We start from the raw sequence: 288,358 nt of genomic DNA, 5'->3' as shown, positions 1-288,358 counted from the left end.
CACTCATTTGACAAGTAAAGGTGCTGATTAGTTTAAATGGTTATTGAAGTCTCAAAATAGAGTAAAGCTTTTGTTTAAAGAAAAATCTCTGGAAGAGTGCTATTTAGTAGCAGAGAGAGACCTTATTTCTCAGAAAAAGAGGTTATGCTGTTGGTGATAACCTGTTTAAGGGTGGTTGTGAAATTACAGAAAGTGAAATGTTAGGGAAAGATACGGTAGAAGAAATTGAGAAAGTTCCACTCTTAACTGCTATATTATATTAATCACAAAAGGCTAAAGAGATTTCATGTAATAAACTGATAAATGATGGGTTTTGTGTTCAGATAAATGAATGATCAGGTTTTACCAATAATTATGTTGTACCAGTTATAAGATTTATGATAGTGAAATTCAAGAATTTTTTCTGCTAAAGAGAGTTGTCTGATATTAGCATGCTAAGATTTACTTCATTTTTATCTTAACTGGAAGCAAGTCCTGTTTTGAAGAATCCATAGTTGCATGTGTACTGATTGTCGCCCATCAATATTGGCTCCATAAAAGATTTACCTCCATAGTAAAAGAAAAAAAAATTCAAACAGTCATAGTACCCTGTTTTCCTCAGAGAGTGCTCATTTGAAAACTCAGAGATGAAAGAGAGCTCTGGATGATAGTGTAAGCGTGTTAACTTTATTAAATTGTTAGTTTTATTTTGTTATCACTCAAGAGTGGGTTAGAAACTGGAGACCTGCACTAAGGGGCCATAAATGACTTCATACTACAGAAATTTATTGTCTTAGTAGCAGCAGAGCTCTGACAGGTAAATTGTGGGAAGACTTTTTTTTTTTTTTTAAAGGCCAGATTTTGCAGAGTTCCTTGAAGATGACAAATGGCTCTGAAACAAGACTACTTAGAAAACACTCTTCATCATGTGAATCAGTTGCCAAGTCTCTGCAAGGCCTTGGGGAAATGTTTTGACCTCAAGTGGCAAGGTTCTTCCACTTTCAAGGAAAGTGGTAATAGCTGTAGGAACAGGTGTGAAAGCTATTTTATTGTGGTTTTGATTCATATTTCTCTGACTAGTGATATTTAGCTTGTTTCCATATACCTATTGGCGATTTGCATGTTTTCCTCAGTGAAATGTTTACTAAAGTGTAGCTCTGTTAGTTTTTGAACTTGTAAGAGTTCCTAAGTGAAATAAAACAAAAGAAATACTGCATGATTTTACTTCTATGATGTATCTAAAATAGTTAACAGTGTCAGACTTCATATTTTGGGGCTCCAACATCACTGCAGATGGTGACTGTACCCATGAAATTAAAAGACGCTTACTCCTTAGAAGAAAAGTTATGACCAACCTAGACAGCATATTCGGAAAAGGCAATGGCAACCCACTCCAGTACTCTTGCCTGGAGAATCCCATGGACCCATGGACGGAGGAGCCTTTTAGGCTGCAGTGCATGGGGTCGCTGAATCAGACACAACCAAGTGACTTCACTTTCACTTTTCATTTCATGCATTGGAGAAGGAAATGGCAACACACTCCAGTGTTCTTGCCTGGAGAATCCCAGGGACTATGGAGCCTGGTAGGCTGCTGTCTATGGTGTCGCACAGAGTTGGACATGACTGATGCGACTTAGCACCAGCAGCAGCAGACAGCATATTAAAAAGCAGAGATATTACTTTGCCAACAAGGGTCCATCTAGTCAAGGCTATGGTTTTTCCAGTAGTCATGTATGGACGTGAGAGTTGGACTATAAAGAAAGCTGAGGACTGAAGAACTGATGCTTTTGAACTGCGGTGTTGGAGAAGACTCTTGAGAGTCCCTTGGACTGCAAGGAGATCCAAACATTCCATCCTAAAAGAGATCATTCCTGGGTGTTCATTGGAAGGACTGATGCTGAAGCTGAAAGTCTAATACTCTGGCCACCTGATGCAAAGAGCTGACTCATTTGAAAAGACCCTGATGCTGGGAAAGATTGAGGGTGGGAGGAGAAGGGGGAGACAGGGGAGGAGAAGGGGGAGACAGAGGATGACATGGTTGGATGGCATCACCAGCTCAATGGACATGAGTTTGAGTAAACTCTGGAAGTTGATGATCAACAGGAAGGCCTGGCCTGCTGCAGTCCATGGGGTTGCAAAGAGTTGGACTCAACTGAGTGACTGAACTGAACTGCAGATAGTTAAACTCATAGAATCAGAGTAGAATTATGGTTGCCAGGAGGTAGGGGAAGGAGGAAATAAAGAGATATTAATCAACAGGCATAAAGCCTCAGTTATGCAAGATGAGTAATTTCTAGAGATCTGCTGAACAACATCAAATCTATAGTCAACTATAGTCAACAAGACTGTAGAATATCTATGATCAACAAACAAACAATATTGTTAAAACTTAATTTTTTTAAGAGATTAAAAAAATGTAAACTTTGCAAAAATCATGATGCAAATAAATCTTAATGTTTTTGCTGCTGCTTGCATTTGACTGAGAAAAAGGCAAGATTCAAGAAAAGGCAAATGTCAAGTGTTACTGAAATTACCTGGGAGAACTGATTAACATTGAACATTAGTGTCCTTACCTTTCAACACAAGTATGTGTCAGCGGAGAATCTTTTCTCTGACTCTTCTGCTTGGGTTGGAAATGTGAGTTTGAGAGAGGAAATGTTGTCTGATCAGACTCAAGATAATATTACTGATCTGCTTCCAGGTAAGTTCTGGATTTATGTGAAGAAGGGTAGCCAGCCATTCACAGGACAGCAAGAAACATTTTTCAATTTCTGACTTATACATATGAGCAAGAGTTTTCATATTTTACAGGTATCATGAACAAAAAAGGAAATAATCTCATTTTGAAATATGTGTGCTTGCATTTGACCCAAAATGAATATTAAGACAGCAAAAACTCAAATCAATAGCAACAAAAAAACAAGCATAGCTTTCACATTAAAGATGTAAATATCCATATTTATTATGGTTTCAAGCAGAACACCTTTTCATGTTTATATAACCTAATTTAAAAAGATCAAGAAACCAATGCATTTGCATAATTGATCAACCCTATATTTAACCTGAATGTTTTTAAGAGATTAAAAAAAAGAAACGTAAACTTTGCAAAAATCATGATGCAAATAAATCTTGATGTTTCTATTGCTGAATTTGCAAGGAACTGGATTCTCAAAGCCTTGTATAAAAAGAAGCAGTAGTACCATACATAAAATAGATAGCCTGTGGGAAATCAGTCCTGAATATTCATTGGAAGGACTGATGCTGAAGCTGAAACTCCAATACTCTGGCTACCTGATGTGAAGAACTGACTCACTGGAAAAACCCCTGATCTTGGGAAAGATTGAAGGTGGGAAGAGAAGGGGACAACAGAGGATGAAATGGTTGGATGGCATCACCAACTGGATGGACATGAGTTTGAGTAAGCTCCTGGAGTTGGTGATGGACAGGGAAGCCTGGCATGCTGCAGTCCATGAGGTTGCACAGTCGGACGCAACTGAGCGACTGAACTGAATGGGAATTTGCTATATGACTTGAAGCTCAAACTGGTACTCTGTGTCAATTTAGGTAGGTCGGATGGAATGTGAGGTGGGAGAGAGGTTCAAGAGGGAGGGGACATATGTATACCCATGACTGATTCATTTTGACTAGGGCAGAAACCAACACAATATTGTAAAGCAGTCATCCTTCAATTAAAAATAAATAAGTAGTGGTCTGTATTTTTGTTTGTATTGCTTCAACTTAAGGTTTTGGTAATTTTACTTTTGGACATGGTCAATAAGTTTTCATGTATGTAAATAAAGTTATTTAAAATCTGTTTTAGTAAAATTAAAAGTAAAATTAAGTCTACTGACCCTACCTTTAGAAAATTTAATCCTGTTTTTAAGACATTATGTTGCCTTTGCAAGTTTTAAAAACTTACAAGAAAAGGTGAACTTCAAGAATCATAAGGCATGTTTAGTTATTTTATAATAGAGGCTCACTTTAAAGTTATTTTACTCTAAGGTTAGAATTACTTCTGTACCACATATTGCAACTCATTAACATCTTGTATAGTAGAAATTTGTGATAAGATTTTTAAGTTTACTGAAATAAAGTTAAAAAAAGCATGAATTAAATAAAAACTGAAGAAAACCCCAAATACTGGCTTACATTAGAACTGATAGCACTATGAAAGACCAAAAGGTTGGTGTGGATATTTAGGAAAGGGAACCTTTTTGCTTTGCTCATGGGATTTTTAAGTTGGTACAACCACTATGGAAAATAACGGCAAAAATATCCTGCCTGTTATTCCTAATCTAAAGTTTTTCTAATCAACTCAAATTATGTTCCCTTTTAACATGGTTTATTACCAGCTATATTTCAAACAACTTGTGCTGTTACTGTAAAATTTTCAACATAAAACCTTTATTAAAATGAATTTAAAATGACAGCATTTCCAAATACCAGGAAAAATTTCCTCCTTTATTGATGTGGAAGATTTTCAAATATGTCTTCATCTGGAAATATTTATTTCCATGCCCTATAGCATTGCTGGGTTACAGTTAACTGTAAGTGGTGACTGGCGTATGTAACTGACAAACATTATTTTGAAGGAGGGCAGAAGCGTTCACAAAATCAATATGAAACGATTTGGGAAAGTGGAATTGTTTAGAGAAATATAAATATCTTCACTCAATTTCTGCCCATTTCCTGAAAACATTGTGAAACTAAAATTGAAAAAAAGCAATGTTCTTCTAAACATCTGTCCATTAAACTTTGTATCATATAAACATAGTTTTATGACTATTATCACAAACACTTTCTTCTTATTTAATAGTTTCCTCATTCCCTATGACCAGCTGCATCAATTTTAGCAAGGATCCCTTAACAGAAATTCATAAAATTCTCTATCATCTTAAAGATATTCTTTTTAATGTGTCAAATGTGTACTATTAACTCTTTTGTAATAGCAGAATAGTTATTAAAGTATCTATCTAATAGTAATAAAAATATCTTTGGATTTTTTTTGTACTTTATTATTCTGAGGAAAAGTAAAGGCTGATAATAAACAATGTACTTTATATCAGCTGATTTATGAAGCTAGTCAGCAAAGCAAACAAATCTACTACTACCTCCACCCTCTTAACAGAAAGCCAAATGAAATATTGATTTCTACACAAAACAATAAAAGGAATCATTTAAACTCCTTCATAATTTCTTCCAAAGATTTGTTGCTTTTCCTTTATGCTCAGAATCTAGTTTGCTTTCACCACTTCAGTTTTCACTAAAATTTGCGTGGGTAAAACCTACGCCTGTAAGCTCAATTCTATATTACCAAATCTCTATCAAAACTTCCCTTAGGGATCCCAGTGTTGCTTTAATCTCAATGTATTCCTAAACAGAAGTAATTTTTAGTCCCTGAGTCAGCTTCCATTGTCAATGTCCCTGTTTCTGGCTGTGATACTACTTTTCTGTTAGTCTTCAATAATTTTAGGAAATATAGGTTGAGCACTTACTATTTGCTCATATCTGCACCAAACACTGGGAATATAAAAAGGACAAGGTCCCTGAAATAATGTTTGTAACCAGTGAGAGATTCAAACCAGTATTGGTCCACTACAGTTCAAAGTAGTAAGTGATAAAGATTAGCCTAGTATTTCAATGTGAGAGAAATCTTCCTGAAGAAAGCCTATCTAAATAAAACTATAAAAGAATAATAGAAGTAGTCAAGTAAGGGAACAAGTAGGGCTGTTGGAGCAGTATTTCAGCTTGTGTAACCTTCTGCAAAGGTTTAGATGCAAAATAGCATGTAGGTAGGAAACATTCAGTATGGTTGAATAGAATATAAAAGGGCATGTGATAGAAGGTGTGTCTGAAAAGGTATTTAAAGAACTGCAGTTTTTCTTATTGACTGATTTTTAAAATTTGTTCTTATTTATTTGTTGGTTATCCTGGGTCTTTGCTGCTGCTCAGGCTTTTATCTAATTGTGGCAAGCTAGGCCTACTCTCTGATTGTGGTGCTTGGGCTTCTCATTGTGTGGCTTCTCTTTCTGCAGAGCGTGGACTCTAGGGTGCATGGACTTCAGTAGTTGTGACTCCTGGGCTCTAGAGTGCATCTGAAGAGTTGTAGCTCACAGGCTTAGTTGCTCTGCAGCATGTGGGCTCCCAGATCAGGGATCGAACCCATGTCCCCTGAATTGGCAGATAGATTCCTAACCACTGAACCACCAGGGAAGTCCTTACTGACTGATATTAAGCAAGGATTGGCTTGACTGTATTTTAGAAGTGTCTTCAGTATAGTGTTAATACCTAATTAAGATCAAGAAGAGAGGAAATTGGTCCAGTGGATGATGACAGTCCAGGTCATGACAACTTCAGCAAGGTTAGGAACAGAGTGGAGAGAATTGGATGGATTTAAGTAGTATTATTGAAATGCTGCCAATGAGATTTGATAATTACATGTGAGTTTCAGTGAGACCTGAGTAAAGTTCACTCTTCTTTGTATATCATGGCAGATGGTGGAGTATTTATGGAGCTAGAGAATATAGGAGGGCTTATTTAGAAAACAGTGAATTGTTGGACATTTAGTGGAAATGTTCATAAGTTGATTGTGTAGAGTTATTTTCAAAAGGGTAAGGGCTAGAGATTATAGATTTAGAGTAATCATAATATAAAGGTAACTGAGGGACCTCCCAGTGGAGGAAGTAATCAGGATACATGAATAATGTGAGAAGAAAAGTAGCCTAATGAGAACACTGAGTTTAAGGCTCTTTATTTTTTTCCCACGTGGCATGTGGGATTTTAGTTTCCTATTTAAGGATCAAACCTATGCCCCCTGCATTTGAAGCATGGAGTCATAACCACTGAACCACCAAGGAAGTCCCATGACTTCTTGCTCATTCCCTACGGGAGGTTTATTAAAAGTATCCAGAAGGTATGGAAAACCACAAGGTGTAGTAGGATTTTGGAGACAGGAAATGAAGTACTTCACAAATTCTTGAGGTGGTTCACTTTTTTTTTTAATTAGAAATTTTTTGTGTATAGTATGTCACATGACCAAGTTTTTCCAATAATTAATTCTAATATTTAACAGTTTAGCATATGCATTTCTCTGTATTTTGAATATCTAAATAATTATATAAATTTGTTTATGTTACATTTCTGAATTTTATAGGAAATTATATTTTTGGGGTCTATCTTTTCTAATGATCAGATGGAAGTAATAACTATTTTTTTTAAAAATTATGGAGGTATAGTTGCTTTACAGTGTTGTTAGTTTCTACTGTACAGCAAAATGAATCATCATACATATACATACATGCCCACCCTCATGGAACTCCATCCCATTCAGATCACCACAGAGCATTAAGTAGAGTTCCCTGAGCTATACAGTATGTTCTCATTAGTTATCTATTTTATTCATAGTATCAATAGTGTATGTGTGTCTATCCCAATCTCTGTTTTTAACAGTATCTGAGTTTTAAGATTCTGATATCTAAATCCCTAAATGAAAATGAACCATTGCTTTGTTTGTGACTTCCCTGTTTTTTATTTATTTTAGCTTTAAAAAAACTATTGAAGTATTTTTGATTTACAGTGTTAATTCTGATCTACAGCAAAATGATTCAGTTATACATTTATATATTTTTTCATATTCTTTTCCATTATGATTTATCACAGGATATTGAATATAGTTCTCCAAATGCACTATTGTTAAAGCCCATAGCTTGTTTGCATCACAGCCCAATAATTCAATTTACCAATAGTGTTCATAAAAGTGAGTATTTTTGTCTAAATTCTGTAATTTATTCTAAAGCAGTCATACTGGGAACTGAAAGCAATTGAGAACTTATACATGCAGGTCCAACTAGCACGTGTATTTTAAATTAGCACTCTGTGTGTGTGTGTGTGTGTGTGTGTGTGTGTGTGTGTGTGTGTATGTACTAATATTGTGTGATTTGAGAAGTGCTTCCTAGAATGTACAACATTTTAACACCAATCTATTTCTGAAAATCAGATGTTTGGGGTGACAGTGCTAAATAGGAGCTTAATCCTGGTTCCATTTTTTTTTTTTTCAAATGGGAAAACCAGAAGTTGGACATGACTGAGTGAGCGCACATGTATGTATATGCATGTAACACACATATGTGAAATGCTTAGCATATCAGTTTATGCTCATATTTTAAAAATTGCTTGGTATGAATTAACATGTAAAGTTTATAGAGTCAAAAATACTATATTTACAACACGGTGAATACCTGACATTAAATAAATTTATCTTTAAAAGCAGTAAAAATAGACAAAAAATACAATAAAACAACTGGAAAATGTTACATAATGTTTTCCCACCAAGCAAAGTTGAAACCTGAACAAAACTAAAACATAAGCTGAATGGTTGAAAATGTCTTTCTTGGTGATACAGGGACATGGACATGGGCAAAATGAGTGGGAAGGGTCAACCATATGGTTATGGATGGAAACTTATAATAATAATAATAAAAGATTTCCCACAAATGCTGCCACACAGACTTCCATTTATATTTCATTGGCCAGGTCTATGTCATGTGGCTCCACATACCTGTAAAAGAATCTGGGGAATAAACATCAGCAACAAAATGTATTAAAAAGCAAAAACATCAAGCAAATATCAAAGGAGGAGATAGTTTTGTAAAAACACTTTTAGGAGTGATGGTTTTCCTGGCCATGAGTGCTTTATCATAGCTTCAGTGGAGGTGGTCAATGAATGAGAATGAAAAACTGTAAAATGGACTTTCTATTCTTCTGGTGATTATGTTTCAGAAAGAAGAAACTGTTTTAAGAATAGCAGCTCTTCATTGTACCACCGTCACTTTCAAGAGTGTCTCTTCTATCATCTTTGTGATCCATCAGGCCTTGATACCTCCTTTGACTGCAGTGATATCTCAGACATACTTGCCCAATGTTAATACTTGGTATCCTCCTCAAAATTTCTATACATAATACATAATGTCTGATGCTGTCCTGTTAATCATATCTGGATTATAATCCAAAACTTTCCCCATACATTAATATAATCTCGTTGAGTTTTGGAGACAGAGTTAAAAGCTACCTTGTTTAAACATCAGCTGATCAGTATTATATTGAGAAAAATGTGTATTATTTGAAATTTGGATTTTAAAATGAAACATTCATCAAGAAAACATTACCCAGAGAAATAATGATATGTGAGATATGATTCCTGTTCTTATTTTTGGTAGTATTGGTTAGTAATATTCATACTTTTGAGGAGAGTGAATTCATTACTACTCCAATTAAAATACAACTGTTAGATATGTTTGAAGATGCTAGACTGAGCACAGGTGTAGAATTTTTGAGGGTACCAAACACTATTTTCTTTTTTCCTCAGTGGGATCTAAAAAAGTGATTAAAAAAAAAAAAGTACAGAAAACATAAACAATTTCACTCACTCATATCCAAGTTTTCTGAGACCTCGTGGACTGCAACCTGCCAGGCTCCTCTGCTCATGAGACTTTCCAGGCAAGAACACTGGAATGGATTGACATTTCTTTGTCCCGGGGATCTTCCCAACCCAGGGAATTGAACTGCCATCTCTGTGTATCCTGCCTTGCAAATGAATTCATTACCACTGAGTCACTAGGAAATGCTAGTAGAAGCTGAAGTATATAGCTTAAGGTAATCACCAATGGGCCTGGCAAATGAACACCAGAATTAGATGAACCTATTCAATTATGACAAAACAAGACCTGAAGAAGGCTTTTAAGCATTAAGTCAAACTCTTACTGTAGAATCAGAGAAAGTCTCCATTCTATAGGCAAAAAGCAGCTCCTGAGAGGGGCGAGTGGGGGAAGTTGGGTAAGCCCAGTATAGCCTCATCACATTTACCTATTAGAAAAGTCACTGCATCTCTCATTGGACAGAGTGATTGAAGGGCATGGAGAGAGGCTAGAATATTACACTTTCCAATGAAATTCCACAAAGAAGGAAACAGTCATTTTCTTTTAATATTTCCCAAAGCTTTATTCTCTGTTAAACTTTGAAAGAATACAGTATTTTTTTATTCAAATACTCTTCTCTTGGAGAAGAGATATTGTATATAGGTGGGGTACTATCTAGACATGAGAGAGCCACAGTGCCAAAATTATCTTGTCTGTCATGTGTGGATATAGCCCTCCTGCATTTGTACTAAGTCGCTTCAGTCGTGTCCAACTCTGTGTGACCCTATGGGCTGTAGCCCACCAGGCTCCTCTGTCCATGGGATTCTCCAGGCAAGAATACTGGAGTGAGTTGCCATGCCCTCCTCCAGGAGATCTTCCCAACCCAGGAAAGGAACCCATGTTTCTTGCATCTCCTGCATTGGCAGGTGGGTTCTTTACCACTAGCACCAAACCTGGGCAGCCAAATTAGCTACATCTGATTCTCCAGCTGCCACTTTCACGAGGTCACACCCCTGATTCCATCCCCTATATCTGTGAGTATCTTTCTGGGGAAAAAAAAGACTCTTAAAATTGTTTGACTGGGACAATGAATCCATGATTACTATGCAACAGACACTGAAATTCTTTTAATTAAACTTTAATTAGTTGCATTAAAACTTTATCCAGTTGCATCAAAAGTTTCTTTATGTTTCAGTAAATATAGCATAAAGAGGTTTCAACAAAAATGTTCATAGCTCACTAACAAAATGTTAGCAACATAGGGATATAAAAAGTTAAATATGTCTGCCTCATCAATTTTATGGGAAAATTAATATTAAAATATTCTTTTTGCAAATTGAAGTCCAATGGCCAACAGATTGAAATCCAAATTTCTGCCATCCTTTGTGAGTGAAAAATCCAAAGCCTTCTTCCCTGTCTTTCTCTGAATCTCAATTAGAGATGTTCTTAATACCTAGAGAGCTGGGCTCTGTCTGTCTGGAGTGGAATCAGTTACACAATGGCTTCTGTAGTCTCAAAACCAACTTTGACATGATTGACTGTAAGCTTAGAAAGAGCACCTAGACTGGTGTTTAGATGTCAGAGAAATCTTCCTGAAGAAAGCCTATATAATTAGAACTATACAAGATTAATAGAAATAGTCAGGTAAAGAAGAAGTGGAGCTGTTGGAGCAGTATTTTAGTTTGTTTAATATTGTGCAAAAGTTTAGATGCAAAAGAACACTCGCATATGTAAGATGTATTCAGTATAACTGAACAGAATATAAAAGGACAAGTGATAGAACGTGTGTGTGGAAAGATTTTTAAGGAGATGAGGCTTTACTTACTGACTGATTTTAAGCAGAGGATTGGGATGATTATATTTTAGAAGTGTTCTCAGTATGGTGTGAAAAGTCTATATAAGATTGGCAAGAAATAAGGCAGTTGTTCCCCAGGATGATGATGGTCCAGATCATGACAACCTCAACAAGATTAGGAACAGAGGAGAGAGGATTGGATGAATTTAATTGGTATAAGTATAGCTAATGTACAACATTGTGTCAATTTCTGCCATACATAAAAGTGATTATATATGTATATAGATAGGCTGTATAACACAGGGAACTATATTCAATATCTTGGGAAAAACCATGATGGTGAAAAATGTTAAAATGTATATGTATGTATATACATATACATTTTCAATATTTTAAATTAAAATATTAATTTAAAATGTGACTATATAGTGAATATAGCTCCCTATACTATACTGTAGGACATGGTTGTTTATACATCCTATAGGTACTTGTTTTGTATCTGCCAACCCCAAACTCCCACTCCATCCTTCCCCTTTCCCCTTCCCCTTGGCAACCACAGTCTGTTTCTTAGATAAGTCCATTTATGTCATATTTTAGATTCAACATATAAGTGATATCATATGGCATTGTCTTTCACTTTCTGAATTACTTCACTTAGTACAATAATCTCTAGCTTTGTTCTGTTTTATGGCTGAATAGAATTCCATTGTCCATATAAACCGCATCTTCTCTATCCACTCATCTCTTGTTGGACATCTAAGTTGTTTCCATGTCTTGGCTATGGTGAATCGTGCTGCTATGAACATAGGGGTGCATGCATCTTTTTAAATTATTTAGCTTGCCTGGTAGCTCAGTTGGTAAAGAATCCACCTGCAATGCAAGAGACCCCAGTTAGATTCCTGGGTCAGGATGATCCACTGGAGAAGAGATAGTCTACCCACTCCAGGATTCTGGCCTAGAGAATTCCATGGACTATATAGTCCATAGGGTCACAAAGAGTCGAACACGACTCAGTGCCTTTCACTTTCACTTTGTCTGGATATATATATACACTCAGGAGTGAGATTGCAGATCATATGGCAACTCTATTTTTAGTTTTTCAGGAACCTCTATACTGTTTTCCATAGTAGTTGCGCCAACATACATTCTCACCAACAGTGTAGAAGGATTACCTTTTCACCACACTCTCTTAGCATTTGTTATTTTTAGACTTTTTAATGCTGGCCATTTTGACAGATGTGAGGTGGCATCTCATAGTTTTGATTTGTATTTCTCTAATAATTAATGATGTTGAGCATCTTTTCACGTGCCAATTGGCCATCTATATGTCTTCTTTGTTGTTGTTGAGTTGTGTGAGTTGTTTGTGTATTTTGGAAATTAATCCCTTGTTCTCCCTGTTTGCAAACATTTCTCCCATTCTGCAGGTTGTCTTTTCCTTTTGTCTGTGGTTTCCTTTGTTGTACAAAAGCTTGTATGTTTGATTAGATCCCATCTGCTTAGTTTTGCCTTTATTTCTGTTGTCTTTGGAAGCTGACCTAAGAAAACATTGGTATGGTTTATCACATGCTTGACTTTTTAAAGAGACCAAAGACTTAATAAGACATAGATTACAATAGCATTTGCCTTCATCAAACTAAGTTAAAAACACAAGCAAATTTCCATCTTCCCGAGCAGTTATCACAGGCCAATTTATGTTTCCAAAACCTAGTATCTTTTGCTGAGGAACATAACAGGGACTCAGTGGTATCTGAGGATACCATCTCAGTGTTGTTTTTGCCAGGATAGCAGTTACTACCAATTGTCCTAACCTGAATCTTGGAAATGAACTGGAACCTACTGGGACAAGTTAATTTTGGCACTGTGAATCTATCATATTTGGATTACGACCATGGCCCACCTGTGAATATTACCTCCTCTCTAAGCAAATGGTGTTTGGGAAAAAGATGTGGGGTTTTTTTGCAAAGTTTAAAATGTGCCATATTAGAACCCCGCATCAAAGGTCTTACTTGAGGTTCCTTTCTTTTTCAGTTGGGCTTCCCTGGTGTCTCAGATGGTGAAGAATCTAAGACAATGCAGGAGACTCAGGTTCCATCCCTGGGTCAGGAATCCCCGGAGACGTGATGGTTACCTACTTCAGTGTTCTTGCCTGGAAAATTCCATAGACAGAGGAGCCTGGTAGGCTACAGTCCATAAAAGCCCTCCTAATTTTTTGCTTAAATGTTTTGCTTTTGGCACCCCAGGACTGAACTGAGTGTGGGGTATATCTAAGAGTAAAGTTTTGGCCACCTCTCATAAGCAGACATCGTTAGTCCTGTGCACAAGGTCATCTCTACCACCTCTTCCCAAGAAAGCACGTAAGCCTGACAGGGCTGCATCCATGGAAAGACTACTTTCTCATATATACTATTTATACTATACAATAAGACTATTTAGAAGCAAAGTGGGACCATGTGGCATGGTGACTGTTGAGCTTATGAACAAATAATAATCCAAATTTAGCCCCTCCAGAGTTCATTCCTTTGTCTCAAGATAGATCAATACAACATAAAAAGTAGCTTAATTAGGGAAGTGCATTTGTTTCTATCTAACCCTAACACCAATAAACTGTTCCCCCCCCCCCTTTCTAATCACTGCCTCACCCATGCTTTCTAAGCACAACTAGGTCTATGTTGTTGAGGGCTGCAGAAGCCTGCACCATAGGGTCACTGGTGCTTGCTGAGAGCTCATGTTCTTGCCAACAAGTCTTGGAAAAATACCCAAGTTTATAGCACACTGAATGCCATACAGAACTGCCACCATACAAGTTCCAAGGAAGCCAAGAAAATGATAATTAAGGCCAAAAGCATCTGATCAAAGGGCCATCAAATGGAAGGAAGGAAAAGCAAACATAGCTTTGTCTACTTTACAGTTACTCACGTGAGTACTATATAATTTGCAAATGCAACCAAATAAATATTTCATGATGATTTAAACTTACCTAAGCATTTTGAGTCCCCATTAAGGAGAGAGGCACACAGTTGAGTTGACAATCACAGGGCATTTAGTTAATGAAAAGCTATTGTTATTAGTGGAATTTATTATTTATTTGAAAATGGCAAGCTGAAAGTTATCTACAGGTCAGCAAATAACAGACAATTGAAAGCACATAGATTCCTCTACTATCTACATTAATTAGACTTTTCAGTTAGATGCAATATAGTACATTACATAAAGAACTCCTGTATTCTCTAGGTAGATATAATACTTTATGGAGGCTTTGCATTCTATTAATCATGGTGAAATGGGAAATCAAAGCAAGATTATATGCTTCATTTTACAGAAGATAATGCAAATGTTGCAACAAGGTTAAAATAGTGCAAAGAGTTATTGAAATTGTTTATTTTCCCCTTTAGTATCTCAAAGTCTACCATGAACTTTATAGAACTTTAAAAACAGAAGGCACTATTACAGTTATTTAAAATAATACAGCTTCATTGAAATCATAATAAATTTAGTCAATGTGATCTGACCTTGTTGTTGTTTGGCATGATTGTTGCCATACAAAAAAAAAAATCTCCAGACTCTCAAAGACCAGGTTTTCTTGATGTTTTGCACTCAAAAATTTTTGCTGTTTGTGGTAGTATTTTAGAAGGATAAACAACATACTTAAAAAAATTATTTATTTTAATTGGAGGCTAATTACTTAACAATGGGGCTTCCCTGGTGGCTCAGAGGTTAAAGCGTCTGCCTCTAATACGGGAGACCTGGGTTAGATCCCTGTGTCGGGAATATCCCCTGGAGAAGGAAATGGCAACCCACTCCAGTATTCTTGCCTGGAGAATCCCATGGACGGAAGAGCCTGGTGGGCTACAGTCCATGGGGTCGCAAAGTGTCAGACACAACTGAGCAATTTAACTAACTTAACTACTTAACAATATTGAGTTTGTGAAATAATACATAACATTAACATAAGAAGCATATCTGGGAGTCACATTATTTTTCTGTGTGACTCCCAGATATGTTTCTCATGTTAATGTTATGTATTATTTCACAAATATAGAAACCTTCAAAGAAGGGCTATAATAATATCATCAAAAGGAAAAAGACACATTCAGTTGCATTAGATAGCTCTGCCCCAATGGATGCTCAAAGACATAGAGGAAATGAAAAATAATGTACATATTAGAGTATCGGCATTGTCATTTAACGCATACACTTATCCTTGAATCCAAAATATTATAAAATAAATCTGAAATGACATTTTTTTAAAAAAATGAAAATTTCAGCCCCTGTCTAATGCCATTTTAAAGCTATTGAGAGAGATCCTACAGGCCAAAGAATTGAAATAAATTGATTAAGTAATTTCCTGCTGGATAGAAAATCTAAAATGCTAATAAGTTTACATTTGGAGATTTAGTTCTCAAATACAGATTTATTTTCTGGGTTTTAGATATCACTGTAACAGAGCTCCCAAAAATAGACAAAAGTATACAAAAATATACAAAAGAAGAAAATAGAATGATTGCTCATAAACCAGGCAGCTTGGGTCAGGAGGGTAATCCTACATCATTCTCAAGGGCTGCATTTTTTCAATCAAACTTGATTTAGGATTAAGAAAAAAATGATATTTTTTATTAATAAACTCTAATTTTTAAAACAGTTTTAGATTTTCAGGAAATTGAGTACAGAGTATTTCTTTCACATTTACTTCCTCTTTCCACTGTTTCTCACTTTAGCATCTTGATGATTGTGGTACATTTCTTACAACTGATGAACCAACATTGATGTGTCATTAAATAAATTCCATTGTTTACATTAGTGTTCACTCTGTGTTTGTAGTTCTATGTGTTATTGGAGGATAATTGCTTTACATTATTGTGTTGGTTTCTGCCATATATCAACTTGAGTCAGCCATAGGTGTACATAAGTCCCCTACCTCTTGAACCTCCCTCCCACCTCCCACTCATCTCACCCCTCCAGGTTGTCACAATATGTTTTTGACAAATGTAGAATATCATGTATTCACCATTCTAGCATTATGCAGTGTAGGTTTGTTGCCTTAAATCCCCTGTACTCTACATATTCATCCATTCCCTCCTCCCTGAACCTCCAGTAATCACTGATTTTATTTTTTCTTTCCTTTTTTTACTGTCAACAAATTTGCATTTTCTACAATGTCATGTGTTTCGATTCATAGTGTATAGCCTTTTCAGATTTCTTTATCAGCAATATCCTTTTACGCTTCCCCCTATCTTCTCATGACTTGATAGCTTGTTTCTTCTTATTTCTGAATAATTTACCATTGTATTGATATGCCACAGTTTAACTCATTCACTTAAAAAAAAAATTATTGGCGTATAGTTGCTTTACAATGTTGTGTTAGTTTCTACTGTATAACAAAGTCAATTAGTTATCTATATAGTTATATTATATATATATATGTATATATTAACTTTTTAAATTTCCTTCCCATTTAGGTCACCCCGAAGCTGAATAGTTTCCTGCGCTATACAGTAGGTTCTCAGTAGCTGTCTATTTTACACATAGTATCAATATGGATATTTGTTAACCCCAATCTCCCAATTCATCCCATCCCCCTCCTACCCCCTTGGTATACAAATGTATAGATTGTTGTTCTTCAGTTGCTAAGTCATGTTCAACTCTGGGACCCCATGGACAGAGTTCTGACAAAATGTGGTCCACTGGAGAAGAGAATGGCAAACCACTCCAGTATTTTTGCCTTGAAAACTCCATGAACAGTAAATATATGCATACCTGTTCATTTTTAAAGGACATCTTGGTAGATTCCAGTTTGGAACTATTTTGAAGAAAGTTCTATAGCTCATATGAAGATTTTTGTGTGGATATATATTTTAAGTTTATTTGGATAAGTATGTGGAAGCTCGGGAGAAGGCAATGGCACCCCACTCCAGTACTCTTGCCTGGAAAACCCCATGGACGGAGGAGCCTGGTAGGCTGCAGTCCATGGGGTCGCTAAGAGTTGGGGACGACTGAACGACTGCACTTTGACTTTTTTACTTTCATGCACTGGAGAAGGAAATGGCAACCCACTCCAGTATTCTTGCCTAGAGAGTCCCAGGGATGAGGGAGCCTGGTGGGCTGCCGTCTATGGGGTCGCGCAGGGTTGGACACGACTGAAGTGACTTAGCAGCAGCAGCAGCAGCATGTAGGAAGTCTATTGCTGGATCTTATGGTAAAATGCATGCGAACCTGCCAAACTGTCTTGCAAAGTGGCTATACACTTTTGTGTTCCCACCAGCAATGAACAACTTTTCTTCTTGCTCTGCATTTTTGCTAGCATTTTCACTTTTTCACTGCCTGCTTTTTTGGATTTTAGCCATTAGCGATTTTGGCTTAGTGTTGATTCAGGGCTTTAAAAAAAAAGTCTCTTCAGTATTCATAGTTTTAATACCATTAAGACAATAAAATTTATATAATGAAAAATGGTAGATATAATTGCATCTAAAGAATTACACTGACAAATATATAAAATTAGGATATAAATTAATTCAATAGTCTGTTAAATTAAACTTCTAAGTAAGCTGTTATTTCAAGGTAAAAATCTTAATACAGTATGTTTCTAACTGCTCTTTTTGTTTTTATTCTGGAAGAATGTACTTTAATTATTGAGGGTAAGATACTTTTTACTCCTTTACGTATACAATTAATTTCAGAGAGTAAGATGAATATAAGAAGTAATTATAAATAAAGATAACTAATTTTCCCCTTTATATCCTCCACCTCATTTCTGACATACCTTCAGTTCAGTTCAGTTCAGTCACTCAGTTGTGTCCGACTCTTTGCGACCTCATGTACTGCAGCACGCCAGGTCTCCCTGTCCATCACCAACTCCCAGAGTTTACTCAAACTCATGTCCATTGAGTCGGTGATACCATACAACCATCTCATCTTCTGTCGTTCCCTTCTCCTCCTGCCTTCAGTCTTTCCCAGCATTAGGGTCTTTTCCAATGAGTCAGTTCTTCACATCAGGTGGTCAAAGTACTGGAGTTTCAGCTTCAGCATCAGTCCTTCCAATGAATATTCAGGACTGATTTCCTTTAGGATGGAATGGTTGGATCTCCTTGCAGTCCAAGGGACTCTCAAGAGTCTTCTCCAACACCACAGTTCAAAAGCGTCAATTCTTTGGCACTCAGCTTTCCTTATAGTCCAACTCTTATATTTATACCTGACTACTGGAACAACTATAACTTTGACTAGAAGGACCTTTGTTGGCAAAGTAATGTCTCTGGTATTTAATATGCTGTTTGTGTTGGTCATAACTTTCCTTCCAAGGAGTAAGCATCTTTTAATTTCATGGCTGCAGTCACCACCTGCAGTGATTTTGGAGACCAAGGAAATACAGTCTGCCACTGTTTCCACTGTTTCCCCATCTATTTGCCATGAAGTGATGGGACCGGATGCCATAATCTTAGTTTTCTGAATGTTGAGCTTTAAGCCAACTTTTTGACTCTCCTCTTTCACTTTCATCAAGTGGCTCTTTAGTTCTTCTTCACTTTCTGCCATAAGGGTGGTATCATCTGCATATCTGAGATTATTGATATTTCTCCTGACAATCTTGATTCCAGCTTGTGCTTCATCCAGCCCAGCGTTTCTCATGATGTACTCTGCATATAAGTTAAATAAGCAGGGTGACAATATGCAGTCTTGATATATTCCTTTTCCTATTTGGAACTTGTCTGTCGTTCCATGTCCAATTCTAACTGTTGCTTCCTAACCTGCATACAGATTTCTCAAGAGGCAGGTCAGGTGGTCTGTATTCCCATCTTTTTATCTCTCTCAGAGATGCTCTTTCACATACCTTAGACATGTGATATATTTGGCAAAAGCTTAAGAATTCTTAAAATAGAAAAGGGATTGAATGGAGTCAATATTTCAGTCTAACTACTTAGAGACTGCAGTCCACTGAATTGTAATCCAAAAAATCATGTTAAAATTCTAGCTCCTATTATCTGTAAATATGATTGTGTTTGAAAAGTCTTTGTAGATTTAATTAAGGATCTTGAAAGTGAAAGCAAAAGTGTTAGTCACTCAGTCCTGTCCCACCCTTTGAGACCCCATGGACTGTAGCCTGTCAGGCTTGCCTGTCCTAGGGATTTCCCAGGCAAGAATACTAGAGTGGATTGCCATTCCCTTCTCCCAGGGATCTTCCCAACCCAGGGATTAATCCTGGGTCTCCTGTATCAAAGGCAGATTCTTTACCATCTGAGCCTATCTTGAGGTGGGCCCTAAATGCAATGACTAGTATTCTTATAAGAAGAGAATACAAACACACATACAAACACACAGGCAAGGAGAAAGCCATGTGAAGAAAGAGGAAGTGCTTGGAATGATGTAGCTGCAAGTCAAGAATTCTAGGTATGTCCAGGAGCCACCAGAAGCTAGGAAGAAGCAAGGATGTCTTCTTCCCTAGAACCTTCAGTGGAAATGTGGCCCTGCCAAAAGTTTGGTTTCAGAATTCTAGTCTTCAGAACTGTGAGAGAATAAATATCTACTGCTTTCAGTCACTTACTATGTGATAATTTAAGGCAGCCCTAGCAAAGACAGGAAATGGCAACCCACTCCAGTGTTCTTGCCTGGAGAATCCCAGGGACGGGGGAGCCTGGTGGGCTGCCGTCTATGTGGTCGCACAGAGTCAGACATGACTAAAGCGACTTAGCAGCAGCAGCAGCCAAGACAGAATATTTTTAATATCCGAATAATATCTGACTATGAGAAACCTAGACAGCATATTAAAGACATCACTTTGCCACCAAAGGTCCATATAGTCAAGGCTACGGTTTTTCCAGTAGTCATGTACAGGTATGAGAGGTGGACGTAAAGAAGGCAGAGCACAGAAGGACTGATGCTTTGTAACTGTGGTGCTAGCGAAGACTCTTGAGAGTCCCTTGGAGAACAAGGAGCTCAAACCAGTCAATCCTAAAGGAAATCAAACTTTAATGTTCATTAGAAGAACTGAAGCTGAAGCTCCAATACTTTGGCCACCTGATGTAAAGAACTGACTCATTGGAAAAGACCCTGATGCTGGGAAAGATTGAAGGCAGAAGGAGAAGGGGACAACAGAGGATGAGATGGTTGGATGGCATCACCGACTCAATGGACATGAACTTGAGAAAACTCTGGGAGATGGTGAAGGACAGGGAGGCCTGCTGTGCTGCATCCATGGGGTCACAAAGAGTTGGATATGACTGGGTGATTGAACAACAGCAACAATATCTGGTTAATATCTTACTCTCAGTAACACAGTGATGTAAATAAACAGACCATCAGTTTAATGAAGCTGAGTATAGCCCTTAACTATAGATAAGTCACTGTTCTTTTTGCATTGGTACTCATTCTTAATTATTTCACCACTGTAAACATGTTAGGGTTTAAAAATTGCAGTGCTTGGATTTAATAGTGTATTGCTAAAATGTTCATATACATTTTTATTTCAAGAAATTCTTATGGTACAAAATAATTTACTTGAATTGGGAAAGGTGATCAAAATTTAACCTTATTATATTGGAAACTAGTTGCTTATTAATTTGTGGAGATATGGTGTATGCAATTTGTCCAAAATATATTGAGTATATACTGTGTGTCTGGCATTGTTCCTGAACTATTGTAGTGAGCAAAACAAAGATCCCTGCCCTTGGGATCTTAAAATTTGCAGGGAATCAAACACACAAGAAGGGCTTCCCAGGGGTATTAGTGGTAAAGAATCCACCTGCCAGTGCAGGAGATGTAAGAGATGAGGGTTCGATCCTTAGGTGGGGGATAGTCCTTGGAGAAGGGAATGGCAACCCACTCCAGTATTCTTGCCTTGAGAATCCCATGGACAGAGGAGTCTGGCAGGCTACAGTTCATAGAGGTGCACAAACTCAGACATGAATGAAGTGACTTTGCACACAGATGCACAAGAAAGATCAAAGTGAACTATACAGTACGTTACTTATGAATTTGGTGCTAACTGAATAACAGAAGTCTTTTAGTGTGAAGGCCAGAAGGTTAGCTGACTTAGTGAAATTCCTTGAATGAGGATATGAGCAACCAGGCATTTCATAGGCACTTATTTTGAAAAGTGTTTTCTTTCTTTAACATATAAAACTAGGACTGGAACCATTTCTAATTCAACAGTGAACATCTAATTAATAAATTATTTGACTTAATCCATGTTCTAAAAACTCCATCCTTTAAATGCATAAAACCATTTGGAATTTAGAGATAATGCCCATTCCCAAGTTTTTACATTTAAGAGTCTTTTTATAAAATTATTTTCTTAAATTTTATGTTGTGCCTTCTTTTCAAAAAAAATTTAAAGTTGATTTACGACATCAAGCAAGTTTCAGTTGTACAACACAGTGATTCAGTTATATGTATTTATATATGCATGTGTATGTGTGTATCAGTCAGTTCAGTTCAGTCGCTCAGTCGTGTCTGACTCTTTGCGACCCCATGAACCGCAGCATGCCAGGCCTCCCTGTCCATCACCAACTCCCGGAGTTCACCCAAACCCATGTCCATAGCGTCGGTGATGCCATTAACCATCTCATCCTCTGTCGTCCTCTTCTCCTCCTGCCCTCAATCTTTCCCAGCATCAGGGTCTTTTCAAATGAGTCAGCTCTTTGCATCAGGTGGCCAAAGTATTGGAGTTTCAGCTTCAACATCAGTCCTTCCAATGAATATTCAGGATTTGATTTCCTTTAGGATGGGCTTTTTGGATCTCCTTGAAGTCTGAGGGACTCTCAAGAGCCTTCTCCAACACCACAGTTCAAAAGCATCAATTCTTCGGCACTCAGCTTTTTTTATAGTCCAACTCTCACATCCATACGTGACCACTGGGAAAACCATAGCCTTGACGAGATGGACCTCTTTTGGCAAAATAATATCTCTACTTTTCAATATGCTGTCTATGTTGGTCATAACTTTCCTTCCAAGGAGTAAACGTCTTTTAATTTCATTATATACATATTTTTTCTTATAACTATTATATATTATTGATTATAGTTCCATGTGCTATTTAGTAGGTCCTTGTAGGTTCCCTATTTTATATATAGTAATGTGTGTAAGTTAATCCCAGCCTCCTAATTTATTCCTCTCCCTACCCCACCTTTTCCCCTTTGGTAATCATATGCTTGTCTTCATACATCTGTGAGTCTCTTTCAGTTTTGAAAATAACTTCATTTGTGTGTGTTTTTTTTTTTTTTAGATTCCACATATAAGAGACATGATATTTGTTTTTCTCTGGCTTACTTAATGTGATAATGTCTAGGTCCATCTTTGTTGCTGCAATTGGCATTATTTCATTCTTTTTATGGCTGAGTAATATTCTATTGTGTATATATACCATTCTTTGTGGCTTCCCAGGTGGTGCTAGTGGTATAAAACCCACCTCCAATACAGGAAACACAATCCCTGGGTTGGAAAGATCCCCTGAAGGAGGGCATGGCAACCCATTCCAGTATTCTTGCCTGGAGAAACCCATGGGCAGAGGAGCCTGGCAGACTGCAGCCCATAGGGCTGCAAAGAGTCAGACACAACTGAAATGACTTAGCATGCATACACCATTTTTTATCCATTCATCTGTTGATGGACTTTTAGGTTGCTTCTGTATCTTGGCTATTATAAATAGTGCTTCAGTAAACATTGATGTGCATATATCTTTTCAGATTTTGGTTTTCTCTGGACATTTGCCCAAGAGTGGGATTGTAGGATCCTATGATAGCTCTTTAGTGTTTTAAGGAACATCTGTATATTTCTACATAGTGGCTGCACCAATTTACATTCTCACCAAGAATGTAAGAGGGTTCCCTTTTCTCCATGCCCTCTCCAGAATTTCTTATTTGTAGGCTTTTTGATGATGGACATTCTGACCAGTGTGAATTGATAATCTCATTGTAGTTTTGATTTGTATTTCTCTATTAGCCATATTAAGAATCTTTTTATATACCTTTTAGCCATCTGTATGTCTTCTTTGAGAACTGGCCATTCAGATCTCCTTCCCATGTTTTTATTTGCTTGTTTATTTTTGATATTGAGCTGTATAAACTGCTTGCATATTTTTTGAATTAATTAATCCCTTGTCAGTCACATCATTTCCAAATAGCTTCTCCCACCTCCTTTCTTATATATGAGAGAAAGGCAGAAGCACATTTTGAAGTTTATATTTTATAAATAATTTTTGTTAAAGTTCAAAAGCTCTTATGATAGCTTTTAATTGTTAAAAAGTTATTCTAAAAAGTAATTTTTATTCTAATAAATCCTGAGAAAGTGGAAGTTTAGATTATGAAATAGTTTTATTTAATGCATTCCAAGTTAAAATGATTTACTGATGATGTAAATGGAAAATGGAAAACACACAACCTCAGGATTAGTTCTTAATTGAATACTTTGTTTCTTAGTAATTTTATATAAATCTCACTCTTGATAAAATAGACTGAGGCTAGTAGAAAAAAACCTTTTTTGTTTTCAACAAAACAAGACCAGATTTTCATTTTCGTCCATCTTGGCCCTTAAAAGTATAATATCCTGCACAATTTAAAGTAGACAGTAAATACTCTGCATGTGTCTACATCTACTGAAACTAGCTGATCATTCAATGTCAGTGATGAACTTGAATAATTTAAAAGGAAAGTTCATCTTGAAAAATCATTGTTAGAGAATGTCAGCCAACATAAATCAAAAATAATACTTTAGATGGTAAAGATTAATCTAGTCATTAAACTCTGAATTTGAAATACAGTGGGTTTTTGGATGTGCAGATCAAATCCATTTAGAAACTATCAGAATTATTCTCTTGTGTTATTTGGTGATCTTTTGGTTCACCAGAATTTTGTTTCACTAAATTCTTAGATGATCCTTGCTGATTTATTTTTGTGATCATAAGGGAAAGAGTGAGGATAGAAACAAAGTTTAAGAGCCGTTTGTATATCCATTAGCTTTTGACTTATGAAGGAAAAGTCAACTCAGACAGCTGATATATCTTTCTTTTCAACTTTTGAATGAAATTCTGCAATATTTTCAAGTGATTACCAAAAAATTTACAAGTAAAAATGTACATATACATAAAAGCAATCATACAGTTTGCTTTAACATTTCAAACGTTCTTCCAAGTTGCATTTAAATTGACAAAAAGTTTGTTATGATTTATAATTTCAAGTCTCATTTCTAGATGGCATTGTACATCTTATTACAAGTGAAATTATAGAGTTTTTTGATTATATTAACCTGAGGTCTTTAATCATGGCTTCTTAAAACTCTATCATTCCCAAGTTTTTCATTTAAGGGTGGGGTTTTTTTTTTAATTACTTTTTCTCGCTAAGACAAATATCATTTAATATCACTTATGTGTGGAACCTAAAAAAATAGTACAAATGAAATTATTTAGAAAACAAATTGTCACAGATGTAGAAAACAAACATGGTTACCGGGGGGAAAGCAGGGGTTGGAGTAGGGATAAATTGGGAGATTGGTATTGACATATACACAGTATATATATAAAATAGATAACTAATAAGGACCTACTATATGGTACAGTGAACTCTTCTCAATACTCCGTAAGGACCTATATATACATAAGAAAGAGTAGACATACGTATATTTGTAACTGATTCACTTTGCTGTACAGCAGAGACTAACACAATATTGTAAATCTACTAAATTCCAATGAAAATTAGAAATACTATTTTCACCTATCATATGTTTTGGAAGGTTTTGATCATAACTAGTATTTAGAAATAATACACAACTGATTTTATATTAATGAAACGCATGCAATAGTGTGCTCTGCTCAGCATGACACATGAAGTTTAGCCAGTAAGTTGATATAACTTCCGTTAAAGACAGTCTGGTATTTTAGACAACCTGGGTATCTTCATCCACAGCAAAGGTATGACTACGATTCATACTTATGAAATATTAATTTTTTGGACCTCATTCTTGTGCTCATAGATAAACTCATAGAGAAGTACCATCTTGAAGACAATTGATATAAATCTGAGGGTAGTATTTGCATGCAATTTATGCCAAAATAGCCTAACATAGTGTTATTTGATACCTTATTTTCACTCAAAAGTCATAGAAATGTTTCAGTTAAAAGTAACAGATTAATCAAAGTCTACTATTACACATTTTTATTGCGGTATAGTTGATTTACAATGTTGCGTTAATTTTAGTGGTACTAATTGATTCAGTTTTATATATATATTCTTTTTCAGATTACACTATTATGAATTTTTAATACTCTTGGACTTCCCTGGTAGTTCAAATAGTAAAGAATCTGCCTATAATGCAGGAGACCCAGGTTCGATTCCTGGGTCAGCAAGATCCCCTGGAGAAGGGAATGGCAGCCCACTCTAGTACTTTTGCCTGTAGAACTCCATGGATACAGGAGCCTAGTGGGCTACAGTCCATGGGGTTGCAAGGAGTCAGACACGACTGAGCTCCTAACACACAAAGTGGTATCTAAAGGAGAAGTCAGTGACTGAAAAAAGAATCCTAAAAAAATATAAGCTCACTGAAAAAAAAAGAAAAATTAAACTTTGCCTCTTTTTTTGTATTCTATTTAGAAATTTTTTAAACTTTGGGACAAAAAAAAATCTCAAGGGATCTCTGTAGTTTACCAACTAAGATTCTGTGTACTTTAAAAAAAAGTTGTGGCTATGGAAGTGGAAAAGAAACTGATAGGAGCTGAAATCTTACTGGAAACTATTAAGACATCATTATAGATTCTTGATTCTAAATCATACCAAGGTCCTATAAGACTGTTTTAAAATGAGTACTACAGTTATCTGGGGAATAGGTAACTAAAAATTATGGCAGTAATACTCATACTTCCAGACATATTGCAGCCACATTAAAGGTCAGATTCTGCCATTCCATGATATTTAGTTTATTTTTTAATGTGAACCATATGCCATTTTTTTCCCATTGCAGTTTATTATTTCTGAGACACAGTACCTGAGAAAACACTCAGCATCCCTGAGTGAATTTCAGGACATGAAGCGTAGGGTTTGGACAGCTTTACAAAATAGCGGAGACAGGCTTTCCTTTTAACAAACTATCAATATATAGAACTATTAAAATATTTTCTTTCCCTCCTTCCCTGATGGATCAAACAAAACAACTCTTGGAAATTATTTTTTCTGTGGCCACCGTTTGACTGTAACCTCGGGAAAGAGAACAATCTGCTCAACTCTGTTTACGTCTTTACGAAACACTCCTGAATTAAGATCGCCATTGAGAAAACGGAGTTGCTAATTCCAGTGACACTTAAGCTTTCTAGCAAAGATTTGGTTTACTTAATAGGCGTCACTTGGTTGTTTTTAAAATTTATGTACAAAAAAATAATTTCTTTAGGCTAAAGATGGTAGGTCCAAATAGTTGAGTTCATTAGTAATGTATAATTCTGAACTTTCTAAAAGCTCAATAAGCAGATGGGGTAGAAGAATAAGATAAAGAATAAGACAAGTTTGCTGTCCTGTCTGAGGAACCCCACAGTTTTTTTGAGATATAATTGACATAAAACGTTGTATAAAGGAAAACAATGTGATTTATACACATATAGCAAAATGATTATCACAGCAAGTTAACATACATTACTTCAAGTGGTTACAAAATTTTTTCTTGTTCTGAGAACTTCTGAGATCTATTTGCTTAGCAACTTTCAAGCACATAATACAGAATTGTTAACTATTGTCTAAAAGTTTCTTAATTTTCCCACATACCACAGTTCAGTTCACTCACTTAGTCATGTCTGATTCTTTGCAACACCATGGGCCACAGCACACCAGGCTTCCCTGTCCATCACCAACTCCCAGAGTTTACTTAAACTCATGTCCATTGAGTCAGTGATGCCATCCAAACATCCATCCTCTGTCGTCCCCTTCCCCTGCCTTCAATCTTTCCCAGCATCAGGGTCTTTTCAAATGAGTCAGTTCTTCGGATTGGATAGCCAAAGTATTGGAGTTTCAGCTTCAGCATCAGTCCTTCCAATAAATATTCTGGACTGAGTTCCTTTAGGATGGACTGGGTGGATCTCCTTGCAATCCAAGGGACTCTCAAGAGTCTTCTCCAACACCACAGTTCAAAAGCATCAATTCTTCGGTGCTCAGCTCTCTCTGTAGTCCAACTCTCACATCCATACATGACTACTGGAAAAACCATAACCTTGAGTAGACAGACCTTTGTTGGCAAAGTAATAGCTCTGCTTTTTAATATGTTGTCTAGGTTGGTTATAGCTTTTCTTCCAAGGAACAAGTGTCTTTTAATTTCATGGCTGCAGTCACCATCTGCAGTGATTTTGGAGCCCAAGAAACGAAAGTCTGTCACTGTTTCCATTGTTTCCCCATCTATTTGCCATGAAGTGATGGGACCGGATGCCATGATCTTTGTTTTTTGAATGCTGAGTTTTAAGCCAGCTTTTTTACTCTCCTTGTTCACTTTCAGCAAGAGGCTCTTCAGTTTGTCATCACTTTCTGCCATAAGGGTGGTGTCATCTGCATAGCTGAGGTTATTGATATTTCTCCCGGCAATCTTGATTCCAGCTTGTGCTTCATCCAGCATGGTATTTTGCATGATGTACTCTGTATTTAAGTTAAATAAGCAGGGTGACAATGTACAGCCTTGACCTACTCCTTTCCAGATTTGGAACTAGTCTGTTGGTCCATGTTCTGTTCTAACTATTGCTTCTTGACCTGCATACAGATTTCTCAGGAAGTGGGTCAAGTGATCTAGTATTCCTATCTCTTTAAGAATTTTCCACACTTTATGATGACCACACAGTCAAAGGCTTTGGTGTAGTCAATAAAGCAGTGGATGTTTCTCTAGAACTCTCTTGCATTTTCGATGATCCAACAAATGTTGGCAATTTGATCTCTTATTCTTCTGCCTTTTTAAAATCTATCTTGGATTGCTGGAAGTTCATGGTTCATGTACTTTTTAAGCCTGGCTTGAAGAATTTTAAACATTACTTTGCTAGTGTGTGAGATGAGTGCAATTGTGCAGTGGTTTGAGCATTCTTTGACATTGCCTTTCTTTGGGTTTGGAATGAAAACTGCCCTTTTCCAGTTCTGTGGCCACTGCTGACTTTTCCAAATTTGCTGGTGTATTGAGTGCAGCACTTTCACAGCATCATATTTTAGGATATGAAATAGCTCAACTGGAATTCCATCACCTCCACTAGCTTTGTTTGCAGGGTTGCCTCCTAAGGCCCACTTGACTTTGCATTCCAGGATGTCTGGCCCTTGCTGGGTGATCACACCATCATGGTTATCTGGGTTGTGAAGATCTTTTTTGTATAGTTCTTCCCTGTTTTATTACCACCTCTTTCTAATATCTTCTGCTTCTGACATACCATTTCTATCCTTTATTCTGCGTATCTTTGTATGACATGTTCCCTTGGTATCTCTAATTTTCTTTCAGAGATCTCTAGTCTTTCCCCTTGTATTGTTTTCCTCTATTTCTTTGCATTGATCACTGAGGAAGGCTTTCTTATCTCTCCTTGCTATTCTTTGGAACTCCATATTCAAATGGGTATATCTTTCCTTTTCTCCTTTGCCTTTAGCTTCTCTTCTTTTCTCAGCTATTTGTAAGGCCTCCTAAGACAACCATTTTGCCTTTTTGCATTTCTTTTTCTTGGGGATGGTCTTGATCCCTGTCTCCTGTACAATGTCATGAACCTCTATCCATAGTTCTTCAGGTGTGCTGTCAGATCTAATCCCTTGAATCTGTTTGTCACTTCTGCTGTATAATCATAAGGGATTTGATTTAGGTCATACCTGAATGGTCTGGTGGTTTTCCCTACTTTCTTAAATTTAATTCTGAATTTGGCCATAAAGTGTTCATGATCCAAGGCACAGTCAGCTCCCAGTCTTGTTTTGGCTGACTGTATAGAGCTTCTCCATCTTTGGTCGCAAAGATTATAAGCAGTCTGATTTCAGTATTGACCATCTGGTGATGTCCATGTGTAGAGTCTTCTCTTGTGTTCTTGGAAGATGGTTTGCTATGACCAGTGCATTCTCTTGGCAAACCTCTGTTAGCCTTTGCCCTGCTTCATTCTCTACTCCAAGGCGAAAATTGCCTGTTACTCCAGGGGTCTCTACTGGAGTTCCTACTACTGCATTCCAATCCCCTATAATGAAAAGAGTATCTTTTTTTTTTTTTTTCTTGTTAGTTCTAGAAGGTCTTGTAGGTCTTCATAGAACTCTTCAACTTCAACTTCTTCAGCACTAGTGGTTGGGACATAGATTTGAAATACTGTGATATTGAATGGTTTGCCTTGGAAATGAACAGAGATCATCCTGTTCCTTATGAGACTGCATCAAAGAACTGCGTTTTCAACTCTTTTGTTGACTATGAGGGCTACTTTCTTCTAAGTGATTCTTGCCCACAGTAGTAGATAAAATGGTCATTTGAGTTACATTCACCCATTTCAGTCCATTTCAGTTCACCAATTCCTAAAATTTCAATGTTCACTCTTGCCATCTCCTGTTTGACCACCCCCAATTTACCTTGATTCATGTGCCTAACATTCCAGGTTCCCATGCAGTATTATTCTTACAGCATCAGACTTTACTTCTATCACTAGTCACATCAAAAACTGGGTGTTGTTTTCACTTTGGCTCTGTCTCTTCATTCTTTCTGGATTTATTTCTTCACTTTTCTCCATATTGGGCATATTGGGCACCTACTGACCTGGGAAATTAATCTTTCAGTGTCCTATCTTTTTGGCTTTTCATACTGTTCATGGCGTTCTCAAGGCAAGAATACTGATGTGGTATTGCCATTCCCTTCTCCAGTGGACCACATACCACAGGTGGGGATAACAGTAACATTTCAGTTTTTAGAATGGTAAGGTAAATGTCTCTTGAACTAGATTTTCCAAATTACTGAAAATTAAAAAAAAGGTTAATGTTTATATGCAAACCTTTATAGGAGAACACTTTAAAAATTTAATTCAGATTTTCCCTTTGAATGAACATATATTATGAATACCATGTAAAGTTTTTCCTCTTTTAGGAATTCAGGCTCATCATTATGATCTTTATCTGTTGCCCTCTGACCCTCCCATGTGCCAGTAAGCAACATCAGTTTCTTTTATTCTTATCCTTAGGTTTCATGGCTTTTCTAGGAAATGCCTTTCACCTTGCTTTCATCATGGACACTTCTGCATTCCCTGCGAACAGTTGTATCCTTCTTTGGTCTTAGTGGGGTTCTCTGATGATTCAGACAGTAGGGAATCTACCTGCAACACAGGGGGCCCGGGTTCAATCCCTGGGTCAGGAAGTTCTCCTGGTGAAAGGAATGGCTACCCACTCTAGTATTCTTGCCTGGAGAATTCCATGGACAGAGGCACCTGGAGGGCTATAGTCCATGAAGTTGCAGTCAGACATGGCTGAGCAAGTAACACTTTTACTTTTTTACTATTTTTTGGTCTTAGTAGTCTTCCATGATGCCTTTGGGTTTCAAACAGAGTTTAGATTTTGATGACTCCCAAATTTATATCTGGACTTGTCCCCATTTTCTTTAAACTCTAGAATTTTTAAAATCTGTGACTACACACAGATGTCTAAGAAATATCTCAAATCAACTGAATTCAGATTTTAGCTCCCGATAAGTCTCTCCCCAAATTCCTAGTTTTCAGTTGCTTCTATGTCAATAAATACCACTCCAATCAGTTATTCAGGTTAAACATCTTGACTCTTCTCACATCTACAGTAGATCCATCCAGTTCATCCAGTCCCTTAGATGTACTTTAAAACTGTATCTAGAAATTGATCATTTTTTACCTGAGCAAATGCAGTCTCTTAATCCTGAGCTCCTGAACCTGATTCCTTTTTCCCTTGACTCTTTGCAGTCTTAACACCGTAGTCAGAGTGCAGACTAATCCCATCAAAATCTATATTACAAAATAAACATTAAAAGTCCTTAAAATCGTCTTCAAAGCCTATACTCTTTAGCCTTCATTACTTCTCTGATTTGCCTCCTACTTCTCTGCTATTGTATTCTGTTCCAGATGCACACAGTTTTCTTGCTCTGCTCCCCTCCCTATGTTTACCCCTGACTGAAAAACCTTTCCTTTAAGTACTCATATGGTTTTCTGGTTTTCTGTTGGAACCAACCAACAGATTGGTTCCAAGTAGGGAAAGGAGTATGTCAAGGTTGTATATTGTTACCCCACTTATTTACAGAGTACATCATGAGAAACGCTGGGCTGGAAGAAACACAAGATGGAATCAAGAAATATCGATAACCTCAGATATGCAGATGACACCACCCTTATGGCAGAAAGTGAAGAGGAACTAAAAAGCCTCTTGAAGAAAGTGAAAGAGGAGAGTGAAAAAGTCGGTTTAAAGCTCAACATTCAGAAAACTAAGATCATGGCATCTGATCCCATCACTTCATGGCAAATAGATGGGGAAACAATGGAAACAGTGACAGACTATTTTTCTGGGCTCCAAAATCACTGCAGATGGTGAGTGCAGCCATGAAATTAAAAGATGCTTACTCCTTTGAAGAAAAGCTATGACCAACCTAGATAGTATATTAAAAAGCAGAGACATTACTTTGCCAACAATGGTCCGTCTAGTCAAAGCTATGGTTTTTCCGGTAGTCATGTATGCATGTGAGAGTTGGACCAGAAAGAAAGCTGAGTGCCGAAGAATTGATGCTTTTGAACTGTGGTGTTGGAGAAGACTCTTGAGAGTCCCTTGGACTGCAAGGAGATCCAACCAGTCCATTCTGAAGGAGATCAGTCCTGAATATTCATTAGAAGGGCTGATGCTGAAGCTGAAACTCTAATACTTTGGCCACCTGATGCAAAGAACTGACTCATTGGAAAAGACCTTGGTCCTGGGAAAGATTGAAAGCGGGAGGAGAAGGGGGAGAGAGAGCATGAGATGGTTGGATGGCATGACTGACTCAAAGGACATGGGTTTGAGTAAACTCCAACAGTTGGTGATGGACAGGGAAGCTTGGCATGCTGCAGTCCAGTTGATTGCAAAGAGCTGGACACGACTTAGTGACTGAAATGAACTGAACTGAACTAAATGTTTTGTTGCCTGGCATCCTAAACATATGGGCTAGTGGTAAAGAATCCGTCTGCTAAGGCAGGAGACATAAGAGACATGGATTCGATCCCTGGATTGGGAAGATACCCTGGAGGAGGGCATGGCAACCTACTCTAGAAATCTTCCCTGGAGAATCTCAGAGACAGAGGAGCAGGCTGCAATCCATATAGTTTCAAAGAGTCAGACTTTGAGTCAGCTTAGCATGTACACAGGCTTCCTAAACACACACACACAAACACACACCATATTCTTGCTTGGTTTTGTTACATAGCATTTGCCATCCACTGCCGCTGCTGCTGCTGCTAAGTCACTTCAGTTGTGTCCAACTCTGTGTGACCCCATAGACAGCAGCCCACCAGGCTCCCCCGTCCCTGGGATTCTCCAGGCAAGAACACTGGAGTGGGTTGCCATTTCCTTCTCCAATGCATGAAAGTGAAAAGTGAAAAGTGAAGTTGCTCAGTCATACCAGGCTCCTCCATCGATGGGATTTTCCAGGCAAGAGTACTGGGGTGGAGTGCCATTGCCTTCTCCTTGTCATCCGCTAGCATATTTCAATTGTGTCATTTGTTTGTTTTTTTTATTCCCTTACTGTAAGCTCTAGGAAGCAGGGATTTTTTTGTTGTTGTTGTTCAGATCTGTACCCCAGTGTCTGGGACACTAAACAGCCTGTAAGGTGATACCGAATAACCATTAAACGAATGAATTACTTAAGTTGGAGGAAAGCAAGTCAAATTAAAAGCAATCAGTGGCTAAACAATGAGTTCAAAAGGAAGGTTAATGTCAGAGTCGTAATAGTTCCAGGGAAATTTGGTGGCACAGCACGTGGTCTTGGTGCATTGTGAATTTGCCTATTACATTCTGGAAATTCATGTCTGAGGTCTGCATGTTTCAAGAAGGATGAACTCTGATTATACTCACTGTTTGTTTAATAGCCAGTTCTATTGGTCATCACCCTCTTGTACATTTAATTTCCTTTTTCTGTGTTCATCTGCTTCAGTTCAATTTTCCTTTGGGGCTCAGTAAATAGACATAGCAGCAAAAGGCAACAGTTTTTGAGTCTTTAGATTTGGTTGTGGGATATCTTCTCACTCTTTATTTAAAATTTTGGTGTTTTTTGATCTCCATCAATGCAGACGTCACTATAACATCTCATTAACAGTTGATTCCCATTATAGCTTTATGATTTCCTGACATTTGGGGAAGAGAATTGGCAATATTTCAGAGGTATAGATAAAGTGTATTCCTTAAAGAGCATCTAGAAATGTGCTGTCCAGTACAATAACTGCAATATGTCTCTTTATATTTCAATTTAATTCTAAAGAAAAATAAAATTTAAAATTCAGTGGTAGTAGCCACATATTGTGTGTAACAGTCATATGTGGTTGGTGGCTCCTGTATTAAACAGCATTGATCTAGGACATTTCAATTTGCACTCAAAATTTTATTGGATACTACTCTCTAGACTTACTGTTGCTGATTGGAATTTGTCTATCATAAGTGCATTCATTTAAAAATATTTATTCCATGATGAATATATGAAAGCCTTCCAAGTAAGTAGGACCCTGGAATTTTAAAGAACTTAGAATTCATGTATGAAGTAAACAATAAATATTAGGTAGTAAGTGTGCTACTCAAGGCATATACAGAGTGCTATATGGGCATAAATAAAGCAGTAATTAATTGTGGCAAGGTATGGGTTTGGTCATGCAACACACGTTTTGAATCTCTTTTTGCTAGTTCCATAACTGTCAGAAAAGAAATAGTTGAACATTGATGTCTAGTAAGTTTATATTTATTGTCAAAAAAAGCCAATCAATATCAGTCTGAACGTTAACTAATAGCATGGCTTTACCACTGCCCAAACAATATCATAGTTAATAGCAATTTTAAAGTCTGAAACCACTGTAATTGCCCTCAGAAGTCAATAGATCAATAGGAGAGTCTTTTTGGTTTTAGATATGAGTATTGAGCAATATATCACATCTTGCAAAGGTTGCTTTTGATCATGGCAATCTCGATAAATTTAAAATTAGTTTGAAACCTAAATATAAACAAGAATGTTTATTTTTAAAGTCTGTAAATTTAGACTTAAAACAGTGCCAACAGGCATTTACACTTTGTTATTATTTAATGAGTCTACATATTTACATTGAAAATATGCATTAAACAGAAAGAATTCAGAAAGCCACAACTAAATAATCATGTTCAAAATAAATTCAGAGCAACATAAATTATAGTTTAAATAGTAAATTATCAAAATATACTGAGATAAATTTGGATTTTAAAAATAAACAATCTAGAAACAAATTTATAGAAAGATTTCTGTAAATATTCTCTTGAAATGAGAATAGTTTCCATTTGTCTCTTTTGTTCTTTATACATGTTATATTTTGAGATTCTCCTATGACAGTATCATATTTTAAAATATTTGTCTTCAAAGGGAAATTGCTAATTATCCTGCACTGGCATGTATAAATACCTTGTTTATCTTAGCTAGACATACAAACGAAGATGAAAGCAAAAAGCCAAAGACCATCACATTATTTGGAAGAAGTGATGGAGTTCTCATTTAAAGAGCAATCGCTTATATTGATTGCTTTCATCATTCAGGAAACACTAACAAAGTGCAATGATTTATTTGTTTTCTAAGTTGTTAGGTGATGTCAAGCAAATTACCTGGGTCCAATTTCTGATAGATGAAAAATTCTTCTTTTGGCATGTGTTACTGGAATTGTGAGTAATGTTCTGATCAAAGGTACATCTTTTGAGACACTCTTATAATTTAACCAGCCTTGCTGCTTTAGATGGCTGTTTGTACATTTTCAGCATGTAATATCTGTAAGGCTTGTATCAGTACAGACTGCTTATTGTTTTTGAAATGATTATTAGCCTGACCAAAATGGGTATAATTTCTAAGGAGATAGAAAGCAATCCTTTCTGATCTAGAATTCAAACAAAATGTCCAAAGGGACTATGGATCATTTTATCTTATTTAGTATACACCAATAAAACAACAAATGCTATTATTCACCAATTCTCATTTTTGCCTGTGTTGGCACACAAAGAATGCTTTTTTGTCATCGCAACCAGTAGGGTTCAGATATCTTAGCACGGTGCCAGTCATTTGGTGGACTAAACTTTGAGGTAGAAGAAATTAATAGGAAGATAAAAGAAATGAAAATGTTGGGGATAGGCTTGGGTGTGAAGGGAGATGAGATGAGACTAAGTATAAAATAGAACAGGGGTGGGGTAAACAAGCCCAGAGACTAAGAACCTGGGGACATCTGTTCTAATTTTGGGTGTGCATCTTAAAGGCTACCTTCAGTTCAGTTCAGTCGCTCAGTCATGTCCGACTCTTTGCGACCCCATGGCCTCCCTGTCCATCACCAACTCCCGGAGTTCACTCAGACTCACGTCCATCGAGTCAGTGATGCCATCCAGCCATCTCATTCTCGGTCGTCCCCTTCTCCTCCTGCCCCCAATCCCTCCCAGCATCAGAGTCTTTTCCAATGAGTCAACTCTTCCCATGAGGTGGCCAAAGTACTGGAGTTTCAGCTTCAGCATCATTCCTTCCAAAGAAATCCCAGGGCTGATCTCCTTCAGAATGGACTGGTTGGATCTCCTTGCAGTCCAAGGGACTCTCAAGAGTCTTCTCCAACACCACAGTTCAAAAGCATCAACTCTTCGGCACTCAGCCTTTTTCACAGTCCAATTCTCACATCCATACATGATGGAGATTTCAATTAACTATGCCAAAAGAAGAATTTTTATCTATAAAATTGAAACACTGGAATAAGAACTGAACCCAGTCAATGGGTTAGGTCAAAATGTGTTTATTCAATAGTTGTCAGTGTTCAGGAAGGGGCAGTATTCCCACCACTCTAAACAGTGAACTAGATTGAGAAAGGTAGGAGAGGGGTCCGTGGTATCTCAGCTAGTTTATTCTTCCTCTACTGGAAGGGTTCAACCTAGAAATTCTAAAATATATGGGGAGCTATGACATTGCTTTCCCAACAAAGGTCCGTCTAGTCAAGGCTATGGTTTTTCCAGTGGTCATGTATGGATGTGAGAGTTGGACTGTGAAGAAGGCTGAGCGCCGAAGAGTTGATGCTTTTGAACTGTGGTGTTGGAGAAGACTCTTGAGAGTCCCTTGGACTGCAAGGACATCCAACCAGTCCATTCTGAAGGAGATCAGCCCTGGGATTTCTTTGGAGGGAATGTTGCTGAAGCTGAAACTCCAGTACTTTGGCCACCTCATGGGAAGAGTTGACTCATTGGGAAAGACTCTGATGCTGGGAGGGATTGGGGGCAGGAGGAGAAGGGGACGACCGAGGATGAGATGGCTGAATGGCATCACGGACTCGATGGACGTGAGTCTGAGTGAACTCCGGGAGTTGGTGATGGACAGGGAGGCCTGGCGTGCTGCGATTCATGGGGTCACAAAGAGTCGGACATGACTGAGTGACTGAACTGAACTGATGACAAGTCTTGCCTTAAAAATTTCAATGAGTCTACGGTCTCTGAAATTATTTTTTTCTCTGTCCATGGAATCTAATAAATTTGTAATGTTAACTTTATCACCATCTATTTTCTCCCCATATCCAATTTCCTTCAGCTTGCAGTGGTTTGAATTATGACTTGTATTATTACATTAGCTCAGCATTCTCCCTTCTTTACCTTTTAAAGTCTTATCCATTAAAGGAATGTTAAGTCACCTCATCTTTAAAGCTTTACTAGGTCTATTCATCATAATGAGTCACATCTTCCTCTGGAATTTCTGCTTCTTTAAGGCTAAGTAGTGCTTATTTCATGCTTTATTTCAGTTTCTATATTTTACCAGTTAAACTGTAAGCTTAATATGCATAGGAAGAATGTCTTAATTATCTATCTCACTAGCATCTAGCAAAGTGGTTTGCCTATAGTAATCATTAATTGACATCGTTTCAATAAGGTTACTTGATATTTACACAAATTCTAAGCCAGACTCAATGGATCATTTATTGTTCTCAGATTACTAAACCTGTCTTTCCCTCAGTTCTTTATTTGTAAATAAAAGGGGGATAATTTGATTTCAGTAACTTCCCTGGTGGCTCAGTGCTGAATAATCTGCCAGAAATGCAGGATACCTGGGTTTGATCCCTGGGTTGGGAAGATGCCCTGGAGAAGGGAATGGCAACCCACTCCAGGATTCTTGCCTGAAAACTCCCATGGACAGAGGAGCCTGGCAGGGATACAGTCCATGGTATTACAAGAGTCTGATGTGGCTGAGCAACTAAACCACCACCACCAATTTAATCTCACTATAGACTAATTTTATAGTTATGAAATCCAAACAAGGATGACATAGGGAAGACAGTCATTGACTGCGTACATAATTTTTGAGCATTTAAAATTTTCCAGGCACTCTTTTGAGCATCATTATTGCTAGAGGAATCCCTCTTGGGCTAGCTCAGTGTAGACAGCATTTGAGCTTTGGCCAGTATCACAATGAGATAGTCACTTAATATGCTTGATTTACAGCATGGATCAATCTCCCACCTATGGCTCCCATCATAGCCCCTGCTCTGATGGTTTCATTTGGGTGATACTTTTAAAAAAGAGGAGTGTGGAAATAACAAGAAAGTAGAATTAGCAACACATGAACAATAAGAGGTAAAAAGTAGAATCTAAAAAGGATAAAATTGGTAGATTAAAATACTAAGCAGAAAAATATAAGCAAAGATAGTCATGATAAAATAACAGCGGTCATCCTAAAACACGAAGCATAATTTTGGTAAAGTGCTGTGGCTTGAGGTAGCTCTCCATGATCTGAAAGCATCTTGCCTCAATATTCCCTTCACACTTGGGCTCATGTTAAGTAATTCATGGGTGGAAGAGAGAGTTCAGGCTTATATCCTTTAATTTCTACCAATTTTATAAGCAAAAATATTGTTCTCTGAGTCACCTCCAGTGGGAAACTCCTATGATTCCAAAATAAACTTGCAAAGTTGGGGTGCTGCTAACCCTCCTTCCCTATGATGCTTTCAAACTGTGGTGTTGGAAAAGACTCTTGAGAGTCCCTTGTGCTCAGGTGATGGAGCTAACCCTCCTACCCTATGATTCTTTTGAATTTGGTGCTGGAGAAGACTCTTGAGAGTCCCCTGGAGAGCAAGGAGATAAAACCAGCCAATCCTAAGGGAAATCAGTCCTGAATATTCATTGGAAGGACTGAGGCTGAAGCTCCAATACTTTGGCCACCTGATACAAAGAGCTGACTCATGGGAAAAGATCCTGATGCTGGGAAAGATTGATGGCAGGAGGAGAATTGGGGACAGAGGATGAGGTGATTGGATGGCATCACCAACCTCAGTGGACGTGGATTTGAGCAAACTCTGGGAGACAGTGAAGGAAGCCTGGCATTCTGCAGCTCACGGGGTCGCAAAGATCAAACATGACTTAATGACTGAACAAAAACCATGGCTTTTTCAGGGCTTCTGTGGTGGCTCAGCAGTAAAGAATCTGTCTGCAATGCAGGAGACACAGAAGACATGGGTTCAATCCCTGATTTAGGCAAGATCCTCTGGAGTAGGAAATGGCAACCCACTCCAGTATTCTTGTCTGGAAAGTCCCAAGGACAGAGGAACCTGCTGGGCTGCAGTCCAGGGGGTTGTGAAGAGTTGGATATGACTGAGCATGCATGCACACACATTATTATCATTCAGCTTTGTAAATGGAGTCAGACAGTGAATTTTGAGTACAACCAGGCAAGAGAAAATTTCTAGGAACACCATAAATACAGGGATACAAAGAACCTCACTGCCAGTAAAATTCTATATTATTGATATGAAACTGTCATAATATTTCATTTGAAGAGGAATTGAATAGCAAAACTGTTACAAACTGGAAAGCACCAATGACTAGAAGGTTTTTAATCACATAAATGGGAGAAATGATCAGAAATTGAAGAGTGATAATCAGTAAAAGTCATGGAAATTTAGAAACAAAATCTACTGGTCCAAAGAACTCAGTATATTTTCTAGGAAGCTTTATCTGCAATATCTGTAAAGTGCAGTCACTGGCACCAAGAGAAAACCATAGATTTTTTTTTTCTTGAGTTTCAAAGTGAATTCTAATTATATTAATATTTTTCATATTTTTAAAGAGGATCATATCCACATTGGGATATCACAGCATTCCCTACCAGAAATACAATTGTACAAGGGACTTGGAGGCCTCTGAGGAGACATGGCCTGTGAAATTTGAGACTCAAAATGGACCAACTAGAATGCCAAAATCAATAATCGAGAACAAAAAAAAAAAGGTGACAGGAATGTCTAACTTCTGAAAGAGTAGGCTGTTTGTGTTGGGCACATAGGGTCCACCAAACCCCATGTGTCGCACTCTGCTTCTCAGCTTCCTCTGCAGTTAGAACTTACGGGTTCAGGCAGTTCTCAGTAGGTGTGCTTCTGCCGTTTGTCTATCAGTTCTCACCAGTGGGAGATGGCATAACTTAAAGATTAAATGAACCCATATCAGAGTCTATGATCATAAAATAATATTGTTGTTGTAAAGGTATTGAGTTATAAAATACATATTAACAAGGTATATTTTTAATACAAGAAGTCAAGGAATTCTCAAGAAAAAAATATATCTATGAGCCTTATGATACCTCTGTGGAAAGGATCATAAAACTGAAAGACATCTATCATTACTAAGAGGCCAGCTTTAGAGGTTGACTGAGAGAATACCAGCTGCTAGAGGAAAATCACCTCAATTTTGGAGACCCTCTAAATTATTGTCAGGGAGTCACAGTGGAAAGACATGAGGACCCCAACACTGACCATGCTAATTTCCTTGGGATTCTGACTACTGAGTTGAACCCCAGTTTTCTGAGCTCCTGTGCCTGGAGCCGTATAGTCCACTGCTGTCTGATTGACTGAGGTCCCTCACATGCTCACTGTTTCTTGCCAAGCTAACTCTTCCATACCTCAGACTCCTGTTAGAGACTTGCTCTGAGCCGCTGCTGTGCTGGAAATCAGACTGACTGGCTATAAAATCCTGCCTCCAACACTTCCAAGCTGGATGATCTGTTCCAAATTGCTTTTTTAATCACTTCAGTCCCTCTCTACCTTTGTGCATCTTTAACGCAGAGATAATAATTATTCTGACCTCATAAAGTTGACATGAAGATTAAATGAAATAATCCTATAAAGTGCCTAGGATACTTTCTGTCATGGCAAAATTCTCAGTCATTTTTGCCCTCCTATTGTCAATTGCTGTAATTAACAAGTAGTTGCTGTAATTGCCCACTGTTCCTGGCACTTCCTGGTTTTCCATTTTGGACCTAATCTCTGAAATTTAAATCCTAGACACAAATTAGCAGGGAGTTTGTTTTATTCCCTTAGGATTGAGAAATTAGCATTTTTTTCTCCCTTCCTGAATACGTCCCACTCTTCAAACCTGCACACTCCTTGGATTTCAAACATCAAGTATATTTTCAGCATTGTATAAAAACTGAGAGGGTAGGAAGTTATAGACCTCCTATATATATAAATGAAGAGAGAGAGAGGTGAGGTGTTGGAGTTAATATTTTTAGAGTTTTAATGGTTTTTCTTCAACTTCTCATAAAAGGCAACTGTTCTCCTTTTTTTTTTTTTTTAAGTCTATTTAGTACCTCTGCCTGTTCTTTCTTTCTTTTTTTTTTACATGGGCAAATCTTGAAGTGAGGTGTTAATCATTCAGTCATGTCCAACTCTTTGCATACCTATGGACTGGGGCTCTCCAGGCTCTTCTGTCCATAAAATTCTCCAGGCAAGAATACTGGAGCAGGTTGTCATTTCCTTTTCCAGGAGATCTTCCCAACCCAGGGATTGAACCTGGGTCTCGTGCATTGCAGGCAGACGATCACCTGAGCCACCAGGGTAGCTCAGGATAAGTCTTCAGGGCGCTGGTAAATCTGTTTCTTTATGAGGATGTTGATTACACAGGTATGTTCACTTTGTGAAAACGTGTGGATTGAACACTTATGATGATATGTTTACTCTTCTGAATGCATGTTTTACTTCCTAAATTTTACATTTAAAAAAGGCTTGGATAGAAGTGCAGTTTAGTATTCTTTACATTGCAGAGTTGATTTTTCTACTATATAGGAAAAATTTTACACCCCTCCCCACACACACACTCACTTTATGATTTGTGGCATTACATAAATAGTTATATTGCATAAAATAGTTATTTATGTAATAGTCTTAAGTGTGCAGTTATTAAAGGTGACATATTTCATTTGAGTTAAACATACATATGTTCACTTAAAATGTTGTCTTTCTTAAAAAAAAATAACCAGGTCTTTTGTTTACTCCTGATTGTGTATCTAATGTGTTTGGTCTTGTATTTAAGGGCAGTTGCCTATTATTTGTAGGTGTTACCTTATAGACTCAATTTGCCCACCAGTGGAGAAAGTTCTGTTAAATGAATTATGCAACTTGATTAGGTGTTAATATTTTTCTAATTGAAGTATTTTTGATTTACAAATATTTGATTTACAAATATTTTGATTGACTTTCAGGTATACAGCATAGTGATTCAGTTATATCAGTGTGTGTATATATATATACATATATTTAAATTTTATTCCATTATAGTCTATTATAAGATATAATTCCTTGTGCTATACAGTAAACCTTGTTGCTTATCTATTTTATTTATGGTAGTATGCATCTGTTAATCCCTACTACCAATTTATACCTCTCCCCACCTTTGGTCATCATACTATGTTTGAGTATTCTTGTTTTGTAAATAAACATATCTGTATAATTTTAAAAAACATTTATTTAGCCACAGTGGGTCCTAGCTTCAGCATGCAGGATGTTTAGTTGTGGCCTGCAGAATCTACCTTCCTATCCAGGGATGGAATCTGGGCCCCCTGCATTAGACGCTTGGAGTCTTAGCCACTAGATGATCAGCGAAGTTCCCTATTTGTTTAATGTTTTTTAGATTCCACATATAAGTGAAATATTATTTCTTTTTTTGTCTGACTTATTTCACTTAGTGTGATGATCTATAGGTCTATCCATGTTACTGCAAATGGCATTATTTCATTATTTTTTATGGCCGAGTAATATTCGTGTGTCTGTGTGTCTGTGTGTATGCCACGTGTTCTTTATCCATTTGCTTGTTGACAGACATTTAGGTTGAATCCATGTTTTGACTATTGTAAGTAGTACCACTGTGAATATTGGAGTGCATGTAACATTTTGAAAGAGCTTTCATCTTTTCCAAATATATGCCCAGGAGTAGGATTGATGGATCATATGGTAACTCCATTTTCAGTTTTTTAAGAAACTTTTATTCTGTTTTCCATAGTGACTTTGCTAATTTACATTCGTACCAATAGTGTAGGACGGTACCCTTTTCTCCAGGCTCCCTCCAGCATTTATTTTTGTAGACTTTTTGATGGTAGCCATTTTGACTGATGTGATATGATACCTCATTGCAGTTTTGAACTGCATTTCTCTAATTATTATTTTATTCACTATTTAAACTATTTGAAGACATACAGACCTTCTTATATTGTTAATATAAGTGAAATACATTTTAACAACTTAAAAGAAAGATTTCTTATGCAGTTGAATGCAAAATCTTCAGAATATACTGTAAACTTAAAAAAAAAGCAACATAAATATTTGTACATTATTCAATTTTAGTAGGGAAGAAGATAGACTATTTTTTTTCCTACATATGCTAAAAATATACTTGAGAGAACACATGAGACAGATAGAGTAACTTTTTTTTTTTGGTGGGATGAGTAGAAACCAGGAAAACTTGGAAAGCAGTTGAAGCAAGATGACACTTTATGTATCTTTCATTTCAAGTTAATGAAAAATATAAATTGATTGTATACTCAAAATTGGGCTTCACTGGTGGCTCAGACTAAAGAATCTGCCTGCAATGCAGGAGACCCCGGGTTGATCCCTGGGTTGGGAAGATCCCCTGGAGAAGGAAATGGCAACCCTCTCCAGTATTCTTGCCCGGAGAATTCCATGGACAGAGAAGCCTGGCAGGCTATAGTCCAAGGGTTACCAAGAGTTGGGCACAACTAAGCAGCTATCACTTTGACTTTGACATGCTCAAAATTAACACACAAGCACACTGTAACTGTCTTAAGATAGTAATTCTTTAGATTTTAGGGGTGTTTATCTTCAAGACCCATGTAAAATAAATGAATACACACAGACAATAAAGTCCATCTGGACACAATACTGTTAGCAAGGGAATCTAGTGCATCAGAAGAAAAGACAGGAAGAGGGGAAAGAGGAGGGATCTAAAAGTGATATGGGACAGGGTCCAAAGGTAAACTCTACTGCGTTGTAAGTATGTCCTTTAATGAATGTAAGGGCTGCCAGGTTTGGGGAAAACCTGAAGTACATCATTTTCACAAGGGTTCTTCCCCTTCACGCTTGGGAAGATGGAATGCTTATTTCTGCCAGTTCCAAGGGATGGATTCATTATTTTAAGTTATAGAGAAAATGAGTTGTGATTGAAAGGAAATGTTTTGCTTTTTCTATCCTAAATAGAAGATACTCTTCCTGTCTCTTAGCAATATTCATTGAAGTGAAGCTATAAATCTTGTTTTTTATATAAATTGATTTTTTTATTATAGTCCTGTGGAAATTTTCATGTTTCCTGTCATTTGTAATAAAATAAATATATGGATCCATTTATTTTAAGTAGTTGTTTAAAGTCTATTTTAAAGCAGTAAAATTAAAAAAAAAAATTCTGGGGCAGGAGAAAAAAAAAACAAATAATAGTTATATATCCCAGAGAAAAGGTTCATCATTTGTATGCATTAAGCTCCTAAAATCTTAGGTTTTTGTTGTCATTCAGTTGCTAAGTTCTGTCTGACTCTTTGAGACCCCGTGGACTTCAGCATTCTAGGCTCTCTGTCGTTCACTATATCTCAGCGTTTGTTCAAATTCATGTCATTGAGTTGGTGTTGCTATCTAATCATCTCACCCCCTGCTACCCCCTGTTCCCTTTGCCTTCAATTTTTCTTAGCATCAGAGTTTTACGAATGAGTTGGCTCTTCGCATCAGGTGGCCAAACTGTTGGAGCTTCAGCATCAGTCCTTCCAATGAATATTCAGGGTTGATTTCCTTTAGGATTAATTACTTTGACCTCCTTTCAGTCCACAGGACTCTCAAGAGTCTTTTCCACAGCACAATTTGAAAGCATCAATTCTTCCAATTCTTATTTATCTGCATCTTCTTGTCAAACAGATTTTGGGGAAACTAAGTGACCTGTGGTCATGTATGGATGTGAGAGTTGGACTGTGAAGAAGGCTGAGCGCCGAAGAATTGATGCTTTTGAACTGTGGTGTTGGAGAAGACTCTTGAGAGTCCCTTGGACTGCAAAGACATCCAACCAGTCCATTCTGAAGGAGATCAACCCTGGGATTTCTTTGGAAGGAATGATGCTGAAGCTGAAACTCCAGTACTTTGGCCACCTCATGGGAAGAGTTGACTCATTGGAAAAGACTCTGATGCTGGGAGGGATTGGGGGCAGGAGGAGAAGGGGACGACCGAGGATGGAATGGCTGGATGGCATCACGGACTCAATGGACATGAGTCTGAGTGAACTCCGGGAGATGGTGATGGACAGGGAGGCCTGGCGTGCTGCGATTCATGGGGTCACAAAGGGTCGGACACGACTGAGTGAATGAACTTGAACTTAAGTGACCTAATTAATGTAAACGTTTCTAATGGTGGTAAATGTAAAATAATTCTGCTGTGGAATCAAGGTTCTTAATATGAAACTTGCCAAGATTTCCTGTGTCTGACATTTACATTAAAAATACTCTTTAATATTATTGTTTAAGCATACTTGTTTTATGTAGTGGGTATTTAACTTTTGTTAATGTATTACTCATATGAAGAGAGAAAACATGTTAATTTAACTAGTAAATAAAAACAATCTGTTCGCTTATCAGAAATTCAACTTGATTTGGATTTAGAAAAATCTAGGTTCAAGTCTAAATTCTTCCAATTCACAGCTCTGTGATGGGGAAGAAAGACAGGGTCATGCCCCTCTCCCTATCTCAGGAGCCTCATGGTTAAATGCAGATAATAGTAACTAACACACTAGGTGGTTAATTGAATCAACCACACAGGCATACCTTCTTTGTGCTTCCAGATGTTGTGGGATTTTTTCTGTTTGTTTGTTTTACAAATTGAAGCTTTGTAGCAACACTGTGTTAAGTCTATCATCATGATTTTTCCAACAGCAGTTGTTCATTGCATGCCTGTGTCACTTTTGGTAATTCTAACATATTTCAATTTTTTTGTTATTATATTTGTTATAGGGATCTGTGATCACTGCTGTTTGATGGACTCGCTGAAGGCTCAGGCAATGGTTAGCATTTTTTAGCAACAAAATAATTTTTAATTACTGTATGTGCATTGATTTCTCAGACACAATGCTGTTGTACACTTAATAGACCACAGTGTAGTATAAATATAATTTTTATATACATAAGAAAAAAGATTCATGTAACTCACTTTACTGTGATATTTGCTTTATAGTAGTGGTCTGGAACTAAACCTGCAATCTCAGTTATGCCTGTAAAATTGTATAAAAACATTTTCTAAATTGTAGTTATTTATAAAATGTTATTATTCACTTGCTTATAGCGTAAGTTAACTAGGAAATTTGTTTCTCCACAATGCTATATATATCTGCAAAGCAAAATATTGTGAGTGACAATATCTGAATGAAAATAGTGGTTTGTGATAAAAACTTTAAGCTTTCTAAAAGACCGAGACTTTTGTGTTGAAGTCTCTATTACAAGTATTACTACTACACAAGCATTCAGAATATTGTGTTGGCTATGGTTGGGGCTGCTAATTTTTCAGTTTTGCATCTTTATATTTGATAGGAATAAACCCAACCATTCAGTGTGGCAATGCTATTTGTTTACAGTTTTTAAAAAGTCAACTTTTTAATCTTACTTTTCTCAAGGCTTTGTATACCTCACATCAAGATTTTATAGTAATTAATTGATCTGATGGCTTACTTACTGCAGCCAATAGTTTAATTTTGCAGCCTGCTGGACTCACAAGCATAATTTATGTAGGTAGTGTAACATAAGACAGTGCTGTGGATGGACAGTTGCAAATTTATGGTTGCATATAGTCATTAGGGAGTGTCTACACACCACAAACCTCCCTATGTAAATTACTTTTTATGCCATGTTTTTTCCTTAATGCTCATCTGTAGTGACAAAATGGTGGGCGAATAAACCAACAGATGGTTTTCAATCAATGGCTACATCATGTATCGCATCGTTAGTTTCATGTCTACACAGCACAAGGAATGCTGGAGTTTCTGTGGGCATCTGGTTGGCAGTCCCTCGTGGGGTTGTCACACACATAATCTAAGCATCCCAGCTGTGTTTTCAGTTCCCTGATGTCTACTTTGGCACGAGAAGGTGTTCACAAGCCAACTTAATTCTCTTGTTAATTCTGCCAGTGGTTAGAAGATAACTCTTAAATCCTAAAACCCTAATAATCTACTCTGATGTACTTCTTTCTTTAAATTGGTTGGTTTATCAAAAGCTTTTTCTCTTTAGTTTTGAATAATGATATTTAGGATTATAGATGATAGCTTATTTCAACTAAATCATTGACATAAATGTATGTAGGTTATGAATTATGTTACTATTAGATGCAGTACAAAGGTTGTGTTGTTATTTAACTCACCAAATAAAAGTAGTGGCTAATGTAAAACTTCCATAATTTATTACAAAAAGACAAATCTTCTATAAGGTCTACCTGGTTGACCTCACAAGCCCAACAATTTATGAATATTCTAAGTCCCTTGGATGTCTTAGGGAAGCATGGGTGAATACAACAGACACCAACAAAAGTGTACTTTTGCAGTATGGTGAAACAGACCTACAAATAAAACTACAAAAATTGCACATATAAAACATATGGAAACGGAAGAACACAAGATCAGGTGAAATATCACTGTTTTCTTACGTGTATAGATTCAGTTCAGTTCAGTTCAGTCACTGAGTCGTGTACGACTCTTTGCGACCCCATGAATTGCAGCATGCCAGGCCTCCCTGTCCATCACCAACTCCCAGAGTTCACTCAGACTCATGTCCATTGAGTCTGTGATGCCATCCAGCCATCTCATCCTCTGTCATCCCCTTCTCCTCCTGTCCCCAAACCCTCCCAGCATCAGAGTCTTTTCCAATGAGTCAACTCTTCCCATGAGGTGGCCAAAGTACTGGAGTTTCAGCTTCAGCATCATTCCTTCCAAAGAAATCCCAGGGTTGATCTCCTTCAGAATGGACTGGTTGGATGTCCTTGCAGTCCAAGGGACTCTCAAGAGTCTTCTCCAACACCACAGTTCAAAAGCATCAATTCTTCGGCGCTCAGCCTTCTTCACAGTCCAACTCTCACATCCATACATGACCACAGGAAAAACCATACCCTTGACTAGACGGACCTTAGTCGGCAAAGTAATGTCTCTGCCTTTGAATATGCTATCTAGGTTGGTCATAACTTTTCTTCCAAGGAGTAAGCGTCTTTTAATTTCATGGCTGCAATCACCATCTGCAGTGATTTTGGAGCCCCAAAAAATAAAGTCTGACACTGTTTCCACTGTTTCCCCATCCATTTCCCATGAAGTGATGGGACTGGATGCCATGATCTTTGTTTTCTGAATGGTGAGCTTTAAGCCAACTTTTTCACTCTCCTCTTTCACTTTCACCAAGAGGCTTTTTAGTTCTTCACTTTCTGCCATAAGGGTGGTGTCATTTGCATATTTGAGGTTATTGATATTTCTCCTGGCAATCTTGATTCCAGCTTGTATTTCTTGCAGTCCAGCGTTTCTCATGATGTACTCTGCACAGAAGTTAAATAAGCAGGGTGACACTATACAGCCTTAGTGTACTCCTTTTCCTACTTGGAACCAGTCTGTTGTTCCATGTCCAATTCTAACTGTTGCTTCCTGACCTGCATACAGATTTCTCAAGAGGCAGGTCAGGTCGTCTGGTATTCCCATCTCTTTCAGAATTTTCCACAGTTTATTGTGATCCACACAGTCAAAGGCTTTGGCATAGTCAGTAAAGCAGAAATAGATGTTTTTCTGGAACTTTCTTGCTTTTTCCATGATCCAGCGGATGTTGGCAATTTGATCTCTGGTTCCTCTGCCTTTTCTAAAACCAACTTGAACATCAGGAAGTTCACGGTTCACGTATTGCTGAAGCCTGGCTTGGAGAATTTTGAGCATTACTTTACTAGCATGTGAGATGAGTGCAATTGTGCGGTAGTTTGAGCATTCTTTGGCATTGCCTTTCTTTGGGATTGGAATGAAAACTGACCTTTTCCAGTTCTGTGGCCACTGCTGACTTTTCCAAATTTGCTGGCATTTGAGTGCAGCACTTTCACAGCATCATCTTTCAGGATTTGAAACAGCTCAACTGGAATTCCATCACCTCCACTAGCTTTGTTCGTAGTGATGCTTTCTAAGACCCGCTTGACTTCACATTCCAAGATGTCTGGCTCTAGATGAGTGATCACACCATCGTGATTATCTGGGTAGTGAAGATCTTTTTTGTACAGTTCTTCTGTGTATCCTTGCCACCTCTTCTTAATATCTTCTGTGTTTGTTAGGTCCATACTATTTCTGTCCTTTATCCAGCCCATCTTTGCATGAAATGTTCCCTTGGTATCTCTAATTTTCTTGAAGAGATCTCTAGTCTTTCCCATTCTGTTGTTTTCCTCTATTTCTTCACACTGATCTCTGAAGAAGGCTTTCTTATCTCTTCTTGCTATTCTTTGGAACTCTGCATGCAGATGCTTATATCTTTCTTTTCCCCTTTGCTTTTTACTTCTCTTCTTTTCACAGCTATTTGTATGGCCTCCTCAGACAGCCATTTTGCTTTTTTGCATTTCTTTTCCATGGGGATGGTCTTGATCCCTGTCTCCTGTACCATGTCACGAACCTCATTCCATAGTTCATTAGGCACTCTATCAGATCTAGGCCTTAAATCTATTTCTCACTTCCACTGTATAACCATAAGGGATTTGGTTTAGGCCAAACCTGGATGGTCTAGCAGTTTTCCCTGCTTTTTCAATTTAAGTCTGAATTTGGCAATAAGGAGTTCATGATCTGAGCCACAGTCAGCTCCCGGTCCTGTTTTTGTTGACTGTATAGAGCTTCTACACCTTTGGCTGCAAAGAATATAATTAATCTTATTTTGGTGTTGACCATCTGGTGATGTTCATGTGTAGAGTCTTCTCTTGTGTTGTTGGAAGAGAGTGTTTGCTATGACCAGTGCATTTTCTTGGCAAAACTCTATTCTCACAGAATGTGGTCCACTGGAGAAGGGACTGGCAAGCCACTTCAATATTCTTGCCTTGAGAACCCCATGAACAGTATGAGAAGGCAAAATGATAGGATACTGAGAGAGGAACTCCCCAGGTCAGTAGGTGCCCAATATGCTACTGGAGATCAGTGGAGAAATAACTCCAGAAAGAACGAAGGGATGGAACCAAAGGAAAAACAATACCCAGCTGTGGATGGGACTGGTGATAGAAGCAAGGTCCAATGTTGTAAAGAGCAATATTGCATAGGAACCTGGAATGTCAGGTCCATGAATCAAGGCAAATTGGAAGTGGTCAAACAAGAGATGGCAAGAGTGAACATTGACATTCTAGGAATCAGTGAACTAAAATGGACTGGAATGTGTGAATTTAACTCAGATGACCATTCTATCTACTACTATGGGCAGGAATCCCTCAGAACAAATGGAGTAGCCATCATGGTCAACAAAAGAGTCCAAAATGCAGTGCTTGGATGCAATCTCAAAAACGACAGAATGATTTCTGTTCGTCTCCAAGGCAAACCATTCAATATCACAGTAATCCAAGTCTATGCCCCAACCAGTAACGCTGAAGAAGCTGATATTGAACTGTTCTATGAAGACCTACAAGACCTTTTAGAATGAACACCCAAAAAAGATGTCCTATTCATTATAGTGGACTCGAATGCAAAAGTAGGATTTGTATAGATTACAGACACATTATTTTGAAACTGTATACTAGTCGTTTTCTGTGATAATGTCACAAAACATGAATATTTATTTCCATGACTTGCATCAAAAAACATTCATTTCTTACTCAAGGTCCTGTAGAGGGCTGAGGCGTCTCTTCTTGAGACTCTAGGTGTGTTTTGATGTGTTCAATATATCTGCCATGCTAAGATGCAAGCTAACCAGAGCATATTATTCTCATGGCAGAAAAGAAGAGATATAAGGCCAAACCAAAAACACATAAGCACCTTCAAAGCCTCAGTCTGAGTTGGCTGTTTGTCATATTCCAGTGGTCAAGGCAAACATCAACAGTGTGAAAATATGTACTTCTCCAGTAATGTGGGTTGGGAGAATGAAAATTTGTGCTATAATTATGCAGTCTATAATTTGTTCTCTGGAAGACAGATGTTGACTTTTACTCTCTTTCTGGCTGGGCTAGGCCTTCACTGCTGTGTGCAAGCTTTCTCTAGCTGAGTGGTGGGGGCTCTTCTCTCAGCACCTGTGCGGGCTTCCACTGCAGTGCCTTTTCTCACTGTGCAGTATGTGCTCTGGACTGAGTGCTCAGTGGTTGTGGCACATGGGGTTAGTTGTCCTGCACCATGTGGGTTCTTCCTAGACCAAGGACCAAACCACGTCCTCAGCACTGGCGGGTAGGTTAACAACTGGACCACCAGGGAAGCCCACCTTTCCTTTGTTCCACCCATAAAATGTATTCATCCCTATGCCAGTGAAGACCCTTTCCTTCCCTCAAAGTTTTATGCTTTTATGGCATCATACTTGAAGCTCAAAATTGTGTAGTAGCCTCTACATCATAGCTGCCCCTCCCCCATCTCCAAGCAATATCCAGAGGTGGAACAGGAGACTAATCTCTAAAAATATAAGTTTCCTGGCCACCCACATCTGGCCCTAAAGCCATTGTCATTAATTTTACATTTTCCTTCAGGCATCCCATTTCTGGTAACAATATCTGTATTTGTTTTTGCTATACTGATGGTATGTAACAGTGGATTGAAGCATGCCGGTAACTTGCAATGACATACAATTAATCTCTAAGAATGGTCCTGTGTGTGGAGGCTGCAGAGGCTCTGCTCTAGGCTGTCCGTGTGGATCTGGTTGGTGCCAGGTCTTTGTTATCCTGTGCTAGGATAACACAGGATTTATCTGTGTTAATAGATAGGGAGAGATTTCGGCTAGGGAGTGATCTTTGTGGAAAGATCTAGAGTGTGAAAGAACAAGAAAAATCACCCAAGCATATCTTAGGTTTTTGCTCTGATATGGCTTATGTCGGGCCTCACAGTGGCACTAGTGGTAAAGAACCCACCTGCCAATGCAGGAGACATGAGAGACGTGGGTTTGATCCCTGGGTCAGAAAGATCCTCTGGAGTAGGAAATGGCAACCCGCTCCAGTATTTTTGCCTGGAAAATCCCACGGACAGTGGAGCCTGGTGGGTCATAGTCCATAGTGTTGCAAAGAGTTGGATATGACCGAATCGACTTGCTATGCACAGTGGCTTATGTCACATTCTCTCCCACTGTTGGCCAAAATAAGTCACATGACCCAAATTGAAACAAATTAAATGGGAAATGTTCTCCTCCTGTGGAAGGCGCAAGTGGGGAGTAAATACTTGTGAAACTAGAAACATCCATAGGGCTTCCCTGTGGCTCAGTGGTAAAGAATTCACCTGCCAATGCAGGAGATGCAGGTTCGATCCCTGGATTAGGATGAACCCCTGGAGAAGGAAATGGCAACCCACTTCAGTATCAGTATTCTTGCCTGGGAAATCCCAGTCGCAAAAGAGTCAGATATGACTTAGTGACTAAAAACAAATACTACAATCTATGTCAAATGCTTAAGTGCAATGTCGCCAGATAAAACGTACTTATGGAATTTAGCGGGAAAAAGTTTCTGAACTTACGCTAAGTCGAAGCTCTTACCTTTACAATATCTTCATTTGTTTCCTCGGGCAATTTTCTCAGTGCCATTCAGGGTCTTCATAGTTCTCGTTCTACACAAGATCTGGCTTTGCTAGAATACTCCTTGTAGTGAAAAAAGCCAGGAAGTAGAACCACACAAAAACAGCAAAACAAAAACCACTCAAATGGTATGCCTCTGATAGTTGTTTTGTATTCCCTTGAAAAGGTTATTTTCAATAAGAGAATCACATACTTCAAGATTACAAAATTAGCATTATTAATTCCTTGGGAAGTTGTGATCTTGTAAATAGCTCTACCTTTCTGTGATCACTAAATAAAAGAAAGGAAAGTAGAAACTAAAAAGAATTTTAAGTATTTAGGCTTTCGATTACCTGGAGTTTATTACCGCTAATGTTCATTGACTCCATATAATATGGCTTTATAATTTATTATAAAATGTTAAAAGAAAGACAAAGTGGAAGTAAATACTCACAAATGCAAAGGAATTAACATAACAGAAAATTTATATCCAGTATCATTTTATAAATAAAAATTTGGTTAGAGGACTGTTGGAGTTACAAGGTGGGCTAATGTGCCTCTTAATAGCAGCATTATGCATTAAAATACCAAAGAAGAAGGTAAAATTTGACTATGAGTCATTGAGTAGTAGAGTTATAATATTAGCATAATATATATCACAATTGGCCAAAGTTATTTTTATGATAATGACTTTCTCAAAAGATATCTCTAAAAGAAGATAAATACAAACTACTAGACATACAAATACTTTTTTATTTTCTGATTTTTCTTTCACTTACACTTAGAGGATCTTCATTTATTCCTGCACAGGTGTTTCAACCTTTATAATGTGTTTGCTTCAATTCAACAAAATTATATCTGCAATCATGGGCATGACGATATGGGGATATAATGGTTGGTGATATTATGGTTCACTGGGGAGAATGTCTGGTGTAGCTTGTCTTTGAAGAAGCAAATTTACTCAGCTTTTTAAATTTAAAAAAGTACTAATCAATGTTACAACAAAGTAATGGTACTTCTAATAAAGATTTTGATAAGGTAACTGTCAGCTCCTCTCCCTGCCAGTCCACTAACATGCTCAGTGTTTTTGGTTCCAACATCACGAAATGATAGTGCTTGGAGAGTTCCCTGCAGTCGCCTATTTGTTTTATAACCTATTCAGCAGAAATTGTTTCCATGGCTGCTGGCCACTGGGCGTGTACTAACTCTGTGACTTGGCACAGCAAAGCTTCCTTCCATTTGACTTAATTTAAGCATCTTCTTCAGCCAAACATTTTCTCTACCTTAGCCAATACCTACGCCTTTCTGAAAAGGGTGCTAGAAAGAGCATTGAACTGGCTGTTTGAATATCCATGTTGTAGGTCTGGGTGCATGGCCGTTTGGCTCTGCATTACTTTAATTTTTAATCTATTAAAAAGATGTGAAATATATCATTTCAAGGTTTCTTTCAGCTTCATTTCACTATGTATTGTTTCTCTTCTTTAGCCTCTATTCCATACTACAGTAGAAATCCTCCAGCTTCAGAATCAAAGAGGCTTTGTGGGCTCTGGTGTCCTTTTCTCAAAAACAGGGACAATGATGTCTTCAGATCAGTTATTTGGAAGAGTAAACTACCTAGTTGGTACAGTGCTTTGAAGACAGTAGTCAGCACAGTGTAAGTGCTTTCCCTTTTTGGTCTTCCAAGAATCACAGTTCCGTTTCCTTTTCATCTCTATTCATGTATACCCTTGTTTGCTGCTTGTGTGTGTGTGTGTGTGTGTGTATGTGTGTGCAGTGGTTGACTCTTTGTGACACCATGGACTGTAGCCCACAAGGCTCGTCTGGCCATGGGATTTTTCAGGCAAGAATGCTGATGTGTGTTGTCATTTCCTTCTCCAGGACATCTTCCTGACCCAGGGATTGAACCCATATCTCCTACATTGGCAGATAGATTTTTTAGCACTTAGCCACCTGGGAAGCCTTATTTTTGCTGCTTGGGCCTCTACAGAGCGACCTGGCTAGGTGTTCTGAAAATAAAGGAGACATGAGCCTCACTGGGTGCTAGATAGGCTTCTATTTGGAAAGACCACAGTTGAAAAATGCATATGACTGCTTGGCGACCCTGGGTGGTTGTGATAAGATGCTCTGTGATGACCTAGAGGGCTGGGATGGGAGTGGGAGGGAAGCTCAAGAGGGAGGGGATATATGTACACATATAGCTGCTGCACTTTGTTGTACAGCAGAAACTAACACGATGTTGTACAGCAATTATATTCCAATAAAAGAAAAATGGTGGCAAAGGAGATGCAACTAGAATAATTCTGCCTTAGGTTAACTGAGACACTCTAGGGCTGGTTATCTGGAAATTTAGCTCTCAGAAAAAAGCACTGCTGAGGTCAATGTTTAGCAAATATCCATTGGTTACATGCCATCTTCAATATTTCTGCCCCATTTGTCCTATTACTTGCTTAATATTTTTTCTTTAAAATGATCTAAATTATTCACTATTCAGTCTAGTTCATATCTGTATGATCATGTGGTTGATGTGCTAATTATGCTGATTTCTTAATACACATAAAGGTTAACATATAGCTATTAAAATTTTAAAAGTGTTGGTAGATGGGTGTGTGATGGATGGAGGATTAGGTATATGAAATGGATAAAAAGTCTGCCTTGGGAAACAGAAGCTTGTGGAAGCTCCAGTCTTTCTGTGTCTATCACTCAGGAGGGCTTACCCTTGAGAGCTGGTTTGATGTTGTGTTAAAAGCCAAAATTCTAGAACCTATCTCCTGGGTTCAGATTCCCGCTCTCATCTTTCAGCCAAGTGTAGCCTTGGACAAGTTGCTTAACATCCTTGTGCTTCATTTTCTTTATCTTGAGAAATGGGGGAATTCCCTGGTGGTCCAATGATTAAGACTTCACCTTCCAGTGCAAGGGGTAGTAGTTCGATTCCTGCCTGCAGAGCTAAGATCTCACATGCTTCTCAGGCACAAAGCTAAAACATATAAAAAGAAGCAATATTGCAACAAAATACAATTAAACTTTAAAAATGGCCCACATCAAAAAAAAATCTTTAGAATAAAATAAATAGAATAACAGAGACATCATGATTTTGTGAGGATGCAATGTATTGACAATATAAATCTTTCAGAATAGTTCCTGTTCTCATTGTAACTATAAACTGATTTGATCATCATTATTATTGTTCTCCTATGAAACTCATAGTCTCCATAATATTATATGATATGATGGCCTGAGTTTAGTTTTTATGGCTCATCTAATATTTTGCTAAAACATCAAGCCAAATATTTTGAATATATTGAATATATATATAAATTTTCTTTTACTTAGATAACTTGGCTTTAATTTATAATTTTTAGGCTCCTTCTGGTAAGGCTTTATGCATTTTCTTTTCTGCTCTTCTGAGGTGCCAATGAAAAGATTTCATATGCAAGATTGTATTATTTATTGCTTTACACTGTGACTTAAAATAACCTATCAAAGCTTAAATGTTTAAGTCAATAAAATACTGTCTATAGACTGACTACAACTTTCAAAAAAACATAGCACAGACTGCATGGTATTTAAATTCTTTAGTGATATGTTAAAGGGTGATATTCCAAATTATATTATTCATAGAATGAATCAATAAAGCTTAACTTTTAAAATGCTAAGATAAAGAAAATGTTCATGCCCAAGGCTCTTGGTTAACTGTATGCATTAACTAAAGTACAAGAAAACAAGTCACATTTTTTTTTTAACTTTAAATTGTAGAATATCTTGTCAAGAAACTGGGCTTAACTGCCTGACATGGACATCACCAGATGGTTAACACCAAAATCAGATTGATTATATTTTTTGCAGCCAAAGATGGAGAAGCTCTATACAGTCAGCAAAAAAAAGACTGGGAGCTGACTGTGGCTCAGATCATGAACTCCTTACTGCCAAATTCAGACTGAAATTGAAGAAAGTGGAGAAAACTACTAGAACATTCAGATATGACTAAATCAAATCCCTTATGCCTATACAATGGAAGTGAGAAATAGATTTAAAAGACTGGATCAGATAGACAGAATGCATGATGAACTATGGATGGAGGTTCATGACATTGTACAGGAGACAGAAATCAAGACCATCCCCAAGAAAAAGAAATACAAAAAAGCATAATGGCTGTCTGAGGAGGCCTTACAAATAGCTGTGAAAAGAAGTTAAGTGAAAAACAAAGGAGAAAAGGAAAGGTATAAACATCTGAATGCAGAGTTCCGAAGAATAGCAAGAAGAGGTAAGAAAGTCTTCCTCAGTGATCAACACAAAGAAATAGAGGAAAACAATAGAATGGAAAAGACTAGAGATCTTGTCAAGAAAATTAGAGATACCAAGGGAACATTTTATGCAAAGATGGGCTCAATAAAGGACAGAAATGGTATGGACCTAACAGATGCCAAAGATAATAAGAAGAGGTGGCAAGAATACACAGAAGAACTGTACAAAAAAGATCTTCAAGACCAAGATAATCATGATGGTGTGATCACTCACCTAGAGCAAGACATCCTGGAATGCAAAGTCAAGTGGGCCTTAGGAAGCATCACTACGAACAAAGCTAGTGGAGGTGATGGAATTCCAGTGGAGCTATTTCAAATCCTTGAAGATGATGCTGTAAAAGTGCTGCACTCAATATGCCAGCAAATTTGGAAAACTCAGCAGTGGCCACAGGACTGGAAAATGTCGATTTTCATTCCAATCCCAAAGAAAGGCAATGCCAAAGAATGCTCAAACTACCGCACAATTGCACTCATCTCACACCCTAGTAAAGTGATCCTTAAAATTCTCCAAGCCAGTCTTCAGCAATATGTGACCCGTGAACTTCCAGATGTTCAAACTGGTTTTACAAAAGCCAGAGGAACCAGAGATCAAATAGTCAACATCCACTGGATTATCAAAAAAGCAAAAGAGTTCCAGAAAAACATCTATTTCTGCTTTATTGACTCTACCAAAGCCTTTGACTGTGTGGATCACAATAAACTGTGGAAGATCCTGATAGAGATGTGAATACCAGACCACCTGACCTGCCTCATGAAAAACCTGTATGCAGGTCAGGAAGCAAGAATTAGAACAGGACATGGAACAACAGACTGGTTCCAAATAGGAAAAGGGGTACATCAAGGCTGTATATTGTCACCCTGCTTATTTAACTTCTGTGCAGAGTACATCATGAGAAATGCTGGGCTGGAAGAAGCACAAGCTGGAATCAAGATTGCTGGGAGAAATATCAATAACCTCAGACATGCAGATGATATCATCCATATGGCAGAAAGTGAAGAGGAATTAAAGAGCCTCTTGATGAAAGTGAGAGAGGAGATTAAAAAGGGTGGCTTAAAGCTCAACATTCAGAAAATGAAGATCATGGGATCTGGTGCCATCACTGATGGGGAAACAGTGGAAACAGTGGCTGACTTTATTTTTCTGGGCTCCAAAATCACTGCAGATGGTTATTGCAGCCATAAAATTAAAAGATGCTTAGTCCTTGAAAGGAAAGTTATGATCAACCTAGAGAGCATATTAAAAAGCAGAGATATTACTTTGCTAACAAAGGTCCATCTAGTCAAGGCTGTGGTTTTTCCAGTAGTCATGTATGAATGTGAGAGTTGGACTATAAGGAAAGCTGAGCTCTGAAGAATTGATGCTTTTGAACTGTGGTGTTGGAGAAGACTCTTGAGAGTCCCTTGGACTTCAAGGAGATCCAACCAGTCCATCCTAAAGGAGATCAGTCCTGGGTGTTCATTGGAAGGACTGATGTTGAAGCTGAAACTCCAATACTTTGGCCACCTGATGCAAAGAGCTGACTCATTTGAAAAGACCCTGATGCTGGGAAAGATTGAGGGCCGGAGGAAGAGAGAACAACAGAGGATGAGATGGTTGGGTGGGATCAGTGAGTCGATGGACATGGGTTTGGGTGGACTCCAGGAGTTGGTGATGGACAAGGGGGCCTGGGGTGCTGCAGTTCATGGGGTCGCAAAGAGTCAGACACAACTGAGCAATTGAACTGAACTGGACTGGTAGTTAAACAGAAAAGAAACACCCATGTTTCTGGTATTGCTTCCTAGCTCTTAACCCATTTTTCTAGCTTTCCTTGTGTATATTTTGGGTGTATGCTAAGGAGCTCTTAGGTAGGTAACTCATGAAGTTGTTGTTTGTAGCAATCATGCAATATCTCAGATAAATAAGAGAATACAATTAAAAGAGGGAGGAGACAATACATTCTTTCACCTTTACTCCCCAACAGTGTTCCCATATGTTTGATAACATATGGCAGTAAAGTGAATTATTGGAGTGCATCACTGGAAGTCAGGAAAGATCTGAAATACCACTTCTACCCTGAAGTCTCGTCTATTAAGTCGTTGTTCAGTCCGACTCTTTGCCACCCTATAGACTTCTGCATGCCAGGCTTCCCTGTCTCTCACCATCTCCCAGAGTATGCTCAAACTCATGTCCAGTGAGTCAGTGATATCATCCAACCATCTCATCCTCTGTTGCCACCTTCTCCTCCTGCCTTCCATCTTTCCCAGGATCAGGGTCTTTTCCAATGAATTGGCTCTTTGCATCAGGGGGCCAAAGTATTGAAACTTCAGCACAAGTCCTTCAAATGAATTTCCTTTAGGATTGACTGGTTTGATCTCCTTGCTGTCCACAGGACTCTCAAGAGTCTTCTTCAGCAGCACAGTTTGAAAGCATGAATTCTTTGGTGCTGAGTCTTCTTTATAGTCCAACTCTCAGATCTGTATATGACTACTGGAAAAAGCATAGTTTTGACCATAAGGACCCTTGCTGGGAAAAAGTGATGTCTCTGCTTTTTAATATGCTGTCTAGGTTCGCTATCGGAGAAGGCGATGGCACCCCACTCCAGTACTCTTGCCTGGAAAATCCCATGGGCGGAGTAGCCTGGTAGGCTGCAGTCCATGGGGTCACTAGGAGTCGGACACGACTGAGCGACTTCAGTTTCACTTTTCACCTTCATGCATTGGAGAAAGAAATGGCAACCCACTCCAGTGTTCTTGCCTGGAGAATCCCAGGTATTGGGGAGCCTTGTGGGCTGCCATCTATGTGATCGCACAGAGTCGGACACAACTGAGCGACTTACCAGCAACAGCAGGAGCAGGTTTGTTATAGCTTTTCTTCCAAAGAGCAAGAATCTTCACATTGCATTTCATTGCTGCAATCATTGTCCACTGTGGTTTTGGAGCCCAAGAAAATAAAGCCTGCCACTGTTTCCATTTTTGCCCCATCTATTTGCCATGAAGTGATGGGGCTGGATGCCATGATCTTTGTTTTTGTAAGTTGAGTTTAAGGCAGCTTTTTCACTCTCCTCTTTCACCTTTAGTAAAATAGACAAAATTGTTGTTGGGTTGGAACAAAGACACACCAAACATAGTTCTATTTCTGAATGAACTTACCTTCCAGTTGAGAAGGTAAAATACTTGCATGTAAGCAGCTAAGTAACTTGTGAAAATTGATAATATGAAACATTCTACAGAGTAGATTCTATTAAAGGACAAATAATTTTTTTTTTTCTTTTTCAATCTGGGAAAGGTAAGAAGTTAACTGAGTGGCTTTTTTTTTTTTTTTTGAGAAAAGAGGAATCCATGTTTATGATAGGCATGGTGAGAGATAAAAGCATGAAAAGGTGTGGAAAATTGTAGCAGTGTGCACTGAAGTGAGAAAACATAAAGACAGACTGTCAGTCACCTGGTTGGTGATATTGGCTGATGTATGAAAGTAGGAAGTGGGAATAAATCTAGAAAGGTAAACAGGGTCAAATATTGGAGGGCTTTGGATGCGGCACAAAAGAATTAAAATTTTATTCTACCAGCCAGAATGTAATTGAAAACATTTGAGATGTAAAATATGTGAAAACCTCTGTGTGTGTGTGTGTGTGTGTGTGTGTGTGTGTGTGTGTGTGTAACAGGAGCTTTTGGTAGTGGCATCACCCATACATTTTCTTTCTGATATTTGTCTTGTTTTCTACAAGTATATTTATCTTAATAGTGGAAGCAAATTAAGAAATTAAAATAATGACTATATGAGAAATCTATATTTCAGACAAACAACGTGTTGCTGGTGTAGAGGATAATTGGTTGTATTGGGTTTGGGGGAAGCAAAAGCCTAAATCCCAGGCAGCTGTTTGGATTGGCTATAGGTATGTCTGCACTGAAGTTATTCCTAGTATTGTCAATGAATTGTAAAAGTTATTTTATGTCATAAAAAGTTTAAGAAGCAGTACTCATCAGGAATAATATGATCAAATAATTCTGTAAAAAAGTTAAACTATCTGTCATACATGCAACCAACTTAATGTACTCCACTTATACTAAATTAGGTGTTCCACATGGGTTTTCTACCAAAACTTATTGAAAATAGCATTTTGTTGCCATGACAACCTAGAAGAGCAATTGGAAACTAGAGTATTAAAGGTGAGACAAAAAAGACAGACAAATAGCTCCTATTTAGCTAGATGGCATTTCTTTTTAATTTTTTTAAATTTTATAAATCCAGGGAAAAATTTGAAATTCTTTGGTGTTCAACAATGTTTTGAATAGTTTTCCCCCTTAAAATCATATAGATTTAGAATATCCAGTTATACTTGCATCATCTGCTGGTTATTAAATGAGTCAACCATCCTTTATTTTTAAATCTCAAAAGTCTACTTCATCTACTTGAGTTTTGATTGCTTTTGGTAGATTCAGAACATTTTGACCCTTAGCTCAGCATATGATAGCTATTTATTGATTGAAACTCTGGTTTTCAAAATGTGTTTCATAAATCCCAAGTGTTTCACAAAGTGTCTCTAAGGTTTCTTTGAAAGGAAGTGTGGTTATTATGGTTAGTTGGTTTAGGTGCTTTCTATTTCTTTTAGATTTTTACCTTACCACCACACTAGAAATTGAAGTTGTGGTACTCAGCAAAAGAGTAGGTAATTTCAGAATTCTAAATGTTTGCAGCAATTTGATAAAAATTTGAGCAATAAATACATATTTTCTATTTGTATTTATAAGATATCCTCAGTCTCTTATACTCAAAGGTAAAAAATAGAATATGAAAGGATAAATGTGGTAAAATACTAAACAGGAAAATGTAAGCAAAGATAGTCATGATAAAATAATCACAGTCATCCTAAAACATTAAGCATAATTTTGGTAAAGAAGCAATTATATAATAATATATAATAATAGTGAAATTTTACATTAACCTTCAAATAGGCTCAATTTTATTCTGTAATTTCTATTTGTAGGATTTTGAGAACACTTAATTGAAGTTAACATTTATGAATTCCTAGGCACTGCAGGATATTAATGACAAGGAATCTACCCTAAAGGAAATTGATGTGTCTATATAAAGAGATATAATGTACCCAATTAAGTATTGGAGAAAAATATAGTTTAATATTTTTTAAAAATCAGACCAAGAAAATATTTTCTTTTCTGGAAATTAAAAAATAAGCCTCATATAGAAAGTGATAGTCATCCATCAAGGTGTGGACAGGCAATGTTCTGGGCAAAGCAGAACTTTGCCAGACAAATTGGAATGTGTGGATACCATCTTCATGGAAGATGTTACTGATGGGTGTGTGGAGGTGTGTGGAGATAGAAAAACAAAATTTAAAGCCTCTAACATTATCATCGAGGAATGTATATTGGAATTTTAGATTCATGTTCACTCTCTCACAAAAAATATCTAGCTAAAATGTGTGTGACCACGATTTCTGCAGATTAGGAAGAAAGGTTTAAACTAGGATTCTTGAATGCAAGTGAGGTGAATTACTCTTGAAAACCTCTCTCCATTTGCAAGCATAAGATCTGTCAATATCAGTCAAGGGAAATAAGGTTTTGAAGAGTTCTTCAGAATTGCGGAAGCCTCTTTTCATCCCTGCCAGGTGATGGAGTAAGGATGGAGGGAAAGAGACTGTCCTTTCTGTGTTGGAGGCCACATGCGAGGTCCCTCCCACTCCCACCACCCTTTCCTGTGAGCAGAAAAGGAAAAGGGAGAAGTGCCAAAATTGGCTTCAGGTGAAGGTAAAATAATGCAGAGATTCACTCATCCTTTCACTTATTTACCTGATAAATAATTATCAGGCACCTACTGATGGAAAATAAAACCAGCTCAGAACTTATAACCTAAGAGGGACAGGCAAGCATTAAACAACTAAACAGGTATACCCCCGATTTTAACAGGAAGAAAAGTACAACATGTGCTCCTTAAATGTTTTTTGAATGAGTAACAGATGCTGTCACTGGAAAAACTGGGAGAGAGATAAACAAGGGGTAGACTCAGATTGTGTCGCAAGGGAGATCTTTCTGGAGGTCTAGGCAGAAAAGGAGGACAGTGTCTTCACTTCGTTTATGGTCATCATAAAGAGCTTCTTAGCCCCATGAACTACTAAATCGAGTTAGTTAGAGAAATCAATGTAGAGTCTGCAAGAAGACCCCAGCATTCTAGTGGCCCTCAACGTGTTAGAGTAAGTGACCTGTTTAGGGAGGGGTTGATGCATGTCTGTCGGGAAATTATTTGGGGATGAAGACATCCAGACCTGCTACCTCTGTTCCCTGTTTTATTCCCTAAATATATATATTTAAAGTCATTAGGTTACAGGCTAATGACCTCCAGTGGGGATGAACGAGAATCCACAATGATCATCCCAGTTTGTATTAAGAACTTTATACCTTTTTGCAACAGTTGTATTATTTGACTTCACAAACATTTAAAAATCTACACTAATTTTTTTCAATCATTTAGTATCCAATTAAATGACCCGTTAAGTGTTGGAAAAGATAGAAGATACTTAGCTCATAGATTCATGATGATTTTTTGCCTCTCTGTTCTTTATTTTTTAACTTTTTATTTTGTATTGGAGTATAGTTGATTAACAATGTTGCAGTAGTTTCAAGCATACAACAAACTGATTGAGTTATACGTATACATCTATCTATTCTTTAAAAATTTTTTTCCAATAGGTTGTTGTATAATATTGAGTAGAGCTCCTTGTGCTATATACTAGGTCCTTGTTGGTTATCCATTTTAAACAAAGCAATGTGTACATGTCCATCCCAAACTTTCTAACTGTCCCTAACTTGTCTCTGATCTTGAAAATGCTGGAAAATAAAGGCTGTCTCATGAATCTTATGTGTCCATTCTTTGGAGAGAAATATAGCATCAATTCCTTAATGTAATATGGCCAGTTTATTTTTTCTGATGTAAAATATTTCACCGTAGAAATGTACTTACTTTTGCTGTTCTTATTTTTCTTTCCCACTTTCTGTTCAGGTTTATTTTAAGAGTTTCTTTACAATGCAGAATATTTAGAACTTTTTACAGATAAATGGGGCTTCCCTGGTGGCTCAGTGGTAAAGAATTCTCCTGCAATGCAGGAGATGCAGGTTCGACCCCTGGGTGGGGAAGATCCCCTGAAGGAGGGCGTGGCAACCCACTCCAGTATTCTTGCCTGGAGAATCCCAAGGACAGAGAAGCCTGGAGGGCTATAGTCTATTATGTCACAAAGAGTCAGACACAACTGTAGCAACTGAACATGCACACACAGGTAAATGATAACTTGTATATGTGTATTTTAAAAAGCCTAGTTTAGAGGATAAGGAGACTTTTATGGATGCCAGTAACTACGAGTTACCTGACAGCGTGTTCCTTGCTTTTCCTACAATTTCCATTTTGCTGTGCTGCAGTATAAACATGCATTTGGCACATAAGCCTTTGCCCTTAGAAACAGTATATGAACAAATATCGCAGTGACAGATGTACCTCCAGAAGGAAATTTAAATTGTTTGGGTTTTTTTGGTCCTAAAACCTTTATTTCTGCCCCCCCATTCTAACTTTATATGTCATTCCACATAACTCAGTTTATTTCTATTATGGTTGCTCTGACACCATTGTTTTCTAGTCACTCGATATATTTGGAAAAACACTGAATATTTGTGAATACAACAAAGGCATATTTTATGTTTTCTGGGTCTTTAGCTATTTCTCTTTCTGATACAATTTCCTTTTGAATAAAATGGAGGACTTTTATAGAAAAAAATCTGAGTTCATCAAATATTTATTTATAGTTTTATAGTCTCTTAATTGCATTTTATTTCACTCAACCTGGCACTCAGTTTTATTTTGCTGTGTTTGGAGTTTCAATTTATGTGGCAATTGCAATATACTCAAAAGATCGTAGGAAAATTTTCCAGGATTCCTATCTTCTGATTAACTTGGAAATCAAATGATGGGGTGTATCCACTCATTGTAAATTGACACTGTTTTTGTTTTTTTTTTTTTAATAGAAAGAGACAGTAAAGGAGGGAGGGAAGCAGAAAGAAAAGCAAAGTTGAAGGAAGAAAGACAAGTGTTAGATTTTCCTAACATTAGAGAGAACAGGTTGTAAAGCTGAAAGGAAATTTAGAGGTAATGTATTATGCTTTAGTGATTCTCTACCTCTATGACTGTGATGCTGTAATTTTACTAAACATATTATTGCATGACCCCACATAATAACAATTGCTCTTTAAGTAAATATTGATAAAAAAAAACATGTAGGGAAAAGAGCTTTATGAATTTATTGATACTGAAAAATTAAACTTCCATCTGTATAAATTTGAAACCAATGTGGCCACATCTGGCCCCATTCAGTTCAGTTCAGTTCAGTTCAGTCGCTCAGTCATGTCCGACTCTTTGCGACCCCATGAATTGCAGCACACCAGGCCTCCCTGTCCATCACCAACTCCTGGAATTCACTCAGACTCACGTCCATTGAGTCAGTGATGCCATCCAGCCATCTCATCCTCTGTCATCCCCTTCTCCTCCTGCCCCCAATCCCTCCCAGCATCAGAGTATTTTCCAGTGAGTCAACTCTTCGCATGAGGTGGCCAAAGTACTGGAGTTTCAGCTTTAACATCATTCTCTCCAAAGAAATCCCAGGGCTGATCTCCTTCAGAATGGACTGGTTGGATCTCCTTGCAGTCCAAGGGACTCTCAGGAGTCTTCTCCAACACCACAGTTCAAAAGCATCAATTCTTTGGCGCTCAGCCTTCTTCACAGTCCAACTCTCACATCCATACATGACTACTGGAAAAACCATAGCCTTGACTAGACAGACCTTAGTTGGCAAAGTAATGTCTCTGTTTTTGAATATGCTATCTAGGTTGGTCATAACTTTTCTTCCAAGGAGTAAGCGTCTTTTAATTTCATGGCTGCGGTCACCATCTGCTTCATGGCAAATAGAAGGGGAAATGGAGGAAGCAGTGACAGGCTTCCTCTGCTTGGGCTCTAAAATCACTGCGGATTGTGACTGCAGCCATGAAACCAGAAGATGACTGCTTTTTGTCAGGAAAGCTATGACAAACCTTGACAGGGTGTTGAAAAGCAGAGACATTGCTCTGCCAACAAAGGTCCATATAGTCAAGGCTGTGGTCTTCCCAGTGGTTACATACGGTTGTGAGAGAAAGACCATAAAGAAGGTGGAGCACCAAAGAATTGATGCCTTTGAACTGCAGTGCTGGAAAAAACTCCTGAGAATCCGTTGGATGGCAAGAAGACCAGACCAGAAATCCTAAGGGAAATCAACCCTGAACTTGTTGTAAGGACAGATGCTGAAGCTGAAACTCCAGTATTTTGGTCAACGGATACAAAAAGCTGACTCATTAGAAAAGTCCCTGATGCTGGGAAAGATGAGGGTAGAAGGAGAAGACATCCCAGAGCCAGATGTAGAGCCAGACATCTGGAATGCACAGTCAAGTGGGTCTTAGGAAGCATCACTATGAACAAAGCTAATGGAGATGATTGAATTCCAGCTGGGGTATTTAAAGTCCTAAAAGATGATGCTGTTAAAGTGCTGCATTCAATATGCCAGCAAATCTGGAAAACTCAGCAGTGGCCACAGGGCTGGAAAAGGTCAGTTTTCATTCCAATCCCAAACAAAGGCAATTCCAAAGAGTACATAAACTACCGCACAGTTGCACTCATCTCACATGCCAGTAAATTAATGCTCAAAATTCTCCAAGCCAAGCTTCAACAGTACATGAACTAAGAAATTTCCAGATGTTCAAGCTGGATTTAGAAAAGGCAGAGGAACCAGAGATCAAATTGCCAACATCTGATGAATCATCAAAAAAGCAAGAGAGTACCAGAAAAACATCTACTTCTGCTTTATTGACTATGCCAAAGCCTTTGACTGTGTGGATCACAACAAACTGGAAAATTCTTCAAGAGATGGGAATACGAGACCACCTGACCTGTCTCCTGAGAAATCTGTATGCAGTTCAAGAAGCAACAGTTAGAATGAGACATGAAACGATGGACCGGTTCCAAATTGGGAAAGCAGTATGTCAAGGCTGTATATTGTTACCCTGCTTATTTAACTTATATGCAGAGTACATCAAGAGAAATGCTGGGCTGGATGAAGCACAAGTTGGAATCAAGATTGCCAGGAGAAATATCAATAACCTTAGATATGCAGATGGCACAACCTTTATGGCAGAAAGTGAAGAAGAACTGAAGGGTCTCTTGATGAAAGTGAAAGAGGAAAGTAAAAAGGCTGGCTTAAAACTCAACATTCATAAAACTAAGATCATGGCATCTGGTCCCAACACTTCATGGCAAATAGATGGGGAAACAATGAAAACATTGACAGACTTTCTTTTCTTGGGCTCCAAAATCACTGCAGATGGTGACTGCAGCCATGAAATTAAAAGACACTTGTTCCTTGGAAGAAAAGCTATGATCAACCTAGACAACATATTCAAAAGCAGAGACATTACTTTGCCAACAAAGGTCTGTCTACTCAAGGCTATGGTTTTTCCAGTAGTTATGTATGGATGTAAGAGTTGGACCATAAAGAAAGCTGAATGCCGAAGAATTGATGCTTTTGAACTGTGGTGTTGGAGGAGACTCTTGAGAATCCCTTGGACTGCAAGGAGATAAAACCAGTGAATTCTAAAGGAAATCAGTCCTTTATTCCTATATTCATTGGAAGCACTGATGCTGAAGCTCCAATACTTTGGTCACATGATGCAGAGAACTGACTCAGTGGAAAAGACCCTGATGCTGGGAAAGATTGAAGGCAGGAGGAGAAGTAGATGTCAGAAAATAAGATGGTTGAATGGCATCACTGACTCGATGGACATGAGTTTGAGCAAGCTCTGGGAGTTGGTGATGGACAGGAAATCATGGCATACTAAAGACCTGGGTGTCGCAAATAGTGAGACACAAGTGAGCAACTGAATTGAGACTGAAACTGAGAAGAAGAGGGTGTCAGTGGATGAGATGACTGGATGGCATCACTGATGCAACGGACATGAACTTGGGCAAATTTCAGGAGATGGTGTGGGACAGGGAGGCCTGGCGTGCTGCAGTCCATTGGGTTGCAAAGAGTCAGACATGACTGGCGACTGAACAACAGCAATTATATACATCATTACTTATCTTGGTTGGGGATAATTCTTGGTAAACATAAAGATTAATATTTGAAAATGTTGTGAAATAAACCTTTCTGGGCAAGAATGCCAACCAGTCAGAGAGCACAAAACTTCAACTCATTCTCTTTGTATATTTTAAAACTCAAAACCAAAAAAATGAAGAAACTTGCCTAAGATCATATTAAATCTAGATTAATCATTCTCTTAGCCAAGTAATTTTTTCATACTTCAATACACAGGAAGGAGTTTGTCAATTACATACCTAGAGAATTCAAGCTGGACACTTGAAGAAGGATGACTTTAGCTTATAGGTTGTTTTTTGTTGTTGTTGTTTAATTACCTCAATTTTGCTTGTTTGTATCAATGTATATTGAGATCAGATTTAGTATTTCAGCAAAGATTAGAGTAAAAAGTATTGGCCCATGATAAATGGGTAGCAGTGGTACTGAATGCATTGCTTTCAATTAATAAAGAGGCACTAAAAGGAAATTTCAATCTACTGAGTTGATATTTAATTACATATTCATATAAATTCATATGAATCTTCAGATCTGATAACATACTTCTAGTAATTGAGTTCCATAAATACTAACTCATCACCTGAATGGTTAAAACGTGTAACAGACTCAAGAGTTCCTGAATTTAAACTTTAAATGATAGTAAGGCAGGTTTCATTCCACTGGTGGTGCTAATGGCGCCTGCCAATGCAGGATATGTAAGAGAAGGGGGTTCAGTCCCTGGGTTGGGAAGATCCCCTGGAGGAGGGTATGGCAACCCACTCCAGAATTCTTGCCTAGAGAATCCCATGGACAGAGGAACTGGTGGGGGGGGGGGGGATTACAGTCCATGGGATCGCAAAGAGTTGAACACAATGAAACATGCACACACATAATTCTTCATTAAATTTCAAACAGCATTATGAACACTGAAGCTCATAAGATAACCCTATAAAAATTAAGGCTTCTCCTAGAATTATGAGGGAGAGTAAAACTGGCCCTTGAATGAGGCAGGTCATGTATTCCAGAGCACAGACATGGTTTGAAAGGCAAAAGTAAATCTGGGGAGAATTTGACCAAATGCTCATCCTTGCATTTGAGTCAGTTGTAGGCCTGAACAGATGCCAAGGTGTCACCTCTGAAGAACTGGAAAGAAAACCTTGGATTCAATGGTCTCTTCCTGGAAGTGACTAATAACTATTATTTAGAAAAGAAAATAAAATAACAGTTTGTGCCTACTACTGATGTGGTTATAGCTTTATTTTTTCATTTTCAAATATTTATTTTATTATGTCCTACCAATGGTATTGATAGTCCTCATAAGAATCATTTACTATCTTTAAACTGTAATAGAATGAGTAAATTAGTTACCACTGAATTCCAGTGACATTTCAAATATATTCATATAAAGCTGTAATAATTTTAAATGTAACAAATCTCCTTTGTAGCCATTTGCAATTAACTGAATGTTTGTATCCCCACCCCTGCCCCTCAACCAAATCCACATGTTGAAATTCTACCTCTCAATGTGATAGTATTAGGAAATCAGGCCTTTGGGCAGGAATTATGTCATGAGAGTAGAACTCTCATGAAAGCAACTAGTGCCCTTTTTAAAGATACCCCCAATGCTCTTTAGGTTTCTTTCCTTCACCTGAGGACCTAATCAGAAGTCCACAGTCTGAAACCCAAAACCATGCCCCTCTAGAACCCCTAGAGCAACTTTCTGACATAGCCACACCCAGGGACACTCTTTGACATGGCTTACAGACTGAGCTATATATTCCTTCATGGCTTTGAGGACTTATGTTTTCCATTTTCCAATCAAAATCCTAGCAACAACTCTTTCTTTTGGATCTGTAGATAGTGGTTAAAACTCCTATTCTTTACATGATTTGTTAATTGCCCTGACCCTAGAATAAACTAGTATTTCTAATGGCTCCATAAGGAAAATAAAATAATAGACATTATAATCACTTTGGGATTCTACTTGAGTAGGGTGGACTTAATATTCCATAAGATCCTTCCAAGTGTTAAAATGTCTTATTCTGTAAGATCTATCTTTACTGTAGACTAACTTTTTCCCTAAGAAAACAGTCCAACAAATGTTGAGTGTACTCATGGCTTATGAAAACAAAAGACAGGGAGGTGTTATAAAAGCCAAAGAACTTTAAAATAACTAAAAACAGAGGATTTTATTTAACAAATTCTCATGCACTTAAAGCAACATAATGGCAAAATATCAGTCCTACTGAAGCCCACTATGAGACCATACTCAGAGTTCCTATAATGGACCAGATAAAACTCTCATGAACTTCTTTTCAGTACTCCAGGAAAATTTAGCATCCTTGAGTGGACTGTTACAATAAAGACCAAATCAGGTTATGGAAAAGTTCGTTTGCGGGTTGTAGTAGGGTTTACTTCTTTTGTTAACCATACCTCACTGATCTGTTCTTGTTGTTCAGTCGCTCAGTTGTGTTTGCCTCTTTACCACCCCATGGACTACAGCAAGCCAGGCCTCACTGTCCTTTACTGTCTCCCAGAGTTTGCTCAAACTCCATTGAGTCAGTGGTGCCATCCAACCATCTCATCCTCTGCCTTCCCCTTTTCCTCTTACCCTCAATCCTTCCCAACATCAGGGTCTTTTCTAATGAGTCAGTTCTTCCCATCAGGTGGCCAAAGTATTGAAGCTTCAGCATGAGTCCTTCCAATGAATATTCAAGACCGATTTCCTATAGGATTGACTGGTTTGATTTCCTTGCAGTTCAAGGGGACTCTCAAGAGTCTTCTCCAGCACCATACCTCACTGATAGATGATTGAAAAGAAATACTTACCTTTATGTCCAGGAAATTCCCAAGTATTCCAGAATACTGAAATGAAAATCTGTTGGGAAAACTGTGTTTCAAATATTCTCTTCAATTTACTCCTGTGGCAATTTAGTCAAACAACCCTGCTTGGAAGTAATCTCCTTGCAGAACCGAGGTGGGGGAAAACCTGCCAAACAGTATAATTCACCGAATAGGTTTTGGCTCCCACTCCACCAATCCATCTTAAATAGTGGCTAGTGCCCTGCATCTAGCAATACATATGATCAAGTAATATCGCACCAAAAAAAAGGGAGAGAGAGAGAAAGGCCCCACAACTTGGCATCCCCGTGGCCATTAATCTTTGAGAAAATCAAATGGATCCAACTTTTGCCAGAGTTTAATAGCAAAACTGTCTCATTTTACACAAATGAGTCTGCTAGCGAATGGAAAGAGGAGAGCGCGAGGAGGTGGGGCTGCTGACTGGACTGTTTTCAAAGTGGCTCCAGTTTTTAGGGGAGGGGCCAAGGATGCTCCGCAGGGCAGGAGAGACGAAGTAGTTAAACATTATTACTGGCGAGGGGCTGGAAGCTCGGGTACGTGGGTATATAAGACGGCGCCTCCAGCGCAGAGCTGCTGCTGCGTCTGTAGGAGCCACGACCTGGGCGCACGGGCTCAGCCCCTCGCTGGCCAGAGACCGAGGAGAGGAGTCAGGGGGACGGTGCGGGCCTCACTGGGGCTCCTTCTTCTCTGGGACAGAGACGGGACCCCTTCACTTCGGGTGCCTCTCTGGAGACGCGCACCCGCAGGGTCGTGCGCTCCAACCCGGCACACTCGCGCGCGGCATCAGCGCGCCCGGCGCCAGGTCCGGCCCGAGGCGATGCTCTCAGGCGGCCGGGCAGCCGGGCTCGGGCGACGGGAGTAGGGCCTCCTACGGGGAGGCAGGGGGATTGCGGGGTTACAGCCGGGCCTCCAGGCGGGCAGAGGCCACCCTCGGTCCACGCCACACCTGCCGCCCCGTCGCGATGAGCCGCGTAGTATCGCTGCTGCTGGGCGCCGCGCTGCTCTGCGGCCACGGAGCTTTCTGCCGCCGGGTGGTCAGCGGTGAGTTCGGGGCAGCCCGCCGGGCTCTCAAGCCGGGAGAGGGGATCGCGGGGCGCGCGGGCGAGGGCCTGCGTGTCCAGGGGAGGAGGCTCTCCCAGGAGTTGGAAACCCGTGAGGGGTAGGTAGGTGGCCGGAGGAGGCAGGAGGAAATTGATTGCATGCTGCTTTCTCCCCATCCCTCCCTAAACACCCAGGAAAGTTTACATTCTTTTGGAAGTGCCTGGTTTGGTAGCTGCGAAGCGAGCTCTGCTTCATCCTGGGCAGTACAGCATTTTCTAGGACTTATTTAGACTTTCTTTGTAAGAGAGTTGGCCGCAGGGCTGGTACCTGTAGAAGGGTGGGGTACCGCGGAGACAGACAGAGCCCAGAGACAGAAGAGCCGCTGCAGAAATGCCACCCCCGGTTGGCCTGGCTCGACTCCAGTCCCCGCCCGCCCGCACGGGGTTCATGCAGCTGATTTCTGAGACCAGACCTGTTCGCTGTGGGTGGCTCACCGACCCCGGGGTGCTCAGCCTTTGTTCTCAGGAGGGCTGACAAAGACCAGGCCACTGGTCGTCGTGGGAGGAGATCTTTCTTTCACACACCTTGTTGCAAGTTGGGGACGTCTCAGAACACGAAATCGGCTCGAGTTGGGTTGAGGTGTGCATGATCATCAGTGCAGGTCTATGCACACAGTAGGTGCCCAATTAGGTCGATTCGAATCTATGCAAAGGAAAGGGATCAGAATTGGCAAGTTTCCCGGCCCTTGCTTTGCTTTTTTTTTTTTTTTTTTCTTCGACGACTTATACTGTCCTGTTGTTGAGCAATTCATACCACATTCACTCTCCCTTACTTTTGGGGGCAGGTCTCTTTAAAAAAAAAAAAAAAAAGCGAAGATTCTCGAAAGCCTAGGATGAATGAATCGGGCCTTACAGGAAAACTGAGCATAGCTACCCTTATTGAAATTTCTTGTGATGCTAATTATAGTGTTGCAATAGACATTTGTTGAAGGTATGTGGGTTGTGTTTTCAGTGTGTAATTTTTTTTTTTAATGTGGAAAGCACAGATTCCTTTTCACATTCTGTGTGTCTGTATAACAGGTGTCACTAGAGGTAGATGACAGATGACAGCGACTTAATCAGTAGTGAAGCCAGACCTTTAGAAACTGGCCTATTAAGCCTAATTGTTACTGATATTCCCCTCAGCAATGTGATGTTCTGCATCTTCTGAATACAATCCTTCAATGTCTGGGTATCAATCACTCTCCACTAACTTTTGGGCCCTCTGGAAATACTGGAATTAAATACATTGTGTGAAAGGTCACTTGGAAATACATATTGCTTACATTTTTTTCCCAGGCTGTTAATATTTAACTATAAAATGAAAACATTGCAGAATCAAATAAGGTTACACAAGCCCTAGCTTTGGATTCCTCCTGCCGATGTTAGCTTCAAAGAAAAGTCTAGCATACAAACTCATCTGAATGTGTGAATTAAGCATCTGACTGCCTTTGTCTCTGTCAGAATTATTTGTGCAAATGAATGAACAGCAGAGATCAGGCTCTGAGCTTAAGGTGTTTCTTAAACACATGGGAAAACTTCACTGACTTAAATAGTCTCCATTAGGTATATTCTTGTTTCATCTCTTAAAATTTGCAAAGGGAGAAGAAGAATACATAAAGCAGACCTTGAGAAAAAACATTGATGAAAAGTTCATGTTGTGTTCTATTACTGCATAAATGCTTACAAACCTTTTGCTGTGTTTTCTAGTAAGTATTTATAGACATCTTGCAGGTGACATCTGGAAAATTTCTAATTAAGTGAACATGATTTATTCAATTTAACATAAATGATGATGTTTACTTGATAGTAAAATAATTACCAAGTTATGTTCTTCTTGTGAATAATTTGTCTGTGCCATACAAACTCACATTGACATCTAACCATTATAAATTGATTTGTAATTTTATCCTCTGAAGACTAATTTTTAAAAATGTATATATCAGCCATAATGGCATGAGAACAGAGCAGTCTAAAGCCTGATATTTTGGAAATATTAGGTCTAATGTCTCCCTGGATGCTGTTAAGCTATGAAAGGTGCGTCAACTTTTTCATGCCACTAGGGACCATTTACCAAAATTCTACTTAACTGTCTGTCAACTGAAACAAGCTTTTTAGGGCCATTATTAGGAACATACTTACAATATATGGAATGCATTTTTAGTTATTGAAGATCATTATAACCATTATAATTTCCATATAATGTATGAAAAATAACCATTTATCCTAGGGAAAAAAAGATAAGAACTCATAACTTTATTCAATAAGATACTTTCCAATACTGTTACATACACCACTTCTTAAAAGTTGAGAGCATTATTTATAAATGAAGTGAAAGCATTTTAAGGAGAATAAGCTTATGAAACATTATCTTAACCTGCCTCATAAGATTTCATAGTATCTAGCAGTAATAAAAAAATATGGTTATAAATTCCTGGCTATGCTTATTTTGATGCATGAATATGCAATAAAAATATATAACCATGAGGATAGTGATCACAGAATATCTAGTGAATTTTTAATTCTAGTTTGGGAATTACTTTAAGATCTTAGACCAGTACTGATTTGTTGCTCTACACAGATGTGTAGCAATGGTCCCAACCTTTTTGGTACCAGAGACTGATTTCGTGGAAGACAGTTTTTCCATGGAACGTGGGGTAGGGGGGTGGTTTTGGGATGATTCAAACCCATTACATTTATTGTGCACTTTATTTCTATTATCATTACATCAACTGTACCTCAGACCATCAGGCAGGTTGGGGATCCCTCGTGTAGAGGATATCTCTGGGGGGGGGGGGTGCAATCATTTAAATTTGTGAAGTGACTGGAGGATAATGGCATCTTCTTTAGGACAAAGGTAAGATGATTTTACTTTGGGGGTATATGCATACATATGAAAAATAATTCAAAATTCAGGTCTCTAAGATGGGAGAATATATCTAAAGAGCACATGGATATTCTTAAGCATTTACAGTGTTCTGAAGTAATGTGTGTGTGTTTACTTTCTCTTTTTAAGTGCACCCAGCAGTAACCCATTAACCTGTTTATACTGCAAAGTGCATTACGTATGTTTCAGGGTACCTCCGCATTTATGCAGAACACTTTAATATGTATTCACTTGAAATTATTGAAATTGGCAAACATTTTATTTAGAAGACTGAACGATTTAGAGACTTCCATTTTGATCACCTAAATGACACAGAATATTGCAAAATCATAGGTGGTGACCAGTAGCCCATAGATTAATACCAAGGGACATACAAGATTTTTTTTTTTAATTGCAAAAAACTGCTGAGAGTATTCCAGCTTGTGGTACTATTCCATGACATCATCAAAAGCATAAAGTGATGACAGTGCAGTTTTCAAAGATGCAATTACTTTAAGTATCTCTTGGGCAAGAGAGGAATGAATTAATCTTATTAGCAGTCACTTAATAAACTACACATTCATCATAGTCATTAATCCTTACCTGCCGTTTTTCATTATTTTATGGTTTTATTTTCATAATTCTTTTACTGGAAGATGGTAATATCTGTTACATTAACATTAAAAAGGGACAGTATTATATAAAGATGCTCAAAGTGGAAATTCAGCTGATGGTCTCATTAGCAATGTTGACCTTCTCCAACTCTGTCTTCTGGGTTAGATGCTTAGCACACAGGTAAATGATGGATACAACTGTCAGGCGAGATTGTTTCTTTCATCTTCTAACATATCACTGATGATAGAACATAGCCTGACAATTTGACTAAAGTTATTCTGAAGGAGATCAGCCGTGGGACTTCTTTGGAAGGAATGATGCTAAAGCTGAAATTTCAGTACTTTGGCCACCTCATGCAAAGAGTTGACTCATTGGAAAAGACTCTGATGCTGGGAGGGATTGGGGGCAGGAGGAGAAGGGGGCGACAGAGGATGAGATGGCTGGATAGCATCACCGACTCGATGGACGTGAGTCTGAGTGAACTCCAGGAGTTGGTGATGGACAGGGAGGCCTGGCGTGCTGCAATTCATGGGGTTGCAAAGAGTTGGACACGACTGAGCGACTGAACTGAACTGAACTGATATTCCCTGTTGTTGGGGAGATGTTCAGATTGGACCTTGTCTATGTTGTTTGGAAAATAGAAGGTCTAGACTTAAAAATCATTGAGGAGATATGGAGTCTGAAAATCTGAGATAGATTTTGCAATAGGAAACCTATGTCTAAATGTTAACTGAAAGAAATTCTGCATTCTGCTTAGAGGGAAACTCTACGTGTACAACCCCGAGCATGTGCTAGCCATCTGGTAATCAATCATGAGCCAATGCTAAACATGAGAGCGTAGGTTATACCAGTTATGGATATATGAATCAGTCCCTTTATTCATGAATTTGTTCACCTTAGAAAAATATACCTGAGACCTCCATGGAGGCAGCCTCGAAATTTGGGGACATGTGTGAACTGGGGACCCAGACTGCCTGGTTCCAAACACTTAACCATTTATGAGCTGTGTGAGTTTGGCAAATGATTTAATTTTTCTGTGTCTCCCTTGCTTCATTGTTAAGATGGGATAACAGCATCCACACCACAGGGCCGCTGTGGAGTTGTTGTTGATGTTGTTCAGTTGCTAAGTGGTGTCCGACTCTTTGTGACCCCATGGACTGCAGCATGCCAGGTTCCTCTGTCCTCCACTATCTCCCAGAGTTTGCTCAAATTCATGTCCATTGAATTGGTGATGCTGTATAACCATCTCATCTTCTGCCATCCCCTTCTCGTTTTGCCTTCAATCTTTCCCAGCATCCCAGTTGTGGGGTTAAAGGGGTTCAAACACAATAGTGCAGGTCATGTCATGGACACAGGCTCCACCAAGAAGCTGTGAGAGGGCACTCAGGAATTCAGGCCCCATAGCTATCACTGAGGCCACCTACAGGAGAGCAGCCTATATCACCAGGAGAGATCCTCTTTCCCAATTTACCCAAAGGCATGGAGAAGACTCTGAGAGTCACTTGGACTGCAAGGAGATCAAACCAGTCAATCCTAAAGGAAATCAGTCCTGCATATACATTGGAAGGACAGATGCTGAAGCTGAAGCTCCAATACTTTGGCCACCTGATGTGAAGAACTGATTCACTGGAGAAGACCCTGAGGTTGGGAAAGATTGAAGACAGGAGGAGAAGGGGACAACAGAAGACGAGATGGTTGGATGGCATCACCAACTCTATGGACATGAGTTTGAGCAAGATCTAGGAGATAGTGAAGGACAGGGAGGCCTGGCATGCTGCAATCCATGAAGCCACAAAGAGTTGGACAAGACTTAGCGACTGAAAAACAGCAATGGATTGTGCTAGCTGTGAGGGTTTGCACACTTAGCTATTGATAAATCTCAGGCTATTATCATTATTTCTTTAAATCGCCAAGCTACTCATACTTTTTAGGTGAGAAAACTGAGGCCAGAAAAGTTTTAAATATTGTCCCTAATATTTACACTGTTCAAGTAAAGCTCTTATTGACTGAAGTCAGCTCTTAGTGATTCAATGCTTGAATTCTTCACTCACATGATTACTTGGTTTACATGTATTATTTAGATCTTATTTTAAATACTGGGTTAGTGAAATACATTTCATCTCCTTCTCAGAAGACTTGTGGTGTTTCCCAGGTGGAGAGTTAGGATTTACTGATGCCACCATTATTCAACCAATAGCCAAGACTATAGTTTTCGCTGTTTGTCAGTATAGGAAGACGGATTCCAGCACGATCTTAATAGTGCACTATGCAATTAATTATATTACAAAATCTGTTGCAAAAGTAAAGTTTATTATAGCAAAACATTTTTATGGTGAGAAAGTCTTAAAAAGTTGGTGCAATATTGAACAGTAAAAGCAGAACAAATAATTGGTAGCTTTCCTTTTTAGTTTCAAAGTTTGGGCATTATGATCAGAAGTCATGTCACATTGTATGTTACAGTTTCAGCATATTTATCCCTTTGATTCTGAGTACAGTAAAAAAGAACCATGAAAAGCACATTGGTTTATGGTATTCTAGTGAAATGTCCAAAGTCCAGTTAGTCTGATTTGGGGAAGATTTATCATGTAGGTCCTCTTTTGTACAACTTGCTTTTTTCTTTGCAACTAAAGAAACAACTGGAATTCATAGTACGACTTCCATGTTTTTATTGAAAAATATGATAAAATTCAATACTTATTTAATGTTGATAATATGTGATTATAGTGTGATGTATAAGAAAAAAAATGTTACTTTAATAACTGAGGACTCAACTTTCAGAAATTTAATAAATATAAGTGAAACCCAACCAAATCATAGGCTTCTCAGGTAGATCTCATGGTAAAGAACCCACCAGCCAATGCAAAAGACGTAAGAGACATGGCTTTCGATCCCTGGGTGGGAAAGATCCCCCAGAGGAGAGCATGGCAACCCACTCCAGTATTCTTGTCCATGGAGAATCCCATGGACAGAGGAACCTAGCAGGCTGCAGTCCATAGGGTCACACAGTCGGACACAACTGAAGCAACTTAACATGCACACCCCCAAACCAAATCATAGATCCTTTCTATTCAGAAAGAAAAATTCTTGCCATGACTTTATGAGTTGGTCCCACTTTTACATTGTTACCAAAAACATTTAAAACTCTGCCAATATTTAGATCTACAGGAATTTTTATGACTAAGAAAAAAAGACAGAATTATCTATTTGTGGAAATGGTAGAATCTTAGCTATGATAATGATAGGAGTGATTATTTTAGCAGGCAATACTAAAAATTATTGCTGAATTAAAGTGCATATGTGTCTATGTAGTTGTATGAGTGTGTGTGTGTGTGCATGCGTGCATGTATGAATGTATGTATGAAACCAGGATCTGTGGACTCCTAGGTCAAAAGGCTTTCTCTTTTGTAAATAAGCCAACAATAAAGGGAGATTTCCCACCACAGATGTTAGGTAAGTTTTAGTAAATTGTCATCAAGCTAGCCTTAGTGTAATGAAAACTGCTAGGCGGTTATCTGATTATTTTACAGGTGGTAGAATAGTAGGTGGCAGATTAGATGTAGTAGATGGAGTTATATGTAGTAAGTGGAAGACTAGCTTCCTGTTGTTCAAAAAAGTCAATGCAGGGTTGATTCTGAATATTTAAAAACAAGAGAAAAGGAAATTTTTCATGTGATCTCACAGAATGAGAAGGGATGTAATCATAATGCCTCCCTAAGAAGATTAGCCTTCAGAGAAGTGGGAAAGTTGCTTCCAGAAGGCCCGTATTAATGGGACTTTTCTGGGAATTAGGGCAACATTTGTTTCCCAGCTGTTGAAAGTTCCACTGCTCTTACAGCCAAGTGTGGTCAGCTGAAATGGTAGTGAGTGGTTCAGTAGCAGTTGCTTCTGCTGATTTTGCTGCAACTTGGACCAAGTTTGCTGAATAAGGTGGAAGTCGATAATAAAACAGAATTGAATGTGAAGAAATTCAGTGTCAGCTTTAACTGATTTTATATATAAATACCATAAAAATGTTCCATATAGTTAATAATTTCCTCAAAACTGCCTTGCTAAAGCTGAACTGCTAGTAACTTCAGTTTTAAAATGTGTGGACACAGCTGATATTCAACTAATACACTTTGCAGTTAACATATATTTGTAATTGGCAATTGGTCATTGTCCTCATCCTCTAAGAGTCCCCCTGATATGCAGCCACCACAGTCTACATCCCATCTTCCAGGATCCTGGACCATTCCATCATCCACTGCCAAAGAAATGGTACCTGGCGCAGAGAGTGCAAAGGCTAGCTATTGTCCAGGGCTCCTACAGTATTAGTTCTTAACTGTTTAAAATATAATCCCTGTCTCTAGATTTTTCCTTTATTATTATTATTTCTGTATAGACTAACATTTATCTACAGGTTGACATTTCTAATATCTAGTAGTGGTATTAGGAATTCCCACAGGACACTTAAAGCTCTCTTATGCATTTAATTAGAAGTGCTATTTTAATTTTATAAATAAAATTTCATCATTTTTCTTGTATCCTCATCATAAATAATAAATCTCTACGTTTATTTTTCAATATGTCAAAGATAATGAGCAGAGAATTTTCGCTTATAAAGTGAACTAGGCATATCCTCTGAACTACTGTTGCTGGCTTTGTTAAACATAAATAATTTTTAACTCATTAAAATTTCTGGCTAATCATTTTTTTTTTTTAATTTGGTTTCTTTCTGTTATCTTGCCAAACAATCTCACTGGCAAGTTAATATTTCAAAAGTGCTAGGATCACATTGAAGTCTGAGAGTTCTTGGGTGGAAAATTGAACAAATTGAAAGCTCAAGGGAATGCAGCTCAGATATATTTTGAGATTTAGAAGTATGTAAAAGATGTAGAAATCAAGATAGAGATAGAGTTTGCTTTAAAAATACAAGCCTAAAAATCACTAGGTTTAATGGCATTACTAAAGTACTTCCAGGGACAACCATTTTGAACATTGACATCATCACAAACCCTAATAATAAATTAAAAATTAAAAAAAAATTGTATTAGGATCAACTATTGGGACTTCCATGTCATCTCCCCCAGATTGTTTATTCCAGGCTGATTTGTCTGGTGTCTCTTTAATTCAAGTTTCCTGTAGTCATTCATATGAACATGTTATTTTTTATTAACAGTTAGTTGGGGCAGTCTCTTAATTTGTTCTTATTATTCAGTGCGTTACTCCTGAGTCCAGATCACAGTTAATGAGACAGAGAGGACACCTGGCTGTCTTGTTTGCATTGATGGAACTTCTGTGTTGTTAGTTGGCTGTTCTCAGCTTGTATCAAGATACTGAATGCCTATCACTCAAACACTGGTGTGAGGTTAATGTCCTTCCACTGATTTCTTCCCTCCTGCCTCTAAGTGTCATCAGAGGTCATTAATTGCTGATTGTGGGGGAGAATGAATGTGATACAAACACTGGCTCAGAGCGATGTACTGTAATTAAGAGTATAAAGCTTGAATGCTTTATTTTAAATATTATAACACTGGCTAGAAACTGTTATAACAGCCCTCTAATACTGACAGACTTTCTTGATCAGCAACAAAATTAAATACACAGTGAATAAAGCCTTCAATCCCAAGAAGAATAAGAATTATAAGCGGTAAAGCTATGTCTTGATTTCTTGGTGTAAAGTAACTGGCCTTGATTTTACATAAAATACTAGCTATTTTCCAAGGGCAAACCTCAAGCTGAAATGAGAGACTGAAAGGGAGGTGGAGACTGGACAGCAGGCTGGGGATAGGGGATAAGGAATAATGACAGAGATAGAGCCATGGTGGTTTTTAAAGTTGATAGCAAAGATTTGAGGTGAATCATGGAAGCTAATGAAAAACAAAACAAAGCAGCATGACCTTTGTGAAGGCTGTGTCTACAATCTTGGCATACTTACTTGGTGATAAAAAGAGGCAAGTGCAAACAAGAGAACAATAGGAATTTCATTGCTAAATCCTGGACACTATTCCTGTTATTTATACGGCTTTTATATGATGCAGTGTGATCATTCATATTTGTAGTTCTGTCATGAAATAATTAGGAGTGTTCATTCTGGTCTATATGTAGAGGTATGTGAAATCCAATTTTGCGAGACCTTTTAAGTCAAACTTTTGTTTGCCTATGTATTTAAGTCTTCACAGATGTTGTTAGTGATGACATAGCAGTGAAGCTTGATAAAAGGTGATATTTCATTAAGAACTCTTGAGAATTATCTTAAACTTCATTTGTGGTTCAATCTAATATCTTGACATAAATTTGTATTCCCTCTCTATATAGTGACTTTTAAAATCATTCATAGATATCAGCATAGATGATTGAACTGAGTGTTGTGACTTATAGAAACCTTTAAAATACAAGTGAAAATTTGCATTTAAAATTTCTGTTCCAAATTCTGAGTATCCTAGAGTACTCTAGAAAGTTTGCCTGTCACTTCTAATATCACACTATATTAATAAATTGTTTATTATTACCCTTACCTTTATACTGACTTCTATTAACTTTGAGTTTTAATATGTTTGCTCTCAGATATATACAAGAAAAACAAATATTTACAGTTTATAGTTGCCACTTTATTTAAATTTAAATTATTTAAATGTATTCACTTCATGATGCCTTATGTAAATGACCCAATCAAAAAATGGGCCAAAGAACTAAATAGACATTTCTCCAAAGAAGACATACGGATGGCTAACAAACACATGAAAAGATGCTCAACATCACTCATTATTAGAGAAATGCAAATTAAAACCACAATGAGGTACCACTTCACACCAGTCAGAATGGCTGCGATCCAAAAATCTGCAAGCAATAAATGCTGGAGAGAGTGTGGAGAAAAGGGAACCCTCCTACACTGTTGGTGGGAATGCAAACTAGTACAGCCACTATGGAGAACAGTGTAGAGATTCCTTAAAAAATTGCAAATAGAACTACCTTATGACCCAGCAATCCCACTGCTGGGCATACACACCGAGGAAACCAGAATCGAAAGAGACACATGTACCCCAATGTTCATCACAGCACTCTTTATAATAGCCAGGACATGGAAACAACCTAGATGTCCATCAGCAGATGAATGGATAAGAGAGCTGTGGTACATATACACAATGGAGTATCACTCAGCCATTAAAAAGAATTCATTTGAATCAGTTCTGATGAGATGGATGAAACTGGAGCCGATTATACAGAGTGAAGTAAGCCAGAAAGAAAAACACCAATACAGTATACTAACACATATATATGGAATTTAGAAAGATGGCAATGACGACCCTGTATGCAAGACAGCAAAAAAGACACAGCTGTGAATAACGGACTTTTGGACTCAGAGGGAGAGGGAGAGGGTGGGATGATTTGGGAGAATGGCATTCTAACATGTATACTATCATGTAAGAATGGAATCGCCAGTCTATGTCTGACGCAGGATACAGCATGCTTGGGGCTGGTGCATGGGGATGACCCAGAGGGATGTTATGGGGAGGGAGGTGGGAGGGGGGTTCATGTTTGGGAATGCATGTCAGAATTAAAGATTTTAAAATTTAAAAAAATATAAAAATAAAAATAAAAATTGCTTTTTTACTTTACTTTTTATTAATTCCTTTGTGAATTGTGATTCTTATTTCATAATTTTGACCTTTTAGCTTCCTTTACTGTCTGTACTTGACATTTCTTTATCTACTTTCACTTGCTCTAGCTATCAGTTTGCAAAAGGTAAGCCAGAAGAATTATGACTTCTCTTTACAAAAATTTCCTAGTTGTACTGCTTCCTTGGTGGCTCAGATGGTAGAGAATATGCTTGCAAGGTGGGAGATCCGGGTTCGATCCTCGGGTCAGGAAGATCCCTTGGTTCAGAAGGGAAAGGCAACCAACTGCAGTATTCTTTCCCAGAGAATTCCATGGACAGAGGAGTCTGGTGCGTTGCAGTCAGTGGGGTTGCAAAGATTTGGACACGACTGAGCCACTTATACTTTCTTTCTCCCTGCTTTGAAAAGTTTGGGTTACTAGTTTGTTAGGGAATCAATTAGCTTTAGTAGATTGAAGTAGGAATCTAGAATATTTTCTAGACTTTATGCAGTGGTTCAGTGGGAGAAACATTCTTGGTAGAATCTTTCTGTTTTGATTGGTTCTTTCATTTTAACATGTAGTAAGTAGCATTATGAAGATAGTTCAGATAATCAGTACATGGACATCTTTTCTTTTTTTCAGGCCAAAAATTATGTTTTGCTGATTTCAAGCATCTCTGCTACAAGGTGGCCTACTTTCACGAGCTGTCCAGCCGCGTGAGCTTTCAGGAGGCACGGCTGGCTTGTGAGAGCGAAGGGGGAGCCCTTCTGAGCTTGGAGAATGAAGCAGAACAGAAGTTAATAGAAAGCATGTTGCAGAACCTGACAAAGCCAGGAATAGGAATTTCTGATAGTGATTTCTGGATAGGGCTTTGGAGAAACGGCCAGGGGCAAACATCCGGTGCCTGCCCAGATCTCTACCAGTGGTCGGATGGAAGCAGTTCCCAGTACCGGTGAGCGGGGATCCTGTGGAGGCAGAGGTCTCTAAGGGGACTCAGAGGGCAAAGAATGGGGGGAGATGTCCGTTACCTGTAGAGGATGTCAGAGTAGAACAGGCGAAGTCACTGAGAAGTGTCCCTGGTACTCTGTCCTTGCAGAAACTGGTACACTGATGAACCTTCCTGTGGAAGTGAGAAGTGTGTTGTGATGTATCATCAGCCAACGGCCAACCCTGGCCTTGGGGGCCCCTACCTTTACCAGTGGAATGACGACAGGTGCAACATGAAGCACAATTACATCTGCAAGTATGAACCAGGTAGGAAGCATTGTGTCAGTAGGAGCAGATTGTATATGTGTATTGGCTTATATTTTTCATCTTTAACCTATGCTACCTGGGCTTTTTTTTTGTTTGTTTTTCTGCAGTGAAACACAAAATTACTTTGCAGTTTGACGACAGAGTATTAAAGCACAGTAAGCTATAAAGCAAACAACTGTCCAATGAGTTAAATAGAAGGGAATATCTAGAAATATCCAGAGAAGTGTCTTTAAGAGACAGTAATTATTTTTAATATTAAAGCCAAATTGTGTTTTTGTAAATAGGTTTTATGAAGAATAAATATCTATTTACAAACATTTGAGCATTTAGTATAGTGCACGTGAAGTAGGTATGTTACCAAAGCACCTATGAGTTTACACATGTCATTAGTAGTTTTTTAGGACATTTTCTGGAGAAGGCAATGGCAACCCACTCCAGTACTCTTGCTTGGAGAATCCCATGGATGGAGGAGCCCTGCAGGCTATAGTCCATGGGGTCGCTAAGAGTCGGATACGACTGAGCATCTTCACTTTCACTTTTCACTTCATTCATTGGAGAAGGAAATGGCAACCCACTCCAGTGTTCTTGCCTGGAGAATTCCAGGGATGGGGGAGCCTCGTGGGCTGCAGTCTATGGGGTTGCACTGGGTCAGACATGACTGAAACGACTTAGCAGCAGCAGGAGGACATTTTCAGGTATATTTAAGGGAACCAAGCACCATTCTTCTAGGATATTAGCTTATCATATAATGGCATGATATTTGGCTTGTACTCCTCAGTGAAAATCTGAATGTCAGAGAACCCTGGTGCAGAAAAGTAGGGGCGTGTGCCACGTTCTTGCTGTGGCCCTCAGTCTATGGAATATGCCTCCTCAGTTTCCTTCTGTTTGAAGTCTCCAACTTTCTTACCCTATGCAGAACATGGAGAGATTGCTCTGAGCTGAGCTATGGTAGTATGGTTTCCTACTGAAATGGTAAACTTGAATTACTTTGAACAGGACAGCTGAACTGAATTGAAATTTGACCAAAAAAGAGACTAATCAGAACTATGTAAACTCATCTTTTTCATGATCTGAGAAAGTCAACTTAGACATTTAGGCTTTGAGGTCTTTTTGCTGTTTTTCTCCTCTCAGTGTTTGGAAATTTCATTTGAACTCTCCCAAGGGCTGTCTGCTTGACCTCGAAGCATATGTTCATGGTAGGCAATTATAATCAAGTGCTGCAATTTCCATTATTCTCTTGAAATTATACTTCTTCTTTACTCATAAGACTGTAAAGCACAAGGGATTACTTGGATTAGATTTACCCTTCTCTTATATTTATTCTGCTCTTGAGTATATTAGCCTTCTCTCTTTATCCCTGGTGAGTTTATTCTTTAAACCTCTTGGTGGTTAAATCCATCATTACCCTCTTAGAAGCCTTTGCAAAATGAAATCTGTTTTGCACTTAGGTTCTTTGTCTAGATTTTTTTCCTTAGAAAAATATAAAGTTGAAATTCTCTGACATTTTAACTTTGTGACACTAAGTGCTTGAAACTGTGAAATGAAACAAAGTATATTATGGTATATTCTTAATACAATATTATCTTCTCCTTTCTTTGAACTTTTAGCTGACCCTTGTACACTATTTTATCTTGCATCACACTTACCACCTGATTCAGGACACTGTTACCTCTGAATCTTGTTTTGTATTAGGTAGTCTAAGTTTATACTACTTATGGAACAGCATTTTAGACTTAAAATTATTTTTTCCTTTATCTTCTATATTCTACCTAAATCTTCAAATATGGATAGCTTTTGAGCAAGATTATTTTATGTACTTATTGTTTTTGAAGTACTTGAACACTTCCATGGTTGGTCTTATTAATGTACTTAGAATTTCTGTACTTTATTTTCATTTTATTTACCTTATATGTAACTGATGGAGAGGGCTTTCCAAGTGGCTCAGCGGTAAAGAAGGGTATGGCAACCCCTCCCAGTATTCTTGCCTGGAGAATCCTGTGGACAGAGGAGGCTGGTGGACTACAATCCATGGGGTCACTAATGAGTTGGACATGTCTGAGTGACTAACACACACACACACATATGTAACTGATTTTCTTTCCTTGAGCTTAGTATCTTATTTATGAAGAATGTTGGCTTGATTAAATTCCCTGCTTGTATAGTCAATGCTATTTTGGTGGTGAGTGGTTAGCTTTTTAGTGGTGTGGGGATTAGAGGAGCAAGCAATAAAACTAATCTACAAATTGTAACAATATTTTGAACTTTATTCTCCAACTATACCAGAGGTACTATGTGACTTGAACTTAGTCTCCGCTTTCTGCTCCTGAATATTGTCTAATAGCATGACTTGTTGTTTGGTTGCTAAGTCATGTCCAACTCTTTGTGACCCCATGGACTGCAGTATGCCAGGCTTCCTTGTCCTTCATTATCTCTTACAGTTTGCTCAAACTCATGTTCATTGAGTCGATGATGCCATACAACCATCTCATCATCTATCTCCCCCTTCTCTTTTTGCCTACAATCTTTTCTAGCATCAGGGTCTTTTCCAATGTGTCAGCTCTTCGTATCAGTTGGTTGAAGTATTGGAGCTTCATCTTCAGCATCAGTCTTTCCAATGAATATTCAGGACTGATTTCCTCTAGGATTAACTGATTTGATCTCCTTACAGTCCAAGGAACTCTCAAGAGTCTTCTCTAGCACCACAAGAGTATGACTACTGATATACAAAAGTGGTTAAAAAAAAATTAGCCTAGTTATACAGAAACTGAATAATTCACTTCTAAATTTTCTCACTTTCTTCTCCAACATTTTTTGTTACTATGAGCTGCATATTTATTCTTTGGGTCTATCACTGTTATCCAGAGACATTATTAAGAGGATGCTTCTGAAGCCAATTTTTTCAGTTTAGTTCAGTGGCTCAGTTGTGTCCTACTCTTTGCAACCCTGTGGACTACAGCACGCCAGGTGTCCCTGTCCATCACCAACTCCTGGAGCTTGCTCAAACTCATGTCCATCGAGTTGGTGAAGTCATCCAAGCATCTCATCCTCTGTCATCCCCTTCTCCTCCTGCCTTCAATCTTTCCCAGCATCAGGATCTTTTCCAATGAGTTCATTCTTCACATCCAGGGGCCAAAGTATTGGAGTTTCAGCTTCAGCATCAGTCCTTCCCATGAATATTCAGGACTGATTTCCTTTAGGATGGACTGGTTGAATCTCCTTGTAGCCCAAGGGACTCTCAAGAGTCTTCTCTAACACCACAGTTCAAAAGCATCAGTTCTTTGGTGCTCAGCTTTCTTTATAGTCCAACTCTCACATTCATACATGAGTACTGGAAAAATCATAGCTTTGACTAGATGGACCTTTGTAGGCAAAGTAATGTCTCTGCTTTTTAACATGCTGTCTAGATTGATCATAGCTTTTCTTCCAAGGAGCAAGCATCTTTTAATTTCATGGCTGCAATCACCATCTGCAGTGATTTTGGAGCCCAAGAAAAGAAAGTCTGTCATTGTTTCCATTGTTTCCCCATCTATTTGCCATGAAGTGATGGGACTGGATACCATGATCTTAGTTTTCTGAATATTGAATCCCATTTTTAAATTTATTAAAATTACATTAAGCACTATTATTCTTAGACAATAAAAACGGTATATATTAGATTGTATTTCTAAAATTTTCTCAGTTAATCAGCAATTACATTAAAACTTGTGAACTATTTAAAATATAACCAGTTCTCTATTGATAAAGTGCATAATATCTGTAATATTTGTTCAGCAAATACCAGTTGAGCACCAGAAGCAAGGAGTGTCTAAATTCTGCAGAAGAATGAGTGTAGGGTAGGACTGAAGACTAGAGGAGGCAAAGTGTCAGGGTAAGATATGTTTAAAAGAATAGTAAATATTATTATAGGATGGTGTATGATTAAGTTTCTAATGAAGAGAGACTATTTGGCCAAATTGGAATAGTAAACATTACATTGAAGTGGTTTAATATTCTGAAACTAATGTAAGATGCTGCATGTGTTTTTTCTTTTCCATTAATTGAGAAAAATAAACAGAGTTATACTTTGGAACAAATGAAAACAAATGTACAGGTTATTTCTTAGTAATTCTATTTAATTTATCTATTAATTCAGCCACTGCTTGTGCTTAGTTGCTCAGTCGTGTCTGACTCTTTGCAACCCCATGGACTGTAGCCTGCCAGGCTCCTCTGTTCATGGGGATTCTCCAGGCAAGAATACTGGAGTGGGTTCCCATCCCCTCCTCCAGCTTAATCCAGGGATTGAACTCAGGTCTCCTGCACTGTAGGTGGATTCTTAACAATAGTGCCCGAGAAAAAGATGTTAGACAAGAGAGTAGTACCAGATTGTTATTAAAAAAAAAATCAGTATTTTTCAAGTGTGTGGCAATTGGAAAAATCTTGCCTCAGAAAAAGCAGGGAGAGAAACAATTTGCAAGCCTTAATTTATGATATATTTTGAAAGATGTAGATATGGTTGAGAAAGAAATCTAAGGATGGCATTGTTCGTAGGGGACAGAAATGTGCTTTAGAACATTTTTATTTGAATCATCAATTCTGGATACTGTCCATATGCAGTTATCTGGTGTTTTTTTGTTGTGAGGAGAAATCTAAATTATATACCATAATAGTATAAAGACTTCCCTGGTGGCTCAGTGGTAAAGAATCCGTCTGCCAGCCGCAGGGTTGGGAAGATCCCCTGGAGAAGGAAATGGCAACTGACTCCAGTATTCTTGCTGGGGAAATCTCACTAACAGAGGAGCCTAGCAGGCTTATAGTCCATGAGGTTGCAAAAGAGTCAGATGTGACTTAACGACTAAACAACAATAGTGTAGAAATAATCTTTGTTGGTCTTTATTCACAGCTAGTGCCTCACTTTCTTATGCTTTCCAATTCTTGCCTAGCTTTGCCTACTTTTATACCTTCTTTGTCATTATTACCTGTAATAGGTTATCATCAGCACAGATGCTCTGGATTGTTGAATGCAGTCTGGGGTTACAGGAATTCACCCAGTGGATTCAAGTTGCAAAGAGTTACCAGGCAGATCTTTTATTCAGAGACAATTAAATGCTGCCTTTATTGTTAAATCATTTCATATAAATTTAAATTCAAAATAGAATTAGTTGGAAGTTGTTCAGAAATCAATGTTTATTTTGTTTTGTAATAAGCTTTTATTTTCATCTACATTTGCATCTGTCTTATTTATCATTATACGTGATAACTGTACTTATTATTTACAGAGATTAATCCAACAGCTCCTGTAGAAAAGACGTATTTTACCAACCAACCTGGAGACACGCATCAAAATGTAGTTGTTACTGAGGCAGGTAATTAGTTCATATGTGTTTAACTCACCTATAAGGAGAAGAAAATGTACTTAATTTTTTTTTTGATTGGAGGATGATTGCTTGATAATGTTGTATTGGTTTCTGCTGTACAACGATGTGAATCCACTATGAGTGTGTATATATATCCCCTCTCTCTTGAGCTCCCTCTTGAGAGCATTAGAGCACTGAGCTGAGCTCCCCATGCTACACAACAGCTTCTCACTAGCTATGTATTTTGCACATGGTAGTGAATATATGTCAGTGCTACTCTCTCAGTTCACTTTTGCTTCATGTTGACCCCAATTTTCTTGTTGCTTAGTGAAAAAGTGCACTAAAGATAGGCGTATGGAAATTTATTTTAGAATTGCATTGGAACAAATGATGCTAAGCTAGTTTTTGTGGGTATTTCTTTTTTTGGCCACACAGTGTGGATTGTGAGATCTTAGTTCCCCAGTTCCCCATGGATCGAACCCACACCCCTTTCAGTGGAAGCACAGAGTCCTAACCATTGGACATCCAGGAAGTCCCCTAAGCCAGTTTTTGAGTAGAAATTTTGTTTTCTGTATCTAATACTAAACTAAGTATCCCATGTTAAATTGTGGATTCATAAAGATCTTCCCCAATTTGTAGGTGTTATGATGTAAACTGGCACATTCAGTAGCCTATAAACAGTTAGGAACTGGTAAATGTTTAGGATGACTGGAGTAAGCTAGGCTTTAAAAAGTCCAATTTGTAGGCTTTGAGTTTTCTGTGGTATGGAAAACTGCCACCCTGGCCAATTTCCAGCTACCAAGTGACATGACTGAAGAGCAGATTGGGTAGTGGACACATACAGTGAGCTTTCAACTCAGTGCCTATTGGCACACCATTGTCTGCAAAAGACACACAACACAATCCCAGTGCAAATCTCTTTTTAGTGAACAACTGTTCTTAGTATCAGTGAGGGGCTTGTTTTAGCATGGTGCAGTCGGTAAAGAATCCACCTGTCAGTGCAGGAGACACAGCAGATGTGGGTTCGAACCCTGGCAGAGGAAATGGCAACTCACTCCAGTATTCTTGCCCGGAAAATTCCATGGAGAGAGGAGCCTGGTGGACTAAAATTCATGGGGTTGCAAAAAGTCAGACATGACTGAGTGACGGAGCACACACGCACTTAGACTAAGATAATGGCTTTCAATTTGCTATCTCAATATGTAGCTTTCTAATTTGCTTTTCTTGTATGGATGTGATATTAAACCTTAGTGCTTTTCACTTTCAGTCGTCTGATTTTAAAACCATTCAGACCATGTAAATCTAATCAAACAGATCAGTAAATAATTATATTAGGAATATTTTCCCTCTTATGACATTGAAAAATTGTGTAATAAAGTCATTGCAAGCTATATGGGGGTTCTGTGTGGCAGTTTTTTATTTTTCCAAGAATACCAAACATTATCTAGTGTGATGGAACAGGATTAAAAAGTGATTCATCTTAGAATTTAATTAAGATCAAATATTTATGCCTCTGGAGTCTTATGTCTCTAGGTTATGACTCTATCATCAGTTAATATTTACGTATTTTGGCTTAATCCCAGAGAGTTATGCATGTCATCATGGCACTGAGCTTATTAGTTAGGATAATTACATATCCAATAAATCAACAATTACTTTAATCATGATTATTCTTTAATAATCAGTGCTTGTTTTCAAAGTAATAACTGAGAAGGATTAATGGAGTGAGATAGCTAAGATTATTAATATGTTATGAAAGCCAGCCTCTATCTGAATTGCAAATTTAATAATAGTTTTGGAAATATGGACATTTAACTGAAGCATGGCAACCATGCAGCATGATTTTGTTTTTAACTTTTAACCAAACATAAATATATTACTTCATTAGATTATTCAGTATTTTGGGAAGACCTTACTTGGTATCTGCTTATTGATAATCATTCTATTTTGCCTTAATTTTTTGGAAAGCTTTTATAGAACCATAATGTCAGAATCCTGCCTCAACTATCTGTTTACATTAAGACTGTTTTACTTTTGTAGGAATAATTCCCAATCTAATCTATGTTGTTATACCAACAATCCCTTTGCTCTTACTGATCCTGGTTGCTTTTGGAACCTGCTGTTTCCAGATGCTGCATAAAAGGTAAATAATTCATACATGGAGAGACAACTTGAAAAACTTTAAATACGTTTTCAGAACTCTTTAAAAAGTTATGTTTTTAAGAAAAACTTAAGAAAATTGTGATTCTTATTCTTTCAGTACAAATGCAGTATATATAATCTAATAACATATACCTTGACCATAGGATTATGAATTATCTCATTTCATCCTCACAGGCCATATGAAGTAGGTATCCTTCTGTTTTCTCTTTTTCAAGAAGATGGTTGCTTAAATGGGTCATACAGTTTGCCTTGGGTCTCATGGCTAATATGTGTGATGAATCTGAAATGTGAATGTTTTTAAGTCCACAACATAAGCAACTATACTGTACTGTCTCTTTCTACTAAGTACAGGCAGTAATGCTAAACCTTTTAATCTTGACCTCAAGTTGCATGCCAGACTTAACTTTTGTATGTGAACTTTGTAGTACCTTTTGCAAAAACAGCCTTCTGTTTTATTTCCAAAGAATATTTTAAGTATAGGAACAATGGTAAAATGAGTCACTTTTTAGTAGGCATCTTGAAATAAAGTGATATATCTTAACATCAAGACTCTTGAGAGTATTCTTTTATATCTGTTTACTCATACTCTTGAATTACAGGTGAAATTTTTTCCTATGTGTCAGTTTGACAGTTAAAATAAAACATTAATATGTAAAATATAAGTATGTATCAAAGAAAAGAAGATATGGATTTAAATTAGTACATGCTTGTTTGAATAAACTAGACATTTTTGTCAGTGTTCTAAATAAAATGATAGAATGTTTCCAACAGGGAAGGACATACAGATAAGTAATTTTTTCTTTTAACTTCATTTTCTTTTTCATGAACCCTAAAGAATTTACTGAGTTAAAAAGCTCCAGGAAAAAAAAAAAATTAAATAGATATAAACTCTAAATGGTACACAAGAAATTTTTTTAAAGAATCCAAGCTATGATATATTGACTGTTTAAAGAAGCTATATTTGAATAATGATAAATAAAGCTTGGCAAATTAATTCTATATTTTGAGTACTCAGTTTATATATATACATATATATGTTTTCAATATTTTATACAGAATAAAAGCAATAGTAAATATCTGATTTTTACCCTTAATTCTAAGACTATAGATGAAAAGATAATTTATCAGTATGAAAAATAATGAAGCAGAGGGAAGATTCAATATAAATCCCCCCCTCCATAATCCAGCCAAACTGTAATGAAGAGCTGTAAATAGCTAATCACTGAAAATAGAGATTTGAGAAAAATTACGTAGATCTTCTCATTTCTAAAAGCAAAATTACCAAAGTATCAGTAACTGAGTTTTCTCTGAAGTTTGCTTTCCTTCTTTTAAAATAGTATATTATTGTGGAGACTCTGCTCATTCTCAAGTCTTCCAGGTTTTTATACTTTGAAGACCTTGGAGTTTTCACATGCTGGAAATTCTCAAGGGTGAGGAAATATACTCACTCAAACACAAGCCGTCTCCAGACACCAGAATTAGCTATTCGTGCTTAATTCATTCTCTCTTAGATCCTCCCATTTTCCTTTCTTGCAGGAAAGCAAGGAAAAACTTCATCAAAGACTCCAATCCATTGTCCTCCGAGTTCCTTGCAGAAAGTTTAAATTCCGGTTGGGTACACATGATGCCTTCTGTCATTCCATGTCAAGTTCGAAATAAGAAGTCTTGTTTCCTTAACCCATGATAACTCTTAAATCAAGTAAATACTAATGCTACCCCAAAGCCACATTAATAACTTAACCACTCTTGTGTTTCAACCACTGAGGAGAATTTCATGTTTTTCATCAACTTTGCTTGGCTTGTTTTCCATTCATGTAAAATAACTTCCTAGGTAGAGATGTGTTGATCTTACTTATTTGGATGCATATCTCCAAAATATATCATTTAGATACAATCATGTGTTAGCAATAAATTTACAGTTAAATTGAAGTCGATTAAGTAATATTATAAAATTCTATGGCTCAGGCTTATTTAGAAAGACTATTTCTTTCTTTGAAGGAATTCAGCAATACAGTGTCTTGTAGACAGAGATCAAATGGGATCGAGTAGGAGGAATGCCTGAGGTGTGGGGTGGAGGCAGATGCTATTGAAGGAAGCATCTATAGGAGCAAGGAAGTACAGGAGAAAATGAACAGGAACCACCAGGGGTTAGTGATCTAGGCGAGGGCTCATTCCCAGGAAACAAAAAAAGCCTCAATCTTGATAAGTATCTTGAAGAGGCTGACTTCTCTTCAACTCAGGAAGGGAGAAACTCAGAAACAGTCACATTTGCAAGAGTCTAAGAAGTGGCCATCTTATGGAAAAACTTAGAAGACATCCCCTGGAGAAGGGAATGGCTACCCGCTCCAGTATTATTGCCTGGAGAACTCCACGGACAGGAGCTGCATTCCATGGTGTTGCCAAGAGTCGGACATGACCGAATGACTAACACTTTCACTTTTCACTTTAGAAGACATCACAGTTTGAGGGATAGGATGGAGTGCAGGTCAGCCTGAGAGCTAGAGGAACTCTCTCAGGCCTGAATCTGCCTTGAACTGCCTTTGTTTCAGAAACTATAGCAAAATTAAGCTTTGAGGAATTAAATGACTTAACTATAGGACAGAACAAAAGTGATGGGTGGAGGGGATAGGACAGTTTTTATATGTAGGACAAAAACACTATTTTGATGATTTGACATGAAAGTACATCATATGTACTTTAACAACTGCAGATTATTCACAAAGCAAAATTATAAAAATAATTGATCAAAGAAAATGAAGATTTATTGGTGATTACAATAAACATTTTGAAACTGAGTTAAACATATTTGTGAATGTGTCTGAATTCTAAAATATGAAGGGTCAGAGAGATTTTTTTTTTCATTATCTTATATGAACTGCTTACCCTCTTCACATACTGGAATAATCTAGAATTTTTTGTAGGAATGAAAAAATCTGCTGATGAGAGAATAAAGATACTTTTATAATAAGTCTGACAAAGCTCCATTTGGGCCAAGACATGCCTAGTTTGATGAGAAGTCTCAGATATTGAATTTACTTCTTCTTCTATTTTTCAGTAAAGGAAGAACAAAAACTAGCCCAAACCAGTCCACACTGTGGATTTCAAAAAGCACCAGGAAAGAAAGTGGCATGGAAGTATAATAATCCATTGACTTGGCTCCAGAAAAGAAAACAGAGTTTTATAATTCTGGATCTGTATAAGGAATGGCATCAGAACATTAGCTTGGAATGGCTTGAAATCTCAAAGGATGTGCAAGATGAACTGTAAGCTCCCCCTTGAGGCAAATACTAAAATAATTTTTATATGTTCATTATCTCATTTATAAAATAATGCTGTGCTAATCATGGAGTGAGACATGCTTATTTTGCTAAAGGATGCATCCAAACTTCAAGTCAATGGGATGGATAAGATGCAGATAAAATTGCTGTGAACACATCAGAGCAATGTGTGCATTGGAAGCAGTTATCTTTGTCTCTTTCATCTTTCATAAGTTGTAATCTAGTTAATGTAAATTGCATTGAAATTTACAGTGTGCAAAATATTTTTCCTTTACATGAGTGTTTGATAGAATGGACTGTTCTAGTATTTATTTTTTATGATGTTTCATTTTTCAATACATGCTGTTTTGATTAAAGAAATGTATCGCTGTTGTCAACTGAATTCACACACACATAAATCTATTACCGTAGAAAATAGTTTCATTTTCTAGAAATGGCTCATCTTCTTTTAGTTTCTCTGCTTTGGGTCAGAGGAAGTTTAGGAAATGTCTTCAGAAATAAGAAGTTATTTCATTAACTGTGGTATCTACTCAAATATTTTACTTAGAGGCAAGAATTGTCTAATTTCAATTGTGCAAGACATGTGCCTTACAATTATTTTGAATTTAAAGTTCAACAGATTTTGTAATAACTTTGTTAAATAGCTGTATAAACAATAATATACTCAATCTAGAACAAAAAAGGTGGCATACACAATCAAGATAATGTCTTCACATGTTGCCTGTATAACCACAAGTAGCTCTCCAAGGAAGGGTTCTGAAATCAGTCCCTCTCTTGCCAGCAAAGCAAAGATGGTTCTGGTGTTGACTCTGGAGGCAAACTCCTGCAGAGCTTGATTGGCTCTGTTTAGCCTCTATCAGCATATAAGGGGGTTTAAGAGTGGGGACTAGTTGAGTGGTCACCATGAGTGTGGAGTTAAGCACAGCACGTTGACATTTCCACGAGGAAAGAAACCGAAATAGTGTAAAAATGTGTTTGTAGGTGTCGGTGATCATGTGTTCCCTGTCCAGGATTTGGCTGGGAGAATAAATTGGGGCGGCTCTGTACTATCTTCTAGTTTCTTCAATGCTTGTGGCTCCTTCCTCTCAAGAGAGAGATGTAACTATCTGGTCTTCAAATGTCTCTGTGCTCCTTTTAACCAAATAAAAAGTTCTTGTTTCTGAAGAATGATCATTGGTGCTGTCTAAATCTCTTACATGAACAAAGTACAGATGTGTTTGCAATAATGCATGGAAACAAATGACTGTTTAAGTGTGGTAAGAATGGAAGTTATAGTTGCAGGGTGTTCTAAACCTTATCTTTTCAATTAGATAATGAACGTGCTTTCATTGTGGGAATTCACAACTCCAGTTGTTTGGTAAAATTAAGAGACAAAATAGAAATTAGTGGGCAGTGGTCCGTTTTCAGCTGCTTAGAGACTGAGAAAATGGGGAGCTGCCTTCTAAGCTTAAAGCTGCCCACATTTAACACTCCTCTTTCCTTTCTTGGAGACCCATCTTTCTGGGCAGAATAAGAGACCAGCTGCTGAGACCCACCTCTTTTCTCCAAGCTCCCACCATACATTATTTCCTGCAGTCCAGACTGGATGGAGGGAAACTGGGCTTTCCCCAACGTCTGTGCCACCCACAGCTACAACAGCTGCAGGGAGGGAGAGGCAAAGTAATGGGGAAGGGACTTGGTTTTGCTTTTTATCCTTTTCCAGACCCGGATTACTCTTCTGGTATCAATTACTAAACCCATAAGTTCCTAGGGATGGGATAAGGAACTTCTCTCGTAATAGAAGATGGTAAAGAGTGACTGTCCTAAGGGTTTCTAAAGCTGACCTTTGAAAAATAAAAAGGAGTGCGTGATAGATCTGTCGTAATTTTCAGAACATACTTCTAATAAATGTTTTGAAGTGCAGGTGAAACATTTGTGGAATAATATTTGGGGAATAAAATCAAATAACACACTCTACCCTGATGCTCTCTCCTTCCTAATCACTTCATCCTTTCTATTAAGAACAACAGGTCATTGGAAAGGTCTTAAAAAGAATAGTGTGTTCAAGGATTCCCAATTTTTGTTCTAATAATAAATTCCATGAATATGTAGTCCTCAATCATCTGGCCGTACCTTCTTATCATGACATTGTTTTCCCTTTCTCTGACCATTGCCCAGAAAGAACCCCTTTTACTAGGACAGTTCATGATTGTCTACCGTCCCTTCTCTCTGAACTTTTAGGGCCACTCTCACCTACATGGGAGTCACCTATGTGTGCTGATGCCTTTTTAGTCCATCAGTAACGACTATTCACTCAGGTCTAGCCCAAGTCTCCTTTCTTCCATATGAACTGATGGATCTCTTCTTTCAACTGCTTGAAACTTTTCTATTACTTTGGACCATACAGACCCATGCAAGAATACGTGTGTGTGTGTTTGTATTAATTCGTATAAATTTTTTCTTTCTGAATAAATTAGTAGATTTTGTGGGTTGAGCTAAATTGGTTTGCACTTTGGAAGTGATCCAAGAGATTAAAGCTGTGGAACTAATGCATTTATTCTACATTTTTGGCCTTGTAATGGGCAATTCAGCTGTGTCTAAATAAGCTTTGGACATGTTAGAAATACCCACTATAAACACATCTGTCAGAGAAAACTCACGTTTGTAATACTTGTATCTCTTTGATATGACTGATAACTTTTTGGAAACCCAAAAAATGCCAGCTTGAAATAAATGGACTGTGGTATAATAATCCAAGTAAAAATGATCTGATGAGAGAATGACAATGTTAATTAGTTTAGCTTTTATTTTGATGCAAGGGCAATGTGTAGACTTGTGCTAGTTTGCTGTTTAACTAGCTTATTTGAAAAGATTGTACAATCAGTTTAGTCCAGGCTTGTGACATGAGCTTACAATAAATATATTTTATTATGGGGAAAATATTAGGGATGTGCTCAAGATGGATTGAAAACGCACTTGGATAGAAAAACAGCAAGATGATTGAGATGCTGTTAATACTGACCTATCCTAGTACTCTTGGCAAATCCCACGGATGGAGGAGCCTGGTGGGCTGCAGTCCATGGGGTGGCTGGGAGTCGGACATGACTGAGTGACTTCACTTTCACTTTTTGATTTCATGCACTGGAGAAGGAAATGGCAACCCACTCCGTTGTTCTTGCCTGGAGAATCCCAGGGACAGGGGAGCCTGGTGGGCTGCTGTCTACGGGGTCACACAGAGTCAGACATGACTGAAGCGACTTTGCAGCAGCAACAGCAGCAGCAGCAGCATCCTAGAATTAGATAACTTATAGCAATCTATTTCAAACAATACCATACTTTGTGTAAAAGCTTATTTCGTGTCTCTTCCTAATTTTGCTTAAACATTATATTACATGCTTTAAAATAACATTTCTTTAAATAAGAGAATATGATAAAAATAATGATTAAGAACAAAGGAAATAATGATGTCTGTGAAAGAATAACTGTTTACAATAAAATCAAAATTTATTATTTTACAGTTACTTTGTATTATAAAGATTAGTTTTTGCTTTTTTTTTTTTCCTGTAGCATTTTAGTGGCTTAGGTAAGAATCAAGACTTTTATAAATAATTTTTTTTAAACTCTCAATTTCCATGCTTCTTAAAGTGCAATGGGAAAACTGCCTGATTTTCATCTTTGCTTTTCGAAACACTTTAATGTAGAAAACTTTGTATCCACTCTGTGAACCTTGGGACCCGGGCGTACACCCCTGGGCGATTAGGCAGTGCACACTGGTATCCAAATGACGTCACGCCAGCCAGGAGCCATCTGTTGTTTTCTTGGCACATGAGTGGTCCGCCTGAATCCCCCTAAACAGTAAATTGCCAAAGAAAATCATCGATGTGTGGTCAGTTGATATAAATGTGTATATAATTGTTTAGCAAATAAATCCAAAACTGAAGATCAAAAATATGGTTTCATTGCAAGTCATCTATGAATAGTCTCATCATCACATTAGATCAAGAATGAAAACATCTAGCTTGTCAGTAAGGACACAGAAACTATGACAACTAAAACAAAACTTGTGTGTGATTTTTTATGATTCACTTTTAGAGCAAGCATTCCCTTTAATTATGGCATTTTAATGGGTACCAAGAAACTTTCCTGGGAAATCCCATGGACAGGGAGCCTGGTGGGGTTCATTACATGGGGTCTCAAACAATTGGACATGACTTAGGAACTAAACAACAAAGATGCTTTCTAAGGCACAACTCTGAGAGCGTCCCAATCAAAATATATGTTAAAAGCTAATCTTTTTATTAAAGGAGATACTAATTTATCCCAAGTATTATGAGGGACTTTGTGGGAAGACAGTCATTCCACATTATGTGCTTTAGGATGACTAAGAACTCACACATAAAATTGATTTTAATTCTATTGAGTAGCATTAGGTTTGGGTATTAGACAAGCATAATCAGATTTGAAAAAATAATACTTCAATGGAAATGGGCACATTTATAATATAATTTCTAGTGACAGGTACACATGTTTTCATCTGAGATTTTAATTGATGGAATGTCTGTAATTTTAATAAATATTAATTATAGCAATTCTTAGTTATTTACATAGTTTACTTACACATGACTGTTCCTGTGTAATGGAAAGGAATATAATGCAAATGTATAATACCATTATTTCATGATAGAGAATTGACAAATATTTTCCCACATTAATTGTGAAACATTTTAATTAACCTTTCCTTTTTTATGTTTATGAAGGAACATAAAGCCCTGTATACTGTGGTTGAAATCACTGGTACAATAGAATATTTCACACAAACTTATTTAAAAAATTATCCTGAGAGGTTGTTTTTTTTTTTTTTTGCCTGATTCTTGATTACCTTTGAAGCCTACATTTAAGGGGAAAACATGTATTTAGAAAATCACCCTTTCTCTCCTGGGTGCAGAGGAGCAGAAGTCATATTGGCAACCACTGGTTAATTTCTTTCCTAGATGTAACAAATGCACTCAAGTTGTTTGAAGGCAGAGCTTGTGATTTGATTAATACTTCTACATCCTCAACCCTTAGTCCATAATATAGGTTCAGAAATATTTATGGAACAGTGTCAATTCAAGATAAGAATAAATACCGACTCTAAGTGATATGTGACTTAGAAATTAGTAAAAATAAACTCCAACTCTTTGGGTACTTTCAAAAGGACTCATTTGGTTTTCTTCATATTTTCAAAATAATTTTTTAATAGATGGCAGAATCCAGATGCTGATTACATGAACAAGGATTTTAAATTACCCAGCAGAGACTGGCTCAATTGAAATTATTTGAAGAATCCACCAGCAGGCTTGAGGCCAAACAGCTGGGTGGTCCGTCTGGTTGAGAGACCTACGTCTGGGGCTATTTCTTCCCATCATCAAAATGCACCGTGTCAGTCCCACTGTGTAACTCCTCTTTGCCTTTTTTTCTGATTTATTCAATGAAGGTATAATCTTCTTCCACTATCTCTGAGGTGTGTAACTACTTCAAAAATATGAGTGAAAGTTCAGAACATGAGGGATCAACTGGTAAAGAATCCAGCTGTAATGAGGGAGACCTGGGTTTGATCCCCGAGTTGAGAAGATCCCCTGGAGAAAGGAAAGGCTACCCACTCCAGTATTCTGGCCTGGAGAATTCCATGGACTGTATAGTCCATGGGGTCACTAAGAGTCGGACACAACTGAGTGACTTTCAATTTCACTTTCAGAACACAAAGTATTAATCTAAAGTGTGTTTCCACTGAGATGCTTTATTTGTGAAGAAAACAAAAATCACTAACTTCTATGACTAATAATCTGAGTATGAGGATTGGAGGATTGGAGACCATTTTCGTTTGGGGTAGTGGCTCCTAAACATTGGGTTGCATCAGAATCACTGGGGGGGCTTGCTCACACATGCATTTCTGGACCTCCACCTCTAGAGGTTCTGACTCGGTGGCTCTCTGGCAGAGCTAAGAATCTGCACCTATAACAAGTATTTGGGTGATGCTAACCTGGATTGGAGGCCATGCTTTGAAAACCAGTTTATAGAATAAGGATCAAAATAGTTGGCAGAACAGGTTTGCTCTTTGTATGTCATTCACTTAGTTTTACGGGGACTTTTGACAGCTAATCACAGTGCTGTAAAATCCAAACAACTGTTTAGCAACCACAAGCCTTTGGGAAACTGGAAGATATTGAAGAATATGTGAATGACTAAGATAAATTCTTCACCACTAAAGGGGAAAAATATAATGTTTCGAAGAACTTAAGTGATGTACCAATAATAACATAGGCATAATTAAAATAATGCATCTTTGTTTAATCAATCCTTCTGTTTAACACAATATTAAAGTTGAACAAAGAAAATCAAGTAATTCTCTTAGTATAGATCAAGTGGCTTTAACTAGAATGTGATCCCATTTTTAACAACATCTATTAAGTAGTTTCTTAAAAAAAGAAAATCATGTAATCTCCAGACTATCAATTCCTCAATCACGACAATATTATGTTACAAAGAATTGTCCTGTGTGGGAGCTTTCTTACTTGCTAATGAATAACACACTTGACTCTCTAGAAACCAGAGCCAAACAGATTTCAGAGATCTGGCATGAGTTACTGGCTTAATATAGCCCGAGCATCGATAGCACCAGCAGTAATACTTTCTACCTCACGTGTGAGGGGGTCCACTACACAACCCCCATTAACTCTAATTGAAGGTGTATTGCTGATTTCCCTTCTAAACAATAATTATATAAATCTCCCTCTAAGTGGCAATATATCTTACCTTTAGCACACTTTTCATTTTTAAAAGGTAGTAGATATCAGAGATAAATTTTAAAGAAGAATGCAATCCTATTCATCTTGAATGTGCAAGTGTTCATCAAAGCAGAATAAATGTAAAACTAAGCTGAACATTTAAGATGACATGATAGATGGACTCAACTAGAGGACACATACAGATCTACCAGCTTAAGTGTCTAAGAAAGTCTTGTATCAAGTCAGATTATTATGACATATGTATTAATACGTGTTCATGTATATAACAAGTTATTTACACCTTAACAAAGTGAAGCCATTTCTGCACTGGATAAATTGCTACATTTTCATTTGTGAATTATTCATTGGCTCAATCTTGCTATCATGTTTAATCAAAACCAGTAGATGTTAATACATTAATATTTTATTAATTTTCAAATATAGAAAACATGGGGTTCCCTGGTGGCTCAGATGGTAAAGAATCCTCTTGCAATGCAGAAGAACTGGGTTTGATCCCTGGGTTGGGAAGACTCCCTGGAGAAGAGAATGTCTACCCACTCCAGTATACTTGCCTGGAGAATTCCATGGACAGAGGAGCCTGGCGGGCTACAGTCCATGGGGTCACAGAGTCAGACATGACAAACCTCACAATTTTGTTATCAGATTTAATCTAATCCAGTAGATGTTAATGCATAAATATTTTATTAATTTTCAAATATAGAAAGCATGCCACAAAATTTATTTACAGTCTTACAATAAAAATGTTTACTCTTTTTGAGTGCTTACTTAGTGCCTTACATGTGTTACTGCATTTAAAACTCACTTGAATCATACCTATGTGACTTGCCCACTCTCACTGGTAAGTTTTAAAGCAAGGGTCAAATAGTTTGAGTGTAGAATCCATGCCCTCATGGTTATTTCATGCTGTACCTAAAATTAATTAAATTCTAAAATCTAGCAGAATTTACTTTTTATTTGTTGAGTGTATGTAGATTTCCTAGAACTGATAGATGGCTACATTATTTCTAGGTGGTAAGATGATTTTATTTTCCATGAGGGTTATTTTGTGGGTAAGAGTTTCCTCTGAAAGTCACACAAGTCAAAAGCTAGTGATACTTCAAATACCTTGCACGCTCTCCAGGTTGGTTTTCATCCAGAAATTATTTTGGGTGACCAGACTCTGAATAAGGGTTGAGAATGGGAGAAGTATAGGCCAAATTGGCCTACAGATCTGTTTTGTTTGTATTAGGGTTTTCTCTTTTTTAAAAGAATTGGAAATCTGAAAGTAAATGCTTCTAGCTAAGGTGTACCTCTCCAGCCCACCCACCCCTATAGGCCCTCTCTATTTCACTTGGCAGTTGAACACATTCTTATTTTATGCCTAGCCTCTAAAAACATCTGATTTGTAACTCTTGTTGGTAAAATTAGCTTTGTTTCTAACGCTCAGGTCTACCCTGGAGGACTATTCAGATAAGCCACAAATAAAAGTGAAAAGTCACAGCTGTGTAAAAAAAGAAATACTTAAGATCCTGGTGAGTTCTGTACTCCCTGGTCATCTTAAATGATGAACTCATCGTGTAGCAATGCTTTTTGGAAATTGAGTGTGAGCAATTTTACATATTTACCTGACAAGAATCTACCCCTCCTGCTTCATAGCCTGCACACACCATATTTTCCGTAATGTTATATTCTGGCATCTGTTGCTGACATTTCTCATTTGATAGAAGGGGAACGTCAGCTTCTTGCAGTACGTCTGCAGTAGAACCTGTTAGAGATGGATAATGCAGCCAGCCAGTCAGAAGTGATCAACATGCATCAGTGAATGAGCCACCATCAGTCTTATTTATTTCAACAGTTCCGTCTCATTACTGAGTACTGTGTGCATATATAATGAAACTAAATGCTAAACCTTGTACTTTAAAGCACATAATAAAGCCCATCTGTGGATTTTGCCAAATGAGTGACAGTAAAGCACTTTCTTTAGTTCGCAAGGGTTAGCAGGATGGTCGATTGGACTAAACAGTCTTTGGGTATTTTCAGTAATTTCAAGCGGTGACCACATGGTTCATGGGGGAAAAAGCCCACCAACACAAAAAGCTTCATTCATGAAAATTAGCAAAGGCTCAGAAATCCAAAAGTGCTTTTCATCTGCCACCTGAATAGGTGCTCCCTTATGATGGTATTCAGCTCCTTTGTGAGCAAACAGGTGCGAACTTAGCAGGAGACAAAGCTCAGAGGAACTGTGCCCTGGTCTCAGGGCAATCAGCTTGTCATCCACGTGCAGGCAGAGAGAAAGGAGGCATTGAGTAGCAGATCATACTTCCATACTTCCATGATTTTTACAAAATGACTCATCCACTGAAAGCATGAATCCTTGTTTACTGAAACACCAGTCCTAAGAGGGACGTGAAAAAAGCAGGTGTCTAGTGCCCTAGAAACATGATAAGCACTTTCCAATAATTAGCAATTCTATTTGGTTTCTCAAGAGAGGCAGAAAGTTGAAAATCAGCCAGCGCATGTGACAGCCAGTGTTGGTGTGACCTCATTTCCAGTTACGTTTCATTGCCACACTAAAAGAGAGAAACACACATGCGTGTGTGTGTGTGTGTGTGTGTGTGTGTGTGTGTGTGTGATTTAGGTGCAAAGCAATGTATAAGTAACCCAGTGGTATGTTTGTAAATGTTCAATAACTGGTTTTCAAGAAATGAAGACAAAGCCGCAGTATGTATCGTCTGTCAATGTGCCTGTTATAAGCACTCCAACTATGGTCAATTTCAAGGCATCAGTATGACAGTGAACATGTATTTGGGAACTGATTCCAACTGGTGCCAGTGACTTCAGAGGCTGGATGACTTTTAAAGTTTGACAATGGACTTTAAAAAGTGAATTATAGAGGTTACGATGGAGGAGAACTTTCAGCATCTCACTGTCATTTATTCTACGAAGATTGAGTATGGCCTGGTGGACTTAGTTTTACGATAAAAATCAAAGACAATTTTGCTGCTTGTCAAGAAATAAAAAAAATTGGTTGGCTATATGATAAAACTTTTTAAAAAGTTAAAAAACTTTGAGCAGTGATCTTACAGTTAATACTTGCCAACATGAGTTATCAAGAAGACAATTGAAAATACACATGTTCACACAGAAAAAATCTAAACAAAAATGTTGGTGAAGTTATTTTAACATTACTAGTTGCCTTGATTTAATCAACTATACTTATTTATTTTTTTTGTAAACAATATGTTCATAATCTTCTTAGAAAATTAATTAGTATATTATACTCAAAGGGGAAAAACTGGGATTTTAGAAATAGATGGAAACCCTAAGACAAGGTTCATAAAATTTGTTAAAATTGCCAGCACCCAGGAAGTATTTAAATATGATTTGTTTATTTCTAAGTGAAATTGATTTCAGATGCAGATTTTTTTTCTTGGCTCCATACCACTCCCAGAGTCTTTTCTTAAGTCAATTAAATGCATATCTTTAGTAACAATAAGCAAATCTGAACAAGTTTACTCAACTCAAAAAAATAATTTCTTATGCAATAAAGTCTTAAATTTTGTTAGTAGATAATTTGTTTTTAAAGAGTACATTGTAGTCATAAATGTCTTTTAGCTTGAAGTCTGATAGAAAAAATATCTAAGAATCATTTTTACTCTTCAGATTTCAAAGTTAATAAGTCATGACATTTTTCAAATGGAGGAAATAGAATAATAAACAGTCTTTGACTTCAATATACTTTCCGGGCAGCAGAAGCAAAGCATTTCAGCTACATAACGTAATTGCAGTAGAGAACCTTTGTTGGAACCGTCAGGCAATGATTTGACTCACATTTTATACTCTCTCCTACAAGAAGTAAGGATATTTTAGCTGTGTATCTTTTGCTTTGGGGACCTGCTCTTCTCCACAGGATTTTGTGTGTTTTCATCTTAAATGCAATTAGGATTTTTACTTAAGATGGCAATGGCCTGTTGTGATTCTAGAGACCAGGTTTTTCCACCTGACAATAGTTCTTTAACTTTTTGCTTAGCTATGAACGAGTGGTCAAATTTTCCTACATGGAATTAACTCTCATGAGGAATTTTGAAACCAATGAAACTTGCAGTTACATTTATGGGGTATGAAGTACTAGAATGCTTTTTATTTTTAAATGCTTGATTATTTTTAATATGGGCATGTTTTCTTTGTTTGGAAAGCATGCTATCAAAAAATGCTAGTGAGCCAATGGTTTATTAATTTTTAGTATTCAGTGTATCATTCATGCCATATCTGAGTCTTCTTGTCAATAGGTGGAATCAGCATGTTGAAAAGAATTTTTTACTCATCTTTACATTTATATGATTAATTATATGATTTATTATGCAAACATATAATTTATGTAATATAAATTATGTAATTTCTATGATTAATACAAATACTTTCATTGCTTTGGGAAAAGTAGTAGTTAATAACTTGGTTTCTCAAGATAGAAAGCCCAGAAATACACCCATGCACCATGGGTATCTTATTTTTGACAAAGGAGGCAAGAATATACAATAGGGCAAAGACAGCATCTTCAATAAATGGTGCTGGTAAAACTGGACAGCTGCATGTTAAAGAATGAAACTAGAACACTTTTTAACACCATACACAAGGATAAACTCAAAAAAAATGGATTAAAGACCTAAATGTAAGACCAGAAACTATAAAACTCTTAGAGGAAAACATAGGTAGAACACTTGATGACATAAATCAAAGCAAGATCCTCTATGACCCACCACCTTGAGTAATGGAAATTAAAACAAAAGTAAACAAGTGGGACCTGATTAAACTTAAAAGTTTTTGCACAGCAAAGGGAACTAAAAGCAAGGTGAAAAGACAACCCTCAGAATGGGAGAAAATAATAGCAAATGAAACAACTGACAAAGGATTAATTTCCAAAATATACAAGCAGCTCATACAACTCAATGCCAGAAAAACAAACAACCCAGTCAAAAAGTGGAAAAAAGACCTAAACAGACACTTTTCCAAAGAAGACATATAGATGGCTAACAAACATGTGAAAAGATGCTCAACATCGCTCATTCTCTGAGAAATGCAAATCAAAACTACAATGAGATATCACCTCAACACTGGTCAGAATGGCCCTCATCAAAAAGTCTACAAACAATAAATGCTGGAGAGGGCGTGGAGAAAAGGGAACACTCTTACACTCTTGGTGGGAATGTAAATTGATACAGCCACTATGGAAGACAGTATGGAGATTCCTTAAAAGACTAGGAATAAAACCACCATATGACCCAGCAATCCCACTCCTAGGCATATATCCTGAGGTAACCAAAATTGAAAAAGACACATGTATCCCATTGTTCACTGCAGCACTATTCACAATAGCTAGAACATGGAAGCAACCCAGATGTCCATCAACAGATGAATGGATAAAGAAGTTGTGGTACATATACACAATGGAATATTACTCAGACATAAAAAGGAACACATTTGAGTCAGTTCTGATGAGGTGGATAAACCTAGAGACTATTATATAGAGTGAAGCGAGTCAGAAAGAGAGAGATAAATATCATATTCTAACACATATATATGGAATCTAGAAGAATGGTACTGAAGAACTTATTTACAGGGCAGCAATGGAGAAACAGACATAGAGAACAGACTTACGGATGAGGAGAGAGAAGAGGAGAGGGTGAGATGTATGGAGAGAGCAATGTGGAGACTTACATCACCATATGTAAAATAGTCAACAGGAATTTGCAGTTGGCTCAGGAAACTCAAACAGGGGCTCTGTATCAACCTAGAGAGGTGGGACAGCGAGGGAGATGGGAGGGAGCTTTAAAAGGGAGGGGATATATGTATACCTATGGCTGAGTCATGTTGGGATTTGACAGAAAACAACAAAATTCTGTAAAGCAATTATCCTTCAATAAAAAAATTAATTAAAAAGAAAATAATTTGGCTTCTGATGAGACTTCATCCATATGCTTTACCAAAATACATTTTTGTAACTTTTGGCTATATTCACTTCCATGAGTACATTCTTTCATCAGATAGTTTATAATATTAATATTAACATTAGATATTGAGCTTGGGGGATGCTTGGACTTCCCTCTTATAATAATTATTGTTTTATAATATGGCACATGCAGTTTGGAAATAAAATTTTTAACTATACAAATACAGAACATATGAATATAAGCCTGACAGCGCTTTTAAGAGACATTGCAGAAAAGTGTTATAATATGAGTCTTTTAAAAATAGTCACAGCGTAGAGCAGTAGGAAGCTTTTTATATTTTCTTTTGAGTCTGATAATTTACCTTGATATGCAAGTGTCCCCCAGCCAGCAATAGAACAAATTCTTCCTGGGGAAAAAACTTGATTTTCTCCTGGTAAACAAATAGGCTGTATATAATCTGGAAATATGAAAGAAAACAAAAGAAGAACAAATACACATGCATTTCCAAAAGTTTAAAAAATCAATCCTTTTCAACATTTCATCCAAAAAAAACTTGTGTTTTCATTTTATCCTGCCTGGTCATGTTTTAGACATCAATCATAAGGGAAAGAAGCATTGCAGAGCAGCACTTCTTTGAAAGTGGATTAGGTACCACTGGCGGCCTTTTAGGATCCTCCACATTGTCTCAATTACTCTGCTGCAATGTACACATCTTAGTTCTGGAATTAGTCATATACATTTGATTTTCAGATCATCATGGTACTTAATAGAATGTGGTGCCAGTTCTGTGAAAATCTTGGTAAGGCTGTTTTTTCAGGGTTAATTAAGAGAAATTTGGGCAAATGTTCTATGGGGGATTTTTCTTTCCCCCAATTATCCCCACATTAAAAACGGTCTTAGGTGATTGTTTCACAGGGTACTTTGGAGGCATTAGCACAGGCTTCTGACTTTTTAAGCCCTTATCCAACAATTTTCAAGCCTCCTAACATTTATTCAGCATCCAAGACATGTAAAACACAGGTCAGACGCAAAAGTAAATAAAAGGATAGGCTAATACAACCAACTGCAGCAAACATATGCCTTTGAGAAGTGCTCTCCTACATGTGGGGGCTTCCCTGGTGGCTCAGATGGTAAAGAATCCACTTTAATACAGGAGACCGGTGGGGAAGATCCCCTGGAGAAGGAAATGGCAACCCACTCCAGTATTCTTGCCTGCAGAATTCTATGGACAGAGGAGCCTGCAGGCTAAAGTCCATGGAGTCACAAAGAGTTATACACACTGAGCAACTAACACATACTCCTACACACAGAGACCAAATTCCTTAGAAGCACAGGAATTCCAACACTTTCTCCTGACTGGGGACTGGAAAGTCTTCAGAGTAAAGGTTGGAGCTGAGCAGAGCCCTTCAGGATAAGGTTTACTCTCTCAGGTGATTTCTTGTACCTTATTTACATATTTGGAGGAAGCCCTCCATCTGCCATTTCATTAATGTTACTGACTCTCTTTATGAATGTGGCAGGGTGGTAAAGAGTCTACCTGCCAGTGCAAGAGACAGAAGAGACATGGGTTTGACCCCTGAGTCAGGAAAATCCCCTGGAAGAGGAAATGGCAACATAATCCAGTTCTCTTGCCTGGAAAATTCCATGGACACAGGAGCCTGGTGGGCTACAGTTTATGGGGTCACAAAGAGTCGGACATGACTGAGCACAGACACACACACACACACACACACACACACACACACACACACACACACACACCCCGATAGCCATTCTCACTTCCTTTGCTCTTTGAACACATGCTCGTTTCGCTTTGTCCTATCCCAGAATTTGTAGCAGGTGAACCTACCTTTCTTTTCCATGAGAAAGAGAGGTGGCGTGCAGTAGAGCATGACCTATTTTCTCTGGGTTGCTCCTTGGAGTTGACTGTTATACAGGGCTCTGAGAGTTTTATTTTACTGGTCAATTTTCCAGAAAGCTGGATTTAAGCACCTTGATGAAGGTAATTTAATGTTTCTCTCCATTCCCCAATTCCATTTAAATTATAATGATGTCTATAACAAATTATCCAACTTTTATGGACTAGTAATACACTGGTACTGATAATATTTCAAATATGATTTTGAATTAATTTGGTCAGATAAGATGACTAAAGCTGATTTCTCTTACCTGTGTAATTCACTTTCAATTCAAGATGCATCATGGCGATGTCATTGTCCTTTCTCCGTTTATTGTAGTGTGGGTTGATGACAATTTGGTCAATCAACCTAGTTTCTATCTGAGGAGAAGTCAGATTTGATGCCATATACAGGCCTAGCACTGCTTTCCACTTCGACGGCTCTAAATTTCTCCTAAAGATTATGAAAACAAAAGAATAAGAAATTTCTCATCCACCACAGTTAGACTCTAGAGAAATTCACAGTAGATATTTCAGAACCACTTGTTCCTATCCTCAGGTAATCTTGCACTTCTCTGAGGAATTCTTCTTTAAAAATATTTTCTTTAATTTCCAAATTGGGGAAGGAGTACATCAAGGCTGTATATTGTCACCCTGCTTATTTAACTTACATGCAGAGTACATTATGCAAAATGCTGGGCTGGATGAAGCACAAGCTGGAATCCAGGTTGCTGGGAGAAATAACAATAACCTCAGATATTCAGATGACACCACCCTATGGCAGAAGGTGAAGAGGATCTGAAGAGCCTCTTGATGAAAGTGAAAGAGGAGAGTGAAAAAGCTGGCTTAAAACTTAACACTCAAAAAGCTAAGATTATGGCATCCAGTCCCATCACTTCACAGCAAATGGATGGGGAAACGATGAAAACAGTGAGAGACTGTTTTTTGGGGCTCCAAAATCACTGCAGATGGTGACCGCAGCCATGAAATTTAAAAGAGGCTTGCTCCTTGGAAGAAAAGCTATGACCAACCTAGACAGCATATTAAAAAGCAGAAAAACATCACTCTAGTCAAAGGTATTGGAGAAGGCAATGGCACCCCACTCCAGTACTCCTGCCTGAAAAATCCCATGGATGGAGGAGCCTGGTAGGCTGCAGTCCATGGGGTCGCTAAGAGTCTGACATGACTGAGTGATTTCACTTTCACTTTTCACTTTCATGCATTGGAGAAGGAAATGGCAACCCACTCCAGTGTTCTTGCCTGGAGAATCTCAGGGATGGGGGGGCCTGATGGGCTGCCGTCTATGGGGTCGCACAGAGTTGGACATGACTGAAGCAACTTAGCAGCAGCAAAGGTATGGTTTTTCTATAATCATGTATGGATGTGAGATTTGGACCTTAAAGAAATCTGAGTGCTGAAGGACTGATGCTTTTGAACTGTGGTGTTGGAGAAGACTCTTGAGAGTCCCTTGGAGAGCAAGGAGATCAAACACCTATGTCCTAAAGGTGATCAGTCCTGGGTGTTCATTGGAAGGACTGATGTTGAAGCTGAAGCTCTAATACTTTGGCCACCTGATGTGAAGAACTGACTCCTTGGAAAAGACCATGATGCTGGGAAAGATTGAAGCCGGGGGGAAAAGTGACGACAGAGGATGAGATGGTTGGATGGCATAACCAACTCGATGGACATGAGTTTGAGCAAACTCTGGATTGGTGATAGACAGGGAAGCCTGGAGTGCTGCAGTCCATGTGGTCTCAAAGAGTTGGACATGACTGAGTGCCTGAACTGAACTAGATTGTGGTTTTTTAACTTATGTTTCCCATTAGAATAACCTGTTGCACTTTTAAATAACACTGTTCTCCCTTCCCTATCTCTGATTTAATGAGTCTGGGATGGAGAGAGGCATTTTTAAATATTCATTTTTAAATTAAATCTCTGTGTTGATGGTAAGGTTTAGAACAACTGCTATAGATCACATTCCAGTGTGGAGACCACCTCTTGGTCCAAGGCTTCTTCCAGCAACCACAGTAGCTATGGCAACAATGAAAGGAGGTTCAGCAGCACCTCCTGTTTAGGGGATCACTGAATTCACAGAGGTCACATAAACAATAAAACCTATTATATTTATAAGGTAATACATGAACTTGAGCAGTTTCCACACATAATGAACTCATAAATTTTCATACACAATGTTGACTACTGATAATGTACTGGTAAAGGATAACATTTGTATTGTATATAGGCAGATTAAATTGGAGATTGTATTAGAATTTGAAAGTGTACAGAAATTCCTCAATGTGCTGTTGGTTGGCAACATCTTCATGCCAAGAAATTACCATTGGAAAACTGGTATTAAGCCAACTGAGCCATATTCACAATGAAGTGAAATTTCCAATAACTGCAATATAGCAGAATTAGTCATTCAATTCTCTGTGGTCACAAATGCCTAGTTTAACATCGTACTTCAAATATTAGAATCCAAGTCACCTACAAATATATGTAAATACATAAAGGGCATGAAGTTATTTCAAGTCCATCTGTTATGTTTTTACCTATTTATTCATTACTTTGTGTATGTCTCTTAAATAATGGGCAATTACTCCTCTGAAAAAGTTGTATGTATTTTTACTCAGCATTTAATTTATATATTTACTTTATATTTACAAAAAAATGCATCTTAAAATTGCCACACTATTTTCCTACTTTGCATTTAATTATATTATTTATATATATTGTATCTTGCATTATAGTTTATATAACCAATGCATTATATTATTATTTATGTATTAAATTATACATACTAATCACTTATAGTTAGTATTATTTAGTCATAATAAATCATTATTACTTTTGTTCATTTATTATCAATAAATTCTTAAATTTACTATTTATAATTAAGCAACTCATAATCAAATCACTTATAAATACTGAAATAAGTTATTCATTTAATAGATTATTGACTTTATTAAGAATGATGATAAAGTATTATTTATTAATTGGTATAATTGGTATACTAATTATTATACTATAACACTATATTAATGGCATAATATTTCAATAATAACTATTAACATTTGCTCAAAGGAAGTATGACCCCATCTTATAGATTTCATTTTGAAGTTGAGTACATTTACTTAAAAAAATGATTGTCTCCTTAAGTGTTTCTACATATTTTATATTCAGAAAAAATACATAAAAGTTCTCAGTGGTATATTCAATTTATTTGCTATCAATTTAAATTGATAAAACAATGCAGCTCGGATAAAATGCAGTTTAGTAGCTAAATTCCCAAATTATCTCTTTTGTATGTACCGTACTCTATCTGAGAACTATTGAAATGAGAGAACTTGTAGGTAATGCAAAGTTTAGCAATCACCATTTTCTCTCATTATTTTGGTATTTCAAATAGAAAAGCTGCACAAACAACAAACTATTAAGATTAAACATGCATGTTTTCATCTTCTTGTCTAATGTGGCTTTCAGCAATGTTGTTATGACATAATTCTTGGTGATTTCTGAAATTATTATTGTGCTACAATGAATAGAGCCTCTCTTCCATGTTTTTAATTTTCCACCATCTGTAAGCAGTATTATGGATAAGAAATATCTCTCCAACATGTGTCATTTGCACACCTCTCTCATGTCCTTTCTGCATAACTTTCTGTGTCTGTGTAACTAACTTCCCCCAGCATGAGCCCCACATTAGCACAAGCACAGTAAAATGACTACATCCTTTTCTCTGAGCACAAACAATTGATAATACAGAAGTCATAACCAATGGTACTTAAATCTTATGAATGAATGGAGAAATCTGCTAAAAATTCAGGTTCCTACATTCTATCTCTAGAAATTCTAAATTAGAAGGTTGGCATGGGACACAAAATCCGTACTTTATAATTACTATTGGTATATTGAGCAATACGAATCCTTCCTAGCTTTTCCATTCATCCAGAGCCAAGAGATGGGGGAAGAAAATCTTCAGAGGAATCACTACAGATGAAGCAAGGGGACTTGTTATATTTCAAAAATATTTTTGTCTTAAAGCATCTGTAATCTCATACAACAAATAAAAGCTATAGGACAGAAGACAGGTTGGGATGGGAATAGTATATAACCCCATTGGATAGGCAGACCCAATCCAGCAGAAGCTAAAGATGCAGAAATAGGGTATTTTTAGTTAGGGCGAGTGGTCTGAATTTCTGCTACATTTCATATTTATCTGCTTTGTTCAAGCAAAGTGTTTTTCTCAGTAGCGAGGGAAAGAAAGGCATAGGTTGAAATGAAATACAAATGTGTGTGTTCCTGACATCTGCAACTTCAAAGACTGTGCACCACATGGCATATAGTAGGTGCTTCAGAAATGCTGCCCTGGGTGGGATGACCTAATACTGTCCACTGTTTGTTGCTCTGTCCTGGGATGTATATAACTTCACTAATCTAAACATAAGAATGACCAGGGGACATCCCTGGTGGTCAGTGGTTAGGGATCCGCACTTCCACTGCAGGGAGATGGGTTCTGTCCCTGGTTGGGGAACTAAGATCCCATATGCCACTTGGCATGGTCAAAAGTAAATAGAAATAGTCATCTGATCTGTAAAAATCCTTCAAAAAATAAAGAATGTCCATTTGTAAATGGGATTTTCATTGTGGTAGGAAGTAAATATGGTAACATAATTATCATGGAGCAGCACAATATACTAAAAGGAAAAAAAAAGATCAATGGGGACGCACACTATAAACTGAATTTTTAAATTTTCTCCCATTACTAATGGTGGCATAAATCAACCTCAGCAAGTTTGCCCACTGCCAACCCATCCATATGTTTACAGAACTTTTAGTCTCTATTATCATTCTCCATGAATGGAAAGAATTCCTAATGAAATTGCCAACTTCAATTTTCAAAGGCAAGAAAGAATTGAAATGCCACTGAAATGTGCTATAGTTGTCAGAGAGCAAGAAAGTTTTCAAGAGTATCAGAGGTAATTTTAAAAGAACAAAGGAGCCAGATTAAATGGGATAACACTGGCTAGCTTTAACAATTTTAGTATCATATCAGTTCAGTTCAGTCGCTCAGACATGTCTGACTCTTTGCGACCCCATGAATCGCAGCAGACCAGGCCTCACTGTCCATCACTAACTCCTGGAGTTTACTCAGACTCACGCCCATCGAGTCAGTGATGCCACCCAATCATCTCATCCTCTGTCGTCCCCTTCTCCTCCTGCCCCCAATCCCTCCCAGCATCAGAGTCTTTTCCAATGAGGCAACTCTTCGCATGAGGTGGCCAAAGTACTGGAGTTTCAGCTTTAGCATCATTCCTTCCAAAGAAATCCCAGGGCTGATCTCCTTCAGAATGGACTGGTTGGATCTCCTTGCAGTCCAAGGGACTCTCAAGAGTCTTCTCCAACACCACAGTTCAAAAGCATCAATTCTTCGGCGCTCAGCCTTCTTCACAGTCGAAATCTCACATCCATACATGACCACAGGAAAAACCATAGCCTTGACTAGATGGACCTTAGTCGGCAAAGTAATGTCTCTGCCTTTGAATATGCTATCTAGGTTGGTCATAACTTTTCTTCCAAAGGAGTAAGCGTCTTTTAATTTCATGGCTGCAATCACCATCTGCAGTGATTTTGGAGCCCCAAAAAATAAAGTCTGACACTGTTTCCACTGTTTCCCCATCTATTTCCCATGAGGATGATGTGACCAGATGCCATGATCTTCGTTTTCTGAATGTTGAGCTTTAAGCCAACTTTTTCACTCTCCACTTTCACTTTCATCAAGAGGCTTTTTAGTTTTTCTTCACTTTCTTCATAAGGGTGGTGTCATCTACATATCTGAGGTTATTGATATTTCTCCTGGCAATCTTGATTCCAGCTTGTGTTTCTTCCAGTCCAGCATTTCTCATGATGTACTCTGCATAGAAGTTAAATAAGCAGGGTGACAATATACAGCCTTGACACACTCCTTTTCCTATTTGGAACCAGTCTGTTGTTCCATGTCCAGTTCTAACTGTTGCTTTCTGACCTGCATACAGATTTCTCAAGAGGCAGGTCAAGTGGTCTGGTATTCCCATCTCTTTCAGAATTTTCCACAGCTTATTGTGATCCACACAGTTAAAGGCTTTGGCATAGTCAATAAAGCAGAAATAGATGTTTTTCTGGAACTCTCTTGCTTTTTCCATGATCCAGCAGATGTTGGCAATTTGATCTCTGGTTCCTCTGCTTTTTCTAAAACCAGCTTGAACATCAGGGAGTTCCCGGTTCAGGTATTGCTGAAGCCTGGCTTGGAGAATTTTGAGCATTACTTTACTAGAGCGTGAGATGAGTGCAATTGTGTGGTAGTTTGAGCATTTTTTGGCATTGCCTTTCTTTGGGATTGGAATGAAAACTGACCTTTTCCAGTCCTGTGGCCATGGCTGAGTTTTCCAAATGTGCTGGCATATTGAGTGCAGCACTTTCACAGCATCATCTTTCAAGATTTGAAATAGCTCAACTGGAATTCCATCACCTCCACTAGCTTTGTTCATAGTGATTCTTTCTAAGGCCCACTTGACTTCACATTCCAGGATGTCTGGCTCTAGATGAGTGATCACACCATTGTGATTATCTGGGTCGTGAAGATCTTTTTTGTACAGTTCTTCTGTGTATTCTTGCCACCTCTTCTTAATATCTTCTGCTTCTGTTAGGTCCCTACCATTTCTGTCCTTTATCGAGCCCATCTTTGCATGAAATGTTCCCTTGGTGTCTCTAATTTTCTTGAAGAGATCTCTAGTCTTTCCCATTCTGTTCTTTTCCTTATTTCTTTACATTGATTGCTGAAGAAGGCTTTCTTATCTCTTCTTGCTATTCTTTGAAACTCTGCATTCAGATGCTTATATCTTTCCTTTTCTTCTTTGTTTTTCACCTCTCTTCTTTTCACAGCTATTTGTAAGGCCTCCCCAGACAGCCATTTTGCTTTTTTGCATTTCTTTTCCATGGGGATGGTCTTGATCCCTGTCTCCTGTACAATGTCATGAACCTCATTCCATAGTTCATCAGGCACTCTATCTATCAGATCTAGGCTCTTAAGTCTATTCCTCATTTCCACCCTATAATCATAAGGGATTTGATTTAGGTCATACCTGAATGGTCTAGCAGTTTCCCTACTTTCTTCCATTTAAGTCTGAATTTGGTAATAAGGAGTTCATGATCTGAGCCACAGTCAGTTCCTGGTCTTGTTTTTGTTGACTGTATAGAGCTTCTCCTTCAGTAATCACAATAATTATTCTAGTTAATAAAATACATTTTTAATAAAGGGCCATGAATCCATAAAGAAACTCAAAAGAAAAAAAGCCAAGTGTGTAAAAAGGCAGATGTATTGTAAAGGAAGGTTGACAGGAAGGTTGTGTTCCATTATTATCCTTTCTCATGAATAGGAAAGAGTTTCATACATATGGGAATTTTTATTTCATCTGTTAAGTGTAAGGGAGATCAGCCCTGGGTGTTCTTTGGAAGGAATGATGCTAAAGCTGAAACTCCAGTACTTTGGTCATCTCATGAGAAGAGTTGACTCATTGGAAAAGACTCTGATGCTGGGAGGGATTGGGCGCAGGAAGAAAAGGGGATGACAGGGGATGAGATGGCTGGATGGCATCACCGACTTGATGGACGTGAGTGTGAGTGAACTCTGGGAGTTGGTGATGGACAGTGAGGCCTGGTGTGCTGTGATTCATGGGGTCCCAAAGAGTCGGACACGATTGAGCAACTGAACTGAACTGAACTGATGTTTTTAAAATAAAGTTATGCATCTATGTGTTTAAGTGTGAAAAGAGAAATAAGTACAGGGAACAAAGATTAAGCCAAACAATCCTCAGCACTATTTGATCTGGTGGATTACTCCTGGGCTTCCCAGGTGGCTTTGTGTTAAAGAATATACCTGCTATGCAGAAGATGTGGGTTCAGTCCCTGGGTCAGGAAGATCCCCTGGAGAAGGAAGTAGCAACCCCTTCCAGTATTCTTGCCTGGAGAATCCCATGGACAGAGGAGCCTGGTAGCCTATAGTCCATGGGATCGCAAAGAGTCAGAGATGACTTAGCAACTGAACAACAACAAGGATTATATCTGGAAACTTAAGAAATCATCTTTGAGTGCATTTCTTCACTTGATTCCCAGGACTATCCGCAGATTTGAGATTATCCTTTCATTTCACACTCTACTCTTCCTCAGTTTCTCTCTCCCAGCTCTTTTCTTCTGAAAAATTTAGATATTAGAATACTCTAGAATTTGCTTTCTGCCTTCTTCTTTTCTTCACTAACATTAGTTTCAGTGATGATCTTATCCAATGCCATGACTTTAAATACCAGAAATACCCATGTCTCTTGTGTCTCTTGCATTGGCAGGCAGGTGCTTTACCACTAGCACCACCTGGGAAGCCTGGATTCTGGAAGGAAGTTTCAAATTTAATACACAAAACATCAGAAGTTTTACTCCCTTTCCAATCCTGTTTCTTCTCATTTTCATCATCTCAATAAATGATATCAACACTCATCTCATCGCTTAAAGTCAAACCCTTTATTCTTCTCCTTTTCTATCTGTTGTTGTAGTTTGGTTACTAAATCATGTCTTTTTGACCCCTTGAACTGCAGCACGCTAGGTTCCCCTGACCTTCACTGCTTCCAGGTTCTGCTCAAATTCATATTCATTAAGTTGGTGATGCTATCCAACCATCGGATCATGTGCCGCCCACACTTCCTTTTACTTTCATTCTTTCCTAGCATCTGCTGGTGGCTCAGATGGTAAAGCGTCTGCCTGCAATGCAGGAGTCCCAGCTTTGATCCCTGGGTCAGGAAGATCTCCTGGAGAAGGAAATGGCAGCCCACTCCAGTATTCTTGCCTGGAAAATCCCATGGATGGAGGAATCTGGTAGGCTACAGTCCATGGGGTTGCAAAGAGTCAGACATGACTGAGCAACTTCACTTTTCCCAGCATCATGGTCTTGTCTAATGAGTCGACTCTGCCCATCAGGTGACCAAACTATTGGAGCTTCAGTTTCAGCATCAGTCCTTCCAATGAATATTCACAGTTGACTTCCTTTAGGACTGACTGGTTTGATCTCTGCTGAGGGACTCTCAAGAGTGATGTCTCTGCATTTTAAAATGCTGTCTAGGTTTGTCATAGCTTTCTATCCAAGGAGCAAGCATCTTTTAATTTTGTGGCTGCAGTCACTGTCTGCAGTGATTTTGGAGCCCAAGAAAATAAAAACTGTCGCTGCCTCTAGTTTTTCCCTTTTTATTTACCATGAAGTGATGGGACTGGATGCCATGATCTTAGTTTTTTTTTTAATTAATGTTGAGTTTCAAGCCAACTTTTTCGCTCTCTTCTTTCACCCTTATCAAGAAGTTCTTTAGTTCCTCTTCACTTTCTGAGATCACTAGCAACTTTAGATGACTCTCAGCATCTGAGCATATTAATAAGATCCAGACATTTGTCCAGCTTTCTCTAACATAATCTTAGAGCCACCATTGTTTCTTTCTAACTGGTTCTCCCAACTTTATCCTTGCTCCCCTCAGCAGTGGAATCTCTACACAGATACCTGACAAGACAAGGTCACTCTTCCACCTTCCAAACAGTCTCACATCCCACTTACTGCAGTCAATTGAGTCCTCCTCAGGGCCTAGGATATGGTCTTGCTTACATCTCATATCTTGTTCCTACCCCACCGTCAATCACTTCCTGATTAACAGTGGTAGAAAGGTTTCTCAGTGTTTCTGTTTTCTTCCCTACCTTGTAATATTAGCATCACTTGGGAACAAACTTTGTTGGTCTGTGAACATTATTATCCCTAAAACTTAGAACAGTGCTTGGCACAGGCAAGTGTTCCCTGGGACTTCCCTAGTGGTCCAGTGGTTAAGAATCTTCCTTCCAACGCAGGGGACCCAAGTTACACCCCTGGTCAGGGAACTAGGAGCCCAAAACTAAGCCTGTGGGCCACAACAGAGAACTCACACACCTCAATGAAGACTCAGTGAAGCCAAAAGCAGAACAAAAAACAACTGAAGCAATATATGAAAAATGATGAAATCCAGGAGTCAGAAAGATTGACACAACCAGTGGTTACACATATCAGCCAGGTAGAGAGACGAGGTGCAGATCAAGCCATATCAGCACACGTGATTACACAAAATAAATAAGGGAAGAGAGCACATAGTAATGCCATCCAAGACGAAGAATTCATTCTCAAAGAAGAAGTAGCTTCAGAGATCAGATGCTGAAACATTTAGAAAATAAAACTTCTGAGTGGACTAAGAATAAGTTACCTGTTAATAAAAGTATGTTATTAAAAGTAGTGCTGATAGAATACTATGAAGGAAATGAGTTATATGATATGGGCCAAAGGTGACTTTAAGTAGATGACAACAGATTGGAAATTGGCATCTCTTAGAAAAGGAATCAAGATCCATGCCATAACCAAAACCCAATAAGTCACTAATCTTGACATCCCTACTGGCTTAGGAAAATACTCTTCATTTTTTTTTTTTTTTGATCTGTAAAAATTACTAAAATCTTGAAAAAGTGTAACAGGATTTCTGCAACCTGAAGGAGATAATTTATTATTAGCTGATCTCATAAAACCATAAGAATAGGTAGATAGAGAAACTAAACCCACAATATTTTTTTAGAGTATGTTTAAGTAGAAATGAAATAATTTTTAAAACATTATATTTGCGTAGATTCTGTGTCCTAGATCTACTGTTCGAGGCATTAAAAAGAATCCAAATTTTAAACTGTAATTGCAGTATCAATTAATTAATTAATGTTGGTGGCTCAGATGTTAAAGAATCTGCCTGCAATCCAGGAGACGTGAGTTCAATCCCTGGGTCAGGAAGTTTCTCTGAAAAAGGAAATGTCAACCCACTCCAGTATTCTTGCCAGGAGATTTCCATGGACAGAGGAGCCTGGCAGGCTCCAGTCCATAGGGTCACAAAGAGTCGGACACAACTGAATGACTATTGCTCACTGTAGTCAATACTGTTTAAAAAGTTGGTTTTCAGAGTTTTATTATCACTATAAGTTAAATTAAATTAGCACTAAATAAAGCATAAATAGTAGTGTGTATTTCTTGTCATACACCAAAACACCTGGTTATGAAATCATCTATTTCAGAAATGTTAACACCTGTTTCAATAAATTGTTTTAATGAGAAATGAGGCAATCCATATGGTGCATTTGATCGTCTCTGAGAGCAAATTAAAGAATGGAAGATTGACAAGAGGCTTCTTGTCAATGATAATTTCATTATTGTGCTCAGTCGCTCAATTGTGTCCAACTCTTTGTGACTCCACTGATTGCAGTCCACCAGGCTTCTCTGTTCATGGGATTTTCCCAGCAAAAATATTGGAGTGGGGTGCATTTCCTCCTCCAGGAATTTCATCATGAATAGATGTCTATTCAATAGATGTGATCCATACTGTAAATTATAAATGAGTGACCCACCCAGACTGAACAGTGGTCCCTTCTGGAGTCTCCTTCAAGGATGGTGATGACTGGGAAGCGGTAAGGGAGGAATTCCCAAGTGGTGGAAATGTTTTATGTCTTGATGAGAGTGTGGTCACACAGACATATGCATTTTTAAAACTAATCAAATTAGACATTTAAGATTAGGCATTTTGCATATGTCAGTGGGAAAAAATGAAAGCAATGTTAAACTCTGGTTGCTTTAGACAGTGCTATGGTTCACAATTTTCAAACTACTTTTCCATTCTAAGCTTGAGCAAATCCATAGTTATTTTGTAGACAGCATAAATAAGCTTTGTCGTAATTGGAGATGAGTTACAAATATAGAAGGAGAAAAGACTGAAATGTATTCCATTGTGTTTTATTTGAATTGTTCCATTTTGAGTTCATATTTATAGAGCTGTAAGAGTATAGAGATATGCCCACTGAGAGGGTCTAGAATCAGGGCATACCAGCAGCTATAGGCCTGTAGACGATATTATTTTTTAAATGTAGAAGGAACTAAAATTGCTGAATGGATTTGGGGTTCCTTATAGAAAGCTTAATTTGAGGGCAAGGGCAGGGAAAGTACAAGATGAACCTGGAACATTTTATTTTGCCAGAAAGTAAGGAAGTTCTCAAAGAATGGGGATATATCAAGACCAACAAGGGAGCAAGCTTGAAGGGTTTCCCCAAATATAAAGACTTTCTATAAAATAACTTGCTTGTATTAAAAAGATATCAAAAACAAGAAAAAAAGGCTGACAAAGACAAAGATAGTAAGGCTGACAGAAAGGCTGTTTTAGATTAAAGATGAAAGAGACATTGCAACCAAATTGAGTGCCATATACTTAATTTGTTCTTGGGTGGAGAAAACATACAAGCCACAAATGTTCTAAAAAACATGTTTGGGACAATTGACAAAAGTAAATATATACTGTGTTAGTTAATTAGATAATTGTATTGCATGCATGTTAATTTCCATGATTTTCTGTGATTATGTATGAAAATATTCTTGTTCTTAGTTTTAAAAAAAATAACAAAGAACACAGTGTAAAGAGGCACATGTTTAACCCACTGTCAAATGATTCAGAAAACAAATATTTCTCCAAAGTGGAGGGAATGAAAGAATGAGAAAGTTCTCATAGCATAAAATGTAAACAAATGGTAAATGTCAGTGAAGGCACACAGGAGTTCTCTGTACTATTATTTGCAATTTGGGGGCATGTCTGAAATTATATCAATATAAAAAATGTAGAAAATAAATGTGCTGAATATCTCATGGGTAAGACTTAGAGTCTTCTTCCAAGGACATTTCCTGAGCAGGAACAATAAAAATTTTGTTGCACATTTCTCTAATTCACAAAAGCATTGCAGCATCTTAATTTTGCCCTGGCAATCACCCTAGGAGGTAGATATTCTGTGGACACTCTACAGATGAGATCCTGAAACCCACAGATTGATTTGAAGTCACACAAGGTCAGTGCCTTGAAAGAGTAAAAGGGAAAGTGAAGTCGCTCAGTCGTGTCCAACTCTTTGCGAACTGTATCTGTCAGGCTCCTACATCCATGGGATTCTCCAGGCAAGATTACTGGGTTGCCATTTCCTTTTCCAGGGAATCTTCCCAACCCAGGGATCAAACCTGGGTCTTCTGCACTACAGGCAGGCTCTCTACCATCTGAGCCACAAGGGAGCTTCCCCTTTAGTCAGTGCCATAAATACCCTTCATTCAGTCAGTACCATAAGTCAGATCAAAATCCTATTCTCTGAGTTGAAGTCCACCTTGTCTTTATTTTTTAAATTTTTTCTTTTTATTAAATTTTTATTTTTACTTTATTTTACTTTACAATACTATATTGGTTTTGCCATACATTGACATGAATCCACCATGGGTGTACATGGAAACAACCTAGATGTCCATCAGCAGATGAATGGATAAGAAAGCTGTGGTACATATACACAATGGAGTATCACTCAGCCGTTAAAAAGAATACATGTGAATCAGTTCTGATGAGATGGATGAAACTAGAGCTGATTATACAGAGTGAAGTAAGCCAGAAAGAAAAACACCAATACAGAATACTAACACATATATATGGAATTTAGAAAGATGGCAATGATGACCCTGTATGCAAGACAGCAAAAAAGGCACAGATGTGTATAGTGGACTTTTGGACTCAGAGGGAGAGGGATGATTTGGTAGAATGGCATTGAAACATGTATACTATCATGTAAGAATTGAATCGCCAGTCTATGTCCAACGCAAGATACAGCATGCTTGGGGCTGGTGCATGGGGATGACCCAGAGAGATGTTATGGGGAGGCAGGTGGGAGGGGGGTTCATGTTTGGGAATGCATGCACACCTTGTCTTTAAATCACAGCAAAGTCAGCTCATACTTTCCAAATATCTCTTTTAAGGTTGGAAAAAAAAAAAAAAAAACAGACAATAGTAAAGGAGAAATGGAACAAGCACAGGGAAATTTAGTGACATTCAGGAATACTGAAGCTGAGGGATGGGAAAGGGGGTGTAAACACACAAATGTAGACAGAGAAGAACTGTTCAATTAAAGCATTTAACTATCCATAGGTGGAAACTCCTGGAGCAGATTTACATCGAGGTCAGGTCAGATCAGGTCATTAGCTTTCCAGGTGGCTCTAGTGTTAAAGAAACCGCTTGCCAATGCAGGATACATAAGAAATGTGGGTTCGATCCCTGGGTCGGAGAGATCCTCTGGAGAAGGGCATTGCTACCCACTTCAGTATTCTTGCCTGGAGAATATGGACAGAGCAGCCGAAAAGGCTACTGTCCATAGGGCTGCACAGAGTTAGACATGGCTGAAGCGACTTAGCACGCAGTACAAACATAGGTAATTTGTGCGAGGCTTCCCAGGTGGCCCTAGTGGTAAAGAACCACCCCCACCCCCCCACCACCAATGCAAGAGACATAAGAGATCAGTGTTTGATTCCTGGGTCAAGAAGATCCACAGGAGGAGGGCATGACAATCCATTCCAGTATTCTTGCCTGGAGAATCCCATGGACAGAGGAGCCCAGAAGCCTAGTGGGCTACAGCTGGATATGACTGAAGTGACTTAACATGCACACAGGTACAGGTTATTTGTATGGTTTAGTTTCAGTAAGTTTCTTGATTTGGGTTCTCCTTTTTATTAGGAAATTAAGCTTTTTGCTGTATAAGTAGAGTTTTAAAAATCAGAGTCAGTATTAGCATATTTATAAGAATAGTTGTTTTGGATAAAACTCTCTGAAATAATATCAGAAACTTTCTTGGTTAGAGATATACATAAGAAAGCAAGAAAACTCCTGGCAACTGAAAAAGAATGAGATATAATGCCACTGAGGGGCTAAGGAGAGTGCGAACAACGCAAAGTTGCTGAGGAAAAGTCTGAGCCATCACAATTCTATTACAGCTTACACTTGCTTGCCTTTGTTCAGATTTAAAACTGTATGAAAAGTCATTTTATATCCTGTATGACTGAACATGTGTTTATATTAGATGAAAATGTTTTTCCATTTCCTTCATGTATTCATGGTTTCAAAAGATGCTATTGGTATCCTTAACCCAAAATAAGTACAGCTGTAAAGTAGATAATTGAAAGATGTCATTAACATCACGGCAAGCCTGGTTGATATTTAGAAAACATATGTTCTGCAAGAATATCGAATGGATGAATTTACCAAATCTGACGTTAATACAGGAGATTGATCTCTTACTAAGAACTACCTATGGTGCAGCAGAAAACATTGAATTTCCAGCTAAAGATACCTTTTACCTGTAACATAGTTAGGATACAGGTCACCCATTGGTGACATGCCCAATGCATAGAGCATGTGTAGGTAAAGGTTGAAGTCTTGTTTAGCAGGGAATGGGAAAATTGACTACTACAGATGTTTTTTTTTTATGATATGGTAGGAAAAAAAAAGATTAAAATAGAGTTATCAAGAAGCAGCAAAGTCAGGGTGCAGTTTAGATATGGGAGAGGCTGTGGTATTGTCACCCAGATACAGAGTGCAATGCACAGACTCTGAGAACTTTAGAAGCAGACAGTACTTTGGAGAGTCCTCATGAAGGTAATTGGCCAAACTACAAATTAGGGTCCTTACTTCTAGGTTCCCAGCATTCTTGGTGTGAGATTGCTCTCATTCTGGTATGATGGGTATTTCACATTAGTCTCAATTCATTAATACTCATTCTCCCTGGGCCTCCGTGTCTTCCAAACAATTTTGACTGCCTTTGTGGTTGATTTATCTCCATTCATCCAAGAACTTTCAGTGTCTGTGTTTGTACAAAGTTAGTCTTTTAACTGATTAACGGCAGTTGTCTCCTCCATTCTGCACACACACGGCACTTTTTCACTTAGAGATTCTGGATGTTTGCAGCTCATTCTAACCCTCACAGTTAAGGTCATTTCCTGGAGGGCTCTCCTACTCAATCAGGGGCAGGAAATCACCCTTGTGAGGTCTCAGGAATCTATGAGGAAGCTACCTTTTTCTGACCTAATTCAGAAATGTTGGAGTATAATTACATAAAGAGGTGACATCTTTCAGGTAGATGAAGAAATTAACACATTCTTGGACCCAGGAATATTGATGTGTATTTTCTACCTCCTCCATCCACTTTCATTTCTCCTGAGGCACTGCTCTAAGGATGGCTGCTCTACAGGGAGAAGACAAATCCTAGAATTCCTCATGTACTTTGTAAAATCATACTACAAGAAGAGCATTAGACATGGTTGATTCTTAGTTCTAAGTTTTAGTTACGGTTGGCATCAAAACGGGCTTCTGTGATGGCTTAGCGCTTAAGAATCTGCCTGCAATGCAGGAGACCTGGTTTCTATCCCTGTGTTGGGAAGAGTCCCTGGAGGAGAGCATGGCAACCTACTCCAGCATTCTTGTTTGGAGAATCCCACGGACAGAAGAGCCTGGCAGGCTGCAGTCCATAGGGTCGCACAGAGTGGGAGACAAATGAAGCTACTCAGCAGCAGCACCAGCATCAAAACAGATCTGACTTGAGAACTAAAGAAACCTTTTTAAGCTAATTCACAGCAAGGTGCTTACATATGAATTTCAAAGAGCACACTTTTTAGTTTGTAACTCCAGATCTATTGATACATGCTTTTTTTTTTTGACTCTGATGACTTAATGACAGTAAATATTGTTCTAAATGACTGATAACAAGCACAAATTATATGGTAAAAGCTCATTTTATACCTTTAAAAATGCTTACCTTGTGAATAAGTGGAAATTTCAATATTTATGTATGTGGGAAACATAATACTTGATGTAAGACTAATGAAAATGAGTTTTAATTGTACTTTATTTTTATACATGACTTTCATGGGAAAATTACTGGACAGTTTATAGTGTTATAAACAGTGGGGACGTTTCCCTGCTGGGAGGATTTGGGGAGGCTGCCTGAAATGGGATGCACAGGGTCTGCCAGGGTCACCTCGTTGGGGAAGTGACATCACACTTACCCATACACGCAGTGGGCGGCTGACACCAGCCAGTCCCTGCTCACCAGAGAAGCTCCACAGACTTGTTGATCATTGAAATACAGAGCAACGACCCAAGGCCAGGCTCCTTCTCTGGAGTCATTTCCTCCAACAATCTTTGGGCTAACTTCTCGAGTCACCAGTTTTTTCCCACATGCTATTAAGATAATTGAAGAAACAGCCTCTAGTTAGTTTCAGTGAATTTCCTCTGATCCTGAAAATTGAATGGGCCATTACAAAATAATTTAAGGTGACAGCGACTCCAGGACATTAAACTGAAGGCTTGAAGGAGAACAAGAGGAAATATTTACTTACATTTATAGTTACATTGTAGCAGAATCAGTGAATCCTCTAAGCACTGTTGGCTGTAATAGAAGAGCAACTATATTTAAAAAATGGTGCACATAACATTTCAAACAAAACATAATATTATAGGTTATCCTATTTTTTCTCTTTAGTTCAATGGGCTTTTAAATATATCATACTCAAAATGTAGGGAGGTTGAAATGCACAGCAAAGAATCTTCAATTGAAAGTCAAATAAAGCTGAGTTTGAACCTTTAACTCTGCAATGCAGGTGATTTTAGATAAGTTGCTCAATATCCCCAAGGCTCAGTTTTAATATCCATTAATTGGGGCATAGTACCTTATTGGAGTTTTGTGAGAAATAAAGAAATATTTGCAATGGAATTACTATTGTGCATTATACAGAATGAGTATTCTATAAACCATGCCTACTGTTAGCGTCTGTGAATCAACCTTGGATTTCATCATTCTATAACACAGAATATGCCTTGGTGCCCAACACTGTGTGTGAGGCTGTGTACTTATTCACAGAATTCAATGATGAATAAATCATAGGTCCTACCTTCAAAGGAGACAGATGTGTAAACAGGCACATAAAGTGCAGGCATAAATAATTAAAAACTCACTACCTGTTTAAATATTTGGACACCGACTTTTTTCAAAGCCAAGAATTCTCGTTTAAAGAAATTAAAAGAAAAATTGTTTTAAAATGTTATACTTACCAACCACTAGAGATCAGTATAATACAAGGAATTAAAGAGCTTGCCAACACTTTTTCCTGATGCAGCTATGTAGCTATCGCTTATAATAAAACACACATATGTATGTAATTTAAGTTTCTATTTGAATATTTACACTTTCTCTTGTGCACATTGTTTAGATGCTTGAAATTTTAGAAAAGACCAAATCAAAAAACATGAAACATGACCCAAGCTCCATGTAAGATAATAAATACAATCAGAGCAATTCAATGTTTTTGGAACATACATGGTAAGTATTTGGTCACAGGCATTCATGTTGTCTAATGGACAAATTCTTTAGAGTAGACATATTCAATTGAAATATAAGGAAATGTATATTTTATTAATAAGCAATGTGCATGTAGGTATATCTATCTAGATATAGATGTATCTATATGGCTTCCCTGATAGCTCAGTTGGTAAAGAATCCACCTGCAATGCAGGAGACCTTGGTTTGATCCCTGGATTGGGACGATCCCCTGTAGAAGGGAAAGGCTACCCACTCCAATATTCTGGCCTAAAGCATTCCATGGACTATATAATGCATGGGGTTGCAAAGAGTTGGACACGACTGAGCAAATTTCACTTTCTGTAGATGTATCAGTATGCATCTAACATTCCCCAAAGAAGAAGCCTCAGTTAACTCTCCTTCTGTTATCCATCTAGGGTTAGCAGATAAGCAGTTTTTAGGATATTTTCCACGATGATGTCCTGTTTCATCCAAACTTACTACATTTACCATACTTATCAATAAAAACTGATATTCAAAATGGTTTCTATTCTTAGGTGTTGAACAATACTTAATGTTATGTTGTTTGTATAAAATGGATGGATTTCTTTTCAGCAAGCACAGAAAAGTTTTTGGCTAACTTAACAGATTTTGGCTAACTTAACCAGAAAATTAAAGTGAACTAGCACCTCATTCTTCACGTGTTTTGCTTAATCAGACTTTTCATACACAAGCACGTATGTAGTCTCAGAACAGAGCAGTAAGAGGCTTCACTTCCAGTCAGAGTGAGCAGTGAGTCCATTTGTCTAGGTATATTTAGAGAGCTTAGAGAAAAATAGAGTAACTGTTCTGGTCTTTGGTCCTGGAGTGAGAACTAGGTTATTCCCCTCTATGGGAAAATAGGCAATGCCGTGATGCTGTGTCTTACTCCCAGTCCAGTGGGGCAACATTGGGATACAAATGGATGTCTGTATCTGCTGTGTTGACAAAGTGAACTAAATTCTCTCCCTATATTTGCCCAACAACACTGGCCCTGTTTCTTTCTTTTTCCTTTCTAAAACTGCTATTTAAAGTAATATGCTGCCTTGGAGCATTCACAATATAGGAGGGTAGAATGAAAAGTGGAAAGCTTAAAATCTTATGTTGCCTCCAGCTTTGTAAATGTGTCCAAATCACTTATCAACACCAGGCTTGTTTCCTTAACCTTAGAGTACAGAAGTACTACCTAAGTCACAGAGGTTTTATATGAACTGGAAATACCCTCTGTAGCATTGTAATGTTTAACTGAGATGCAGAATGTAATAGAGATACAGAAGATGCATTTTTATCCCTGGGTCAGGAAGATTCCCTGGAGTAGAAAATAGCAACCCACTCCAGTATTCTTGCCTGGAAAATTCCATTCTTGCCTGGACAGGGGAGCCTGGCAGGCTACAGTCCATGGGGTCGCAAAGAGTTGGACATGATTGAGCGACTGAGGGGCAAAGTGTTGATAAGCACTCTACATCCTGTATCTAGAACACATTCTCAACCAACATGTATAAAATCAAAATTTGCTTATGTCTAGGACTACCAGACAAAGAAAAAGGAAGCCCAGTACTGGAAGTAGCGCAATTCTACATTTCCAGTTATTTCAGGTCAAGTTGCTTCCGTAGTTAGAAGGATCATCCTCCTTGATATCTTCTTCCTTTTCTTATATTTTTATTATGACCACTAGTGAAAGAGCATTTTCAAAACATCACATTACATGGGGCAATAAACCTATCTCTTCAAAAAACAAATAAATATATTAATAAATTAACTAAGTGCAAATATATCTGATTTCCTGCCAACCCAGTATACGTGGCTAATCAAGAAAGAGATTAAAAATGTCTTGGCTTACTGATATACTGAAAGTTTCAAATATCTCTGTCTATAAATGGTATCTCTTTCAAATAACACAAACCTACATACAATAGAGACATCAATGTACAATGATACTGGCATTTTGTTGACAAGCATAGAATAACCTAGTTCTTATTTTAAACATGCATATAATTAATATGAAAATATTTAATATTTTTCCCTTGTTTCCTAACTCATCCTTAAATGTTTGTAAAATATAAATGAGAGGCATTCTCAACATACAAGCTGCTCAGCATCTGTAATGGTAATGTAAATTTAGACATGCCTTATAAAAAGGAAATCTGTGAAAGGAGATCTTGCAGATTCTTTGCTTCATCCCCTATGAGACTAATAATATCAGCTAAGGCTGTGCAAGCATTCATACAAAATATTCAACTGCAAAGTACTTTGGTACTAAAAGTACTCCTTTAACATTTGTTTTACTGGTTGAACTTACAGAAATGGCAACTTTTCATGAATAGCTGAATAATTATATAATTTCACTTTTCACCATATAATACGTTAAACGAAAAACTACAACCTAATGTACCAGCAATAATATCTTAAATTCTTGTAGTTATAGTCTTTTCTTAAAGTAACTTTCTCCACCCACCCCCAGTTCAGTTCAGTTCAGTCGCTCAGTCATGTCCCACTCTTTGCGAGCCCATGAATCGCAGCACGCCAAGCCTCCCTGTCCATCACCAACTCCCGGAGTTCACTCAGACTCACGTCCATCGAGTCCGTGATGCCACCCACCCCCAAGCTAGCTTTTAATGGAGCTGTAAAATTTGAAGCCAATCAAATTAATTAATTAATAACTGAAGTTATCATTAATGCCTGAACAGAAGAAATGACATAATCTGAGCTAAAACAGATATTTGAATACAGGAAAGATGCTGCTTTTAAAATATGAGTAAAAGCAAACCTAATTTTAAAGGGTAAAAGAGAAATGCAGACACGACTTAGAGTCTGGATTCCTTCAGTTAATATCCATGTTCTGTTTGCAAGGAAGAGGCTTCCCAGGTTGCTCTAGTGGTAAGGAACTCTCCTGGCAATCCACTCCAGTATTCTTGCCTGGAAAATTCCATGGGCAGAGGAGCCTGGTAGGCTACAGCCAATAGGATCACAGAGAGTTTGACACAACTGAAGCAACTTAGCATGAACACATTTGCTAGGAAAAAGAATACCATGACTTTTGTTTTTCTCTGTTCTCTTTTGATGATACATAATGGCATCACTCTGTTTAGTCTGATATGTACCTATTTATCTCAACTCTCACAATTTAAGTCGTTCAGTTGTGTCCGACTCTTTGCGACTTCATGGACTATAGCCTATCAGGCTCCTCCGTCCATGGGATTTTCCAGGCAAGATTGCTGGAGTGGGTTGCCATTTCCTTCTCCGGGGATCTTCCTGACCCAGGAATCAAACCCAGGTCTCCCGCATTGCAGGCAGACGCTTTACCGTCTGCGCCACCAGGGAAGCCTGTCTATGGGATTTACTTTTTCTTTAATTCAAGAGTAGGGATAAAAAAGATATTGAAGTAAAACTTTTTGAATCTCTGGGTGCTAGTTACACTACAATACTTCATTTGACCATCTTACCATATATATGGATTAGGTAATGTTATCCAATAGGATGGATTAGATACTTCTTGAGATTACCTGAATACCAAAAAGTTAAATACCTTTCAAAATTATATGGCCAGTATGGGATGGGTTCAAAATCTGAATGGCTTTGAAGTCTATTATTTGGTCGATGTACATCTAATCAAAGAACACATTTTGTAACCTACCTTGGCGTTAGTATTAAGCTGCCATTAGGTGCTGTGTTTAATTTTACAAATGGTCCACCTCCAGTAGAAAAGGTTGGCATGGATGAGTTTCCAGTCCTAGGGAAAAACCCAGGAACGAAATAAAAATACAAGCAAACAAACAAAAACATAAATTAGACTACTAGTTATTTAATGCTGTGGACATTGAAGTAAACTATCAAATTTCTGACAAAGAAATTAACATTTTAATATTCAACTTCAAGTGTTTTAATGTTTAAAAGATGTTATAGATCTGTAGAAGAATTACTCACAATGACATAAAATGTGGATGAAAGCTACTAGACACTTTCAGTGTCTTTTAGGTATTGTCTGACCTGAAAGAGAGAGGAAACACCCTCTCCTTATTTCTTTTCCTCTTGCTGATCATAATAGCCATGAGTCTTCCTTGGAAACTCCTCTGTGTACAGAGTTAGGAAATGTTCAGCATTGACTATCATCCAGGGAATACACTGGACAATAATGTTTGTATAATACTTCTAGTTCTTATTTGCCTGCTCATATTTATTATTTAACTGAGTTAAGATCAGTGCACACATCACTTGAGTGTCTGAGTTTGTCATTTGAGTTTTTCTATGTTGTCCAGAAAGTTCCATAATGGTCAGTTATAATGACAACTTCACAGACTTGCTGCACCATAATTTATTAAACATTTTTTCCTGTTGAGTGTAATTCACCTTTTAAGAACATGCACATTGTCTAAGAATGCAGAAAAAGGTTTATTTGCAGAAAAAGTTTTTTTAAAATATCAGTGTTTATTTTAGTCGCTCTGTTCTTGATATTTTATTCAATGCAAAGCCTATTAATAACTATCTTAATTTAAAGTCAGAAGCTATGTGATTGTTCTAAAAGACAGAGTATGTAGCCTGGACTTCTGAGTGTCAACCAGCAAGCCAGAATGGGCTACCCAACTTATGTGACAAAAGACATTAAGTTACTGGCCTTTCTTGTCCTTGAAAGCCTATTATAGCCATTCTATCAACTGTGAGCCTTCATGGAAGATTTATTTTAATTATCTACCCTTTCCTAGGCTTAGGCTAGAAACTTTAACTTCTGAGTTTTTAATATTTTTCCTGCCTTTTATTTATTCTAGATTTCAATCTTCATATAAACTATGCCTTTAGGCTAGAGACATCCTGGTGCCTGCTCTCTCCTCCTGGCTGGCAGGGAGATGACGTGGTTCCTATCTTTTGGAATATCATTAGGGACCCACCCACTGCCTCTCTGAAAGAGGGTCCAGTGTATTCCCTGGACGAGAGTCAACGCTGAACATTTCCCAACTCTGTACACAGAGGAGTTTCCAAGGAAGACTCATGGCTATTATGATCAGTAAGAGGAAAAGAAATAAGGAGAGGGTCTTTCCTCTCTCTTTCAGGTAAGACAATACCTTAAAGACACTGAAAGTGTCCAGTAGCTTTCATCCACTGAACAGAAAGCTGGGACAATGAAACTCCTATGTAATGTCCCAGAATTTAGCACTTGCACTTTCATTTTATCAACAGATGAAAGTAACTGAAGCACACAAATCAATGACCAGTCCTTTAATAAAATCTAAAATGGATTTACCAAAGGGAAAATGAGTCTTAGTACTATTATTGCTAAAGTTTAATATATTCATTCCATGTGGGAAGAATAATTATCTTTTTTAAAGACTTATATAAAATATAGTTGTTATAGCTCAGAAAAGAAAACAGGAATAAAGACTTCCAAAGAAAAGGAAAACACTCACTTAAGAAGATACATTCACCTCAGTGTTTACAGCAGTATTATTTACAATAACCAAAATATGGAAGCAACCTATTTGGCCATCAACAGAGGAATGGATGCAAAAGAATAAAATTTTGCCAATTGTGACAAAATGGATGGACCTAAGCAATCTGTTTAAGGCACTGATAAATTAACTCATAAATCAGGATCCACAAAATGAATATCACCCAGGGGCCTGGTCCATGTTACTAATCTAAATCTAAGTCAACCTGCACTTACAGGAAGTGCTTCACTGTCAAGAAAATGTAACACCAGTCATAATCCTCCAACTCAGGTTTAGCTGGCTCAGCTCACTTTCTCAGTCGTGTCCGACTCTTTGCGACCCCATGGACTGCAGCACACCAGGCCTCCCAGTCCTTCAACAGCTCCCAGAGTTTAACCAACTTATGTTCATTGAGTTGGTAATGCCATCCAATCATCTCATCCTCTGTCATCCCCTTCTCTTCCTGCCTTCAATCTTTCCCAGCATCAGGGTCTTTTCAGATGAGTTAGCTCTTCGCATCAGGTGGCCAAAGTATTGGCCAGCTTCAACTCAGTCCTTCCAATGAACACTCAGGACTGATCTCCTTTAAGATGGACTGGTTGGATCTCCTTGCAGTCCAAGGGACTCTCAAGAGTCTTCTCCAACACCACAGTTCAAAAGCATCAATTCTTTGGCACTCAGCTTTCTTCACAGTCCAACTCTCACATCCATACATGACCACTGGAAAAACCATAGCCTTGCCTAGATGGACCTTTGTTGGCAAAGTAATGTCTCTGCTTTTTAATATGCTGTCTATGTTAGTCATAACTTTCCTTTCAAGGAGGAAGTGTCTTTTAATTTCATGGCTGCAATCACCATCTGTAGTGATTTTGGAGCCCCCCAAAATAAAGTCAGCCACCATTTTCACTGTTTTCCCATCTATTTGCCATGAAGTGATGGGACCAGATGCCTTGATCTTCGTTTTCTGAGTGTTGAGCTTTAAACCAATGTTTCACTCTCCTCTTTCACTTTCACCAAGAGACTCTTTAGTTCTTCTTCACTTTCTGCCTTAGCTGGCTCACCTTACCCTAGAAAATAGGACCTGGTAGCCTGTAAGGCTATAAGGAAATCCTTGGCCTTTTAGCCAGTGGTACCCTGTTTCTCCCTTGCCTCTTCTAACATTCAACTCACTCTTGCTCCAGATCCCTCAGTAATAGTGCTACACCGCTTGTGAGGCATTGTTCCCTCCAATCTATGGGCTATTTTTTCTTGAATGCATGGTGTATGTGCGTGCTCAGTCATGTCTGCCTCTTTGAAACCCCATGGACTGTAGCCTGCCAGGCTCCTCTGTCCATGGGATACTCCAGGCAAGAATACTGAAGTGGGTTGTCATTTCCTTCTCCAGAGGATCTTCCTGACCCAGGGATGGAACCTGCATCTCCTGCGTCTCTTGCACTGCAGGTGGATTCTTCATCACTGAGCCACTGGGGGAAGTCCTTCCCCTTGAATAAAGGACATCCACTTGTTATTGAATTGGTTTAGTTTTGTCATTTGACAGCACTTGTGACTACATGGGGGAACATTCAGAAGAGTTATTCATTAAAAATGCACATTGAGGTTGTGGATTTAAGGCTTCCTTTGTCTCTGGCTGCTTTTAGTCTATTGCTTAATTGTCTTTTAAAGATAGATCCTGAGGAGATGTATTAACTTCTGTGGAAATTCAAAGCAAAGTCTAAGCAAAATGAAATTGAAAAAATATTGAAAATTATTTATAAATCAGTGTTTAATCTAATACCTGTTCATCACACACCTACCACTGGCGCTGCACTGTGGTGGGATTTTCAGTTACATTTTTAACACAAGCCTATCCTAGAAGAAAGGAAGACTAGAGGCAAAGCTTTAAGGATGAAGAATATTTAGTAAATGCTGAATGTTCTACCTGGGATTCTCAAGTACCATTTCATAGTTATGTTTTCAATAGCTGGCTAAGAAAAATAGATTATGTATGTATGTGGACAAAATGACACACATAAACCTTGTATTCTAAGCTTGTTCTAAATTTGCAAACTCAAACCTTATATGAGAAAAAACCTGCAGTTAATGGTGCACGTATATTGTTTTGGGTTACTCAGAACAACTGGGTCAAACATTCTTTTGGAAAAAACTTCTAAATTACTCACATAATTAATTTTTATCGTAAATATTGATATCAGCAACCTAAGGGTGGTGTATAGAGCCCATTGGTTCATACAAACATTTCCAGGCATCAGTGCTGGATATTAAAAGTTAGAATTTAATTTGAGAGAGAGTACCTGCATTTCAAACCCTGCCAAGCTGAATTCACCTTTTACAAACCAAACACGATGTCTTCCAATTGGTATTCACAATAAACAAAATATAAGCAGCAGAGGAAGTTTATGATAAACTATTTCTTATTTTAGAAAATGATGGCGATAATGAGGATACATTTAAAATATTCTTGGCAAAATAAAAGGTTGACAACCATATGTTAAGTCACTGTTTAGTTCATGGAAATAAAGTCTCAGAACTGAGAAATTGAACTGCTGAGAATATATTATATTCAGTTCTTTAATTAAAGCATGTAACTGAGGCACTCCCTGACTCAGTCTCCTTTTTGCAAGAAAACTAGTTGTTCATTTTTGAGAGGCATTCTGTCAAGATTACAACTGGAGTTTGCTTTTTTTTTTTTTTTTTAATTCTGGAAAGGTCCCAGCTCTGCAGATTTAGATAATTCTGTGCATATTTGCATAACTGTTTGAAATCTGCAGTTTGGTGCCACATAAAAATGCATCGATATAGCATCACCTTGATGACATGGTAATGCCTCCTGACTGCCTATTTCTAAGACTTTATTACCATTTTTATACGTTGTGCACCCTCAAAGGGCTCCCCTGGCTTCAGGGGAACCTTATTCTCTGTGAGAAAAGAAGCATATAAATGCAGCCCACCATTATTATTTTTGAGGTCATATATGGAGTATAAAAATACACTCAGAGAGGAATTCTAGTGAGAAAAAGAAGCCTATCCCCAGGCGTCTTGCACAGTATTAAATCTTCTGCCCCTCTTCTCAGGTCCCTTGTAGGTTTCCTCTCTTTCCTCTCCCTCCTTAGACTGTGTATACTGTGATAAGAATTCCTCCCTGAAGCTGGAGCTTAGGTAGGGATGTTTTAAGCTTTTGGACTCACTAAAGCTGCAAAGAATAACAAATGTTGCAAATGCTGCAGTCAGGCACTGTAGCTCATTTCACACCCAAAAGGTTTAAGTAATGAATGGAACCAGATGGGATTAGTCTGAAAATGTTTTAGGAGAAGAATGGGCCTTCCCTTTCGACTGGAGGGAAAGAGGGGGATCGATTTGGCAGGACAGAAGGTAGGAGAGAGCATTTTAATAGGCAGGGGAAAGATGAATGAAAGGAATTTGAGGCAATGGATTGCAAAGCATCCAACTAGGAGAGTGGGGACTCGTGGGCAATTCCATAAGCATCATGACTGAACTGGACACATGCAACCAAAATGTAACCACAATAGCTTATTCATTTATAACAACTCACCTAGCACTTACCCAGCCATATGTTAGCTCTTAGAAAACAAGTAAGCTTAATTAATTTTAGATTTTCTGATCTCAACTCAAATTTTCATGAGACACAAAAGGAAAAAAAAAGTGCCATAGAAAAAATTTTCTTTCCCTGATCAATTTACCCCTTTGTACAAGCTACTGTATTAAGAACCAGAGAGAAATTGATAGGGTCAGTCTGGTAGCCACTCTCTACCATATTAATGGTATTTTCAAGGAGACAAACTCCTTGTACCTCCTACTAAAAACCAAAAACATGGCTGAGAAAAGTGATACTTCGAGCGTGGGAGATGGGATCTCTGTGGACAGCACCTTGGATAAAATGATATTTATCCCTTGTAGTATATTCTTGATTCAGTTGTAACATTGTTTTCTCAGTCCCTGCAGTTTATTTATCTTTGAATAAGAGGTATACTGGAGATGGCAATGGCACCCCACTCCAGTACTCTTGCCTGGAAGATCCCATGGATGGAGGAGCCTGGTGGGCTGCAGTCTATGGGGTCGCTAAGAGTTGACTGAGCAACTTCACTTTCACTTTTCACTTTCATGCATTGGAGAAGAAAATGTCAATCCGCTCAAGTATTCTTGCCTGGAGAATCCCAGGGATGGGGGAGCCTGGTGGGCTGCTGTCTATGGGGTCGCACAGTGTTGGACACGACTGAAGCGACTTAGCAGCAGCAAGAGGTATACGATATACACTTCCATGTTTACTATAAAATTTTCTTCAGTTCAGTTCAGTCGCTCAGTCATGTCCGACTCTTTGGGACGCCATGAATCACAGCACGCCAGGCCTCCCTGTCCATCACCAACTCCCGGAGTTCACTCAGACTCACGTCCATCGAGTCCGTGATGCCATCCAGCCATCTCATCTTCTGTCGTCCCCTTGTCCTCCTGTCCCCAATCCTCCCAGCATCAGAGTCTTTTCCAATGAGTCAACTCTTCGCATGAGGTGGCCAAAGTACTGGAGTTTCAGCTTTAGCATCATTCCTTCCAAAGAAATCCCAGGGTTGATCTCCTTCAGAATGGACTGGTTGGATCTCCTTGCAGTCCAAGGGACTCTCAAGAGTCTTCTCCAACACCACAGCTCAAAAGCATCAATTCTTTGGCACTCAGCCTTCTTCACAGTCCAACTCTCACATCCAAACATGACCACAGGAAAAACCATAGCCTCGACTAGATGGACCTTTGTTGGCAAAATAATGTCTCTGCTTTTTAATATGCTGTCTAGGTTGGTCATAACTTTTCTTCCAAGGAGTAAGCATCTTTTAATTTCATGGCTGCAGTCACCATCTTCAGTGATTTTGGAGCCCCCCAAAATAAAGTCTGACACTAGTGCATGCTTTTTAATGCCTTACTATATTTTAAGGTCATACATGCAAAATTTCCTTTAGAATTGAGGGTTCAGTAGAAATCTGTTTTCCTATGGAACTGCTGCTGCTGCTAAGTCACTTCAGTTGTGTCTGACTCTGTGCGACCCCATAGATGGCAGTCCACCAGACTCCCCCGTCCCTGGGATTCTCCAGGCAAGAACACTGCAGTGGGTTGCCATTTCATTCTCCAATGCATGAAAGTGAAGAGTGAAAGTGAAGTTGCTCAGTTGTGTCCGACTCTTCGTGACCCCATGGACTGCAGCCTACCAGGCTCTTCCACCCATGGGATTTGCCAGGCAAGAGTACTGGAATGGGGTGCCATCACCTTCTCCTCCTATGGAACTGGTATTATTCAGCTTATCTCATAATTAAAGTTATGTGGTTTTTAATGTTTTCTTTTTGGCATGGATTTCCAGGAAATCTAAAACACATGTATTAGTAATTGTGCTGACCCTGTATATTGTATCGATTTGGTTCCTTCTTTCTTAGACCTTATTTACTTTTCTAGTGTATTAAGTTTACCACATATACTCTGTTATAAATCAATACAGTTTATTTTGAAAATATAAGACTGTAAAGAAAAGAAGAGAGAATGGAAGGAAATAAAGATGAAAAGTTGAGGGGAATAAGGAAGTGAGGATGAAAGCAAAAAAAAAAAAAGGAAGAAAGTAAGTAAGAGAAAGAGGAAGGTGCAATTAAAGGAAAGGAGAAAAGAGTATATTATCCCATTTGATTTCATCAATTTAATCCAAAATTGTCCTCGACCTCAAAAAATATAGCATGTTGTTTACTGTCTGATCAGTTGGAAATAATTTTTAGGAAGGAGGCTAAATGAACAAGAAGCTTCCCTGGTGGCTAAGTGGTAAAGAACCCTGCCAATGCAGAAAATGCAGGTTCCATCCCTGGGTAGAGAAGATCCCTGGAGAAGGAAATGGCAACCCAGGTCAGTATTTTTGTCTGAGAAATCTCATGGACAGAGACGCTTTGGTGGGCTATAGTCCATGGCGTCGCAAGAGAGTTGGACATGACTTACAGCTGACTAAACAACAACATCAGAATGAGCAAGACAACTTCTGTTACTCGTTCAGGGAATGATCGTTTTCTCCTGCTCTTATCTGTTTCTATTTTAGAATATAGACACCTCCCTCCCTCTCCGCAACATCAGGATTTAAGGGAATGGTGAAAGGTATTTTGGTTTGGGGAAAACTATAATATTTGTTATTTTTATGTAACAATTTTAAGTGAAGAAAAAAAGCCTTTGATTAAAAAAGCAGAAACAGCAACAAAAACCAAGTGAAAAACCTCCAACTCTACAACAGGCTTTTGCAGACTAGACAACTAAGTTGCAGAAAATTTATTGGTAGATGATTCACAATTGACCAGAAGAAATTCTATCTCTTTATGTGTATAATTATATTCTTAGCAATTTCCTTGCCCCATAAATTTCCCTGGGTTGCAAAATACCCATTCATGTTTAAGTCAAAATAAAAGTTAAAGGCAACAAAGAGTTTGCTCCCTAAATTGAATTAATAAAAATAAGTGATTTCTTATAAAAGAATCCTTTATTTTCCAATAATATTCTTTGAAATACTTACTAGCATACATCAGGAATGAATTTTTCCCAAGCAAGCAATAATACCAACCTGTGTTTGTTGAAATCTTAGCCTTGATTTTTTTTCTTTTTTCTAAAGAAAAAAATACCATTTTAATGATATCCTACTTATAGTGGTCTTTTTAAACTCTAATTTTGTTTTGATTTACTGAGCGAAAAAGTTTTCTAGAGAAGTTAAAAGAGGCTAGTGTCAGAATGAAAAGCTGAGGAATCCCCTGGATTAAGCCAGAGTTGACCTGCACATAGGGAAGCTAAGAATTCATGTTGGGCTGCCGAGGTGGTGCTAGTGGTAAAGAACACACCTGTCAATGCATGAGAAGTTAGAGAGGAGGGTTTGATCACTGTGTCGGGAAGATGCCCTGGAGGAGGACACAGCAGCCCACAACAGAATATTTGCCTGGAGAATTCCATGGACAGAGGAGCCTGGCAGACTACAGTCCACAAGGGTCACAAAGAGTCAGACACAACTTAGCACACATGTTCTTAGTAGGAGAAAAAATGTTTAATTAGTTTGATGGACAGGGAGGCCTGGAGTGCCGCGATTCATGGGGTCGCAAAGAGTCGGACATGACTGAGCGACTGAACTGAACTGAACTTTGTTTTTAATACCAGATGAAATCAAACTGCCAAACTTCAGAGATGTTTTGTATAATTTCTATGTTTTCTACTGAAACAAATATACAAGGTTTCTTGGGTTCTTTTGATATGACAGTTCTACTTTCCTGTGGCAGGAGAATCATCCAGTGTTTTTGAAAGAACCAAGACCTCTGGCTCTTACTCTAGCCAAAATTCCAGCCTGAGTTCTATGGAGCCCCTAGCAATTCATGGTAACATGTAGCCAGTTTATAGTTGGAGGAGAAGTAATGATATTTTTATTTTTACTAACTTGTAATTGAAAGCAGTCTTTATTTCTGCTACAAATGTAGGTGACTAACCACAATATTATTAGCAGCACCAATAATTTTGTCACTAAGACAAATTATACATATCTTCAGATCTTAGTGCATTCTTCTAAAAATATCACTTATGATAGCACAGCAATCATTAGAATCGCCAACATATCTTATTTACTCTCTTAAAAAAGAAATATATAATACCATACTATATTTTTAACAGTTTGATAGCTTTTTCAATGAAATGAATTTCCTTCAAAATTATGTGTATTTTACTCTTTTGCAACTTAAAAATATGCACCTAAGAAGAGGTTGGTAAGTTCCACCAGACTGCCAAAAATGTCCATGACACATAGAAGAAGGTTAAGGACAACTACACTTTGATAGAGATTCTCAAACTATACAGAGCATCAGAATCACCTTAAGGGCTTATTCAAATGCAAATTGTTGGTCTCTGTTCTAGACTTTCAGATGAGTGGGTCTGAGGTGGGGCTCCAGAATGTAAATTTGTATACATGCATCCCAGGTGATTGTTACAGATGCTGCTAATTCTTTTTTTATCTTACTGTTTATTTTAATTTTTATTTTATATTGAGATATATTAGTTGATTTGCAATGCTGTGTTAGTTTCAGGTATACAGCAAAGTGATTCAGTTTTATACATATACTCATTCTCTTTCAGATTCTTTTGCCATGTAGGTTATTATAGAATATTGAGTAGAGTTCCCTGTGCTATACAGTATGTCCTTGTTGATTATCTGTTTTACATATAGTAGTGTGTATATGTTAATCCAAACTCCTACTTTATCCCCCTCCTCAACCTTTCCCCTTTGGTAACCATAAGTCGCTTTTCAAAGTTTGTGAATCTGTTTCTGTTTGGTAAATATGATCATGTTGTATCATCTTTTTAATTTTCACATATAAATGATATCATATATTTGTCTTTCTTAAAATTTACTTTATGGAAGTATAGTTGATTTATAAAATTCTGTTAATTTCTGCTGTAAAGTGATTCAGTTACTAATTTGATTTTAAAGTGAAACACTGGGAACCGCTGACCTAGACCACCCTGAATTTGAATGTCTGGGAACATGATTGGGTGAATTTAATGTATCATCAGGTTTGGGAACTGTTGATCCAGCTCTTGGATTACATTTCAGTGGTATACTTGTTTTCATGCCCTTGCCCATAGCAGATATAATTATCTACCACTGCGTTTGCCACATCTTTGTGAGATGATATGCCTTTTACAGATTAATCTTAGGAAGTTATAAATTATTATAGTTTGCTATTATTTTCTCTTTGCTTATGTTTAATTAATCTATTTCTCATTCTAAAACAGGAAAAAAAAATATCAGAGGTACAAATTGCAATTCAGGCAAATGATTAGCTTTTTAGCTTGGTCAGTTAAACCAAATAAACAAAATTTTCTTTCACCATTTTGCCCACAGCCCTTCCTACCCAACTAGCCCACTGCCTCAACCATTCCACCCAAGAAACATAGTTAAGAATAAAATTAAAATTGTATTGCATGTTGAACTCATAAATTAAAATTTTAAAATAACAGAAAATATTATTATTTTTTGTATAAAGTTAGCAAATAAAAAAATTATTTAAATTTTATGTAGCAGTTATACTTTTTCTACTAATTCCTATTCTAATCTTTATTGGGTTTTTTTTGTGTTAAGGCTTTGCTTTTATAGTTGAAAATTTGGGGATAGTGACAGAAAATATGTACAAGAACAGGAGCATTGTTTGTCTACCAATTTCTTAAACTAATAGGAAACACAGATTCTACTTTCGATTTTCTATGAACCTATTTTTAGTGCTAAATTATGAATACGAATTTGTTCTAGTGCTTACACAGGAAATTAAATTATTATGCTCTATGTATGTGAAACATTAATTTAAAAAAATATTTACCACTCACCTCCCAACATTTTCAAAACACCTCTGAAATGGGAGAACATTGAAGTAGTTCTATTTCTAATTATGGGTTTCAGAATGAGAGGTTCAATTAGATGTTTTGGATATTTGAACTGAAGGTATCTAGCACAAGACTACTATGGGATTTAAAAATTAACATCAGTTCCTCATGGGGATACATATAGCTAATTCTATTTTTAAAGTGTTAGCATTCCCTAAATTTTGTAGAGCTTTACAGACCTGATGACTTCTTGATTTTAATGCCTTAGCAGAGCACATCAACTGCATCGTTCATTTATTGGGTTAATAACAGGGTAGTGTGGTTTCCTAGGAAATATTCTAAAACTCACTGCTCAATATTTCTTTAACATTTATTCTTGCATCAGTCTAAAATGTTTTCTTTCATACTTTGATTAGAGACATGAAAATGTTATTCAAAATTCTTTTTACTTAGGCAGCTATCTATGGTGGGGAATGAAAATATTTCATTAAAAATAGGAAAGCTGATGAAATCTGCCTCATATAATTTACTAGAATCTGTGGGGAATTGCATTTTGTACCCTAACTGTGTAAATAATCTTGATAGGCTACAGTGCCCTTTTAATAAATTGACTCTTAAATTACTTTCCTCTATACCAAACACATCATTTTAAACTCACTAAGTTTTCTTCCATTAGCATGCACCAACCTACACAAATTCTCATTAAGGCTGTAACTTTCTTTCAATTACTAGAGCACTAGGGAGACTAGTTAATAAGTGCTGGTCCAAAGATTAAAGTCTTTGCAGAGATTACCTGACTCATTTCTAAAGAGAGCTGAGTGCCTGACCTCATGAAAAACATTGTATTGAAGGCAGTGGGGTGTACTACCTGCTTTACACACACTAAAAAAAAAAAAAAAATCTAGTCTCTGTCCCTCTCTGTGATTGTGACTGTGATCCATTAGAAATGAGGTCAGTGAACTAGAGAGTAAAACCTGGCTGGAGGTAAAAACTTGTAAATAGATAGTATATGGTCATGTGGAATTGGCCGTCATCTATACAGCTCAGGCCACTTTCTAGAAAGCTTTCCCTGACATGCCCAAATTGAGTAGAGGTTCTCCTACAAGACGTTGTATTTATCACAATATATTATAATTCTCTATTTCTGTGTCTGTCTCCACCACATAAGCATTTTAAGTAAAAATTATGTCTTACTTATCCAAAGACAAGACACATTATCATTCCCAATGCATAAACTTCTAAACTGTGAATAATCAAAATAATGTGTTTCTATTAGCAACTGTTAGAAAAAATAATGAAGATAAATGTTCCCTTTCCAATATGCTCTTGCATACAACTGGAGTCAGCTTTATGCTATCACTCAACATATTTTATTCAAATGCATTAAAAATATTTTTGCCAAAGAAGATCTTGATATCTTTGATCTTTCTAAAGGCTTCACCTTAATGCCAACATTGTCTCTTTGAGGAGACAGTTTAGCTAAGGTTCACACACCACAGGGGAAAGAACAACTGTGCTGACAATCATATAGTGATACTTAGTAAACTGTAACTCAAGCTCCTGTACAGTCAAAGCCCAATCATCCAGGGCATTTAGGTCCATCAACTGTGGTCACAAGGTCAAGGAGCCAATCTCCTTAGCCTAAACTGTACTAAGTTCCTGAGTCTATAAAACAGCTCCTCAGCATGACTATCAAATTAAGTAGTGGAAGCAACTGTGGAAAATCCTTAAAGAGATGGGAATACCAGATCACCTCACTTGGTTCCTGAGAAATCTGTATGCAAGTCAAAAAGCAACAGTTAGAACTGGATATGGGACAACAGACTTGTTCCAAATAAGAAAAGGAGTATGTCAAGGCTGTTTATTGTCACCCTGCCTATTTAACTTATGCAGAGTACATCATGAGAAATGCTGGGCTGGATGAAGCACAAGCTGGAATCAAGATTGCCGGGAGAAATATCAATAACCTCAGATATGCAGATGACACCACCCTCATGGCAGAAAGCAAAGAACTAAAGAGACTCTTGATGAAAGTGGAAGAGGAGAGTGAAAAAGTTGGCTTAACACTCAGCATTCAGAAAACTAAGATTATGGCATCCAGTCCCATCACTTCATGGGAAATAGATGAGGAAATAATGGAAATAGTGAGAGACTTTATTTTTCTGGGCTCCCAAATCACTGCAGATGGTGATTGCAGCCATGAAATTAAAAGACACTTCCTACTTGGAAGAAAAATTATGACCAACCTAGATAGCATATTAAAAAGCAGAGACATTACTTTGCCAACAAAGGTCCGTCTAGTCAAAGCTATGGTTTTTCCAATAATTATGCATGGATGTGAGTGTTGGACTATAAAGAAAGCTGAGCACCGAAGAATTGATGCTTCTGAACTGTGGTGTTGGAGAAGACTGTTGAGAGTCCCTTGGACTACAAGGAGATCCAACTAGTCCATCATAAAGGAAATCAGTCCTGAATATTCATGGGAAGGACTGATGCTGAAGCTGAAACTCCAATACTTCGGCCACCTGATGCAAAGAACTGAGTCACTGAAAAAGATCCTGATGCTGGGAAAGATTGAAGGCAGGAGGAGAAGGGTACGACAGAGGATGAGATGGTTGGATGACATGACTGACTCAATGGACACAAGTTTGGATAACTCCGGGAGTTGGTGATGGACTGGGAGGCCTGGCGTGCTGCAGTCCATGGGGTCACAAAGAGTCAGACATGACTGGTCAAGGGAACTGAACTGAGTGGAAGCAAATAACTTCCTAGGGCCTCACCTGCATGGACTCACTATTTAACTAAAAGCAATGTTAAAGTAGGAATCTCGAGTCAGTGCCACTTATCCAGTGCTTTACTTGAAGTGAGGATATACAACTATCCATTTCAGAGTTTTGTCGATTTTTCATTAAAAAACATTATGCCCCATAACCAACACCCCACTGACTCAATGGCCATGAGTTTGAGCAAACTCTAGGTGATGGTGAAGGACAGGGAAGCCTGGTTTGCTGCAGTCTATGGGGTCGCAAAGAGTCGGACACGACTGAGTGGCTTAACTGAACTGATAGTAATTTTTTGAGAGTCATTAATATGGAATTATTACTTGAATTAAGTCTTGCAATCCTGCACATTTTCTTTCTCGTGACAATAATACTTCCTCAAATTTTCCAAAAGAATTGTCATGAATGGATCAGGAAGACACAGCAAAAGCATGTTCTCTCCATTACTCATGTGATTAATTATATACATTATAATAGAGCATAAAATGGAATATTTCCTTTTCTTAAAGAAGACAATTTATAGACGGTATTTAATGACATGAGAAATGTTCGTGTGTAAATAGGTTACAAAACAGCTTATAATATGGTATTTTGCATGATTTTATAATATACTATTTCTGTATACTCATATTTATGTAATATTTCTTGAAAGATTATTAACTGTGGTTGTCTTTTTGAGAATGGGTTTAAACAAGATTTACGTTTTCTTCCTTTTGAGCACATGTATTTTCTAAATTCACAACTTCCACAAATTTTAAATTTCTTAATAAACCCAACTTGAAACCCATAAAATAGCTTGAGAATAATTTGAGAGCTGAGTGGAATTACTTACCCTAGTCCCAGCAGCTGACACACATCATCTGAGATCTGGGTTGTCCAGTTCTCAGCACAGGCTACATGCCATACGCTTTGGATCCTGAACTGCACCAAACCACTGCGGTCTGTCGTGCCATTGAAGAGACGCACTAAAAAGATGAGATCATTCACAGGGTCACTGTGACCCAAGCCAATAAGCAAATGCTGGACTCTTAAGCTAAACATGTAATGTTCTTAACATTTAGAGATTGATAGTGTATGATTTAAGAACATGCTGTAAGTCTTAAGTTGAAAACGATGTTTGGTAGTATGAATTTTGCTTTTTCATGTGATTATAAAGATAGAACTGGCAGAGATATGTAAGTTCATTGCCTATCAGTACAGCACATAAACAGAAAATAAAGCTATCTGAAGAGCTTATCTTATAAGCATAGTTACCAAAAGAAGGAAACAAATTCAAGAACAACTTTAAACATTATTTTTCTTACTTCTCTCTCCAGAAGGTATTTTCTTTTACCTTATTTTTCTGCTGTTTGGTTTCTGTCATTCCCGCTTCAATTTACAACCATTTTGGACAGAGCGTTAAGGTCATTAGAGGCTAGGTGGGAGACTGGGCTAAGAGAGTTAGTTTATCAAACAGATAAAATTTCACCCATCGTAGTTTTACCCGCAAATGCCACACAATAATTCTGTGTTTGTTACGTTTACCATTTTTTTTCTGATGATAAAAAGAATAAAGACATTGCCTGTGGATTTAGACAGACTTGGGTTGAAAACGTAGCCCTAAGCCTTACTAGAGGTGTGATCTTTAGCAACTACTTAACTCCTCCAAGCCTCAGTTTTCACCGAAACAGAGTTAATTCCAATTATGTTACATCATTTTACAACACCGCATTATAGTACATGCACATCATAAATAGCTTTTACTAATATTTTTTTTGAAATAAAAGTAGGACAGAGTAAAAGTAGTCATTATTCCCGACAGAGAGCTGGAGAGGGGATGGGCAGGAGACTCAAGGCAGGAGGAGAATTTGATACTGAAGAATCAAGAATGCAAGGACAAGTCTAAGAAAGTCAGTTATAAACGAGCATGAGGGGACCTCTGTGTATAGGCAATGTACAAAGTACAGGAATAAGAGTGGTGGCTAGAGTGGCTGGCATGCGCTGTTGTCTTTCTGAGGTGTTTTATGCTTTTTACCTGAAAATGCATTGTCCTAGACCTAAAGCTTGGAGAAGGCAATGGCACCCCTCTCCAGTACTCTTGCCTGGAAAATCCCACGGACGGAGGAGCCTGGTGAGCTGCGGTCCATGGGGTCGCTAAGAGTTGGACACGACTGGGCGACTTCACTTTTCCCTTTTCACTTTCATGCATTGGAGAATGAAATGGCAACCCACTGCAGTGTTCTTGCCTGGAGAATCCCAGGGGCGGGGGAGCCTGGTGGGCTGCCTTCTATGGGGTCGCACAGAGTCGGACGTGACTGAAGCGACTTAGCAGCAGCAGCAGACCTAAAGCTGTGCCTCCCAGGTGGTGCTAGTGGTAAAGAGCCTACCTGCCAAAGCAGGAGACCTAAGAGGTTTGAGTTCGATCCCCGGGTCAGGAAGATCACCTGGATAAGCAAATGGTAACCCACTCCAGTATTCTCGCCTCAGAAATCACATGGACACAGGATCCTGGCAGGCTGTAGTCCACAGGGTAGCACAGATTCATACACGACTGAAGCAACTTAACGCACACAGACTTAAAGGTATTAAATGTAGTCAACTTTAAACAGAAACAAGTTTGCATGTTAGCATTTCTTATAACCAAAATGATGGCAGAGGCAGTAAAATCACCAGGAAATCATAACCCATAAGTACCAAGATATGTCCTAATAAAAATAGTCATAATCTTCCTTTTGTATTTGTAGAATCCAAATGTAGAAATTAAGATGATCAAAGTTTTTCCTAAAAATAAAACATACCACAGGGTGCTTCATCTGAGCCATCCTTACAGTGTGGAAAACCATCACAGAGATTCACCAGTGGAATACATTCCCCATTCTTACACTGAAAATTGTCTTCCTTGCAGGGTTCTATGGAGGGAAAAAATATGTATTGTATAGGATAATGAAATGACAAATAGACCATTCTGGAGTACCCATCCCATTTCTGTCCCTTTAAACATCCATTCTTTGCCACAGTCCTTGGTTAAGCTGACTTTGATATTGAATATGACGAAACAATTGCTCCAAATAAAGCTAGAGACATGGTTCAATTCGAATATGAACAAAACCTTAAGCATCTCCTTTGCAGCAGAGGGCAGGGCAGTTCCAAGCGATGTGTGAGAGATTTTGGACATACCATCCCACACCGTCTCTGTGAATCTTATAAATTCTTCCAACCCAATGAATGTGAGTATACAAGTAACAACCACTGGAATGTTCACAAGCATAGAGAGATATCTTGATTTTACCATCTAAATGATACCTCCAAAGCTTTCTTACATAGAAATGTGGAAGCTGTCTTTTGGTGGAATCAAAGTTGAACCAAGCTGGAAATAGTTTAATTAAAGCACGGTCAGGTGGGAAAAAGTCATCTAAAGAAATGGAAACTGCAATAGCAATAATTTGAAAGGAAAATAGGGAAAGCAGGGCTGGAGTTATTGGGAATGTGCTTGGACGTGAAAACACAGAAGGACAATGAAGAGGCTGTACAAGAGAGGATTGGAATACATACAGTGCTTGCTTCTAGAATTTGAGTTGTGCAAAAAATATGTACTTGAAGTAGTCATTGTTTAAAGGGAGTGAGAACTATGTTTCCTGGAAATGTTTGTTTATTCTATGGAGTTTTGCTCTGGGGGAGCCCTCATCTCACTGGAAAAGAAGGGTTTGCTACCCTAGAGTTGTTTTCTGATTGTGGCTTGGGAGGAGTAGCTACATCCTGATATTAGAATCTCCATTGGGGCCATGTGGAATCTGGATTTTCTGAGAAAGGAAATAGCAGTTGGGTATTAAGAAGCTTTTCTTGGGCTCCAAATAGTGACTGCAGCCATGAAATTAAAAGACATTTGCTCCTTGGAAGAAAAGCTATGACAAACCTAGACAGTGTATTAAAAAGCAGAGACATTATTTTGCCAGCAAATGTCTGTATAGTCAGAGCTATAATTTTTCCAGTAGTCATGTACAGATGAAAGGCTGGACCATTAAGAAGGCTGAATGCAAAACTGATGCTTTCAAACTGAGGTACTGGAGAAGACTCTTGAGAGTCTCTTGGACACAGCAAGGAGATCAAACCAGTCAATCCTAAAGGAAATCAACCCTGAATATTCATCGGAAGGACTGATCCTGAAGCTCCAATACTTTGGACACCTGATGTGAAGAGCTAAGTCATTGGAAAAGACCCCAGTGCTTGGAAAGATTGAAGGCAGGAGGAGAAGGGGACGACAGAGGATGAGATGGTTGGAAGGTATCACTGACTCAATGGATATGAGTTTGAAAAAACTCTGGGAGATAGACAAGGACAAGAAAGCCTGGTGTGCTGCTCCAAGGCATCACAAAGGATTGGACAAAACTGAGCAACAACAAAGATGGGTAAAAGTAAAACTTTTTCTATGAATGCTCTCATTCAGTCCATTCATTAAACTGAATCTGTAATTTACTAGCTGTAATATCTATATGCCTTGTTTCTTTATTTTTATATGCCTAGGACTTCACAAAATGACTGGAACAAAGTAAGAAATCAGTAGATATTTGTTAAATGTTAAGTGAATTAATTTGTATTAGGTAAGTGGGTATGACTCAAAAATCAGCATGCACATTAATAATAAACACAATACGAAGAAATCACTAAAAGTATGATTTCAAAAAATATATTAAAAAAGTAGACAGTTGATTGGCTGATGATAACTATTGACTTGAAAAATAAAAATCAAATCTATGAATTATGAAGATAAAATTTAATTGTTTGAAATTGGGTGCAGGTTAAAACATAAGCTCTGGAATCATGTGACTGATTTGACCTTCAATTTAAACATTTTCTTTTTATTTATTTTTGACCTTGGACAAATAAATTAATCTTTTAGAAACTCAATTTCTTTGATAAAGTGGGATAAATACTGCTTATATCTTAGGTATATCATGAGAATCATTTTTTTTTAAATTGAATGTATTTACTGTGCCAATTGGAGAAGGCAATAGCAACCCACTCCAGTACTCTTGCCTGGCAAATCCCATGGACAGAGGAGTCTGGTAGGCTGCAGTCCATGGGATCGCTAGGAGTTAGACACGACTGAGTGACTTCACTTTCACTTTTCACTTTCATGCATTGTAGAAGGAAATGGCAACCCACTGCAGTGTTCTTGCCTGGAGAATCCCAGGGACAGGAGAGCCTGGTGGGCTGCTGTCTCTGGGGTCGCACGACTGAAGTGACTAAGCAGCAGCAGCAGCAGCAACTGTGCCAATATGAATACATTGAATGCAGAATAAATTTTATCCTTAACAGTAAAAGTAGTACCACTTTTTAATACTTAGATGTCATCCTTTCATTGATACTTCTATGTGCTGGTTGTGCTACTTTCTTCTCCAGATAATGCAAGAAATCATACCTAATGCTTTCCTCCAGGTATCTCACAGCAATAATTGGAGGTATTTGTATCTGTTATTTTAAAATTTGATAAAGCCTATATTTTTTCAACCCAAATTTAAGTTACTTTAATAAAAAATACTTTAAGAAAGGCGTGATTGGAATAGCTGCTTCTACAAATGTTTATCCACTGAGCGTAGGTTACATATATCAAATATAATACTATTAGGAAGGTTCTTGTAAATGCAATTATCAATTTATTTCACAAACACATATTTCTAAACCAGATTAGTGAGACAATAAATGGGCAAAGACAGCTACTTATTCTACAGGCAAGCTTCAATGTTTTAACTGACTTTATATTTTAATCTTTCCAGTATTGAGTTTAGAAAGCAGAAATACTTAAAACTAGGCATACATGTGTTGAATTTAAATCTACTTTAAATCTATATTTTAATATATATTTATTTTAAAAGCTGACAGCCTAATTTTATATCCATAATCAAATAACTTAATATACTTATAGAATGTTAGTCACCACTAGTTATTGTTAAATTATCCCATTTGTTTTCATAGATTTTTTAAGTCATTAGGTAAAAATGAGTTTTAAATGCTGATAATTTAATCATTGATAATTTATTAATAATTTTACTCTTTTACTGGTATAGCCAGGCTATATTTAATTCAAATATAAATAACTGAATAAAAACATGAATGAAAGCATGTGCAAATATCTGAAAATTGTAGTTCATTTTTCTGCTCTAGCCAAAGCTGTTAGTGTTATATCAGATGAACATAGAAAAATTATCCCATCTTCATAAGATGAGTTGGTTGGATTAAAAAAAAATGCTGAATGGGAAAAAAAATAATCTATTGCTGCTGAACTGAAAATAAATGACAAATTCTGAGAAATTTAAATTAATTGTTTCAAAATTTATCTTTATGCACATGAACTGGATTCTGATTCTTTGCAGCATGTAACAATTCGACTTCAAGAATTTAATCCAAAAGTTTAACTCTCTGTGTCCTCTGGAGTCTTATTTCTGATCATTTTATGCCCATAGTGAGAGAGACAAAAAGAAATATTGCTAAGAACTAAATTTCCCCATCTCCTTTTTATGAAGTCTCCAATAGCCCTGCCTCATTTAGTCAACATATGCCTGGTTTTAAATGGAACTGAACTGATCTCTAAGGCACATGCCACATGATCTGGGGAGGGTGCTGAACCCCTAAATGTAATCAGCTGCCACTTCCATAGTTGCCAGATAAGCACTATTGAGTTCCAAAGTAAGACTCTGAGATTCAGAAAAGAGCAATGAGGGGACATTCAGAGGAGAGTGATCTTAATAAATCCTATTTCTTATACTCTAGTTTAATGTAAATAAAATGTAAAAACTAAGATAAAGAAAGGAGATACAAAAATATGTTGTACAATAGTTTTACATGTCACTTAAGTGCTTTGGAAGGTGGACCTAAAATATCTTAGAAGATAAATGAAGCACATTCATGCTGCATAGTTATGATATTTGCTCCTTTTTTCCCTAAAATGACCAGCAAAGCAGGAAACCAATGTAAAGATGTGTGTGCCTAATCTCTCCTTCCATTACCAGTGTGATTATCTGCCACTGCCAATTCACTGTGTCTGTAATTGCTTTTCAGCCTTTTGGTGTAAAAAAATCCCTCTGGGAGAAGATTTTGTTGATAATGACTCAATCACTCCATTTTCTAGTCACTAGCAGTATACGGTCCCTCGCCAAGAGGAATGTGAGACCACATTCTCAACATATTCAACACAGAGTGATGGTTATGGAAGACTCCATTTTAACTTCAATCCAGGAAATTTTCTCTAAATGATTTATTGCCTAAATAACATTATCATAGTAACGGAAGCCTTTTGAAAGGGCAAACAAATAAAAACAATACCTAGGCCATAAATCTCCTATCTATTTTGTGTTGTAAGCCATAGATTATGTTCTTTTGGCTTTTATCTTGAAGAAATTGCTTGTAATATTTTTCAAAGTCCTAATGTATTTACTTTATTAGAAGACTTGAATAAAGCTAGCAACTGTAATATTTTTGATGAAAGAGGTGTTGCTGCCTTCCTTTCCCCAACGTATTCCCTTTATAATTCTTTCCTCCCTTTTCTTTTACAATTTGAAATATGGCTTAAAGACCTACTATTTCTCTAAAATTTTGTTTCAAGATATTTTGATTTTTACAGATGGTAGAGGGCAGGAGGAGAAGGGGATGACAGAGGATGAGATGGCTGGATGGCATCACTGACCTGATGGACGTGAGTCTGAGTGAACTCCGGGAGCTGGTGATGGACAGGGAGGCCCGGTGTGCTGCAATTCATGGGGTTGCAAAGAGTCGGACATGACTGAGCGACTGAACTGAACTGAACTGAGATGGTCAATAATTACTTTTTTGGATACATTCACTCCCTTATTGGTTACAGCTATTGGTTTTTCTTAATCTCATTAGTTCAATTGGTTTTACAATTCATCTTCATTTCTTTAAAAATATAGTAATTTTCAGTCAGACAGAGAAAGACTAGTATCATATGACATTATTTATACATGGACTCTAAAATAATGATACATATTTTATCCTTTTTGGTGCAATGGTAAGATGGTATATGGGATTGGTTCCATAATTTCTCTTTCTGATCTTTTATTGTTAATTTATAAGAATGCAAAAGATTTCTATGTATCAATTGTGTACCTTGGAACTTTGACAAATTCATTGATGAGCTCTATTATTTTCTGGTAGTGTCTTTATTATTTTCTATGTAACTGACCCAACACTGTAAATCAACTATACTCTAACAAAAACTTAAAAAAAAATTAAAAAGAATACAAATGAACTTATTTACAAAACAGAAAGAGACTCACAGACATAGAAATTAAACTTACTGTTATCAAAGGGGAAAATGGGGTAGAGACAGGGATAAATTAGGAAGTTAGGATTAACGTGAACACTACTATATATGAAATAGAAAATCAACAAGCACCTACTATACAGAATAGGAGACTGTGCTCAATATTTTATAATAATCTATAAGAGAAAAGAATCTGAAAAGGAATATACATAATATATGTAACATATAAATGAATCAGTGTACTATATATGTGAAAATAACACAATGTTGTAAATCAACTATGCTTCAATAAAAAAAGAAAGTAGAAAAAACTGAAGTTCATTTTAAGTTGGTGAATAGATATGGGACAATATTAAACAGCTAATAACTCAATTTGCAGTTAATATAATATGCTACAAGTTTTTGGTTTATTTTGTGTTTTATGCTCACTGGAAATAAACATTGAAAAATGAATTTTATTGTAATAACAAATAAAATAATTAGAATAAATTTAAAAAGCATATAAAGTGAAAGTGAAGTCGCTCAGTTGTGCCCGACTCTTTGTGACCCCATGGACTGTAGCTTACCAGGCTCCTCCCTCCATGGGATTTTCCAGGCAAGAATACTGGAGTGGGGTGCCATTTACAGTACTCCTCAAAAGTTCCTTCCATGACATCTTTGGAAAAAAGTTGGGAAGCCCACCTCTCCAATAGAGTAACTATTAGGTATTTTCTTGCTCTATTTTAAAATAGAGAACCAAGCACATAATTGTATTTCATTCAAATACAATGACACTGATGTCACACATTTTCTTTATTGCAGAAGTTTCTCCTCGAAAATTTAGAAATATCATGCCACTGTTTTAAAATATTCATCATGAAATGACTAAAATGTAGAGCTGAACTGGTTTTTAACATCTTTAAAAACTGATTCTGCTTATTTTCCTTTAAAATTTTATGAAAACTTTCCTTTAAATTTTTAAATATGAAATGTTCTGACACTGATTCCTACTTATAAATTTTTACAGTAAGCAATCATATTTCATGATTTTTCAGACACTTTAATCAGATCTAGAAATTATATTGTTTTTTTCCTATTATAACTTTTAGTGTTAGTTTTAATTGGCTCTCTTCCTTTGGGAATTACTATTACTTTCCTTTTGTGGGTTGGTGTTTTTCCTGTATGCACATCAGAGACTTCCATATATTTCCATCTCTTTACCTATCATTTTTGACTCTTGATCATGCTTTTTGTGCAGCATTTTTGTGATAATGTGGGATTTTGCTGTCAGAGTTTTTGCATAGGTATAGGATTGACCAAAAATCTGTGCAGTTCACATGATTACCAAAAACCTCTGATGGAGTCAGAAATAATAATTTGGTTGTGGTAGTGTTTCAACAAGAAATTCCTCTCCCCAAGGAAGAGAATAGGCTATAGAGATAGAAAAGTGACTTAGTCCAAAACAGGTGGTCTCAAAATTGCCTTGATTACTACTTTCCAAAGCAGTGATTTAATTATCTCCTAAGTTAGTTTCTGATTTTGTATACATTGGAGCTATCCCACGATGAAGGTCAGGAACGGCGGCGGTAAGGAGATACCCCTTGTCCAAGGTAAGAGAAACCCAAGTAAGATGGTAGGTGTTGCAAGAGGGCATCAGAGGGCAGACACACTGAAACCATACTCACAGAAAACTAGTCATTCTAATCACACTAGGACCACAGGCTTGTCTAACTCAACGAAACCAAGCCATGCCTGTGGGGCAAAGAGATGGCCGGGTCATGGTGGAGAGGTCTGACAGAGGGTGGTCCACTGGAGAAGGGAATGGCAAGCCACTTCACTATCCTTGCCTTGAGAACCCCATGAACAGTATAAAAAGGCAAAATGATAGGATACCAAAAGAGGAACTCCCCAGGTCATTAGCTGCCCAAAATGCTACTGGAGATCAGTGGAGAAATAACTCCAGAAAGAATGAAGGGATGGAGCCAAAGCAAAAACAATATCCAGTTGTGGATGTGACTGGTGATAGAAGCAAGATCCGATGCTGGAAAGAGCAATATTGGATAGGAACCTGGAATGTCAGGTCCATGGATCAAGGCAAATTGGAAGTGGTCAAACAAGAGATGGCAAGAGGGAACGTCGACATTCTAGGAATCAGCGAACTAAAATGGACTGGAATGTGTGAATTTAACTCAGATGACCATTATATCTACTATTGTGGGCAGGAATCACTCAGAACAAATGGAGTAGCCATCATGGTCAACAAAAGAGTCCAAAATGCAGTACTTGGATGCAGTCTCAAAGACGACAGAATGATCTCTGTTCGTCTCCAAGGCAAACCATTCAATATCACAGTTATCAAAGTCTATGTCCCAAACAGTAACACTGAAGAAACTGAAGTTGAATGGTTTTATGAAGACCTACAAGATCTTTTATTTTTTTTAAATTTTATTTTATTTTTAATTTTAAAATCTTTAATTCTTACATGTGTTCCCAAACATGAACCCCCCTCCCACTTCCCTCCCCATAACATCTCTGTGGGTCATCCCCATGCACCAGCCCCAAGCATGCAGTATCCTGCGTCAGACATAGACTGGCGATTCAATTCTTACATGATAGTATACATGATCTTTTAGAACTAACACTCCAAAAAGATGTCCTTTTCATTATAGGGGACTGGAATGCAAAAGTAGCAAGTCAAGAAACACCTGGAGTAACAGGCAAATTTGGCCTTGGAATGCAGAATGAAGCAGGGCAAAGACTAATAGAGTTTTGCTAAGAAAAAGCACTGATCATAGCAAACACCCTCTTCCAACAACACAAGAGAAGACTCTACACATGGACATCACCAGATGGTCAACATCGAAATCAGACTGATTATATTCCTTGCAGTCAAAGATGGAGTAGCTCTATATAGTCAACAAAAACAAGACCCGGAGCTGACTGTGGCTCAGATCATGAACTCCTTATTGCCAAACTCAGACTTAAATTGAAGAAAGTAGGGAAAACCACTAGACCATTCAGGTATGACCTAAATCAAATGCCTTATGACTATACAGTGGAAGTGAGAAATAGATTTAAGGACCTAGATCTGATAGATAGAGCACCTGATGAACTATGGAATGAGGTTCATGACATTGTACAGGAGACAGGGATCAAGACCATCCCCATGGAAAAGAAATGCAAAAAAGCAAAGTGGCTGTCTGGGGAGACCTTATAAATAGCTGTGGAAAAAAGAGAGGTGAAAAGCCAAGGAGAAAAGGAAAGATATAAGCATCTGAATGCAGAGTTCCAAAGAACAGCAAGAAGAGATAAGAAAGCCTTCTTCAGTGATCAATGCAAAGAAATAGAGGAAAAGAACAGAATGGGAAAGACTAGAGATCGCTTCAAGAAAATTAGAGATACCAAGGGAACATTTCATGCAGAGATGGGATTGATAAAGGACAGAAATGGTATGGACCTTTTCATGCAAAGATGGGCTCGATAAAGGACAGAAATGATATGGACCTAACTGAAGCAGAAGATATTAAGAAGAGGTGGCAAGAATACACAGAACTGTACAAAAAAAGATCTTCATGACCCAGATAATCACAATGGTGCATCACTAATCTAGAGCCAGACATCTTGGAAAGTGAAGTCAAGTGGGCCTTAGAAAGCATCACTACAAACAAAGCTAGTGGAGGTGATGGAATTCCATTTGAGCTGTTTCAAATCCTGAAAGATGATGCTGTGAAAGTGCTTCACTCAATATCCCAGCAAATTTGGAAAACTCAGCAGTGGCCACAGGACTGGAAAAGGTCAGCTTTCATTCCAATTCCAAAGAAGGCAATGCCAAAATGCTCAAACTACCACACAATTGTACTCATCTCACATGCTAGTAAAGTAATGCTCAAAATTCTCCAAACCAGGCTTCAGCAATACGTGAACTGTGAACTCCCTGATGTTCAAGCTGGTTTTAGAAAAGGCAGAGGAACCAGAGATCAAATTGCCAACATCTGCTGGATCATGGAAAAAGCAAGAGAGTTCCAGAAAAACATCTATTTCTGCTTTATTGACTATGCCAAAGCCTTTGACTGTGTGGATCACAATAAACTGTGGAAAATTCTGAAAGAGATGGGAATACCAGACCACCTGGCCTGCCTCTTGAGAAATCTGTATGCAGGTCAGGAAACAACTGTTAGAACTGGACATGGAACAACAGACTGGTTCCAAATAGGAAAAGGAGTATGTCAAGGCTATATATTGTCACCCTGCTTATTTAACTTCTATGCAGAGTACATCATGAGAAACGCTGGACTGGAAGAAGCACAAGCTGGAATTAAGATTGCCAGGAGAAATATCAATAACCTCAGATATGCAGATGACACCACTCTTATGGCCGAAAGTGAAGAGGAGCTAAAAAGCCTCTTGATGAAAGTGAAAGAGGAGAGTGAAAAAGTTGGCTTAATGCTCAACATTCAGAAGACTAAGATCATGGCTTTTGGTCCCATCACTTCATGGGAAATAGATGAGGAAACAGTGGAAACAGTGTCAGACTTTATTTTTTGGGGCTCCAAAATCACTGCAGATGGTGATTGCAGCCATGAAATTAAAAGACGCTTACTCCTTGGAAGAAAAGTTATGACCAACCTAGATAGTATATTCAAAAGCAGAGACATTACTTTGCCGACTAAGGTGCGTCTACTCAAGGCTATGGTTTTTCCAGTGGTCATGTATGGATGTGAGAGTTGGACTGTGAAGAAGGCTGAGCGCCGAAGAATTGATGCTTGTGAACTGTGGTGTTGGAAAAGACTCTTGAGAGTCCCTTGGACTGCAAGGAAATCCAGCCAGTCCATTCTGAGGGAGATCAACCCTGGGATTTCTTTGGAAGGAATGATGCTAAAGCTGAAACTCCAGTACTTTGGCCACCTCATGCAAAGATTTGACTCATTGGAAAAGACACGACTGAGTGACTGAACTGAACTGAACTGATATCTATCTACATCACTCTCTATATATATCTTACACATTATATTTACACAAACATATGACATCTGTTTGACTTTGACTTTCCATTTTCATGTGTTGGAGAAGGAAATGGCAACCCACTCCAGTATTCTTGACTAGAGAATCCCAGGGATGGGGGAACCTGGTGGGGTGCTGTCTATGGGGTCGCACAGAGTGTGACATGACTGAAGTAACTTAGGAGCAGCAGCAGCAGCATGAGTTCTATTTATATTTTCATATCAATATATTTTCTTTTTTGCTATTTTGAAAGATAATTATAAATGTAATTTAAAATAAATAATTTTCTTTGTATATTAAAATAATTGTAAATCATATTACTTTCTATATGTTTCTCATTTTTCATGTACTCTTTTTTAAGATAAATTCTAATTTTCAGTTGTTCTGAAGTCTTTATTCCTTTTCTTTGGTGCTGTATACTCTTTCACAGGCCTTAATGTTTTTGTTTGTTCACCTCTGTAATTGATGTTTAGTTTAATTACTTCACTGGTTGATTTTTTGGTTGATTCATGTCAATGTTGCTTATAAATCCTAAGTAGGTGTATCTAATACCAATCACAAATTCCAGAAGAATAGCATCATTTTCTAAGCTACCACTTATTCCCATCTGAGTAGCTTAGACAGTAACAATTGTTATGACTTATATTCAGGTCCAGAGGATAGATAAGCTACAGGTCATTTTTCACATTTGCAGTAATGTTCAAAGCACACAACTTTCTGGGATGAGGTCTAGGTTGTGAGTAGAGGAACAGATATTTGTACAGATGATTCTAGTATTAGAGAATAGGCCAGACAATGATCAATACTACAATCCTACCTCTTTTCTCAGCATTCTAATTAAAGACATACTGACCACAATTTCCTATGGAAGGGAAATGTAGATGTAGGAAGCCATGTGTATTCTGTCTTCCTGACATAGTTCCACCTAGAGAACCACTAAGTGGTGGGGCAGAGGTATTTTAAAAAATCATAGTTCAGGGGGAGCAGCAAGACATAACAATTCTCTTTAGACCACTGAATGCAGAGTTAAATCTCACCTATATGAATGAAAATATCTGTATCTGTATCTACAGCTATATCTACATCACTCCATGATGAGCAGGCAGGTCACGATTTTGTTTTTCCTGCTGATTATGTCATGGGTGTAATAAAAAATATAGGGTAAAAAGGTTGTGAAAAGTGTGAAGTGAAAGTGTTTGCTGCTCAGTCCTGTCTGACTCTAGGAAATCCCATGGACTGTAGCCTGCCAGGCTCCTCTGTCCATGGGATTCTCCAGGCAAGAATACTGGAGTGGGTTGCTGTTCCCTTTTCCAGGGGACCTTCCTGACCCAGTGATCCAACCTGGTTCTCCTGCATTGAGGGCAGACTCTACCATCTGAGCCACCAAAAAGGTTGTGCATTCCAGCAAATATTAGTATCAAATTCCTTCTGCCTTCATGGCTGTGCCTTTTTACACTGTCTCCAGAAGTTAATGTTAATTTTTTAATTGGATGTTGTTGGCATTCAAACAGCTCATTTGCTTGTTTCCCTGCTGTTCTCTGAAAACGTTCTTGGCAAAAGGAATGTTATGGACAATCTTCCTTCCTCACAGCGCCAAGAAGCCCCCCTTTACAGTTTAAAATGGCCCTCTTCAGATACAAGATGCATAACTCTTTACATAGCAGAGAAGTGCGAATAGGTCTGCTGAAAACCCCTGTGGATTCCTGCTTTAAGCAAAGTCAGCTAGTGGTTAATCAGGTATAAAGGAAGGAAGAAATTCTCCTTTAAGATGAGGAAAAATGAACGAATGACCTAGAATGCAAACACTGAAATTAAATTCTGGCTGTTTCTACTGTTTGGCTCCAAAACTTATAAGGCAGCATGTAATCCCACACCTACTTACCTGGAATCCCCAAGCCATAGCCAGTAGTGAAATTTGCTTTAAATCCCCGTTTTACCAACATATCATCAGTGATAAAAAGCACAGTCATTCGGTTCGTGGTTGAGAACACATCCTTTACTGGACCAGGGCCTGTGTACACAGCTGCTCCCAAAGAAAATGGGATAATTAGTGAGATAATAATTTGTCTCTAGAAGGAAATGTACCCTTTTTCTGAATTCTGTCCCCCAGACATATGCAACATGCAGGGTGGCTTGCTCAAGAAGCACCCACACGTAGGTAAATGTGTACATTCTCTTATATTCTAGACACTGCTTCTAAGAAAGCCAACTTCTTTGTTGATCTTTTCCAGTATTACTTAAGGTTTCTGCAGCTCTAGAATTTTAATGATGAAATTACTCATAATATTGTCTAACTTAGCACCAGTACTATTCAAAGCTCATGCTACCCCAGAAAATTATTTGCCTGCTTTTAAAGACCTTTATAAAATAATGGAGATTATAAATAATTTTTTACAATTTTTGTCTCAATAAATTTAGTCTGAATTTTTATCTTAATAACTCAATTGCCTTTAATAAATTTTTGTTTAAATTCATTTGATTTTTTTTTTTTATAAATTGAATCACTAACCTTATCTGAAAGATATATTAGAGAGACAGATAATGTAGACCTAAATGATGGTATTCAATTTTTCCCCCTCTAATCCCTAGGGCTACAGGGCTTCATAAACAATAAAATCCTCTTGGTAACCTTTCCCTTCTCCAGGGGATCTTCCCAACCCAGGGATCAAACCCAGGACTCCCACATTGCAGGAAGATTATTTACCAGCTGAGCCACAAAGGTAGCCCTGTTAAAAAGTACTGGCTTCAGTTAATTTAAAAATACATTCATTGTGTTAAATATTTTATATGTTGGAATACTTGAAAGTGATTCTATATCAAAAGAGCTTCTTGCTGATAAATTTGAAAACAATGATTATGAGATCCTTTTGGAATTCTTATTTACTTTTCAATGATTGATGGAAACACTAAGAGGTGAAATGATAAAAACTGATTATTCTTAGATCACAAGAACAGAAATTTTTATTATAATGACCATATAAAGTGAAAATGGAAAAACTACTCAAGATGCATTTATAACTGTATTGAAAGTCAAACTTGAAGTTCCTCAGTTCTTGTTGGTACAAGGCACTGTTGTCCACCGAGACTTTCATTCTTATTTGTTTTGTGTGTGGCTCTCCTGTCCTAGGAGGCTTTTGAGAGTCAGACATAACTGAGCACACGCACAAAGCACAGTTAGATAAAACACTTCTAAAAAGTGTGCTGTTTTGCATGACTTATCAAGAGACACTTCTTTCTTAAAAGTTGGTAGTTGTTTAATAGCTATTAGCCATTCTATTTCATAGAACTTTATTATATTAAAAGATATTTATGATCTGGGTATAATAACTTCTCAAATAGTACAGTTTTCCTCCATGTCTATTAAAAATTAGTGATCAATAAATGATTGGGAAGAATCAATTTGATCAATTTTTGACTCATTCTCAGGTATTTATATAGAAGAAGCTAGTACTAGAGACACAATGAAAGTAATAGTGAAACACAAAGTAAATATCACTTCAAAATTTTGCATAATAAACATAATTGATCCTTCAGTTTGAAATGAAATAAAATGTATTATAATAGTTATCTTTGGACATACAATGTATACAAAATGGATAGAATAGAAAACTGCATAATGGATGTTCTTGGCTTTTAGTCTCTAAAGTATAATGCTTATTATAGTAAGTTAGTATCACTAGGACCTGCTGACTCAAAACTATGAATCTTGATATTCCAAGAAGTCTCAAGAATATTTTTCTGTCATCGTTCTGAACACTCCCCATATTGGAAATGCCACATACAATTTGATGTGTTATTTTACTCTTGTGTTTTCACTTTGCTCTTTGTAAAAAGGTGACTATACGTATTGAGGAATTCTCTCTCCATGGGCTTCCCTAGTAGCTCAGCTGGCAAAGAAGCCGCCTGCAATACGGGAGACCTGGGTTCAATCTCTGGGTTGGGAAGATCCTCTGGAGAAGGGAGAAGCTGCCGCTCCAGTATTCTTGCCTGGAGAATTCCATGAACAGAGGAGCCTAGCAGGCTACAGTCCATGGGGTGGCAAAGAGTCGGACACGAATGAACCACTTTCACTTTCATTTTCCCTCTCCATTACTCTGTCTTGAGTGAGTCATACAAATTTCACAATAAACTGGAGACTTACCTAAGAACAAGGAATCATCTCCTTCACCATCTCTGATTTCAACTACATCTGCAATATTTTCCAGGTCAAATTCTTGAAAGTGAAGCTGAATATTTTTTCCCTTTTGTGCATTTAAATTCCAAACACCTTAAAAGTAATAAATAATAAATTTAGTTTAAACATATGTCTTTTTGATTTCTCTTACATCAACCTTCTGAGAATTTCAAACCACTTTCAAAAATCTTTTTTTCATTTTATAAAACTAATATTCCAAACTATTTGTCAGTGTGAAGATATATTTCATCTATTCTAGAATACTTATAGCAAAATTTCAACTAAATTTGAGATAATTTATTCTAATTGAATTTATTTTATTCATATAAATGAAATACTTTGCCTCTTACTCCTACAATCTAAAACATATGAACGCAAAAGATATGAATATTATACTATTTATTTTATTTCCAAGATTAAATGTAGAGGAAATGAGGTAATTAAAATGTAATTTGTAGGGCAACTAAACTTTAATATTTCTTTAAGTAAATGTTGCTGTTATTTATATATGTTATATGATGACAGTTCATTTTGAAACAAAACAAAAAAATATTTATAGCTTTAGTATCAGGAATCCCTGGTGGCACAGCAGTAAAGAAACTGCCTATCAAAGCAGGAGTTCAATCAGTCAGTCAGTTCAGTTGCTCAGTCATGTCCGACTCTTAGCGACCCCATGAACTGCAGCACGCCAGGCCTCCCTGTCCATCATCATCTCCCGGAGTTCACTCAAACTCACATCCATTGAGTCAGTGATCACAGCCAGCCATCTCATCCTCTGTCGTCCCCTTCTTCTGCCCCCAATCCCTCCCAGCATCAGAGTCTTTTCCAAAGAGTCAGCTCTTCACATGAGGTGGCCAAAGTACTGGAGTTTCAGCTTTAGCATCATTCCTTCCAAAGAACACCCAGGACTGATCTCCATTAGAATGGACTGGTTGGATCTCCTTGTAGTCCAAAGGACTCTCAGGAGTCTTCTCCAACACCACAGTTCAAAAGCATCAATTCTTTGGCACTCAGCCTTCTTCACAGTCCTACTCTCACATCCATATATGAACACTGGAAAAACCATAGCCTTGGCTAGATGGACCTTTGTTGGCAAAGTAATGTCTCTACTTTTGAATATGCTATCTAAGTTGGTCATAACTTTCCTTCCAAGGAGGAAGCGTCTTTTAATTTCATGGCTGCAGTCACCATCTGCAGTGATTTTGGAGCCCAAAAAAACAAAGTCTGACACTGTTTCCACTGTTTCCCCTTCTATTTCCCATGAAGTGATGGGACCAGATGCCATGATCTTTGTTTTCTGAATGTGGAGCTTTAAGCCAACTTTTTCACCCTCCTCTTTCACTTTCATCAAGAAGCTTTTTAGTCCCTCTTCACTTTCTGCGGTTCAACCCCAGAGTTGGGAAGACTCCCTGGAAAAGGGAAGTGCCACCCACTCCAATATTCTTGCCTGGGAAATCCCATGGACAGAGGAGCCCGGGGAACTATTAGTCCCCATGGGGTCCAAAAAGAATTGGACATGACTTGGTGACTAAGGCCACTGGACTGGAAAAGGTCGGTTTTCATTCCAATCCCAAAGAAAGGCAATGCCAAAGAATGCTCAAACTACCACACAATTGCACTCATCTCACACGCTAATAAAGTGATGCTTAAAATTCTCCAAGCCATGCTTCAGCAACACATGAACCATGAACTTCCAGATGTTCAGGCTGGTTTTAGAAAAGGCAGAGGAAACAGACATCAAATTGCCAACATCTGCTGGATTATCAAAAAAGCAAGAGAGTTCCAGAAAAACATCTATTTCTGCTTTACTGACTATGCCAAAGCCTTTGACTGTGTGGATCACAATTAACTGTGGATAATTCTGAAAGAGATGGGAATACCAGACCACCTGACCTGCCTCTTGAGAAATCTGTATGCAGGTCAGGAAGCAACAGTTAGAGCTGGACATGGAACAACAGACTGGTTCCAAATAGGAAAAGGAGTATGTCAAGGCTATATATTGTCACCCTGCTTATTTAACTTCTATGCAGAATACATCATGAGAAACACTGGGCTGGAAGAAACACAAGCTGGAATCAAGATTGCCGGGAGAAATATCAATAACCTCAGATATGGAGATGACACCATCCTTATGGCCAAAAGTGAAGAGGAGTGAAAAAGCCTCTTGATGAAAGTGAAAGAGGAGAGTGAAAAAGTTGGCTTAAAGCTCAACACTCATAAAACAAAGATCATGGCATCCGGTCGCATCACTTCATGCAAATAGATGGGGAAACAGTGGAAACAGTGGCTGACTTTATATTCCTGGGCTCCAAAATCACTGCAGATGGTGATTGCAGCCATGAAATTAAGACGCTAACTCACTGGAAAGAAAGTTATGACCAAACTAGACAGTGTATTAAAAAGCAGAGACATTACTTTGTCAACAAAGATCCATCTAGTCAAGCCTATGGTTTTTCCAGTGGTCATGTATGGGTGTGAGAGTTGGACTATAAACAAAGCTGAGCACTGGAGAATTGATTCTTTTGAACTGTGGTGTTGGAGAAGACTCTTGAGAGTCTCTTGGACTGCAAGGAGATCCAACCAGTCCATTCTGAAGGAGATCAGCCCTGGGTGTTATTTGGAGGGAATGATGCTAAAGCTGAAACTCCAGTACTTTGGCCACCTCATATGAAGAGTTGACTCACTGGAAAAGATTCTGATACTGGGAGGGATTGGGGGCAGGAGGAAAAGGGGACGACAGAGGATGAGATGGCTGGATGTCATCACTGACTCCATGGATGTGAGTCTGAGTGAACTCCAGGAGATGGTGATGGACAGGGAGGCCTGGCATGCTGCAATTCACCGGGTCGCAAAGAGTCAGACATGACTGAGTGACTGAACTGTACTGAACTGAACTACTGATGAAACCACCACCACCGGCCTTGTGTCAATAAACACTCCTTGTATTTTATTGATTATTTAAATGATTTAGTCTTTAGATTTTGCTCCCGAATTTTTCTTCATTCTACATGAATTTCTCATTCAGTCTTTTTTTTTTTTAATTTTAAAATCTTTAATTCTTACATGTGTTCCCAAACATGAACCCCCCTCCCACCTCCCTCCCCATAACATCTCTGTGGGTCATCCCCATGCACCAGCCCCAAGCATGCTGTATCCTGCGTCAGACATAGACTGGCGATTCAATTCTTACATGATAGTATACATGTTAGAATGCCATTCTCCCAAATCATCCCACCCTCTCCTTCTCCCTCTGAGTCCAAAAGTCCGTTATACACATCTATGTCTTTTTTCCTGTCTTGCATACAGGGTCGTCATTGCCATCTTTCTAAATTCCATATATATGTGTTAGTATACTGTATTGGTGTTTTTCTTTCTGGCTTACTTCACTCTATATAATCGGCTCCAGTTTCATATTCAATGCAATCCCTATCAAGCTACCAGCCATATTTTTCACAGAACTAGAACAAATAATTTCAAGATTTGTATGGAAATACAAAAAACCTCGAATTGCCAAAGCAATCTTGAGAAACAAGAATGGAACTGGAGGAATCAACTTGCCTGACTTCAGGCTCTACTACAAAGCCACAGTCATCAAAACAGTATGGTACTGGCACAAAGACAGACATATAGATCAATGGAACAAAATAGAAAGCCCAGAGATAAATCCACACACATATGGACACCTTATCTTTGACAAAGGAGGCAAGAATATACAATGGAGTAAAGACAATCTCTTTAACAAGTGGTGCTGGGAAAACTGGTCAACCACTTGTAAAAGAATGAAACTAGATCACTTTCTAACACCGCACACAAAAATAAACTCAAAATGGATTAAAGATCTAAACGTAAGACCAGAAACTATAAAACTCCTAGAGGAGAACATAGGCAAAATACTATCCGACATAAATCACAGCAGGATCCTCTATGATCCACCTCCCAGAATTCTGGAAATGAAAGCAAAAATAAACAAATGGGATCTAATTAAAATTAAAAGCTTCTGCACAACAAAGGAAAATATAAGCAAGGTGAAAAAACAGCCTTCTGAATGGGAGAAAATAATAGCAAATGAAGCAACTGACAAACAACTAATCTCAAAAATATACAAGCAACTTATGCAGCTCAATTCCAGAAAAATAAACGACCCAATCAAAAAATGGGCCAAAGAACTAAATAGACATTTCTCCAAAGAAGACATATGGATGGCTAACAAACACATGAAAAGATGCTCAACATCACTCATTATCAGAGAAATGCAAATCAAAACCACAATGAGGTACCACTTCACACCAGTCAGAATGGCTGCGATCCAAAAATCTGCAAGCAATAAATGCTGGAGAGGGTGTGGAGAAAGGGAACCCTCCTACACTGTTGGTGGGAATGCAAACTAGTACAGCCACTTTGGAGAACAGTGTGGAGATTTCTTAAAAAATTGCAAATAGAACTACCTTATGACCCAGCAATCCCACTGCTGGGCATACACACCAAGGAAACCAGAATTGAAAGAGACACATGTACCCCAATGTTCATTGCAGCACTGTTTATAATAGCCAGGACATGGAAACAACCTAGATGTCCATCAGCAGATGAATGGATAAGAAAGCTGTGGTACATATACACAATGGAGTATTACTCATTCAGTCTTAAGGAAGTCATTTCACTGACATAGTAATGGACCTCTAAATTATCTTCTACATTTTCTTGAGAAGTAGATCCAGTTATCCAATATTTACTGTGTATAAATGTAAGTATCTCAGGCTGAACAAATAATAAAGGGAACACACAGTGATCTCTTTCCCCAACTCATTCCTCTTTTCATTCTTCCTATTAGTGAATAGTACCACTAATCATCCACTCACAGTTTTCTCAACCAGAAGCCTCCTCATCTTCCTTGACCTCTCTCCTCCCATATACAATCAATTACCAAGGCTGCCAATACTAGCTCCTATATCCCTGGGATCCCATTGCCTTCTCAGTCTTCAATGCCACTATCCGAGTTCAAGTCACTGTTATTCTTCATCTCCTAATTCGTGAGGCTAATTGCTCCCTTTCAACCAATCTCTGATCCTGCAATAGAATTTGTTGTTGCTCAGTCACCATGTAGTGTCCAACTCTATGCAACCCCATGGACTGCAATACAAAAGGATGGATCCATCTAACATGCAAACTTGATTTTATCACTATTTTCCTGTAAGCCATTGAAAGTCTCCTCAGTGCTCTCAGAATAAAATTCAAACTGCTTAACATGCTGTGAGATAACTTCACATTTCATTTTCATTTGTTATCATTACTTAATTTTGCTTGCAGATTTAAGAAAAAAATCAAGGTCTTCTACTTCTGAACTTTTGTATGTTAAATACTTCTTATGTTCCTGCACAGCCTCCTGTCTTTGCCCTTATAACAAACAGGGCCTTAGGCATTGTGCGATGCCTGACAACTTATCTGAATCCTAATCTAGACTGAATTGTTTGTTTCTCCTTTACTTACTTCAGTACCTAACAAATAAAGCACTCAAAAAAGATTTCATGTATAAGTTAATAAATTTAATAAATGTCTCCAAATTGTTCTTTCAATGTTCCACTTATTTTTGGATACTTTTACATCATTACTTTGTACAAATGATAATGTACAAATCATATTTTTACATTATTACTTTGTACAAATGTTTAAAAGATAGTTTCTATGCTAAGTAGAGATGATAATCTCTGGTTCCCCATACAAGTCAAATTAGATTAATAGTTGTTTATTTTTTTAATCAGATATCTCCCTATAATAGTGACTCTATTATCCTATCAAAATGATATGATCTCTGGATCATTTGAAGGAAGAAACACTGACATTTCTAATAACATGTTTTTCACTGTCATTGGGGTATTTTTTCACTGGTAGAATTTTCCATTTAGGTTGGTGGTGCTATCAGGGACCATGGAAAGCAGGGGAAGAACATGTCTGTTTCTTAAAATACTAGTGTGGAATCTTTGGAGGGATGGGCCATGGAATCTTCATCTTTAACACTAACAATCTCTGTGCAGTTCTAATGAGCGTCTCTATTTAGGACTAATGACCTAGATATATGCTTTATCTGGTTTTATCTTACAAGCCTCTTCTCTCTAGACTTAGAATTTTTTAGTATCCTTCATATTAGTTCATCCTTTATCCCTGGTGGCTCAGGTGATAAAGAATCTGCCTTAAATGCAGGAGACCTGGGCTTGATCCCTGGGTGGGGAAGATTCCCTGGAGAAAGGAATGGCAATCCACCCCAGTATTCTTGCCTAGAGAATTTCATGGGCAGAGGAGTCTGGTGGGGTTGCAAAGAGTCAGACATGACAGAGAGACTAATACTTTCACTTTATATTGGGATTTTAATCACTGCCAGCTTTATTCTCTTTAATCTGTAGTCATATATATATATATATATGTATGTATGTATGGATGAGTCCCTTTGCTGTCCACCTGAAACTATCACAACATTGCTAACTGGCTATATGCCAATACAAAATAAAAAGTATAATAAATTAAAAAAAATAAATTGTGGAGGCCAGAAATAGTGAAACACTATTTATAAAGTGCTTTGAAAACAAAAGAGAAAACTATCAACCCAGAATCGTTTAATCAACAAATGTATCCTTCAACAATGAAAATTAAATAAAACCATTTTCAAAAGAAAGAAAATTAAGAGAATTCATTGCCAGTAGACCTGCTTTAAAAGAAATGTTAAAGAAAGTCCATAGGGGTAAAAAAAAATGATAGCAGAGGGGACCCTGGAATGACAAGAAACAAGTAAAAGTAACAGAAATGGTAATATCTGAGCAAATAGAATAATTTTGTTCACCTTTTACACTTGTTAAAATATGTATAAATAAATAGCACTTAACGTTGGGAAAAAAAAATATGGGTATCACAATTGGCTCTTTGCTTTATGTACTTTCCACTGATCTTATACTATGCAACTCAAACTTGTTATACACAAGATAAACAATATATGCATAATCAAGGAGACTGGTATCTGCAATAAGGCTACTACCTCTTTTACTTATTTTTTTAAATAGGAGAATTATCATAATATCACCTGCTTTAAAGAATTATTGTAAGAACTGACTAAAATAAGTTATATTAAGCAGTAGTGCTGTGACTGGCATAAAATAAATGCTAAAAATGTTAGTCATTAATCATTATTCTTCTCACCATATTAAGTGATTTCATAGTTGGAGTAGTTGTATCCAGATATAGCAAGTTTATAATCTAGTTTGCTGTGTCAAGGGGAGAATCTAACTTTGGTATATACATTTGTTTTCCATGATCTGGAAAAGAAATGACTCACAGAAAGCCTGATTAGCGTAGTTGTTTGGGAAGTTTATAGACGTGAATGTTGTATTTGGCTCCCACAGTTCATGAGGCCCTCCACAGTCCGCTGAAAAGGAAAGCAATGAAAAATCATTAGTAACATAATATTTATTTCAGAGGCTGTAATGCTATATGCCAGCAAATGTCCAATTTTATTTCTTGGAATACTGGTTTTGGCAGATACATTTTAGAGCTTGTATAAGGGGAAATATAGGCTAACAGATTTCTTTACTGAAGAATTTCTCAAACCCTTATATATTTTTATGCTCTTTGTGATTCCCCAAGAAGGCGTAATAGTGTTCTGCATTTTCCAAAATTATCTGGGCAAAGAAACAATTTTGACAAGCATCTTTTATAGGTAGTCTTCATGAAATAAAGTATCAATTTGTTGCTTTAGAAAAAATAGATGAATCTTTGTAATGGAACAAACACAGTATATGCCTCTCTCTTATGAGAAGGACTAGTAAATAACTAATCTTATCATTTCTTGTTTCTTCTTTTTTTCCTACTTTTCTTTAGTAGAGACTTTTCACCATTCTGTATACTGTATTGAGGCGTTTGATGGTCAAGAAAGGGAGACAAACACAATTGCTACTTTCTAAATAGTTACCGTAGATTGTCTAGGAGTGAAGTTGGGACTGAACTAAGCACAAATTTATAAGAAAAAACAGCACTGATCTTCCAGTTAAGAGTATGATGCTTCAAGTAGGTAAACTAACTTTTTGAAATGTGTAACCTACTTTATTTTTATTTATCTTGCTTATTAGAAGACCATTCTAAAGTAATGTAAAACCAGTTCTTACTTTTTAATATCATATTATATTTAAGATCAAAAGAATAAAAGTAACCTAAAGAAAAGAATATAGAGAATCAAGATAAGTATGTATTTTCCTATTATTAAAGCAGATGATAATGATATGGCTGTGTGCTTAGTCACTCAGTCATGTCCGAGTCTTTGCAACCCCATGAACTGTAGCCTGCCAGGCTCCTCTGTTCATGGGGATTCTTCAGGCGGGAATACTGGAGTGGGTTGCCGTGACCACCTCCAGGGGATATTCCCAACCCAGGGATTGAACCTAGGTCTCCCACACTGCAGGCAGATTCTTTACTGCCTGAGCTACCAGTGAAGAGGAAGAATACTGGAGTGGGTAGCCTAGCCCTACTCCAGCAGATCTTCCTGACCCAGGAATCCAATCAGAGTCCCCTGCATTGCAGGCAGATTCTTTACAAGCTGAGCAACCAGGGGAGCCTGATAATGGTATATTTACTCCCAATAACATATAAATCAGATTAGAGAAGGGAAAATTAAATGTCTCTGCATCTACAGCAGTGCCTTCTATCAGACACTCTTGTTTAATCCCTCTTTCACATGTCATCTGCCTTATTTATGTGAATCCTTCCAATTTATGTGCATTTTTCAAGCTTGTAGGTAATAAAGTTCTTTGATTTGGGTTTTGTGATATGCACAATGGGACAGAAACAGTTACTGTGGCTCTAACTAGTATCATTGCCAATATATCCTGTTCTGTTAGGTGATAGGGCTTGGCCTAACTTATATGAACTCCTGGGACTGGCTTATCCAGAAACAGATGAGTTCAGCAGGAATAATAAAATCTTTCTAAAAACTCATTGTTTGGACATGGTCCATGCACATTGTCTCATCTGGAGAGAGAACACGGTGTGCAAAAGGAAGATGTGTTGTAGCTGGTGGAGTAAAACGGTTTCTCTGTGTTAGTTTCTCATCTTTTTGAGACTGGGTCTTCTCATATATAAACTAGATATATATTAGAGATTTTCAAGGTTGTTGTAAAAATCAGAAATAATTTGTGAAAAATGCCTGGCACATTCAGTACTGATTTTCAATGCACCTCTGGGAAATAGGTAATTATTATGACTATTTCAGTTTTAAATGGGCAATCTAGACTTTGGAGGTATTCCATTAATTGCTAATGCTTTGCACATTCAGTTAGTGTCAAGGCTTCAACTCAGTGAACCTCAAGCTCATCTCACAGTATGTTACTGTCTCCTATTGGGTTGATTAAATGGAATCATTTTAACCACCTGGTCCAAGCCATAGGCAGGGTTTAGACTGCATCTCAGTAAATGGCACTTGGTGGGTAGGTGATATATACTTGATGGGTAGGTGACAAGGAGAAGGAGGACAGAGGGGAAGTTGGATGAGATCTCTAAAAAGGAAAGTCAATGATGAACAGCTATAGAAGGAAGAAAGCAGAGTATGCAGGGTGCTGAAGAAGACGTTGGAACAACAGAAAGTGGTAATTCAGAACAAGGACAATTTCTTAAGAAAGTGGTAATTCAGAACTAGGGCAGTTTCTCCACTGAGAAAGGCTGAAGAAACTTCGAGCTCCCAGGCATTTGTCCCTCGGAGGCAAATCATCTCCTTGATTGTGTGACTTGTTGTCTTGCAAAGATTCCTGAAAAGGGATCCACTACAACCACTCAACTCTTCCCCACATACAATGCCTGTAATTTTCTATAATTCTAAGTGCCTTGAAATTCTTCCTTTAATCATCTAGGAAATTGATGGAAAGGGAGAATGTAACTACAAGGACAAAAGTAACACGGCAGATTGAAGAAGGAGGGTGGGGGAGGGAGAAAGCCAGCTCTTTCTACTTTGTAAGGTTAGCCATACCCAGTGTGGCGACTAGGGATGCTGCTGTTTAAACATCATTCTCATTTTCTCTTCAAGGAACAGGAAAATTTCTAAATTGTATACTCATACAGTAAATGGTCAAAATTTTGGAGAATGCATTACATGTTCACCTCTCTGAACACTTGACAGTACATTATATTATATGTAGATGAGTACATAGGACTGAAACACACAATCAGAACTAAAATGCTGTTAAGTGTATTGTTAAGTCTGTCAGGGCAGGCAGTTGACTTAGCATTTCTCTTCTGAATAGCAATCTTGGAAAATTCAATACTTTAAAGGTCTTTTAAAAATAATAAAATCCTGAAGAAGTACTTTTTGAAATACATTTCAAATGTAATTTTACATCATATAACTGATTAGTAAGTATCTCTGTTCATTGGCCTTATAAGATGGGTATCAGTTACTCCTGGTATATAAATGGATGTAAGAAATTGGCAAAGGCACTTTCAGCCATTCTAAACATGGTGACACCGTTGATTTTAATGGTAGTGTTGCTATAGCAGAGATGTAGCATGTGCTTCTTAATAGAGGAGCCAAAGACTCATGAAATGTAATTCTGGAGATCAAGGTCCTGCTGTGTCATTTAATAAGCCATCTCCACTCAGAGAATGAGAGTCAAATAGCCTCTTGATATGGGGAACACTTTTCAGGGTTGTTAAACTTTGCCATTTTTCTTTCTTTTGGAGCTGTTCTCTCAAAGATTTGTTTTCTGATTAAGTTCTTCCTATGCCAGTAGGGATCTTCACTGCATGCAATATGTAAATAATACGCAGTACTTTGCAAAGTGGTTGTCAGGGATAGATATTTTCCTTGAGGCACATCATTTTTAATCCATGCTTAACCCTCTAACATAAATGAGATATGTGTCAATGTAGAGGCATTTACTGTATAGTGGAAAGAAGGAGAGTCAGGCCTTCACTTACAATAAAAGGGTTCAAATTAAAGTTATTTCTGACAAGATATTTCAAGCAAGAAATAAGGGTGATAAAAGTAGGTTTCTGATTGTTACTTTTATGTGAGGGAAATAATAGGTGCAGTTTAAGAAATACTACTCATATTGATATTTGAATATGTTCAAAGGGGATAATTGTTAAAATTAGGAATTTTCTTATAATCATAGTAATACATAAGTCCTACAATATTACAGACAACATTTTAAAAGATTAGGTTGCTATATCAAAAGAAAATTTGGAGTTTGGTTTGTCAAAATTTTTATTTCCATTCACAGGTTACAGTGACCAGTCATAATATAAATATTTTTATTATATTTGTGGCAATAAAGGTCAATTTTTATTCCCAGTGATTTTCATTTTATTTATAATTAATAGAAATCTAGCCAATAATAGATCTAATAAGTAGGCTGTTTTGAAGGTAAAAGAATAAAACAATAGAATAGTCAAAAACACTAATAGAAGCATATGAGTACAGTTAATTTGGAATTTGCTAAGAGTTTGAATATTGAATCATACTAATGATATAAAAGGCAAGCAGATCTACATGACCATCAATTATAAAATAATTGAATAGGTACTAATTCATTTTACATGAATAACAAGAGTCAAAGATTATTTAGGTCTAAGTATAATACCAAGCCCATGAAACTTTCCAAATTAACTTTTATTTTGTTTTTGGAAATGGAAAATGGCTTAATAATGTCCAAATAGAACAAAACTGTAGCAAAAACTGTAACTGTTTTACAATAGTTAAAACTAGCTTCTTCTTCTTTTTTTTTTTTAATTAGTTTTAAGAGTTCAGAAATAAGCCAGGGGCTAAAATGTGAATTTCTTTTTGTATTATCTACAGTATTTAGTGGGCTTCTCAGGTGGCATTAGTGGTAAAGAACCCGCCTGCCAAGGCAGGGTTTGCAAGAGATGCAGTTTCAATCCCTGGGTTGGGGAAAATCTTCTGGAGAAGGAAATGGCAATCCACTCTAGTATTCTTGCCTGGAGAATCCCATAGACAGAGGAGCATCCTTAGACAGAGGAGCCTGGCAGGCTACAGTCACAGGGGCACAAAGAGTGGGACAGGACTGAAGTGACTTAGCACACACGCATGCATAATTTAGTAAGGACTTGTGATGAATTATTCTGATTGTGTTGCAAGTTGGCATTATATTTGTGTAATGGAATGTTTACTTTTTAAAGTGTTCTTAATATAGTCCCCATATTTAAATTACTTGTGCCAATGTCACAGGGCAAAAATGATAGAGCTGATGTAGCAGCAAGTGATAAAAAGAAAAGGAAAAAAAAAAATCCCTGCAGTTCGGAAAGCTGAACTTATATTTCCCTAAACAGGGCACAACCTGAATCCCTAGAAACAACAGAGAAAAATGGCCTTAGCTAGTCAGTTACTCGACTGGCAATATTTTCTTATTTAAATGCTCTCTAAGAGCCAAAGAAAAGACTATTAGGCAGTCAGCCATGGTTTCCTTTTGTTTCTGCTTAAACAAACCACGGATCTGGAACCAGAAAAGCTTTGCTCAAATAAGAATTTCACTGAACCAACTGCAAATGTCATTTGAATGAAATTGTTCAGAATGCATTTGATGGTAATTAACATTTTTTGCTGTGCTAAATATTGCCCTGAAGTGAACCATTTGGAAACTGGAACAGATACACTCTGGGCAAATTCTAAAGTTTATATTTTAAACTCAGATTAATTATTCTACTGTTATAGTTTCAATATGGTGAAAATATGCAGGTATATCATGCTTCCTTGACATTGAGGTATTATATTTTTCTCTTTCATGTTGGAATAGATTAAGTGGACTATGCATTACACAGATAAAATTTTAATACAAAAAAGTAAAGTTTTAATTATATATGTATGATTCTACAGATAAAAGTTATCTCAAAGTTATCTCAAATTTTCTATTTTATATAGTGATGAAATTTCACTGCTTTTAAAATATCAGTTCTATGAAACTATGTTACTTTCACCTAGAAAAGTTCTTCCTGACAACTTATTGAGGAATAGAGAAACAAGCTAACAGAAAAGATTGTGAAGACAGTCTGTTTTTTAAATGATTGCAGTATCAAAATAGCAAGATGTTGGTAATGTTTAGTATCAGTAGCAATTATTTATCAAATCAGCAATGATTTTAATGATTGTAATACTTTTGCATATAAAAAGTTTTATATAATAGACCAGAAGGATGTGAGACTCCTTCACAAAATCAAGTGAGACAATTATTTTTAAACTATGTTGTGAAGCCCAAATTATTGGTTTCAGATTGATATTTTCTCTATCGCTAGCCCCACCATCATTTGCAAGCTTTATTTCTGGTATTAAAATTTTGTTTGGCAGAAATGTTTTTGTTACCGAAAGGAACAAACAGCTGAGAGAGAGAGAGAGAGGTTTTAGTTTATACCTAACAGTATTTATTGATGATCTATATATGCAATATTAAGAACCAGACAACAGTGAATCAAAGGTGATTAAGATCCAGAGTTTGGTGTCAAGAAAACAATTTTGGGGGCAATATTATTGTATCGAAATGACTGAGCATGCACACATACGGGCACACTTGGTATTTTCCTTCTTTTGTTTCAATTTTTTTATGTCATTCTGTTGCTTGATCTTAGTGTTTCCTTGAAGCTTTTTCCAGCTCACACTCTCTTCTCCAAAGTACTCTACCACTTAAGTCTCTCATATATTAATTTTAGGTGCACATAGTTATATGTTGCTTTTTGTATTTAATATTATATGGATTATTCTTCCTTGTAATAGTGGTTATTGATATATCTTACATTTTCTTATGAAATGCTTTGTATGCAATATTTATAAAATTTGAATGACTGCTTCAAATATTGAAGAATTTATGTATAATCCATACATGCACCTAGCATTGTGTGCATGCTAAGTCACTTCAGTCATGTCTGACTCTGTGTGATCCTATGGACTATTGCCCACCAGGCTCCTCTGTCTATGGGATTCTCCAGGCAAGAATACTGCAGTTGAGTTGCCATGCCCTCCTCCAGGGGATCTTTCTGACTAGGGCTCGAATCTGCGTCTCTTACTTTTCCTGCATTGGCAGATCTTTTTTTTTTTTAGCACTAAGGCCACTTGGGAAGTCCCACACCTAGCATTAGTTTGTATTAAATTGAAAACAAAATGGCAATCAGCACCTAAATTATTTTCAAAAATGAAAATGTACTAAACCTATCATAAACATAAGCATAACAGGACATGCAGCATTATTTCATTAGTGATCTATATTTAATGTGCAATATTTTACTAGTTTCCATTTTACTTATATCTTAAAGTTTCTGATTTTCAGTGAAAAGACAGCACTATGGCAAGATAATAAAAAATAAGTCAGAGAGAGAGCTACCTGGAAATACTAAGAACCTAATTAGGGAAAACACACGTTAAGGTTACTTACTGGGAAGTTCTGGCGGAAGAGTTGGAACTAACGTTGGTTCTGGATAGACACTCACATTGCAAATCCCATATGTTAGGCTAATGTCATCCAATGCTATATCACTCAGGAACTGGTTTTTAAACCCATAGAAAGCAACCTGTAATTCAGAGAGGTACATAAAATGATTCCACTTTAATCTTTTCTGATTGATTCTTCTTGTAGCCCAGTATTCTCTGGAGAATCAATACTGTCATGTCCAAGTAAATGTGGACAAGTTATCACACAGTGAAATATTGCTTTTCAAGGTCCTTCGGCTGAGCCCAGCTCCCTAACTGCGTTCACGGTGGTCTAAATTTTTGCTAGTGTCTTCTTTCTGTGTTAGGCAACATCTTCACAATTTCTCTGTCTCTAGCTCTTTCTTTCATGATATTGTCATGCTCCACTGCACTCTGTCACATATACACATCATCTTGCAGGGACAGCAACCTTATTCTAGGTTCCTTCCACAACATTATTAAAAATCCAGGCAGCTGTCTGCTTTCCTAGAGCATACAACCCTGAAGAGAGTAAAAGTCACTCTGTCATGTCCAACTCTTTGCAATCTCTTGGACTATACAGTCCATGAAATTTTCCAGGCCAGAATACTGGAGTGGATAGCCTTTCTCTTCTTCAGGGGATATTTCCAACCCAGGAATTGAACCAGGGTCTCCTGCATTGCAGGTGGATTCTTTACCAGCTGAGCTATCAGAGAAACCCTTAGAGCATACAACCCTGAAGAGAAGACACATTGATTAGGTAATTTAAAAGAGAGAAGAAGAAAACAAGAGAAAATATGAATATGATATAGTTCTTCAGAGCCAGATAGTGGCTCTAGTGGTAAAGAATCTGCCAGTGCAGAAGACACAAGAGAGTTAGATTCCTGAGCTGGGAAGATCCCCTGGAGTGGGGAATGCCTGCTGGTACTGGTCGTAATTGACCTGGGAAGTTTGTGTGAGATATATTACAAAGGTGATGACCAGAGGACATAGACCCAGACCTGGGGGAAGGCCCAGTGTTCAGATGAAACATATTGGGTTCTTAAGAACAGTGGGTATTTTTGACTGGACTTTGTTGGATCCTCTCCTGTCTGGGAAAGGAAAGACATAAACTGAATACCTGATGTGCTAACTGCTATGCAAGGTGCATTGTATACATTATCTTATTTAATTTTTCCAACACTAATTAAATTGAATTTACAGTCATCTATTCACTCGTTTGTTCATTCATTCTACCTACTTCATGGTATCTTTGCCTTTCAGATACACACAAGCTGAATGTCAAAGAGACCAAAGTAACTTTTTCAAGATTTTGTAACTGAAGTGGCAAAGCCAAGGTGTAAATATTTATAGAACTCAGTCCTCTTACTCTGCCTGATGAAAAAGTGGATGCAGTTTTGTGACTTTGAAGACTCTCCATGAGTTGCCCAAGATTTAGTTACTGCAATACCTATCTTCCTGTTTCTGCCATCTTTTTGTTCCTTCATGTTCCATTTTCCTTTACTCTTCCTTGAATTGTCAGAAAATTAAGGTGGAAAAGAAAACTTAACAGAATTATAGAATCAGAAGAAAGAGGATAAGGAAAAAGGATAGAAAAAAGAAAGAAGCTGGGAGGAATACAAATGAGAGTCATCGATTATCGCCTGCTTTATATCAAGTCACAGGAAAGCACTGAATCTTCACTGACGACGATGTCTGTCCAAACATACATCTTCTGAAAGTTATACTCTTGTATCTGAAATTGCCCAATTAAAAATTGTTAATTTGGTCAAGCTATTAGCTTATACGATCCTATATTTTAATTGCAAACACCCTTGGGAAGAAAACACATTAAGCTATTATGTGAAAAATTAATTCACCCTAAAGTGAAATAAATGATCAGAGACTTCCCAATGATACAGCTCATAGAACTTGTCTCTAGAGGAAATATGTAGCGATTAAGTCAGAATGGGGCAGCGTGTGTGGATACTGGTGGGTGTGGATGTCCTAAGAGGAAAAGGTGATTCCCTAGGAAAGTGTATGGGTCATTTAGGTGGTGTTTTTGAAAAGTTGGAAAACCGAGTTAGGCAGTGGGTTAGGAAGACATGGTTGGCTTGTGCTAGAAAGTTGCTGAAGAAAGCTGAAATATCCTTCAAGTTCTCTATGAATTTTATGGCTCATTATAAGTAGTACTTCCATGTAGTAAATTGTTCCTCAGTAAGTGGTTTTTAATGTCAGTGAATAATTGAAAATAGAGGAACTCAAATATTAAAAAAAAAAGACTCAGAGGGAGAGGGAGAGGGTGGGATGATTTGGGAGAATGGCATTGAAACATGTATACTATCATGTAAGAATTGAATCGCCAGTCTATGTCCGACGCAGGATACAGCATGCTTGGGGCTGGTGCACGGGGATGACCCAGAGGGATGTTATGGGGAGGGCGGTGGGAGGGGGGTTCATGTTTGGGATGCATGCACACCCGTGGGGGATTCATGTCAATGTATGGCAAAACCAATACAGTATTGTAAAGTAAAATAAAGTAAAAATAAAAATTAAAAAAAAAAAAGAGGAAGATAAGGAAAGAAGAGAAAACGACTTAGCTATACTCAGAAAGTAAGTGGCTTTTCACATATCACCATAAACTATAATTGTATCACCATTTTATAATACAAATACATGGTTATAAACTGTTTTGCCCACCTTAAATTCCACTGTTTCATTTAATGTTACTTGTCCATAGTTCCAATTTTGTCCATAATTTCCTTCTTTTTGGAAAATTGTCTTCTCTGTGTTTTGGTCACTGCTGATATTAATGCTTAGTTTGTAAACATTTTCACCATACATATAATACCTAGTTTGGAAACAAGCAAAAATTAATCAATTCCTACAACATTAGAAAATATATATATATATTCAGATATATGTAGATATATTAGGGTTCTTCTAAATCCTTCATTCAAACACCTCTTTTCTCTTGGGTGAAGGAGCTGCTAGAGAAAAGAAAGTTTTCAGTATTTGCTACTTTATGAATGGGAAAAGTAATGACTAGTGCATTAAAACTTGGGGCAACATCTTTGTAAAATTTGAGCCTGGCAATGTAAGAAAAGCAACATCCCTCATTAAGTAAGATGTTACTTAACATGTGTCTACAACATACCAGAAACTAAGGCAGGCTTGTTCGGGAGTGGGATCTAAAGGGAGAGATAGAAGTCCTACTCTTTCTCGTCTTCCTCCTGGTCCAGTTGGGGTGGAAATGTAAAATCCTGTAAAAAACAACAAAAACATTTTGCTTCACTAAAATATTAGCAGTTTTTTTTGTTGTGAAATGACAGTTGTTCTTTCCTTCTATATAATTTATAAACAGGAAAGCACAACTTTAACATGAAAATATTAAGAAACATGTTTAGATAGAATGGAAAGGAGCTATACTACAAGCCAGAAGGCAACTTCCATAATCAATTACTATTTAAGAAAGTCACTTCTCAACTTTGGACTTCCCAGTAGCCTTGAACTGGAACATCCTTAAGGATATAACAAAATCTAAGTTACTAAGAGTTCACATGACTGTTTCATCTTATTACTTTGAGCAAATACCACTTTAGTTCCAATTTATTAGATGTTTTGAGTATTCACTCCTTTAGAGACAATAGGACCATGAAGATATTTAGATATGCTGATGGACTAACTCACTTAAGGCAAGTACTTAAATACAAATTCAAAGGGAAAGTTCAATTACTTCTACTGGAGTTTCCCTTACAATTGTACCTGTCACCAATTTTAGAGGTCATTTAAGTCAAATTAACATCTTCAGAAAATCCTTTTTGGTCTTCCCAACTAGATGTGACTCTTGAATTCTTAGTTACACTTGTACTTCTGATGTCACTTAGAGTATTCCACCGTGTATTAAATTTATATTCATATGTGATGTTAAAAACTTGTTAGAAGTTTGGATAAAAGAAAGACATTTGGTACATTTTCTTAATTTTCTGTGTGGATTAGCTAAATATTATTTAATATATTCATGCTACATTAATTTGGCTTTTTATCTTTAAATTTATTAAACTACTACACAATTGAAATAATTAAATAGGTATTTTCCACACCCTATGGGGAATTATAGGTTAAATGATAATTCGTTTAAAATATCTTTGAGAATTCTTGGAATTAACCTCAGAGTCAGCTTCAAAATTTGTAAGTTAAGCATTCCGTGAGTTTTTGTGAGCCATTTGGTTCCTCTTACAACGTCCATCTATCCTTTTATTCTGCTTGTTTCTTCATGAACTGAACCTAACCTCTGCCCCTCAAACACTCCAGCCTCCAAAGAAGTTGTAGCACTACTTCTCTTTCAAAGGGAAGTAGCGTTGGATGTTGATGTAGAGACAGCAGAAATTGCAGAGAGGGTAGAACTTTCTGGAAAACTGGAGGGCCATCTCAAAAAGAAACCACTATTCTAAGAATCACTTTGTGAGTTTGTGGGTGGATATAAAATTAACTGAAGCTTCCCTGATGGCTCAGATGGTAAAGTGTCTGTCTATGACCTGGGAGACCCGGGTTCAGTCCCTGGGTTGGGAAGATCCTGGAGAAGGAAATAGCAATCCACTCCAGTACTATTGCTTGGAAAATCCCATGGACAGAGGAGCCTGGTAGGCTATAGTCCATGGGGTCGCAAAGAGTCAGACACGAATCTGGTAGATAAATATCAAAAGTTTCAGATTGAGAACGGTGCAAATTCAGCCAGATTCTCTCAATATTAAAGAGCAACCTTATTTTCTGAAATTCAACATCACAGGAAAGATAAGGACATAAGGACAATTTTACTTTGAAACACTAAAATTACTCTTATTTTAGAACAGGTTTATAGGCTAAATAAAATGCAGATATCCCAAAGACTTAACATACTTTTGAAAATTGAATCTATAACTATTTTCCTCTCTGATATAATATTTAGAATAGTATTACAGCCAATTTGTTTCTGTTGAATGTTTCTGTGGTATGCAAAGAAAATATATGAGACCTAATATGTGTAAAGCATTTTTCATATGTCAGGCATTTTCCTAAGATTTTTAAAAACATATTAAGTTAATGTTCATAATATTCCTCCAAAGTCAGGTTCTATTATCATCAACCCACTTTCCCAGTGAGGAAACTGAGATAGATGATGAGATGATTCATGATGAGGAGTCATCTAACAGAGTAGAATTAAATGCAGAGCTCAAATGTAAACCTAGCTATGACTTCAGGGTCTCTATTTTAATGATCCTTACTACTATACAGTGCTAGCTAGCCCCCAAGTGTTGGAATGATTATGATTTCATTGAGAAAGGCCAACAAAAAATACTTTCTTCATCTCTTCTAGCTCTTTTGTGACTCCTCCATTTCTGAAATTTTTATGTTCCTCATCTCATATCCCTGAATGTTCTGGACAAATGGGTCTCTGCTGAGCACCCCAGGCTGCTGCCCTGTATCACCACCAATGTCTCCACCAGTTGCTTTTGTTTCTAAGAAGAACAGAGAAACGGAGCATTGACAAAGATTTCAAAGCAGGTGCTCCAGCAGGAGAAACTTCTTCAGAAAGACTTAGAGAGTTAAAGGGTTTAGCTGTTCTTCCCTAAAGCAATGTTAATTCAAAGTTTATCTGTTTCATTTAGGCCTACCTGTCATTTAAAGTGGAAGTAAAGAACAAAAAAAAATCCTGCATGGATAAGAGGAACAGCAGGAAAGACTTAATTCCCTTCCATCTCAGAGGCAGGATGTCTGACACATAAAAAGCAAGCTGGAAGAAAAATACCCCTTGGAGGGGAATGACTGCTAGATTATGAAATCACTGGTATGAGACTTGGGAAGGACCTATTAAGGCCTCTCATCCGTTCTCATTACACTGCTGCCTCTGGCGGGCTCTCAACTGCTCTGACTCATCTCATTTTAAATAACTCCTGCTTCACAACCTTCTCCTGAGACTGCATTTCCAACCCGACTATTTAAAACCTCCACCTGACATTCAACCTGTCTCACTTTGGTCAGTTTCATCTTATTTCTTTTGTGATTTAATCTGTTGGCAAGCTGAAATCATTTTTCTCCTCTAAAGTACATATAGTCTTCAAATATCAGTGGAATGATTTTTCTCTCTTATTATGATGACATAAAAGGAGGAAATGATAATTTGAACATCAAAGATTTCAACTACATAAAAGCTATCTGTCAGAGTCAATAGATATAGGTGTTTTCAGTACTTCCCTCTAACTACTCCAAGTGTGAGAGAGAATTTTTTTTTTATTATAGCTAAGGAAAAAAAGTGGTCAAATTATTTGACTGTTTTAGGGCAGGATTCTCTAGAGAGTTGGGGGTGATTATGACCTGGGGGTTAATCTTCAACTGTGCAGATTACTAATTTATCCCTAGCGGACCAGGCTGTGGGAAATCACTGATTCAAAGGAGAATAATTATGCATAAGATGATGCATGTCATAATATTTAGTTTTAAGCATGTAAGTCTAATGAGATTGGCCATCTATGCAGAGCATATATGTATTTTTTTTTATCCATAGGGTCACACTGGTAACTAATTTAGCAGGATCCTATTAACATTACTTTTAGATTATATCCAGAATCTGACCTCATATCACCACATGTGAGTCCCATGGCCTCTTTTCTGGATTAAGTGATAACTCTTCACTGGTTTCCTTGACAACTCTCTTGCCCTTCCATAAACTATTCTACCAATCAAAGTGAATCTTCTCATTCCTACACTTAAACGTCAGTGGCTCCTCACTTCACTGGGGACAAGGGCAGAGCCATGGAAGATTCATTATTATCTGAACCCTATTGGCCCTATTGATTCTGTTTCAGCAATGCTGGTTTCCTGGCTTTCCTTCATGCAGGTCAGGCATGCGTCTTTTAGAGCCTTTACTCTGCGTGTTTCCTGTGCTTGGAGTAATCTGTAGTCCCGTAATGTTTTGATTCAAATGTCACTTATTGTTTCGATGAGACTTAAACTAATGACTGTATTTTAATTTGCAGAAACACCTCAACATCTGCCCTCCCCATTGGCCTTACCAAGCTCTGTATTTTCCCCTAAGTACTCATTAACATTAAACAGATGCCCAAAATGTAATGATTTGTGATGCATAGTGCTTATTTTCTGTTTTTCTTTGCTATAAAATGTGTTCTGTAAGAGAAGAAAATCTGGTTTCTTTTATTCACAGATACATCCAGAGGTCTTGAATAGGGCCTGGACTCAAAAAAATACTTCTTAAATAAAGGAGTGAATGAATACATGGAGTGGGAGTTTCAATGATTTCTTAGAGAAATAGATCAAAAGCAGTCACATTCTTGTTAAGAAATACTTCATGAACTGTAATTTGTGTGAACTGTATTTTGTTATCCTGGGCTGCATTTCTAAGGAACTAGGATTATTCAGATACATTTCTACTATAAAAAAGGTGTGCTCTTACTAGGTGTAATTTGCAATTGACATTAGATCAGCTAGTTAATTTTCAGGTTATTAAAACATGGATATTGATTTATGTAATATGTGCTGCTATACTTAGTTGCTCAGTCATGTCCGACTCTTTGCGACCCCATGGATTGTAGCCTGCCAGGCTCCTCTGTCATGGGGATCCTCCAGGCAAGAATACTGGAGTGGGTTGCCATGCCCTCTTCCAGGGAATCTTCCCAACCCAGGGATCGAACCCAGGTCTTCTGCATTGCCGGTCGATTGTTGACAGTCTGAGTCACCAGGGAATATTAAATTACAATGCACATGTGCTCAGGCTATTTTTATGTTATAAGCAATTTCATGTAGTCAATCACTTATTAAAAAATGACTTATTGAGTCAAAACTGTAGACATTCACTCATTAATTAAAAATAATTTTACATGTTATACTCTGGCACTGAAAATGCATTAGCATCTCAAAGATGAAAAAGACAAGGTTCTTGTTCCTGAACATTGTGAGGAAAAGAAACAAACAAGTAAGCAGATATAAGGTCATGTGATAGGAAAAATAAAAGAGGTGCTTTAAAGCTTAATGGAAAGGAAGATTTTAACTTGGAATTTCCAGAAAGGCTTTGTAGAAATTATGATGTGTGATCCATGTCCTCAATATCTAGAACCATGTTTAGTTAAAAGAAGCATTTAATATGTGTTTTTTGAATTGAATTGAAATCTTCATAGTAAAACATATTATAGGATTGATTTTGTCTAAGAAAATCATCTAAAAGCATGAATTTCTATTCTGTCCTCTTTGTAATTTTCTTTAATTTTTAAAAGTCTTCCCTGGTAGCTCAGCTGGTCAGATCAAAAGCAATGCACCTGCATTGCTTTTTTGAATTGAATCCACCTGCAATGCAGGAGACTCCGGTTTGATTCCTGGGTCTGGAAGATCTGCTGGAGAAGGGATAGGCTACCCACTCCCATACTCTTGAGTTTCCCTGGTGGCTCAGCTGGTAAAGAATCCACCTGCAAAGCGGAGACCTGGGTTCTATCCCTGGGTTGGGAAGGTCCCCTGGAGAAGGGAAAGGGTACCCAGTCCAGTACTCTGGCCTGGAGAATTCCACGGACTCCATGGGGTTGCAAAGATTTGGACATAACTGAGCAACTTTCACTTTACTTTGTAAGATCCATATTACATCTGGATTTGTAGTTAGATCTACTTCTACTTCATTGACAATGCTAAAGCCTTTGACTGCATGGATCACAACAAACTGGAACATTCTTAAAGCAATGGGAATACCAGACCATCTACCTATCTCCTGAGAAACCTGTATGCAGATCAAGAAGCAACAGACAGGACATGGAACAGATTGGTTCAAAATTGGGAAAGGAGTATGACAAGGCTGTATATTGTCACCTTGCTTATTTAACATACATGCAGAGTAAATCACTGAAATGATGGGCTGGATGAATCACAAGCTGAAATCAGACTCTTGGAAGAAATATTAATAACCTCAGGTAGGCAGACAATATCATTCTAATGGAAAAAAGTGAAGAGGAAATAACAAATTTCTAGGTGAGGGTTAAAGAGGAAAACAAAAAAGCTGTGTTAAAGCTCAACATTCAAAAAACTATTAATAAGATCATGGCATCCAGTTCCATCACTTCATGGCAAATGGCAGGGAAAAAAGTGGAAGCAGTGACAGATTTTATTGTCTTGGGCTTCAAAATCGCTGATGACAGTGACTACAGTCATGAAATTAAAAGACATTTTCTCCTTGGAAGGAAAGCTATGACAAAACGTGACAGCATATTAAAAAGTAGAGATATAACTTTGCCGAAAAAGTCCATTTAGTCAAAGCTATGATTTTTTGCATCATGTATGGTTGTGAGAGCTGGACGATAAAGAAAGCTGAGCACCAAAAAACTGATGCTTTTAAATTTTGGTGATGGAGGACTCTTCAGAGTCTCTTGGACAGAAAGGAGATCAAACCAGTCAATCCTAAAGGAAATCAATCCTGAATATTCATCGTAAAGACTGATGCTGAAGTTGAAGTTCCGATACTTTGGCCACCTGATGTGAAGAGCTGACTCATTGGGAAAAGACTCTGATGCTGGGAAAAAGTAAAGGCAAAAGGAGAAAGGGGTGACAGAGGATGAGATGGTTAGATAGCAACTCAATGCGCATGAATCTCAGCAAACTCTGGGAGACAGTGAAGGACAGGGAAGGCTGGTGTGCTGCAGACCATGGGGTCGAAAGGAGTCAGACACAACTTAGTGATTGAACAACAATAACAAATATTATGAGTACATGCATCCAAGGTATATGTAGTTGGCCTTTTCACTAGAAGTTCCTTATTCCTTAATAATCCCCAATAATTTCTGGTTTTCTCAAATTTTATTATCTTAATGTTAATGTTTCCACCTGAAATCCAGTTCTAATATCTCACTTATGTGACAAATATATTTACAAAACATCACCTTTCCCTTCAGTTCAGTTCAGTTCAGTCGCTCAGTAGTGTCCTACTCTTTGCTACCCCATGGACTGCAGCAGGCCAGGTCTCCCTGTCCATCACCAACTATCGGAGTTTACCCAAACTCATGTCCATTGAGTCGCTGATGCCATCCAACCATCTTATCCTCTAGGACCATGCTTTAGAATCAGATCTTCCATAGTTTTTCTCTTATGGTCTGAATGGTGGTCTCCCTCCTGCCCCCGATATGCTGAAACCGTAAGCCCAAATGTGATGAGAGTAGAGATGGGTCCTTTGGAGGGTAACCACTTCATGAAGATGAGCACTCATGATGGAATAAGTGATCTTGTAAGAAGAGACAGGAGAGATCTCTCTCTATGTTCTCTCTCTCTGCTACATGAGGATATACTAAGAAGGCTGGTGTCTGTGAACCAAAAGGAGGGCTCTCATCAGAACCACACCATGCAGGCACCCTGACCTCAGACTTCCTGTCTTCAGATTGTGAAAAATAAATATTGATTGTTTAAGAAAATCAATCTCTAAAATTCAGTTATAGCAGCCTGAACAGTCTAAGAAGGCTTATCAGAAGTAAACCTGCCTCGTTATCTGTATTTCAAGATGGCATGATATTGATCTATTGAAAAGTCTTAAAAAACTAATTTCAGCAAAGCTGCAAGGCACAAGGTCAATATCCAAAATCAACTGGATTTCTATACACTAGCAGTGAACAATGAGAAAGTGAAATTAAGACATAGTAGACCAAAGTTCAGAAAAGTTAATTACCTCGCACAAGTCCACTTAGTTAATAATAAGTGGCAAATCTAGGGTGACAACCTGTCTCTTTGTCTCTAATGGCCTCTGTGTTCTTTTCAACATTTCATGAATATATAAGGTAAAAAACACATTTCTTGAAATACTTTTACTTGCCTAATTGATACCATTTTCAGTTAAATTCATTTTATTAGTTCATGATCAAAAAAAATCTGCATTTAATACTGCTCAATTTGAACTGTGGAACAGGACGCTGCACTTTCTTCTTGGTTTCTGAATTAAATATGAATTATACCTGACTCATTGCAAAAAGTGTGATCAAAAGTTGGTCCAGTAGACGGAGGAAAGGTGCTTCCCTGAGTCCTTTCCCACTCGTTGTCATCATTTAGATCCTGGATCCAGAAACAGAAGCCATCTTCAAAATTACAGTTGATTTTCTCATAATCTGTAAATTAAAAATTTGCTTAAAATTGAGTCAATGATATGACTAAGTATAATAGATTGAATTGAAAAAAAAAATATACTCATACCGTTTATAATCAAGTGGCATGCACCAAATTATTTTTTAAAATTAATGCTGGCTGTTTAATTTGATTTAGTTAAAAAAAAAAAAAAGCTTTTGTTGCCAACAGTGTTAATATGTTTCTTATGCCCCATTACGGCTTTAGCCATGACAAGCCTTTTGTTCTTATTGTTCTTTAAATTTTATAGCTTACCTCTGTTGACTTACCTGCATAAACTTTGTCCCCATTTTTCCTCCCCTTATCTATTTACTAAATTTAATAATCTGGTCAAAATTGAATTGATGTGGAACATTCTCAGAATTAGTTTTATGCTAATTTTAAATCTTTGAATACTTGTAGTATAAAAGTTTCATTTAATTTTTCTATTGAATTATATATTTTTTCAAGTTGGTTATTTCGTTGTTTTGAAGGACGTGAGTGATTTTCTAAATTCTCATTTCTTTCCAAGTATCAAGTGGAGAAAGGTGTTCGTAAGAGATACTCATTGAAGAACTTGCACAATGAAATAGATAATGATCCTTTTCTAAAATATTAGGTTCTGTTGCTTTCAAGATTTCATTATAGCATTAAAGCACCTGAAGATTCAAAGGCTAAGGAATAAACAGTACTTACTATTAAGCTCTTTGCTGTTAAATGTAGTGTATGTTACTTTGAAACCAATATAATCACTTTCGTCAGATTGTATAAGAAAAGTGGCAGTAACCTGATTGGAAAAAATCCGAATTATGCCAGGATTATTTGACCAGAGAGAAGCTACAAAAAGAAAAGAAAAGAAAAAAGAATGTTATATGAACATATGTATCTATTCACCTATCAATTGATGTGTTCAACATTCATCTATCCATTCATCATTCTATTGATCTATCAATCTTTTATCTGATCCTAAGGTTAACTGAAAGCATTAGTCCTAAAATTAATTTATTTGAAATAAAATGTCCCTTGTTCTATTATAATAATGTTTCAAATTAGAAGTATATAAGTTAAAAAGTTAAGAAACAAAAAATGACTTTAATACTATCAGTATTTTCCATGCTATACTAATAGGGGCTAATTGATGCTTTTGAACTGTGGTGTTGGAGAATATTCTTGAGAGTCTCTTGGACTGTAAGGAGATCCAACCAGTCTATCCTAAAGGAGATCAGTCCTGGGATTTCTTTGGAAGGAATGATGCTAAGGCTGAAACTCCAGTACTTTGGCTACCTCATGTGAAGAGGACTCATTGGAAAAGACTCTGATGCTGGGAGGGATTGGGGGCAGGAGGAGAAGGGGACGACAGAGGATGACATGGCTGGATGGCATCACTGACTCGATGGATTTGAGTTTGAATGAACTCCGGGAGATGGTGATGGACAGGGAGGCCTGGCGTGCTGTGATTCATTGGGTCGCAGAGTCGAACACGACTGAGCGGCTGAAATGAACTGAACTGAACTGAAACTTCATCAAAATAATAGAAATAAGGGTATCTGTTTCTCTCTTTATTTACATAACTGTAGGACCTCAAATGGCACCCCACTCTAGTACTCTTGCCTGGAAAATCCCATGGACAGAGGAGCCTAGTAGGCTGCGGCCCATGGGGTCGCTAAGAATCGGACATGACTGAGTGACTTCACTTTCACTTTTCACTTTCATGCATTGGAGAAGGAAATGGCAACCCACTCCAGTGTTCTTGCCTGGAGAGTCCCAGTGACGGCGGAGCCTGGTGGGCTGCCGTCTATGGAGTCGCACAGAGTTGGACACGACTGAAGCAACGTAGCAGGACCTCACAAAAATCCCAGGCAACTTAAATATTGTTTCTACAGAATTCTATATTGATCTTGTGTGCTGTGCTTAGCTGGTCAGTCGTGTCCAACTCTTTGCAACCCCATGGACTGTTGCCACGCTTCTCTGTCCATGGGATTCTACAGGCAAGAATACTGGAGTGGGTCGCCACGCCCTCCCCCAGGGGATCTTCCCAACTCAGGGATCGAATGCAGGTCTGCCACATTGAAGGCAGATTCTTTACTGTCTGAGGCACCAGGGAAGCCCATATTGATCTAGTCACTTTTCTATCTTAATTCTAGCTACAAAAGGTATTATCTTTCAAAATCTTTGATTCTCACGAATTTATATAGTGCTTGAGAAATAAGTACTCATTGTGATTTTTAAAAAAAGTATTGTTATATAATATTTTCTTTTTATAAAAATTTGCTTTTAGCACATACATTCTCAAAAGCATAATATTGCCTCTTAGATGGTAAAAATTATAAATGGTAAAATTTTTCAGGGGCAGAAGAAAAATTCTTAGTTTTTATAATTGCTAAAAAACTATAAATGGTAAAATTTTTATCAGAAGCAGAAGAAAAATTCTTAGATATTCATACAGTACAGGTATAGACAATATCTGAAATATTAAAATTTCATGGGTGAGCAGCAGGGGGAAAAAACATCTAAAAAGTTTCTTAGTAGGAATAATAAAATAGGGTAGGAAATAGTAGCTTAAATTTTAGTGTAACAGTTTGAACTGGGTATCAGATTCAAGTTTATGAAAGTTACTATGTTTGCAAGTTGAAGACAAAGCATCACTGTTACTTATTGAGTTCCAAAGAAAAATACTTTCAAAACTACTCAAAAATTCTGTGCTTATTGTGTAGAAATCAGTGAAAATTTCAGTAACATCTAATGAAAAGAAAGCCATGGATAAGCTTTCACTTATATTTTACTCTTTTTCCCAATAAAGCTGTATGTCATTCTTTCAGTATTCTCTCACGAAGAATTCCATTGGTTATTTGGATTCCTTCTACTAGCATATGTAACTGTGTAGTCTAAATGGTTGGGCTTCTCTGGTAGCTCAGATGGTAACTAATCTGCCTGCAATGCAGGAGACTGGGGTTCAATCCCATGGTAGGGAAGATCTTCCGGAAAAGGGAATGGCAACCCACTCCAGTATTCTTTTTTTGTTTGTTTTTAAAGTTAATTGTCTTTAATTAACTTTAAAAAGTTTGTCTCACATACACAGATTTGTCCCACATACACACAAACAAAAGTTTGTCCCACATCTTCAACTAGCCAGAAAGGAACCTTTAAATATCTATTAATTTTTTTTTCTATTTGCTCTTTTTTAATATAAATTTATTTATTTTAATTGGAGGTTAATTACTTTACAATATTGTATTAGTTTTGCCATACATCAACATGAATCCGCCACAGGTATACATGTCACTCCAGTATTCTTGCCTGGAGAATTCCATGGGCAGAGGAGCCTGCTGGTCTACAGTCGATGGGGTCGCAAAGAGCTAGACATGATTGAGCAGCTAACACACACACACACAATCCAATGGTTCCCACACTGAAACTTTTTGTAGTCCATAAATGTCTAGCTGTTTAAAGGATGTGAATATTTAAGAAATTTTGCTTCAAAGCTATCTGCCTATGTTTCTTGCTTTCTTTTCTATAGCAATAAAGTTTTGGGGAAAAATGACTTCTGGTAGAATCTGACTGTGGCTATTGGTTCAATAGGGACTTCCTCATGCCTCAGTAGTAAAGAATCTGCCTACCAATGCAGTAGACGTGGGTTTGATCCCTGGGTCAGGAAGATACCCTGAGAAGGAAGTGGCAGCCCACTCCAATATTCATGCCTCGGAAACCCAATGGACAGCGTAGCCTGGCAGGCTAATGTCCATGGGATTGCAAAGCGTTGGATATGATTGAATGACTAATACACACACACCACACTGTGGTTATTTTTGTCATAGGACAAGTTGACAATTCAAGAGGAGCCTCAAGAAGATCCATTATGTTTATTACATATCTTCAGCTATACTATTTCCATTTTTGTGTGATTCAGTTTTAAAAACATAGTCTTAAACTACAACTTCCAATACTAAGAATATGATAATAACAGTCCTTTGGTTTAGCAGTCTTTTGGGAATGGAATAACAGCTAAGCATTTAGGATATAAAGAAAAGAGTAATAAGTACACACACAGAAAAAATGAATTTCTGAGACTGGAAACTTGAAATTGCTTTCAGCATTCTCTAAAGGCTGTTTTTTTATGTCTTTCTTTGCAGATCCATAAATATATATATGTATTTTTGAATAAAATATTAACTGAATATTTATTATCTTCTATAATTTTCATTATAGAGGACTGGAATGTAAAAGTAGGAAGTCAAGAAACACCTGGAGTAACAGGCAAATTTGGCCTTGAGTACAGAATGAAGCAGGGCAAAGGTTAATAGAGTTTTGCTAAAAGAATGCAATGATCATAGCAAACACCCTCTTCCATGAAACAAGAGAAGACTCTACACATGGACATCATAAGATGGTCAACATCAAAATCAGATTGATTATATTCTTTGCAGCCAAAATGTAGAAGCTCTATACAGTCAGCAAAAACAAGACCGGGAGCTGACTGTGGCTCAGATCCTGAACTCCTTATTACCAAATTCAGACTTAAACTAAAGAAAGTGGGGAAAACCACTAGACCATTAAAGTATGACCTAAATCAAATCCCTTACGATTATACAGTGGAAGTGGGAAATAGATTTAAGGGACTAGATCTGATAGATAGACTGCCTGATGAACTATGGACGGAGGTTTGTGATATTGTACAGGAGACAGTGATCAAGATCATCCCCAAGAAAAAGAAATGCGAAAAAGCAAAATGGCTGTCTGAGGAGGTCTTACAAATAGCTGTGAAAAGAAGAGAAGTGAAAAGCACAGGAGAAAAGGAAAGATATGCCCATTTGAATGCAGAGTTCAAAAGAATAGCAAGAAAAGATAAGAAAGCCTTCCTCAGTGATCAGCTCAAAGAAATAGAGGAAAACAATAGAATGGGAAAGACTAGAGATCTCTTCAGAAAAAATAGAGATACCAAGGGAATATTTCATGCAAAGATGGGCTCAATAAAGGACAGAAATGGTATGGACCTAACAGAAGCAGAAGATATTAAGAAGAGGTGGCAAGAATACACAGAAGAACTATACAAAAAATCTTCACGACCCAGATGATCACGATGGTATGATCCCTCACGTAGAGCCAGACATTCTGGAATGCAAACTCAAGTGGGCCTTAGGAAGTATCACTACGAACAAAGCTAGAGGAAGTAATGGAATTCCAGTTGAACTATTTCAAATTCAAAAAGATGATGCTGTGAAAGTGCTGCACTCAATATGCCAGCAAATTTGGAAAACTCAGCAGTGGCCACAGGACTGGAAAAGGTCCGTTTTCATTTCAAAAAGGCAATGCCAAAGAATGCTCAAACTACTGCCCCATTGCACTCATCTCACATGCTAATAAAGTAATGCTCAAAATTCTCTATCCCAGGCTTTAACAATATGTGAACTGTGAGTTTCCAGATGTTCAAGCTGGTTTTAGAAAAGGCAGAAGAACCAGAGATCAAATTGCCAACATCTGCTGGATCATTGAAAAAACAAGAGAGTTGCAGAAAAAAAAAAAAAAAAAAAAAAACACCCATCTATTTCTGTTTTATTGACTATGTCAAAGCCTTTGTGTGGATAACCTCAAATGTGGAATATTCTGAAAGAAATGGGAATACCAGACCACCTGACCTGCCTCTTGAGAAACCTATATGGAGTCAGGAAGCAACAGTTAGAACTGGACATGGAACAACAGACTGGTTCCAAATAGGAAAATAAGTACTTCAAGGCTATATATTGTCACCCTGCTTATTTAACTTATATGCAGAGTACCTCATGAAAAACTCTGGACTGGATGAAGCACAAGCTGGAGTCAAGATTGCCGGGAGAAATATGATAAACCTCAGATATGCAGATGACACTGCCTTTATGACAGAAAATGAAAAGGAAATAAAGAGCCTCTTGATGAAAGTGGAAGAGGAGACTGAAAAAGTTGGCTTAAACCTGAACACTCAAAATACAAAGATCATTGCATCTGGTCACATCACTTCATGGCAAAAATGGGGAAACAGTGGAAACAGTGACAGATTTTATTTTCTGGGGCTCAAAATCACTGTAGATGTAGACTTCAACCATGAAATTAAAAGATGCTTTCTCCTTGGATGGAAAGTTATGACCAACCTAGACAGCATATTAAAAAGCAGAGGCATTGCTTTGCCAACAAAGGTCCATCTAGTCAAGGCTATGGTTTTTCTAGTGTTCATGTATGAATGTGAGAATTGGACTGTGAAGAAAGCTGAGCACCGAAGAATCGATGCTTTTGAACTGTGGTGTTGGAGAAGACTCTTGAGAGTCCCTTGGACTGCAAGGAGATCCAACCAGTCCATCGTAAAGGAGATCAGTCCTGAGTGTTCACTGGAAGGACTTATGTTGAAGCTGAAACTCCAATCCTTTGGCCACCTGATGCAAATGACTGACTCATTGCAAAAGACCCTGATGCTGGGAAAGATTTAAGGCGGGAGGAGAATGGGGAGACTGAGGATGAGGTAGTTGGATGGCATCACCAACTCAATGGACATGAGTTTTAGTAAATTCTAGGGGTTGGTGATGGACAGGGAGGCCTGACATGCTGCAGTTCATGGGGTTGCAAAGAGTTGGACATGACTGAATGACCTAACTGAACTAAACCATTTCAATACCCAGCACTGACAATAATTAACACTAATGAATTTAATATTGTTCCTTTATAACTACAACTTAAAACATTTTTGAACTATTCTGTTAATTTATTCTAATTTACCCTGATTCTCATACTTACTTGGAAATAAGTATTTCCAAATACTTCCTACTGCTCTCTATATTGTCTGTCTTTATGAAATGCCCATCTTCCTCTGAAACCCTTCACAAGAGAACTTTTACATCATGACTTTATATAAAAATGACTGAAAAACGCCTTTAAAATTTGTTTATACTGACATATTCCTAATCAAGTATGCAGTAGCTATTTTATGGTGCTGGAAACTTGTATTTTCTTATATTTCTTTACATAATCTGATTTTCATTGTTTTAGTTAAAATATCTGTTTATTTCCATGTTATAAAGTTAATTACCTTTATTCTGAATTGTAATTTAATAAAAGTAAGTTTGTATGTATCTCTCACAGAAAGAAACTTACTAAAATATTTAGAAAATAGATAAAAGTATCAGCATATTTAAAACACAAAATACCTTTAAAACTGTGATAAATATTATTGATCTCCATTGATTAACTACTATATACCATAATATATAAACCTGTTGATTTGAATTTAAATAAAAAATACAAAATCTTTACAATATATCAGGCATGTGCTAGAATCTAGAGGTAAGATAGTTTAACCTATCTTCAAACAAGGTATTATTTTAAAATTTAAAATGTAATTTTAATAACAATGCCATTTCTCATATTTTTTCAAGTTAAACTAATATATTTAATTTAAAAAACTTTGAAATATTTTCATATTTCAAAAAGACCCTAAAAACTAAAAAACTACCTATTTATTATAATTTAAATTAGTTTTCTTTTTTTTTTCTATTTTCTATTTGGATATTTAGTTTTCTTATTGGATATTTATGATAATTATTTATGCATTATTCATATCACTAAATCTAATGACTCGAAGGTTTTGTTATATATTTCTGATGATCTAAGCTTGTGAAAATGAGTAAAAATAGCATTCAGGCAAATTGTAGCTGTAGAGAAGAGAGCATGAGGGTAATATTACCTACCACTTTGGCCAGTTAACCTCTATGAATTTAGTTTTTATCATCCGTAAAATAAAGATTGTAACAACACCTACATAATATGGTTTACAAGAGGTTTTTTTCGAGTTAAGGTAATGATTACACTACTTTGAATATTTCAAGTGATCAAAGTATGCTAAATTTTATTATTAACATCACATTGGCCCTTGGAGAAATTTATATGAGCTGGGTTATTTATCCAGCTATGTAAATATTTATATTGACATAATTGGAATGAACTTGATTTATCAACTACAGAAATAAGTAGATTATGAAATGACTGGCCCATTTATTTAAGTCCAAATGTGACTTACCATGAGTTCATCTGTTTTATGTATACTCATTATTATATTTGTACTTGGAGCTTTTAAAGCACAATGAATTAATACACTGTGTTTAAAGTCAAGACTGTTTGGGTCTGATTTCTATCTCCAACACTAACTACCTTTGTGGACTTGTTGTCATTTAACTTCTTGGACATCACTTTCCTCTCTTGTAATGCATATTTTGCAGATTTATTAAAAATGTTAAATAAGATATCCACATAGAGCACTCAGTATGTCGAGTGCCACATTGAAAGCACCCAATAAAAAGTACATGTTATTATCATATGCTCAAATACTTGTCAGATCAATAGGTCAATCAAAGCACGTGTTAGATAAGACCTACTTTTCACTGCTCATAATTGCAATTTAAAAATCCAAAATTATATATATATATATACAGCTCAGCTATACTGGTGGCTCAGCGGTAAGGAATCCACCTGCAGTGCAGGAGCTGCAGGAAACACAGATCCAACCCCTGAGTCAGTAAGATCTCCTGGAGGGGGGCATGGCAACCCACTCCAGCATTCTTGCCTGGAGAATTCCATGGACAGAGAAGCCTGGCAGGCTACCGTCCATAGGATCGCAAAGAGTCAGACACGACCGAAATGACTTGGCATTCATGAATATATGGAGCTATTATTTAAACTTTAATGAGAGATACCTCTTGTAACCTCATCTTAGCTCTGCACTTGATTATTTCTCAAAAGTGTGAGGAAAACTAGTTATTCCCTGGATTTCACTGCCACATTCATCCTTATTTTATTTCCTCCTTCATTCCTATTTTATTTTCACTCCCATTTTTTTGGCTACCATGAATAGGTCTATGCATTCGGGGATCAGATGGTATAAAGTGGGGTAGCCACACATATATTATTAGTGCTTTTTTCAGCTCCCACTGATGTCTATGTCCACAATGACAAATGGTTGCACAATACCATCCAAACCATCCACTTAAAGAGCTTACATCTTGACCTAGTCATTGTGTTTTCCATTTTATTGGTAATAGTCCTGAAAGAGCCTGAGAAGCAGAGTGCATATTAAAAAGAAAAAAAAAATCAAATGTTGAAGAAAAATAGTCATTTTTAGGGTTTGTTTGAATTTTGCTTAATGAGAAGTAACACAGGATAGAGTAAAATTCCACACGAAGAGGATCATGTGAAACAGTATCTCTTTTATTACTAAGAAGATTGATTATGTAGAGCACTAAATTATTAATTTTTATAATGAAGATCAGTTTTTCCTTTTAGAGACAAAGTAAAAATTCATATTCAGCTCAAAATCAAAGTGAAAGCACAATCTACTCCATAAATTTTGTACATATTTTCATTTTGATAATGAACTGTATATTTGCTTTAACTTACCTCTTAAAATCTTGCTTGAACCCATTCCTTCATAAATATTTAATACATCTGCATAATATGTATTAAAATAATCAAAGTTCAGTTGAATGGAAAGTCCTTGGTTTACACTAAATTAAAAGCAAAAAAATAAATAGATTATTAAACATTTAACAGTTGGCACAACTCAATGCATTCTCAAATTTTAATGTATTATTCCAAATGTAATAAAAATATATAACCTGTGATGGACACTGAACAAATATTTAAATGTAAAGAATGGTATTTGTAACACAATATTGTACTTCAGCTCTCTGGAACTCTTTTAATTTGCATGACTGAAACTCTGTATCCACTGATCAGTAACTCCCCACTGTTTCCACTGCTCTACTTTTTGTCTCCATCATTTTGAATGCTTTAGATACTTCCTGTAAGTAAAATCGTGCAAGATTTGTCCTCCTGTGACTGGTTTATTTCACTTAGTATAATGTCCTTAAGGTGCAACCATGTTATCACAGGTTTTTCTTCTGCTGTAAAGATAGGATTTCTCTCTTTTAATGACTGAATAATATTCCACTGTATATATAGTGAAACCATAGTTTCTTTATCCATTTTTCTGTCAATAAACATGTAGGCTAGTAATAAATGTTTTAGGCTGTGTAGGCTGTTTCTAATTTAGGCTGTTTCTACCTCTTGGCTATTGTGAGTAATGCTATAATGAACATGGGAGAGTGTATCTTTTAGAGATCTTGATTTCAATTCTTTTGAATAAATACTCAAAGAAATCAGATTGCCAGATCATATAGTAGTTATATTTTTATGTCTTTAGGGAAATTTCATACTGCTTTCTATAATGACATACTATTTTACATTCCAATTAACAGCACACAAGTGTTCCAATTTTTCCACATCCTCACCAATATTTATAATGTTCTGATTTTTTTGATAATGACCATTATTATTTTGATTTGCGTTTCCATGATGATTATTGATGTTTGCCATTCGTATGTCTTTTTTTAAAAAAGAAATATCTATTGAGACCTCTGCCCAATGTTTATTTAGTTTATTTTGCTATTGAGCTTTGAAGGAGTTCCTTATATATTTTGGATATTAACTCCTTATTAGAAAATGGTTTGCAAATATTTTCATACATTCCTTAGATTGCCTTTTCATGTTGTTTCCTTTACTGTCTGGAAGGTTTTTAATGAGATATACTGCCATTTGTTGATTTTTGCTTTTGTTGCCTGTGCTTTTGTTTACATATTCAGGAAATCATTGTGAAGACCAAAGCTATGAAGTTTTCCTTCCATATTTTCTTCTATGAGATTTATATTTTCAGGTCTTATGTTTAAACCTTTACTTAATTTTGAGTTGATTTTGTGTATGGTGTAAGATAAAGGCAAATTTTGTTCTATATTAGAATATCTAGTTTTACCAACACCATTTGTTGAAGAGAAAGCTGTTTCTCCATCTTGTGGTTTTCCATCCTTGTTAAAGATGATTTGATCATATATATGTGGGTTATTTCTGTCCTCTCTGTTCTTCTTCATTGGTCTATATGTCTATTTTTATGCTGGAACTATACTTACTGGAGAAGGAAATGGCAACCCACTCCAGTGTCCTTGCTTGGAGAATCCCAGGGATGGAGGAGCCTGGTGGGCTGCCATCTATGGGGTCATACAGAGTTGGACACGACTGAACTTAGCAGCAGCATACTTACTGATTACCATAGCTTTGTAATATAGTTTGAAATCAAGACATGTGAGGCTTTGTTCTCTTTCTCAAAATTGTTTTAGCTATTTTGGGTCCTTTGTGATCCAATGTGAATTTTAAGATTCTTTTTTCCAAGCTTTTTAAAAGTCATTGGGACTTTCATAGGGATTGTGATAAACTTATAGATCATTTTCAGTAGTAGAGACATTATTATATTATGTTACTATATTTTAACAGCATTATCTTCCAATTCATAAATGTGAGATGCTTTTCCATTTGTCTTTAAATTACGTCAGTCATGTTTAATTATTTTCACTGTTTAAAACTTCTACCTTGGGGAATTCAGAAGATGCTGGAGGAATAGGATGGGGAGACCACTTTCTCCCCAACAAATTCATCAAAAGAACATTTCGACGCTGAGTAAATTCTACAAAACAACTTCTGAATGTTGGCGGGGGACATCAGGCACCCAGCAAAGCAGATCACTGTCTTCAAAAACAGGCAGGAAAAATATAAAAGACTAAAAAGAGACAAAGGAGGTAGGGAGGGAGCTCCATCCCGGGAAGGGAGTCCCACCAGGAAGGGAGTCTTAAAAAGAGAGAAGTTTCCAAACACCAGGAAACACTCTCACTCCCGAGTCTGTGGTGGGCCTTGGAAGCACAGAGGGCAACATAACAGGGAAGAAAAATAAATAAATAATTAAAACCAACAGATTACGAGCCCAACGGTAACTCCCCCAGCAGAGAAGCAGCACAGACGCCTGCATCCACCACTAGCAAGTGGGGGCTAGGCAGGGAGGCACGGGCTGCAGTGCCTTTTAAGAACTGGGCCGGAATGCCCTGAATGTAACCAGAGCGGCTAACTTGGGCTAGCATACCAGACTGGGATAGCTACCACGCAAAAAGCTCTAACATAAGACACCAGGAGGACCGCGCACAGAACAAAGGACGGAACAAAAATAGCCGGCTGCAGACCATCCCCTGCGCTGACAGGCAGCCAGAGCTGTAAAGGGCTGGAAGAGGGCAATTGGAGCCCCAGAGAGACTTTACCTACCAAACTGCAAGCAGGCTTCTTTGCTAACTAAGACTTCTTGGGGTTCTGGACAGTCACCATCTGCCTGACAAGGGGTGCCCGTGGTACACCCAGAAAACTGAGCAGCAGGGAAAGGCGATAAGTCGCAGTGACTGCGCTCGCCAAACACCTGAGCTACTTGGTCGTGGGAAGGGCACAAAACACAGCCCCAACCGAATCTGCACCTCTAAGGGCTACCTGAGAGCCGAGCCTTAGTGGCTTAGACCTGGGAGGGGCATGCAGCTAGGGCCAGCCTCAGATGGTTCCTGGCGGAGCAACGTAGAGCTTGAGCGGTGTGCGCTGTGTGCAGGGGCATGCCCAGCGTGGCTGAGACACTGCGAGCACACGCCAGTGTTGTTTGTTTGCAGGATCCTTCCCTACCCACAGCGCAACTGAACAAGTGAGCCTAAAAAAAAGAGTCCACCACTGCCCCCCTTGTGTCAGGGCAGAAATCAGACACTGAAGAGACCAGCAAACAGAAGAAGCTAAACAGAGGGAACCGCCTTGGAAGTGACACCACACTGACCACAACACCAGAGAAATTCCCAGAAATATCTTTACAATATTTACGACCATTCTCTCTCTTTTTGTTGTTGTTGACGTTGTTTGATTGTTTTTTCTTCTTTTGTCTTTCTTCTCCTTTTTTATTAACTTTTTAAAATTGTTAAGTCCTCTATTTTGACTCCTTTAATTTTAATTTTTATAACCTACTATCACTTTTCAAAAAAAAAAGACCCTAATTTTAAAGCAAATTCCATATATATATATTTTTGTGGTTGTTGTTGTTGTTTAATAATTCTCATGACTTTGTTTTTTTTTTTTTTTTCTTCTTGTTCTTCTTCTTTTATTTAATATTGTATTTTTGAAAATCAAACCTCTACTCTAGATTTTTAATCTTTGCTTTTTGGTATTTGTTGTCAATTTTGTACATTTAAAAACCCAATCTTCAGTACCCAAGTTTACCTGAGAGCGAGATTACTGGCTTGACCACTCTCTCTTCCCTTGGACTCTCCTTTTCCTCTACCAGGTTGTCTCTGTCTCCTCCCTCCCCCTTCTCTTCTCTACCCAACTCTGTGAATCTCTGTGTGTTCCAGATGATGGAGAATACTTAGGGAACTGGTTACTGGCTGGATCTGTCTCTCTCCTTTTCATTTCTCTCTTTTATCCTCCTGGTCACCTCTGTCTACTTCCTCCCTCTCCTCTTCCCTGTATAACTCCAAGAATATCTCTGAGCAGTCCAGACTGAGGAGCGCACATAAGGAAGTGATTACTGGCTAGCTTGCTCTCTCCTCCTTTGATCCAACCTCATCTCATTCCAGTGGCCTTTAACTACCCCCTCCCTCTTCTCTTCTCCATGTAACTCAGTGAACCTCTCTGGGTGTCCTTCAATGTGGAGAAACTTTTCACCTTTAACCTAGATGTTTAATCATTGGTGCTGTATAGATGGAGAAGTCTTGAGGCTACTGTAAAAATAAAACTGAAAACCAGAAGCAGGAGGCTTCAGTTCAAATCCTGAAAACATCAGAGAACTCCTGAATCCAGGGAACATTAATTGATAGGAGCTCATCAAATGCCTCCATACCTACACTGAAACCAAGAACCACCCAAGGGCCAACAAGTTCCATAGCAAGACATACCATGCAAATTCTCCAGCAACACAGGAACACACCCCTGAGCTTCAATATACAGGCAGCTCAAGTTACCCCAAAACCATAGACGTCTCATAACTCATTGCTGGACACTTCATTGCACTCCAGAGAGAAGAAATCCAGCTCTATCCACCAGAACTCCAAAACAAGCTTCCCTAACCAAGAAAGCTTGACAAGCCACTGATACAACCCTACCCACAGTGAGAAAACTCCATAATAAAGAGAACTCCACAAATTCCCAGAATACAGAAAGGCCACCCCAAACGCAGCAATATAACCAAGATGAAGAGACAGAGGAATACTCAGCAGGTAAAGGAACAGGAGAAAAGCACATCAAACCAAACACAAGAGGGAGAGATAAGGAATCTACCTGAGAAAGAATTCCAAATAATGTTAGTGAAAATGATCCAAAATTTTGAAATCAAAATGGAATCACAGATAAATAGCCTAGAGACAAGGAATGAGAAGATGCGAGAAAGGTTTAACAAGGACCTAGAAGAAATAAAAAAGAGTCAATATATAATGCATAATGCAATAAATGAGATCAGAAACACTCTGGAGGCAACAGATAGTAGAATATCGGAGGCAGAAGATAGGATTAGTGAAATAGAAGATAGAATGGTAGAAATAAGTGAATCAGAGAGGAAAAGAGAAATGAATTAAAAGAAATGAGGACAATCTCAGAGACCTCTGGGACAATATGAAACACTCCAACATTCGAATTATAGGAGTCCCAGAAGAAGAAGACAAAAAGAAAGACCATGAGAAAATACTTTAGGAGATAACAGTTGAAAACTTCCCTAAAATGGGGAAGGAAATAATCACCCAAGTCCAAGAAACCCAGAGAGTTCCAAACAGGATAAACCCAAGGCAAAACACCCCAAGACACATATTAATCAAATTAACAAAGGTCAATCACAAAGAACAAATATTAAAAGCAGCAAGGGAAAAACAACAAATAACACAAAAGGGGATTCCCATGAGGATAACAGCTGATCTTTCAATATAAATGCTTCAGGCCAGGAGGGAATGGCAGGACATACATAAAGTAATGAAAGAAAATAACCTACAGCCCAGATTACTGTACACAGCAAGGATCTCATTCAAATATGAAGGAGAAATCAGAAGCTTTATAGACAAGCAAAAGCTGAGAGAATTCAGCACCACCAAACCAGCTCTCCAACAAATGATAAAGGATATTTTCTAGACAGGAAACACAAAAAGGGCATAGAAACCCGAACCCAAAACAGTAAAGTAAATGGCAATGGGATCATACTTATCAATAATTACCTTAAACGTTAATGGGTTGAATGCCCCAACCAAAAGGCAGAGACTGGCTGAATGGACACAAAAACAAGATCCCTATATATGCTGCCTGCAAGAGACCCACCTCAAAACAAGGGACACATACAGACTGAAAGTGAAGGGCTGGAAAAAGATATTCCATGCAAATAGAGACCAAAAGAAAGCAGGAGTAGCAATACTCATATCCAATAAAATAGACCTTAAAACAAAGGCAGTGAAAAGAGACAAAGAAGGCCACTACATAATGATTAAAGGATCAATCCAAGAAGAAGATATAACAATTATAAATATATATGCACCCAACATAGGAGCACCGCAATATGTAAGACAAATGCTAACAAGCATGAAAGGGGAAATGAACAATAACACAATAATAGTGGGGGACTTTAATACCCCACTCACATCTATGGACAGATCAACTAAACAGAAAATTAACAAAGAAATGCAAACTTTAAATGATACAATAGACCAGTTAGACCTAGTTGATATCTATAGGACCTTTCACCCCCAAACAATGAATTTCACCTTTTTCTCAAGTGCTCACGGAACCTTCTCCAGGATAGATCACATCCTGGGCCATAAATCTAACCTTGATAAATTAAAAAAAAAATTTGAAATAATTCCAAGCATATTTTCTGACCATAATGCATTAAGATTAGATCTCAATTACAGGAGAAAAACTATTAAAAATTCCAACATATGGAGGCTGAACAACATGCTGCCGAATAACCAACAAATCACAGAAGAAATAAAAAAAAATCAAAATATGCATAGAAATGAATGAAAATTAAAACACAACCACCTGAAACCTGTGGGACACTATAAAAGCAGTGCTAAGAGGAAAGTTCATAGCAATATAGGCATACCTCAAGAAACAAGAAAAAAGTCAAATAAATAACCTAACTCTACACCTAAAGCAACTAGAAAAGGAAGAAATGGAGAACCCCAGAGTTAGTAGATGGAAAGAAATCTTAAAAATTAGGGCAGAAATAAATGCAAAAGAAACAAAAGAGACCATAGCAAAAATCAACAGAGCAAAAAGCTGGTTCTTTGAAAGGATAAATAAAACTGACAAACCATTAGCCAGACTCATCAAGAAAAAAAGGGAGAAAAATCAATCAATAAAATTAGAAATGAAAATGGAGAGATCACAACAGACAACACAGAAATACAAAGGATCATAAGAGACTACTATCAGCAATTATATGCCAATAAAATGGACAACGTGAAAGAAATGGACAAATTCTTAGAAAAGTACAACTTTCCAAATAGAAGCAGGAAGAAATAAAAAATCTTAACAGACCCATCACAAGCACGGAAATTGAAACTGTAATCAGAAATCTTCCAGCAAACAAAAGCCCAGGTCCAGACGGCTTCACAGCTGAATTCTATCAAAAATTTCGAGAAGAGCTAACACCTATCCTACTCAAACTATTCCAGAGAGGAAGGTAAACTTCCAAACTCATTCTATGAGGCCACCATCACCCTAATACCAAAACCTGACAAAGATGCCACAAAAAAAGAAAACTACAGGCCAATATCACTGATGAACATAGATGCAAAAATCCTTAACAAAATTCTAGCAAAATTCAGAATCCAACAACACATTAAATAGATCATACACCATGACCAAGTGGGCTTTATCCCAGGGATGCAAGGATTCTTCAATATCCTCAAATCAATCAATGTAATTCACCACATTAACAAATTGAAAAATAAAAGCCATATGATTATCTCAATAAATGCAGAGAAGGCCTTTGACAAAATTCAACATCCATTTATGATAAAAACTCTCCAGAAAGCAGGCATAGAAGGAACATACCTCAACATAATAAAAGCTATATATGACAAACCCACAGCAAACATTATCCTCAATGGTGAAAAATTGAAATCATTTCCCCTAAAGTCAGGAACAAGACAAGGGTGCCCGCTTTAACCACTACAATTCAACATAATTCTGGAAGTTTTGGCCACAGCAATCAGAGCAGAAAAAGAAATAAAAAGAATCCAAATTGGAAAAGAAGAAGTAAAACTCTCACTGTTTGCAGATGACATGATTCTCTACATAGAAAACCCTAAAGACTCCACCAGAAAATTACTAGAGCTAATAAATGAGTATAGTAAATTTGCAGGATATAAAATCAGCACACACAAATCCCTTGCATTCCTATACACTAATAATGAGAAAGTATAAAAAGAAATTAAGGAAACAATTCCATTCACCATTGCAACGAAAAGAATAAAATACTTAGGAATATAGCAACCTAAAGAAACTAAAGATCTATATATAGAAAATTATAAAACACTGATGAAAGAAATCAAAGAGGACACTAATAGATGGAGAAATATACCACGTTCATGGATTGGAAGAATCAATAGAATGAAAATGAGTATACTACAGAAAGCAATCTATAGATTCAATGCAATCCCTATCAAGCTACCAGCGGTATTTTTCACAGAACTAGAACAAATAATTTCAAGATTTGTATGGAAATATAAAAAACCTCGAATAGCCAAAGCAATCTTGAGAAAGACGAATGGAACTGGAGGAATCAACTTGCCTGACTTCAGGCTCTACTGTTGAGACACAGTCATCAAGACTGTATGGTGCTGGCACAAAGACAGACACATAGATCAATGGAACAAAATAGAAAGCCCAGAGATAAATCCACACACCTATGGACATTTTATCTTCGACAAAGGAGGCAAGAATATACAATGGATTAAAGACAATCTCTTTAACAAGTGGTGCTGGGAAAACTGGTCAACCACTTGTAAAAGAATGAAACTAGATCATTTTCTAACACCATACACAAAAATAAACTCAACATGAATTAAAGATCTAAATGTAAGATCAGAAACTATATAACTCCTAGAGGAGGACATAGGCAAAACACTCTCCGACATAAATCACAGCAGGATCCTCTATGATCCACCTCCCAGAATACTGGAAATGAAAGCAAAAATAAACAAATGGGATCTAATTAAAATTAAAAGCTTCTGCACAACAAAGGAAAGTATAAGCAAGTGAAAAGACAGCCTTCTGAATGGGAGAAAATAATAGCAAATGAAGCAACTGACAAACAGCTAATCTCAAAAATATACAAGCAACTTATGCAGCTCAAGTCCAGAAAAATAAATGACCCAATCAAAAAATGGGCCAAAGAACTAAATAGACATTTCTCCAAAGAAGACATATGGATGGCTAACAAACACATTAAAAGATGCTTAACATCACTCATTACCAGAGAAATGCAAATCAAAACCACAATGAGGTACCATTTCACACCATTCAGAATGGCAGTGATCCAAAAGTCTACAAGCAATAAATGCTGGAGAAGGTGTGGAGAAAAGGGAACCCTCTTACACTGTTGGTGGGAATGCAAACTAGTACAGCCAGTATGGAGAACAGTGTGGAGATTCCTTAAAAAATTGCAAATAGAACTGCCTTATGACCCAGCAATCCCACTGCTGGGCATACACACCGAGGAAACCAGAATTGAAAGAGACACGTATACCCCAATGTTTATCACAGCACTGTGTATAATAGCCAGGACATGGAAACAACCTAGATGTCCATCAGCAGATGAATGAATAAGAAAGCAGTGGTACATATACACAATGGAGTATTACTCAGCCATTAAAAAGAATACATTTGAATCAGTTCTAATGAGGTGGGTGAAACTGGAGCCTATTATACAGAGTGAAGTAAGCCAGAAAGGAAAACACCAATATAATATACTAACACATATATATGAAATTTAGAAAGATGGTAATGATAACCCTCTATGCGAGACAACAAAAGAAACACAGATGTATAGAATGGACTTTTGGACTCTGTGGGAGAGGGAAAGGGTGGGATGATTTGGGATAATGGCATTGAAACATGTATACTATCAGGTAAGATATGAATCGCCAGTCTATGTTCAGTACAGGATACAGGATGCTTGGGGCTGGTGCACGGGGATGATCCGGAGAGATGATATAAGGTGGGAGGTGGGAGGGGGTTCAGGATTGGGAACTCATGTACACCCATGGATGATTCATGTCAATGTATGGCAAAATGAATACAGCACTGTAAAGCAAAATAAAGTAAAAATAAAAATTACAAAAAAAATTCTGCCTTCTTGATTAAGTTTATTTGTAAGTATTATACTTTATTCTTTTCACTGCTATTGTAAATGGGATTATTTTGTTGATTTTCTTTTTGCATGATTAATGTGTAGAAACACAAGTGATCATTCTATGTGAATTTTTGTATCTTGTAACTTTTCTTAATTATTTTATTACTCAACATTTTTTCTCTTTTTTTCTGGTGAAATTTATGGTTTTTCTATATATAAGATCTTGTCCTCTGTGAACAGAGATTTTTACATCTTCCTTTCTTATTTGGATACATTGCATTTTTTTTTTTTCTTGCTTAATTGTTCTGCCTAGAAATTCCAGTACTATGTTGAATAAATGTGGTGAGAGGGGGCACCCCTTGTTTTATTCCTGATCTTAGAGGAAAAGTCTTTGCTTTTTCATCAGTTAGTATGCCTCTTGAGAAACCTATATGCAGGTCAGGAAGCAACAGTTAGAACTGGACATGGAACAACAGACTGGTTCCAAATAGGAAAAGGAGTACATCAAGGCTGTATATTGTCACCCTGCTTATTGAACTTATATGCAGAGTACATTGTCGGGAGCCAGCGTGAGGAATCCCACCCTTGGCAAAGGTCATGAGGAAGGAAGCCTGACAAAATGCAAGGGCGTGATCAGGCTTCAGGGGTTCCCCCTGGAATTTCCTGAGCATCCAACCCTCAAAACCAGAGTCTGCCAGCTTACTGTGTTATGCTTTCCACCTACTCTTCTGACATTAACAGGGGGCTGTCCCCCCACCACCTTTTTCTGGAAAAAGTTAATTTAGAGCTTTTAGATAATAAATCTCCTGGGCATAATAAGAGTGTTTCAATCCCAAAACTCCTCTGATGGCTTTCTAGCCTGCCTGCTGGACTCTTACAGCTGCGCATGTGATTGTTTGTGGCCTCCCCACCGCGAGAGGCACAGGAAGCCTAAAACATCCTAGGAATGTAGGGGCTTCTGAGGAGTCAAAATCATTAGAATAGGACTGATTAAAGGTTTCATTTGTTGAGCCAATACTTGCTGCCAAATTTTCATATCTTTTATTTGTAGATATAGTTGGTATATAGAAAAAACAGGTAGTAGACCTGGAATTGGCAACATTAGATCTTTGAATTAAGTACTTTCTTTGTTATAACCCACTGCACCTTTGTTCTACAGGAATGCAACTTTATTTAGTACTTTGAGGGTGATGCAGAGTTAAGAAAAAACACTTCTAGGGAAAAAGAGTTTTCTGGTTGATAGAATTTATCTAGGAAGAGAGCCATAAAAATGTTAACAGGCCTCTTGGCCAGAAGATAATGTAAACCACCTGAGACCTTTTGTATATGGGAAGGTATGCAAAAAGAAAGCCTGGTCTCAATGAGGGTCAGGACTGCTGCCCCTGCATAACTCTGCATATTCCATTATTTCTTTATGTACAACTTGGGGTATATAAGCTGATTTTGAAAATAAAGTATTGAGTCTTGCACCATTGCTGGGCTCCCCCATGTCATTCTTTTCTCCCCTTTTCTGGCTGAATTCCTATCTGGAGTGCGGAGGCTCGCCAAGTCTACTTACTTGCCCTGGCTTCTAAGATCCACGGCAGGGCACCCTCTGCTATTCAAGTGGACACGGTGGCCTAACGTAGATGGTGCAATCCTCTTGTCTCGAAGTTTTATTAGTTTTCCACATAAACCAAGTTATTCAGCCTCTTTTCTCCACTAATTTTCGTACTACACCATTCTTTCCTAATCTCTTTATATTTCTAATTAAATAGTTCTTTCCCAGACCCCAACTCCGTCCCCGCTTCGAATTCCCTGGATCCACTGGGGCTGGACCCCGGCAGTACATCATAAGAAATGCTGGGCTGGATGAAGCACAAGCTGGAATCAAGATTGCTGGGAGAAATATCAATAACCTCAGATATCCAGATGACACCACCCTTATGGGCAGAAAGTGAAGAGGAACTAGAAAGCCTCTTAAGGAAAGTGAAAGAGGAGAGTGAAAAAGTTGGCTTAAACCTCAACATTCAGAAAATGAAGATCATGGCATCTGGTTCCACCACTTCACGGGAAATAGATGGGGAAACAATGGAAACAGTGACAGACTTTATTTTCTTGGGCTCCAAAATAACTTTGGACAGTGACTGCAGTCAAGAAATTAAAAGACTCTTGCTCCTTGGAAGAAAAGCTATGACAATCCTATGCAGTGTATTAGAAAGCAGAGACAGGACTCTGCCAACAGGGGTCCATATAGTCTAAGCTATGGTTTTACCAGTGGTCGTGTATAGATGTGAGAGTTGGACCCTAAAGAAGGCTGAATGCTGAAGAATTGACATTTTTAAACTGTGTTGTTCGAGAATATTCTTGTGAGTCCCTTGGACTGCAAGGAGATCAAGCCAGTCAGTCCTAAAGGAAATCAACAATGAGTACTCATTGGAAGGACTGATGCTGAAGCTGAAGCTCCAATATTTTGGCCATCTGGTGCAGAAAGTCAACTCATTGGAAAAGGCCCTGATGCTCGGAGAGATTGAAGGCAGGAGGAGAAGGGAATGACAGAGGATGAGATGCTTGGATGGCATCACTGACTCATAGGACATGAGTCTGAGCAAGCTCCAGGAGATGATGAAGGACAGGGAAGCCTGGGGTGCTGCAGTCCCTGGGGTCACAAAGAGTCAGACAGGACTGAGCAACTGAAGAATAACAACAAGAGGCTGGCAGGTTTCTTCTTTGGTAGTTTCTGTTTCTTACTCTCTCTGGTGTCTGTAATGTGGGTTGCAAGTTTTCTCTTTCTACCACAGCAAGTCACCCCACTCTCCCTTATTCTCTGCAGCCACCAGGTCATGCAAATTGTGTTGGTTCATCAGCTTCCCATTCATGCAAGTACACGCCAGTTGCTGGGGAAGTTGTTGAAATAGCTAGAATGTTGGAAACTTCCTGCACTTCTTTCTTTCACCTTTAGGGAGAAGTCTTGACTTGTTCATGCTTTCATAATTGTATCAAGTCCTGCTGATCATAGCAAGCTGCACCCACTCCTATTTGTTCTCAGTATCTCTCAGGCATTCAAACAATGCCAGGTCCATTCATTATATATATGAGAACAGAAAATAGTTCCTTTGGAAACTCTTGGAAAAGCTGGGACACTGGATGCATATTCCACCCTCGTCTTTCCTTCCAAGGAAGAAGGAGAGAGTTAAGACCTGTGTTGGGCTGTGCTGTGTTGGGGGAAATGCTGATGGAGGTTAAAATGAACTTAATCTTCTTGCCCATTTCTTGGAGCTGTTCTTGTCTTTGCACTCACCCAGGGCATGCAACTTCTAAACTGAATTCTGGAATTTTCATAAATATCTTTTGGTCCACACTTCATTGTTAACTTGATATATCTGTGTGGGAACAAAGGTGAGTCATTCCTGACTATAGAACATTTCCTTTCTCATCTGTATGAAAATCTCCTATGGTGTGATTTATTCATGGCAGGTTAAAATTTGGGAACACCATTTATATACATCCTTTTTGCTAAGTCTTGAATAAAATTTGGATCAGTTGCTATATATTTGATCTTTAAACTCTTCATTTGGTTGAATGGTTCAGTTGTTATGATGATCACAATAATCAAACTGCCAATGGCTGATCTACATTATACTGAATGCTCTGTGGGGAAAGTGTTCAAATTTTAATTTTCAGATTGAGGAAATGTATCTAGGGCAATGCCTATTTATAATTACATTGTTTCACTGAAGTGTGGGATCAGAAATGCGAATAATTCTTTAGTGTTTTGGAGGGGCAACGTTCCCCTGAACTCTTCACAAAGGAGGAAGCTGAGCAGTAGAGCAAAACATGGGTGATAATGTTGAAGCTGGCTAAATACTGAAAGGGCTGATAATAGGGAGATGGCTAATCTCCAAAGATAAGGAGACTGAAAAGACTCTTGACTTCAGAGGCTGACTGTGGAGGCTACTGACTGAACCAGGATTCCTGGCCAGGGACATGGCAAGTTCATATTTTTGGTAAGTTATCAGTAATATTCAGTCAATTGAGAAACTGGGGACATTCATCACAAATAAAATAACAGTGATAAAGGAGAAAAAATTAAAAATTAAAAGAAAAAAATTAAGACCAACAAACTTTTAACCCTTAATAACATCAGCAATTAAAAAAAAAGTTTGATATTATCAATTCTATTTAGGATTGACTTCCCCTGTGGCTCAGACGGTAAAGCGTCTGCCTACAATGCAGAAGACGGGTTCGATCCTAGGGTCGGGCAGGTCCCCTGGAGAAGGAAATGGCAATCCACTCCAGTACTCTTGCCTGGAAAATCCCATGGATGGAGGAGCATGGTAGGCTACAGTCCATGGGTCACAAAGAGTCGGATATGACTGAGCGACTTCACTAAAGTCTTAGTGTAAAAAATAAAATTAAATTAAAAATATAATAAAAATAAAATTAATAAAATAAAATCTATTACTTGAAAGTTAAAAAAACAAATATAGTTAATTTTGAAACTCTGAATTTCATGGTAGGAAAATGTCAAGTTGGAGCACTACCTCGTTGTATAACATTCCTGATGATGGGCTGGAGGCAAGACTAGAGTTTAGTCTTCAAGGAGTGGGGCTGACAACACTGAAATGGCCATGACCAGCAGTGCAGGATTAAAAGACATCTAAATAGAAATCTAGGTTTTTGGATCTGACCAGTGTTTATTGCCTGGAAAGTGAGGGTAGAGCACTGGCAGGTTGCTTATTTTTTTAAACACTGACATGTGGACTTCAGCTGTGGGTATCAGATTTAGTGGTTCTGGAGTGGATTAGGGGATGTGTATTTTTATATGCTCCAGGTGTGAGGGCCATTGGAGGAAGATGGGCAGATACAGAGGATGCTGCGCTCATGGGCTACCCTCAGATGTATTCAGTAACCACAGGAGGTTGACAGAGGTGGGAGGAGATCAATATGAGGTGTATGAGCTCTTCCTGGCCCAGACTGAGATAAGAACAAAGCAGGTGGTGGCAACTGTTTAGAGGAATTCCACCTCCTAAAGGCCTCTTCAGGGACTGGGGGAAGTGAGCCTGCGAGTGAGACCTTTAGGGAATCTAACATCAAAGAAGAAGACAGATGAAGAAGAAATAAGCAGCCCCCTCAGGAATGATTTTTGTTCTTTTAATGAAAGTTTTGGTGTCTCCAGGCAAGAAAATAGTGATTCTTTTTTTCAACAATTGATGTTATTTTTAAGCCTTGAAACTAAGGCATCAAGAAAAACTCCCTTAGAAACTTGTTTAGAAGCCCTTTACTTTTTTCAAAGTAGATAACTGAAGGTGGAGGAGAGAACTGAGTGCAGGCTGTGTTCTACTTCTGATTCAGAAAACACAACTTACTTGCAATAAAACACAGGTATTTATAAAGGTGAGATTAAATGATAATTTTAGCCATGGGTACCTTATGAATTTTTTAAGGGAAAGGGTACTTTTCTAACTGTCATTTTTATATTTTACATTTTGTATCAATAGCTACTCTTCTTAGAGCCCACTTTTATTGGGCACCTAATAGAGCATAAAATCTTTTACATTTCATGATGACTTTGACCCCTGTAGTTAGAGGCCCTGACCTCTATAGACGTAGAAATTTTGAGTCTAAGCGATTTAGACATTTGCTTGATATCGTAGATGTTGAATGTGAGGAGGCCAGGTTTGAAGCCACACAGACTGTCTTCAGCACTCACATCCTTCATCACTGACACTCTGCTACATGGGGCCTTAATATATTTCCAAAATATAGCTTAACTGTATCATAACCATTTCTCTACTGGCTACTGGGTTTCCAAGCTTGTAAGAAAACATTATTGCTTTTATACCCTACTTTGACCACCATTAGGAAAAACAAACCACCATCTAATGTAATAATCAGTTTGGAGAAGAAAATACACTTAGAAAACTTATATACTTTTAAATAATAATTTTATGATGCAATACAGTATTTACTTAGAGTAATATTTTAGATTTTGTAGGTTTTAAAAATATCCCTAATTAATGATGGATTTCTTAAAATAGTTTTAAAAATTAAGTGATTGAAAGGAAGTAAAAAGAACAGACCATACAAATCTTTAATTAACATAATGTTGATTATGCATAAATATTACTATTGCAGCAAAAATAATATTGTTTATTGTGGTCTGCTTATAAGACTTCCCTGAAGACTTGACATAGCTTTACTAAGAAGTGGAGGATGATTAAATATTAATTACATAAAAATTAAATTATTATTATTTAGTGTTAATAAAATTCCAAAGATTTCATGAAGAAATCATTGTGCACTTAGGAATGCATCATAGATCAGTTAGAATTCATTTTATTTCCCTTTTTTAAAGGAAGTAATTTAAGATTTTTCTAAGACTCTCTGCTGACATTTTAGGTAAAGAATGGAATATTTTTTCATTGTACTAAAAACAGTACTAATAGCCATTTATAAACCTTCTTTTTAAATGTGATTATCAGAAATGATGTCCTAATATTTTTAAATAAATATTAAATTAAAAAAATTTTTTCACTTGAGAATTACTTAGAGCTGACATTTTTAATATGCGAAATCTTATCTTTTGCACACAAATAGTGTGTTGTTTAGGTACTTCCCAGGTGGCTCAGTGGTAAAGAATCCACTCGCCCAAGCAGGAGACATAGGTTTGTTCCCTGGGTCAGGAATATTCCCTTGAAAAGGAAATGACAATCTACTCAAGTACTCTTGCCTGGGAAATACCATAGACAAAGGAGCCTAGTGGGCTATGTTCCGTGGAGTAGCAAGAATTGGACACGACTTAGCGACTAAACAACAGCAACAACATGTTGTTTAGAGCACTGAAAAGAAGAAACTGTGCTTCTAGTTATATCACATAACTTCCATGGGGCTGAGCTCCAAAATAGAAATTATTTAAACAGGACAGCATGTTCTTTGTTCCCTGAATAATGCCAAGTAAATGTGTTTAGAACAATCTTCCCTTCATACCTCATGTCCTCTCTGGAATATGTTTACACAGGAAAAGAACTCTTGTGAGTATTTATGGGGCCATTTCCTATCACTTGTTTGGCAAGAACCCGAGGCTCTGTCTTTCAACCTTGTTTGATCAGTTGTTATATTGATTCCCCATTTTCTATTGAGTCATCCTAATGATTAAAATAAATATATAGTAGGTCAGATTGGGAAACCAAAATCCCTTCCAGCTGTTAAGAGAAATGAGCGAACTAGAATTCATCTCTCAAAGTGAATTCCACAGAACATGTGTGTTGAATACTCTGTGGGGGGAAAATTTCAGTGGCTTAATAGGAAACATAGAGTTGACTCTTGAACAATACTGGCTTGAAGAATATGGGTCCACTTATATGTGGATTTTTTTTTTTTTTTCAAAAAGTGCATATTACAACTGGAGAAGGCGATGGCACCCCACTCCAGTACTCTTGCCTGGAAACTCCCATGGACGGAGGAGCCTGGTAGGCTTCAGTCCATGGGGTCTTGAAGAATCGGACACGACTGAGCGACTTCACTTTCACTTTTCACTTTCATGGGTTGGAGAAGGAAACGGCAACCCACTCCAGTGTTCTTGCCTGGAGAATCCCAGGGACGGGGAAGCCTGGTGGGCTGCCGTCTCTGGGGTCACACAGAGTCGGACACGACTGAAGGGACTTAGCAGCAGCAGCAGCAACGTACTACAACACTACACAAGCCATAGGGAACTACAGAAAAGAGGGCCAACTATAATGTTATACACAGATTTTGACTACACAGGGTGTTGGTGCCTCTAAGCCTTCTGTTGTTCAAAGTCAACTGTATATTTGGGGGGAGATTTACTTGCATCTTAACTTATCTAAGGCTATGAGAAGTCTTGCACTTGAGTTTATTTCAGTATTGCTTATATTTATTTGAGCACAAATGATGCTTCTCTTGGAATATCTGGGGGAAACATTACTCCTCTGTGAAAAATGCTCAGGCATATATTAAGGTAGACCAGCTATCAGCAGTTTGATTATTTTATTTATCATAATGATTGCATTCATCAACTGAATTAAGACTTGAAGGTCAAATATATATTAAGTGAACTAAGTGTTATTCAAGATACAGCAGAGAGGATGAATACAGAGGGTGTCTCAGATCTTGATCTGCATGACCAAATCACAACATAGAAGATTTCATACAGATACAAAGCATAATGAGAAAGGAACTATTCTGCAGTCAGGATGCAGCTGAAGGAAATATGGTTTTTTGTGATATACAGATACACAGGTGTGCTGTTCATTTTGGTAGCACTTGATTTGTGACAACCATATGGGGGAAAAAAGAAAAAATTTGCTACAGAGCCCAATGAGATGGCCCTGTTTATAGGGCAAAGTTCTTTTTAAAAGGTTAAGAATGAGAGAGAAACTTCTTAGACAGTATATCAGATGGAAAGACTTTGCTTTGTAGCTAATGGAAACAACTGTCTAGAAAATAAATGCATTACTACAGATGCTAAGACTTCCTGCATCAGAGAAAGACTTTATGACTTAAGTACATGGAATAAAAGGTGGTTTCCCTGGTGGCTCAGATGGTAAAGTGACTGTCTACAATGTGGGAGACCTGGGTTTGATCCCTGGGTCAGGAAGTTCCCTGGAGAAGGAAATGGCAACCCACTCCAGTACTCTTGCCTAGAAAATCTCATGGACGGAGGAGCCTGGTGTCCATGGGGTTGCAAGGAGTTGGACACGACTGAGTGACTTCACTCACTATTACCGTATAATCCACCGACAAACAGCACTTGTGTTATTAGAAGGCTTGGGATAATGCAGAGCCTCAAAGGATCCAGAAGATCCAGTCAACAAAAATCTTCCATCACAAGCTGTGGCTGTGAAGAAGAGGAAATTAATTTCAGACAAAAACCATCTTGGAAGCATTTCACAAATGAAATGGGATTCAAATTAGCTAATGAATCTTCATAGAACACTCATGACTAAATCTATAGGAGGCTATTTCAACCCAAATGATCAAATGGAAGTAGATCAAATTTCATGTTTTAAATCTATTGATTATTTTCAGATACTTTTACACAGCCCATCATTGAGTCCATAAAAATAGAAAAGCATTCTATTTCTAAAATACCCATAACTAAGTTGCATTTTAGTATATCCTTCCACATTTGTAAAAAATATATATATCTGAATTATAAACTTCTAATTTAAACAAATAACTACTGTGTTCTTCATTTTATTTTCCCCATTAGGTTGGAGCTAGAGTGAGTTTCAACTATGTGTGCTAAGTGATCTCTCTTCCTGAAAATGGTCAGAATACGACCAGGCAAATGAAACATACGGTGCAAGTGGCTTGAAGAGAACTTTCCATTCAAATTCTACTACACACAACTTCTAGACTTCACTTTTGCTTCTTTTATATGGACTTATGATATAGTTCAGTGTTTTCATTCAGGATATCTGAATGTGTTTTTCCTTCCTACGACAACTCACTTTCCTCTTTTAATTCTTGTAGCATGAATATATTTATGTCAAGTCGAAGTGTTAAAGTATCAGAATGTCGGAGTGTTCAGTGCTCAGCCATGTCTGACTCTCTGCAACCCTGTGGACTCTAGCCCACCAGGCTCTGCTGTCCATGGAAGTCTCCAGACAAGAATAGCGGACTGTGTTGCCATTTCCTATTTCAAGAGAACTTCCTGACCCAGGAATAAAAATCGTGTCACTTGTGTCTCCTGCATTGGCAGGCGGACTCTTTACCACTGTACCACCTGGGAAGCCATTCTTTTTAATGTCATGCATTACTACTGATCTTAGTTTTCATATGAATCATTTCCAATTAGAGTAAACCTTTCTGAAAGCATGAACCAGGAGTCATGAATTAACAGCTTTTCATTTTATACTTGCTATGTATCACATATATTAAAAATAAAATTAATGTTTTTCTTAGGTTATTTTCTGTATACTTAGTTCTATTGACATTCATAATATTCTAAAATAAAGACTTCTGAAATGTGTCCTTTATCGCTTGGCATGTTGTTAATGCCAGACATGTTGATGGAGGGCAGGGAAATCAAGGAAATTTATCAAAATCAGCTTGCTGCTCTTGCAATATGAGTGCTAGCATAAGCTAGATGGAAAAGCCCATCCTAACATTATACAAAAATGCTTTCAAGTTATAAAATACAAGCTATTACATGACATGAAATATTTCACATGAACAAAAGAAAGAAATTGAACAGCACATGGAAATCTAGGTAAAAATCTTGCATTTTGTTTGACTTTTTACTACTTTGGGCATATTTGTTTTAAAGGTATATAAGGTAAAGGCATAAAAAAGGTAGGTACATTTTAAGATTCAAAGTCTGTTAAGAACAATGGCCTAGGAGTTAATTGTATTGGATTGTGCATGGGATTGTTGTAGCCTAGTTCCCAGAAGGTGACAAAAGAAAAAAAAGAACGAATGAAGAACAGGAAAGATAATAACCTAATATCACAGATTTCAGGAAATAAAAGGGAAAAATCTGCGATCTGTTGAGAAAACTGACTCAATTGGTGTGTTATACTTACTGGAGCAAAAAGGACAATTAAGGCTAGTTTATATGATTTGAAAGTAAACAGTGAAAATATGAGTTTTTAAGGCAGAACTAAACAATTTTCTGGTTGTAAAAAACTCCCTTGTTCATTCAAAGCTGTCTATCACAAACCACACCAAAGAAATGAGACCATTAATCCCTTAGCTTCATTGATCATAAAAGTAAGAATAATGTCTGCTTGTATTTTAAATGATATATGGAGCCTTTTAATCACAGTTTGTAAAGAAACATGTGGACTCCCAAGATTATTGGCAATGCATGAAAATCCAGTACTACTGTAAATAGTTTCTATTTAAACTATAATACTCAGGAACTCAGTGAGGAAGAGCAATTAATCCTACCAGCAATAAAATAACAGCTGCTAGCATTGGTGGAGTATTTCTTATGTACTGGCCTTGCCCCAAGGTCACTGTATAAGTATTACTAGTGTTCTCTTCACCACAAACTTATGATGTTTTAGGTGGGGAAACTGAGATTCAGAGGGTTAAGTAAGTAGCATAAGTTCTCTCAGCTTATAAGCAACGATTCAAAGACAGGCAGTCTTACCCAATACCTAATATTATCTTAACACCACAATATATAAAGCTATCATAATGATATCACTCAAATCTCTTTGAGTTGAAAAGCAGGGGTGTGTGTGTGCATGTGTGTGTGTGTGCATGAGAGAGAGAGAGAGAGAGAAATTGTAAATGAAAGAGGAAATGAAATTAAGAGAATTTCATCAATCCAGTGTTTTTAAAATTATAATATAGATCACATTTGCAATAGCACTTTGCAACAAACAGGAGAAATACAAAGACAAACAAATATGGAGTAAAAAAGGGAATAAAACAAGACCAGTTTTAGAATGTATAAATCCTATTTGCAAAGATGATGACATTTTAGTAATCCTCCTCATCCACTCTGGAGAAGGCAATGGCAACCCACTCCAGTACTCTTGTCTGAAAAATCCAATGGACTGAGGAGCCTGGTAGGCTGCAGTACATGGGGTTGCTAACAGTAGGACACAACTGACTTCACTTTCAATTTTCACTTTCACTTTCATGCATTGGAGAAGGAAATGGCAACCCACTCCAGTGTTCTTGCCTGGAGAATCCCAGGGATGGTGGAGCCTGGTGGGCTGCCGTCTAGGGGTCGCACAGAGTCGGACACGACTGAAGCGACTTAGCAGCAGCAGCAGCCTCGTCCACTCACTACATACTTGTGGGGAAAGGCATCAACAGCTTTGGGCTGCACAACGGGATTAATAAACTTCAAAAAACACTGAATTATGTCCGTGTTGGCAAAGATGGTTGTATGTTGTTATACCTTTACTCGGTCCCTTTCTAGGTTCGTGACTAGGTTGAATACCTCCACATGGGTCACATGACATAGTCTGGTTAATAAACTATGGTGGAAATGATTGTATTTATTTCCAGATATGATTTCTGAAAAGATCTCCTGTAACATTCTTCCATTGTCTGTCAGCAGATTGCAAAGAATCCAGGGGAGAACTTGGCTCAGAAGGTATGGTGGAGGCACTGGAATCCTGAATGCTTCAGAGCACAGCTTCTTGCCATCTTCCTTGAATTACAGTGTCAGTGATAAATTGTAATTTTCTTATATTGTTAAGATTATTTATCATAGTATTTTTGTTGTTCAGTCACTAAGTCGTATCCGACTCTTTCAACCCCAGGGACTGCAGCACACCAGCCTTCCCTGTCCTTTACTATCTCCTAGAGCTTGCTCAAACTCATGTCCATCGAGTTGGTCCTGCCATCCAACCATCTCATCCTCTGTCGTCCCCTTCTCCTCCCTCTTTCAATCTTTCCTGGCATCAGAGTCTTTTCCAATGAGTCATTTCTTCGCATCAGGTGGCCAAAGTATTGGAGTTTCAGCTTCAGCATCAGTCCTTCCAATGAATTTTCAGGAATGATTTCCTTTATGATTCACTATTTTGATCTCCTTGCAGTCCAAGGGGCTCTCAAGAATCTTCTCCAACATCACAGTTCAAAAGTATCAATTCTTCAGTGTTCAGCCTTCTTTACGGTCCAACTCTCACATCCATACATGACTACTGGAAAAACTATAGCTTGGACTAGACAGACATTTGTCAGTAAAGTGATGCCATTTTTTTTTTTTTTTAATATGCTCTTCAGGTTTGTCACAGCTTTCTTTCCAAGGAGCAAGCGTCTTTGAATTTCATGTCTGCAGTCACTGTCCACAATAATTTTGGAGTCCAAGAAAATAAAGTCTGTAACTGTTTCCATTGTTTCCCCATCTATTTGCCATGAAGTGATAGGACCAGATGCCATGATCTTTGTTTTTTGAATGTTGAGTTTTAAGCCAGCTCTTTCACTCTCCTCTTTCATAATATTTAGTTTGCCCTTAAGGACATGATCAGTTTGTGTGTTCAGTTTTCTATGAAGTTGCTGAGTTTTAGTGGAAATGGATAATCTATAGATCAATTTATACTCTAAAGGAACTGTGGGAATTTCTGCATTTGAGAAAAGATTAAGAAGAACATTCCTGAAGGCATTTAAAATAAAGTTACAATAGTATTGAACTACTTATAACAGCTATGACAAACCTAGAGAGCATCTTAAAAAGCAGAGACATCACTTTGCCAACAAAGGTCCATCTAGTCAAAGCTGTGGTTTTCCCAGTAGTCATGTCTGGATGTGAGAGTTGGACTATAAACAAAGCTGTGCACCGAAGAATTGATGCTTTTGAACTGTGGTGTTGGAGAAGACTCCTGAGAGTCACTTGGACTGCAAGGAGATCCAACCAGTCCATCCTAAAGGAAATCGGTCAGGAATACTTATTGGAAGGGCTGATGTGGAAGCTGAAGCCCCAGTACTTTGGCCACCTGATGCGAAGAACTGACTCTTTAGAAAAGACCCTGATGCTGGGAAAGATTGAAGGCAGGAGGAGAAGGGGACGACAGAGGATGAGATGGTTGGATGGCATCACTGACTCAATGATTTGAGCAAGCCCTGGGAGTTGGTGATGGACAGAGAAGCCTGGCAAGCTGCAGTCTATGGGGTCTCAGAGTCGGACATGACTGAGCAACTGAAGTGAACTGAATGTTACATAAGACATGGAGCAGGGCATACTTCTGGAAAAACAGATATAACCCAGCCATGGCTGAGTATGATTACTAAGCATTCAGAATTATAATTTTTTAGACTACTAAGTGCTTTTTAGTGTGGTGCTAGGAAAAAACTCTCGGCGGGAGATAAATGAACCTGTCCAATATTATACTATCAGCAATTCTATTGCAATATCCAAAATTGACTATAATGGAATGGGATTCATATAGGTGTGTTCTTAGGACCCACTGAGAGCTCCCTCTGCTGGCTCATTATTTTTCAATAGTGTGTTTGCTCAGTACACTGAATTCTCCAGGAATATACATCAAACTGGAAAAGGGCATGACAACCCACTCCAGTATTATTCTTTCCTGGAGAATTCCAGGGACAGAAGAGCCTGGCAGGCTACAGTCTATAGGGTAGTAAAGAGTTAGGCATAACTGAGTGACTATCTCTCACACACACACACACACACACACACACACACATATAAATCAAACATGATCTCTGCCCATCCACCCAAGTCTATTTTACATGTACATATGAGTCAGACAAACAACCTATGGAGACACTTGCCAGCTTCCAAAATAGGCCTGAACATTGGCCTGAAGGGTGTGGGTCAGCACTTTTTTTTCTCACAGGTCAGCTAAAAAGTGAACTTTCCTGCTGATACAATCCTCATCAGAAGAAAAAAACAATTTAAAGAAATCTTGGTTCTGCTATCGTCAGCTATAAGTTGTGAAAACCTAAATAACTAAAGCCTAAAAAGGAAGCTGTTTAGGAATTTAACATTAATATGACTCTATTAATAACACCGACTAGAATTAGAGCTCACAGCTGGAGGAATAAGGGAGAGAAGTGAGAGCATAGGTCAGTTTTACACAGATAGTTCTCTTAAAATCATCTTCGCTGCTGCTAAGTCACTTCAGTCGTGTCCGACGCTGTGCAACTCCCTAGACGGCAGCCCACCAGGCTCCCCCGTCCCTGGGATTCTCCAGGCAAGAACACTGGAGTAGGTTGCCATTTCCTTCTCCAAAATCATCTTTCAGTGAATGTAAATTGATGGAGAGGGCTTTCTTCTAGAAATTGTGCTACAATTTGAGCACAAGTGTGAGGCGGGGCTGAGGTGAGATACTCACAATCATTTATGATTAAGTAATGAATGAAAGTGTGAGAGTGAAAGTGTTAGTTGCTAAGTCATGTCCAGTGCTTTGTGACCCCATGGACTGTAGCCTACCAGGCTCCTTTGGCAGTGGAACTCTCCAGGCAAGAATATAGGAGTGGGCTACTATTTCCTCTTCCAAGGGATCTTCCCAACTCAGGCATCTGACCAACTATATAAACCTGGGATCTCCTGTATTGTGAGTGGATTCTTTACCATCTGAGCCACCAGGGAAGCCAAATAATGAATAAAACAACCTATATGACTGTAAATCCGGGATAAAGATAGAGTAGTTGATTGATTTTTTCTCTTCTTTATTCCACAAGGACTTTATATTATTTTTGCAAAAAAAAAAAAAATAGATACAATGCTAACTTTAAAGTGAAAATAATAAAGAGAATCAAGAAAAATGACAGACAAGGATCTATAGGCTTCAGAAAGTTAATCACTTGGATGGTGAATTGATAGTAAGATTCAATTAACACAAAACCTTCATGATATTGAAAATGATGCAGTTTGGTTATATATTTAATGCAAACACATAATCATAATTACAGAATTCAGTTCTCATACTGAAGTTCATGTCATGCATTTATAGTGACTCAGGAATATAATTCATGGCCTGATAACCTACTTCAGGACAAATTGCCACATATAGTGTATTTCTATGGTTATTATTTGATATGCATGGATACTAATTCATTATGAAAACTATAAAATCTGTAACAGTAGAGAGCACATAATAGGTATGGTTCATTTTCTGATTATACATCTTAGATATTTCTCCCCATGTACAGTTAGTGACCATCATCACATAGACTTAAAGGTATGGGGCTCACTTTGATACACATAATATTTGAAATATAAATTGGGGGAACATCACCTCTATTACCTCATGATGGCACACTTGTATCACATTCCCACTGGAAAGGTTTTGAAAACTGCCTGAAAATCATAGCAAACAAAGACATTGCTTTCTTCTTCTCTGAGTAATTTAGTTATATAAGATAGATTAAAAAATATTCTGTAGCCTGCACTTTCTTCCAGTATGCTCTGAGTGCACTTCAAAGTATGCAGTTAAACTTTGAAGTTTGAATTTCATCCAAGAACATTTGAACTAGGAGTGCTTAGTTGAGGACGCTTTAGTCAAGTTGCTGGTTTTTGAGTTGGTTCTGGGAAACAGACCAACTGCCTATCTTTTCAAGTATATCCTGAGTGGATAGGCAATATTTGAAACTTCAGTTGGTATTCGAGCATTTGTCTTAGATTAATATCAGAAAGAAGAGCAAAGTATAACAAGTAAAGTGAAGTAAATTATAACCAAAGCCTTTACACATTTCGGGAACTAACTGTGCTCATGGTCAATTTTTAAACTGATTATAAACTAAAAAATTGCTCAATTCCTGCTATTTAATTTTTCAAGAATAAATTGTAGGTTAGAATTGTTCAAGTAGTTCCTCACATTACTTAGCAATTGTATATACATTGTATTACACAGGCAATAAAATGAAATAAGCCAAAAAAGAAATATGTTTAAATTGCATATTTAAGTTACATGTTTAAACTGCAGCTATGTTTGGCATTTAGTAAGTGCTACTTAAGTGTTAACTAACAGTAATAATAGTGATTTAAAAACTATTAGCACTCTAAACAAATGCCAGTATTTGCAAAAACAAAATAAAACAGATATTTAGTTTAACAGACATGAAGATCTTATTCTTAACTGATTTCCTTTACTCACAGAACTACAACTCAAGTACACTTTTTTCCTACTTTTTTGTTTCTTTGCCAAAAGTTGAATAAAGGCATCAATTTGAATTAAGGAGTGATGATTCCTGAGTTAAAGACTGTTAACATGGCAAAAATAAAGTGATCTGTATTATGATATGATGGTGAAAAACATTCAAATTCATAATAGTTCATAGCAATTTAATAATGGATGAAATATAAGGTCATTTTCTTCTTTCAGATGTTATTAGCCACAGCATTCTCCCTATACTTGTCAAATGGAATTCTGTTTAACTAAAATAGGTTTAATGTAACAAGATAAAGTTTGAGAATATTAATATGATTACTTTTATATTTTTGTCTTAAATCATAAACATGACTAAGGGTGTATCTCAATCTCCAGTAATTTCTGGTACCTGAGGGGTGTGTGTGTGTGTGGACACAGTGAGGAAGGGAAGTTAATCACTTACCACAAGTTTTATTGTCTTCATCAGAGCCATCTGGACAGTTTAATTCTCCATCACAAAATAAATCAATTGCTATGCACTTTAGAGCATCACCACACAGCCTTGAATCAGGTGGGCACTCTATTGAGACATTTCCTTAAAAAAAAAAAAAAAAAAGATTGAATTTAAAGGTTACTATGTATTCTTTGTCATTTAGGTAAGTATATACTTGAAAGCAAATTTGGCCTTGGAATGCGGAATGAAGCAGGGCAAAGACTAATAGAGTTTTAGCAAGAAAATGCACTGGTCATAGCAAACACCCTCTTCCAACAAAACAAGAGAAGACTCTACACATGGACATCACCAGATGGTCAAAACCGAAATCAGATTGATTATATTCTTTGCAGTCAAAGATGGAGAAGCTACATACAGTTAACAAAAACAAGACGTGGAGCTGACTGTGGCTCAGATCATGAACTCCTTATTACCAAAATCAGACTTAAATAGAAGAAAGTAGGGAAGACCACTAGACCATTCAGGTATGACCTAAATCAAATCCCTTATGATCATACAGTGGAAGTGAGAAATAGATTTAAGGGCCTAGATCTGATAGATAGAGTGCCTGATGAACTATGGAATGAGGTTCATGACATTGTACAGGAGACAGGGATCAAGACCATCCCCATGGAATAGAAATGCAAAAAAGCAAAATGGCTGTCGGGGGAGGGCTTACAAATAGCTGTGAAAAGAAGAGAGGTGAAAAACAAAGGAGAAAAGGAAAGATATAAGCATCTGAATGCAGAATTCCAAAGAATAGCAAGAAGAGATAAGAAAGCCTTCCTCAGAGAAAAATGCAAAGAAATAGAGGAAAAGAACAGAATGGGAAACACTAGAGATCTCTTCAAGAAAATTAGAGATATCAAGGGAATATTTCATGCAAAGATGGGCTCGATAAAGGACAGAAATGGTATGGATCTAACAGAAGCAGAAGATATTAAGAACAGGTAGCAAGAATACACAGAAAGAACTATACAAAAAGATCTTCATGACTCAGATAATCATGATGGTGTGATCACTCATCTAGAGCCAGACATCCTGGAATGTGAAGTCAAGTGGGCCTTAGAAAGCATCACTATGAACAAAGCTCATGGAGATGATGGAATTACAGTTGAGCTATTTCAAATCCTGAAAGATGATGCTGTGAAAGTGCTGCACTCAATACGCCAGCAAATTTGGTAAAGTCAGCAGTGGCCACAGCACTGGAAAAGGTCAGTTTTCATTCCAATCCCTAAGAAAGGCAATGCCAAAGAATGCTCAAACTATCGCCCAGTTGCACTCATCTCACATGCTAGTAAAGTGATGCTAAAAGTTCTCCAAGCCAGGCTCCAGCAATACATGAACCGTGAATTTCCTGATGTTCAAGATGGTTTTAGAAAAGGCAGAGGAACCAGAGATCAAATTGCCAACATCTGCTGGATCATGGAAAAAGCAAGAAAGTTCCAGAAAAACATCTATTTCTGCTTTATTGGCTTTGCCAAAGCCTTTGACTATGTGGATCACAATAAACTGGAAAATTCTGAAAGAGATGGGAATACCAGACCACCTGACCTGCCTCTTGAGAAATCTGTATACAGGTCAGGAAGCAACAGTTAGAACTGGACATGGAACAACAGACTGGTTCCAAATAGGAAAAGGAATATGTCAAGGCTGTATATTGTCACCCTGCTTATTTGATTTCTATGCAGAGTACATCATGAGAAACGCTGGACTGGAAGAAGCTCAAGTTGGAATCAAGATTGCCAGGAGAAATATCAATAACCTCAGATATGCAGATGACACCACCCTTATGGCAGAAAGTGTAGAGGAACTCAAAAGCTTCGTGATGAAAGTGAAAGAGGAGAGTAAAAAAGTTGGCTTAAAGCTCGTCATTTAGAAAACGAAGATCGTGGCATCCGGTCCCATCACTATATGGGAAATGGATGGGGAAACAGTGTCAGACTTTATTTTTGGGGGCTCCAAAATCACTGCAGATGGTGACTGCAACCATGAAATTAAAAGACGCTTCCTCCTCAGAAGAAAAGTTATGACCAACCTAGATAGCATATTCAAAAGCTGAGACATTACTTTGCCGACTAAGGTCTGTCTAGTCAAGGTTATGGTTTTTCCTGTGGTCATGTATGGATGTGAGAGTTCGACTGTGAAGAAGGCTGAGCGCCAAAGAATTGATGCTTTTGAACTGCGGTGTTGGAGAAGACTCTTGAGAGTCCCTTGGACTGCAAGGAGATCCAACCAGTCCATTCTGAAGTTCAGCCCTGGGTGTTCTTTGGAAGGAATGATGCTAAAGCTGAAACTCCAGTACTTTGCCCACCTCATACGAAGAGCTGACTCATTGAAAAAGACTCTGATGCTGCGAGGGATTGGGGGCAGGAAGAGAAGGGGACGACAGAGGATGAGATGGCTGGATGGCATCACTGACTCGATGGACGTGAGTCTGAGTGAACTCTGGGAGTTGGTGATGGACAGGGAGGCCTGGCATGCTGCGATTCACAGGGTCGCAAAGAGTCGGACACGACTGAGCGACTGAACTGAGGTGAACTGATATTGAAATTGAAAGTGAAAGTCACTCAGTTGTGTCTGACTCTTTGCAGACACATGGACTATACAGTCCATGGAATTCTCCAGACCAGCATTCTTGAATGGGTAGCCTTTTCCTTCTTCAGGGGATCTTCCCAACCCAGGGATTAAACCCAGCTCTCCTGCATTACAGGTGGATTCTTTCCCAGCTGAGCCACAAGGGAAGCCCAAGTAAGTATATGCTTATTTATAATTATTTCAACTTCGCCCCAAAGTATTTATTTCATTTAATGAATTGATCCTACAGTTTTAAATTTTGAAGAAATGATACATATTTCTTCATAGATATTAAATATGATGCTTACTTTGTTGATTTTTAAAAAAGATTGTCTATTTATTCATTTGCTTTTGGTTGTGTGTGCTGGGTCTTTGTTGCTGCACGGGCTTTCTTTAGTTGTAGCAAGTGCGGCCACTCTCTAGTTGCAGTGTTCAGGCTTCTCATTGAGGTGGCTTTTCTTGTTGTGGAGGGAGAATGGGCTTTCAGGCATGTGGACTTCAGTAGTTCTGGCTCCCAGGCTCTAGAACACAGACTCAGTATCTGTGGGGCATGGGCTTAATTGCCTGAGGCATGTTGGATCTTCCCGGATCGGGGACCAAACCTGTATCTCCTGGATTGGCAGGCAGATTCTTTACCACTAAGCCATCAGGGAAGCCCCTACTTTGTTGATTTTTAATCTTGATAAATGAATGCTACAGTTTGGAGCATTATTTGGTCCCCAATATTTACACCTCCTAGGATTGTTAAGTGTAATGTGGGGCAATTTGCTAAAATGCATATCTCATCATCTACAGTATCTAATAGCCACTTCATTTACTTATAAACTTATGACTTGAAAATATAGTGGTTGAAGTTAAGGTTTGCATCCTGCAGAACAATGAAAACTATTTTATAGTAAAATGAAACTTAAAGTCCACAGTACATTGAACAAGAAAACCCAATGGTTGTCTTCTGTTCATTATCTCTTTGCTTCTTGGGTCAGGGTTTCTTAGGAGGAAAGTTGCAAACATCCCCCAGAAGGATTCCATGTCATACTCTGACCAGGATCTGATAAATTTGCACCTCTTAGCCTGTCTTGTCCTTCACCTGCTTCTTTCCACATTGCTAAATATAGAAATGGACTGAAAAACACATTTTCCTTCTAGAAATTGACTTGGAAAATTTAGGTGCAATCCTAATAATATATGACCACTGGGTAACCACATATGTTTTTAATTTTTTGAGCCATGTGATAATTTCAATATGTTTCTTTATGATTAGAATAACAACGACAAATTAAAGTTTTTGGAAAATCTTTAAGCTCAATAGCATTTTTTTTTTTTTCTTTTTGTTATTGGCCTTAATCTTAAAGCCAGCATTGTACTGCCATCTGCTGGGTTTTAAAAATAGATTTGATTCTGAAATTTCTCTTAGGCTCCAAGAAATAAATTGGGGAAAGTGCTTCTGTTAATAAATCTGCTAAGGTAATGCTTAATTAAGAACATTATAGACAGAGATGCTGGATATAAATACAACTAAATTGTTTTTTTATAATTGTAATTAAAATAGATATAAGCCTTTGGGAAATTTATGGATCACCTAACATCTAAAATAGGACAGGATAAAGCTGAATCATTTCCAAGTGCTAAAATACTCCCATTTAAGAGAAAAAAAAATTTTTAAATATATTAAATGAACTTGTATATTATGACACATATGAGATATTCATCAAGAGTTCTTAATTATTGAGCCACTAATCCTTAAGAGGTGTCATGTTGATAGTATTCAAAAAATTCTTGATAAAAAATAATGAGAAAAAGGACATCACTGTAGTAACTGTCTCTTTTAAACAGTGGTTGAAGGAGTTCTAGGTATTCAGCATCTATAAGAATAGATTTGGGCATTTAACTAGAGACATTATGATTTTGTCTGATCTAATGCTTTCTATGGAAACTTCACTTACTGATGTTTCATATCTTTGTCTATTGCTTATTGAAATTTATAGATTGAACTTCAAAACCACACTGTCAAGAGATACCCCTTGAAACATTTTATCTCATTAATGATTATTCGTTCACTTTACAAATATTTATTTCCTATTTATTTGCATCGTGGCTTTTTAAGGGATAGAAATAATAGGATGACTTTTTTATGGAGTTTGGAGTTTAGTGGGCAACTGATTCATTGGCTAGCAAATTTTGTAAATGAGGTAGAAAAAAGTGATGTGGGAACATCAAAACTGGGCTATGCCATGGAGTATCTTCCTTCTGAGTCTGGGATTGAAAACATCTTCATATAAATTAAAATTTGAAAGATGTTTAGAAATAAATGCACAATGAAGAGAGGTCACATTACTATAGGGAAAGCAGAGGCATCTAACTTATCTAGATGTTGGGATGCTTACTGAAACTATGGCAGGAAGGGAGTTTAGTCAAATTCTGGGGGACATTTTACAAATCATTTTAACATATTAAAATATTTTTGTAAATAACAGTACTGAAAAATTTAACATATATATGTCCATGTCCATGTTTCATAAAGACAATTCTGCTACCAACTGAGCAACCATTTCAACATTCAAGGTGAAAGTTGATGAGAGTTGGAACTCTTGCACTAGCAGGGGAGATGGGGATATATTTCAAATGCTATTTTACAAGTAGGATTGATGAGCTTTAGTGGCCAGATATGCTCCTGGCTGGAGGGAGGTGGAGAAAAGGATGCTCAGAATGGTAGTTGCACTTTGGAGTGGTCATGAAATACCAGTGTTCATTAGTCACAATAGGCATTATCAGAGAAACAGCTGGTGGGATTAGTAAATGACTCTAGTTTGAAATATTTAGATATGAAGGTGGAAATATTATACTCTTGTTTAGATTGTACTCTTGATATCTCCATATTCTGTTGTATAAGCACCTTTCATATGTCTTGGTCCATGAATAAAGAGAAATTCCTTTAATTTAAAGCCAGAATTGAAAGAGACATGTATACCCCAATGTTAATCGCAGCATTGTTTATAATAGCCAGGACATGGAAGCAACTTAGATGTCCATCAGCAGACAAATGGATAAGAAAGCTGTGATACATATACACAATGGAATATTACTCAGCCATTAAAAAGAATACATTTGAATCAGTTCTAATGAGGTGGATGAAACTGGAGCCTATTATACAGAGTGAAGTAAGCCAGAAAGGAAAACACCAATACAGTATACTAACACATATATATGGAATTTAGAAAGATGGTAACGATAACCCTGTATGCAAGACAGCAAAAGAGGCACAGATGTATCGAACAGTCTTTAGGACTCTGCGGGAGAGGGAGAGGGTGGGATGATACGGGAGAATGGCATTGAAACATGTAAATTATCATATGTGGAATGAATCGCCAGTCCAGGTTCAATGCATGGTACAGGATGCTTGGGGCTGGTGCACTGGGATGACCCAGAGGGATGGGATGGGATGGGGAGGGAGGTGGGAGGGGCATTCAGGATGAGGAACACGTGTACACCCATGGCAGATTTATGTTGATGTATGGCAAAACCAATACAATATTGTAAAGTAAAATAAATAAATAGATAAATTTAAAAAAAAGAAAATATGAATATAGTCTTCTTATATAAAGAAAGTATGTTTTAGGATTTTATCTGATTTTATTTTTACCTAGTGTTCTGTCTCCCTCTCATCTTACATACACAGGTACGATGTCCATTTCCAACAAAACCATTGATTAAAACATTAACTGCTGCAGAAATTAGCCAGATGCCAGTTTTTAAAGTAACCTTCCATTCTTAAAACTAGAGTTCTTTGACTGGACTATTTAGTTTGCCATTTCACCCACTAGTTTTTACTTTAGTACAACTCTTTTTCTTGGGACTCTCTACTGTGATTCTTTTGAGGACTATTTAACAAAACAGCTAAGGATTTTTATTTAAGGAAATGTGTACAAAAATAATAATTGATTCTGTTTATTAAGATCTGTTCAAATTGTCTAAATATTAGTTGCTGTTTTCTTGAGTGGAAAAAAGATTAGCATATTTTTATGTTATATGCCATTTTAATCTTCAGGATATTAATTTTTGGCATAATATGGAAACCCACCATAAATTAGCATTATTTGTAATTCTGCAAATTGAAGGCTTTATCATCTATTTATATTTGTATCATGAAGGATTCAGTATACACTCAAATGTGATTACTTCAGAGTAATCCGCGGTCATAACACTGTCCAGTGACTTGAGGTGAGGAATCTCTCATGCAGACTCTGGACTAAGTATTGTGGAGAAAAAAAAGACTGAAACCAAACCAGTTATAAGAAGTGTTACATACAAGACAGTAATTTGAAAATCATATTTGGAAAATATTAGATTTTTTTGTAATTGAATTAAAAATTTTTTAATATAAATTTATTTATTTTAATTGGAGGTTAATTACTTTACAACATTGTGTTGGTTTTGCCATACATCAACATGAATCTGCCACGGGTGTACACGTGTTCCCCATCCTGAACCCCTCTCTCTCCTCCCTCCCCGTACCATCCCTCTGGGTCGTCTCAGTGCACCAGCCCCAAGCATCCAGTATCATGCATCGAGCCGGGACTGGTATTCATTTCATATATGATATTATACATGTTTCAATGACATTCTCCCAAATCATCTCACCCTGATTTTTATTTTCCCTAAAAATAGGTGTAATAATCCTTGGTGACCAAATATGAGACAAATTAAACCCAAGATTTAATAGCTTACTTAGTAATGAAATCAGAATCTGAATGCATGAATGCCTGCTTTAAGAGACCAAGTTCATTTCACTGTACTGTGTTTGGGAAATATCACTTTACAGAAATTCTCCTCTACTTTAAAAGAACAAATTTAATCATTTTAGCAAGAATGTGGCTGTTCAGTTCAAATGAAATTAAAGTAGGAAAATACTTTAATGGTTCTGTTATTATTTGTGTAGGAGTGTCTTAAATTAGAGGAGAGTGCTTAGCAGTATATATATGTTGTTTTCTCAGATGCAGAGAAAACAAATACTTGAAGTGAAAAAACATTTGGTGTTGGTTGCAGTGCCTGTTTCTGAGTCCTGGGACAATCAATTCAATTGAAGAGTATAATTCTGCCTTAAATTCTCTTGAACCAATTTCACATTCTTTACTAAATTAGCCAGTTCTTTTCCTTCCATCCTCAAACCCCTCCACGTGGTGGAACTATAGCAAATTACATTTTGTTGAGACTAAGAAAGCCCATGATAGTTAATCTTGTTTTTCTGCAATCATTGCCTGCCCAGTAAGCAACAAAAGAGTAGAACAAGCTGTATTCTAGAAACCCTTCAAGCATATGAACAATTGCGCAAAAGAGCCCCTCTTGGGCACACTGCAACAGCTAGAAATCAATCGGTGTAATGCAACCTTAGTTCCCATCTCTCCCTTTACTCTTTCGAATGGGTTAGTAAAACTTTACGGTAATTGGCAACAAAGGCAGTTGAACAATAGAACATAATCCTCATGGACTTTGTACCCACTATCAAATAAAAATTCTCTTTGGCAGAATTTATAATAGTACTAATGCCAGGTATATGGTGCATGCATTTGTTGATTTTTCTCAAACTCTGTCTTCCAGGCGTATAAAAATGAGAATAAACTTAACATCCCTGAAAGTCATATTCATAATAAATTACTGCTTGGAAACTGTGGTTTTGAAGTTTAATTGCCTCGTTCCCCTCTATAAATCTAGAGTATCTTGCTGTGTGAGAGGAATGAATAGGAATGAATGGTGACTGGGGACTCATGGATCCAGTAAAAGAGGGAATGTGATATTTTACCACCTACTTACATTATGAGAATTCTTCAGGATTGAGGAAGGTAATTCAATATGGTCTCCAATAATAGGAAAGCTTTGGAAATGGAATTTTTGAGGACAAAGAAATAATCAGATTAAAACGAGCACTACTGAATACAACAATCTTGTTTTAACCTTAGGCTAGTTTTTAAAAGATCTTTTTCAAAAAGTATACAACTTGCTATTTTTGTTGCTGTTGTTGTGGCCCTCCTTTATGCCAATCATGAATTGGTATCTGTATTATTTCCTTTCTTCATGACTGCTCTTTAAGATATATATTTAAATCTTTGTCTTTCAGATAATAAATACAAAGTTCAAGAACTAGGTGGCTTACCAAACTTTATGTGACAGTAATGGGTGGAAATAGTTAAGGTGGATTCACCTACACACTTTCAATGTTTGAAAATTATATGTTACTTTTTGGTCTTCATTATGATCATCAACTGTTCATGTAAAATGTGAAAGACATAAATAAATATGTACTGATTCCATTCTTACAGTTTACAGGTTAGGAAGATTTATGTTCCACTCTCTGGGAAAGAAAAGTGCTGGTCAAGTATTACCCTCACACTCTGTGATTCCCTTTCACCATATCCTTTTGCCAGAAGCTGGGATGTTAGCCAAAGTTTGATCCTACCCAGCTTCTCTGGTGGTTCAGAAGATAAAGAATCCACCTGCAATGCATAAGACCTGAGTTTGATCCCTGGGTCAAGAGAACCTCTGGAGAAAGGAATGGGTACCCCTTCAGTATTCTTGTCTGGAAAATCCCATGGAGAGAGGAGCTTGGTGGGCTATAGTCCACAGGGTCATAAATAGACACAACTGAGCAACGATGTGTGTGTGTACATAGCACATAAAATGTCATAATACATTTGGTTTGTGGGATATTTTGGTCCATAAGACGTTTGGTTCTTAAACACTTGATCCATTCCAAAAGCTCCTTAAAATTTGCTCCTATCTAAAGTATCCCTGGACAGAGGATCCTTGGCAGATTACAGTAAAAGGGGTCACAAAAGAGTCAGACACAACTGAGTGACTAAATAATAACAAAAAGTGTCCAAGAGCATATCTGTTCCATTAAAATGGCTTGGGTTTTGTTGTTGTTTGCTTTTTTGTTTCTTAATGTATTTTGGGTGAGCTGGGTTTTTGTCGCTGCATGTGGGCCTTCTCTAGTTGCAGTGAGCGTGAGCATCCCTATACTTGAGTGTGGTGGCTTCTCTTGTTGCAAAGCAAGTGGGCTCTAGGGCACGTGGGCTCAGTAGTTGCAGTGCATGTGTAGTTGCCTTGCAACACATGGAATCGTCCTGGACCAGGGATTGAACCCATGCTCCCTGCATTGGCAGGCAGAACCTTAACCTCTGCACCTCCAGGGAAGTCCTTCAAATAATTCTGGACAGGACCAAATTATCAAGGACCATTTTGGTGTGGGCAGATGCCTTATGGGCATTCTGGATAGGACCAAAAGTCTTGCAAGAAACTGGGCATATTGTTCAGTCACTTTTCATATTTTTGGTGGGGTTGTCTTCAAGAGAGTAAGAAGGAAAATTTAAGTCCAAAGATTTTTTGCTCTAGCACTTTTTTCCTTCTATGTCTTTCCACATATTTCCCTTAGGGCGTTTTATACACCAAAGAGGTCCTCAATAACTGCGGGTTGTATGAATCACTCAGTGAATCAATAAACAGGTAAATAGAAAACACAGCACTAACTTTGGCATTTGTTGCCGACTTGTAAAGTTATAGAAATGTTTCTTAAAATATATAAAGTTATTTAGATTTTAGATTAAGTGAATTGGTCATTATTCATCTTAAAATCACTTTTTGAGAGTGTGTTGAAAGGTGATTTTAGATGCTGTAAACAGTTTTCTGCAATGCATAAGGGACAGTGGGCTGAAGAGCAGTTCCATCTTTCATTGTGTTGTGCTGCTCTCTGGACAACATCAAAAGACAACTCCAGGCAGGTTTGTCCTACTGTAAGAGCTCTCCATGGGTTTAGAGGGGGGATGATTTGTTTCATAAAGTATTTTGATACATCATTCACATATCACTCTGCTTTTCAAACTTTACACCTACTGTTTTATCTAGGAATTGCTAAGTCTTACCCAGAGACCACTTATAATTTCACAAATGTTCTCTCCTTGTATTATATAATATTTGATATAAATTCTAATAACATGAAAATAGCAGTATTATTTTAGGAACTGACGGATTATACAATAATGCCTGCATGGAATTTACCTAAAGAGATTAGGTACACATTCAGACTGTTTAACATGAAGATTAAGTGAGGACTAGAGAAGACACTTTGGTTAAGCAGCAGATAGACAAAGGCAAAGTAGACAATTATTAAGAATTTGGAAAAATTATGATGTTAAAGACACATACCAACGTACACAAAACTTAAAAATAAACTCAAAGTGGAGCAAAGATCTGAATGTAAGACCAGATATTATAAAACTCTTAGAGGAAAACATAGGCAGAATACTCTTCGACATAAATCCAAACAATATATTTTTTGACCCACCTCTTAAGAGTTATTTTGTCAACAAAAGTCCATCTAGTTAAGGGTATGGTTTATGTATGGATGTGAGAGTTGGACTATAAAGAAAGCTGAGCACAGAAGAATTGATGCTTTTGAACTGTGGTGTTGGAGAAGACTCTTGAGAGTCCCTTGGACTGCAAGGAGATCCAACCAGTCCATCTTAAAGGAGAGGAGTCCTGGGTGTTCATTGGAAGGACTGATGTTGAAGCTGAAACTCTAATACTTTAGCTACCTGATGCGAAGAGCTGACTCATTTGAAAAGACCCTGATGCTGGGAAAGTCTAAAGACAGGAGGAGAAGGGGACGACAGAGGATGAGATGGTTGGATGGCATCACCAACATGATGGACATGGGTTTGGGTGGACTCTGGGAGTTGGTGATGGACAGGGAGGCCTGGCGTGCTGCAGTTGATGGGGTTGCAAAGAGTTGGACATGACATGAACTGAACTGAAGAGTAAGGAAAATAAAAATAAATGATGGGACCTCATTAAACTTAAAAGGCTTTTCACAGCAAAGGAAACCATAAACAAAAAGAAAAGACAACACTCAGAATAGGAGAAAATGTTGCATACAAAGGAACTGCCAAGGGATTAATCTCCACAATATGCAAACAGCTCATGTAGCTCAATATCAAAAAAAAAAAAAAAAACAACAACCTAATAAAAAAAATGGGTGGAAGACCTAAATAGACATTTTTCCAAAGAAGACATGCAGGTGGCTAAAATGCACATGAAAAAATGCTCAACCTCACTAATTACTTGAGAAATGAAAAGCAAAACTATAATGAAGCGTCTCCTCATACTGGTCAGAATGGCCATCATCAAAAATTCTACAAACAACAAATGTTGGAAAGGGTATGGAGAAAAGGGAACTCTCTTACACTGTTGGTGGGATTGTAAACTGGTACAGCTACTCTAGAGGACAGAATAGAGGTTCTGCAAAAAACTGAAAATGGAGCTACCACATGACCCAGCAGTTCCACTCCTGGGTATGACCAAAGGAAACTATAATTCAAAAAGATGCATGCACCCAGCACTCATTGCAGCACTGTTTACAATAGCCAGGACATGGAAGCAAGCTAAATGTCCATCAACAGAGGACTGGATAAAGGGGATGTGGTACCTATATACGATGGACTATTGCTCAACCATAAAAAAGGAGTGAAATAGGGCCATTTGCAGAAACTTGGACAGACCTAGAGACTATCATACAGAATGAAGGAAATCAGGAAGAGAAAAACAAATATTATACAAGATTGCTTACTTGTGAAATCTAGAAAAATAGTGCAGATGGATGTATCGGCAAAGCAGAAATAGAGACACAGATGTAGAGAAAAGGCTTGAGTTTGTTAACAAACTTAACAAACTGAGAGTCAAATGTGGGTAGGATGAACTGGGAGATTGGAATTGACATAGATACACTATTATGTATAAAAAAGATGACAAATGAGAACCTACCAAATAACACAGGAAACTACTGTTCTACTCAATGCTCTAGTCACCTACTCATTGCTCAGTGGTGATCTAATAGGAAGGAAATCTAAAAAAAAGTGTATATGTATATGTATAAGTGATTGACTTTGTTGTACAGTAGAAACTAACACAACATTTAAAGCAACTGTACTCCAACGAAAATTTAAAAGCAAATACATGCCATGTGTTGGTATGAAGCAGTCACTTAATGAAAAATTGTTGAATGAATGAATCCAAGGCAACTTTGGTACTGATTTGGCAACCATACCATGTTAAAAGGAGAGAGCAAGTATGTGTCACTTGTATTCAGAGAGAATAATTAGAGAAAAAAGTCCCTCACACCTGATGAAACCTATATCCTTTCTGGAAAACATTTTGATCCTACTCTTGGCACACTTAGCAAAAGATAATAACCGTGATTCTAATAGATGGAGGACTGGAGTGAGATTAGATAATACAGGCATTAATTAACCTCAAATATGTTGTTGCCTTTTGGTAAAAACTTAGGCTAACTATAAACTTTCATGCTTTACTTTTCTTATCTATGATAAGGGTATTGTTAACTGCTGTTTATCAGATAATTCTCAGAAGTCCAAAATGAAACATAACAAAAACTTTTTAAAAAACAAGAGAAATTATATTATTAAAACTGACCTGGGGTTGTCAGAGGAATGCTGGTTGTTAGCTTTTCTGTAAAAATAAATAGCATAAATAAAAATTACATTTTTAAACCGATTATTAGGAATTCCTCATTTAATATTTTATGTGAGAGTTTTTAAAATTACCATGAATTATTCCCTGGTGGTTCAGATGGTAAAGCGTCTGCCTGCAATGCGGGAGACCTGGGTTCAATCCCTGGGTTGGGAAGATCTCCTGGAGAAGGAAATGGCAACCCACTCCAGTACTCTTGCCTGGAGAATCCCACGGACGGAGGAACCTGGTAGGCGACAGTCCATGGGGTCGCAAAGAGTCGGACACGACTGAGCGACTTCACTTTCACTTCACTATTAATGTTCATTAACTTAATATATCATTTGTATCTGGATCTAAAAAATAAATCTTTTATGTTTTTTATTGATTTTTAGAGTTGTATAGCAGAAATTTTTAGATGTGTTCACTTTTTTAAGGAAAAAAGATTTTTTCAATAATTAATTAACTAATATAAGAATTCACTTATTTCATAATGGCTGTAGACATAAATGTTCTTGATTAATCAGATGCTATTTGAAATAGAAGCTTGAGATATGCTTAAACTATTGGCCTTGCAGTCCAGAGAATTACTTTTAATTCCCGACTTTGATAAATTTAAACAGTGTGACTCTGGGCACTTTCTTTATTACTTATGTATTTTTAAGTAGAAAAAGTATTACATCTCTACAAAATCATTCTGGAAATTAAATGAGATAATGTTTGTAAATACAGTACCTAAAATATATTTTTAAAGTATTATAAAAGTGTTCATGATTACAAGTGATATAAAAAGTAATATGGTTTTAGTTTTATAACAGTTAACAGTTTAAAAGCACTTGTTTATGAATTTGATGTTTGGGATGACTTTTAACATTTTTAGAAAACTTTTATTATTCACAATTTATGGGAAACAGATTTTCAGAAGGTGAAATGCTCAGTGATTCTGATAGTTGGCAGAGACAGGATTAGTGTTCAGATATTTTGACTTCAATTTGAATAAGATTTCTACAACAAAATGATTTTACATTTTAAGATAACTCAGGTTAATTTTAAAATGATAATTTCTCAAAGCTCTCTTTCGATAATCAGTATGATCTTGATAAGACAAAGTGAAGTCCTCAATTTTATGAGCCGCAGTGACCAATTGTAGTTAGAAAGAGAGAGTGAAGAAAATGCTGGAATAGAGCAAAGTTAATATTAAACTTTAGATTGTCCTTTCCAAACAGTATAATATATTTTGAAAGTTATCATTTCATTATCTTTAAAACTCCTTTCCCTCATTCATAGTGACCTTAGCAATGTCAGGGCTTCATTTCCAAGGCTGCATAATCAGAGTCATATTTTGAGATCACACACACATATTCACACACATCATATATGTGTACATATGTATATAGAGTTTAAAATATGAAAGGACAATTGCAATTTGAAATGCATATCCTTGCATATATACCTAAGCATTATGAATCCTGCATACTATGAACTACATTATTCCAGGCCAAATGTATACTTTTTACATTTTTAAACGAAGACTAAATACCTCATTTAGCAAGAGCCACCAGAAAAAAATAGAATCCTTGCTTAATGTCATAAAGTTTTATGGTCACCGAGTTATATATTTTAAAATGTCATTAAGTACTGACCTGACGTTGTTGCAGGACTTATCGTAGAGAAATTCTCCAAAGGGGCTGGAATAAAGTTGGTTTGAATATAGTGTTTAGAATATTACAGAACATCAAGTGCAGTTCAAATAGTTATCCAAAGGGCGTCTGCTCTAGAGTTTCCATTTCATCCTTTCTTACCCTGAATGTTCCTATTTATTTAATTACTATTTGATTATGATACATTCAATGAATTTTCAGAATCTTTATATAGTCTTTCTATAAAATTTACATATATAGAATGTTTCATTTATTTTACCCATTTAAGAAGGATATCTACTTATTCATCAAAGTTATATAGAATAATTTATATTTAAGAGAGATAATCTAATACCCGCAATCTTGTGGGACCTAGAATCAATGGTTTTGCATGAAACGAATGGATGCCAAAATAATCTGGTACACGATAATATCTATTGAGAACTAAGAACTGTTTAAGCATAAAGTGATTTTCACTTAAAAGATAAAAATAGCTATTTTCTTCACCATTTAACATGTTTACTATTTTTAAAGACACCATGACAGCTATGTTAAAAATAGAGGAAACCAAACCATATCTTCTGAGAAGCCCTGATCTAATGAATTTGCTTTTATTCAAAACAATATTTATAGTAAGTGGGCTAAGAGGTAGGTCTTCTTCTACTAACTAGATGGTTTATTGCATTATTTCTTCATTACTGCATTGTCTTCTTTGTAAAAGACCTGTAACAGTTTCCTAAATATGTGGTAGATTATTAATGAAGAAGATAAAATCAACTTTATAAGAATTTTTCTTAAAGAAGATAATATCTTTTCATTGTGTCTGGCTTGACAGTTTACTGTATAAAAATCTAAGATGTTTGTGGGATTATTAACCAATTTTAAAATGTAACAAACTTGAAAATTGACATGATGCAAATAAATATTAAAATGAAATACCAGGCCCATCTGTATCCAAAATCTCTTCTCTGTAAACCTTCAGCTAAATATGCTTTTGAATTCAGAAATTTTTAGATGTTAGAAAGCTCATCAATATATAAGTATCCACTTATATGCACACTCCAAGTAGCCTATTGCCAGTTCAAATAGTTTTACTTCAGCATAAGTCAATATTGATTTGCTCTTAAGCAAATATATAAAGACATGAGTGCTTTGTTTCTTTGATTTTGTAATAGTAGATATAAAATTGCAGACGTCTAGCTGCTTTTTTTTACAGCAAGGGCTCATCAAGCACAGTTTACTTTTATCCAGTTTCCTGCTTTATCCTGCTGTGCCTGTTTAGTGAGAAGGCAACTCAAGTTCTTAAGTGCTTCCTCTACTGATGGTTTGGTCCCCTCTGGCACACCTGCTGGAGCAGAGACTATTTTGGTTTTTTGTCTAATTCAAATGAGCTGAAAGATACTACTAACTATTATTAGCTAGAACAAGTGCTTTTTATATCAACACATTTACCCCTGAAACCAATGCTACTGCACAGTATCTTTACTAGTCCCATTTTCCAGATGAGATAACAAACATACAGAAAATTTTGGTAAAGTGCCTTAAATAATGCAGCTATTTAGAGGTAGATTAAGTTTTCTAGGGGCTTCCCAGGTGGTGAAGTGGTAAAGAATCCAGCAGCCAATGTAGGAGGTTCAAGAGACTCAGATTCAAACCCTGGGCTGGGAAGATACCCTAGAGAAGGAAATGGCAACCTACTCCAATACTCTTGCCTGGAAAATTCCATAGACAGAGGAACCGGGTGGGCTACAGTCAATCCATGGTGCTGCAAGAGTCAGACACGACTTGGTGACTAAACAACAACAATATGACTATCAGAAAGTAATGTGTTACTTTCAGATGGAGGGTTCCTGGAAAATCAGTGCTGTGCTTGGCCAATGCCAAAAATCTGATTAGGCCCACAAAACATTTATGCATGCCAATATTTTCAGAACTTCTTTGGTATTTGATATTTTACAAAGATTTTCTCATTGGCATTTTTTTTTTCTAATATATTTTCTCCATATTCCACTATCCTTATGTAAATGTGTTACTCATGCAATAAGACAGGTTCCTAAAAGTCCAGGGTGATCCCACTGCTCCTTTGGTACATAGAATTTTAATTTCATGGCTTATTGATTCAAAGTATCAAAAGAGGTTCACAGATACCTGTGATATCAATGCTGTTCAAGTCAATGTGAAAAGTGACCAGTTGGCTGGATTTATTTGCTTCAATGCCTTGAATCAGTTCTTCTTTTACATTTTTATCTGACACCCACTGGACAAAGAGAAGGTCAAATATGACTATAATGCTGCCATTTCTGCAAAGCAAAAAGGGACATAAGAGAAAAAACTCAGCCCTCTTCAAATGATTTGTGTTTGACTCTCTATGGTCATCACCTTGTTAATCCTATCACACTTGTACAAGGAAGGTCATGTCAAGTGTTATCTTTATTTCACAGGTGGAGGAAAGAGAACTTAAACAATGACTGTTTCTACAAGAGCACAAGATATATCCAGAATTAGAACCCAATTTTTCTCAGTTCCACAGTAGCACACTAATCCCTAGGCCAAACCACAGTCACTTGTGTCAAATTAAACAAAATCACATGATATCATGACGTTTATTCCTATTGTACAGTTTGAAAACATGAGGATTTGTAATTGGATTTTTTATTTTCACAGATGACTTCTAAGTAGGAAGTTTAAAGTAGTTACACTGATTTCAGAAAAAATATTTTCTGTGTAGTTTACAGAGGCCTGATGGCAAGCTTATAACAACTGTTAATAAATTATCTTCTTTTTCTTCTTCATTCTTTATATAAAATATTGAAATATTTCCTGACTTCAAAGAGCAGAAAGAAGACAAGCATATGTGGGTACTGGGAAGTTGTGGGCTATACTGTCATCGTCAAGAGTTGGGATTATGTTGTCTGTTCATCTCTGACCATGATGTTAGAGTTCAGTTACATGACCCAAGTCATCATCTCTTCTCTCCTCTGAAACCTGCATTTTTAAAGTTTTCCTCACTGGTAATTTGTTTATAGTTTAAAGAATCGAAAAAAGAATACAAGTTTGGCCCAGTGGAAATGCGTCAGAGGTTTTTGCTCTCTGGTCTGTGTTTCTACTTTGCTACTATGTTTTAAGGGCTTCTTTGGTGGCCCAGTGGTGAAGAATCCACTAGCAACGCAGGAGTCTCAGGTTTGATCGTTGGGTCAAGAAGATACCCTGGAGGCGGGCATGGCAGCCCACTCCAGTATTCTTGTCTGGAGAATCTCATGGACAGAGGAGCCTGGTGGCAAAGAGTTCATAGGGTCACAAAAGAGTTGGACACTACTGAAGTGGGTGAGCAGGAGCAATGTGCTTTTAGGATACAACTGTTTGGAAAACGAACTTTAGCTCTGGTCTTCATTCTGTACGCTTCAGTAAGCTAGGGCTGCTCAGGGTTTACTTGGGTCCTTAAGAGGCAGAGAAAGAAGAATGGAACTGGAGGAATCAACTTGCCTGACTTCAGGCTCTACTACAAAGCCACAGTCATCAAGACAGTATGGTACTGGCACAAAGACAGAAATATAGATCAATGGAACAAAATAGAAAGCCCAGAGATAAATCCACACACCTATGGACACCTTATCTTTGACAAAGGGGGCAAGAATATAAAATGGAGTAAAGACAATCTCTTTAACAAGCGGTGCTGGGAAAACTGGTCAACCACTTGTAAAAGAATGAAACTAGATCACTTTCTAACACCGCACACAAAAATAAACTCAAAATGGATTAAAGATCTAAATGTAAGACCAGAAACTATAAAACTCCTAGAGGAGAACATAGGCAAAACACTCTCCGACATAAATCACAGGAGGATCCTCTATGATCCATCTCCCAGAATACTGGAAATAAAAGCAAAAATAAACAAATGGGATCTAATTAAAATTAAAAGCTTCTGCACAACAAAGGAAACTATAAGTAAGGTGAAAAGACAGCCTTCTGAATGGGAGAAAACAATAGAAAATGAAGCAACTGACAAACAACTAATCTCAAAAATATACAAGCAACTTATGCAGCTCAACTCCAGAAAAATAAACGACCCAATCAAAAAATGGACCAAGGAACTAAATAGATGTTTCTCCAAAGCAGACAGACGGATGGCTAACAAACACATGAAAAGATGCTCAACATCACTCATTATCAGAGAAATGCAAATCAAAACCACAATGAGGTACCATTTCACACCAGTCAGAATGGCTGCGATCCAAAAGTCTACAAGCAATAAATGCTGGAGAGGGTGTGGAGAAAAGGGAACCCTCTTACACTGTTGGTGGGAATGCAAACTAGTACAGCCACTATGGAAAACAGTGTGGAGATTCCTTAAAAAATTGCAAATAGAACTGCCTTATGACCCAGGAATCCCACTTCTGGGCATACACACCAAGGAAACCAGAATTGAAAGAGACACATGTACCCCAAGGTTCATCGCAGCACTGTTTATAATAGCCAGGACATGGAAACAACCTAGATGTCCATCAGCAGATGAATGGATAAGAAAGCAGTGGTACATATACACAATGGAGTATTACTCAGCCATTAAAAAGAATACATTTGAATCAGTTCTAATGAGGTGGATGAAACTGGAGCCAATTATACAGAGTGAAGTAAGGCAGAAAGAAAAACACCAATACAGTTTACTGACACATATATGTGGAATTTGGAAAGATGGTAATGATGACCCTGTATGCGAGACAGCAAAAGAGTCACAGATGTGTAGAAGGGACTTTTGGACTCTGAGGGAGAGGGAGAGGGTGGGATGATTTGGGAGAATGGCATTGAAACATGTAAACTATCATGTAAGAAACGAAGTGCCAGTCTATGTTCGATACAGGATACAGGATGCTCGGGGCTGCTGTATGGGGATGATCCAGAGAGATGATATGGAGTGGAAGGTGGGAAGGGGATTCAGGATTGGGAGCTTGTATACACCCATGGTGGATTCATGTCAGTGTATGGCAAACCAATACAATATTGTAAAGTAAAATAAAGTTAAAAAAAAAAAAAGAGGCAGACTAACAGACTTCTCTGGTGGTACAATGAATAAGAAAATGTCTGCTAATGCAGGGATGTTGCTCAGGTTCAATTTCTGGTCTGGGAAGATTCTACCCGTCGCAGGGCAACTAAGACCTGAGCACGTCAACTATGGAAGCCAGCAAGTATAAAGTGAGAGCCACAACACGAAGCCACCAAAATGAGAAGCCTGCATGACACAACTAAAAATAAATAAAACCAAAAATGCAACAAAAATAATAAATTAATAAAATAAATAGCAATAGTAGATAAAGATAAAAATAAAATAATAAAAATATAATATTAATATAACAATAAAATAAATGGTAATAAATAGCAAAAATAATAAATAAAATAAGTAAAACAAAAGTGCAACCAAAAATATATGAATATCCATTCAAGAGAATGGAATCTTTAAAAAAAAAGGCAGACTAAAGAACCAAATTTTGCATAATATGTTTGCTATTTCTGAAATTTAGGCATTTATATTCATATCTGTAAGTTAATTAGTTTCTTCAAGGGCTTCATCAACTCCTGAAGGGTTCTTTAAGTATCTGTATGTATATATGTCTTGGTAACACCTACAATATATATGTAGGTATTTTTTTTTTCCTCTCCAAGACTAAATACAGGATCAAAATGTCCCTGAAAGATCACAGTAGATCACCATTTCCCCTCGGTAGGATATTCCTTTTTAGTTTCTGAGCTACTATTCAAGTTCACAGTTTAGAAGTAATTCCTTTCTATGTAGCTACTCCAGTACTCTTGCCTGGAAAATCCCATGGACAGAAGAGCCTGTTAGGCTGCAGTCCATGGGGTCGCAAAGAGTTAGACAGGACTGAACGACTTCACTTTCACTTTTCACTTTCATGCATTGGAGAAGGAAATGGCAACCCGCTCCAGTGTTCTTGTCTGGAGAATCCCAGGGACAGGGGAGCCTGGTGGGCTGCCGTCCATGGGGTCACACAGAGTTGGACAGGACTGAAGTGACTTAGCAGCAGTAGCAGCAGCAGTTTTTTATGATTGATGTGAACAGACTGATCAATAATTGCACATTTTTCCTCTATTAAGCATAGAATTTTTAAATGTTAGAATGTTTAACTTTCCAATCATTTGATTAAATCGAATTATCCAAATCTTTTAAATGGCAAGGCTCCTTAGTAACTATTTACTAAGTAACAATGTCGCAAATTCATCTACACATGTAAATCACCTGCTATCCATGATAAAAGTAGATTTCATCACAGACACTGTTTTTACATACTCCTCCACACTTGCGAATTTTTCCGTGCTGGTCAGTCTCTCTTTTTATTTGAAAATAATGCTCCATTTTCACATAACTTCTGCAACCATTGCTCATGTCAATAATAGTTTTATTTATGAGCATGTGACTATTCATGGCAGGACCTGGCCAATGGAATATAAGGTAAAACTGATTGGAAACTTCTAGGAAATGTTTCCATATTTAATGTAATAAAGGCTCATAGTGGACTACTACTCTGTTGTTGATTATTATTATGTCTACATGTAATTGCTGGAACTGTTGCATCTATTTTGGAACCATGAAGCAAGTTATGATTGTCAAGCTACAGATAGCATAATAAAAGATTGAAAACACATACATTTTTGATCATGTCACAATCATTGTATCACTGAATTAACCTCTTCTGAAACCTACAGATTTCTTGTAATGTCGCATGATAATCATTTTTGTTTAGGGTACTTTCAGCCATGTGTTCTGTTAATTGCTATTTTAAAAATCCTAACAGGCATATAACTCTCAGGTTTCATGCTATATTTATTTAAGGAGAAGCTTGAGTAAAGGAAAATGACTCTAGTATTTTTCACCTGATGTTGGCCAACACTAATTTTACCAATAAGGAGACTGAAACTTAGAGTCATATATGTAATTGTGCCTAGATAGAGGAATAAAACCCAGAAACTCTGTGTCCCAGATGTGTTTTGATATAGTTCTGATTCCCCACCCTCCCTTGCACTGCTATTAACACCATTATGAACTATTTATTAATACGGAAGACAATATAATACATTTGCCTAGATGCAGGTCCAGGTTTTTATTATCTTGCATTGTTACCAGAACTTTATATCCAAAGAGATGGGGGAAATGGTTGGTTGGAATTGGGATGGTGAATGGATAGTTTATTGCCTTCACACTTTTGGGAAACAGGATCTTCCCTCCTCTTTTTCTCTCCCTCTCTCCCTCCTCTCTTGCTGCTCTAATAGCTCTTCATCTTTTTCTTTTTCTTCTCACTCTTTCTCCATCTTTTCCTCCTCTTCTTCCTTCTCTTTTTCCTTGTCTCCTTACCAATCTTTATCCCAGTCTTCTTAAATGAATAGAGTTAAATGTGGTTAAGATAAAGTGAGAGTGAACAATGTCCGTCTTCAATTCATCGTTGCCAACTCATCCTTGGTTACCCAGCATATAGTTTTAATTCTGATTAAAACAGTTTTTTTCTCTTTATGTAACTTTCACAGATTTAATTTCACTTACCACTTTCTTTTATTTTATTTGAATTAGGGAGTAGAAGAGGTAAGGTAATTTTGGCAGAGAGCATACAAATCTGGAATTTTCTTTCACTGAGTTGAAAGTAAATGGATTAGTTTATTCTCAGACATAAAACATCTTTGCATGAAAGATGTGGGGATTTTTTGGTTGTTAATTATATATTGCATTTAAAAATTCATTTGCAAAGACAGGAGTTACATATTCTATACCTACACACAATTGCATTCTTTAAAATTTGTTTCTTATTCAGTATAAATATTGAGATAAGAAAGATATACAGTAGAAATCAGGGAAACCATATTAAACATGTATGCTTCACCTAATAATAAAGCTGTTATGTGGTTTAGTAATCATCTCTACCACAGCTGTGAGATTGAATTTATTTATTAAGAAAATGAGAATTTTTCCTTTAGAAAACAAAAAAAAAGGAAACAATGACCACTTTTATTTCAAAGCCCTTTTTCAGTGGAATATCTGAGTTCATCCTTTAAAATAAAAAAAAAAAAGATAAATCCTATCATTATACAGAAAGCCTGTGTGTAATAAATCAAATGTTTCTTATCTCTTATTTTCCTTAATGACATTGATAACCTCTAGGATTGCTGAGTAAACAAAAGTCTTTCCTTTCCTAACTTGATGACTTATCTGTGCTCAAAGGGCAAAATAAGCTTCCTATTGCTACAAAGGGTAAACAGCACTTTATTAAAAGAATCAACTCTTAAATGCTCTTTGAGTCAAAGCATTTTCCACAAAGCAGAGTAATAAAAGGCTTCCCAGACATGGGTAGACCATTTGCTTGTCCTGCAGGATAGCTCAACACACACACATACACACATGTACACAAAACTTAATGGTGGAGGAGAGAGTTGACATTAAATAATATTTTTAAAAGGAAGAAGAGATAGGTTAACGACTAAGTGTAATATTCTGAGTGTTATAATTTGACCATATACACATGCATAAAGTGTGTGTTTCATTAAAATCAGTAACAAAAAATGAAATAGGCATTTTAAAGAATTTTTAGATGTATTTTTCAGAGTTGATAAGGCTACTGTTAGTTGAGAAGTCAGTTATTTCTGTTTCTTGATTTTATCAATCAGTTTAAAGTACAAATAATTTATAAAAACAGTTAAGAGTCTGCCACTTATTTCTATAGGCTTCTCTGATGGCTCAGGTGGTAAAGAATCTGCCTAATGGAGACCCGGGTTCAATCCCTGGGTTGGGAAGATCCCCTGGTGAAGTGAATGGCAACTCACTGCAGTATTCTTGCCTGGAGAATCCCATGGACAGAGGAGCCTGGTGGGCTACGCTCCACACGGTAGCAAAGAGTTGGGCATGACATACTTTCACTTTTTTCTGTAACTGGAATATGTCATTTCATATCATATTAATTAAAGTAAACCTAAATGTTTGCTTGTTACTTTTTTTCCTGCTTCTAAATTTCTTTTCTCCTCCTTTTCTTCTCAGTCTCCCAAAGCACCTACCTGTAATTTGTCTTACAGGCATTTTCATGAAATTCTTTTGTGTTGCATCTTTTAAAAACTCACTTCTGATTTAAAAGTAGTTCAGCTACAACTAGGTGAAAGTTTCTCTATACTGATGAAGAATATTATTTGAGAATTGCTATAAAATATGTATCAAGGTTTAGGCACTATATTGGTCTCCTAGGTAGTTTAAAGGAAGGGAAGGAAATAATTCCTCAGCTCAAATAATTTACAGTTTCAAATATAGTGATTTTACTATCTAGAGAAATGTAAGGTTACTTAATAAATATCAAAGAAAATGCTAGGGTTTTGATAAACTACCAGACCTTATATAAAAGTCTGTATTCAGCAAAATTTCCCAGTCGAGTAAAAACGAAGTTATCCAGCAAGTTGTAAGCAAGAGAAGACAAATAGTTCCATTAGGGAAACTATCCTAATAAACTCTGCACTACATACCGTGCTTAGCGTGGATTTCACTGGGCAGAGCCTTTTGAACGTGAGGAAGAACATGGGATTCCGCTCCTTAAAAGTGATAGTTGCTCAGTCGTGTCTGACTTTTTGTGACCCCATGGGTTTAGTCTGTTAGGCTCCTTTGTCCATGGAATTCTCCAGGCAAGAACACTGGAGTGGGTAGCCTGTCTCTTCTCCAGGGGAATCTATGCAAAACCTTTAAGAACTAAATATTAATTGAAGCTTTAATGCAGATCTCCATACTCAGTCCTCTCTAAAACTGGAAAAGAGAAATCAGTTCCACGTACTCTAAATAGATAGCTAACTTAAAGGGAAATAAAAGCTTGCATTCATGGCTTTACCTACACGGAATAAATACTGAATAAATATTTTAAAACAATATGTTGAATAAAATACACAAACAAAAAACACTAGTAAATCTTTCCTGAGAGGCCACATGTCTCCTTCTAGCCCTGAAATTAGGTTATGAAAGAGGTTATTAATGATCATAAACCTGGAAAACAGGAGTCAAGGCCTCTGTGTTGTGGACAGGAATGAAGACAGTAGATGGGGTGGAGTTGACTGGCTACTGAGACTAAGAGATCATGAATATGCTATCTGGGATAAAGAATGATAAAGATAAATAGATAAGTAGGTGAAAAATAGCCTTTTTTTCTTTTTTTTTTTTTGTATTTGGTAAAATAAAGCTTTGTGTTTTTGTTCATTTTGTTCCAACAAGAAATGGCAAGGACTAACATTTCCTTCTGCCCATTAACTAATTTGACCTTCTGTCATTGTTCTTCTAAATATAATCTCTTTTTCTTTGACTTGACCTATCTCTGTTTGGTCCCTGTGAACCAAAGGACTGTTATACAAATGTTAGGACTGTTGTGAAGACCATGTAACAAGTATTTTTGGTGGTAGACTCTCTGGTTTAATTGTTTCTGATCTGAGATAGATTGCATGAGTGCTCAGTCATGTCTGACTCTTTGAGGCCTGTGGACTGTAGCCTGTTGGGCTACCCTGTGTGTGGAATTTTCCCAGAAAGAATACTGGAGTGGGTTGTCATTTCCTCCTCCATGGAATCTTTCCCATTCAGGGATCAAACTTGCATCTCCTGAGGCTCCTGCAATGGCAGGCAGATTCTTTACTGAGCCACTGGGGAAGCTTGGAAATAAGTAAATTAATTAATTAATTAATAAAATAAAGTGATGCTCTTTGTATTCTCCTATGACCTGGAATCCCCTATGGCTTCCCTTGGATATAGGTTAACTGTCAGACTCCTAGACATCTGCATAAAATCAACCTCACTCTTCTTCATGTGTCTCTGAAAGATTTTGTACTCACATGAAGGGAATATGTTAATATGAGATCAGTTATCTAGCATTGTTATTTTCTACCAATATAAAAGTCCATACTGTGCCACTTTCCTCAACCCTCTCAGAAAATGTTGAAAATGTAAAATATTCCATTTTCTCTTAAAAATTGTGATGCTCTTTTTACAAATATTAGTCCATGGAGTCGCGAAGAGTCAGACACGACGGAGCGACTTCACTTTCACTTTTCACTTTCATGCATTGGAGAAGGAAATGGCACCCCACTCCAGCGTTCTTACCTGGAGAATCCCAGGGACGGGGGAGCCTGGGAGGCTGCCGTCTATGGGGTCGCATAGAGTCAGACACAACTGAAGCAACTTAGCAGCAGCAGCAGCAGCAGCAGCAAAGAGATTACTATGATGTGATTCTGTGCTTTCTATTTATATAAAAATTTTGAGTTATACTCACTCAAATCGTAAAACTCTTGAGTTTTTATATTCATTTTTCAGATTACTTGATTGAAAGATATCATCTATCTGAAAGAAAGTTAAAAAGACATATTAAATTTAATATTTTATTTATTAAGTAAAACATTAAACAAAATTTTTTTATATTCTTCTTAGAACTATCTTGGGGTACTTTCCTTCTCTGTGATAATACATTTCATATTTAAGTATCCTGAGCAGTTATATTTATTGGCTGATTTTTTTCAAAGAGAATAAGATCTATGTGGTCTTCCCTGGTGGCTTAGATGGTAAAGAATCTGCTTGCAACGTGGGAGACCTGGGTTCAATCCCTGGGTTGGGAAGATTCCTGAAAGGAACAGCTACCCACTCCAGTATTCTTTCTAGCTTGGAGAATCCCATGGACAGAGGAGCCTGGCAGGCTACAGTCCATGGGGTCACAAAGAGTCAGACATGACTGAGTGACTTTCACTTTCACTTTCAAGATCTATGTATCTTTAGCAAGTAGTTAGTGAAATTATGTTATGAAATTTTAACATAAAGAGAGAAAGAGAAAAAGTCTCCTACCATTTGTTGAATGTCAAAAGCAAGAACTTTGAAGTCCACTGAGAGTTTGTCTTGCAAATGAGAATTATAAGTAGCTCCAGATATTATTTTCAATGTCCCTCTGGCTTCATGACTTTTTCCAAATGCTGCATCTAGATGATTTTATAAGAAACAAAACTGAAAATGTGAATGATGAGTAAGAAAATATGCACATTCTGGTTAAGACACAGAAGCAAAGTTCTTACTTAATGTGTTGACTCTGGAGTTTTTCCTTTTTCTTTTTAGTCTTCCTGTTTCATCATCAGCTGCTTTTATCTTTTAATTTTTTTCTTCGCTATCTAGTTGTTTTAAAAGATTGAAAATTAAAACTTCATCTCTGTCCCATTGTATATACTTTTTCTTTTCTTTGAAATCTAACCAGCTCTGCAAACTTCCAAGTTTTGTTTTGTTTTTGTTTGTTATTGAGATTCCTGTTGAAAGATACAGGAATGATCAACTTCCACCAATTATGGGAACTGATTCAGGGAAACATGGTGAGAAAGGCACCATTAAAAGTTTTGTAGTTGCTTTCAGATACTTCTTGAACACCTAGCATCAAGGGACACTCCTGGTTTTCTACATGTGGATTGCTGTGAGGATTTCAGTGTGTGCATTACTTTGAAGCATTGCTTTGAAACTACTTCTTTCATTCTAATAATTATAAATTTGACATGTATAACCTTTTACCATTAGATGGGGACTGTCATTATTGGGGAAGTTTTCGAGAATGCTGAAGAAAATATAATTATCTCAATATGAAAAATATGTTTAAAAAAGCTAACAATTTGGGTAGGAACATGGGAAATAAAATATGCCATTAAGTCCAATACAATACTATTATGTGATTATTTTCCTTGAATGTATGTTCAAAACAAATTGCTTCAGATGAAGCTCGTACAATGATGAGATCATTAATAAATGTGCTAATAATGATGCTTTGACCTGATATGAGAAGATGCTCTTTCTCTTTTTTTTCTTTCCAGCTGGGGAAATTGGGGATTAGATTCACTAAGAAAAATTTTCAATGTTATAAAAGTGACAGATACGTAATTTGGACAAAGGATTCACTTCAGTTCAGTTCAGTCGCTCAGTTGTGTCCGACTCTTTGCGACCCCATGAATCGCAGCACGCCAGGCCTCCCTGTCCATCACCAGCTCCCGGAGTTCACTCAGATTCACGTCCATCGAGTTTGTGATGCCATCCAGCCATCTCATCTTGGGTCATCCCCTTCTCCTCCTGCCCCCAATCCCTCCCAGCATCAAAGTCTTTTCCAATGAATCAACTCTTTGCATGAGGTGGCCAAAGTACTGGAGTTTCAGCTTTATCATCATTCCTTCCAAAGAAATCCCAGGGCTGATCTCCTTCAGAATGGACTGGTTGGATCTCCTTGCAGTCTAAGGGACTCTCAAGAGTCTTCTCCAACACCACAGTTCAAAAGCATCAATTCTTCGGCACTCAGCCTTCTTCACAGTCGAACTCTCACATCCATACATGACCACAGGAAAAACCATAGCCTTGACTAGATGGACTTTAGTTGGCAAAGTAATGTCTTTGCTTTTGAATATACTATCTAGGTTGGTCATAACTTTTCTTCCAAGGAGTAAGCGTCTTTCAATTTCATGGCTGCAGTCACCATCTGCAGTGATTTTGGAGCCCCCAAAAATAAAGTCTGACACTGTTTCCACTGTTTCCCCATCTATTTCCCAGGAAGTGATGGGTCCGGATGCCGTGATTTTCGTTTTCTGAATGTTGAGCTTTAAGTCAACTTTTTCACTCTCCTCTTTCACTTTCATCAAGAGGCTTTTTAGTTCCTCTTCACTTTCTGTCATAAAGGTGGTGTCATCTGCAAAGGACTGACTGATTTCAAACCTCAAGATCTGTCATGCTGTGCTGTGCTTAGTTGCTCAGTCATGTCTGACTCTTTGCGACCCCATGCCGACTGTAGCCTGGAAGGCTCCTCTGTCCATGGGGATTCTCCAGGCAAGAATGCCTTTCCCTTCTCCATGGGGTCTTCTCCACCCAGGGATAGAACCCAGGTCTCCCATATTGTATGCTGCTGCTGCTAATATTGACACAAATCTCTTAGTTCAGAAGAAACTTTAGAATTAATATTTTAAACAATACTCAAAATAACATGTAGATTTGTGTATCTAAAAGACAAGGAAAGACTGAGGAACTGTCATGGATTGCCAGAGACTGAAGAAACATGGAAACAAAATACAGTGTAGGAATCTGTACTGAATCCTGAACAAGAAAAGCCATTAGTGAAAAACTGGTGAAATTTGAATAGAGTGTTTAGTTAATATTATTGTAACAATTGTATTAATTTATTGGTTGTGATAGCTGTATATGTATATACTAGATACTGACATTAGGGGAACTTGTATGAATATTATAAAATAATTCTACAATTTTTACAACTTTTTGAAATCTAAAATGATTTCCAGTAAAAGTGTTAAGTATATTCAAGTGTATAGTATGAAATACATTAAAGTAAGTGTAAAGTAAACTAAAGATTGAAGGCAAAATGAGAAGAGGGCAGCAGAGGATGGGTTTTAGAAAGCATCACTGACTCAGTGGACATGAACATGAGCAAGTTCTGGAGACAGTGGAGAACAGGGAAGCCTGGCATGCTGCAGTCCATGGGGTCTCAAAGAGTACAACAGGCTTAGCGACTGAAGAACAATAACAAATATTAAAGTATGTATTGAAAGTGAGTCTTACATCCTGTGGTGTAGTGTTATAGTTTTATTTCACATCTCTTCTTACATTCAGTTGTTCATGATTAAATCACACTAGCTTTTAAATGTTTTTTTTTTTTTTAAATTTCCTGGTAAAAAACTAACTTTTGTATTTTCATTGAGTATGAAACATTCCAATGGACTTCCAAATGATTACATGTCCTTGAAGGTATTCACAGGGCATTTAACACCAAAGTGGTCACTTTTCTAAAAGGCTCAGGGAACTTCTAAATTTTATTTAATTTTATACTCACAAGACTTCCTTCTCTTTGTATATAGCTATAGGAGAAGGCAATGGCACCCCACTCCAGTAATCTTGCCTGGAAAATCCCATGGACCGAGGAGCCTGGAAGGCTGCAGTCCATGAGGTCGCTAAGAGTTGGACACGACTGAGCGACTTCACTTTCACTTTTCACTTTCATTCATTGGAGAAGGAAATGGCAGCCCACTCCAGTGTTCTTGCCTGGAGAATCCCAGGGACGGGGGAGCCTGGTGGGCTGCCGTCTATGGGGTTGCACAGAGTCAGACACGACTGAAGTGACTTAGCATAGTAGTAATATAAACCAGGGATTATATTGGAATTCTTTTATAAAACTATAAATCATGTTTATTGTTTCTAATTTAAACTTATTTGCTAAGGGAAAAGAACTAACTCAAATGTTGAGAATTTTCTCAGTAAAACCAAAATCACTACCATTAAATGGTTTTGAAGGAATTAATATACCATATAATCCATCATTTTATAAAAATGTGAAAATTTTCTCAGAAAAAATAAATCCAATATTCAAGGTTTTTGCTATGCTAACATTTTTTAAAAAATCATATAAATGAATGAATGGTAGAGTGCACATTCTCCAGTTAGATTATCTAGTTTGTACTACCTGGCAATGCTCCAAATTGAAACAAGTTACCTAAATTCTGCCTCTGGTTTTTCACTTGTAAAATGGGCATAACAATAGCAACTAACTCATAGGTTTGTTGTAACAAGAGAATACATTTGTAGAGCTTTTAAAAGCAGCTGGGACAGGTAATTTGGACTTCCTGGCTGGCTCAGCTGGTAAAGAATCTGCCTGAAATGCGGGAAATCTGGATTTGATCCCTGGGTTAGGAAGATCCCCTGGAGAAAGGAATGACTACCGACTCCAGCATTCTTCCCTGGAGAATTTCATGGGCAGAGAAGACTGGTGGGCTACAGTCCATGGGGTCACAAAGAGTTGGACATGACTGGGTGATTTTCACAACACAGGCCATTTAGCTCTAAAGAAGAGTTTCTTTTCCTTATTTATTTTTTCTGTTAATCACAAATTGCTGCTCAGGCATCTTGAGACGTTTATAAATCCACAATCATACCAAGAGTCCCTTATATTTTTATAATTAAAATTGATGTACTAATAAGAATGAAGATATAATTCTCTAGAAATAAGCAATATATTTTTTTAATTTGGCCTATTTAGCCACTTCTATAGTCAACAAGGTTTGAATGTGTTTATGATTTAAATTCTATTAGAACAGACCCAAAGGCTATGAACCTACTTTGTTATATGTTGAAACTGAGAATCTAATCATTTTTAAATTTTAAATACTTAGTCTCATATTCAAATTCTGAATTAAATTCAAAATTATATACCAACTTAAAAAATTCCTATGATGTGAACTAAGGTGAAGCATCTGGATGCAATAAAAATACCTTGCCAGGAAATCAGTCAAAGCAATGGATATAAAATGCTGGCAGGATTCTGGAGACTGAAGTGTATATATTCACCTGTGAGCACTTTCTGTAGCCAACCTTATGTAACTTACCTTTTTCTGATTCTTGGATTGACAGCCAGGACACTGCAATTAATCCAGCACAGAGTGCCACCAATATGATAAAGAGAACTGCAAACATGACTTCATAGGTGGTGAGAGAATGGCGCCTTGATGGTACACTTCGCTTTGACCCCATTTTTGGTTTTTGAAGGTTTGCTACTCTAAGGAGTCTGGAAGAGCACAGAAGCTTGCAGCAGTTGAAGAGCAGAAACTCTCTAGTTTTCCAAGAAGTTTTGTCAAACAACAAATCTACATTAGTCTTACTAGTCAGTGTATATAAGTGTGTATGTCCCTTTGGCAGCATTACATCTCTATACATTAACTAGCTTTAATCTTTAAGAAGTTAATCTTTAATAAAATATTAGTGAGTACAGAGGTGTTTAGAGCCATAAATGTTAATCACCTAAGCAGGTCAGTGTCAATGTGAATGAAATTAACTGCATGTTGTAAACAAAAATGAAACTTTATCATTTTGAGAACTGGTAGAAGAAATATGAAATTCACGATAGTCAAATTAGTCATTGGGCACACACATGATATTTGTAGTAAGTCCTTAACAGATTAACCTTCTACCCTCTGACTCAGGTCATTATTAAGGCAATTTTCCTGTTTTATGTAGGTTTAGACATTCTAAAGATAACTTTTAAGCACAGATAAATAGCCTAACATATATATTAACACTTATATCTCTTCCTACCCTCCCTCTCTCCCACTTTCTTTCTCTCTCTCTCAATATATATATTGAGAGAATATGTGTGTGTGTATATATATATATATATATATACATATATAATTGGGAGCTTCCCTGTTGGCTCAGATGATAAAGAATCCTTCTGCAATTCAGGAGGCCTGGATTCAACTCCTGGGTGGAGAAAATTCCCTGGAGAAGGGAATGGCAATCCACTCCAGTATTCTTGCCTGGAGAATTCCATGGACAGAGGAGCCTGGTGGGCCACAGTCCATGGGAGTCACAAAGAGTCAAACATGAAGCAATCACAAATTTGGCAATCTTCATTATGTCACCCATCTAAAGTTTCGCAATGCAAGGGAGTATTGATCTAACCTAAAGGAAAGTCCACGTAAACAAGGCATCACATGCCAACATTTTAATGTCCTCACGTAGTTATCAATGAACAAGAGTAACTGCTGTGGGAGGAATGAAGCATTTTTTTCTCTTTTAAGGAAGTATTCTGGGTGGGGAAGACATTACTCACTTGCCTTGAACTTTACTATTTTAAATATCCCCACAATAATGACAGGACAGGTTGAGATAACCACACTCATGATGATAGTTACGTGAAAACCAAGACTGTCCTTTGGTAATAAAAGTACACTTCATCATGAGGCCTTCCACACTTTGAATAACAATTAATTTAGAATTCAAATTAATAAATAAAAGCAAACTTGTTCTGAAGTAAGCCAATTTGTTTCTAGTTCTCGCGAGTAAAACTAGTCAGAGGCAAGGAAGTACTAGGCTCAGGGTTAATGTGTTGAAAGTGTGGCATATTATATTGGCTCAAATAAGCAATAACTTATTTGTTTCTTCTTCTTTACTCTTGAATAAAAAGAACCGCATGTTGCTTTCTGAAAGCCTTACTAATAAAACTTGGAATATAAATAAATAAAGGTATGTCATGGAATATATTTATATTTTTTATTTAACTAAGTTCATACTAAGTATTCTTAATCACTTTAAAATACACATGAAATGAGAGAAACCATGGATGGAGTTGGGAGAGCTTCATCTTCATCATGTTCTAGGAGATGATTCTAATGATAGGTGAGACCCTCCTATACAATGGGAGACGTGAGAGGGTCCGCTTGAATTTGGGGAATCAATAAGATGGAGACAAATGACTGTTTTCTTCATTATAGCTGTTGCATTGGCAATTGCTTTCAGAAAACCAAGTAGAATTTTCTTTTGACTTTATATAAGGGAAGAAAAGGATAGCAAAATTAGTTCATGCACTATCCTCCACATAGGGCAATAATATATTAAACAGAAGATTGAAAATCATCAATTATATACTTATGTTCAGAAATGAAATCAGCATTCATATTATAATTTTTCCTCAAATTATATGCTTTAAGTGACTATGCTTATTATGTTCAGATAAATGAGTGGAGGAATAGCTTTTCTTTAAAAAGATGTTGATATATGAAGGACAGACTGAAAGAAGACGAAAGGTTAATATGAAAAAGGACAAATTATATGTCTTGAAACTGAAAAAGTTACTAAAATAAAATGGAACTTGTCATGCTGTGCTGTGCTTAGTTGCTCAGCCATGTCTGTGGGTAGCCATGCCCTCCTCCAGGGGGTCCCCCAAACTCAGGGACTGAATGCAGGTCTCCTGCACTGTAGGTGTATTCTTTCCTATCTGAGCCACCAGGGAAGCCCAAGAACACTGGGGTAGGTAGCCTATCCTTTCTCCAGGGGAACTTCCCAACTCAGAAATCAAACCGGAGTCTCCTGCATTGTATGTGAATTCTTTACCAGCTGAGCTACAAGAAAGAAAGTGAAGTCACTCAGCCATGTCCCACTCTTTGTGATCCCATGGACTATAGCCTGACAGGCTCCTCCATCCATGGGATTTTCCTGGCAAGAATACTGGAGTGGGTTGCCATTTCCTTCTCCACGGGATCTTCCTACCCAGGGATCAAACTCAGGTCTCCCACATTGCAGGTAAACTCTTTACCATCTGAGCCACAGGGAAGTCCCCCAAGCTCCTAGAGAAGCCCAGAACTTAGCATCTCAGATAACAAAACTCATTACTCAGTTATAATAAAGAGTGAGTGATACTGGGCCAAAAGTGAAAAAATATTCCAGTGGAACAGAATAAGGAATTCATAAGCAACTTGATTCATATATGGAAATTTCATATGTCAAAAAGATAGTCTCACTAATATGTGAAGAAGAATGCTATTTCATAAATAATGCTGGGTCATCAGGTTATTCTTCTAGGGATGTAAAATTAGATCTTTATCTCACATCATAAGAAAAATAAATTCCAGGTGCATAAATAAACCGAAAACTACAGAAATTGTCATTTTATTAAAAATGTGAACTAGGAAGAATATTGATAAATTTAGCCAATAATAACACAAACTGGATTTTAAACAGAAGACATACAACGAAAGTAAAAACAAAACACAAAGTACATTGCTCCTTTTTTTTTCCTTCATTTTTTACTGTGTATGTTTTTATTTGACTACAACAGAACAGAACTGAGGCTAAGATTTTGTATGAGTGTCTCAAATTTATTTGGAAGGTAATTCAAGCAAAGTCCATGAGAAGAGTTGGGAAGTGAAAAGTGGGGAACAATCAAGGCAATAAAATTATAATCAAGCCAGAAACCACTGTAGGCTCAGGAACATAATCCTGCTGTGGACTGTGTGAAACAGAGAGAAAAGTCCTCAGGATTACCCCAATTAATGGGCAAGGAAGCAGGGATGTTTATTAACCAAATAGGCTTGCTCACCGGCAGACAGTAGTTTCTGGGGCTTTAACTTTCCTACTTTCAGCTCACCTTGTGTGTGTACAGAACATTCATGAAAAATTGCTTTCAGTTTGCAGAGATGAATGAGAGCACATGTGGGGAGGACCCTTATAGTTTCCAACTGAGAAATATTTTCAAGAATTCATGGAGAATTTTTTCTAAATAACATTTAAAAGACAAACACCAAGAAATTAACAAAAGCACAAATCCTAACAAGTTTTAAAGAAATAAAACACAAAAACACAAACGTCTATAGGCAGTCAATTTTAGTAGATGGTCAACTTCAATAATGATTATAGAATTCCAATTAAAATAAAAAATGAAATATTATTGACTTCAAATATACTAGCAACATTTAACATCCTTAGTATTGCTAAGCAGTGGCAACTATTAGTTGTGAGAAAGAAAATTAAAATCATATTGAAGAGCAATTTGGTAGTATTTTTAAAACTAAATATACACATAGAATTGGACTCCCAAGTTCATCTTGTAATTACCTCCTAGAGAAACTCTAACACATGCAGATAATGAGACAATATGACAATATTCATCATGAAACTACCGTAAGCCTCACAAAGTAGAGAGAGAGAAAGCTGTGTCCATCAATAGGGAAATGAATTGTACTTTTTACATGATAAAATATTATACATGTTACAAGTGTACAAATCGGAACTCTATGTAACAGTTTGGAAATAATCAACAAATATTTTATGTAAAGAAACCACTTAAACCCCAAGATCCAGCCATGTTCACGAACAGAAAGACAGACAGACAGACAGACAGACAGACAGATAGAAGGTCCTTTCAAATGTTGCTGAATACACATTCTTTTCAAGGGATGTGGAACATTCTCCAGGATAGATCAAATACTAGACCAAATACAAAACAATCCTATCAAATTTAAGAAGATTGAACTCATATTAAGCATCTTATGAGATGAGACTAGAGACTGTGAACTAGAAGTCAGCTACAATGTGGCACACCTGGAACTCATATATCATTGTATGTCAAATTATATTTCAGTAAAAACAAGAAAGAAGTTGCAGAAGAATATATGCAGTGTTAAACTTTTTTAAAGTAAAAAAGAAAATAATTTGTTTAGGGATGTAGTTACATGTAATGGAAGTTTACATATGAATGATAAACTAAAAATTCAATATAATGATTACTTCTAGCTAAGAACGGGATTGGATAGTGTGGGAATGGAATACCAACCAAGGGGACTTCAACTGTATTTGCATTGTGTTGATTCTCTTAAAATTTTTGAAATAAATTAATGAACCATGTTAACTTGACAAAAGTAGATGATTGGGACACATGAATTAATAGTTTTTTTGCATTATTCTAATATATGTATGGTCTTCCCAGGTGGCTCAGTGTTAAAAAATCTGCTTATCAATGCAGGAGATGTGGGTTCCATCCCTAGGTTGGGAAGATCCCGTGGAAGAAGAAATGACAACCCACTTCAGTATTCTTGACTGGAGAAAATCCCATGGACAGAGGAACCTGTTGGGCTGCAGTCCGTAAAGAGTCAAACACGATTGAGTATGCACACAATATATGTATGTCTGTGTATGTGTGTATGTGCACACAGTCATGTTTGATTCTTTGTGACCCCAAGAACTACAGCTCACCAGGCACCTCTGGCCATGGTATTTTTCAGGCAAGAACACTGGAGAGAGTTTATATATATATATGGGCTTCCCTGCTGGCTCAGATGGTAAAGCATCTGCCTACAATGCTCAAGACCTGGGTTTGATCCCTGGGTCAGGAAGATCCTCTGGAGAAGGAAATGGCAACCTACTCCAGTACCCTTGCCTGGAAAATCCCATGGACGGAAGAGTGTGGTAGACTACAGTCCATGGGGTCACAAAGAGTCGGACACGACTGAGCGACTTTCACTTCATATGGGCTTCCAAGGTAATTCAGATGGTAAAGAACCTGCCTACAATGCAGGAGACCCTAGTTTGATTCCTGGGTCAGGAAGTTCCCTTGGAGAAAGGATAGGCTACCTAATCCTCTATTCTTGGGCTTCCCTGGTGGCTCTGATGGTTGGGAAGGTCTCCTGGGGGAGGGCATGGCAACCCATCACAATATTCTTGCCTGGAGAATCCCCATGGTCAGAGAAACCTGACCAGCTACAGTCCATGGGGTTGCAAAGAGCTGAATACTACTGAGCAATTAAGCACAACATATATATATATATAATGAAAGAGGAAGCATATGATTGAAGTCTCTGACCCAGAGGGATGGTATGGGGAGGGAGGAGGGAGGGGGGTTCAGGATGGGGAATGTGTGTACACATGTGGTGGATTCCTGTGGATGTATGGCAAAACCAATACAATATTGTAAAGTAATTGGCCTCCAATTAAAATAAATACATTTAAATTAAAAAATAAATAAAAATTAATCTTCTTTCATTAAAATTTAAAAAATTTTTGTATTGTTCAATTTACTGGATATCTTATTGGGGGCTGGAGCCCAATTATTTTTGTCGTATTCTCTCAGTAATTTCTTTATATTTATACATTTCTCCTAATTATTACCATATCTGTAAGTTTCTCATATATTTTAATTATATATGATGTTCAATTCTATGCTTTCTGTTCTGTTGTTTCTAATTTATTGATAGTTTGTATAATGCTGTTGATTCACATTGCACTTTTCTTAAATAATCTTTCTCTTTTACCACTTCTATGTTTTATTACCTTATTGTTGATTTATTACTATCTTGAACTTATTTTCTTATTAACATATTTTTTAATAAGTAGTACTGTAGAAGAAGTCTGAGCACTGAAGAACTTATGCTTTCAAACTGTGGTGCTTAAGAAGACTCTTGAGAGTTCCTTGGACTGTACGGAGATCAAACCAGTCAATCCTGAAGGAAATCAACCCTGAATATTCATTGGAAAGCCTGTTGCTAAAGCTGAAGCGCCAATACTCTGTCCACGTGATGCCAAGAGCTGACTCATTGGAAAATGACTCTGATACTGGGAAAGATTGAAGGCAAAAAGAGAAGAAGGCAGCAGAGGGTGAGATGGTTAGATAGCATCACCAAATCAATAAACATGAACTTGAGCAAACCCCAGGAGATAGTGAAAGACAGAGAAACCTGGCATGCTGCAGTCCGTGGTTTGTAAAGAGCTGGACATGATTTAGCAACAGAATAACAACAAAACTGTAGAAGACTTTCCTTTGGTTGAAACTGCTTCTAGAGTCAGATTTTTGGACAACGTTTTATAAATTAGTCTCTTCCCTTCTCCCTTCTTTCCTTCTGAGGTTTATTCGCATGGCTGCCATGCTGTTTCTTTTTATCTGGTTTGCTTAGTTTTCTTAGACTCTTTCCCATAGTTTTCCCATAGAGTTGGTGAATTCTCCATGCCTTTGTAGCAGCTACATTTTGAGGAATTCATACAATATGCTTTTTTGTTTTTTGTAAACTGAGGAGTTGGGAGAAGGTTTTGAGGATGGAGAACAAACTCATAGAAGGTATCTATTCCATATTTATGACCATTCATATTTCTTTCTCTCCTGCAATTTTGTCAAACAACCTACAACAAAGTTCCCCCTGTACTAATGTGGGGGTTTATTTTGTTTGTGAATGTGTGTGAGGTACAACTGTGCTTTATACTCTTTCCTACAAATTTGTGAATAGCACTGAGAGATCACAAGGCCCTGTGGTTTCTACTTGTCTACACTGAGATGCCCTAGCAGTCAGTAGTCACTAGGGATCACTGTGCTGGGTGCCAAGTTGCTTCAGTGTGTCAGACTCTTTGCAACCCCATGGAATGTAGTCCACCAGGCTCCTCTGTCCATGGAATTTTCCAGGCAAGAATACTGGATTGGGTTACCAGTTCCTTCTCCATGGGATCTTCCTGACCCAGGGATCAAACCCACGTCTCTTACACTCCTGTTTTGGAAGGCAGGTTCTTTATCACTACTGCTACCTGGTTCACCAGTTTGACCTGCTTTTCTACAGATTGCAAGATATTAAAAAAAAATTAAACTACTTTTAGTTCTCGTCATCAATATTGGGAGCTTCCCTGATGGTCAGTGGCAAAGAATGCTCTTGCAATGCAGAAGACTCAGGATCTCTGGGTCAGAAAGATCTCCTGGAGGGGGAAATGACAACCCAGGATTCTTGCTTGGGAAATCCTATGGGCAGAGGAGACTGGTGTGCTACAGTCCAAAGGGTTGTGGGGAGGATAGGGTTTGTTAGGTAACTAATAGAAAAAGAGAGACAGATTGAGCCTCATAATATTCTTGCTATTGGACAAAGTTTTTGCCAAGAAATTTGTCTATTGCTGTTGTCGTTAGTTTGTTTGCTTTGTTTCTGCACCACCCGATCCTCCCTCCCATTGGTGAGTTTCAGCTTATAACTAGTTTATGACTCATTTAATTACATTCTAGAGAAGGATGTGTTAGGCTTCATTTCAGACTTTACTCAAAAGTCTATCCACTGTAATTTCAGACCTAAAGACTATACAAATTTTATTCAACTAAAACTATACCGAAACATTAATTTATATATCATATCAAAAGTTCTTGGCTCTGAAAAAGTCCTAGGATACAATAGTACCAAGTTCACTTATGGACCATGTTTTCAGCTAAATATTAGTTTACCAAAAGGTACATCCATGAAAACTGAAAATGAAGAGAATAACACTCCTTTCAATTTATAGTAACTTCTTACATCATTTTACAGTCCCATCAACCAGTTGTTGGATTTCTCTATTACTTTTAGGCTGATAGTAAAATGAAATCCCTTTAAGTTTTTACATACTGAAATATTCTGTCTAAATTGTAAAACTGCAGTCTTCAAATTGCTAAAAAAATGTATTTTCCATTCAAAGAAGGGGGCGTGAGGTTATGGAAAATGCACTAGTCTTGTAGACAGTAAGCTCACCTTTATGTAAAACCATAGACCCTTACCATGCACCTGGGGCATTCCATTAAACCTCTTTTTGAGCTTCAGTTTTATTATCTGGAGAACAGTTATTGACCTTAAAATCAGCCTTATTTCTAAAATTTCCTGAGTTTATGACTTTTATGATGCCTTCCAAAGGAAAGTATATGATTTATGACCCTTCATGTTAAAAGTCTTTGTTTCCCAAATTTCTTTCAGAGATTCACCAAAAAATTATCCATGTGAGACAATGTCTTTTCAAACATTTTCTTAAGATCTTTTCCTTCATCTCTCCCACTGACCTTTCATTCTCACTGCTGTTTCTTTTTTATCCTTCTCTTGTCTGAGGACAGTGAAACCCTATTTACTTTCCCTTTGCTAATGCAAATTGTGCGTTGAAGTTCTTCATCCTTTGTTCCTGCTTTGCATGTAGCTTCTTACCTTGCTATATTAAAGTCACTCACACCAAGCCTATCTCCCTAATCTACTTTTGTCTATAAAGTGGATTATGAAACTTTTAAATCAAAGGTATTACGCCAGGACATGCTGAACTGCATAACGCTTAACTGTTTCGAAAGACAACTCTATTCATGACAGCAGTGAAAAATAGACTTGTGTTTCAGGAAAGAAAAATATACTAGGCTGGGAGAGATTGGTTTTTCCTAGTAGGGGTTACCACACTTTTTATAGCATTTTAGTTGGTTAGTAGGGAGCTCTGAAAAAATATCAGCATGTTCCTCCCTATAAGCAGCTACTTTAGGTCATTTTCAAAGAAACCCCCTATGTACCCAGAATCCCAACCAATTCACAACCCCACGATTTTATATTGTTGAGATGGTCACATCTGTAGCTCAGGCTGGTTTTTATCATCTCACCATGTTTCTTTTTACTTTAATCATCTTAGTTCCTGGGGGTCAAAAGATTTTTGGATATTGAAAGGGAATCAGCCTACTTGTCAAATTTTCTCAATTCCTTTTCTTCTAATTGCCCTGCTATCATCACTAAAGTTTTCTATCAAGCATTAGTTTTTCCATAGAACAAGTTTTCCACATCAACTTGCTAAAGCAGTTTTCACTGTCCTGTCATTAAAACAGTTCCAGAAAGCTCATTTTCTTTTCTTTCCTAACTAAAAAAATAAAAATCCAACTAAGAAATCATCTACTTAAGAAAAATAAAGTTTTCCACCTTGATCCAGATCTCAACCTCCCATGTAAAATTCTGCACTTCATTTTCTATGACTATGCCTTTTTAGATGACACCCAGATAAATTCTTTTGGCAATATTTTTACTAAGTAAGTGTAATGCGTGCATGTCAGACTCTTTGCAACTCCATGGACTGTAGCCCACCAAGCTCCTCCGTCCATGGGATTCTCCAGGCAGGAATTCTGGAGTGAGTTGCCATATCCTCCTCCAGGGGATCTTCTCGAATCAGGGATCTCCCGTACATCCTGCATTGTAGGCGGATCCTTTACCTCTGAGCCACCAGGGAATATCAGTAAATATCAATGCATAGCTTCTTTATATGAATTTTGTTTACTTCTTTTTTACTGAGTGTCAGTTTCTAGATGAAAGTGGTCAGGTATGCAGTTTTTGCTTAAATAATGTAATGCATCCAGAATTGTGTGTTTAATGAATGTTTCTTGCCGCTACTGCTAAGAGGGGATTATACACATTAAAAATAAAATAACTTGCAGTAACCAGGAGTGTAGCTTTGATCTTAAGCCACTATTCTAAGATGCAAAGTCAATGACAGAGGCATGAGTTTGGCAAAGTTTAGTTAGGTATCAGGAATTAAGCAGGATATATATTTATATATTAACTAAGATTTCTTACATTATGTCATTGGAGATATTGCATTAAAATAAGAAAAAAATTATGTAAACAAAAATGTAGTGGAGATCAGTCTTTCCCTGTTTTCATTTTCTCTTCATCCTTTTAATCATGGAACTCCCTGAGTTTTCCCTGTGAGCCACAAGCAACAGCCCTTTCAGTCTAGATGTGGCCATGTGATTAATTTCAGGAGAGTGGGGTATGAGAGAAGGTTACATGTGCAACTTCTGGATCATCTCTTTATAGAGACTTGCTAGAATTTTCTCCATTTTTTCTGAAGGCTAGAAAATGAGGAAAAGTAGTGGTTTTGAAAACTCTTAATACTTGTGAATGGCAGAGCCAGTCACATGCCCTGGTCCTTTGTGTCTGCACTAATATAGAGAGGAAAACAAACATCTGTGTTATTTAATCAACTTATTACTTCTTTATCTCACTTATACAGTAAACTGTTACTGTGACTTTTATGAAGAATTTCAATATAATCCATGATATACTTTTAAAAGTTTTTAAAAACATCTTTAGAAAATGTTTCTTTGTTTATTTAAAAATAGAAATTCTCTAATTATGATATTTTGATAACATTTTCTTTTCCATGAGTAATTATTCAAGTGTAGGAATGTATTTGTTCTCAGTACACTGCCATTAGAATATTAATTAAAATATCTTACCTATTTTTCCTTAGTTTCTTTAAAAGTTTTTCTAATTCTTATGATTTTACAGTATTTATACTCCATTTTAACTGTTAATTTTCCAGGATATCCTAAATTAAAACTCTGATCATCCTGCTGCTGCTGCTGCTGAGTTGCTTCAGTCGTGTCCAACTCTGTGCGACCCCATAAACGGCAGCCCACTAGGCTCCGCCATCCCTGGGATTCTCCAGGCAAGAATTCTGGAGTGGGTTGCCATTTCCTTCTCTAATGCATAAAAGTGAAAAGTGAAAAGTGAAAGTGAAGTCGCTCAGTTGGGTCCGACTCTTCGTGACCCCATGGACTGCAGCCTACCAGGCTCCTCCAACCATGGGATTTTCCAGGCAAGAGTACTGGAGTGGGGTGTCATTGCCTTCTCTGCTGATCATCCTAAATATCTTTTAAATAGTGGACATGTGTGATTGAGTCCCTCTGATTTATCTATGGGCTTCCTTGATAACTCACCTGGGAAGTAATCCACCTGCATTGCAGGAGACCTGGTTTGATTCCTAACAGTATAGATTTATCTATACTATTAACAAAGTGAGAATGATACTTTAGTTTGTGAAGTTCTAATATTTAGCCACAATGTGAAATTCTTTGATAAAGTCACAAGCTCTTTGCAGCATACTCTAAAGCATTTTAAAAATGTCTTCTTACTTTTTACTGTAAAATACTCAGAGCTTTTGATTTTCTTTATCTCTTGCTATTGGATATAATAAGCTTATTCATTCAAGAATATACACATTTGTATCCTGCTGATACCTTGAATGTACTTGTCTATTGTAGACACATTTTCAATGATCTTTATGTTGCCTTAATGAGGTTTTAAGACATTAATTCTGCAGGCAAAGTCTGCTCACACTAGATTAATTTGAAATGTCAGGCCAGTCCACTTTCTATCTCTTTGATTATAATGATAAAATGATCATATCAATTCACATTTTGATAATTGTAAGATTAATGTTTTTGTGTGATATAGCAGCTTGAAGTGAGTGGATATAGAATTAACTGTAATCAAAAAGTCACATTGATTGTAATATTTATGCCAAATTTACATAAAATGGCTCAAAAATAGTTTCAAGGTTTTGGACATGTTTAATCACCATTTATTTGTCCATTCTGCTTTAAATTTTTTTTTTACCCCTTTTCACCAAAAATATGTTATTAAAAATTCAGTCAGAAAGTCTCCACTTTGTGAAGATAAGAAGGCAAAAATGAACCATTCCTGCACTTTACATAATCCTACTATTGTCTCCCTTGTATAAAAATTTATGCCAGAGCAAGTAAGCAGGTGCAATGACAGCCCACCTGAGGTCTCTAAAGATAAAGAATAGAGACATTGCTTTGGATGGTTAGTAGACACATGGAAAGATGCTCAACCTCACTCATTATTAGAGAAATGCAGATCAAGATGACAATGAATTACCAGCTCACACTAGTTAGAAAGGCCATCCTCAAAAAGTCTACAAATAACAAATTCTGGAGAGGGTTTGGAGAAAAGGGTATCCTCCTACATTGTTGGTGGGAATATAAATTGATATAGCCATTATGGGAACCAGTGGAGGTCCCTTAGAAAACTATAAATAGAATTGCCATGTAATCCAGCAGTCACATTCCTGGAAATATACCTGGACAAAACTATAATTAAAAAAAAAATGCATGCACCCCTATGTTCATAGGAGTATTGTTCACAATAGCCAAAGTATGGAAATAACCTAAATGTCCATTGACAGATGAATGGATAAAAAAAAAAAAAAATGTGGTATTAATACACACATACAATGGAGTACTACTCAGCCATAAAAAAGAATGAAATCATGCCAATTGCATCAACATGGATTTAACTACAAATTATCATACTAAGTAAGTCAGGAAAGGAAAGACAAACACCATATAAGATCATATATATGTGGAATCTAAAATATGGCACAAATTAATCTATCTACAAAACAAAAACAGACTCACAGACATACAGAACAGACTTGTGGCTACCAATGGGGAGAGGAGATAAAGAGGGATGGACTGAAAGTTGGAGTTGGTAGATACAAACTGGTACATACAGAATGGATAAATAACAAGATCCTATCATAAAGCACCGAGAAGGCAATAGCAGCCCACTCCAGTACCCTTGCCTGGAAAATCCCAAGGACAGAGGATCCTGGTAGGCTACAGTCAGTGGGGTCGCTGGGAGTTGGACACAATTGAGCGACTTCACATTCACTTTTCACTTTTCACTTTTCACTTTCATGCATTGGAGACAGAAATGGCAACCCACTCCAGGGTTCTTGCCTGGAGGATCCCAGGGACAGGGGAGCCTGGTGGGCTGCCGTCTATGGGGTCGCACAGAGTTGAACATGACTGAAGTGACTTAGCAGAAGTAGCAGCAACATAAGTACAGGGAACTATACTCAGTATCCCAAGATAAACCATAATAGAAAAGACTATATAAAAGAATGTACATATGTGTATAACCTGGTCACTTTGCTTTACAGCAGAGACTGGCACAACATTTTAAATCAACTATATTTCATTTAGAAAAAAAGAAATAAAAGAAGAGATGTTTCAGTGCTAAATGCTAAATTGCCTCAGTTGTGTTAGACTCTTTGCAGCCCTATGGACTGTAGCCTGCCATGCTCCTCTGTTCATGGGATTCTCCAGGTAAGAATACTGGAGTGCATTGCCATTCCCTTCTCTAGGGGATCTTCCTGACTCAAGGATCTAACTCATATCTCTTATGTCTCCTGCACTGGCATGTGTGCTTTACCACTAGCGCCACTTGGGAAGAGTCCCAAACATGGTTATATAATTAAAATGTTCAATTAAAGCACACAATGCAGTTGAAATAGCTACCACATTTCCTTTCAATAGCAGAAGACTACTTTAAAACAAACAAACATTTTTTTGAAGCACTTTACTTCAATGATTACTTAAGTAGCATCTGTGTCAAACAAATTTTGCTATATTCACAATGCAATTTGAACTCAGCAACCTTATGTTAAAACGGACTCAGCCTTCTCATATGTCTGTATCTAGATGTTTCTGATCTAGAAAATAAACTATTCAGTGCAACGATTCAAATAGATTGTCAGAAACTATTGTTGCTTAGTGTGAATGGATCATGTTTTTTGCTATATTCACAATGCAATTTGAACTCAGCAACCTTATGTTAAAACGGACTCAGCCTTCTCATATGTCTGTATCTAGATGTTTCTGATCTAGAAAATAAACTATTCAGTGCAATGATTCAAATAGATTGTCAGAAACTATTGTTGCTTAGTGTGAATAGATCATGTTATAAAAATAATGAGAAGTTATCATCATAAACAGCTTTAAAGGGTCAGTCAGACTGGTAGCCTACACACATATAAGCATGAACATGTACACAGACTCACATGGACAGCCACGCACATAAGTGGTACACACATGCACCTGCACATAAACGTGCACACATACACACACATACTCAGAATCCATACATTTTCCTGCAAGAGCAGACACATATATTCACACACACATAAGCGTATTAAAGTATAATTGCTAAAAATGCTTTATTTATTTCACAAGCAATCCATTAGAAGAAACTGAAGAGCTGATCTTCCCTTTGCAGAGCTGTTGGAAGAAACTGAACTTGCCTAGTGATTTAAGAAAAACAGTCATTGCATCCTGGTCTCTTTCTTCAGAGAAATGGCAACTAAATGTGTTATTCATTTGTTCTCTCAGTCAAAACCAATGAACACAAAAGAAATGATACCTTCTCTCCATCTTTCCCAAACACACCCTCCCCTCTGGCTTCATTTCATCCATCAGCTTTAATATTTGGTACTAACTGGCAGACATCCAAAAGAGTCTAAGGGGTACCCTGCTTCTGTGGATTAGGCATGAGGGAGTTGTCCTTCTTCTGAGAAGTGCCCTGTGGTCTTTCTTGCATCTTGTCATTTTTATCTGCAGTGGCCAGCTGGAATGAGGGTGTCATTTTGTAGCCAGTGAGTTAGACTCTTGATGACGTTATAGGTACATAAGTAGAAATAACAGTAGTCACGTCTTTGTGAGAGTGAATTATCCACATGTATACATCAGACATCTGGGCTATAATGTTAAGCTTGAGTCAACCTTCTTGTGCTTGGAGGTTCCCGTAGATGTTGCCTTCTGCTGATACCAAGCAAACAAAACTGCTTCGATAATTATTATATATATATATATACATACACACATATATATGTAAGCTATATTTTTAGTTCACAAAAGAGGATACTCTCATTTCAGTTCTTCAGAATAAACCTGACCAATCTCTGCTAGCAAACATCATTGAAATTGGAACCACCACGGGAAGAAAATGGACTAATTATGCGCTGTTTATTGAGTATATACTATTAAGCACTAGATCTATGCCAAAGCAACAGAATTGACACTATTTGTAATTGTAGAAAACTGTGTCATTTAAAAATACTATTTATACTACTCTGAAAGTATTGAGAGTAGTCGCTCAGTCATTTCTGACTCTTTCTGACCCCATGGACTATGGCCCACCAGGTTTCTCTGTCTGTGGGATTTCCCAGGCAAGAATACTGGAATGGATTGACATTTCCTCCTCCAGGGAATCTTCCTGAACCATGGATCGAACCCAGGTCTCCCACATTGCAGGTGCATTCTTTACTGTCTGAGCTACCAGGGGAAGCCTTTACACTAACTTAATAGGAAAATGCTCTTCTCTACTCCATTGACATCAAGGGTGACCATGGCCCTTGCTATGTTCCTCTCTGCAAATAGAAAATGCATGCAATAATTTTATGATTGTTTTGGACTAATGAAATGTGAGTGGAAAAAATCATTATCTTCCCCTGTGCAATGAGAAAAGCAATCTCTCACACAGGACTGCTCTATCAACCTGGGCCACAAAATGAAGATAACATGAAGCAGAGTCACAGTTGGCCAATTGTGGGCATGCAATATGGGTAAGAAAGGGATGTTGTTGTGTGCCACTGAGACCTGAGAATCATTTTCTAATGCAGCATAGCTCGGTCTGTCCTGATTGATCTAATAGTAATAGTGGGGTCAGTCAGTCATTCAGTTCACTCAGTCATGTCCGTCTCTTTGCAACCCTATGGACTGCTGCACACCAGGCCTCCTTGTCCATGACAAACTCCCAGAATTTACTCAAACTCATGTCCATTGATTTGGTGATGCCATCCAACCATCTCATCCTCTGTCATCCCCTTCTCCTCCCACCTTCAATCTTCCCCAGCATCAGGGTCTTTTCAAATAAATCAGTTCTTTGCATCAAGTGGCCCAAGTTTTGGAGTTTCCACTTCAGCATCAGTCTTTCCAATAAATATTCAGGACTGATTTCCTTTAGGATGGACTGGTTGGATCTCCAAGGGACTCTCAAGAGTCTTCTCCAACACCACAGTTCAAAAGCATCAATTCTTTGGTGCCCATAGTGGAGGTAGGTATATTCAAATAGAAAGTCATTCTTCCCTAAACACCAGACTAAGAGCTAAAAATTTTAAATCCTTTTCTTGATTAAACAACTTAACTGAATTATTCAAGTTTCACTTTCTGCATTTATACAATGAATATTTTGGATGAAACAAAGTTGGCCAGCTATAACATTGTTGAGTCTATGATAAGAGTAACCTCAAGCAGCATTGCTAAAGTCACCATTTGTTTTATTTTCAGTCTGCTAACAACAGAATACCATAGACTGGGTGACTTATAAACAATAGAAATTTATTTTTGATGGTTCCTGGACAACAAGGAGATCAAACCAGTCAATCCTAAAGGAAATCAGTCCTGAATATTCATTGGAGGGACTGAGGCTCCAATACTTCGGCCACCTAATGCAAAGAACTGACTCATTGGAAAAGACTCTGAATCTGGGAAAGGTAGAAGGCAGGAGGAGAAGGGGACGACAGAGGATAAGATGGTTGGATGGCATCACCGACTTGTTGGACATGAATTTGAGCAAGCTCCGGGAGATGGTGATGGTCAAGGAAGCCTGCTGTGCTGCAGTCCATGGGGCTGCAAAATGTCAGACATGACTGAACTGAACTGAGTATGAAGTCTGAGATCAGGGTGTCAGATGATCAAATTATGGTGAAGGTTCCCTTCTGGTTGCAGATGGACATTTTCTCATTGTATCCTCACATGGCAGAAAAGACAAGAGAGCAATCTGAGGTCCCTTTATTAAGATCATTTAACCCACTGATGAGGGCTTCACCTTATGACCTAATCATCTCTCAAAAGCCCCCACCTTTTGGAGCCGAGATTTCAACATATGAATATTGGAGGTACACATATGAATTTGGAGGAATTTGGGAGAAACACAAACATTTAACCCTTAACTCTATGATCAAGCTTTGCCATAATCTTTCCTTTCATTATTTCTTTATTAGGTAATCGGAAGTTACTTTGTAGTTGGAGAGAATAAAAACTCAACTGAATTTGCTATTTCTATGTGCTTAAAAAAAATCTTCAACATTTAAGAGGCATAATAAAAATTCATGGGTTGTAGTAAGAATCAGATCAATCACCATTACTACCTTACACATAGTAAAACTCATATACTTCCTCAAACAATTAGCAATTTGATTTAGTGATATTGTTATTCTTTATGACACCATACTGGATTAAGATGTGTAACATATAGCAAGCACACTTGATCTTGCTGCTGTGTAAAACAAGTTTTTGATCTCTGATTTTCTGTTTAGTATAAATAGCGTGGCCAGGCTTGGGCAGTGGGAAGATACTCCTAGTGGGATTCACCATGTAGATGTGATCCTGGGGCTTAGTGACATTAGAGACCTCACTGCAGTCAGTCCCAGCAATATATAATCAAAGAGTTTCCTGGTGTGTGGGCTTTCTTTCTCTCCCATGAGCTATCTAGAGAGGACATGAAGTGGTTATACCTTTACCATTCAAAGTTAAGTCTCTGAACAACTGGAAGCTTGTTAGAAATGCAGAATCTCACCCGAATAATTTACCAAGAATCTCTTTTTTAACAAGATGCTCAGATGACTTATATGCATATAAAAGTTCTGAAAGTACAGACTTTTCAAAGAATAAGCTTAGGGAGAAACTCAGAAATTCTTTTTTTAACTGTTATTTTAAATATCTGACTTGGGTCTAATATAGTACTGAGTATTACTGAGGAATACTACCTACTAATAATTGTAAACATTGAGAAAATAAATATTAATAAATGCTAATTTTGAGAAAGAGCATTAATAAAGAATTAATGTGACCTGCAATGATATAAAAATATGCAATATATTAAACATTTCAAATCAGCTCTTGGTCTAGCATAGAAGAATCTGTAATTTTATGTTCTAAGACCTTGGCCACAGTTTTCAATGTTCCCTGCTGTTTGTGAATCAAAGGCATTGCTTTATTTAAAAAAATACACTGACTTTGAGTTCAGATCTTGGCCTCTTGTTACTAATTGTAAAGATGTAAATAGATTTTACCTAATTTCCCTGACCATTGGTTTCCTCATCAATACAATGGATATGATAATTATCTGTTACAGGAAAACTTCAAAAAAGTTCTCCTTTGATACCAGATATTGTTATGCCTGGTCAGATAACAATGTTTCCTTTCTTACAGTTCTAATAAGATTCTACCTAGTGTTTTAATTTAGGCATGCCAGAGGTCAGCATATTTTTGGAAGATAGCTACCCAGTTTCATTAAAGATAAAAGATAACGTGCAATTTCCATCTTTTTGTTTGGGGATAGTTCTCCTATACCAATGAATGTATTTATCCTTTCTCTATTATGGAATAGTTTGCTCCTTTGTTTAAGGTCTGAGTAGCATTTTTCTGATATCAAATTTTGCCTGGAATGATAACGGATTAAGTCTCAGGGAGATTGTAAGTAGATTTCATCATCTGTTTTAAGTTCAACCTTCCCTGCCCTAAGAAAAATTGTCATGGACACATCCCTTTGGCTATGTCCACTGAAAATTATAATGCCAGCTTCGAGCAAAAGTTTTCTTACACTTTTGGTGTTTCTGCCTTCAAGCAGAGGGCTGAAAGCAATGTATTACCCCTAATAGACAATAAATAGAGAATAAAACCCTTGGAGTCTTGATATTTTGTCATATTATGGTTTTTAAAAATTACAGCATGCTCTAACTAGAGAAGAAGCATGCTATTTAAGAATAGATCCCAAGACACCATTTCAGGAGACTATTTTGAAAATATAGTAAAAAGAGATTAAATAAAATAATATGTAATTACTTATATTTAATGGTCATTTTCTAGGCTATGTGTCATTCTAGGAACTTTACATGTATTTCCTTATTTGCTTCTTATAATAACACTGTGGGTAAGGTTTTACTGTTATTCCCACTTGACGGATGTGGAAACTGAGACACTGAACATTTGAGTAGCCTGAGGTACTAGAGCCAGTAAACACCAAATACAGGAAATTCAAGTAATCTAGGTTTAAAGAGCAAATTCAATGGTTTTACATGTGTCCATTTATGTAAATTAGCATGATGTTTCAAGTGTCCTTCTCTGTATGATTCTGGGTGTCAACTACAAATTGGTAATTGTTGTCTATTTTTCCAAGGATTAAATCATGTGTTGCTGCACCTGCTGGCCTTCAATACCCGCTAACCTTCAACACTCCATGAGAAGAGTTCAGAGTGGAGAGCAGAAATAAGGCACTCTGTGATCTGGGAAAAACTGGTAGGACAAGTCTTCAAGTAGTCAGATATTTCTAGGAGCTGATTTATCATCTCATCAGCTCTTGCATCTCCTCATATCTAGAAAAGCACTAAATTCCTTTAAGGTGACATCCGAGCCTCATGATTAGCGGTAACCTCATGAGATTAGCAGAAACCTTCTGCAAAGAGTACGTGCTTGATTGTGTGCACTCTCCCTTCACTAAAGTCACATAAATATTGACCTTCCTCCTACCTCTTTGGAGCAGTTTCTCAGAGCTATCTGAAATGCTGCCTCTCTGTCTATTGTTTTCATTTTGTTTCAAATAAAACTTAACTCAAAACTGTCACATATTACATTTTTGAAGTCGACATAGGCTAGGGTGGCCACCAAAGAAATGAATGAGATTTGGAAGATGGGTATGAAAAAGCAGCTAGTAAGCTATTAATAGGAGATTGGTGCAAAGGATCCAGGCATTACTGTGGGTCTCACATTGCTGCTGACTGGCTAGCTCATCTCAGCATGGGCAGCCAGCACAGAACTCCCTCTGGTTTAAGTTGTCAGCCAGGCTCCTATGCAGTGCCAAGGTGAAGGGCCCCAGCTTCTTCTGCAGGTCATTCTAAGCTATGCGTTGCATTAGAGACAATAAGGAAGGAATGAATGAAAATACAGGTTTTAGTTTAATCCTCGTGGATTTTGGTTTGTCCTCATGGGTTCTTATTCAATTTTTTTCATTTTAGGTGCAACCCTGCTGATCTATTGTCTGTCCACTTCCAAATGCAGAGGCAACAGTCTTCTATGTGTGTGTTAGTTACTCAGATGTGTCTGACACCGCGACCCTGTGGATCGTAGACCACCAGGCCCCTCTGTTCATGGAATTCTCCAGGCAAGAATACTGGAGTGGGTTGCCATTTCCTTCTGCAAACAGTTTTCCATACATTTCACCAACTCTTGTCCGTGATTCTTTGTTAGTGAATTTTCTCTCATCCCCAGCCATACATTTCCTGATCTTTCCTTTGGTGGTTTTTTTCATAACTGGGGAGAATCTAATCCCCCAAATGAATTTATTTATTCTGTGGTTCTTATTTCTTAGTAGAATCCTCACTAATATATATCTCTTTAAAATAAAAATACTAATTATCTATAAAAGTAACTCTTTCCTTATATTAACAGGTTACAGCTCAATGTGTTTAGCATGATGCCAGGGACATTAAGACCACTCAGTGATGTTTCATATCAACCTTATCTTGATCTTCATCCTCCTTAATGGAAGACTTATCACAGCATGAACCAAAATGGAAAGTTGCTTTAGTTAAAGAAAAAGTCATTTCAACTAGGTGACAAGAATTTGCCTAAATATTTTTATAGAGAGTTCCTCTGTAAATTCTCAAATGGAAAGCCATTATATTTTCCACTTCCAAAGAAAATAATTTAAATGTTCACCAATAGATTCATAATGTTATCTGAGACCTTGTATTTATTCTTTTGGTTTCCATTTAGCTCAGCAATAATTTCCAAAGCTCATAACCTCTGCTCATTTGAAAGAAAATTCTATTCTGCAGCTCTTTCATACTCCTTTTCACATCCTGAACATCTTCCTTAACCTCCAGTGCCCAGATGTCTCCCAGTGGTCTAACAAAGCTCTCAGCCCAGCCAAACGTTGTGGAGAAACCATACAGACATTCCTTTTTGCTACACTCTTGTTTGACATTTCTGAGAGTCTATTTACAGGTAGTAATTTCCCAGTGCCAGTTAAAGTCAGAAAAGTGATTCACAGAGGCATTCTTGCAAAATATGACAGAGGGCTCATTAATCCTTTGATTCATAAAATCTATGCTGCTGTTTTGCTTAAAATAAGAAACACAAAGTAAGCAAGTCCCTGATAGGTTTAATTCAGAATCAGAGCTAAGCAATGCCAACTCTGCAGATTCAAAAAAGAACTGACAAAAGGAGCAGTAGGGCAAAAAAGACTGTACACATGAATGAATTATGCTTTGTGAAAAGTTGCAAGCTATCAGCTGATGGTTCAAAAAGGGCTGGGAATCCAACAGCTAGAAAAGAGGCTGAAAAGCAAGGGCAATTTACTAAGTTGCATGGTGTTTATGTTTTCTTGATGTAAATACAGCAGTAGAAAGGATGAAAAAACTAAACAAAGGGGACTGAATAGAATGTTGAAAAAGTAAGATGCCAGAGATTTTCAGGACAAAGAACTCCCTAGCAATGGACGACTAATACAATACAGAATAGTATCTGTTCACAAAGAAGCCAAAGTAAAGGAAGACATCATTGGAATGCTGACACTGTAATCTCTTCAAATAAAGTAGTAAAGTAACTGCCTGCCAGCAGAAAAGTATTCTTATTGAAATTTGCATCCATATTGATTGGCCATCCATGTTTTGTTGCAATCAGCAAATCTGCCTGGTAGGAACCCACAGTCAAATCTGAATTTAAAATTATGGATAGTAGGTTTTCAAAACTTCTGTGCTGTCTTGCCTTTGAATGAAACTTAAAGAAAGTCTGCCTAGGTTACAATATTTATTACAGTTTTTAAGAATAATTTAAAAAATAAGGGATAGAAAGAAAAGAAGTCCCATAATGTAAATTTTCATTGAGCAAACAGTTTCCACTAGTAACCTAAAATATCTCTATTGTTGGAGAAACTATGTCTCTTTTGATTTCTCCTGCAGTGTGTCTGTTTCCGTCAGTCTTCCATGGCATGCAAATCATAAGTAATATCTTCTTATTTAGCAACTACTTATGTAGTTACATATATAAACCATTTGAGAAATTTAAATATATACATATACATATATATACATGAATTCCCTGATAGCTCAGTTGGTAAAGAATCTGCCTTCAGTGCAGAAGACCAGGGTTCAATCCCTGGTTTAGGAAGATACCCTGGAGAAAGAAATGGCAACCCGCTCCAGTATTCTTGCCTGGAAAATCCTGTGGATAGAGGAGCCTGGTGGGCTACAGTCCATGGGCTCGCAAGAGTCAGACACTACTTAGCGAATAAACCACCACCAAATATATATGCAGATAAGAACTTCTCAAAGTTTTAAATGCTGTGATAATATTGAAAAAAAATGAAAGTGTTAGTCGCTCAGTTGTGTCTGACTCTGTGCAATCCTATGGAGTGTTAGTCGCCAGCCTCCTCTGGCCATGGTATTCTCCAGGAAAGAATACTGGGGTGGATAGCCATTCCCTTCTCCAGGGGATCTTCCTGATCAAGAGATCAAACCTATGTCTCCCGCATTGCAGGCAGATTCTTTACCATCCGAACCACCAAGACCTACATAATATTATATGTTACATCACATTCAGGAAGGAAAAAAATGTTTAAAAATATCTTCCAAATATACTTGTACATCGTTCTCTTGGAAATTTTGATGATTCAGATATATTGATATTCTGACCTTCAAGCAGGCTTGGTGTCAAAAACCTGAATGAAACAAAAATACATTATTTTGTGGGAAAGAGAAAGACATTAACATTGATTTTTGGCTCTGCACAAGCTCAATGCTATGAATATGATAAATGTTTACAAAATATCTCTTTGTATTGATATAATTATTTCCTCCCTAAATATTTTCAAGAAACCTTTTTTAACTCTTCATACCTTTTCTCCTGTAATGATGTCTTTGTTTTCCTTTCTGTCTCCAAAGGCATACATTTACTTTATTTCATAAACTCTTATTTAGCCACTAAGTATATATGTAGATCTATGTCCGTATAAATAAACACATATAGATATGTGACAGATACCCTAAATACTTACAGTTTACAGATATAACTTCATTTAATCTGCATATGTATTCTGCTGCTGCTGCTAAGTCGCTTCAGTCGTGTCTGACTCTGTGCGACCCGATAGACAGCAGCCCACGGGGCTCCCCCATCCCTGGGGTTCTCTAGGCAAGAACACTGGAGTGCGTTGCCATTTCCTTCTCCAATGCATGAAAGTGAAAAGTGAAGTCGTTCAGTCCTACCAGGCTCGTCCGTCCATGGGATTTTCCAGGCAAGAGTACTGGAGTGGGGGTGCCATTGCCTTCTCCAGCATATGTATTCTATAAGGTAGGAAATAATAATATTCCCTTTAAATGGAGGAGGATACCAAAAAATAGAGAAGTTAATTCACTCTTGCATTGTCACTTAGCAAGTAAGTGGCAGATTCTGGAATCAGCTGATCTGGTCACGTTTACATTCTCTTCTGCACAATGTTGTGATGTGTAATGAGAGGCTCAATGAGGAAGTGAACTCAGTGACTTCTGCTCACCAATTAGAAAACTTCCTACTGCTTGGCCTTACTAAAGTATCCTTTCTGATAGATTGACCATCTCAATAAAATTTGTTCCATTATTTAATTCTGTTGAATTCAGGTTATATTATTTCCTGCTTTCCAAAGAGTCCCATCATTATAAAATTGCATATTTTCAATGATAAAATTTGAAAAAATAGGGAATTCCTAGGTGATCCAGTGGTTAGGGCTTCATACTTTCACTGCTGTGGGCCCAGTTATGATCTCTGGTTGGGAAAATAAGGGCACAGCTGAAAAAAAAAAAAGAAAAAAAGAGAACTAAAGAGGTGGGAAAATGTGTTGCCAACTGGTTCACCAATTATGCTAATAGTATAATGATAATATATTTCAATTCTTCCTAGCTTACTCACATTGTCATAATGTGAATTCTTTTTACCACAGGCATTAAATGACAACAATTTTTTTAAAAAAAATTAATGTTATGAAATAGAAAAGTAAAAAAAAGAAAAGTCTCCTTTCCCATTCCCATCCTCCACCATGCCTGGTTTAGGGTAAATTAATCCTATTTAGAGTTTGCATTTGTGATAAAATATGTCATTGGAATCCCTTTCATTGCAGCAGTTTTGCTTGTTGGTTTAGTTGGTTCTTACAGAGAAAGTGATCGGCTTTAAGAGTCAAGTTAACAGGTAAGGTATGCATGGCAATGGTCCTCTGAGAATGGATTTAGCCCTGCCTACCACTTGCTCATCTGCCTCTGTCTATGGCATACAGGGTTAGATGCACAACCAAAATTCTGCTTCCCTTCTTCTTTGCTAACAGAACCCCAAATTTGAGGAGGGTGTCAAAGTATGCAGCCCTCAACAAACCATCACGGTTAGTCTAATCTTTGACCTACCTATTTTCTACATTTCTCATCTCACTTGCTATTATATTTAAGAAAATGAAGTCAATATGCTAAAGATTAAAAAGAAAATTCTTACCTTTTTATATCATTAAGCAGCTGCTTTGATTCAAGCAGACCCTCCTGTTTTCATGACTCCATGTGAATAAAAACTATTTTGTTGTAGTCACAGCTGGTGGAGGACCTTAGTCACAGCCATTTATTACAAGTTTACTACCAGAAGCAGAACTGATCAGCGCTGCTTGATTTCACCAAAGGTTGTCCCATCGTATTTCCATTCACTGGTTTATTTTCTCTCAAGAAAATGTCATAGATGCAGGGTTCTATTGCTCTTGGTTTAACTCCTTTGTCTTATCCAGGAGCAGATTTTGGTGATGTTCAAGACCAAAGTGCTATTTGCGGCAAATGTGCTTCTTCCATGATAACTTTGTTATGTCCTCTCCTGCCAGATCTTTAAAATTCAAAAAGTTTCACTAAAATGTGTCTGGGGATTTATATTTTATTATGAAGTTGGCCTAATAAATGCATTTGCTCAAATCTTTCTTTAAATCAGGAAGTTCAGTTCAGTTCAGTTCAGTCACTCAGTCGTGTCCGACTTAATCAGGAAAGTGTTCTTCTATTATTAATGTTTATTTAATTATTCCCTTTTCTTCCTCTTTGTAATCCTTTTTTTTTTTTTTTTAGAGCCTGCATTGGATTTGTTACAATATTGCTTTTGTTTTAGGTTTTGGTTATCTGGCCAGGAGGCATATGGCATCTTAACTCCCTGACCTGCACCCCCTGCATTGGAAGGTGAAGTCTTAACTACTGGACTGCCAGGGAAGCCCTTATGTAATTTTTTTTTAGAAATTCCAATTCACATATAAGAAAGCGTCTATATTTAGTAACCACGCTTCTTAAAATTTTAAATTTTCATATGCATAATATTTACTACTTAATAAATATTCATGTGTAAACATACACACAAACATAGGCTTTTCCTCTGGTGCCGTGTCTTCAGCTGGTCTTTTATGTCCTTGATTTATATGTCTTCAGTATTCAGCATACTTCTTTCAGCTTTTCAATTTGGTACAAATGTTGCTCATTTGAAAAGTTTTTAATTGTGTCAAAATTTTCTCCTTCATTTTATCCAATTGGAAATCATGGTGAGATATTTCTCCAGAAAGAAAGAATTACTGTTGGATCTGTGACATTTCCTCTGGTGAAATGCCTCTTGCAACACCAACTTAAGGAACATTCAGAGGATCAAAATGAACAGTGGAAAACATTGCAGAATATACTCTATGCTAATTCAGGGCCTGTCTTGTGGGTTAGCAAGATTCTTCCTAAGATTCTGTAAGCACTGAATAACTAGTAATGGGTGAGATGCAGCCACACTGGAGAATGGCACTAGACAGCCCAAAGAAGCTATATGATGAGAAAGATATGAGGCTGGAAGGGATTCCTGGGTTGACAACCTCCCTGAGCTGAGGGGGTGCCCATTCATTCAGTGTTTTCACTAATTAGCATACATGTGCCCCAAATGCAGAGTGATTTAGACCTCCACTAGCTGTCATTGTACATGTGTGTGACTTGTCTTGGATCCTTTCTTAAAGGTAAGGCAACTCGGGATGTCCCTGGTCATCCAGTGGTTAAGAATCCACCTGCCAATGCAGGGAAGATGGCTTGGCCAGGAACTAAGATCCAACATGTCGTGCACAACTAATCCTGTGGCCACAACTACTGCGCCCATGTGCCCTTGAGTCTGTACTCTGCAACAAGAGAAGCCACTCCAATGAGAAGCCTGCACGTGGCAACTAGAGAGTAGTCCCTGCTCACCGCCAAGTAGAGAAAGCCTGCAGCAGCAATGAACAGACCATGTGCCACAACTGAGAGCCAGGATAGCCAGAAATCAATTTTAAAAATGTGCCTGGCCTTTCATTAAAAAAAAAAGAAAAAAAAGTAAGCTAGTCAGCTTGATCCTGACTTTTAATGTGTCTCATGTGTCTTTTTAAGACCACTGTTACCGGTCAAGGAGAGTGAGCTGTCTTTCTTTTTTACTTAAAATATTTAAAAATATTTTCCTTAATACCTTATAGTAGGAAGTTTGTATTGAGTCTTCTGCTCTAACAATATTCTGTTTTGCTTTTGAGTGACTAGAATGACCTTTCTGAGGTCCTGTTTAGATGAACCAAGTTTCAAATCCAGTTTTGGTAAGTAGGGATCACTTGCCTTGTATTAGTGGTTTCATCTAGTTTTCTTTTGAAAATCATCCAACATACTCTTCTATCATTGAATCTCTTGATGTCTCTCACATTCATTAAGAATTTTAAAGACAGATATAATTTTTCTGTTCAAATCATTTCTTGATTTTAGATATAGATTTAGTTCACTGAACGTGACTCTGACTAATTAAAAATATGCATATGTATATGGATGTGTTTTTAGCTCATAAATCATCCCATTATATTTATCATCACTGACTGATGAGCCTTAGCCCCAATCAACTTTACACAGTATTAGTGTCAGCCATAGTTATAAAAGTTGCCGTTCTTAGTAATCCTTTTTAAGAAGGCAGTAAAATTTGGGGCTATGAGTTAAGCTACCTATTAGATGTGTATCCATGTTAGTGAGTAGTAACATATACAATAAGTAGTGACTTTTTTTCCTTGAAGGAAGTTTCATATTATTTTGATATTGTTGGTTTAGGTATTTTCTCTTAGAAGAGTTATAAGTCTCTGCTAAAAACATTTAGTTCTAGTAAAAACAGAAAAGGGAATTATTTTTTCCTTTGGTCAACTTTCTGTTACTTGATCATAAGTCTAGTTATAATTTTGTAAACAGGAAATATACTGATGATGACCTGAAAGGAAGATTGAATTCTAAGTGGATTGATCCATTCATCTCTGCTATAATAGGTCAAACACACCTGAGCACTTTTTGGCTTGTTTGGTGTGCCTTAATAAGAGCCATCTCTGACAGTATCTGCATTTCACTTATGCCATACATTTCAAATGAAGCGTGATCACAGTTGTCACCATCTGCTGCTCTGTTTGCTGGTGACATAACACATTATTGGATTGTCAACATCAGCCTCACACACACACACACACACACACAGTAGTGATCTAACCTAGATTTGTGGTCTCCTATCATTTCAAGGGTCCAAGGCACAGGGAAAGCAGGGTGGGGTCAGTGTCACCAGTGCAGCTTCTGCTGTTCTTTCTTGCTACATGGGAAGAAATGATTCACATTAGTATATGAAGTCTCTAATAATGCACGCAAGTACATTGCTTGCACAAAAAAAAAGTTCTTCTGGTCTGGAAACATCCTCATTTGATTCTTATAAGTTATGTAACATATAAGAAAGAGGAGAGTGAAACAGTTGGCTTAAAGCTCAACATTCAGAAAACTAAGATCATGGCATCCAGTCCCATCACTTCATGGGAAATAGATGGGGAAACAGTGGAAACAGTGACTGGCTTTATTTTTCTGGGCTCCAAAATCACTGCAGATGGTGACTGCAGCCATTAAATTAGAAGATGCTTACTCCTTAGAAGGAAAGTTATGACCAACCTAGACAGCATATTGAAAAGCAGAGACATTACTTTGCCAACAAAGGTCCATCTAGTCAAGGCTATGGTTTTTCCAGTGGTCATGTATGGATGTGAGAGTTGGACTATGAAGAAAGCTGAGCACTGAAGAATTGATGCTTTTGAACTGTGGTGTTGGAGAAGACTCTTGAGAGTCCTTTGGACTGCAAGGAGATCCAACCAGTCCGTTCTGAAGGAGATCAGTCCTGGGTGTTCATTGGAAGGACTGATGCTGAAACTGAAACTCCAATACTTTGGCCACCTCATGCTAAGAGTTGACTCATTGGAAAAGACCCTGATGCTGGGAGGGATTGGGGGCAGGAGGAGAAGGTGACGACAGAGGATGAGATGGCTGGATGGCATCACCGACTCGATGGACATGAGTTGGGTAAACTCCGTGAGTTGGTGATGGACAGGGAGACCTGGCGTGCTGCGATTCATGGGGTCACAAAGAGTCAGACACAACTGAGCGACTGAACTGAACTGAACTGATGCTGCCACAAACCAAAGAATGTCAGAGGCACTCAGAAACTGGAAGAAACAAGAAGAGATCCTCCCTGAGAGGTTTTGGAGAGAGTACAGCCTGGCTGGAGGCTTTCCCGGTGGCTCAGTGGTAAAGAACCAGCCTGTCAATGCAGGTGAGTATGTTCGATCCCTGTGTTGTGAAGATTCCGTGGAAAAGGAAATGGCAGCCCACTCCAGGATTCTTGCCTGGGAAATCCCATGGATAGAGGAGTCTGGTGAGCTATAACCATGGAGTCGTAAAAAGTACACGGATAGAGGAGACTGGTGGGCTATAGTCCATGGGGTCACAAAAGAGATGGACATGCCTGAGCAACTAAACAACAGCCTGGCTGATACTTTGATTTTGGACTTCATCTAAGCCCCATATTTTGTGGTACTTTGTTACTGCAGTCTAGGAAATTGATGCATAAGGATATCTTAAATATGAGAAATAGTCAAATTCTCTTTTATACTCATCAATCATTATATAATTTTTTCCTTCAAAAAATTGGGAGTAATCATTTATGACAACTATTTTTATTAAGTTACACAAAGATTTCTGTCTTATTGAAGTTCTTATTTGCAAAGAAATGGAACATTTAAAACCTAAAATAAGTGAAAGTTGTTCAGTCATGTTGTACTCTTTGCTACCCCATGGACTCTACAGTCCATGGAATTCTCCAGGCCAGAATACTGGAGTGGGTAGCCTTTCCATTCTCCAGGGGATCTTCCCAACCCAGGGGTCAAACCCAGGTCTCCGGCATTGCAGGCAGATCTTTACCAGTTGAGCCACACAGGAAACCCAAGAATACTGGAGTGGGTAGCCTATCCCTTCTCCAGCAGATATTCCTGACCCAGGAATTGAACCAGGGTCTTCTCCATTGCAGATGTATTCTTTACTAACTGAGCTAAATACCCTGGTAAAAAAATCTCAGTTCAGAAAGCATACAAATTTACTCTTTTAATGTTAATATTAAATAATAGCAAGTGTGCTATTCATGAGACTTGCTTTCCCTGGCGCAATGGAGACATTGCCTGATCTTACCACTTCCAAGAGCATCTGTCCTTTTAATCTTAGAACTGTCCAATGGCCCAGATGATGGGGAGGAGTGGCCTAATCCTCTGTGACCTATGAAAAAAAAAAAGAGGTTTCAAGAATAGTGAAATGCAGCCGGTTTGATGTTATTCACATGCTCTACATGGTAGTGTTGAAAATAAAGAAGTAGGAGAAACTCTTTGATTAATGTCTTGGAATTTTTTTCACATCATTTCTCTTAAAAATAACAAAGATTTAGCCTATCTCCTCAAAAGTAGTCACCTCTTATTTTTGGTAAAGGCCAAATATATTCAGATATACATTTCAGGCACTGACATTATTTCTGTACATTTTCATGAAAACTTTATTTGTTCTGAAGTTTTGTAGGAGTTTTGTAATTAACTGTTGTCTCATCCTGAATATTTGAAAACATCTGTCCAGCATTTTATTCCACTTTACTCAGTAAAATGATAATTATTCAAGGGGAGATTAATATAATTACCAATGTCTCTTCAGATCATCCTTTATATCAGCATGTGGTAAGCTAAAAGGTATAAAAGTGGTTAAGTAACAACTATAAATATTGCTTTACACTTGTGTGGTGCTTTATGCGGTCTTTTTCAAGGGCTTTCATATCACTGCATGCATGTGAAGTTGCTTCAGTCGTGTCTGACTTTGTGACCTATAGATTGTAGTCCACCAAGCTCCTCTGTCCATGAGATTCTCCAGGCAAGAATACTGGTGTGGGTTCCTCTTCCAGCGAATCTTTCTGACTCAGGGATTGAACCTGCATCTCCTGAGACGCGTGCATAACAGGTGGATTCTTAACCACTGAACCACCTGACATTGCATACTATAAATTACTACTAACATTATAAAACTGGTTCTGAGTCACAGGAGGGAGATTAACAGAAAAAAAGCAACAATCTAATATCCAATCATACTCTATTATATACAAAATATATGCACGCATGAATGCATTTTTGCGTGTGCATGCATGAGTAAATCTGAGTGGTGTGGTTTTGAAAACTAATGCATTGTACGTGTTGGCCTAGAAAATAAATCTAAAGCAGAAAATTTGCATGTCAGTTGTGGATGCACATCAACTTAGGTTTCTTTTTGCTGCCGCCATTTAAAGGAAGTTGAAATTTCACTATGAGAACACTGAACTAGATTTAATTAACAACTTCAAATCATCACAAAAGAATGCTTTATTGCGGAATGTTATAGATCATTCATTTGTTCTTTTTTAAAGTCTGAAGCCCTTTAATCCATATGGTTTTCTTTGAAATCTTTTAATTAATCTGTCCTCTGCATTCTTTCTTATAAATCTTTTTTTCTTAGGGTTGAACAATGATGAAAACAATCTGCTCTAAAAAGTCAATTCTCCCTTCATATCCACTTTCAGATAAAATCTCTTCTATACTCCTCAGGAGTTACTGCTGGCCATTTGAGATTTACGCATATTCATCTCTGTATATGCTTTGATAAATTTACCCATGGCAAATGGCCCTTTTTTGTTTGTCTGTTATAAGGCTTTGCATTTAAATAGTTCATTACATTTAGAAATTAATGTAATTCTGCTAACTTCTCCAAAAGAAAAGATTGATTTCTGTGATCATACTATTGATGGAGAAACTTTAGTTCTAAGGGTTTAAAAAATGTACCCACAAATAGTCAACAAGGGAACAGTTGGCTAATCATATCAAGGCAAGGATATCTATTTTTCAGCAGTCTTCTTTCTTTGAAGTGGTCTTTTTTCAGTATGTATAATAAAGTTTTGGAAGAATTTCAGGTAAGAATAGTGAATAAGTTTTAAATTTTATTTAAAAACATTTAAGTTCTGGAGTCATCAAACTATAAAATATATAGTTGAGAAATTTCACACTTATAGTATTTTCCATTGCAAATAGCATTCATCACCTTTTCTTAGAGAAATAAGATTTTGAAAGGTGAGTTATAAAAGTATCATGCTCAAAGTCAATAACAGGGAGACAGGTTAAGGAGAGGCATATATTACATTGTATTTATAGGTGGACAAGAACAGACTGGTTAGATTTAGAAGCAGAAAATTATAGCATGTTATAGCATGGAGAGAGACTGGCTATCATCTTCAAATCTCCTTTTAAATGCAAAGTTTTCTGAGTGGTTATCTGTACAACCCAGTTCAGAGAAGTTTATACAAAGCTAGAAATCACTGGAGAACAGAGAGTAGAGGTCTGAGATAATGACTTAAAGGGCATAGAATATTTTCATGTGGGATTGTTGCGAAGAGGGTAGGGAGTTATCATGATGTCTTATAATTATAGAGCATGGGGTTGCTGGATTCCCAGACAAAGTGCTCAGGGAAAGTTATGTTCAAATCTTGTAGGTGTGTACTCAGTCATGTCAGACCCTTTGTGACCCCACGGTCTGTAGCCCACCAGGCTCCTCTGTCCATAGGGATTTCCCAAGCAAGAATACTGGAATGGGTTGCCATTTCCTTCTCCAGGGGATCTTTCTGACCTAGGGATTAAACCTACATCTCCAGTATTGGCAGGAAGATTCTTTATCACTGAGCCATCAGGGAATCCCTGTAGACAAATCTTACCTATGTGAATTTATTTGGAAAAACTGCAGATATGTATGGTCAGGCCACCCAAGATGGCTATTCTATTGCTCTCTGTATATCCCCATTTGACCAGGGCCCACCTCACCTATATGTTACACAGATGACTGACCTTGGTACATACTTGCTCCAAGCCCCAGCTACTGATTGTTCTTTTTTATTATTAATTTTTATTGGAGTATAATGTTGTGTTAGAACAGTCAGGGCATCCTAAATGTCTATCAACAGAGGAATGAATAAAGAATATGTGGTACATATGTACAATAGAATATTATTCAGCCATTAAAAAAAATGGGTCATTTGTGGAGACATGGATACACCTGGAGACTGTCATGCAGAGTGAAGTAA

General features: G+C 37.4%; 2 protein-coding genes across 3 annotated transcripts; one reads left to right on the top strand and one right to left on the bottom strand.

Moving 5' to 3' along the window:
* The first annotated feature begins 71,547 nt into the window (after window positions 1-71,547).
* Window positions 71,548-94,613, top strand: CHODL (chondrolectin). Its single transcript, XM_068985857.1, has 6 exons — window positions 71,548-71,626; window positions 83,366-83,675; window positions 83,820-83,977; window positions 89,233-89,319; window positions 91,351-91,453; window positions 94,529-94,613. Exons 1-6 carry the CDS (start codon window positions 71,548-71,550, stop codon window positions 94,611-94,613), a joined length of 822 nt encoding a protein of 273 aa, XP_068841958.1.
* A 3,809-nt stretch (window positions 94,614-98,422) lies between these two features.
* TMPRSS15 (transmembrane serine protease 15) lies at window positions 98,423-255,681 on the bottom strand. 2 transcript variants are annotated; one of them, XM_068982063.1, is made up of 26 exons: window positions 255,537-255,681; window positions 250,978-251,108; window positions 250,415-250,482; window positions 241,281-241,432; window positions 239,136-239,180; window positions 237,457-237,492; window positions 224,371-224,502; window positions 216,112-216,223; window positions 197,547-197,653; window positions 188,832-188,972; window positions 187,991-188,140; window positions 180,178-180,283; window positions 179,721-179,871; window positions 177,028-177,163; window positions 169,944-170,033; window positions 162,593-162,718; window positions 160,334-160,474; window positions 147,992-148,102; window positions 146,047-146,179; window positions 131,274-131,369; window positions 126,642-126,691; window positions 126,309-126,483; window positions 109,615-109,796; window positions 107,807-107,902; window positions 103,123-103,262; window positions 98,423-98,578 (listed from the first exon to the last, which is right to left on the bottom strand). In XM_068982063.1, exons 1-26 carry the CDS (start codon window positions 255,679-255,681, stop codon window positions 98,423-98,425), a joined length of 3,108 nt encoding a protein of 1,035 aa, XP_068838164.1. The 2 variants fall into 2 exon arrangements, with proteins under 2 accessions (XP_068838164.1, XP_068838174.1); XM_068982073.1 differs by lacking the exon at window positions 239,136-239,180.
* Between the last annotated feature and the right edge of the window lie 32,677 nt (window positions 255,682-288,358).

The sequence above is a fragment of the Capricornis sumatraensis genome, chromosome 1 (genome assembly GCF_032405125.1).
Source record: "Capricornis sumatraensis isolate serow.1 chromosome 1, serow.2, whole genome shotgun sequence".
NCBI lineage: Eukaryota > Metazoa > Chordata > Mammalia > Artiodactyla > Bovidae > Capricornis > Capricornis sumatraensis.
The sequence above is the reverse complement of the archived record's forward strand: the minus strand, read 5'-3'. Positions and strand labels throughout refer to the sequence as shown.

What these genes read in the sequence shown, in the direction of transcription:
- CHODL (XM_068985857.1), top strand. Translation starts at nt 71,548, where the DNA reads ATGAGCCGCGTAGTATCGCTGCTGCTGGGCGCCGCGCTGCTCTGCGGC. An exon ending in CTGCCGCCGGGTGGTCAGCG is followed by an intron (nt 71,627 to 83,365) that starts GTGAGTTCGGGG and finishes TCTTTTTTTCAG; the next exon opens with GCCAAAAATTATGTTTTGCT. An exon ending in CATCTGCAAGTATGAACCAG is followed by an intron (nt 83,978 to 89,232) that starts GTAGGAAGCATT and finishes TATTATTTACAG; the next exon opens with AGATTAATCCAACAGCTCCT.
- TMPRSS15 (XM_068982063.1), bottom strand. Translation starts at nt 255,681, where the DNA reads ATGGGGTCAAAGCGAAGTGTACCATCAAGGCGCCATTCTCTCACCACC. An exon ending in CATTCCTCTGACAACCCCAG is followed by an intron (nt 224,503 to 237,456) that starts GTCAGTTTTAAT and finishes TTTTTTTTTAAG; the next exon opens with GAAATGTCTCAATAGAGTGC. An exon ending in CTACGCTAATCAGGCTTTCT is followed by an intron (nt 162,719 to 169,943) that starts GTGAGTCATTTC and finishes ATTACTTTTAAG; the next exon opens with GTGTTTGGAATTTAAATGCA.